Source organism: Lagopus leucura, unplaced genomic scaffold, assembly GCF_019238085.1.
Source record: "Lagopus leucura isolate 7727_CA_CO unplaced genomic scaffold, USGS_WTPT01 Super-Scaffold_100035, whole genome shotgun sequence".
Classification (NCBI taxonomy): Eukaryota; Metazoa; Chordata; class Aves; order Galliformes; family Phasianidae; genus Lagopus; species Lagopus leucura.
Window position 1 is genome coordinate 2,955,878 of NW_024962284.1, and position 288,358 is coordinate 3,244,235.

The following is a 288,358-nucleotide window of genomic DNA, read 5'->3' on the forward strand; positions in this document are numbered from 1 at the left end:
AATAAAATGGGCCATTTACCTTTACACATCGACTCTCTATTAATAAGGTTCTTAGAATTTCCTACAGGGAAGAACACATATTTTACAGTTTTAGCAGATGAATTTTCTAAGAACATCTACTTTGTCTAAGCTGTTAAAACCAGCCTTCTCATGTATCTTTACAGCAATTTTAAAAAAGCCAAACAAACTGAAACTTGACTACTGCAGTCCAGATGATTTTCAAGGTGGACCACTTGGCTACCATAAATCTTTGTTTTCACAACCGGAGTACTGAATCTTACAAGGTGCAAGAGACTCAGCTTCCTCAGATGGGGACAGTGAGTCTTTAATTGTAGGACTCACGCTCAAAGGTAACTGACAGGATGAACACATCTCATAACCTTCATATGAAAAGTTCTCCCACTACCGCAAGAGCAACTTTTCCTAATAATCCAACCAGGTTTCTGTACTTTGTCAATTTGACAGGTTAGGCAGATTTAAGACAAAAATAAAATTGTGCGCTTGATCTTAAGATTTGAAAGAACCCCTGTAGAAACCTACAGCCGTGGTTAGATCTAAATTTAATGAAATCTCTTTTTGCTATCAGGATAACCAATCTTGTTTAAGTTCTGTGAAAATCAATGGACACGATTGGCTTTCAGCGTGCCCAGGAACCTGGCCCCAAAACGCTAGCATAGCAGAGCAGGTCCATATGCCAGATAAAAGTAGTCATTAAAAGAACCACCATAAAAATAAATGACTAAATTGCTTGTAAATTCACGATTCTGAGAACTACTTTGGGTACATAGATGTAGCGAATCCATTACAAATGGTTCAGCACTTTCTATAGCCTCATTGACAGCAATATTGTTTTCATTCTTCTACATATGTCTCTAGACTGCAACCATCTCCATCCTCAGTAACAAATATTCATAGCATCCCAAGACTGGTTAACAACCCAGATTTGCTATGCTTCAGATAGCTCCTACCTCACTTTGCTGCAATGAAAATAAGTAAATGAGTCACAGTACAAACTATACCCTATGGCCTTTGCAAGTTTTCATAAGAATTTCCCTGTGGGACCAGATCATCAACATCCTTTTCACACTTGGAACAAATTGATTTTCAGAAACATCTCAATCCATTTGGTCGTGGGAACTATTCACCTCTTGGTAAAACAACATTCTGTTTTACCAAGCTTTTTGAATAACTGCTAATAGCAAGCCACCCTAAAAGCCTGGCTGAAGCCCAGAAAGAGGTTACGAGGGTTTCCAGCTTATACTACTCAGTACTCCACTAAACACACACAGTACTGGATATATAACATTGACTTTGCTGTTGATTGCAATCATATACAGGAAGAAAAATACCAGCTGAGCACTAGTATTGCTAGGTACATTTGTCCAAGCACACAAAAATCATCAGGTATCTCATGAAGATGGTTCAGTTATTACCTGAAGATTATTTGGTATTTAAAATGTCAGGAGCACATTTTCAAGTGATTTTAAACTATTACCATGTTTAAACAGAAAATAAGATTAAATAGACCCAAATCATTTGAATTTTTGAATCAGTCTGAGTCATGTTCTGTCGTACAATATTCCCTTACATCCCATCTGGAATAATTTAACACTGCATGGTATAACAGCATGAGAACAATTATATGTTTATCTCAGATAAACATCACCTAAAGAATGATTACTATTTCGGTTTGTAAAGGCAGACTGACAGGAAACAGGCAACGCAGACAGGCAAGGAAATAAAATGAGTTATACGACAGCTTCTCTGTTCTCTAAATACCATTGGGTTTTTACTTAAGTAGAAACTGGAAATCTGACAGAAAACTTAAATAAGATGTCCCACAGCAGCTACTTGCATGGAACGTGCTCTGAAGCACCTTATGAAGTCTGGATGCGTTCACAAAATGCAACAATAAATGCATAACTAATATAGTAGAAAACCTATCAACAGCAATCTGAACTGTGAAAATCCTTCAACCTTACTTCTGGAAACCATTTTGCTAGTTATCAACTATAAATGCATACCTACCTAACCAGTTGCTGTCAACATAGCTCTACTCCTGGTACCCAGCTATCCCATGTGTGCTCATTTTCACAACATACTTGATTTTTTCTTTAGTCTCTTGAAGCATTGTATGCTAATCAAATCAGTTCAACTCAGGAGCAAACAAAACACATTAAGAGAAAAGACTTCATCAGTTCTATGGTTTGATCGAACATGAAAAAGTTGCATGCACAAGCATGTCTAAAAACCTTTCAAAATACATGCAACACAAAAGCTGTGTCTATCACAGCGGTATTAACAAGCAAAGCCCAACATGTCTCCTGCAGATGTGAAGCAGAATAAATGCCTCCCATGGACATTTTGTATTAAATAGCTTGCAAAAAAGAAGTCTCATAAATCAGAAACAAAGGTCTGCACAATTTCAACCTGGTACCAGGTTAAAATTAATCCCCAAAAGATGTTGTTCAGCATGGTAGAGAAGCATTAAAATTACTTCCCTGCCATTCATTTCATTCTATTTATTATAACATCTGACTGGGATACGGTCAAGTCCCAAACTTTTTTTTTTTTAATGCTTTTCCTACATTTAGGATTCTTTTCAAAAAAACCTTTTCAACAGCCAATATTTTCTACGTCCCCAGCATCAACCTGTGCTCTCCACAATGACTATATCACATATTTATACAAAGCTTTTAGAACACAAGGAAGGTGATTTAATTTCATTTTTAATTATCGATGCCTATTTTGAAGGAGCTGTTGCTTCTTTGAACTTTGCTGATGAAGATCAAGACTGTCAGCTCCTCCCACAAGCGGTCCCTGAGGTTTATACAGGCAATTACTATCTTCTTCTTCAGAAGTGCTCTTAAACTCTCAACCGTATCAACAATAGCCACCAACGTGAGCTAGAGGTATGAACTGCAAAGGTTTGCATTAGTTTGCCTAAATATCACAGGCTACAGAGTAAAAATACATGTATAAGCCTCTAAAGATTTGGAAATACTCAAAACATTTTTAGGAACAGATTTGATAAAGGCTATTAGATGATGTAATCCAGTTCACTGCTGTTGTGAGAAAACTTGTTGCTGTTTCCATCACAACCATGCGTTAAACCCTTCAGCCTGTTACAATTGCTGAAAGCCAGAACATTACTCTGCAGCACGCTTTATGCCACCTAACTTACTGAACTGCAAGTTGCTTGCTGGATTCAGGCAGGTATCTGACACTAGAACCAGTTACTGGACCTCCTCCTCTAGTTCCAATTAGTTTGGGGAAGTTCACACATCCACTTACATTTGCGCAGGCCAAATACACCAGCACAACACTGCTAAGGGTGAGCAGGATGTCAGGGTGACAATGGAACTTTGCAACTCTTTGAGTATTAATTGATCAGAACATGCAGTATGAACTAGTAGATCTTATAATGCTTTCAAAAATTCCGTCTCTTTCACAGGTAAGAAGTAGTAATTTTTCATCAAGTTCAATTCACACACGGCTCTTGTTTACAACTAAGAGTTTATTTAAGGTTATCAACAATATCATCCTATTTACAAATCAATTAAAATGCAAGTTAAAAAAAATTTACAAGTTAAAAAACAGTTTAAAATTTTAGACATAACACATTAAAAAAAAAAAATGAAATCCTTCCTGCATTTTTCCTTCCTCCAGGTATGCTACATTGGTATTATCATTCCAAAATTGAGATGTTATCTAAGAACAAGCTGGCATCCTAATGCTGAAGATAAGTACACTAAACATATTTCACAGTATTAACACTATAAAATTTCAGTGACATATTTAGCAGGGCAAAAGAATTTCTAACTTCTCTATCATGAAGTTACTAGAAACCTGAATGTAAGTAAACAATTAGAGGAACTTGAAAAACTATATCACCACTAATTCCCTTGCATCAAGTTTCAATCTTTTAGTCATCTTACAGGGAGAAGCTTACAAAAGTTACAGTGTAAGGTATACCACCCACTTCTAAATTCACAACTTCAAATAATATTTCATATTAATTTGCTATTATATGGAAAACATTTGTAAGCTTCAAATAGGAGACAAAAACCAAATGCATTTTATTTCAAAATTTGACAAAACACACAGCCGTATTTCCAGTAACTGGGTCTTATAAAATACTGCATTACTGAGAGAGACCTCTTTAACAAAATAATTTACAGGAGGAAAACAAAAGTCACTGTTCTCACTTGCTTTCCATCAATCCCATTTGAAATATGGATGAAGTCAGAATCTAAATCCTATTTTTTTTCTTGCAAACATGAAGTAAAAGGCTTTTGGATGTCCGTGCTTTAACACCCACTGCTACATTTCCTTCAGAAAAGCTTCTAGCAAGGTTTCTTGGCACATCCTGTTCTCGCTTCAAGCTCTTTGTTTTAATTCCTAATGAAGAAAAACATTATTACAAACAGAAGACAATATTTTAGTTCCTGATAAACTACAATTGGCAAAATTAAAGGGGTACTAGATTTCAAACTCCAACCACAGAAAGTTTTTGGTGGCAGTCCTTAGCTCTTGTGACAAGGTTTTCTTCACCAAGCTTGCAGTAATACTGAGTTTTCATTAGATACTATCCAGGTAACTGTTAAAATGTTAGGAATTTTATTTATTATTAAATGCATGGATATATTATTCAAAGCAATGGCTTAATATACTGATCAAAGCAGCACGTGCTGCTAAATCACCAAAATTACATGCATTGACCTTAACTTTGAATCACCTATGAAAACTTGATTGCCAGCACAGTGTTTTGATGCTTACCTGACATTTTGGGTACTCTCAATACTCTGTTGTTTAACAAGACCTCTTGTCGAACACGCTTTGGAGAAATTGGGTCTTGCAGATTACCTAAGCCAGCATTTGATGTAGAACTGGAAAAAACAGCCAGAGGTTTTGCTCTCAGTCAAGCAATAAAGCTTTTACAGTAAATTTGTCCTTGCAATATGCAAAATACATTACATAGCATTATCTAGTATTGGTAGTTCACAACCAAATGCAAAAAATAAACTAGTTTGTCTATGGTGTTTATATATGAGAATGATTCTTCTTCTCTTTCTCTTTTTAAGAAATTGAGAAGAACATACCAGCAGTGAAAGCAAGGATTAATGTTGCTTAATTGTGAAGTGAAGAACACATAACATATTACCTTCTGGAAAATCATAGAAGTCAGTTTGATAGTCACACGATTACATTAAGAAACAACAGCACATCACATGATTACATTAAGAAACAACTTAAGTATGATATCCCTGAAGTGACTTGTTCAAGGAATTCACAGTGGTCAAACTTTGTATTGCTACGGTAGTTGTTCTATAGGCTCCAACAACATGAGAGGGGGTGGCTTCTCTACTTTTCAGAGAAGCTGCAAGAAAGATGTTACAGCTTCAAACTCACTAAGAAAAAAACCTGTATTTTATGCCTTTTAAGATGATGGAATTAAAATCTACAGGGAAAAATATGAACCTGTCTGTAATCTCAGCCTTACTTGTTTTCCTCACTTGCATCCCTGGTTTCACTCTTCTAAGAATGCCTCATGAGCAAGTTTTTTTCTATTCGTGTCAAAGTTTCTGTGCTTTCCCCATCCCTCTAATAGGATTGTACTATCTCTATTTATAGTCATCTAACATGTACTAGCTCTTTTAATAATTTTCTGAAAATATATAGCAAGCAGTGAAGACCAAGGTCTGCCCTGTATCTGTCTTAAGATCTAGTCACATTGCTGCTTCTTGGAGCAGCATTACAATCTTATTAGCCTAAGCTCTATTAGTAAAAACAGACTCTGTAATCTAACTGACTTATCTCCTAACAATAGGACCATTTCTAATTATATTAAAAGCATAGAGAATGTCTGAAATCTATATGCTTATTTTCATGTTAGTAGGAGATGAGCAACCGGAGTGAATAAATACGAACAGGTAAAGCATGAAAGACGAGAGGTGGGAAAAAATAACAAAGATGAATTGAAAGGAAGCCCTCTGATAAAAAAGAGGGCTTTTTTCTCTGTGACAAATAAGTAGCTTTCATTCCTTCTCTTCATAAACACCAAGAAAAAGCCATAAAGAGTTTTAGTTTACAGTAAAGAGTGCTCCTGGAGCTTATCTTAAAACATTTGCCTTAAGATCAGAGAAAGCAGGCCCCAAAAGTTCACTTACTCTTTCTTAAGGAGGCAACGAACTCAGTGCAAATAATTTGTTTTGTTAAACCTCATAACCGTCTGAAAAATTGAAAGGGCACGACATGCCTCCTTCCTTATTCCAGAAAGAAAGCGTTCAACAAGTAGTAACAATTAGAACAAAAACATGAGATTATATTTTATTCTTCCAGGAAAGTTTTCTATTTCAAAGATGCTAATAAACAAAGAGAGTGCTTTAAGTTTCTTTCATTTCCTGAGATAAAGCTGTAGAACTTGTTTCTAATGGTCTTGAAACATTTTTAGAAGACCCATTAGGTAGCAGCTCCACTGGCTGCATAGCAGAAGGTGACTTACATTATGATCTATTAAAAAGTTGTATCAATTTTTGATCTTTTGAGGAAAGAAAAGGGAGCTGTTTCATCATCACTACAGACCAGACATAAGTATTAATGTATTTACCAAATACATTAATAAATAGCTTTAAGTTGAGGGAGGGAAGATTTAGTTGGATGTCAGGGGGAAGTTCTTTACTATGAGAGTGGCGAGGTGCTGGAACAGCTGCCCAGAGAAGTTGGGGATGGGGCATCCCACCCTTGAACAAGGATGTATTCAAGTCTAGGTTGGATGGGACCCTGGGCAGCCTGGTCTAATATTAGATGTGGAGGCTGGTGGCCCTGCATGTGGCAGGGGGTTGGAGATTCATGATCCTTGAGGACCCTTCCAACCCTGGCCATTCTATGAGTCTGTGAAATTTTAAACAAAAACAAACAAACAAACAAACAAACAAGCAGTACAATTAGTTTCTACTCAGTTGCAGCTTTTCTGCCACTCCCACCAAACCTCTTTCCAGGTCTAAATACAGAACTGATGAAATGCAAGGGTGTTTTTTTTTTTTTTCTTCACAGAATGAAACACAAGAATTTAGACATAATAACTCAGAGCAGAAGTGAATTATTAGAAAAACAAAGGAAATGACCACGAGTATTGTCAGACATTTTCTCCACTTCCCATTTTGGCAGTCTTATGTCTTCCAGTGAAAGCACAACATTTCCAAATAAATTAGATTTTTGGATGATGACAGAATTACATTTTTTCAGAATTATATGATGTTTTTCTATTGAGACGACAGCAGATTTGGAAGATACACTCGTTTGTACTTATTCTATTAAAATAACAGAAGCCTCTAAACTAAAAGCTAGCTGAAAACCATTCTTCTCCATTTGTCAAGAGAAAACTTGAATTGTCAAAGATTTGAGTCAGAACATCTCATGTGCAGATTTGGATGACTTATATAAGATGCTTTTGAATTTGAAAGAACACCAAAACTGTAGTAAGAACAAGAGAAATGTATATGAACTCATTTAAACAGGAGTCAACTTTAACCTTATGTAACACCATAATGTGATGGAAAATACAGCAATGACAGCAGGGTAGCAGAGTCCCAGGCTGTAGTTAGAGAGGAGAAACCCATGTGCAGCAGCCACAGATGCAGAAGCAAATGAAAAAAGCTGCCCACCTTCGTAAGGCTTCACTTAGGCAGGGATCTCCAGCAAGACATCCTCGCCTCTGCTGCCAACCTTTAAATGAAGTCTGGGAAGGGGAGGAACCTGGCTCTAGCCCTTGTGGTCACTCAGGTATGTTGCTTGCACCTGAGCTCCCCTGCGTTGGCCCTGATCTCCCACCAAGAGCTCAATCACTGTTTCAGGTCATGACTTAGCATTCCTGCTACATCTTACCTTAATACCTTCCGTTTTCTCTCAGCAGCTGAAGTCATTGCCATATACGAGGGCTTCTCAAGTACTGAAGCAGGATTTTTGTTTTTCAAGGAAGAAAGACCAAATCTGAAATAAAATGATTTTACTTTATGAAATGTATTCTGGATAGAAGGCAAATAAAACTGCTCTCATTATCCTCATTTCTTATTACTAACATATCATTGATTGTAAATAATGGCAAAATTGTATCCGATACTAATTAAAATTGAAGGTTTGATTTTCAAAACATTAGTTAATTTTACTTGTAACTTCCACATCAATGACAAAAAGGTTCTTAAAAATAAGTAATATTAAAATGTTTGGGAAATAGAAACAAAAAAACAACAGATAACATTCCTTGCCCAAACAAATGGAAAAATACCTTTGAAGAATTCTATTGCTGCATGGTTGTGACTCCTCTGCAGATGAGTCAATAGAAATTGCATTTGTTTCACTTGTTTCTTCACTGAGAATTATTGTTGAGTCCATTCTATCTTCATCACAGTCTAGGATAACATCACACACAGAGTCTGTAATACTGGGCTTTCTCAGCTGAAAACCTGTATTACATTCATTTGTTTCCTGAAGGCCTGTCAGGTGTAATGCTTGTTTTACCACAGTCTGTGAACAGCTGCTTTGCATTGGTTTTCTGCAAGATTCTGGTGTATATACAATAGGTCGAACTTCCTTGCTGAGAGAATCCTCCAAATGACAGAGGCTGAAGTGCTTGGATGCAGCAGAACTCGGAGTTTTGACTGGAGAATCCATTAGCTTTCGTCTAGTTTGTTTCTGTGGTGTTACTGCAAATTCTACTAGTTGCGTATTTCTCTTCGCTTCTTGTGATGGTGTGCCAGAAGTTGAACCTGTGCAATGGCCAGCAGTTGGTTAGCACATTCACCTACATTTAGCACCTAAATAATGCTTTTCCCTTCTATTCCCTTCTGAAACATGTTTATTAGCAGAAGATATTAGCATAAGTTAGCAAAAATACTATTTATTTCATCTACATATTAATTAGATCATGTAACTTTTATTACTTCTAATGCAGTATTGTCCAGATGGCAGCATTTGTTCTGTGGCACTCCAAGTATTATAAATATGCATAGACTGATATAGTTAATCCCAGAGATATTACAAGTAATCACAAGCAAGAGATGAGACATTACAACAGGGAATGGAAGAGTAAGAGCACTGAAAATGATAGCATTACCATGACAACTCTTAAATTAAGATGGTATCATCCCAGTAATCTACAGCTGCCTCCTAAACATGGTCATTTTTTCCTAGCAAGTATCATGCAGGAGAATGAGCAATTATTATACAAGAATGAGACCGAATCTGTTAGAGGGAAAGAAATCCTTTAACGTTGCCAATGAGGCAGTAGTGTTTCAGAAAAAGGCAAAGATAACAGCTATCTGAATTTTGTTAATCTTGATATATCTACTCCAGAAAACTAAACTGTTAAACAACCAACTAATCCAAACACGCTTAGAAATCAAAAGCTAAGGCTAAGCAATACAGCACCAATTGGCCATTGTTGTGATTCATCCTGATTTTTCAGGAAGCGTCCCAATATTTTGTATTGCCACCTACTTGAAAACAAAAGCAATCTTAAAAGTAAAAGAGAAAAGGTCCCTCTTTTATTCAAGTTTCCAGTGAAGGAGGCTGATTTCAAGACAGCACTGTTCAAACAGCTAGGCTAGCAGTGACTTAAGTCAACCACACGTAGTTAAATGAAGAAAATTAAGTGTCAGGGAGGGAGGAAGTGAGACAGACACACAAATCAAGGGCTGCAGAGACCTGCCAGAAAACAAAGTGCTCCTACATATAACTTTGTGTGAACAGAACAAGAAAAAGGCCACCATCCTTAAACACTTACATGGACTGGCCCCACTTCAGCCTGCAGCCATCATATCAATCAGCTCCCCTTTCTGCATTACCTACTACATTCCTAGGAGTAACTAAATTGTAGAAAACACTCCTACTTTTAAATTGCGCAGTTACTCAGGAATTCACCACAGTACTCATGTAACAGTGCAAAAAAAGAAAATACTTATTTCTCCTAAAACTCCATACTCTTTCTGCCCCAGAATAAGAACTGGTTCAAACTCCTCAGAATGCCTAACTTCAATTCATTCATTAATGTGCTATTTTAGTAGTTCAATATTAATGCTTAGAATAGGAAGAAAACTGAATCAAGATACTGCATCTACCTCCTACCTGCCCAAGTTTGACTTCCTACAGAAGTGTGAATGAATCTTTCTCTGACTGTTGACCACTTCTCATTACTGGTGTAAGCCACAGTTAAAATCCAATCTACTATAGACAAGAAGCCTTAAGAATACTGTTTATTTAAAATCACATCTGGGCCTTTTCCCTAGTATATAAGAGCCTCACTGAAGAATAGCATTCTGAAGGAAGATCTCAGCATCTTTCTTTTTAATTAAAAACCAAACAAACATACATTTCCTAGGCAGTCACTACATACTTTGAAACTAGACAGTATATGGTAGGCACTTCATGACCATCTAGAGATGATAGCCAATTAGAAGATATAAATCAGAGCTGTGAGGAAGTAGAGGAGGATTTAAAAACTACCATGAAGCCTAGACATGTTCAGTGAAGATGGAATGGGTAGTACCAAAGCATGTCAAAGCAGCAAGTAAATGAGATGCAAGAGATACGGCACAAATCTATTCTATATCACCAACATTTAATAATGAAACCACCTAAAAATAGAACAAACAACTATCCCACACTCAAGGGCTCATTTTCAGTGAAAAAATGTTTAAACAAAGAACATAATCTTAACCAACAATTCCTAAACAATAAAGTAGGTTAAGTGAAGCTAAGCTACTTATGAGATGAGTTTCACAGACAATTATATGAACAGCTACAATTCTCTTATGATGTTTTCAGCTTTAAAAAAACAGGAAAATTCAAGTTTCATGCTTGACATGAAATCAATGAAATTTGAATATTTATGCATACGTGCATTTGTGAGTGCACCCATTACAGACTGCCTTGTCATACACAATGTATGCAAGGGATTTTTTTAATAAAAAATGCCCGTTTTTAATATTATATCTTATCTTAGCCTAATGTATTGTCAGTATTTACCAGATGAAGTGCAGCAAAATGTTGAGGCAGTAACTTGATTGTAATTTGTAACACTATCAACAATGTTACGCTTCATTAATCTGCTTGCTTAATCAACAATGCTATGCTTCATTAATTTGCTCTCTTTAATTTTGGTTTTCTGAAAGAGCACGATATTCTTCTCCATAAAAGATGTTCAATACCAACACTGCTCTCCCCAGATTTTTTTCTGGTCATCACAAACAAAAATACCAAGATTTTGTAGACTTTAAAAAAAAAAATACCCATTATATAATGTTTGCAATTAAGTCTGTGAAATAACTATCCATTAGATGTTTTAAGACATATTTTAAAATATTCATTTATTAGATTTTTCTCCTGCTCGTATGCATCTGTTAGAGTGTGTTTCGGGAAAAAGAGTGGTTAGAATTCTCTTTTCCTGCTGTTGCATTATGACAGAGTTTCCAGTTTCAGAAAGTTTGCTTACTGTAAGACAGTGAGGTTTTGCTAATGTCCTAAAGGTACTAGGAAGGAAGTCTGATGGGGAAACATTTTGGTGAGAGTGCCAAGTTTTAGAAGCTTCTTCAGGACTGAATACTGGAAGCATTTTTAATACTGGAAGCATTTTTAAATTAACCGTAAATGCAAGCATTTAAACCATGAATGAGATAGGTAAAGAACACAGAAGTATTGCCAACATTAATAATTTCTTGAATTTCATCATAATAAACTGTAATTCACACTGTAATACATTTACATTAATAGACAATTACAACAATTCCACATAGGGCAAATATAAGCCGTTAGTCAAAATTCAGACCTATTTTTAAAATCTAATTATTTCTGGAATTAAACTCAGAGCAAGAAGTAGTTTTAAAAAAATAAAAGCCTTGGGCCACAGTTAAGTGGAGAACATATTAAATATTCAAGAAAAGTCCCTTCTCAAAGCTTCTTGTGAAAGCACTAAGTCATTCCTAAAAAAGTAAACAAAAACATTATTAGCAACATCTTCTCTTCTCCAGGTTCAACAAGCCTGCTCCCTCAGCCTGTCTTCACATAAGAGCTGCTCCAGACCTCTGATAATCTCTGTGGCATACGGTCCCACCTCTGGACAGCTTCAACAAAAGCTCTATGCCCCTTTGCCTCTTGAGGGCCCCAGATCTAGATGCAGTTCTCCAGATGGGGCCACACGAGGGCAGAGCAGAGGAGGACAGTCATTTCCCTCTCGCTGCCAGCCACCTTGTTCCATGCTGCCCAGGATGCTGTTGATGTTCTGCAAGTGCATACTTCTGGTTCGTGTCCAGCCTTTTGCCCACCTGGACTCCCCGGTCCTTCTCTGCAGGGCTGCTCTCACCAAGTTCTTTTCCCAGACTGTACACATAGGGATTGTCCAGACCAACCAATCCAAAGCCTCTGTTCAACCTCTCTACATTTACATGGCCTCGCTTTCCAGGTCTGTCTAGGTCCCTTCTTATGTTCTTCAGCTTGACCAGCAAATGCTGGTTCAGCCATGCTAGTTTCCTGCCCCCTCTGCAGGATTTCTTACACAGGGGGATGGAGAGCTCCTGTTATCACAAATGCATCCGTGAAGAGCTGCCAGCTCTGTTCCATACCTCTGTCCCAGAGAACAGATTCTTCCCAAGGATCCCACTCAATAATTCCTTCATCAGCCAGAAGTTCACTCTTTTACTTTCAGGGGCCTTACTCTGTTCTTTACCAGGCGCATATTCCTTGAGATCACAAACTCAACTACAGCACGGTCACTACAGACCAGACTACCTTCAGTCTTGTTTAATTATCTCCTCTGCAGTGAGCACTAGGTCCACTACCACTTCTCTGGTTAGTTTTTCTATTTCCTGAACCAGAAAGTCATCCTCAGCACACTTCACCGTCTCCTGGATTACTCAGAAACTGCCACAAGGTTTTCCCAGGAGACATCCAAATGGTTGAAATGCCCCATCAGGATGAGAGCCTGTGAAAATGAAGCAAGAAGGCCTCATCCACAGGCTCCCCATGATTAAATGACCTACTGTAGGAGCCCAACCACCAGATGTCCTTTATTCATCCAGTCCCAGCCTGTTTGTGGCTCTTTCTCAAAGGCAGTTGTCCATTTCTTAACGCACAGGCATTCCCTGGGGTGGGCTGGATATCCTACCTCTTCTAAAAAGCTTGTAGTTCCCCATCATAACGTTCCAGTGGTACAATTCATCCCACCACATTTCTGCAATATCAATTAGGTCATAGTTTTCCAAATCCACTGTGGTCCCCCAGCCCTCCTGCTCTCCTTCTCATGCTGTTTGCATGGGTGTAGAAGAACTTCACCAGGGCTGCTGGTTGACATTACCTTCTTAGAGGAGCCCCTCCACATTCCTTCAGGACAAGTCTGAGATTTTTTCCCAGCTATCTTCTTAAGTTTTACAGTGTTCGCCGGCCTGCTTCTGTTACTTAAATGTTTATGACAGAATCCTTAGAGTTGCAATGGGCTTTTACAGGTCACCTAGTCCAACTCCTCTGCAATGAACAGGGACACCTACAGCTTGATCAGGTGCTCAGAGCCCAGTCCAGTTTGACCTGCAATATCTCCAGGCATGGGGCATCCACTACCTCTTTCGTCAATCTGTTCCAGTACTTCACTAGCATCATCCTAAGAACCTCTTACATCCAAACTAAACTGCCTTGTTCTAGTTTCAAACCATCTCCTTTTTCCTAGCACAACAAATCCTGCTAAAGAATCTGTTCCCCTTCTTTCTTATAACTTCATTTAGATACTGAAAGGCCACTACCAGGTCTCTCCAAAGCCTCCTGTTCCCTAGGGTGAGCAGCCCCCAGCTCTACCTATCCTCAAAGGGGAGGGGAGGTGTTCAATCCCTTGGACCATCTTTGTGGCCCTCCTCTGGATGTGTTTCAACAGGTCCATGTCTGTTCTATACTAAGGACTCCACATCTGGATGAAGAACTCCAGAATGAGTTCTCACCAGTGCAGAGTAGATGGGCTCACCCTTCCCAGACTGAAATGCAGTTTAAAGGTAATTGCCATAATTCCTTCTGTGTATTGTTCCCAAATTCACTCAATTTAAAAGTAAAAATCATCCCTAACTGAGCAACAACCACCCAAACAGTATGAGGTGGCTTTTGTCTTTAACTTTTTACTACCTGTTTCAAAAGACTACTTAGAAGAATAGATTTATCAGGAGAAAAAGTAGTATTAGACATTTGCAGAAATGAAACGCAAGCTAATATGAAAAACAGAATGCAATATTTACAGAACATGAGTCACAACAAAAGCAAGTTGAATTAATGACAAGAGAAATGATAAATTGGGCTAGATCTAATTGATGCAGAGGACAAAGTAAAAAAAAGTCTTCTGGAACTGATGTTAATACATGCATATAAGGGGAATATTTCTGGAAACATTCTAAATTAAGTCTGCCAGGTTCTTCTGCTAAAGCAAAATCAAATATTAATGTATTCATTTCAATAAACATTTCTGAGCAACCAATGATTGATCCAATTACTATACTCATCATACATTTTGATTCTTCTAACAACTGACTTGTGGAATTCCGCATTGCAAATGAGGTCTAGTGAATGAATTTCATTTATTTAATCTGCTTGTGACCCAAAGGCACCTCACTGTGAAGGTGAGTTTAACAATTGCTTTGCAGAAATCAAGGAAACAACCCCCCTAAAAACAGAACAGCTGTGAACTTAAAAGGCTAAAATTCAGGCTACGTAGTTGTGGGTCCCAATGGTCGGGAATACCATTTCACATCACATGAGAAAAATACTCAGTCATACAAGACAAGCATGAAAAAGCTGCTCAATATATGAGGAATCTCTCCTATATACAAGCAGCATGCTTTTTCAATTTTTAATGATTCTCCTCCTATATACAACTACATCCCAACTTTTCCTGTCATCCCATATAATAAATTGACTTCACTTTTGGATGTTTGTCACTGGGGGAAGTAATGGATACTTTTTTTTTTTCCTACTGTAAATCAATTTCATTCTCTCACTGCTAATGTAAGTAAGGCTTCCGGAAATGGGATGCCTGAAACGATGCCAAGATCCTTCCTATTCACAGAAATAACTGCAAGCACCAATCATAGCTTTCTACCCATCAGTTTATGCTCTGAATCCTGTGTGGCTCTCCATTAAACAGCCAAAACCAGTCTAAATTCATTTTTAAATGAGGTTACATTTACATTAACATGAGGTTTTCCTTGTGTTATTTCATTTGATGGAAATAGTTGAGTTGCTCATAAAGTTACACATTCTGGACTCACAAAAAACAATTGTAGCGTATAATTAAAAATAAAATGATAAAATAAAATGCTAAAAGTAATATGAATGAAAACTCAGGAATGTACATTCATAAAATAATTGTTTTTAAAAGATCTCACCTATTAATAGAGTATATAAGTAGGTTCAGATGTTATGGAAACAGCATGTTAAGGCTTCAAAATGAACATAAGCAAGAGTAGAGGTTCTGAAATTAAAGAATTTTCAGTCACAGAATAAAATCCTATAATCATTAAGGCTGGAAAAGACCTCAAAGATCATCTAGTCCAACCATCAACCCGTCCCCCACAATGCCACTAAGCTGGTCATGTTATAGGAAGGTTTTTTTATTTAAGAAAACACAAACTGCTAAGGATGTATAATCAAGTAACATAGAAAATACTTGTAAGCGTTCCTGAATTATTTAAATCGAACAACTGGCAATTAAATCAAAGTGTGTTGTTTGGGAGTAAATTTGAAGCAATCTCATGTTATGTTCAAAAATCCTGTAGTAAAAAAAAAAGTACAACCAGAAATTAGAGACAGATTCTCCTGCACAGAACATTCCTTGAAATGCTATACATACAATGCGTTAGCATGAAAAGTTACATAAACTGTGGCAAAGCCAACAAGCTTTAATTAGCTTGTGCAGAGAATTAACGGTCTTAATAACTTGACCACAGAAACATGTTGAAAGAATAGCCAGACTTTTGATCTTGTTCTTTCCCCCATAGCTTTATAGCATTTAAAACACAGGAGAGCTTTTCCATGTAAGAAATTCTTTAAGTTCTATGCATTACTAGAACTCAGCTGAAATTCTACATCATTTTTAAACTCCTGATAGAGAAAAGGGCGTCTTTTAAGATCATATTGAAACCGTTAGCCAATCAAGTCAGTGTTTTGGAAAAGAAATTCAAAATACTTCTTGTTGTGATTCACCTTGAGCAAGAGAATGAAGATCCTTACTTTGACCTTTAGCATCATTTTTGTTCTTTATTCTTAAGTCATTTACTAGCTTGACTTACTTCTTCAGAAGCAGATAATGGAAATACACAGTTAATGGAGTAACTCAAAACTTAAGGTCCCACTTTCATAACTTTTCTTGATTTACAGAACTGATTCAGCTGCATTGGATTTCTGGAGACAGTGATTATAATCCAATAAGTTATTTGACTTGAAGCATTCCAATCTATGAGAAAACACTCATCAACAATTAATTTGCATTTCAAAAATGTCGTGGTTCCCTCCAGAATAGCTGTCAGCAAAAGATAAATGTATCACTAAAAACTGAGTGCCTGCAATCAGTGCCTCGTGTTTTATGATAGGCAGAATTAAGTGGTTTCCTTAAAGCACAGATGTATGTGTGTAATGTTATCCTGAAAATGTAGTTTCTATACGTAAATGTGGATAGTGCATGGATGTTGCATACAATCCTTAAACCTCAGCAAGCACGTAATAATTGACTCCATAAGCTTAGATGAAGATAAATTTATATTTTCCAAAAGTACTACATCAGTAGTTTTTAACATCAGTCACTTTTTTTTCCCCCCAGTATCTTCTCCAAAGCCTTCATGCAAATGTAGGTTCAAGAAAAAGCCATCATTTCTTCTCAGCTGACCTAGCACAAACTCTTCCTTTGCTACAGACCCTTCCCTTCTGCTACAGAAGCATGTTTCATTGGGACAAATCATTTAATTGCCACCTAGTAATTTGGCTAGCCTTTTCTCCACAATTAATCACTTGGAGTATTTCAGAAGTTCCTTCTCTAAGTAATGTATTTATTTGAAACAGAAGAGAAAAATATCGCTGCTCCCTACTCACACTGTGGAAATTAAGAATAAAATCTCAAAAAATTAACTGTTTTGCTCCTCCCCTGTGATAAGCTGAAGTCTGTGCAGTTATATCATAGGTGAAATATGGATTTTCATACAAAAAAAGTAACTGCCGTGTAACACAGATACACACTATATATATACACACACTATATATATACACACACTATATATATACACACACTATATATATACACACACTATATATATACATATATATATATATATATATATATATATTTGTCTCTGTGCAAAAACACTGCTTCCTTCCCAACACCTTAAACAAGTGATAGCAATAATGAAATAACACTGTGCTAAAGGTGTGGGGAGGATCTGTAAAAATCTTCCTTTTCATTTGTTCACTAAGATCTTAGGTCAGCTCCTGCTAACAACTGCCAAGCATACTTCTGAAATGACTTAAGGGAGAAGGAACTGGATTTCTGAATAATTTATTTTATCTTAAAGGAAAAAAAATTACTACATCCTTCCTACTTCTCATCAGGATGCTGCCTTTCTGCTTCTTCACATTTTCCCATGCTCATATGTTCTTTTTTTGATTTACAGTGGTTTTTTTTTTTTTCTTAATAGTTTTATTAGTTTTTTCTACAAAAGAGAAGTTATTTCCATAGCATAATATCAGGTAATACTTCCAAGTATTTTTCAAGTGAATTCAAAAAACAATTGAAGTAGAGCTATTTCATTGCATTTATTTTGTGCTCCACTGGAATTTTTTTTAAGTCACTTTATTTTCAGCTGAAATGGACTACTTATTTTCTACCTCCAGCATCCAACATGTAAGAAATGACTGTGCAAACACACGTGATATCTTAGAAAGAGCACAAAGATTAAAATAATGTAAAAATTATAAATATGTTAATAAACTTTGTTTTTCTGATCACAGTCCTCCATTTTAGAACTTTAAAAATTCCATTATGCAAAGTCAATTGTCATTTCAATTCCAATTCCATTTCAAATGTCAAGTTCTCAATACAGTGGTACCTGGTAGAAATTGTTATCCCATACAGTTATGTCTACAAGGTTTTGTAGAATGATGGCTACCTGCTGAGCAGTAAATTTTACAGTAAGAATTGCCCCCGAGGAAAAAGCTGCTCAAGAAAACTTATTTCATGTTAGCCCACCAACTAATGCTGCCAATGAGAAAGAATGCGAGAGAGAGGTAAACTCTTCATGAGGAATATCAGGTATTGGTGAGCCTAGGAGCATCATAATGCATTTCTAGAAGCTCAAAGCAATCAGGAAGAGCACAATTAGATTACGAGAAAAAACGTGATGTGCCTGGTTACCATATCCTTTCATGTTACATAACTTCCATTTGAAAGACAGTTTTTCCTAACTGCTTTTCTCCTGCCTGTAGTACAAGCAGCACATGAAACTTTTTTTTCCTATTTCCACATAGAATAACAAAAATAAAAACACAATAAGGATTTCTACGAACATCTTTAGGCAAAGACACCATTTACATCTGGAGAGAAAAATCTGTCTTGCTCAAAAATAATGTGTCCATTTACTTAGAAAGCCATAAGTTGAACATTCAGAACTGGAGAATGTCTACTTCATTCAGATTTGCAATACAACCCTTCAACTTATGTCTATGATTCTACAAGAGTGAGTAGTTTATGCCTTAAAAGTTCCTGTAGGCATTCGTATAATGATTTTAGTGCTTCTGAGCAAGAATAGATCTGGTGTAGCATTTGATGAAAGGCAGAACAGAACCAGAACTCCACAATGAAGCTTGCACTAGTGTAAGTAAGCTACAGAAATTTAAATTTATGACAATATCCCACATATGACAAGACAATCTCTACAATAAATATTTAGCTACAGTTTACAGAGTTCACAGAAATGGTATTTGGATCTATTTACACACTCTCCCCCTAACACCCAAGCAAAAAAGAAGAGTTCCAGTCTTGGGCCTTAGTGTATCAGTAATGCATCTTCAACATGAATACTAGCTAGCAGCACTGCTTCACGCTTGCGTTGCACATTTACAAGACAGACGTCAAAGGGAAAACTCATTCTGTGCAAATCTTGAGTTCTCATTATATAAAAGGTTTAAAGAAATTCACATTCTTCCTTCCACAGTCAGACTAACACTTCCACAAGCCCACCATTATTTTAAATACTATAGAAAATGAAATTATGCTGAACATACAAATTCCAGGCAGATAATCACAATCAAAATTATGAAGGAAAAGAGCCTCTTCCATTCTCTCCACAAGTGCACTTCTCTGGATACATACACAAAACATGATCTGAATTGAGTTTTTTTTGTGAGCTAAACTGCTAATAGCTAGAATTTAGTTCTAGCACTGGAATCAAGATATTTCAGTGGTTAAATTCTCAGAGGAGTTTTGACAAAAACAGAAGAACACCTTCAACTCTTTCACTAAACAAATGTGCTTTGTTGTGACAGAATAAACAGACTAGGAAACTAACTTTAAACTGTATCCTCTTTGTTTATAAACAGATAACTAGAACAAGAAAGCAACTTTCTAAAATCATTTCATAAAGCTTTGCAAAATAGATTTTCATTAGTATCCTATCATAGAAGCAATGCAGATTCTATCACGACTACTGTAATTTGCCAAAGACTGCCAGCAACTTGTGATAATACATCCAATTCCTTTCTGCACTGGAAATATAATTGGAGCAGAGTGAAAGAATGCTGCCTCCCACTGAGATCTGCTGCCCTCACTCTAAGAAGGACAACCACGTAAGCCACTAACTGCTTTTAACCTTGCTGAGCCTCTGACTAGCATGGGCAGAGCCCTAAGTGCAACAGCTCTTTCCTTCTCGAGTGCTAAAACAAACGATTCTATACCTTAAAGAAACAGCCCACACAATACAATCTGACATTATGCTGCATACAGCAAAATAAACAGGTCAGTGCTCTGGTTATGATCAACAGCAGTATTAATGTGTCAAAATCATGCATGCATTTGATGAAAACTGAGAAAAAAGAACTTGAGCAGAGCAATTCTCTATCCCAGAACAAGCTGAATAACAGAAAGCTAAAGAAAGCAAGGAACTAATTGCACAGTGCTCCAGGGCTTACTGCTTCTCCATGTCAACCACCTTTCGAGAAGCACAACAATTATTAAAAGCTTCCTTTTTGTTACCTATAGATATCTTTCACTATTACAATTTATTAGCTTTACCCAGAAAGCTAAAGTGTGCTGAGTGTTACCTATCCAGAATAGAAGATTCAAGCATTGCACCACAGCAGCTCTGAGATGCCAATTCACCATCCCTCAGGACAAATACTCCAATGCAACTTGTTTGCTTTCTGGGAAAAAAATCTAAATAAGAAGAAACAGCTGTCTAGAGTCATGGGGAATTCATGTGGCCGTCATCACACTGCAAAAGAGCCAATTTCACAATAGAACCTTTGATCCTTCAAGAAATAAACTTATAAGATGTTGTACTAAATCGTTTCCAAGTAAACTCGCAATTAACAGGAAAGCTCATTCTGCTCAAATATAACTTCAAGCTGAGTAACTGTAGTAGCCGCTTAACTTTTAGAATCACTTTGAAATAATTATAGTACAATTGACACCAGAACTTTTTCCATCAACATCAACATCACCTGAGAGACTGAAATAGATTAGTAATGCTACAAAGTACCTAGGAACACTGATGTACAGGCCATGTTACAAGATAAAAGGGAGTTATTTGTTAGAACTGAGCTCCTAAAAGTGTCTGGCCACTGAAAGAGTATCTAATAAGGAATGGCATTCACTTTTTTCTCTGTACAGAAAGTGGCCCTGAATCTCAGTTTCACATTCACCCTCAATATTAGCAGAAGTGTACATCCACCACTACACATTAATGAGATGCAGCTTTTTCATGAAATACTTAAATATTTCCAACAGAGAAAAAATTAGTTATATACTTACAGCATGGGGTCTTCTGCTTGTTCACAAGTTGTGGGAATGCAAAGATAGCTGACACGTCTAGCTCACGGTTTTCCTTCTGTTCATCATCCCCAGTCTGGTCAGCCCAAACTACTGATTTTTGTCTTTGAATCAGCTGTTCTACCTCTCCAAATTCAGCCTCAGTTAAAGTATTTGTCAACCCAGCTTCTTTCAAAGTCAGATACTGCTTGCGAAGAACTGGAAGCAAAGCATTTAGAACTCTGTAAAACAAGACAAATGTGACTAAATCACAATCTGGTCTCTACTAGCACTGCTGCCACCACTAGTAATTCAAGGGTTTTTCCTTGTCCTCCTCCACCCTGGAGATCTGTTTTATGTCATTCCACAAAATTTCAACTAGGAAAAAAACATTCTTGACTAAGCTGAGTAACTTTTCTCTTTAGCAAAATCAAGTATTTCAGTATAAGAATTTTCCAAGTATAGTTTTTCTTTAATGTCTCAGTTTTTCCTCACTGTTTCTAAGATCCCTCAATCAGTACAAAAATAGTTGTCATATCCTGACGGAATTTGGACTTTCTAAAATTAAGGATAAGATGCACGCACAACTGCAAAACAAATTCAAATGACAGAAGTTTCAGAAATGTATATGAATAAAGGAATTTGTTAGCTCTTGCCTTGGTTGCAAGACTAAGCTCTAGGTTCAAACAGTAGCCAAGGGGATGTGCATGCAAAAAAAACCAAATGAGAAACTTGAAGTTACAGAAATGGAATGTTAAGTGTTTGGCTTTCAGCTTTGAAGGTTTGTGTATTTGTTATTGTAAAGCTTATCCTAAATACCCTTTCTTTAAATGATGACTAGCAGCCAGTTATTTCATTTTGGAATTATTTCATTATATACATTTTACATCTATTTACGGAAGACCTTTGTGATTACTTCTCATTGCATATCTTGCACCCTGAAGGTCTGTATTCAACAGGTTCAAGAGACTGATGACAGAGCTGATATTTACCTTCAAATTCAGCTTTTTTTTTTGCAGTCTGACCACATATATACCAGTTTAATTATAACATTCTTAGTACAGGTAGAAGCATTTAATTTCCTGCACTGTAGACACAAACACAAACGCACAAATTGCAATCAGTACTGTTCAACATAAAAGTGAAAAAAAGATACAGTAGCCTATTAACAAATCCTTAAAGCTATGCAGAGAAAAATGAAGTAAAAATAAGTGATGGACACAGTGCTCACAGTTTCAGATAAACAAAGAATGACAGAAAGCAAGATTTACCAAGCTATTATTTTCCTTACCTTTTTATAGAAGAAAACAATTCTAATCTTAAGATAAAAGTGAGAAAAATCATGCTTCTGTTTTAACTGTCTGTTCTATAGATATCCCAAAGTTACAAATGCCAAAAAGGAAGTTTTAAAGAGGCCTCCTGTACTGAAATTGTACTTACTTTTCCATCTGCTTGTAGTGCTGATCTTGAAAGGACAATAGAGACAGCATGTGCTCAATCTGGGCTTTCAGGTCCTTAACTTCTAGGTTTAAATGGCAACACTGAAGATCTTCATGCAGTTCCTTAGGAAATTAGCAATGAAAAAAAACCAAACAACTGTAGATCAAATTATAAGTGAGAAACTGAAGTATAAAATGAAAAATAATCATATTAATAGGTGATCTATTGAAATGTAAAGCTAAAATGGATCAATAGTATTCTAATAAATTTATTGTGAATTGCTTGATTTTAATTTACGTGCATAAATATTTTGTTAATTGACAAAAAGATGAGTGTGCTCTAATTAGCTCTAGGAGTCCAGCAGGCACACATGTATTTACATGTGCATGGCCAAAGATACACTTGCTTCTTTTCCTATGTACTTGCTCCATATTTGGATTTCAGTGATGCTGACTAGAACAAGTCTCCCTCATATTCAGTTATCTTCCTGTGATGCCAATATTTTATTTGAAATACTTTAAAATTGACTCTTACTGTATAAAAAAATTTTAGTCATCCTAATATAAATATTCCATTACCTGAGTTATACAAGTGCTCATTGCACAATGTAATTCAAGCCAGCCTAATTGCCAACTGAAATCAAAAGGCAGAGAGGAAAATCCCAACCCTTTCTTTTCCTCATCTTTTTTTTCCTGTACATGCTTTCATCCCTCCCCTTCTGCCAGCTCAGGTGTTCACTTGGGACTGCATCAAGCTCGAGTTGCTAAAACTTGGAAAAGAGCTTAACACAATTTCTTCCCTGATTCTCACCTCTCTCGCAACCTTGAAATGAATTTTTTTTTTTCTTCTTTTTTTTGCCAAGATAAAAACTAGATTAGGCATGCTTAGACAAGCATTAAGACCTACTGTGAAGGTAAGAACAGAATTGTAGGGCAAGAAGCAGGATCAACTCTCAAGCAGCTGTCTCAAGTGCTCAGCCATACCATTTATTTACCTTTAGAATGTGTTTTTACAAGTAATTATACACTTTTACACGGAATGATTGTACAAACAACACGATACCATTACGGTAGAAAATCTAAAATACTTAACACTAGATTTTGAAACCACTCGGAAAGAATTAGTCACAGTCAAAACCACAAGGGAGATGGAAAGAAGAAAAATCTACCCTTGAGTCACATGTTGCTTACAGCGCATGAAATCTGCCCTTGAAGTGAAAGGCCTTTTACCTTTGGAATACAGCCACCTTGATCCAGGACGCGCATTTCGGTTTCAACGCGATGCAGCCAATTGGTATTTTCCTCAAAATGTTCCATCTTCTCCTCTTTCTTCTTCTGTACATGTGCACAGTAGGTTCTAAGCCTTGCAAGCATATGATCCCGCTTGCAAGTGGCCTAAAATTGAAAGAGACACAGCGTTGAAAGTGGCAACTTTCATCTGATATTTTCTAGCATCTCTATAAAATAATTCTATATACTTACACAGCAAATATTTCACATTTTTTACTAGTTTAATAAAAGTAAAATAGCTCATTCTTCTTATGGAGCATCACTGAACCACATGTAAACACCCCCATACTCATTTAATTTTACCATTATTATGGCCTACTCTTGTTAGAAACTTATTGTACTTATAGAACCAGTGATGCTTGACTGTTAGGCACACCTGTAAGTTACCTAATGGCTAAAAAAAAATCATTGGAGCATTTCAGTGCAGTACTGCTAAGATCCAACACAGAAGTCTGCTCTTAAGAAACATATGAAATTGTGCGTGAGCACATAAACCCCCACTATGAACACAACAACTGCGCCCCACTGGACAAAAGCATTACTTCAGAGTTTCTATGACATGATAGAATTTTAGAGTGCGTTAGTCACTTGAAATGTCTTAATGACAACCAAAAACTTGGGACATTTTTTCTATTTGGACCAAATGCCTTGTGAATTACTGAAAAAAATAGTAGCTTGCAAATTATCACCTTCAGCTCAACGCAGACTGTTACTGTCACTAATCAAAATCAGCCCCACCCCTAGTTTCATGAGTACATAAAGCATTTAAGTCAAATTGTATCAGAGAAATTAAAATACTAGATGTTACCTTGATCTTCTAGAAAGAAGCAAGCATTCAGTGCAACATCAATTGTTAATAATTAGCCTCATACTCTTGAGTTAAATTTCATGGCAATTAAACATGATTTTGGCTCACGTGACCTTGCCCATAAACAGCTATTCAGAGATGCCTCTGGTGACTAGTGGAAACAATAAGAATCTGTCTTGTTTAGCACAATGTCAGTGTTTCTCCTTATGAACAGGATTAGTAACAACACATGGTTATATCAGCTTCATAACAGCCTCTGTGGCTGTACCATCCATACATTATCACAGTTTTTGGACAAGATCACCGTGACTCTCCCAAGGCATTAAGTAACTATGACACACTCCAACCTGCAGAAGGTTCAGCTGAAAAAAGTTTTCACAGTTAACAGCAATGAGCAGAAACACACAGTTTATGTGGCATGGGGAAAAAGCCTGACTGGCATTAAAATAATATTTCTAACCTTAATACAGAGAACGTTATCTGAGTGTTAATCAGAGTGTCCCATATCAACAGTACAAATAACAAAGCAGTAGCTAATTGTTTAAGTTGCATAAATACTTTAGGACTTTAGACAACTCACCTTCTCTATTCTTTCTTCAGAGCATATCAGTTGAATTTGTTCATGATACTGTTTCTGATAATAAGCCTTCAGTGTACTGACTTTCAGCTGCATTTCCAGCTTCAGGTATTCTTCTCTGATTTCCTCACGGTTTGCAAACACATTTTTAAGAACTTCTTTGTATCTATTACAAGTGAAGTATCACAAAGATAAGCAAGTGAGCTACTAGTACTTTACTACTACATGCAAACACACACAGGCCATCCTTTACTTTGGGAAAGTCTCCAATCCAAGCTGTAAATCAGAACATGCATCACACCTTAGCGCTTTTCAGGCTAATAGGGGAAACAGTGATGGAAGATACTTACAAGTTACTCCAACTAGACTAATGTCTAAATGGACTCAAAAATCTGCTTATCCCTAGTCTGCAACGCAAATTAGAGTAACAAGCATAAGGAGAAAGCCTAGAAAGATTATCACATTGCAATGTAAGTTTCTGTGGTGGTATTCTCACCCTTCATTCCTAGATACTGCAAGAGCAGTCCAGAATAGTCAAAAAGATTCAATCATGACACCAAGATAATACTCACATAAGGTGACAGTTAAACATGCAAGCATTCTAAAGATATGCAAAATTAGATTGCTATACAGTGTTTGTTACAGAGCATCATGAAATGCTGTACAGTTACTATAAAATTGAGCATAGGCTGAAGTAGAGAACAAGCTGAAGAGACATTCTTGCCATAAAGTTAACTTTTAAACAACACATTTCAGAAGCAGCAATTTCATAATCTGAATTCTGAACAGCCCAAACTGTCTTATTACTTGCATTTTAAGAACAGGTAACTTTTTTCTATAGTTTCAGAAACCCAGGAGTCTTGCCCAAAGTTCTCCAGACAATGCTACTGTATTGATGTAAAGATCTGTACAGACACAGTGAATTTAGAAAAACTTCTTTAAGGAGTAAGATATTCTCCTGCAGAACACGACTGCTTTTACTTCACACTATTACTATCTATACAAACAGTCACCCTATGAGTGAATGTTTGCACAAGCAGCTGAAATTTTTTTTTTTTTGCCTCCACAGTATCCATAGAAGCACAGTCCCTCCCACCTGCTTTGGAAATACAGCAGCAGAGAAGTGATGGCAAATTCTATTATTTTAACAACAGTAAAATTCTGCAAACAGTTTAAGTGAAGCTACAGAATAGAATCTCCTCCTGCACTCTGTAATTATTAGGAACTATTATCACTATGTACCAATAAATGAACCTTTTGTGTAGTTAAAGATCAGTGTCCCAGCTACAGTATCAAGTAGAGAAGCCTCTGCAAAACTCCTGCTTTGAGAGGGATTTATTTCTCAGTAAGCATACTTTTATTTCTGTGAAAGAACCTTTCCTATTCTTCACTTAATGTTAGAGTGAACCTGTAAGCACATGCAGGATATAATCATCTCTGGACTACCTACTTTCAGAGCTCACAGACCTACGCATGGGTGGCAGTACCAAAGTCAGTGTCCAAGGTCAGCATCAATAGGCTGAAGACTTGAAAGTTTGGCAGACATCACGTATCCTAGCTTTAGTCAACAGAAAGCACAGGAATGACTTCTAGGTTTGAAAGAGCAAGAAGAGTAATCAAGTGAGCCTAAACCCCTTTCAGATCACACTGGAAGATATCTTTGTTGGTTTTTTTTTTTGAGGCTTAGCCTCAAAATCCTCATCATGCAATACTATTACTTAGTATGCTTTAATAAAATTTTTCAAATACCCTTAATTTAGGGATCTGTGAATTGGTGTAGCCGTAGCAGTCAAAACCCTGATTTAGATAGAAGAGAGAAGAATATAGATAAACAAAGAATGTTCTTCACAGAACTGTAGTATATATGCCACGGTAGAAAAGTGGTAATATTTAGACAGGACAAAGTAATCCATTAAATGACCCCTTAAACTTACAGTTAAATAAGGAACTCGTCCAAACTGCTAACGTTTTGCAGATAAGAATGACACTTTACCATCTCTTTCCAATATCAAACTTGTACTTTATGATGAATGAAGAGACAACCAATATCCAGTAAGTAAAAGCATTTCCCCCTACACAATTTCTTAACTATTTTCTGAAGAGGTTTCACAAGCACAGCCAAAGATACCTAACAGCTGTAATTTCTTTGGTTTTGATCCAGACACTTGATGCTAACAATACATCTCTAAACAATATATAATAAATTTCTTCTCCTTCAGCAGATAAAAAACACATACACAATGAACCTTAACAAGCTTAGGTTTAGCCAAACAAATGTAACAAAATTACCTCCTTTCCTTGAAAAATCTCCAAGATCCTAATCTGTTGCTAAACAGTCAAGTCTGCCCTAAGAGTGTGGAAGATTTTAATACTAGCTCAATTCCCATGAAATCCTGTTGGGTACTACTTTAGTAAACATTTTCAAATTTCTGCAATTTGAAGAAATGGATTTTTACTGTTATCTCAGAAGGTTTTCCCAGGTAGAAAACACATTCAAGAGGCCAGTGAAAGTATTAACTGAACTAAGTAGGTGGATAAATGTCGGGAATATATGATGAGATATGAATATATGATGAGATATGAAGGGACAGACCCAGTGAGACTTTCAAACCAAAACCTAACCTTCTCAAGGTATAGATATACTGACTTGTGTAACAAATACATATAAATATCTTAAGTATTCTCTTGTCACACCAGAAAGATCGGTAGGAACATCATGAAGTCATCTTGAAGGTTGACAAATCTAAAAGCAATAGGAAAGAACAGCCTACTAATGTGACTGAGTTTCTATGTGAAAGAAGAATTCCAGTTCCTGCCATCCAAATCTCACAGGAAGGGTACTACTGATGAAATAATTGTCAGCCATAACAGCATCTGCTGTCATTTACGCATTCTACATTGTCAGCCCACAAAAACAAATTAAGTGGCTTTGCTGAAAGCTGGCATTCACACATCCCTCTGTTCCTCACCCTGAAAGGTTACTGGTAAAACAGTTAACCTGGCTGTGAGCAGAAACAACAGCATTAGAACTTGCATATAGATTTGTTATTTTTTTAATATGCAGTAGAGTATCAATTTCCATTCGATAACATGTTCCTAGAATCTACAAACCGAACCTTACAGAAACTCTACTATACCTCTCCCAGAAACATACTATCTCTACTAGTCTAGGCTTAACCAGTTTATTGATAATATAACTTTAAAGCTATAATACCTTACAAGAAAGTTATTTTCCCATTTTTTAGGTTACGAAGATCAGTTTCCCATTAACAAAAAATAACTGTTCTCTCTTACTCTAGGACTGTCTAGTTTTCCAAGTCCTACAGAATGGGCTTGCATCACCCCACAAGATTATTCCACAGTGATTTATCACAAAGCTTTCTATTACGCTTTTCCCTTTCCTAAAGCATATTGTGTTATTACACAGCACTCAAATGCAACACTAACCTATACTGTTACATTTATCATTCTTTTTCTGTCCTCCTGTGCAGCCTACATATACTTAATAGTTGCTTGATTTATTCCTTCTCTACCCCATCCCTCCCCCAGCCTTTTTTTCCCTCCTATTGATTACCTGGCTGGCAGTTGTTAGTTATATCTTATTAGCAGATGAAGTGATTTTTCACTGTGAATAACAACACCTTGGTGAACAACCCTAAGCCAGCTCTGTGCTACCCACACAGACACAAACAAGATCTGTCCTGAGCATTTTAAGTTGAAAATATTTCACTAATGTCATCTCGTTTTTGTATAGTAGGACACTACCAGGTCTGCAAACATACATTTTTTTATACATATGTGCACACAAGTTCTAAAAAGTTTTTAGCAAGACATCACTTGCAGGTGTTGGTTCTTTCACTAATACAATAAGAAAATAAGATCCAAACTAAAGGCAAGGTAAAATAACTTCACAGCAATATTGCTAAGTATAGGCTCAAAATAGAGTAAGACTCAAGAGAAAAGGAAACGTAAATTTTATCTCAAAACTGAGGTTATAATATGGTAGTTAATACAATATAGTAGTTTATACATCTGAGATTGAAGAAAGTTGCTATTTTCCCCCTCAAAGTCTTTAGGTTTTGGTACTCAGAATGAACTTGTTACTCCTACAGAGTAACATGAGCTTCTAGGAGAACATTTGTCCTAAACATCTTTTGTATTGCCAGTGGTACAATTTCATATGCACAGCTATACAGAAGACTACTGGTAGCTTTGGGACAAAAATACCTAACTTCTCAATGAAATAGCTTCATTTCAGTAACGAAGGCAAAGATAAGCTTAACAAATCCCATCATGGAAACATTTTAATAATCATATGCTTACTTCTCAAAGCTCATAACTCCAGTTAGATTCCATCTCCTATCATACATACAAAAATTCTTGGTACCAGCAGTTAAACAAAAATTTTATGGGTATCAATATAATCCACACCATAATATCTACATGACAGAAGTATTATCAGCAAACACTTCACAAGAAAGTAGTTATAGATATAAGACCTTCACCATAGATCTAGTTCATGATGTCAGTGAGTCAAATCAGCTTCTTGATGGTCAGGCTACATGATTATCTCACAGGATTTTGTTGAATAGTTTGCCTAGTAAGTTAAAATACTTCCTCAAGTACACTTCCTCAAGTACTTGTTGCCTTCTGAATTCACCTTTTCAGCTTTTCTGAACAGGAGTGGCAGTACTGCACTACTCTATGTAAAACAATGTTAGGAGTTACAAAACCAACACTGAAAGAGTAGTTTCACTCTACAGATATTTTTATTATTTTATTATTATCTATTTTATATTACTTATACATTATTTTACTACATATTTATTATTTATAATCAGGAAAACCCCAGTCTTGAAGAAAAAAATCTTCATGTGATCAATTTACCTTTGTATTTCCACTTGCTGATGGTTTGAAATTACAGAAGAATCCTGGCTTTGATGGATGCTTGCTTTTTCTTCGTATGTTCGCAATTTCTCCTTCAGCATCATGATCTTAAACAAAAGAGGTACCTTTTAGCTGGATTTTTTCCCTTGATTTTTGAAACCATCCTTCTGTGCATTTGTCTCAACACATTTACAAATAGCACTAAGTGATATCCTTTTTGAAAAAAAGAACATTCCTTAACTTAACACAGAATTATTAGGACAATATTTGCCCTGTAGGTGCAATCACATTAACTTTATTTTAAAATTCAAGCTTGTAGCAATTATATAATCTATTGTTAAAATGTTGTCGTAACGTACCTCTTTCTTCTGTTCATTGCAGATTTTAACATATTGGCTTATGTGGCTGTCCAAACTAACAACATTACTCTTCAACTGTTAAAGAAATGAAACAAATTATAACTCATGAAGGAGATTTTTTTAATTTCCCTGCATAAAAACAGACTGTGTTTAAGTACTACATAATTACATTTGCACTATACTCTGAGGAAAGGGATGAATATATTTCTGGCTTGGCCACAAAAATGAACTTTTTAGCTATTGACGTCATCTGCTGCATATAGTTTTCCTTACAACAGCAGTAAATATTAAAAATAAAAAACTATGCAAAAGTGGAAATTACAGTAAAATTCCATAGTATGTAAAAGAAATTTTGGTATCACAGTACAAAGAATTATTAAAAAGTCACTTAAAAAATCACAACAGTCTAAATAGATACTACAGAGCAGAAGACAGGAAGCCACAACGGATTTCCACTTGTCAATAGAAGCTCAATTCAGATTCTCAGCTCCAGTTGAATCCTACTTGTGACAGAGCTGGACTGGCTCGAGCACAACTGTTCAGATACTTCTTTCATGTGCTTTACTGAGCTCTGAATACAGAATGGTAAGACACTGAAACTGGCTGTGGATTTCACCAATTGAAGATTATTTCTATATCTGAGGCTCAGAAGACAAAATCTTTTCAGCTCACTCTCAGTAACAAACACCAAGATGAAGAAAGAAGAGACAACAAAAGAATGTTGAGGAAAAAAAGGTAAGTAAATTGAAAATAGTCCTCTGAAAGAAATAACCCTTCTCCTAAGAAGATATTACTACACTTTGACAGAAGATCAGTAAATGCCAATATACTCACGGAAGACTTGATATCCTTTGCTCGGTTTGCATATTTAAGAGTATTATAGGTATCATCATAAAACATAAAGGATGGACTAACAGCAGCTATCATTATTGTTCGGCAATTTCCTCCAAGGGAATCTTTCAACAAACGAGTGAGCTTGCTGTTTCGATAAGGAATGTGCTGTTTCTTGCTCTATAAAGAAAACATTGTTATGTATTAAGCAGCTGTACTTTACATATGCTTCAGTGTTTGCTTACCCTTTCAGGAATACCACCAAACATGACAAATAGACTTACAATATCTCTTTTACATAAATCAACTTCCTCAAAATCACATTTACAATCTGCTTTAAACCTCTCAGAATTGTTTAATACCCCTACAGCAGAATTGTTGCTCAGGTTACTTCCCAATGTCCGAAAATATAACAAAAATTCTTATGGTGTGAGCAACTAACATAAAAAAGTAGGCTATGCAAACCATTTCAGTTCAGAGTGATTGAGGTTGAAGTCCCTTTCGAGATCCCTCTACTCAAAGCATTCTCAGCTACAGCAAGCTGCCAAGAATTTTGTCCAGTTGAGTTTTGATTACCTGCAATGATATTGACTCAACCACCTCTCCAAGCAACTCAGCTGCCTGAGTTTGCTCAGTAAAGCTTGTTCCTTCATTACATTTACACTCTCCATCTCATAGTACAGAAGCAATTAGTACCCCAATCCCATACTGAATACGTCAACGTGAATTATCTTACTTATATAAAATGGTACAGGTTCTAAATTCTGCCTTTTACCCCAACAAGACGGCAGGGGAAGTCTGCAGCTTTGCCAGGCAGCATAACAGGAAATAAAAGCTTTGATCATTTACCCTATTTGAAAGGAGAAATTGCTAGCTGACCAAGAGGTGCAAGCTGTGGATTTGAGTTTGGCAAAAATTCAGACTGTTTTGTCCCTCTCTCACACAACTGTTCATGCCATTTCCCTTGAGCTGCTGAGCCAGATCAAGAGAATAATTTACTGCCACAAACAAGGTGGGCGAAAGAGCACAAAAGACCAATCAAATCCATAATGCACACCTTGTCTCCCCCTTCAAAATAAACACTGGGATATAGAACCCAAAACAAAAAAGGCATTTCGTGATCTGGGAAACAAGACCCTGCAGCCAGCAAGGTAGAGAACATTTGTAGCCAAAGGCAGGAAAGCCTGATAGGGCAATCCCCTTAACTGATCAGTTGAGATTTAACTTACTACTGACTAGAAGGGCATACTACCCTGCTCTTCAAATCTCTGCTAACAGTCCTCACAAATAACTGAACCAGCAAACACTCAATAGGATAAAAAACAAACAAAATTCATTAAACCCCTTTAAATTTAGAAGTAGCTCTGTGTAAGTAAAGTTGTATTTTTGGCAGCCATTCCTGAATAAGGAATAAAGCTTTCCTGTATATAAATATATATATCTCAATATCAAATTTTCAGTGCAGGATATTATTCTGGAGATGAGAAAGGAGGCAGTTTATTTTCTTGAAAATATCATGTTGACTAGACAACAAATTCATTCCCTATCCATAGGAGCAATGAAGACACACTCTGATTCTTGTTTTTCTGCCTTGTATGACTATAATGGAAAGTAACTGAAGGGAAGTATTATATATAGTATCCTTACCTACGTAGTACCTTAAAAGTACCTTATAGTACCTTAACTACATCCATTGTTACAATTATCTTAAAACTGTTTTATTAAATACCTATACTTTTTTCTATTGGACATTTGTACCTAACAGGTAACATCTTGCATACAGAGCAAATATACCTTACAGACCCCACCCAACAAAATACTAGAATAGGGACAAAGCTTAAAAATAAAAAAAGCTTGTTGAAACAGGATAATACTTTGAAAAGATCAAAGGAAATACAAGGATTCTGACTGGCCTATTTGAAAGTCAGTTTATAGCCAGAAGATAAGAGAAACAAAGATGAGAACATAGCATTCACTAGAAAAGTAGATAAGGAAATGCAAGGCCCTCCCAGGCAATGCAGGAAATAAGTACACAGCAACAATCTCTAGTAAGAGATTTAATGACAAGACAGGTTTGGACATATACAAGGTACGATGACAACACTAGAAAGGAAAGTATTCTTTAAAGACAGGTGGGAACATTAGCAGCAGTATGAAATACTTTAGGGAAGCAATCTTGACAAAAAAAAATAGGAGGGGAGAAATGGATTGCAATAATCAAGTCAAATATACAGAAAGACAAAAAAAAAAGTAATTACAGAAGAAACAGGAAAGCAAGCATGTCCATGAAAGCTTTTCCTGATGCACAAAAAACAGCATCTTGTTGAAAAGCAGTTGATAAATAATTGTATCATTTCAATTCTGCTTTTCAACATTTATTTGAAGTTCTCATGCCATTGACAGTACAACACACATTCAATCAGATGATGTCTATTAGTTTAACCACAAACTGAGGTGGAAAGAAAGGAAATAAGTTTCTCCAAAAACACATTACAGAAAGTAGCTATTCTTTTTTCCTTCTATAAAAGGATACTTCTGATTTTTCACTTTAAAAGTTGAAGATTACTAAGGTGGTCTCCATGTACAAAACATACTGCCCTTTTACCAAATCAATAAAAAGAATTCTCAAATGAATCTCCATTATGATGATGAACTGGTTAGAAAGTTATCCATTAATTTCTGTTACTGTGCAAAACGTGTGTTTCACAAAATGGAAAGAATTAGGAGGTAAGAAAAAAAAAAAAAACAAGAAACAGTTCAGATGCACGTCATCAAACCTAATAGACTCATACATGGTTGATAACGGGGGAAGTTCTTTGCTATGAGAGTGGTGAGGTGCTGGAACAGCTGCCCAGAGAGGCTGTGATGCCCCATCCATCCCTGGAGGTGTTTAAGGCCAGGTTGGATGGGGCTCCGGGCAGCCTGGGCTGCTATGAAATGTGGAGGTTGGTGGCCCTGCGTGTGGCAGGGGGTTGGAGATTCATGATCCTTGAGGTCCCTTCCAACCCTGGCCATTCTGCGATTCTGTGATGATGGGCAGAATCCCTAACTGTTGTAACAGTTTAAAACCTTAGGATTTCTGCTCTGATTTTAAGCAACACAGTATAGGACATTTTCATTCAACACTCTTCTTGTGAAGGAAAATCCTAAACCTTTAGTTTATCTAAGTAAACCTTAAGGCAATCCATGGGATAATGATTCCAATCATCGATATAATCAGATATGAAATTAGGATACTTAAAACACATTGTTTCTCTTTCATATGGAAGTTACTGTCAGCAACAAAGCTCACGTGGCTAAAATTAAGCTACATCAGATGATTCAGTAACTAAAAAGTTAATAAAACAACTCCCTCCCTATCCCACCCCTCAGCAGAGTCTACAGAGGCTCTATTTCTTAAGAGAATAAAGGCCCTATTACATACATTTTCTGATATACTCCATGGTGACAGGCAATGAGGAAGTTACAAACAAACAATAAGAGTCAAAGAGATGCAACACTTAATGCTTATCATGTACAAAAACATTTCCACAAGACTAGAAGTCGAAGACGGTTTGGGAAAGCACCACGTACCTTAGGATCTGCCAAGGCATTAATGACATTTCCAAGAGCTAGCAGGGAGCGGTTAATGTTTGCTCCTTCTCTAAAACGAGCTCCCTTAGCATTTGTAGCACTGGCACGTTCAGATCCTGCGAGGTCAATGAGGGACATTTTGGCGATGCGAACATTTTGACTAATGCTAGCTATCTTGTCTTGCTGTCTTAAGTAAATCTACAAGGCAAAAAAAAAAAAGTTAGTTGACCACTATGCAGCGTCTTATTACTCTAACATCGTCAGAAATTCTCATTGGAATCCTTTTGCATTCTAAGTTAAGCCTTTCCATACTCATCAACAGGCAATCTGTCCTAGTGGAACATCATTTCTGACTCCTCAAATTCACCTGCTTCAGGTAGGAAAAAAAAAAATTTGAGTATGGTTGTATACTGTATCTGGCTGAGAAGTAGTAAACTTTCTTCGTACAAGCTCTTATGTTGCTGTCTTTCAGATTTAGGACAGTTGAACACTAATGTTTTCATATTGTTGAGTAGTACTGACAAAGCATGAAAGCCTTCTCCATTGCTTAGTCAGCCCTTGCTCCACTCCAGCCAGTCAGCTTGAGTGGGCAAGAAGCTAGGAGGGGACACGACTCAGAGAGCAGACCTCACCCAAATAGTGATATATTCCATGGAACATCTTACCCAGTGACAGAACTGGTTGCATTTTTCCAGAGCAGTAACTTTTTCTGTCCCCCTTCGACTGCCTTTATTTTGAACCACATGGTTTCCCAACCTACCCCTCTTTGCCCTTCATATTTTCTGTCACGTTGCACTGTGGGGGAGTAAACAAGTCTATACCAAATGTAAATATTTCTGCATCAAACAATACAATCAAGACCCATTGTACCATTTTAGTGAGATCAACATAGAACAAGAGAGAAAAGCCATTTCTCTGTATTTTTTATTGTCAAGGAGCTATTCCAGGCTGGTAACACTCTAACAATATACAGTTAACAACCATTAGTCAACTAGAGAAAGGTGGAGTGACAGCCAAATCATGTTCTATGACTCAAGCTTTTATAAAAATCCAAAATATATAGGAAATGCCCCAAAGCACAATCCTCCCTGTTTCTTCATTCATCAACAGAACCCTTTCAGTGTTGTGTAAATAAAGGAAATAGCTGCAAATTGACATAAGCAATTACTTACAGTATGAGCTGACTAGTTTGTACTGATTTCTTAGAGATGCCAGAGCTGCTAATAAGGACCACAGGTAGACAAAGTACCTAAAATCCCCCCTTTAAATTTAAGAAGTGTACGGCTGTGAATTTACTTAGCTTAAAGCAATACTCATTAGTTTAAACTTGAAACTTTCAGTTATGTTGTATCAATGTAGCTCCTGACAGCATCATCCCATTTAAGTGTCATGTGCAGAATGTAGTATTAAGATTAAACAACTCATTTTTATTATTTCCCACACACACATTTGTATAAATGACATATTCCCCCTCACAACCTCAAGCATCAAGTCACTTCTGTGGAAAAAGGCCATTCATTGTTAAATGAACAACTAATCCAATGCTGCAATGCCTTATGTCTTCCTATGAAAACCGACAATAGTAGATATTTACTTAAATCACACCGTTGAGATACACAATTATCTAACAAAACAAAGAATGACTTCCAGCAGTAAGGTAAAAGCTTTCCTAGTTAGCAATTCAGTGTCTTTATTGATAGCTTGTAAAATTTCAGGATTATCTCACTATAGAGAAGAAGCGTATTAGGAACACTACCAAGCATGCGCACACACACACACACACTCACACACACACACACGTCTTGCTACCTACAGTAACCTGTTGACACCACCCTTGAATAGAATCAAACTGTTCTTGTGAAAGAATTGTGCACTGCTGATTACACTGCTGAACATGCTTGTAGAGCCATGACATGGCAATGTCAAGTCTCCATATTGAGATGCTTCACTTTGTGAGGAAGTCAGACTATCCAGACATTTAACCAGGAATATTAAGTTCTGTCAAGCATTCCATCTAGCTGACTGCAGTGGCTTATGGGGACTAAGACACAACCAGAGCATTTTATGCTATCATGGCTGCTCTGCCCGCCACCACCACCACCAGGACACCAGGAAAAAACAAACAGAGGATGAACCCACATAGATTAGTTAAAAAATAAATCTGTCCCTTTTCTCGAGTTCAGAGAAATACTATACTAGTTTCAGAAGTCATAAGAAAGCTATTAGCAATAACCATCTTGCAAATGGATTTGGAGAAAAACCATACACGTGAGCTGCATAAGCTTACACTACCTCTTATTTCTTTCAAGTCAAATGCTTTCTTTAGAAGTATTTTGTAAACTATCTTTTCAGTGTTACTTGCGCTCTTTGATGCACCATACCATTTTAGAGTATATTCATATACATTCAAAATGAAAGATACTTGTAGGTACCCGAATGGTACCTACCTTGCTTTTTATGCATACATCCACAGAAATGGAATTTTTTGTTCCTACAACATGTAGATTCAATAGGATCTTTCAATTCATTATGTTTTTACTTTATCGCCAATAATTAACAACCCATTCACCTTCAAGCACTTTTGTTCCAACCTGTTCTCTAAGGAGAGTTACTCTGCAACAACGCATTTAAAGAAAGATCAAGTCTCCACACAGGATGTTTCTTCTGGTCATACATTCCAACAAAATTACAGTACAGTACAAACATACTCATTCTGTCAATACAGTTTATTTCATTGGGTACTTAAGCAATTTTTGCTAATGAGTAAATATACCTACACTGAGATCAATTTGCCAGAGTAAACAAAGAATGCAGGCTGGAGAAGATGAACACTCCAGCATCTCTAGTCACTTAATTGCTTGCCTTCCTGTTAAAAATACCACTAGACTGCAACAGCTACCTAATTTACTTAATTGCTTGCCATTTTTAGAAATGAACTGAGATGAATGCTAAGCCTGTCTGATGAAACAAATCTGAACTCTTTGCTGTCAAATAAAAGTGAGGATAAGACACTCCAGCCCCAAGTAAACAAGGAAATCAGCTGTTTGTGCTCTGACCTCAGTCTGTGGCAGTGCGCTTTGTGCCTTATTAAAGCTGCACACATGGGTGACCATGCAGCAATCAAGCCACCCAATTCAGTACGAATTCATTGCTTTGAACTGATGACCATAGGCACATAATCTGAGGAAATGAGAAAGGACAATTTGAAACAGAAGCCTAAGCTAGAGGAAAACCAACACTTTTAGTGAGGGAATTTTACTGTTAGGTACTTCAGAAATACGTAAATATGTCAAACATTTATTGTTATTTATTGTCAATAATAATGACTGAAATTTAGATCTGGAGTACTTATTTTACAGCTATTGGTATTTGCATCATCTAAATGATAATGTCAACTTCTGCCTATCATTATTAAGCATGGCCTCAGTTTGCAGGTACAGTTAACAACTGTCTAACAGTTAAATAATAATAGAGCTGTAATGCCAGGACAAGAGCTCAAGTTGCTTTGTAATATTTTTCAACCCAGAAGAGCAACATGTACATAATAGAAGATAATGTGATTTGCCATAGGCAGCAGCCAATGTATCAACAAGCTTTAGCTAACAGGACCCATTTTTAAATAATTTTTTTGTACCAGTTTGTATTGCAGTTGGAAGGACACTGTAATAGTGTGCAAGCAGCAGTAATCTTTGGAGAGCTCTTAAATACTAGCACATTTGTACAGTGTCTGTAAAAACCTTACCTACAGAAACTAGAAACATGCATTTCATTTTCATGGTTCAAGCATGTATCTGCTTAAATCCTAGTTTGTGTTAAAACTGGCCACACACTCAAATACAAAGAAAACCTGAATCAATGCAAAACCAAATAACAGAAAAGTAGCATTCGAAACGTTCACTTCATAGAAAGAATAATGACATTCTGTAAAATATTTTTCATACAAGAATGCTGAGCAACATTAGAGAAGCATAAAAGCAGAAAGCACTCAAAGGCCTTCCAAAGTGTAAATCTACAATATCGAAGCATATCCTTAATTCAAAACCACGGTTTTATAGAAAAGATATTTCTAAAGACTGAAGTTGGGATTAGAAAGCTTTTCCTCGTGTTTGCTTCCAACTCTATTCAGTATGAACAGTGAACTGGAAGACTTTTAGCTCTGAGCACTAAAATTAAGGTCTGAGACATATAGATGTACATTTAAAAGCTTCCATTGTATTCAAATTTAGGCAACAAGTAAAACTTATAGAAATACTGGTGTACATCTGCTGTATCATCTTACCTGGAAGACTGCATGGGAACGAGAAGAGGAGGCATTCACATCTGTGGGATGTTGTGTTCTGTTTTTATTCCCATAATCCAACATTTGAAGGATTTCCTCTGCTGATTTTGGCTTTAAAAATAGAGCACAGGGTAAGTACTTTTTTTTCACCCCTCTTTCTCATTAGCTGTATAAGACTTGAAAGATTTTACAGTGATTCTTATCTATATATCTATATAATCTATATAATCTATCTATCTATATATATAGATAGATAGAAAAAATAATCTATCTATCTATCTATCTATCTATCTAGATAGATATTAAAATGGTAAAAAAAAAAAAATCATCAATCACCTTAAAGGAAAACCAAGGTACCTGAAAATAGAGTTAATAGTAATTGCTGTTTTGGAATTGAGGCCCTTCAAACACTTTCAGCTGAAAACGTTAAAGCATGAAAAGTACTTAAGAGCTTCAGAAACTGAAAAGACTTCTGAAAGCCAAAACCAAAACAAAACCTAACAAAAACCCTTAAATCTGCAAGTACTATCCATAGTTAGAAATCCTAAGAACGCCTTAATCTTTGTTGCATTAATGCTTCAAACATGAATATAGTACTGTTTTCAGGCAAAACTCAAGCATAGGAAGAGCAGGCCTTTAAAGGATGAGCCAAACTAACCCAATTCCTGCCTTCATTGTTTGTTGCACGTCGAAGTTGGAAACTACATAGCATTTAACAGGCTCCAAAATTTTGCAGGAAGAAAAAAGTTAGGTCCATGACATTAATTATCAGATTGGGAAATGAGGTTGCATTAACAACTTTGAAGTTGCTGTGCTTGTCTGGAAACAGCACTTTTTTTTAGTGTCTTCATTAAAAAGAAAAAAAAATAAAAAAAATCAAACAAACAGAAAAACTCAAGTTCTAGGCACAAGATTTGCAGAAGTGTTGAACACTCATGCATAACATTGAAAACAGTGAAGTCCTTTAAGAAATACTAAGATTATTTCTCAAAACAACAAGCTTTCCACAACCTGAAGGTAAGCATCAAACCAGCAGTGTCTGCTGGGTAACAAAGACAAATGTTTATCAATTTCTATTTAACAACACCAGTAGCTTTTTCAGAACATGCATTAATTATTTAGTAGGCTTGCAGGTTATTACGTTACTCCTGATGATTGCAAAAAACGAAACAAACAAAACAAAACCCACAAGAATTACTAAGTCACAAGCAACTTCACTGTGCAATCACAAGCAAATTTGACCTCAAATAATGTGGAGCCTCCTGAGTTTGAGCACCTATTTACATACCTGATGTAATGTTAGCCCTTGAACCACCACCCCTTTCTGAGCATCTTCCCGAACAGCCAGCGGTTCTGAGTTGACCAGAAGATCACGGATCTGTTCATTGTACACCTTTGAGAAGGAATTTAAAATCTCTTTAGAAAAGTTACCCTGTCATACTTGACAGGATTGGATTTGAATGGCAACCTCATTCTTCATTACTATTTTAAGACAAAGTGACATTCTGTGATAAGAATAAACCAGTGTCTGTGTAACAGCTTAATTCCTCTTCTTCACTCTCCTCCCCTAGTGCTAATTACTATTCCACTTGACTTAATGGGGGCTAGAATGTAACAGTCATTCTACTACTGCTGCTTTGCAGCAATGCAAAGATAGGTACTAGCAAGAACAGACAAGCAATGCCAAAAAGATAAAGAGAAGAGAAGCCGGCAGCAAAGACCAAAATAATTTTTTGTAGTGAGCTAAACAGTACCATAGCAGTCCTCACAGAAGCATTTCTTTAACTTGAGATACAGTAAAACCAAACTGAATATTACTGGAAAGGAATTAACCATCTTTTAGTTGTGCAATTTCAGTGTTAACAGGAAATTACTGCTAACATCCCTGACAAAGTATCTTCCTGTACCCATTAACAGACAGAAGGAACTTAACTAAGGAGCAAGGAGCTTAACTAATTTGCAGGACAGGTATTACTAGAATGAGAAATGAATGTGTTAGAAGAGATTGGCCTTTTTTGGAAGACACAAGACAGTAACAGGTATCTATTAGTAACATCAAATTTGAGCACTATTCAGTTACAGTCCCATCAAGGATACATTTCTAAAGTCCCAGAATAGTATGAGTATGATGACAGAGGAAATAAAAAGTTTAACTTGATTTATAAAATTATGCCTTCTTAAAAGCAGCATACTAAATCCAGGAGCTAACTTACCTCTAAATAAGACACAGCAACATTGCATATTTTTTCTTCTTTTATTTGATCCATGCAATTATAAAGTGCCATCATGGTTAAATACATCACTCCAGGATCTTCAGGGGAGCCTAACATTGTATGAGTCTTTCCAGCTCCTGTTGCACCATATGCTAGCACTACATTAAGAGGAAAAAAAAAACAGAAAAGATACACTTGGTATCAGTAGGCCAAACAAGAACAAACTTCAAATGGACATTCATATCCCCCATCATATTATACCACTGTTTTCACAAACTATTTAACTTTCTTACCTAATATTCGCTTTCTACAACAGAAATCAGAAAGCTATCTCAAGAGTCACATATTTTCAAGTTTTTAATTCCAAGTTAATTCACAAGCAGTTGAAGTAAAAGATATTTCTTTACTCTCCTAACCCTAGACTATCAACTCATTGCAAATACATAAGGCATTACCTCAGTGTTATATTTGACAGTTAAAAACAAACTTTTGAAAGCTTAAGTTGACAAAATAGATTAATACACTCAATGAAACTACCTCTGGCTGAATAACTCTTCCTTGAATACTCTTCACAAGCACATGTATTTCAGATCAAATTCTGAAGCTTGTTACAACCCTATCACAAAGTCTTCTACAAAACATAACATAGCTAGTCTACCTTCCACATACAACAAGATGGTCATAACTATAAATTACAACTAGTTATTCAAACATAGATCCCTAAGGCCTCTGCAGCATTCAGATACAAGTGTAGATCCTCCAAAGAATTTAGTGAATGAAAAGAGGCATATAGCAAAGATACCTGTGCAATTATATCCATTTAAGAAGCCATCAAGTACACCTTTGGTTGTATGCTCAAAAACTTCCAACTGGGTTGAATTTTCAGCAAAAACAGCATCAAAAACAAATTTAAGGTCTTTCTTTGTTCTTTTATTAATATCCCTGTGGGTCAGTTTCTTTCCATGAAAAAAGCTAAATTCTTCTTCCTTCGGATCAAACACCAATATATGCTGGTCAACAACATGAACAACTTTAGCAAAGTTGCCATCTTTTTCCTTTTGAGTTTCTGGACGGACTCGGACAACCACTTTCATGTGGCTACAGACATCATCTTCTTTAGCAGCAGACATGCTCTCTCTTCTCTGCTTCCAGGGCTCCTTCAGACCAAGCAGCTGAATCCTTCCTGCAATCAACAATAAAAGCAAAAGGCCTTAAACTTGAAACATAATTTCCTCATTAGAATCATCACAGAATGGCCAGGGTTGGAAGGAACCTCAAGGATCATGAATCTCCAACCCCCTGCCACATGCAGGGCCACCACACTTCATAGCAGACCAGGCTGCCCAGGGCCCCATCCAGCACGGTCCTGAACACCTCCAGGAATGGATGGGGCATCCATAGCCTCTCTAGGCAGCTGTTCCAATACCTCACCACACTCATAGTAATGAATTTCCCCCTGATACCCAACCTAAATCTTCCCTCCCTCAACTTCAAACCATTTCCCCTTGTCCTGAAGTTATCAGCCCTTTCAAAGAGTTTAGTCTCCTCCTGTTTGTAGGCTTCCTTTAAATACTGAAAGGCTGCAATGAGGTCACCCCACAGCCATCAGTTTGCAGTTTAAGTCAAACTACACACCTGTGCTAGCCCTGCCCTACACTCAGTCAGCTGCAGGAACCATCACAAAGCTCTGAGAAGCACTGTTAACTGGCCTGAAAACACGACTTAACAGTACACAGCTAAGCAGGCCTCCCTTGGGAAAGCCAAAGTCTGATTCCTCCGACTACAGCTACCGTTCCACCTGCAGTTCTCCTTCACTTCAGAGCACTCGCATAGTAGCAGGCAGCTCTCTCGTCCTGCAGGAGGGTTCAGGGGCCTTTTGATTATAGGCCCCACAACGCTCAGATACTAACGAAGGACCGCCCTTCCAGGCCTCGCTCTTCACCTCAGAAAGAAGAAAGATATCCCAGGGCCGACAACAAACACAGATCACGGACAAAACCGCACGGTAAGCCCCCGAGCCCCGCCCGCCCTGCCCGCCATGCCGCTGGAGCGGCCACTCACCTCAGCGCCGCAGCCGAGCCAACCGCCGCCCAGCCCGGCCGCCGAATTCAAACGCCAGCGGCCGCCCCCCCTTCGCCTCCTCATTGGCCGCCGCCGCCGTGACGTCATCAAAGCGACGGCGCGAGCGGGTAAGCGCGTGGCGAGGGTGGTTTCTGTAGCTCTGCGTGCTGTGCGGGGCCGGTGGGCGGGAGCTGCGTGAGGGGAGAGCCGCGGACCTCTAGGCCTGCTCGATATAAGATCCTTCTTCGGTTTTCTCTAGGCTCAACAGCCCCAGCTCTTTCCACGTAAGAGCGATGCCGCAGGCCCTTAATCATTTTTGTAGCCTTCTGCTGTATCCTGCGACTGAAAGCACACAAAAAGTTTCCTCAGTTCATAGATGAGTGATTGTGAGCCGTGCTCTGGGTAAGGAAGATGCTTCCCGGGGTCGTAGAGCAAGGCAGTGTGAGTTAGATTATCACTGATCTTCTCCCCACCTCTGTGTTAGCTTTTATAGAGGTGTTGGGGTTTGTTGTGGAATCACAGAATTGTAGGAGTTGGAAGGGACCTCCAGGAATCATCAAGTCCAACTCCCCAAAGGGCTTGCAAAGGACTTGAAGTCCTCTGTTCAAGGTTAGAGGCTGATACATGCTTACAAATGCGATGCAATGAAAGTAGGATAGCCTTTATTCAAAGGGCCTTTGGCTAAAGTATGCACTCTTTTTGTGTGGCAAGAGAGAGTGTGAAATATGACACAACAACAGATGTGAGCTCATAAAAATGCAAATAACATCTTACTTATGTTAACCTTCAGCTTCCTTCAGCTTTTTTTTTTAATCTGCTTTGAATTATTCTGTTGTAATTTTACCACACATGTAGGTTGTAACACTAATCATAACCGTGTTAAAAACCCAGTGGCACGATTTGTCTTTTCCCATTTCAACTAGAAATACAGGAAACTTGGCAACCTAAGTGCTGCCATTCAGAGCAAGTGCCTCATTGTGCGTGGCAGGACGTAGGAGAACAAAATGAAAGCTGAGCTACTGTTCTGGTTGTGCTCAAGTGTGGTTAGTCATTTAATAGGGGCTTCTCTCAAGATGTTTGAACATTGATAAAGTCCTAGCAATGTAAAGGAAATGAAGGTATTGCTTGTGAAAATAAAGCTCTATTTACTTAGATGTGATTGATTGTTAGATGGCCTTCAAATTGCTGAAAAGAAGTTAAATTATCAGAGCCTTTTTGCTGAGATGGCATTTCTGTAAAGCCTCCTATCTTGTGAAATGTACTTGCAGCATTTGCACTTTTTGTGTGTGGCTTTTTTTTTTTTTTTTTTTTTTTTTTTAACACTTAATGTTTTAAATAGTTATCAAAGTAATTCCCAACATCTGTTTTTTCTAGGATGATCAACTCCAAAATGCTATCTCAGAGTCTGTGCCAAGTTAACAAGTGTCTGCTTCTGTGCAACTTAAAGCTGAATCCAGACAAGTTAGCTGTTTTGGCCAGAAGGATCTACTCTTCAGTAAAACAGCTTTCTGAATATGATTTAACGGAGCAAACTACACAGGAAAGTGAAACTAAAGAGTTGCTTCACAGTACAGAAAACAAAACCTTTGGAAGATTGCACATACCAGTGATGGTGGAGGAGGTCATTAATTTTTTATCCCCTCAGTCAGGCCAGGTGAGTTAAGTAATTGGTTGACACCTATGATTTACTATCTATCCAGCAGAAAAGTTTGTGCAGTGTGGTGATAACTCTCCTTTAGAGAAATAAGGGCTGTTCTTTGAGACTATTCCACCTTTTAAAACTTCTAAATTATTTTGCCATCCAAATTAAGGTTTTATATTTAAGATAGTAGAAATCTCCTATCTGTGTGTCTGACCTTAACAAATCCTGAGTAATCTGTTGGTTAAAACTGTAGCATTGAAGCAATCTCTTGCTTTTGTGCTTGTTTTTCTAGACAGCTCTTGTGCATTTGTAGGGTGTTAAGTAGTGTTAATTACTAACAGTAGCAGGGAGTTATGTGTGGTTATGTCATCAATTTGTGAAGAGCTCTCTTCGTTTTGTGTAAGAGCTAGTAGGGTAAAAAATCATTGTAGAATCAACTGTGTTAGAAAAAAATCTTCATGATCATCAAATCCAGCTGTTAGCCTGACCTACTGAGTCCAATCACTGAACTGTGCCCCTTAGTGTCATGTCCGTGTGTGCCAAATACACTGGCTGGGGATTCTACCATGTGTCTGGGCAGCCTGTTCCAGTGCTTGACCGACATCTAAAGAAATTGTTTTTTATATTCAGTCAAAACCACCTCATTGTTATTGTCACTGTTTCAGTGGTTTTGAGGTCCGGTGTTTCCTTAGGATGTGCTTATACTGCATGGAGTGGTGTGGAGGTGCTGTAGTTACAAATGGCAACATGTAGAAACGGTTTTGTATCAATGGCGGACAAGTATTGCAAAGCTGCCTGGTTTGGCCAAGGTACTGTGAAAAGATTCCTTCTGGTAATCTGGATTTGCTCACATCTGTCTATGCTGTAGCATTGGTATGTCTGCACTACATGTGTTATATGCAGTTTAGGTATACTGTTTCACGCTCTCTTTACAAAACTTAAGTGGTAAAATTGTTTGCATCTGGGAGATCTTACATATGATATTAAGTTGAAGGAATTTCATATGCAGTGGTTAAGTGGTTTTCACCTGTCAGATGCTTTTGTCTGCAAACTGAGTGCTTTTTATGTTAGCTTCATACAGGCTTACTATATTTGTCGATCAATGATAAGTTTTAACTAAAACAATGAAATTGTATATGAAGTACTATGTTCAAGATGTGCAGCTACTTATATATACTTGAAATGCTGTCAACTGACAGTGCAAAGGGATGTGGCAAGTTTGAGATGGATTTGGAGGATCAAAGTGATGTAGTCTAGTTTTATTGCGTTGCCTTGTAAGAACTTCCTTAGTTTGGAAGTCACTGTATATTTTAAATTTCTTGAAAGCCAGTGAGAATCAGAGTAGCCGTAATTATTGTAGCACACTTTTTTTGTTGAAAATACCCAAATGATGAATTACATGCCGAACTTAAAGTTCAGGTTTCATTCGCATTTCAGAACTATCATGACATTTGCGCACAGGAGGTGAATATATAAATTGTGAGACTGTATGTAAAGGGTTTTTTTCAGTTGTGTAAGTTTCTACTTAATTAAGAATTCGGGCTGATGTGGGGGACTGTTTATTAAACTTTGGTCATTGATACATATATGGGAACTGCTGAATCATGGCCTGAACCTCTGATTGATCACCTGATGGAGCAATGAGTCAGCCACAGGAGCACAGGTGAAGGCAATTCAGCTGTGCTGCTGGAAGGGGTGGAGCCTGGCTGCACCTCTCCTAAACCCCATTTAAGAGCTGGCTGCCACTGGGGAAGGATCTCTTTCTGGAGATCCCTGCTTTTGGAGTTTTCTAGCAAGCCCTGGATAAGGGTAAGTCTTCTATCATTTTTTGGTGTAGTAATCTGTTTAGCCGAACTCTCTGGTATGTTTCTTAGCTATAACACCTGTATATTCTTTGATTATACAACATGTAAAACCTTTTTGGCCAGAACTCGCGAAAGGATCTATTCTTGATTCTAAACTGTGGGAAGTAACTTTGGTCTCTGAAGGCTTTTTAAGGATTCAAATATTTATGATTGTAAAGCAGCATGTTAGTGGAGGGGGATTTTTCTTCAGATCCATGTGTCTTGTAGAGATTCCTGTACTAGTGGTGAACCATTAATGTCAGATATAAGAGTGAGCATCATCTTGAGCAGAAGCATTTACAGGGTGTATAAACTATAGTAAATCATGCATTTACAGCACTTTATGAAGATTAAAGTTTTGAAAGTAAGCGTGTTGAAAGATGTGGTGTGTTAACCAAGTTTTGTTAGAGTAAGCATCATTGGTGAAATTTTGAACTACAATTGAGACCGCTTTTCTTTGCGTGTTACAGTTGGTGTTGAAATGGCTGTTTGTTTCTTTTAAAATTGTTTTTGAGAACAGGAAACATAAATTCTTGTTTTTTCTACCTTCTCTCCTGTGTACGCAAAGGTTTCCTTTACTCATTTTTAGTGCAGTTATGTTCCCCGTTATTAAATAAAATAACAAGGGGGGGCCTTTATTTCTTCTGGTGTCCCAAGACAATGAATTGTCAGTATATAGAAAATCCAGTTAGAAAGACAACTTTCTAGTGAATGAGGTTGCTAAGAGCATAAATGTTACTTCCAGAGTGAGTCACAGCTGAGAGCAAGGTGTTAGTGCCCTCCCACTGAATATTTGATTGACATCTCTGTGGAATCTGTCAGGGTTATAAGCAATAACAGTTTTGCTCATCTTTGAGTCTCCTCTTATTACTTCTAGAACCTATTTCTACAAAGTCCTTTCTTGAAAACACATTGTACAAATTAGTTTTTACTGATCTCCTTTTTTTCCTCAATGAAAAGTCTGTTGCAGTAAATCCACATGCAAGTAATTTCCCCCTTTAAGTCTACTGTATTGACTCTCCAACAGCTCCCTGTCTTTCTTGTACTGGGGGCTCCAGGCCTGGACACAGTACTCCAGATGGCGCCTCACAAGAGCAGAATAGAGGGGAACAATCACCTCCTGTCCCTGCTGGCCACCCCTCTTCTGATGGAGCCCAGGATACCATTTGCTTTCCAAGCTGTGAGAGCACCCTACTGGCTCATGTTATGTTTTTCATCCATCAGGACCCCCAGGTCCTTCTCTCTTTCCTTCTTTCTTTCTTCTCTTGAGTTTCAAAAACAGTGAAAGAACCAAGCCATACCTTTTCAAAACGAATGTCTTCAGGCATCCCCAAGTATGTTTTTCCTTATTTTCACTCTACTTTTTCTTTTTTTTCCTTTGCATCAGTCACTTGTCTTTTTGCTGGTCTCTTTTGTGTTATATAGTGATAAAAAAGAAAATATAACTTCACTGGCATTGAGATATATGAAAATTTGAAATTTAATTGTTTTCATGAGGATTTTCTAACACGGGTTCTTACAAGGTGCAGGCCTCTAGGAAACTATTTTAATAGTGCACCAGCACAAACAGAAGGTATTGATGTATACTATTTGCATTAAATATGTTTGCCTAGCGTGGACAGGATTGTAGATAAAGTAATTTCTAGGAGTAGTATTTGATTTATAGCCATTCTGGAAGTTTTTCCTTTTAAACGTCTATAAATAAGTGATCAAGATGGTGGTGAAGATGAATGAATGAGACTATTTATTCCCTTCTTCTTGTAAGAATTGCTATTTTCATTCATGTCAAATGAAAGATTCATTTTCAGCAGAAAGAGTATGAGTATGGCCTTCCAAAGTAACAGAAGGAAACATAAGTTACTGCTGACAATCTCACATTGATCTTTTGTGACTTGCTTGAGTCATTGGTTTGAAGACAGTAGTCTTTTACCTCCTGAAGGTCTGTTGCCACTGTTGGGTGTTGTTGATTCAGAGCATAAATGTTCCCTTCTTATTGTGTGGAGCTGGTTAGTCAAGGTGATAATCACATGAAGCTGAGATGAACTGCTGGTGTTCAAAAGCATAGTCTGTTGTTGTGAAGATATTGTCTTAGTTTCCTTATATCTTTGTCCATATGTCAGTATTCCTTTACTTTTTCTGCCTTATAGTGAATGTAAGCTTTTAAGGATAAAAATAGCCTTCCTCTCTATGGTGCCCTGCAGTGTGGACTTCTGTTTTGTGAGAAGGGTTTCCAAGTATCATAGCATATAAATAGTTATGTGGCTATGTTGGTGGCCAGTGTGCTTGCCATAGTGCTTCCAAAGCTATCTGCAAATGATTGGACTGGTACAATACATTTACAGTAAAGGCTCTCAAAATTGAAGTGTTTTACATTGTCTTCAAGATAAATAGGAATTTGAAAAAGCACCTGAAAAGATGTATTTTGAGTTCTCAGGTTGTGTGAGGCATTTTGTAGGGTGCAGCCAAAATACCAACCTCGGCACAGAATATTAATTACATAACAAGACAAATATTGAAACTGTAGAATCATAGAATATCCCGAGGTGGGAGGAACTCACAAGGATGATCAAGTCCAACCTCTGACTCCACAAGGGACCACTCAAATGCAAATGGTTGTTCAGCTGCAGCAGCTTGGGGCTATGCCCACTGCCCTTTAGTGCAGAACCTTTCCATGACCCTCCCCTGATACATCTCTGTTCCCTAGGGTCCTGTAGCTGCTACCAGAGAGCAGAGCTCAGCGCTGCTTTCTGCTCCCTGTGAGGAGCTGCAGCTGCCTTGAGGGCTCATCACAGCCTACTTTGCTCTGGGAGCAACAAACTTAGAGCTCTCAGACATTCCTCCACTGTCTTGCCCTCAAGACCCTTCACAGTCCTTATAGCCCTCTGGAACTGGAGCGTTAACTCTTGAACTCTCAGGCCATGGCCTCTCCTACCCAACTCAGCCCTGTTTTGGCTGTCATGGAACACTTGTTGGGTCTCATCACCGTCTCCTTACGATATCACAAGTCACATCCCTGCAAACCACTATAAATACAGAGGTGCTGACAACAGAACACCAGTTGCTGACTGACTTTTGTCTGGGAAGCACATGCTTGAGACCAGGAGCTTTTTACCTAGATCCTTCCCTCCCATTCTAGGAATTTTTGTGGAGGAGGATGGATTCTTCTCCACCGAAGAAGCTCCAGCTTCTAGAGAGCAGCAGCAAGCTCAAGCCAATGCATGTAGACCCACTGGAGGGCAATGTTGAGCCCATGGAGGTGTACCTACCTCCGCAGGGTGAACAGATGAAAGTAGATCTATCGCCATCAGGCCTGGGCAAGCACATCATGCTTGCCCAGAAACATCTCTATATCCATTGGTGGTGCAGCAGGAGCTCTCTATTTCTATCTTGGTGTTGAAGAGTCGCCGAAGAGCTTCTGCTCTCTAGAGTCCTTTTTTTTCCTCTGTCCCCCGTCCTCATCCTTCCTTGAGACCTCTCACCTCTTCTTTCCCAAGCTCTGAGGAAAAGAGAAGGACTGAGACTGGTGTCCTCTAAGCTTCTGCACAGAGAAAGCAGGAGTCCAGTGGATGGCCCCCAGCTCTCTGTGGCCTCCATGCAAGTCCCAAGGATGAGGGCAAGACTGAGACTGGTGTTGTTATGCTTCTGTACCACGACAATGGGAGGAATCCAGTGGATGGCCCTGAGCTCCCTGCAGCCTCTAGGTGAGCCCTCAAGAAGAGGCTGGGACTGGGATGGGGTCCTCTGAGTTGCTGTGTGAAGACAACATGTGGAGTCTAGCCCTGAGTCCCTGCAGCCTGTAGGCAGTCTTGAAGAAGAAAGCAGGACTGGATCTGGTGTCCTCAAAACTGCTGTGCTGGGACAAGAGGAGTCCAGTAGATGGCCCTGAGATCCTTGATGCAAGTGCTAAAGAGGAAGGCGGGACTGGGACCGGCATCCTCTGAGTTGCTGTGTTGGCACAATAGGAATAGTCCAGCAGGCAGCCCCAAGCTCTCAGTGGACTCTAGGAAAGTCCTGAGGAAGAGAGCAGGACTGGTAATAGCATCTTCTAAGCTGCTGTGTCAGGTCCAGGAGGAATCAATTAGGCAGCCCCAAGCTCCCTGTGGCCTTCAGGCAGCATCAGAGAAGGTACAGAGGCAGCTTTCCGTTGGAGAAGCAGCAGACTTTGATTTGGACAGGAAGAAGGACTCAAGTTCAGCATAATTCCAGTTGCTCCATAAGGACTTCTATTTCAAAACTGGACAATGTTTAAAAGAACAATACAAAATAACAACGATAAGAAAAACTTTGTTTCTTTTTTTCTGAAACAGAGCCAGTAAGTTTACCATTTTTGGTACTTCAGAGTCTGCCTTGTTTCCTGGATTTGTTTCCCCAAAAGGAACAACTCTGCCCCTTAGGAAGGGGCTTGGGCACATGGCAGCCTGGCAGGCTGTGGGCATGGCCTTTGCTCAACACTGGGCACAGAGGGGTGAGGAGGGATGGAGGGCTGTGGAATTTTACTGAAGGGGGCTGTGTAAAATATTTGATTACAATCGCGCTTGAAAAAGTAGGAAAAAAGAAAATAATTGAAAATGCAAAAATACTTGAAAAAGTAAAAATCCTTTAAAATGTTGTTTTCGTCTAAAAACCATTTTGAAGACAGTGTATGAGAAAGAAATATGTTTTGTGAAATTGTTTCATATAATATGCACACAAGGTTCTCATACCTATTTTTATTGAGTAACAATATCTGTTTTTACAGAGGTTCCATCATGAAATGAGAGAGGGAAAATGGAGACAGGAAAGAAAACATGACAGAAGATGATATTTGAACAGCTTGTTAATTGAGGGGGTGGACAAAATCCAGTCATGCTCTTAATTTGAAGTATCTTGCTTTGCTTCTGTCTTCTGTAGAGTAAATTTATTAATTTATTAATAGGATTTATTTGAGAGCACTGCACATCTGTTCTGTTTTGAAGCTGATACTCGCTATATGCTTAGACCCTTGGTAGCAGGAAATAAGTAATCATATTGGATATCCAAAATGGCAACGTATGAACAGGGCACGGTCAAGAATCCCTTAGGAGTTCAGTTTTTATGGAACTTCAACATTTTTGTGCTGTAGAGAGATAGTAATTCTAAAACTTGAAGGAGCTGGGGTGGGAAGAGTGGGCTGATGGCTACATCTGCACAGGGAAGAATATTTTGGTTATAATTCTTGGGCATCTGCCCAGCCACCTCTTCTTCCCACCTGCAGCATTGCTCTCAGAAGGCAAATCTAAACATTGTCATCAGCAACAACAAGACAGCTCTCAGCAACTTTGTTCTGCATCTTTCTCTATTGCAGTAGGGGAAGAGAAGCTTGCATCTGCTATCTCCAAAGAGACCAGCAAGGGAGCTTGGTCTGCCTACTGAGAACAACTCTGCAGATGCACCAGATTTCATTTTATTGTAATACCAAGTCAGCTTGCTGTTATCACTCTATGGCATAACAAATGATAGTGTTTCAGGAGACTATTTAAGAGTCTGTGTTATAATAAAGCAAGATTCAATGCTTTTGGGTGACTCAGCTTGTAATGACGCTGTATACGCTCTCCTATTCTGTTGTGACAGCATTAGTCTTTGCACCTCTTGGGGAAAACTAATAAAATTCACCAGAAAGTAATCTAAGCCCTTTAAATTTTAACTTGAGTAAGCCTGTGATCCCATAAAGGGTGATAATTAATATATGTAGCTACTCATTTCCTTCCCATCTAGTACTGTGTGCCTTATTTAGTCAGCCTTTTGGTTAAACTTTCTTATTAAATATTTGAATGCTGGTTTGCAAACAGGAGTACAGAGTTTTTACCGCAAAATATTACTAGGGGTTTAATATCATAATGGTGTTGTGGGAAATATCTGCAGGTTTTTCTTGCTGTCGTGCGTTTCTCTTTAAGGTAATCCAGTTCTGAGCAGCTTCGTGCTAGGCTTGTTCTGTATAAAGGAATAATTCAGATATAAACTACCAAATCTGCTGTCTGAAATTAATGGGTATCTGCAATCATCAAAATGTACCGTCTTTTTTTATTATTTTCTTCTTCCCAGAGTTTAAGCACATATCATTCTGTTGGTGTTTACTGGTGGCTCAGCACTCTGCAAGAACACTTTTCAAAGTTGTTTGAAAGTGTAAATATGTTGATTTAAAATCACTGAAATAATATTGCTTCAGGCTCTCTCTTTGTAAAATGTTGATTTAGCTCATATGTATGTCGCTCTGAAAATAATGCCTCCTATTTATTTCCATGGGAATTACAACAGATACAAAGATGACAATAACACTGTTTGGTAGAGCAAGAACAAGAGCCTGCATGCTGCTCTTGTAAAAATCTGTACCAGTGGAGGTGTTGCCACTGTCAAAACGTAGCACTCGCTACTTCACTGTGCTCACATCTGCTGTTTGTTCTCCATAAATGTTCAGCAAGCATTGATGAATGTCAGTGGCTACAATTTTTCCTGCATGGAGGAAATCGATGGCACCTCTTTGTTTCATACTTTGCTTCCTTGTCAAACTGCCCTTCTGCTGCCAGCTGCCTTATGGCAATAACTTAAAATGGAGTATTGGTGGGAACCTTCAACCTCTACTTCCATATCATCAATATCATCAACATCATCTCTGGTATTGTGGGCCAATGGAATAAAACAGGAGGCATTACTTCTGGGACAGTGCGCATATTACCTACTGTAAAATTACTGTCGGTATCTGGCAGCTTAGACTTACCAAGTATGAGTACGTGTCTTGGGTTTGCTGACCCTAAATATGTTAGGAAAGATTAGATTTGCAATTCAGTCTTTGTAAAATTCTTATTGCATCTTAAATATCTTCTGTTATAATTGACAAAATATAATTTTTTTTTTTTTAGATGTAGCTGAGGAAATCAACTATCTTTCTAAGTCTAATGATTAGCTGAGGTCATTCAGAGATTGAAATCTTAATTTCATATGGAAATGTTAATAATGATGTGCTTGAGTCATAATATTATGAAATTTCATTCCAGACATCAGTACTCTTAGGGAAATGAGTAAAGTAAATAATGCACGTTGAAGGGAGGCCTATCTGAACTCTCTAAAAGCAGGTGGCAAGGGCCAGGTGGTGGCAGTTTTTTGTCTGCTTGATTTGAAAGGTAAGGTCTCACTTATGCTTTGTTGCACTGACAAATGGGACCTTAAAGATTAAATAACTTAAAGAGCCCTGCTGTAGGCAGGAGTACCTTCTATGTGACCACACTGCTCATAGTTCTGGATGTGTCACTCAGTTACAAGGCATGTATGACTTGGCACTGAGGCAAGGAGTGCTTCTGGGTGTACAGTAGAAGTTCTGGAACATATCTCCCTTTGCTTCCAAGGTTAAACCTCTGAGAGTAAGGGTAGTTTTCTGTTAATAGGATCTTGCAGGGCTTCTGTGAAAGATCTATGAGGTTGATGACTGAGGAAGCCATAAGGAATTATAAGACAAATTGTATATATTTGTGGGTGAAATTTTCTAGTTCTGGAGAATCAAGATGAGAAATGAAGAATTAAGAGTAAAAGTGACTTTTTGCTTTGATACATGAAATCTTCATAAGTGCAGGGAGTATCTTCCCTAAGAAATTTCTGGTTTGTATGTAGCTGCAATCAGATCAGGCCCTCATGAAGAAAATATATTTTAAATTGATTTTGAGGTTGTTGGTTACGATTGATGTGTGCTTAGAAATATAGTGTCCATCATTGCCTTCTTTCCTTTATCTGTGGAATGATGTTGATGATGCAAGTTGCTATAATGCTTGAATACATACCAAGCAGGTGACCTTGCAGGTATTTCAACTGTATGCAAGTACATTTTAGTAGCATCCTTTGTTCAAGTACAGAAGTGAGGTAAATGTAAGAAATGGGTGGTATTGGCAGCATTTTGTTGACTTGTTGAATGGACCAAAAGTGGCAAATTGTTTTATATCGTACTTAACATAATACATCACGTAAGAAGGCTGTTTTGCCTACATGTCCATTATTTATTTGGATTTCTTTCTGTTGTGTAGATCTGCATATAAACAACTCTTTATCACTTCATACACTCTTTCAATGTAATGTACAGTCTGGTAATACTAAATCTCTTTTTTTAAGTTGACTTGTGGCTACTTCTACGCAGACAAAAGAGTTGTACTATGCAGAACTGACAGTTGTTTCTTGCTTGCATCTAGAGTCTTGTTTTACTGTGTAATTTATTTGCTTCTTTCTCTTCTCTCTAATGGATAGCATAACAATGATTTGTGTGGCATAATATATTACTATTTGCAAGAATATGGAATGCTAAGATTCCTTTTCTGCCCTCTTTATTTTCTGGCAGCCATAAGGTGTAAGCCCTTCTTACTCCCTTTACATTGGCAACTTTAGCTCTTCTATCAATATGCATGGTTTGGCTTGAATGAAAATTGTGCCTGTGTACATCTGTGGCTTAGTGTATACAGTGAAGGAGTTCCTATGTTTGATATTGATATCATCATCACTTTTTTGGCAGTACATGCAAATATTTGGAAAGCTTGATTTAGCTTGTATATTTCTTTTCCACGTTTTCAAGTGCTGCTGTATGGAAGGACTGCTTTAGAGAGTGAATTTGACCACTTTTTGTCATAAATGTTTTTATTTTTCAGAAGCTCTTTTTCATTTTTAATTGTAAAATAACTTGATATCAAAACATGACATTGCTTTGTTTCTTATTTAAGTTGAGCTGACGTTAGAACCCATGCTTTAATACCACGTTATGTTTCATTTTTGGAGTTCCTTGTAGGAGTAACAGACTGCAAAGTGCAGCTTTTTCTGGATTGTGGCTTGGACCTTCAGATTATCTGAGTGTCTGTATGTCATACGTGGTTCTCTAGGTTTGTAGTGACATTCTCCTTCACGTGTGGCAATGTTCTCTAAGTTTTGAAATGAAAATCGAGAATCAAAATAGATGCATTCTAGAATACAGAGATTCTACTCTGATCTACCTTATGAAACAAAACATCATTGTAAAATGCTTTGTATTCTCATAACAGGAAAGAAATATTTGTATACTAAAGCTTAAATAGTATTTTCTGTTAAATTGCAGTGTTATAAAAAGATCCTGATTAAGAATGCTGGAGTATCTTTGACCTCTCATTCCCTTCCTTCTAGGATAATTTCTCTTGTTTGCATGTGGGTAAAGCAAAATATGTTATAATATATTTTTTCAGTTGTGGTTTTAAGTGTGTGTGTTTTCTTAATTTATTTAGAGAAGCAGTAAAACCCTTCCAGCATTTCTCTAAAAGTAAATTTCTCTACTAAGAAATCTTTATGATCCCAAGAATGACTTTTATTGTATGTCTCACTGTGCCAACATTTTGTTAACAATCAGTTTTATTTAAAATAATGTTAAAAGCCCTGCCTTGTGGCAGTCATATAATACAAGTATGCCTCTTGAATTTTTTTTAACATCAATTTAACATGAATCAAAGACATAAAATAAGTTCTTAGGTAGTTGTACGTAAACAGATACAATCCTTACTCTACATGATTTGTCCATGTGTATATTAGGCAGTGGTAGGTAAAGTAAACAGATTCAGGTAAACTGGGAGGAGGAAGGACCCTTATCCATCTCGAGTCAAAATTTGGATCAACTGAAGAGTAGTTTTCTCTGTAGAACTGGGAAGATTCATTGATAAAATGTACAGAAATTTGCTTGGAGCTCATCAGGGCAGGCAGTTAGACTTTTCAAATTAGTCTGACGTCCTTGCTAAGTGGCTTTTGGAAGCTGCACATCTTTTGGCTTACATGAAGTATGTTCTTTCAACAGATGGCAGCCTTTCTAGTAGTAAGAGAAGAAAGATTTGTGGAAGTCTTCTCGTGGGTAGTTGTTATCTGCTGGTACTTTGGTGACTGAAATGCTGACATCATGGAGAAAAATCTCAAACTCATAACACTTTTTAATCAATATTTTTGCTTCCTAACAGAGATAGTTCTAGATTTCTTGACAGTTCCAGAACCATGATCTGATTAAACACTTGGTAAGTCTTTGACAGATGCTGTTCCCTGAAACTAGAAAGATTACTGCTGAGAAGTCTAAGATGAGCAAGAGTGGTATATGTTTTGTTTGAGTAGAGAATATTTGTTTGCTTTCAGTGCAGAATGAAGTGACTGAATACAAACTGCTTTGGTGGTCTTGAATTTGTAAGCAAGCACTCACCTGGGGAAGGTATAAAAATGACTAAGTGACCTCTTCTAAGTGGGAAATTGTGTCTTGTTGAAAAGGTCTTATAGGAGGTTTACATTCTACTAATTTCTCAAGTAGTGAACTCCTGCCTGAGCAGAACTTCTGTTAGTTACTTGTATTTTCTTTTTTTTAATTCTTTCTGAATAATATAGTGTTTTTTAGGGAGCTTTCTAATATACCGCTATTTTATAACACTAGTGGGATTCCTTTATATTGCATAGATCATTTGGGATGATGTCCAAGATGTGACTCACTGTGATGTTTTAAGGCATTATAAAGTGTTTGCAAACTCATCTAGATTGTTTTGTTGTGGTGACATGATTGGGCTGTACTTCCTGTCTTGAGGAAACCTGCAAACATTGTAGGTAATCAAGATTTGCTGTACTACTTTAATTTCTTCTTGGTAAGACATACTGCAAATTTACCTTTGGTTTTATAATTTTCCTTAATGGATTTCTTCAGCTGTTTTGAGTGTGTCTTAATCTATGTTATATGGTTACTGATAAAAGACAGATTCGATCTGGAACACTGAAGACATAAACACCATTCTGGATTTCTGAAACAAAAATACTGACCAGCTTTCTTGGTTTATAGAAGAATACATAGCACTTGTAATGGAAATGCTAAGCAGGGCTGGAAGCATTGATTGAGCACCTGATGGGAAGGCAGGGCCACCCCAGGGGAGGTCAGCTGCATTCAGTGAGGGGGCCGGGATCCTCATTCAAGGGTTGGCAGTGGAGGTAATGGTGTCTTGCTGGTTGTCCCTGTGTACCTGAGGCCTTCTGAAGGTAAGCAGCTGCTTTCTTTTATTTCTGTGCCCATGGATCTTGCATTTCAGTAAATCCTAGCTTGCTGCAGCCTGGAACCTTGCTGATCTGCTGTTATTGCTGCACTTTCTATTCCACTGCATCACAGCAGTTAAGATGATTTTTTGCGATAGTTCTGTGCATATGTGGTTTTTTTTCCCTAACAAATACATTAAAATAAACAAAAACAGCAAACTTTTTAAAACTCAGCACTGTATTTATACAACTGCTGGTCTGACCATTGATTTCCAGTTGAACAAGTGTTGTTTGTACAGTCACAGGCTTAAGGGGGAGAAAAAAAATTGCATTGCATGCATTTTATGTTTTATTTTACATCCAATCTCAACTCTGTCAAGAGATGAGAAGTTGACTGGCATATCATGTAACGAGACATATTAAACCAAGTGTGTGGGGAAAAATAGATCTGGGCACAGTACGTATCATTTTTGTCCTCTGACTGTATTATCTATATCAATCTGAGTATTGGTATATTAAAAACTGTTATTATGCCATTATGACTGACTTTAGTGCACACAAAAAAAACCCTGCAGATTATTTGAGATGGATTAAATATACTTAAGTGGTTCTTAAGTGGTATCCGTGTGTGTAAAAGAATTTTGAGAAATTGAGTCAGGTTCTGTTGGGAATTGTCTAGGGAAAAGCAGCTACTTGCATGAAGATCATCCAAGTGATTCCCTGTGTAAAAGTTGTCAGATAACCTGTGAACTTATTAGTTTATCTCAGAGCTGTGATGCTTCATGCAATGTGCTTTGTCAAGAATTTGTATTGCAATGTTTCACAATTGTAAGGTTTTTGTTCGCTTGTTTTCTTTACAGAGAATAACAGACGCATTTTGCAACTTGATTCTAAATGGGAGTAAATCTCATATCTGAGGATGAAACTCTTGTTCCCTCTGAACAAGAGGATCCTGGCAGAGGATAACTAACAACTCATTTTTTGTGGTATTGAGAGGTTTTCCAGGTTTCGTCAGTTGTTTCTATATTTTTTTGTAATCCCTATGTAAACTGCTTTGCTGCAGGAACTGCTGGTTGCTAGCTCTAAGTTGAAATAAAGCAAAATTATAGATTAACGAGATTGTTTTTAGCACAACTGTTGTTTTGCTGCTCAAGAATTTTCTACTGGCCTGCTAAAGTGGGCACAGTCAGAATGTGCTGTGTGAATAAGCAGCTGTTTATTTTCTTTAGTTCTTGTCCAAGGCCACATGTCTTTATTTAGTGTTCACTATTCAAATGCTGTCTTGAATGCTGAATTTTGTTTTGCATCATGAATCACATCCTTACAACATCTGAGTTACTCGTGGATAGCTATTACATTTATCTTCATAGATATATTCATTCAATTCATTACTGAGAATTTATCTTTATAGCTGACCTTAAGGTAACAGTATTATTACTACTTTATTTTAAAAGAAGTTAGTTATGGCTCCATTGGTATCAAAATTCTGTATGAATCTTTGGGTGCCCAAGCAGGAATGCCTCTTCCTTCAAATTCAGCATTTGGTTTATTGCTTTGGAGTGACATCCACTTAGAGTAGTGAGTGCATAGCATGTCTGGGAAGCAGATCTAGAGCTTCCTTGGCAGCCAGGAGAAAGAGCCAGTGCTGTGACCTAACTGTATGCTATAGTGACTTCCTGAGCAGCATACGGGAACTGTGTGGCTGAGGTTCCAGTGCTCATCTGTAAACTGAGCGCATTTCTTACAGTATTGGTATTGCAGTTTCCAGCATCGCTTAGCCTTTAGAAATAAAACCCAAAGCTGAAGGAGTTGATTCCTAAAGAGTTTGCTGGAAGAACCAGGCTGTCTAGGTCATGGTTGCATGAACAGGTAAATTGCCAGAGTGAGTTGCTGCTCCCCATGCATCTTTATCTCTTTGTGTTGCTGACAGCTTGGCAAGCCAGTTAAACACAGCTGCAGAAAGCATTACAGCTTTTTCTTTGGTGTTGCTTTCCTATGCTGTGCTGGTAAGGTAAATTGGCATATGGATGTCAGCACCAGTGCTGGGAGAAATGCACTAGAAGCAGGAAGACTTGTGTATGAGAAATTAATGTAGAACTCTTTCCTCTCTCCTCCAAGGATTAGCATCTGTGAAGCCATACCCTTAAGGCTCTTTGGTAGGTAGTTGTTCCAACTTAGCTTTTATTCTTAATTGCAGGTTTCTTGCTTGTTCTAAGCTGGTGTGGCTTGACGCATTTCAGACTGCAGTACTTTGCCTGATGCTGACTGGTTATATGTTCTAGTTTCCTTTCTTGCTCTTCTGATTGGTTGTACAGCCACGGAATGAGCTGATACCAAAACTGCTATTTTACCTGCTGTTGTTTTTCAGACAAATGAGAAGCTGATACAACCAGTAACAATTGGGCCAGTACAAAGATAGGATGAAGAATGCACAGCTGCAGCTAAAGATGGTTGTGAACAGCCTGGCATCTTGAGAAACAGTGCTGTGTTTGTTGGTCCAGGGCTTCTCAGCAAACTGCATGTATTGGTTCTCTACTTCCTATCCACACTTGCACAAACTGGTTGCTCCCTCTGTGGTGGACCTATCACAGTGTTGTCTGAGGGAGGAAGAGAAGCTGCCTTTTCTAAGATCCCGTGCTTAGCAGCTCTGACATCATAGCCCTAGCGTTCAGAAGGAACAACAGCCAGATAGGTCTTGCTTTTAAATCCAACTTATGTTTCGGGAGATTTACAAGAATAGCAATGGAATGGTCTTCCTCCCAGGATTACCTTCCCACTGATTTACCCTTTTTTATTCCAGAGCTGCAAAATATCAGTTCCGTGAAGTACAATGGCAGAATTCCTGTAGGAGTTTGAAAATCTGCAGTATCCTGTATTTCTCTCTCCAGGGAAATGGCTGAGAACTCACTTCCTCTCCCACCACCCAATGGCTTAAGAGCTTGCTGCTGATGTTGGAAAATTTCAGGCTCCAATTGTTAAGATTAGTTGGGACTTCCAGGTGGCAGAAAACAGGATCTTTCAATGAAAGATTATGGATATTTTATTAATAATAAATAATGCTACCAGAGGAGCTTATAAAAAGGCAGATTGAAAATCTGCTGCTTCAGCTTCACACTACTCAAAGCGTTACTTACATTTAGTTTTTTGAGCTGTTTATCCAAAATGGAATTATAACAGTACTTGTGAAATTCTTGCCTTGGTAAACCTATTGAACAGTTGTATCTGTACGTACTTTGGCAATCTAAATTTAAAACAAGGCTTTCTCTAAGAAGGTCAGTGAAAATACTTTTCTTTTGATCTTGCATCCTTGTGGATGCCTGTGTAGTTCTTCTGTAAGAGAAGTTTTACTGGATGAGTCAGTGCACTGAGTCATAGGCAGCATGAAGCCTGTAGTGCTCTAGACTAACTAATTGGTAACAGTCTCAAATTTAATTAAAGCACAGTTGTCAGCTCTGTTACTGATTGACATCCCAGTAAAACAGTTTGTTTTTGGCAGCTTACATTAATTGTTCTGTTTGTGTGGTTTAGGATCCTCTTAATGTTGAATAGGTCTGCCATTGCTGTTATCTCTGTGCTTTTTGATTTCTATATTGCTCACTTTGAATTTTGTTTCTCATTAGGTAATGTTTTCAGTAATTATGCCCTTTATCATGCCTGGGACTTTACAGATGTGTGGAGTCCTTTGAGGATTTGTTTCTTAGAATTTTCGTCTTTAAGAACAGTCAAATTAGCACAGATGGAAATTTTTTCTCACTTCAACTCCTCCCAAAATTTTGTAAGTGAGATACAAAATTACTACAAAAAAGTAGTAATTGGTGTTGACTTGCAAGTTACGTGTTCAATTGTGATAGTTTTTACTTCTAACATTCATCTTGTACTTTGGTTTAATATAACAGATGACTTCTGTTTATCCCAGTGCATGTCATTTTCTCCAGACGATGATGTGATGATGGTTTCCAGTGACTGGAGGTACGGGGACAAATGGAGTCCCTTTTCTTCAGTTTCTTTGTGGGTGATTCTTTCTCTACCTCCTCAAGGAGCTTCAGGGAAAGAGTTGTGTTGGCAGAAAAGAGAGGATGTCTTGAAGCTGTATATCTTTCATTAAAGAAAAACGTCCAGGGTGTTGGGGCGAAAATTGGGGCTTGGTTGTATTTTTATTTTATTCCTAATTACTTCCACTGTTTTGTTTTTATAATCTTCTGGTTCTGTGCGTGACTCCTGGCTTCCCCAGCTGGGAACTGAGGAAAACTTGAATGACCTGTAATGCTCTGTGCAACTGAGTTTCTTAATTTTAAAGCCTTTGAGATAATGTTTCCATATGTGATATATACTGAAGCTTGGATGATGAAGAAATTTATTTCCAGAGACCAAATGAGGAGGTAGAAGGTGTTTTGATTGCCTGTTAGACTTTTTTTTAAATCTTGACCAATTTCTCCTCTCTTTAATATGCTTAGATGTGAAGATCTTTCCAAAGCAGAAATACATTGCTGATTCAGATCAGAAGTACACTTCACCAGAAGTGCAGTTGTTGGGCACCAGCAGCAACAGGTGCTAATGGAAGTGTTACAGAAAGGTGCATTAGGAAATGCTAATTTATCCATCCTGCACCTTTAAGCTTCTGACAGTAGTTTAAGGATGGTCCTTGAGGGAGAGAAAAGAAAAAGGAAAAACTGTAGGTTGCATTCGTGTTGCATCCATTCTTGACTGACATAGTCTTTTTCATCCACATTTGATCTCTTTTAAAAATGTGTTCAATTCTAGCCCTCTCCCTTCAGCATGATACCCATAGTTCCAATATTTGCATGAAAAGCACTTTCTTTTATTTGTTCTAACTTGATGCCTGATAATATCATCAGGTTCACTGAGCTGTTGTGTTTTGAGATAAGTGAATCATACCATCTGCTCCAGCTGTATGAAAGCAATGTTAATAGTCCTCTGCAGAAAATAGCTGTAGGCTTTGGATGTTGTATTGGACTGGAGATGTGTGTCCTAAGGGACTCCTTTTCCTCCTTTCCTGTCTTGTCCTCGTCTAAACACAGTTTCATGTGAAGCAGTGACTGGAGGTTTTTTCTGGTCTCTCCTAAAATGGTCATAACGCTAACTCTGAAATTTGTTGGTTTTTTAATGTGATTATATTTTTTTGTTTCTTTTTATGAATTTCCCTCACATCATCTTTCTCTATGGAATGCAAGGCTTACTTGTAGAATGTCTTAGGTTGGAAGGGACCTTAAAGGGAATGTTCCTGCTATGGGCAGAGTTGCTAACCACTAGATCAGGCTGCCCATCCAGCCTGATCTTGGATGTGTCCAGCCTTGGAACATCCATATCTTCTCTGGGCAGCCCGTACCAGTGCCTGCCATCTAATCCATATTTTCTGTTTTTTAGTTAAAGCCTTTCTCCCTTGTCCTGTCAATACCAAACTGCAAAACAAACAAACAAACAAACAAAAAAAAAACCACAAAAACAAACAAAAAAACCTGGTCTCCCTCTTGTTTATCCCTTCAAATACTGGAAGGCTATGATGAGGTCTCCCCACAGCCGTCTTCAAGCTGGACAAGCCCAGCTCTCTAATCTTTCTTCATAGGAGACTTGCTCCAGTCTTTTGATAATTTTTGTGCCCTTCTTCTGGGACCCACTCCAACAACTCCACATTATTCTTGTGTTGAGGGCCCCAAGCCTAGATGGAGAACTGTGGTGGGGGCCTTATGAGAGCAGATCAGAGGAGGAGAGTCAGCTCCCTCTTCCTGCTCTCCAGTCCTCTTGATGCAGCCCAGGATACCATTGTTCTTCCAGGCTACCAATGCACACTGCTGGCTCCTGTCAGCCTTTCATCTACCCGTATCCCCAGGTGGTTCTCCCAGTCTGTAGACATATCTGGATTGCCCACGTCCAAGTACAGCACCCCGCTCTTGGCCTTGTTGAAGCTCATGCTCTAAATGGCATCCCTTCCTTCTGTCACACCAAGTACACCACTCAGCTTATTATACTCTGCAAACTTGTTGATGCTGCACTCGATCCCACGGTTTACGCCATTGGTAAAGATGTTTAAGAGCCCCTGTCCCAAGATGGACACCTGGGGAACACTACTTGTCAGCAGCTTCCATTTGGACACAATCCTCTGCCTATGATCGCCCAACCAATTCCTTATCCACTGAATAGTCCAGTCTTCAAATCCATTTCCATGTCTTTATCAAGTTCATGCCTAATGGGAGTGATATTTTTCCCCTTTTCTAGTCATCAGTGATTTCACCTAATGGTCATGAGTTTTGGAATATGAGGAAGAGTGGCTTGATATCTGATGCAAGTCATTCTCAGCCTTCTTCCTTTTTAAGGGATTTCCTCCTGCATTTGTTGCTTTTCTTTCTTTACCTTGATTTTTATCTAGCTCCGTTCCTCCTCCTATAGCAATTCTTGCTCCACTACTTGTATGCTTATTCTCTGTTGAAGTATATACTGGCTTGGTTTTGATTGTTAAAAACATAGTATGTTTTTAAAAGGAATTTTTAATAGGTTTATACTTTTTTTTTTAACATTAAACTATCTTAAATATGTCAGTGTCTGAAGACACATGTCTTGAATGTAGTCACCAAGTTATTTATTCTAGGAACTCAGGATAAACTTAAAATTAAGGCAAACTGCAGCATACTGGAAAAGATCTCTTTAAATTTGTGAGAAACACTGAAGATCTGATGCAAAGCTTCTCCCTCCTTACAGTCACTAAAGAGAAAAAACTGGGGGCACCCGGTTTCTAAATAGAATGATATCTGATAAGTTTTCCATTTCATCTTAACTTTTCTTGTTTCTTGTAGAAGACCCTGGTAAAGGTTTCTGTTCTGAACTCTTGAAATTCTGCTTTTTAAACTCAGTAATTTAGTGACTGCCATAACCTGTTTTGTACCTTAACAGTGGTAGTAGCATGTTCAGAGATGAAGTTACGTGATGTGATGGCAGTAAATGGCTTCTTTTTGAAGATAGCCAACATGATGTGAGCAGCAATGCACTATGTAGTTTCAACTGGTGATAGTTTCCTATTCCTGTTTTGTACAAACAGTCTTTACACAGACATACCCATGTTTTTGGTTTCTAGTTTCTTGGACTTTGTGCTAAGCTATTGCTGGTCAAACTCAGTCTATTCAAAACTGGTACATTGAAGATGAATAAATCAGACTTCTGACTGGTTAATGGGGCTTTGGACTTTTGTACTGAGACGCAAGAGCATCCTACCAGTGGTAGGAATTTCATTTTCTCTGCAGAGGGGAAATAATTGAGAATATTTTCATATACTGTTTAATAAATGTTTTTCTGTTGAAGACATTGTGTCCTACGTAACACAAGCAAGTAATTAATGGTGATAGGTATTTTTTACCTCTATAATTTCATGTAGTATTTAAGTGAAATACTTGTGGATTGTTTTCTGCGTGCACTGAGGTTTTCCATGTTACTGCCAATGGTTTTGCCTTGCTATGGTTATCTTGTACTAAAATTATACAGAAGTTCTTTAAGATTACATAGTTTTTCTAGTCAGGTTTGGAAAAAATGATCCTTAAATGACATCAGAAACACTATTCTTGAAGTACATGTTAATCTCTTGTCTGCTGGTAGAGAATAACTGGAGAATTAAGATGTAATTTCAGCAACCGTTATGCAAGAGTTCTCTCTTGTTGACCTGACCGTATCGAGCAAGCACAAATAAGTGCTCAGAGCATGCTAGAGCTGGCATTTAGAAAATCTGGAAGATGAAGTTTAACACCTACTGAGGCATGAAACAAACAAGTAAGGTACCAATTGTAGAGTCATTTCAGAGGCTGTAGTAATATAACAAACAGTTCAATAAGGAGAACTGGAAACATGCTCTTAGCCCAGTGATCTTTATGGCTTTGTAAAGAGCTCTCCTGACTGACTTTAAAATGTCTTTATTTTTCTCTCAGCAAGTCAGATTGTTTGCAGTAGGCTGTAATAATATATTAAAATAAATGCTGTAAGTATAAGAGTGGAATGCTAGGCACAAGTTATCAAAATCAACTATCCAGTTATTATGGTGAGCATTAAAAACTTGTTAAAACAGTGATTCTTATCACTGTGAATGTATGTCCATCATGTAATTGGGTGTGAGTTATGAGTTACCATCCCAACCTAAATTTTTCAAATGTTTATATGATATTTTTGATGAAATACACTTTGGATAAAAGTATATAAATGATAAGTGATGGTTTTGGTCAGACACTACAATACTGTTCTATGAAGCTCCCAGGTTTAAGCATTGTAACTGAGATGCCAAGCATCAGACATGTGTGAGAACATGCCATCCTCAAATGTGTATGCATCTGTCATGCTTGAAAAATTATTTCCTCTGGAAATTGCTTCCATCCTGCTTAGTGAGGTTGTAGAGTGAAAGCGAATGGATGTGGATATGCTCAGTTGATTTAGCAAGTTGGATTACACTGGTACACTGACTTTCCTTAAAAATAAATTTTCATTAGTTTAGCTCTACTTGGCTCTGAGCGGCTAGGCACAAATATAAGCTCTATTTCTGAATGCAGAATGAATTCTTGTGTGTGACTTCTGGGAAATAACTGATTGCCTCCAATCATGGGCTCGTATTCTTCTGTTTACATCAATAAACATGAAAATAGGTTTTTTTTGTTGTCTGTTTTTTCACTTTTGCAAGTATAGGAGTCTCCTCTGCAATGCTAATGACATATGTGGCATTCATGGAACAAATGGTACTTGAGCTTTGCTTTCAGAAGCAACTATTAAATCTTACCTGTGAAAACTACTGCATTTTATTGGCTGAGTTTAAATGTGAATGCTGGAAGAGCAGAAAGGCTAGATGTAATGTTCCTTTTACAACAGCTTTACTTGGTAAACGCCTTACAGTTTATTAATTGGTGATATTCAATAAATTCTTGAGCTGACAAGTTTTGTTGTAAATACCTATTAAATCTTATGCTTTCAAAACCTGAATCTTACTCATATTTTATTTTGGCGGTTGTTACCAGTTTTTTTTTTTCTTCCATTTTTTTCTTTGTGATGCCACATCCACTCCTCTTATAACATGCTACTACAGGTAGGACTTTCCTCATAAACAGAGCTTCTTGCCAGGATGTGAAGTTAAGTATGCTGCCTCTTCTTTGCAGCTCTCGGCAAGAACTTGCAATATCTGTTGGAATGTGATAGTATTGGTTGAAATGCAAGCAATTAGTTTAACAACTCTGATGTAAAATACAGTTTATGTTGCGCTTAATGTGCTTGTTTATTCTTTTTGTAATTAACATCTGCAAATTTTTTTTTGGAAAATAAAAACAGTAACACAAAACCGGGTTTGCCTGGCTTAGTCATGACACTGCATGCTGTGATCCCTAGCATTGTGTGCTATCTTAAAATACCTCAGTAATACAAGTAAGGATGCTTTTTGCCTCAGTGGTGATTACTCAGAACACAAATTATGGACGCATGTTATTTTTCAGTGACTGATGTCAAACGCTGCAAGCAGGTTAAGCAGTTTTTAATGACAGTAGTTGCATGTTGCCAGTTAAGTCTTTTATTCATACTGAACTAGCTGCAGAGGTGCAACAGGAGACTGGAAGTTCCTGGAATGCAATCGGTGCCTTCGTTAATCAATGGACTGCATGAAAACTGTATTTATACTTGGTTTTTAAGCTTGTTGTTTTTGCCAGTGCTGCACAATAAGATTTTTCTTGGGGTCTCTGTTGTGTTTTGATTGCTGTATTAATGAAGTAAAGAGTATTAAAGTAAATAATAAGTCATACTAGTCTCACTAGGAATTTGAACTCATATTTGTGGTAGGAAATTAATCTGGTTTTAATTGCCCATGAGTCTGAAGTATGTTCCTTTTTGTAAAGCTGATCTCACATAAATATAAATCAGTAGCTGGCTGTTCTTTAATTATGTATTACAGTATTGTACCTGCATACTCTATGAGAATGCTCACATCTCAAGTTACGGTGTATTGGAGGTCATTAAATCTTCCCTGCTTTAGAAGTTTAGTAGCAGTACACTTCTAATTACTGAAAAATGCATGTTTGTGCTGCTTGTTTTAGAGTGGCTATGTTTAGCTACAGAAAGGCACTCACTCCCTTTGTAAGTAACTCCATAGGGATTTTGACAGCACGGAGAACAATTCTCATAAAGCACTTGCCAAAAAAATCACAAAAGTATTTTTAGAAAACTGTCACTGCAAATAATTCTGAGATGTTCTAGTGTAAAATCAGAAAGCTTATCATAATGACTGGATAATATTTTTTGTGTTTCAGAAATATGTAGCTGAATGCTACTATGATCCAAGAAAATACTGTGTTAATATAATGAAAAGATCGTTGATCTAAGTTGTATTCTCAGTAGCAGCCTGTTTTCTTCCCTCACTGCTTTACACTTAACTTTCTGTTGTGCTTTAACCTGGCAGGTAACTAAGCACCATTGTTTGCTCCCTCCCTCCCTTCCTAGTGGGATGGGGAGAGAATAAAAACAAACAAACAAAAAAAAACAAAATAGAACTCGTGGGATGAGATGAAGCTATTTACTAATGCAGAAAAAAAGTATAATAGTAATGACTACATATATATCTGAATGTATGTAACAAGTGATACACAAGCAACTGCTCATCACTCACTGACCGATGCCCTGCTAGCCCCCCAGTAAGCGGAAGAGAGCCGTTTCCTTCAAAACTCTCCATTTGTGGGATATGATACAGTATGGAATATCCTTTTGGCCAGTGTAAGTCCACTGTCCTGATTCTGTTACCTCCCCTTTCCTTGGCCTCTTCCCTGAAAATTTCTTTGTGCAACACTGCTTAGCAGCAACCATAAACATCTGTGTATTATCAGCATTGTTTTTGTCCTAGAACCAAAACATGGCATCATACCAAATGCTTTGAAGAAATAATTTCACCTCAGCTGAAACTAAGACCCTTATTTCCTCTTCAGCTACAGGTTATTTCCTCTTCAGGTTATTTATGCTAAAAATGCTGTAAAAACTATGGAAAGGATGTTGGGGCCAAGAGACTTTCAGAACATACCTTTTATTTTCTTTAGGTTGTCAGTAGTTAGTCTTAAGTGTACAAAACCTTACTACTTTTTAGCGATCACTGTAGGATACTACAAGGATAAAATAATATTTGTGCTCTTGATGCCATGCTGCAAATATCACTATGATATAAGGTAGGAATTTGAGTTTCTTTCTGAAATGTATCATAAGCAAGGCTGGTGGTTTTGTTGGTGGAATCTGACTTCTGGTGGTGTTTTAACTCTGCTCTAAAGAGAGTATCTGTGCTTTCTGTGACTTCTTCAAATCCAAGTAAATCTTCAAGTAACTCAAACATGGTGTGGTCATCCAACAATTAAAAAAAAAAAGTATGCAAAAAATAGTTCACTGTCATAGCATACCGAAACTTTCAATAAATCACACTATTAGCTGACATAATTAGCATCCAGTGCAAAAATGGAGGGCATCAACCAGTGTCAGGGGAGACCAGAAATCCATTAAGGCATAGTAGTCTCCAGCAAACTTCTATTGCTGAAGACAGCCCATGCACAATGCATCCTCTACACTGGTCTAAAACATCCCTTTTTATAACCCTTAATCTATCTCCTTGCAGTCTGAGGTGGACATTGTCAACTCAGTGTTCAACAAGCCTTGTGAGAGCAAATGCTCTTTGGTAGGCTCACTTGAACTGGTTGCAATAAGGGTACACATGTGTTGCACAGTTCCTCAAAAACTGCTTTTAATGATCTGTTTGACTCATCAACCCAGCCATATAGAAATATAAAGGGATCTCCATGCTCTGTTCTAGTGTAGTACTGAACTGTGAGTATCCTGTTCAGGAAGCAAGAAGTCAGCAGCTGTGGCCTTTTCAGGGCCATACTGAATGCACACAGTTCTTGAGCATGGCTTGTTTGAGACAAGAGATGGGTAACAGAGGAGCTGCAGGACAGCGTTGTTGTTGCTGTTAAGGTGCCTGTTGAGTAAGTAATATAACAAATAGCTTGACTTTGCTTGACCAGCTGTATAATTCTTTAACAAAGGAAGAGAACTAGCTATAGAGTATATGACGTTTCATTTGCAAGTTAGCTGAGCTTCAGTATCCTGAGGAGCAGAGTTAATTGTGACTCATTGATTTCCTTCTCCCTGATTCTCCCCTGCTCCCCAGTTCTTTGTGTGTGTGTGTGTGCATTTTAAAAATTAAAAGCACCCTAGGGAACTTGGAATTTTGAGTGCATGAAATCAGTGAAAATCAGAAAAAGAAAGGATCAGGGTAGCAGCACAAACCATGTAGTCTTTCCAGAATGCATACTCTGACAAAGACTTGAATTTCATGACAACGCTGTTCAGAGAGTTTCAGTAGGCGCTGCATGTTTGCAGCTTAGCTGTTGACCTGATACTCTCATGTGGTGGATTTGTCTGTACAGGGAGTATATGGGATATGGTGATTCTGTTGTTGGGTTTTTTTCCCTTCTAAACTGTACGAACAGAACCTTTTGTGTTGAAAACAATGCTTCATGTAGTTTGGCAGCTAACCTTTTGTTAGAAGTGACAGATGCGGTGCAACTTTAGGTTTCTGCTTATGGAAATTAAGGCCCTCATCTTTGGGTGCTGAGTTTTAGAAGGCTTTTTTGATGTACTTAAATATGACTTCTGAAGGATAAAATTTAATGTTAGCTCAGAGAGGGAGAGAAATGATCTTTAAGTTGATTCTTGGTGAAATTGTTAACAATCTCATTTCGTGAATAATGTTAAAAACAAATAGCAGATCACGCTCGCTCAGATCACTGCTTTTTGACTTCCTCTTATAGAAAACATCTATTTGAAGGGAGTTTGAAATGATAGTTTGTTTTGAAATACCCATTACTTAATCAGGGAATGATATATGAAATAATAATAATACTGAATGAAATAATAAGAGGAAGAATAAGAATTGTAGTGCAGTTGAATTGGTAGCTGTGCACAATTCGTGATCTCATATTTAAACTTCAACCAAAGGTGAGTGAATAAATAACTTATTTCTGAGGCATTTATTTGCTTGAGAATACCTTGGTGATATTTTGACGGTAACTGAGGTATAGTACAATCAAATGGGTATGTATCTATATTAAGCTATTTAAATAGCGAAGTTTAACAGAAGGTCTGCTACCAATAATATTATTTATAGTGCCACAAAGCTTCATAACTATTATTTAATGATACGAGAACATCTGTGAGATTTGTACATGCTATAAGTTTTCAAGCATGTTACTCCAAACAGAGTTGTAAATTGAGTCCAGCCATGAACTTCAGTTGACAGGGAAAAGACTCCATATGTCTTTCAGATGAAAAATGATCCTACTTCCATTAGTCTCTTTTTAAATAGATTGTTTATTTCAATAGTAAGATGTTCCAAAGTCAGCACCAACGTTTTGGATTGTTTTGTGTAATTGAGCTGGTGTAAATGACTCTGCCCCCCCACGTAACAAATAGATATGCAAAAGCACCACAATTAATATATATGTATTTCCTGTTGTAAATATCAGTTTAAATAAGTTTTGAAAGAAATATATTTAATTTTTATGCAAGTGTTTTAACAAGTGATTAAGAGAAGTAGTTCAGCAAATTTGAGGTTCTCTAATTTTTTGCACATATTGATCATCATAACTTGTTCAGGCACGATTTTAGGAATTAATTAAAATGCAAAATGATACCTGAAATAAACTCTAGAAAGAGATGTGAAGTTACTTCTTTGTTGCCACTGATAATCTTATACCTTAATAGCGCCTTGTAAATTATTCAGATTTAAAGTTTATCTTCTGGTATTTATTTCCATTTTCTTCACTGCCGTTCATAAGGCACACTAAGAAAAGACAGCCCTAAACTTCATTCTGTTTTTCTGTTATATTGGTCATAGAAACGATCTGTCAAAACCAGTCTGACAAATGTTGACATCTTGCATCAAAAGCGATGAGTTGCACAGCAAGGATTTTCTACATATTCATCAAATAGCATCTTTTTAAGGCTCTTGTTTAAAGTTCTCCCGTACTTTATAGAAAATAACTTTAAAAATACTTAAGAGAAAGGTCACAGCCCGTATAGGGGGGAAAAAAGGGGAACTGATGATTGGCCAATTAAGCTTCAAAATACAAAACACTTGAGATTTTTTTTTGTGGTTGGGAGGTAGGTGCTGCAAGAAAGGCACATGTTGAATACATGCATGATAAATGTTTTAGGGGAGATGGCTGTTTTTCAGCAATGTAGAAAAAAAAAAATACAAATGAGAATACAGAAATACTATGCCTGGCTTGCATTTTGAATTACAGCAGTCAGGATATCCAAACAATGTTTCTAACATGGTTGTTTTTTGAAAACGATGTCATTGTGTGCACTGCCATAATGTGATTAAAATCAGCAGTTTGTGGAAATACTTGTAACACACTTGAACTGAATGTGCTTAGGTGGTGACCTGGAAAAAAAGGGTAGGAATACATGGCATACATTATCCTGGTAATGAACAGTTTCAGCAGCTGTTAAGGCTCAGATCTGATACTGGTGTGAGAGGAGGAAGAAAAACAAAACAAAAAGAAAGAACCAAACAAACCAAAAACTTCTCTTCTAAAACGCCTTGCTCTACAGAACAACATTTTTCCCATTTCCTAATTTTCTTACATAAACATGCAAAATTGAACCCAATGTTGTCTCGGAACAATTGTATTTTCTGTTGATTAAAAATCACATTCTGTGTGGTTTGGGCAGTGTGGGAATACTTCAAGTCTCGTTGGTCCCAGAGATAGCCTGTTTCACATGAAACTAACCTCTCACCATGTTAAGGGCCTGTGAACTCATAGTGCTCTATGGTACGTGGTGGTTCAGCTTCTGCTGGGTGAATTAATTCTCTGTGCAGTGAATAATGTATATACATGTTAAAGTACGTTCGTGTCCATGAGAGGAAAGTGTTCACTTCAATTTTTGGGCATGGTTGCAAATTAATTTTGACAGGATACATTATTTGTTCTTTATTGACTCAGAAGGCTAGTTTTATTCTAATAATTTTATGTAAAATTATCAAACTGCATTTCTTCAATTGTTTGTGCCCATTTCTAGGAAGGGCAATCTGTGAAGGTTGTCTAAAATTGATGCATGTATTATTCTGTGCGTAAAACTGAGCATTGACTGGGTGTGGAGGGAGTCATAATGCTTTTTTCCTGTCATTATGTTTCTGCATGTTGCAATGCAAGAAGTTTGTTTCAAGTATGGTAGGTTGCATATATATATATGTACGTATATATATGTGTGTGTGTGTGTATATATATATGTTCTGAAGATGTTTCTTGATCAAGTTGGGCAGTTGCCTTAATTTATGGGTATATATACCCATAAATTCCTGGTTTTCTGAGGTGCATGATAGTCATATGTTGTGAAGCATTTAGGTGACACAAAAATGAACCAGAATTGAAGAAAATCCTCTACAGTTTGAATGCTTGCTTATTTGTTTTTTTTTTTTTTTTTTCATGATATCTCAAAGAATGTATCAATAGATGTTTAAGAAGGCCTGAAATGCTTGATCCGTAATTCCAGAAAGTATTGGATTTTAAAGCAAAAGAGCCTTTTCTCTCATGTTCTGAAGTATTGACCAGATACACTTTGGAACTGGCAGTGTATGCCCATTCAGTGAAGCTTCGATTGATCTTCAGTTAGAATTCAGAAAATGGTTTGGAATGGGCTGAGCCACATACATACATTTTTCTCAACAGCTGTTACTTTTAGCTTGGAAGAAGGAAATCACAAATCAGAATTGTTCTAAAATTAGTATATTTAAATTGTTTTATTCAACAGTGCCATTTTTAAAAAAATAGTTCTTACTTCTGCTATTAGAAGTGTGTATATGTATATGTATTTATACATGAGCCTGCGTCAGCTGTCCCATTGCAGACAGGGCACTTGTTTTCACTCCCAGAGATTCCCTTCCATTCTTTGTGCCTACCAATCTTGAGGCTTGTTCCAATTCTGTGTAAATAGAGGCTGGATGTTCAGAGCTGTCATTCAGGAAGTCCCCCTTCTAAAAGCAGTTAGCAACAGTCTTCTGCCAGAAGTCCATCGAGGACCTTGCACAATCTCAGTCCAGCCTTGCAGTCTGTGTCAGCTCTCCATCCTTTTCCTCAGGATGATTAAGTTCTGTTTTGTGCTGTGCTAGAGCAGAATCCTTACTTTTAGAGGCTTGGAAAGAAATATAGTCAAGTTTGGATACATTTTTTCCTTCCTTCTAAGCATCGTTTTAATTTTCTTTCCATGCTCATTGCAACTATCGGTTAAATGAGATTGGTATTGACAAAGATCAGGACTGAGAAGCAGTTTACAATTTTGAGTTGAATTTGTTGAGGTAGATGTTGAGATTTGTGGAAAGAAAGGGAAAAGAAGCAATTAATGAACTGTTTTCCCACTGTGAACCTATGCCTAAACAACAGTCCGTGTGTTTTATATCAACTCTAGCATTTTTTCCAGATTTTTTTTTAGTGTTCTTACATTAACTCATGACTTTGCAGTAATTATTTGTAAAAAGAGAAAGTCATCAAAACATGTAACTGATCAGCTGTTACTGCTGGTGAAAGATACATCCTTGTAGAATTCCTTATCACTCTCCTCTTTAACTCAGATTTCTATTTACATCTGTATGAAGTAGTTCTTGTATCCTGAGAGTTATTAAAGCTGTAAGCTGAGGTAAAATCAAGGCGTTTGAACAAGAGGTCGGATATATTTGTGCTTTAATGTGCTTAGAGTTGATATTTGAAAAATAAAACAGAGTGGAAAACAACTTGTGTTGTGACAATGAACAATTTCTATTGTGAGTAACAAGGAAACTCAGACAAGAAGTTTAGAGAACATGACTCATCACAGAAACACCGGGAGAATGAAGAAGCAAAGATGTCTTGCAGTGTGTTGGTGATTTTGTTTATAATAAAACTTTTCTTGGGATTGTTTTTCCCACAAAAAGTGCTTACTTAGATACCTACCAATGGTGTCTGGCGAGACGATAATAAATTACGTGTTCATTAGCAGTAACAAGCATCTCAGTTTAAAATGCAAGCTTGACCTTTTTCATTCATTTCAAATGTAGAGGCTGTATTATTGTGGCAAATGCTGGCTCGATCCCACTCAGAGAGATGGGTGGAAGCCAATATGAGTGTTGTGACCAAGTCGTGAATGATCTGGAACACGCCGGTGAACAGTGGCTGCCTTATCAGGCAGCTGTGTCGCTGTATTCTTCAGGTAACAGTTCCTTCTTGTGAACTTTATTTTTTTAGAATACTCAGTATCCAGTATTTCAAGAAAAATTATTGGATTTTGACATTTGATGTGTCAACTGCCTGGAGGTCTGCCTTCATTTTGCTTGTCTTCCTTCAGCCAATAAATGCCAGACATTTTCATTTCATCTGAAAAGTCAGGTAGTGTAACATGGATGCGAGGTACTTCAGTTCAAACAAGTTGGTACTCTGGTATTTTTTGTGGTATCTGCTTGTTTCAAGCCTGTAAAAAGTGGAGAGAGTGTAATTTATTTCCAGACCAAATGTGTTAAGCACTGAAAAGATGCTTATTTGGTGATTGCTAATATTCTGGAAATATGGAGTGTGGTGAGTGAGGGACTGTTTTGGCTGTGGCTGTGATCCCAGTTGTGGCAGTAGGAATTGTGGATCTACTTCCCTTCCTTACCTTCCTAAGTAAACTTATTTGATTCTAATTTATTGCTTGAAAAGCTCAGTTTTGAGTGGAAAGCCCTCCAGCAGACACATTTCACTGCTAAAATATTATATTCATATATAATATTGACACAGTACTGGGAAAGCGTATATTGTTTCTAAGTTATTTTTTCTTTTCCTCATATTTTAAACCTTGCGTTCATTTTGTTTTCCTTTCTGAAAAGGGCTGAAAATTCTTTCTGAACATTCTTGGCTTGGCTTTTTTGCACTTCAGGAAGCACATTCTTCCTGTTATAACAGGATAACACACACTGGGGGCGGAGAATATGGTCTTTATTGGTAGAGGATGAAAAAATAGTAGATAAACAGGAATAGGGGTTAAAGAAAAAGTATTATGCAGTGCACGTTCATTCTTTTGGGAATAATGGGCTTCTAGCTTTTAGAAGAAATTCACGTTATCTGTTGGAGAAGGTCTTATTTGTACCAGTTAATAATTTTTAGTATCACTCCTTGTCCATCAAGCATGTACAAGTTGAGACCAGATTTGTCTGGGCTGAGAGGCAAATGGCTGGTCTGTCATGTAATGAATGGAAAGGAGAGAGGCCACTGATGAAGAACTCCTGGGACAGAAACCTGCTTGGTGTGGTATTTCAGAAACCAAGAAATCACAGATCAGAAGTTACAAGCTTTCTCACCAGTTCTAGTATTTTGCATATTTTTAAGGTAGTTTCAATTTATGAATGCCATGTTTGAGTTTAAATTTCCTATTTTTTTTCCAGTCTCCTTTTGTTTTGTCATACAGGTAATTGCTACTAGGTATAGTGGAGTAAATTTTACTTGATGAAAGACATAATCATAAGTGGAGTTGCAGATGAATTCGGTCGTAGTGAAATGAAGTGCTTCAAAGATATTTATTAGGAGATAACTTGGCAGTGAGAAGTCTTGTATTAAAAAAAAAAAAAAAGGAAGATGAACTTCTTGTATCTGTATAGCTATCTTAGAGCCAGCTAGTTGTAAAATGAGGGCTATAAAGTTTTTTGTTTGGTGCTATCTGTATGTTGCTGAAAAGCCAAATGGTTTCTAAAATGTACAGTCAAAACCAATTATGAAATTCCCAAAGGGAGCTCTGATGGGGCTATCATAACTTAACAATGGAGTGGTGAGTCACTGCAGGAATTCATCTAATAAACTTTCCTTGTATTTATATGGCCATGAGAGTAAAACTGTATTTGATTAAAAACTACTAGACGAGTGGGGGAGAGGAGATGAAAAACGAAGCATCTTGCTTCTGTTTCAGGCATAAAAAATGAATGAAGTATATATTATACTGCTTTATATATAGATGACATGAAAATATAGCACAGGCAGTGACTTAAAATCTGATCAGTCTCCAAAGTAGTTGTGTTAGCAATAAAAGCAATTCAATGGGCAATCTTAACGTGATTATTATTATTATTTTTTTTTTTTAGGTTTCAGATGCAAAATGTTGCCAGATTATGAGGCATCTATATTAGGTTCTAGCTTTCCATTGTAGATATATGTACCTCCACTTTTCCAAGACTATCCATAGAAGGTCTAGAAGGCCTTTTTTTTTTTTTTTTTTTTAACCTTAACATTATGTTAGGATGTACTTAATTTAGCCTTAGAAGATCAGCTAGGATGCCAAGAATGCTTGCTCCTACTCCATCGATGCTGGTGATGCGGTGTTCTATTTAGTACTATGTCCTGCAGTCACTTCTACTTGAATCAGAGCTGTAGCCTCTTTTGTGTTGAGATCCCAGTTTAAAGATCTTGTTACAGGTGTCAGCATTTGCTTAAAAGTTTGGCCTTTTAATTCTTTTTTATTTTTTTGAAGAGCAATATAGTTTAGTGAGCTCATGTTCATTCACAGTGAATGCTTGCGTGAATTCTTAACTGAAGCTTTTAGATGCTGTCACTGTATTGAGAGCGTGTCATTTGTGCCATGGTACAATGATCCTTATCTTTTCTTTCGTCTGCCAGTATGAATTTTTTGCTTCTGTATAAGATCTCTATGGATTGTTAATATTCAGCATGCACAAGGGGTTTACCAAGCTACAAGTTAATCAGATTTTAAATTAGTGAAAGCAGAGGCACGTGTTTGTGAGTAGAGGTGAGATTGTTAAGCAGAATAACAGCCAAGTATTCTTAACTGACATGAGGCACACAGTCTTGATAAATTCCTTTGGAAGGTGTAAAAAAAAAAAAAAGCAGTGTTAAAAGCAGCATCTGAATATTGTTTAGATAACCAAATTGTCTGGATATATAGTTACATAAAAAAAAAAAACAACCCTACCTCTAACTTCATAAGTTCTGAGTGGACATAGTGAGACTTACTAGTGAGAGAGAAGAAGCAAGAGGTCAAATCTGTGCAGTATGTCCTAGAGTACACCAAAGAATAACTCAGTGTTTGGAAAAAGAACAAGTAATAAACAAGTTGATAAGCCTGTCAGTGAAAAAAGACTATGTTCTAGAACTTCACATTACTTGTAACTTTGTTCCAGACTTCTTACGGAACACATGAATAGCTACTTACTTCTACCTCTTCCTATGCCTTCCTTGACTCTGGGTGACATTGCAAGTTTGCTTCAGGAAAGACATTGCTTAAGTTTCAAAAAACTCAAGTGGCACATTTGTAGCTTATGATATCAAATATGAGCATTTAGTTGCTTTTTTTTTTTTAAAAAAAAAAAAAACAAATTAAACCCAACAACCACCAAAAAACCCAACAACCAAAAAACTGGTTGTTTTTAATGCCCTCCAAAGTGACGCTGTAGGCTGTTGTATCCATCTATTTTAGGCTGTATAATCTTATGCGAGACATCTGCAAGCAATAGACAAGGTGATTGTGATGTTATAGTGGTGCAGTGCAAAACATCCACAACAAATGGACGCTTTGAGAAAGAGATGCTCCCTGAAGCTGATTGATAGTGACTGAGCAATATTTTTAGTAGCTTGGAATTGGTGTATGTAAATATTTTCAAAAGCTAGCTAAGTTCTTCTAGTTATGATTTAAAAAAAAAAAAATCCCATTTTTTTTTTTTCAGTTTTGTGAATGCCTAAATAGATTATGGAATCACTTTTATGGTAGGGGTATTATGTCCTTGCTCCTTGGTGTTTTGCTCAAAGACATTATGCTATTGCTCTTGCTTCACCAACAGAGGCATGCTCAACGCAAGTTGAATACTGCTGGCGTTTTTTAGTGTGCAAAGACTTCAGAAACTGAGCATACAATGGCAGTTGTAATCCTTATTCACAGGTAAGGAGGTAGAATCAGGTTAAGACTAAATAGTGCTGAACTGGGTCTGTCTTCTTGAGGTTTCTTTTCACAACTTCTTTGGGTGCTTCTGGAGAAGTACTTGTTAGAGTTGTGAGTTTTTGAGTGAATCTCAAGTGCCTTAACCACTAGACTGTAAAGTGTATGCAGTAAGAGCTTGAAGGGCTATTCACTTCTAGTCATTAGCTCCTTTAATTTTGAGCAATCAAATCAAATGCCGGGGTTTTTCTTAAATGATTGACTTTTAAGAAGGCAAATCTTTGCTCTCTGAACTTTGTCTTAATTGTCCCAAAGAAAGCATGCAGTACTGTACAATATCAGTGGGAAAACAAGATAATAAATTCAGGTGGTTTAGATAAATGTCTGAATTTTTGTGATCTGATTTTTTTCCAAGTCCAGCTGACTAGAATAACGATGTGGTAGCATGTTAGCAGTCTGTAAAGTCTTTTTTGTCCTGATAGCTTTTTATCACAACTGCGGATGCAATTTATTAGCTGTTCTTAATTTCATAAATAGTCAGTTTTATTGTTATGAAATTTCTATAATGATCAAGGGATTTCCTTAAAGCTTTTTATTCCAAAAGCTGTTTTTAGAAAACATAAAAGTTTGTGCTTTTTTTTTTTTTTTTTTTTTTTTTTTTCAATTCTGGTCTCCATTGCCTTTGAATTTCCCATTTTATTCCAAGGACCTATTTCCCATTTTATTCCTCAGTTGAATCTCCTTTGTAATTTTTCTCTTAAGAGATACTTTGGGATGGGTAATACTTGAAAGCATTGTTCAGATGAATTCTGTGTAATTTGATTTTCTTCATAAGTGGTTTTTAAAAACTTTCATATAAAAAAAAAAAAATAATTGGAGATTAAAAAAAAGTCTGTAATTCACATTGGAGGATATGAAGAATCTGTTCTTCTGGTTTGGTTTAGCTTGCATGGAGTCTAATTTCTGCCCCTATGCCAGCAGCAGAGGTCAGTTAAGTCAACTGAGAGGACAGAGTTGTGGGAATTCAGAGATGCCAAAACCAAGAAAGATAGTTTTTCAGTCTCACGTCTACTTGGGTTAAAATATACTGGTATTAAACAATAACTTTTTTGTCCCTAAACTCTAGTATGTTATTCCTAGACTGTAGAATTATTCAATTTTATTCAAAATGAAAGCATAGTCATGCAACCCCTGAAAGTGAAGAGGTAGCTATTTCTGTCGACAAAGTAGCTCTTGACTTCTGAGCAGTTAAGTACCATGGTTGTCAGCCAGAAGGAGTAAGGCCTGCAGGGCAGCTGCTAAAAACAGAACTGCTGTTTCATACATACAAAAGACAAAACACCATTAAATTTTAGCTCGCTTGCTTGTATTGCTCTAGGATTTATTGGCTCAGCCTGCCTTGCTCTGAGGTGGCTGACCATGTCCTAGAAGAGCATCAGGAGCAAAGCTGCCTGGTCAGCCTAGTGGTCAAATGGACCTTGACTGAAGAAACCTCTCTGAAGTGGAGTCTACAGAAGATATATAGCAGCCTCCCTTCTGTGCAGGCAGATGGTTTTCCCAAGTGTCCTCTTGGATGAATGCGGCTGAGTTAGTCAGTCCTTTGAAGTTAGTTTATTTCTGCGTGAGGTTTGATAGTATGAGATAGAAAGTCTTCTGTTGCTGGTTTTTTTTTTTTCCTTTGGTGAAGTTTTGATCATGGGAATATGAAATGTGCGATCCTACCTGGGACTTTGGGGTTATGAGAGTCTTGTTCCAGGAACTGCGTTGTTCATTCTTCCTTAATTTGTACTGAATTCATACCTGTGTCTGGTTTAGTCTGAGAGAATTCAGAATTCCTTGATTGTCTTCAACTTTAGTAACAGAAGATCGTGTCTGGTGTTACTGAAAACTTTCATTTGTATACTGAAAGAAAAAGAATGATGTATGTATGGGGTAGTAGACATTCCTCAGAAGCACAGAAATTGATGTTGTTTATCAAATGGTACAACTTTAAGCCCTCAGAGTAAGTCACACCTGACAACTGAAAAATGCTTGCAGTTAAGGTAGGTATCCCTTATTATTCTGTATTTGCTATTAGGTGATGTCTTGGTAATCTAAAAACATACCCCAGTACTCTCACACTGAGCCTGAAATCAATACTACTGTCTTCAAAACTTACATTTTTTGCAATAGTTAAGTTAGTCCCAGTTATAAAATGTGTTCCTGCACTGGTATGACACTTTGATCTGTGGTGTAAAACTGCAATATTGTCATTGTTAATATTTATACATCAATCCATCAGCCTTCCTTTTAGATGGTCTTACAAAGCAGATGGTACTGATGACTTCATATAGCCCTACGTCTTAAATATCTTCGTATGGCTCAATACAAGTTGAATCAAGCAGTGAAACAAGTAGCTTTCCTTTAATTCAGAACGAATCTATGGCTGACTGGACCAAATGATGGTTCTTTTGTGGATAGGGGGTCCAAAGCCATCCAAATGTTTATTCTGAAGTGATTTTATATTTTGTGCAGAATTGCAAATATAATGGAATCACCAAGGTTGGAAAATATATCCATGATTATCCAGTCCAACTGTCCACCTACCACTAATGCTTCCCCCTAAACCATGTCCCTTAGTACAACATGTAAACATTTCTTGAACGCCTCCAGAGGCAGTGACTCAGTCACCTCCCTGGCAGCCCTTTCCAGGGCTCCATTTTAGGCTTAGTTCTCTTTGATGTTTTCAGCAGTGACTTGGATGCAGGACAGGGAGAGGAGGGCAGCGCTGAGCTCTGCTCTCTGGTGACAGCAACAGGACCCGAGGGAATGGCACGGAGCTGCCAGGGGATGGCCCAGTGGGGGTTAGGAAAAGAGCAGTGGGTATGGCGCCGAGCTGCCAGAGTTCAAGTGTTTAGGCATCACTGTCAGATGTAGGGTTTGAGCTTGGGTAGTTCTGTCTGGAGCAAGAGGTTGGACTCAGTAGTTCTTGCAGGTCCCCTTCAGTTCAGGATTTTCTTTCCATCTGTTATGGTTTGCTATGAGGTAATGGTGTTCTCTTCTGTATTTCAGCGTTTCCTTGATATGACGTTTGGAGCCGGAGGTCATAGTACAGCTCTTCTAGAGAAAGCCAGCAACATTACAATATATGCATTGGACAGGGACCCCATGGCTTATAAAATAGCTCAGCAGCTTTCAGAATCTTACCCGTAAGTTGCCTTTTCCTGACTTAAATATGGTTGATGCTGTGTTACTACCTACACAGTTCTAAGTTTTCATAATTTTTATGTATACTTTGCAATGCCTTTATGTAGGCATTACATTGTATACTGTATATACCTAATAAAAGAGATCCAGTTCAATTCATTTGTGAATGTTTGCATGCAAGTCTTAAGGTCTTTGTACTAAAATGCATATTTTGTACTCTGAAAATTTTAAGCATGTTTCTAGTAGCCAATTTTAAATACAAAATGTGTTTCAAATGAACCAGTGCTCTGCTTCCTTTAAGATTATCCTCATAGCAAAGTCTTGCTAAAATAAATACTTACTGGTAAATATCTCACAAAAAAAAAAAAAGGAATAATGTAACTTAAGTATGGATCAGTGAATATTTTTCTTCAGGAAAAATTTTAATTTGGTATTATGTCTGTCTTATTGACTTCAGATACTACTGAACTATTTAATAAGCTACTGTTTCTTTGTAAAGATCATTTACCTCACACTTCAATTTTATTGTTAAGTAGTACTGAATTTGTGAAATGATCAGAGGCTAAATGCTAATTTCTAAGGGCTCTTTTGTTATACAAATCTCTTGTTTCTTTATTTTCTTCAAGAAACAACACAGAGCATGAATATGTTTGTGTGCAGGTATGCAGCATGCAGAGATGAATGTACTTTTCATCAAGAGCTAGGTGTTGTTTACATTTCACCAGGAAATGAAAACATGTAGATAGAAAATTAAATAATATAGAAGAACTAAATCTAAAGTTTAGGGAAAGTAAGGAGAGGATGCTTACTGGTGTGCTGAAAACTTAGAAGTATTTATTTCAAAAGAATTTTCCTTATGGAGAAGGAAATCTTTCCAATATGTAGTGAAATTAAAGCAGTGGATAAAGAAACACTTGGTTGTTAATCATATTCTAGGACAGACAGCAATGCTATTCAAGCAATGTAGCAGGTATTCCTCACCTTTTCCAAAAGAAGCTGGTTTCACTGCATTCCTTTCTTCATGTGTCATTGTTAGAGGTCTTGGAGAAATGGAAGGATTTAAGCTAATCTTGCATCTGAGACTTTTCAGAAACATCTACACAATCATATAATATTAAACAGTCCTCTTGACTTACTGTATTCTTGGAAGTCAAGTATCCTGTGCAAACCTGGTGAGAAGGAAATTTATTTTCCAGATAGATCAGGATATTTTACAAGTGCTGGTCGTTGTTCTGCTAATGATTGACACTGTTCATTTTCTATTTGCAGGATTCACTCTATTCCATATATTATTGCAGTTGACATAACTTACTGTGGCAATATAATTAAGTAGTTCTTTGAGTTCCTGCTTTTATATGTGAACTTGTATAAACCTGGTCACTTGGGCTCCAGACATAATGTTATCCACCTTCAGAGATGCAAGTTATCCTTAGAAGGAAGTGGACTCTTAAGTGAATGTTAAACTGTTGTTGAAGTCCTAATGAGTGCAAGATGACTCTATGCCACTTGAATCTATGCTATTAGACAGGGCTATGTTCTCACATGTTTTCCATCAGCTTTCATTTTTCCCACTGGAAAGAAGAGGTGGGTCATTTTTCAAAATGTAAATACATCTTATGATAGCTGACAAATAAGTTAGCCCTCTTAAGATAGAGAAGGTTCATATCTGGAATGTGTTCTTATTATTAATTTGCTTTCCCTGGGACATCAGTTGTGTAATGAGTTAAAAGGGAACAGGAGTGATAAGTATATTATTAACAAATAAAAGTCTGTTAAGGTCTGCTTACAAATTGGTTGGAAACATGTTACAAGATTTAGTGCTTTCATAAATCAATTTTCTTTTGTTACTCATACAATTAAAAAAATTCAACCTTTTAATATTTTCTGGATTGTGTTAGAAACAGATAAAATTCTTCTGAGAGGATTAATTGAAATCTTTGTTGGCACCAATGACCAAGGAATACATCCAGCTGAAATCTTTATCTGTTCAGGTTTACTGTCAATTAATATAGTTCCCTCATTTGGTTCACCAGGCAGGCACAGAAATAGCTGTGCTATCAAAAGAAAATGTTAATAAGTGCATGCAGCTGCAAGCAGAGGGAAATATAGGGCTGTCCCTTTTATAAGAAGCATAAGCATGGATGTAACAGAAGCCCTGCAATGCAGAAGTATAAACTTCTACGTTGTTTAATTTGGGGTTGTTTTTAAGCTCTGTTTAATGTCGCTGTTTTGGGAGAGGTTATTTGACTTACTAAAGTGCTTCACATCTTAGGAGATGACAGCTTAAGAGGAAAAAAAGGCTGTTATGCAACTGTAACTGGTAAAATCAGGTTTTCACTATGTCAGAAATTGAGTGCATTGGACAAATTGAAAGTCATACATCAACCAAATTTTCTGCTGCCATTTTGTTTGTACTTAAACCAGAACGTCATACTTGTTTCATCATTTAATTGAGGATGTTAATATATTCCAGTGTAGCAACTGCACTGTTGGTCTTCAGTCTTGTGGCTTTTGCAACAATGCATCATACCATAAAGAAACTATAAATATTCAGAGTTATCAGTTGTTACTAACTCTGGCTAGGCAACATCACAAATCTTGGTTGAATCTCTCCTTTTTTTTTTTTTTTTTTAAATATGCTTCATCTTCTGTCATTTACTTGCAAAATTATTAAAATTCAAATTGCAGAAATATGCCCACAGATATGGTTGGAAGACTTAACTATCCCTAAATTAGGGGATTTTTCTAATTCATAACTAATAAATGAAGTCCCCTTGTACTTTGCTGAAAGGCAGTAAAAGTAATAAGTCACAGACTCAGAATACTGGAAAAGTATATTTGATGTTTGTATTTTAAATGCATCTCTGCTTCTTGGTAGTGATTTTGTCATAATTCAAATCCAAAGAGGGTAGATTTCCCACTGCAATAGTTGCATTCATTTACCTTCTCTGTTTATTTTATTTTATTTTTTTAAGCATGCAGTGCTGCTTTAATAAGGAGAAAATGGGTCAGGGCCTGTTAGATATTCAGTGTGTGGGTGGGAATCCTTTGACGTTGTTTCTGGGGAAGCCTCTAACTTGGGAATTGCTGCTGAGAATCCAGGAGAACAAGATAAAATTTAGTCAGTACAGTGTATACTATGAGTAAACCCTTTCACACCCACTGAAGGGGAGAGGTTAGAGAGGTGACTGAAATCTAGCAATTAACCAATATCATTACAAGCTTTCAACTATGAGAAACCTATGCAGAAAAGAAAGTATGTTCTTTGTAAGAAATCATGCCCCTAAAGGTAGAGGCAGATCATATACAATTCCTTATATAATGAAGCTATAGTAGATTTTCATAGAACCATAGAATCACAAGGTTGGCAAGGACCCACAAGATCATCCAATCCAACCATCTTCCCACCACCACTGCTACCACAAGCACTAAACCGTATCTTGCAGCTCCTCATCCAGACCTTTTGAGCACTGCCAGGGATGCTCACCTCCCTGCTCCTGCTGGCCATGCTATTTCTAATGCAGGCCAGGATGCCGTTGCCCTCATGGCCACCTGGGCACACTGCTGGCTCATGTTCAGCCAAGCATCAACCAACACTCCCAGGTCCCTTTCTTCTTTGCAGCCATCGAGCCGCTCAGCCCCAAGCCGATACACTGCGTGGAATAACTGTAGTTCTAAAGCAGTTTTGAGATTGTGGTGCTTCTGGGTTTTACTTTCAGTGTTACAGTAAGTTTGCAGATCAAGTGTGATAGAGTCATCAGCTTCTATTTTCTGTGTGGTGGGTAAACCAGAATGTGGTAAGTTCTAGGTAAAACAGAACTTTTATTTGCAGTACATTCAAGTGCTTTCAAATTATGATTCTATAGTATGTTGTTGCTATTATCATTACACGTTATTTTTATAGGCTACTATTTAACTTTTGACCATAGTGCAAGTTATGCAGGAAAGTACAATTAACAGTTTGCTACCAAGGTGTCTTTATTTTGCTCAGACATTGTTATGGTATAACTATATAATTATCTGTAGCTTTAATTCTTTCTAAAGAATTGTCCATGTATGTCAACATCCTACTGCCTCTCAAAAGCAATAGAGATAAATCATATGTCTTAACTAAGAGATGGAAAATGCTGTTGAGAGAGCTACAGAGCCCTTTGTATTAGGATGGTACTTTTCTGCCATTTAGCTTATTCCCTAAAAGGCTTGTTTTAACAAAACCATATACATTTCCTTATAAAAGCATAACAAAAAAAAAATTTAGTCTCTTATTGCTGAAGCCGTCCAGGGTTCAGAATGATAGAGACTTTTATTTGCTTTCATGCCTATAATCTGATCCTTCAATACATTGAGTTCTTGGTTTACATTTGGGTCCACTTCGAAGTTACCTTCCAGCATAAATATTCTGCAGCAGTCTAATTTTAAAAGTAGCTTTCTTCCCTTTTTGTTCTTTGTGTTTTCTTTAGGGCTTTCTTAAAACCGTGTCACTTTCAGTGTCAGTTGTCTTTTATGTAGCACAGTTATAGGCATTTTACTACCAACGTCACTTCACTGCAAGTCAATCTTCAGTGTGTGTGCTGCTTAATTTTTGTTTCCTTGCAGACATTGATTGTTTTAAATCACTGTATGGTTGGAAAAACCTTTACCAAGTACAGGCAACAGTCTGATCATTTAGGTAGCACATGAATTGTTTTATTACGTACATGCTGTGGTGATAGATCATCTCCTTTTCCAAAGTGCTAGTAGAAAAATGTTACTGCCAATCCTGCATCCAGAACTGGCCAAGTGGTATCGTCTTGTACCATGATAAAAATAAAAGTAAACTAATGTAAGAAGTCGAAGTAGTGGAATCTCTCTCTTTAAGAGAAAAAAAGTTTTCTCTCTTCCTGTAAATATTCCCTACAATTGAGAAAAGGAGGAGATTCCATGACTGAAAGGGAAGTTTCTTGTGATGGGGATTCTTTTTTTTTTTTTTTTTTTCCCCCCTCTTGGTGCTACAGATTCATTAATGTGCCCATCCTCTGTTCTGCTCTTTGTAAGCTTAATAAGGACAATATTGCTTTGTTTTTGGGTACATGATACTCAATAGTAAATGATAATGAAAAAGGGAAGTGGGGAACTCTTCCTGGCAGCTTTGGTACGCAGAAATTTATCTTGGGGAAATTTTTTATGACTCCATGAAAACCACAGTCTAGATTTTAAGCATTCATTACTATTTGTGTGTATTTTATGCTCAGCACCAACTTCTTATATAACTGACAGTGTTAACTTGATATGGTAGACGCTACTTGTTTTCTTAATTTAGCTAACATTCCTATGTTAATATTCTAAATTGCTATTGCAGTCATATACTCCCAGTGAACAACAATATATCTCTGCCAAGGAATTGTGAAAGACAAGTTTATTGTCTTCATTAGGGATCTTAGATCAGGGAGCTGAAATGGAGTGACTAACACCCAGTGCAATGATAAGACCAGTTTATTAACATTTTGTTGGTATTTCCTGGCTAAATCAAGAGATAATGGGAACAAATGCCAATGTTTCTTCACCAGGACTATATTCCTAATCAGTCTCTCAGTCGAATAATTTCTTGTTTGCTGTGAATGTAAAGAGTTTGTAAAACTTGTGACTGCTTATATCTGAAATTGTATGTTAGAATAACATCATGAATGTAAACACAGACTGAGCCTACACCACTGTCCCCACTTAACATCAACTGTTGTTAAGAGCACCCGCTGAGAAACAAGAGCAAGAAGATGGGAAATCCAAATTGTATCGCAAAACATCGTAGAAAATACATACGATATAACATTTTAGTATTTTTCCTGCAAGGGTAAAAAGATCTGTTAAATGTGTTTTTATAGAGATGAAGTGCAGCGTAGAACATGTAAGGACTTTTTCTCACAGTCTGAGAAGAAGAGACAAGGCTGGGGAATGCTCAGCCATGCCCAGCTTATTTACAGCTTGCTGATAGGCTCAAGAAAAAAAAAAGTGAATTTGTTTGAGAAACTTGTATAAATACATATGAGATCATAGATATCTATTTATTTTGTGTAGTAACACAAGAAAGGCGAAGAATCTTTGTTTGTACTGATTTAGCAGACAAGATGATGTCAACTTGTAGCTTGCAAAGGTGGAATGAGTTGGATGCAAGCATTTATCTGAATATCTTAATATCTTCACCCTGCAATTTCAGTGATGTTTTTGTCTTTACTCAGTTGGAAGTGTATTTATACATGGTCTTTAAGAAACAAAACTACCAGTTTACTGTTTTTATGGAGGGCATTGTGATCGTAAAGGAAAAGAAGTTTGTGAGTTGTCTGATATAATGGAAAATTGTTCCAGAATAGGCTAATGTAGTTGAAGGATCTTTAGGTGCTTGTTCTTCTGGAACACGTCCTTGTCCAGCAGGCTGTAGTAAGCATACTTTTGAAGTGGTGGTCTTCCATTGTGGCTGTTTTGCTAGATTCAGCTTCCAGTATATTTATCTTCTTCCTCAGAAGAGGTAGAGATGGACTGATAGATTGCAACTTAGAGTGGTTACACGTGAGACAGTGTGAATTGCCAGTCTGCATCCATATGGGAAAACTCAAACGGGGTCTTAAACGGTGGTTTTTAATTTTTATTAGTTTACTTATTTATTCTATATGCCCATATTGCAGTGCGGGTCTTGAAGAAAACAGGGGTTTAGTTGCAATAGTGGGACTTAACTATTTTGTGAATGTGAAGCCAGAAAACAGTTCTTTCTTATGAAGTCAATGAGCATGGGAAAGATTGCATTTGAAATTAACTGGAATGGTTGATATGTATGTTTGGGAGGCTGGAGCGGAGTTTTTTTGTGCTCAAGGTGTAGGATGTTAAGGATTGGTGAATGTACCAACATCTCGTATCCCTACATGGCAAAATTCTTTTAGCAGTGTGTCACACTAGGATTTTATTACTGAATGACAAGGAAAAGCTCTCTATCTGCTTTGTTTAAACTCTACAAATTTATCAAAATCGCTTCAGAGCTCCAATTTTGTCTGCCTCAGTTGCAACCAAATACTGTCCTGATCTGACTCCTAGTTAACTTGCAAAATCTGTCTAGCTCCTGCATTGAGGTGGGATGGCCACAGGCCACATGAGTTTAAATTTCATACACTGGTTATATAAAAGAGAAATCCTTATTTGCACTGTTTACATCTTGAAGGAATAAGGCATCTTAAACGTCGCTATTCCCCAATGCTGCTGCTCTATGCAAGATGACGCTTGTTTTGAGGCCTGCAGTTATGTTAATGTTTCCACTGAAGCTTACCTTCTGCAACAGAAACATTTGGACAACTATCGGGTAACATTCAGTCTATGCAACTCATTCTATTTGCTAGATTCTTTTAGGCTTTTTTATACAATTTGTTTATTTCTCATAGGCTGGCAAAATTATCTGATGATTATATTATTAGGATCATTCTCATTGTCTTACAATAAACTTGGAATTCTGTCTTTCATATGTGATATCTGATGTGCCAGGGCTAGACTTTGTGATTTCCAGTCAAATAAGTCAAGACAGCCACTTTATATCTTCTTGATTTAGGAAAACAAGTTGATGCTACTTTATTTAATCTGAGTAGTCTTGGGAGAAACAGAAATGTATTTAGACAGTGCAAGCATAGGCTAAGCAGCCTGTACTTCTTGCCTGAGGAACTACAGCTTTTTGACCACAAGTGACAATCAGGAAACATACTGCAGAATGTCAGTTTTCTTCCATCAAAATTTGTTTGGTGCTTCTAGGAATAATGTTTAAAAGGCTGGGAGAATATGCCCTGCGAGGGGGGACTGAAGGCATTGGGGCTGTTCAGTCTGGGAAAAGGAGGCTGAGGGCAGACCTTACTGCTCTCTTCCAATACCTGAAAGGTGCTTACAGCGAGAGCGGGGCTGGTCTCTTCTCACTGGTGACAGGTGACAGGACGAGGGGAAATGGCCTCAAGTTGTGCCAGGGGAGATTTAGGTTGGATATCAGGAAAAAAATTTCCTTACAGAAAGGGTTGGTAAGCACTGCAATAGGCTGCCCAGGGAGGTGGTTGAGTCACCATCGCTGCGTGTGTTTAAAAACCGTTTGGATGTGGTGCTCAGGGACAGGATTTAGTGGAGGGCTGTTAGTTAGGGTAGTGTGCTAAGGGTGTGGTTGGACTCCATGATCTTTAAGGCCTTTTTCAACCTGAGTGATACCTTCCAGAGGGATCCCTTCAGAGGGATCTTTATCTCTTAAGTTAGGAGGGGTAAGACTCTTCTGGGGGGAAAAAACAACAAAACAAAGCCATATAGACAGGGGTGTATTGGTTTAAGGACACTGAGCTGGATGTGGGTGGTGTGAATTTCTTTCCAGTACAAAAATCCAGATCTTTAGTTTTTTTTAAAGACATCAAATGTATCTGCTAGCTTGACTTCATATGGAGTACAATGCCACGTGTTACTTTAGACAGCAATAGTTTCAGACATCCATTAGATTGTTCCTCTTAATTCATTTATATCAGTGTGATTTAAAATGGCTCGGAACATTTTTAAAGTTTAATGCCACTGCTTTTACATACAGAGTGCTTCTGAGGACACTTCTGTGCAGCTTAATTTGAGTTTTAGTTTTTTTCCTGAGAGCAACAAATGTCTTTCCCACCCCCCCACTTTTTTAAAATAAAGTAAATCATTATGATGCTGAAATATGTTTTGAGCTTACGTGGTCCATAAAGAAGACTCTGACTTTTCAGTTCAACCAGTTTTCCATCTTCTTGGTTTTGATAAGAGGGTTTGTGATTGATGTTAAAAGATACAGGATATCTTTATGTTACTTTTGTAATGTATGTCTGTAAAATATTTTGTTTGTTGAACAAAAACTCTATTTGTCAACATTTTGACATATTGTATATACAATATACTGAAAAGCATTTTTAATAAACATCTAGAGCACTTTATTTGAACAATTCTGTATTAGTCATATTTTCTTCAGAATAGCAAGCCAGTTTGGTGTTTATTAAAGTATTTTCTCACAAACCCAACTGATGGGATGAGTATTCTGTTAGTTTTTAATTAAAGTAATTATTTTGATAACAGTGAAAGAGAGACAGATAAGAAGGGAATTGAACATAGTGTCTGATCTGAAGTTTTGTGCACCTGGTAGCCAGTTATCTACAGGTCTTTACATCCGCATTGAAAGGATGATATCTTCATATTTGTCAGCAGCAGTATGTTAGCTTGCTAATTGTCAAGAGCTGTATAATTTGTTTGGATTTATTCCTATTTATAATAGGAATTGTTGAGGCAGCCTGTACAAAACTAGAAGACCAACTACGGAAATACTGCTTTTTGTGTCAGGCAACACATGCAGAACTATACTTTGTTGGTATATAGTTTGTAGTCTTTTAGTGTAGAAGATTCCAGCATTTTCTTATGAAGCTGGGGATGATATGAATGTAAGGAGATAAGAGTGCTTGTCACTTATTAATCGCTCTTGGCTTTCTCTAAGTATTTAAGCTAAACATGTCAATTATTAAGTAGCAAAATAATCTGACAGAGATTCATGATTTTATGTCTTAAAATTTAATAACGAAAAAGGAAAGCGTAGCTAAATGAAAATATTTAACACATTTTTGTATCAGTGTTGAGCTCTGCAGTTAGCTAAGTATGAAGTACGTGTGGGAAGTTATTATGTCTTGGAATTATTTCTGAGTCATTGAACTTCAAAAACTTATTCTTACTAGGATCATGTGTGTAAGTGACATAGACTGTAAAAATGAATTACTTCTGAGATTGACTACGTAATTATATTTTTTTCTTGTCATAATAATAAACATCATTTGCATTTTAATTTGATTATAGTCTTTGTGACTCAGCTGCACCAAGTGTTGTGCAGAATATCCAAGAGTCCAAAAGTAAAATCAGATATTTAATTGCTTTCTTTGTATTTGGTTGCCGTGAAAAGTACAGCAACAGTCAATGCAGTGAAGGCTTGGATGGCAGGATTTCAGAGAATTTCTGTTAAAGTCTTTGGGGGAGAAAACATAACATGAGTGCAAGTTACCTGTGGCCTTGTCACCACTGTATGTTATGAGTGTTTGAGTCCAGTGTTGACTGGTAATGTCACACAGATTTTTTAGGCATACAGATTTGTCAGAAATACTAAAAATGTCATGTCCCAGCAGCTGAAGCTACTTGTATAGCAAATAATATTAGTAATACAGTATTCTATTGACCACGAGAAGCTTGGAGGCTTCTGAAATGCAGATATTTAAATTTGAGTTCAGGAAAAGAGAACTAAATTCTTTCTGATAATTAGCTATTCATCTGTAAGGTGATCAGTGCTCACCTTCCATCACCTTCACTTGGTTTGAGGCAGCCTGGGGATGGAAAGAAGAGAATGCGAAGCATTCCCTTTTCCTAAAATATTTCTGCTTCTGGGAAAGCCCGCAGTGCTGTTTTAATTCCAGTGGATACTTGGGGATCTGAAAACCTGCAGTCAAACAAGGAAACTGTTTCCTGTGGAACAGTGGAGAGGTCATTAAAAACTCTTCTGTTATTGGGGAAGACATAATCCATTTTCCCATTATCTGTTCCCACCTCTTCCTAAAATGTGCTGCACGATATGTATTCTGCATTTTGAGGTAGTAACTCATGATCAGTGTGGTCCTTTTCAACCCAGGCCATTCTATGATCCTTCATCTCATTCATGACTAAAAGCCACTCCAGATGAACGGTAATTCACTGTTGAAGTTAAGATGAAAATCTCACTTTGTTACTTGAGTGTCAGAATTAATTTTTACTCCACACAGTCTCAGTTAGGTGGAGCGATGTGTGACCTACCAGAACGGAGCAGGAGAGAACGTATTTTGCCTCTGTCAAGTGAAGAGGATCTTAGCACTTGAGGAGTAACAATATTAAGGAAGGATCTTCAGTAATTTTGAATAACGTTTAATGCAAAAAATATACGAAATTATACTAGCGCCTTTTAGCTTTCTGCAGGAGAAAGAAGAATATCACAACAGATTTAGGATGTGCAGCTTGTTCCTTTTCCAGCCAGCAAGACCAAACGAACGTGTTCTGTCACTTGGTGGAACTTTGCACTTCAGGAGAACTCAGTTTGTTTAGAGGGAATTGAGGAAGCATCAAGGATGCAGGCCTGAAAATATGAAGAGCAACTTCTTAAGACTGCGTTTAGACAACCCCCTTTAGGCTTCCCTTTTCTACATTAGCTAAACTAAGTTCCTTTCTCACATGGGTCAGGGCTTACCCATCTTTGTGGCCTTTGGGCTCTGTCCTACTTTTCTCTTTCGTCCAGGAGCATAGTACCATACTCTGCATTCCAGATGTGGCCTCCACAAGTACTGAGTATGGAGAAGGAAATAACTGTTTGCTTTAGCCTGCCTATACCGCCCAGTATGAAGCGAGTTGTTAATTTTACAAGGATTCACTTCTTACCCACGTTTATATTGCTGTCTACCAAAGCCCTATGTCCTTTTCTGAAGAGCTGCCACCTAAGCACTCATTCTTTCAAACCTGGTGTGTGTAGCAGTAGTTCTCCCTTTCAAAGTGTAGGACTTTGCATTTGTCTTTGACCAGGCTATTCCCCTGGCAGATCAGGCATACCCTTCCCTCTGACAATAAGTTGTTTTTTCTCTCCAGATTTCCAGGCATAACTCACATGTCTTCTACTGTACCAATAACCTTTGAATCCTGCTTTTTGTCTATATGCCCAGTTTGTGCCTTTCAGGTCATATTATAGGAAGAAGAATCAACAGATGTATTAAAATCTAAATTCATATCTCTTATTCATATCTCAAACCTGTCTATGGCAGGGGAGTTTGAACTAAAAGATCTTTGAGGTCCTTTCTAGCCCAAGCCTTTATGGTTCTGTGGTCTGTTATGTCTTAAAACAAACAAACAAACAAAAAAACAGGTCAGGAGTGTTTTGCCTTCAAATAAATCTTTTTGCTTTTCTCATCGTGTTCCTTACACGCCTGAAAATGGTTTCCAGAAGGACTTGCTGTATAATTTCCCCAGTGCCTTAGGTGAGTCTGGCCAATCTTGCAGATCTCTGGACAATCCTTTGTGATTTCTTAGAAATTATTATTTTTAAGCTGTCGTGACACACTTTTTTCAAATTATCAGTGACCTGATTTCACAGTCTCTTCCAGCAGATAGAGCAGCTTTGTCATACTATCAACCAGCTCTCTCAAGGCTCTCAAATACGTGTCATCAATCCCTTATCTTTCTGCACATCCAGAGCTGTTCTGTATGACCTTTCTATAGGGTTATGTTAGCATCTTTCCCTCCTAGTATTTCCAACAGATTTTTCTGGTAAATACTTGTGCAAAGATTTTTACCGCTTCAGTCTTTTCCTGTAGCATTTATTACTTGATCAGTTCTGTCTTTTTGCAGACCTCCTCTGCACCCTTCCTAGATTCAACTTCAGCCAAACTTAGGTGTTTTTTATTCCAGCTTAATGCAATTCAGCTCAAGCCTTTTTTTTTTTTTTTTTTTGTAACAATTGCTAATCTTTATTAATATCAGTGTGGTATAGGTTACTACAGGTATTGGTCTTGATGCTATGAAATACTGCCCCACTGCATTTGCAGTACATAAGCATATAGTCTTTGCATGATTATCATGTACTTCTGTCCTGCCTTAGTTGTATTTTTTTTCCCCTTTTCTCATATAGAAAACAACTAAATTGATTAAGCAGACCGTTTCCTGACAATTACATGGTTGACCATTTCTGACAAATTGCATGAAAAGAGTTTATTAGTGAAAAATGAATTTTCACTAATAAAATGGATTTAATTTCTGATACTAAAAACTGAAAAGTTTAAACTGCCTTTAAAAAAAATCTGATGTTTATATTTTTGTCTTTAAAAGCTATTGCTGAGGAGAAACTCTGCAACCTCCTTTTAGCATCAATTTCTAAAATTTATTAAGATTAGTTGAAGTCAGCTGTGTCTTTGACTGTTTGCTTTAACACAACAGTGAGTCTTCAACTTATTATAGCTGACATTGGACTATGGAATTTTTTCCTTTTATTTCTTTACTACTTAATGTACGATTCAGAGAAAAAGAATTATGGTTCAGTGCTTCTTGGTAAGCATTACAATCCTAGAAAGTAAAGCTCCTCACTCAAGTAGCATGTTGTTTTGGAAAGTTCACCGTACAAGTAAACGTGGGCTATTTGTAGACTTACATGAGTTAAAGAAGAAAAGTAGACCTTCTTTGGTTTAGTTCATAACCTTAGTCAACCACATTCAGGATGAGAGAGAGGCAGTTGTAAAGCTAGTTTATTTTTCAGTTTTGGATTAAAAAAAAATCCATAAGATATTTTGTGTTGTTGCAGTGCTCATATCAGTCACAGCGTGGATTGGATTTAACACATCTCTAAAAATGGTTTGGTCAAACTCCTGGAATATTTTAAGCTTGAATGACAATTTCAATAGAGCTTTATATGAAAAAATGTACACCCTTTAACTAGAACCAGAATGTTCTCAGTGTGTTGGTTTTATGACGTCTTTCTATCTCATAATCAACTTTAAGAGGTACTGCAGGTGGCTTGAAGGTAGAGTGAGTTAATGATTAATAAGGATTTACACAGCGTTTTGCGTCACTTTTTATTTCCAAATCATTTGCTAACAAGTCACCCAAGGGCTTAAAATCGATCAGGACAATAAACAGCAGGAGCCTGTAGTGCAATTGATGCTGATGAACAAAGAAATAAATTATAGAAGTCAAAATAAGATAATTTTATTAGTTGATACAACAGAACACACTTGATACAACAGAATTTATTTTATTGTAAGGAATACAGAGAACCACTCTGAATAATGAATTTTCTATTGCAATTTTGTGAAGATCCTAGCCTTTCCTCTTTAATAGAGTGATTCCTCAATTTATCAAATGTAGCTGTGTAGCTTTTTCAGAAGCCCATTCACTGATGTGAATATTGGTATCAATATGTTTTTTTTCTAGTTTTTTCTCTATCATAAGTGTTTTTGGAGGTTGTCATTAGAGCAGGAAGGCAGTGTATCTTCCAGTATTGCAAGATACATAAGAGCAACAATGCAGCCACTTGTGTGGCTGTGCTGAACGCTTCTCTTTGAAGAGTATAATTTCTTGTATTGTTCTTTATTCCTTTTAAACTTCAAGAGCCCTGTGAACAAATTTAATTTCTATAAATCTTTTAACTAATAATATCTAAAGCCATCTAAATGGGCAGAATTTGTTAAACATGAAACAGTGGGATATATTTCTGTTTTATTTAATCACCCCTGCTCAGGGTAATACTTGTCTTCAGCTCTGCATGGGCAATTCTTTCTGACAAATCTTCTCTCACTGCAGTATTTTATAATAGTAGTACTTATATAATTTGATCACAAATCTTGATATTTGCAGTTGATGCTAGGTTTTCTTCCATGCTTCTCCATCCTCTCAGGCTGCTTGAGTTTTCTGCTGGACACTTAGATGCAGTGTAGGTGACTTGTAAGCTTATCATCAGTCTCCCACAAGGGCACTATTCCATAGAATGATAGAATCATAGAATGGCCTGGGTTGGAAAGAACCACAGTGATCATCTGCTTTCAACCCCTGCTATGTGCAGGGTCTCCAACCAGCAGACCAGGCTGCCCAGAGCCACATCCAGCCTGGCCTTGAACCCCTCCAAGGATGGGGCATCCACAACCTATTTGGGCAACCTGTTCCAGTGCCTCACCACCCTCTGGGCGGAAAAACTTCCTCCTAATATCTAAAATCTAAACCTCCTCTGTCTCAGTTTAAAACCATTCCCCCTTGTCCTGTCACTATCCACCCTCGTGAACAGCTGTTCCCCCTCCATCTATATGCTCCCTTAAAGTATTGGAAGGCCACAATGAGGACTCCCTGGAGCCTTCTCTTTTCCAAGCCAAGCAAGCCCAGTTCCCCCAACCTTTACTCATAGGAGAGCTGCTCCAGCCCTCTGATCATCTTAGTGGTTTTCCTCTGGACCCCCTCCAAGAGCTCCATGTCCTTGCTGTGCTGGGGGCCTCAGACCTGGACGAAGTACTCCAGATGGGGCTCAGCTTGGTGCCATCTGCAGACTTGCTGAGGGTGCACTTGATGCCATTGTCTGTCATTGATGAAGATGCTGAAGAGCACCAGTGCCAAGACCTGAGGGACACCGCTTGTGACCGGCCTGCACCCTGACACACAACCATTGATCGCAGCAACCCTTTGCCTGTGTCCAGCCAACCTATTCCTTAGCCATCCAACAGTCCATCCTTCAAATCCACACCTCTCCAATTTAGAGATAAGGGTGTGGTGAGGGACCATGTCAAAAGCCTTTGCAGAAGTGCAGGTAAATGACATCCACCACCCTTCCCCTGTTCATCAAAGCCATCACCCCATCATGGAAGGCCACCAGATTGGTTAGGCAGGATCTGCCTTATGATTTCATCTCTGTGAGCCTTCACTAACAGAGCTGCAAGGTATTTGGATTTCCTTCACTTTCAGTAATGTATGAACAACATGGATGTCTTAATCTTCAACTCAACGTTTTGTAGCCTGTAGGTCACAATGACAACTAATGTTATTCCTAAGCTAAGTTAAATTTGATGTGATTTTATTGCGCTTCTGTCTGGAACTGCATATGCAGGTACTGGTTGATCTTAATGATCCTTAAAGGCTATGTGCTTATTGCAAGTCCGGGTGATTGAAATGCTCAACTTGTGGGAATTTTGGTTTTATTTTCATTTAAGAGAAGAAGAGCAGTTGAAACTATTGTAGTTAAACATCTGATTGCAATCATTGTTTTTCTGAGGTTGCTCTTATGGCTTACACAGAAGGTGCATAAATTGTTAATGTGATGTTTTGTGCAGTATACTAAACAAATTGGAAATGTATATTGAAGTTTGCCCGTGACAAGTATATTGAAATGACTTTGTGAGTGCAGTTTACATGATGATTTGATACAGTCTTCTGAATATATCCTGATCACACATCATGTGGTTTTTTCTAGTAAAAATAGTTGAATGATCAGTTTTGTTGCTAGGTGAATGCACAGCAAAGTAAAGCTATGTTCTTCTGGCATCATGCAACGATGCTCAATACAGTTAGGAGTAAAATGGCTTCTTTCTTAGCTAGACTGGCTCGCCCCAGTTTCTTCTTGTGTAGAATCAGCATCAGCTTCAGTTACAAGGTTTGTTCTGTTCTTTATTTATGCTATGGCTCATCACTGTAAAACGAACACTTTCCGGCACTTTGCCAGGTTCCATTGGTGAGATATCTTTATCTCGTATATCTTATACTTATTTATGGATAAACCTGTGCAGTAGAGTATTTTGTTCCATTTTACATTTTATTGGAGATTGGAAAAGGTGAATGTTGGGCTTACCAGTGTGCATTTATGTGGATTCAGCAGTCCTGGATGAATTCACATCAGAATCTGTCACTTACCATTGGCATGAGCAAAATTATACCTTTGTTAGTTTATTATGCAAAAGAAAATAATGTTGATAATCATGGGTTTTGTTTAAGAATCTTTATAGGTTCAACAAATGAAGAGAATCTTTCCTTATTTTTCCATTGCTCTTGAGGAGAAGAAACCATTCTTTTCATACACCCAGCATTCACATTAGGCTCAAATTATAATTACAGACCTTGAAAGTCTGCACTTGTATGGGAAGTCTGTTGATGGGGAAAATAATTGTAAGACACTTAAATTTGCCACTGCAACAGCCAGACTTCACCTCTCACGGAAAAACAGATGTGTTACTTTATTAGATTCAGTAAAGTGACCATTATTTTATCATACTAAGATAAGAGATAAAATAGATTTCTGACAGTGTGAGATTACAATGCAGGAAAATGAATTTTATGTTAAAATTGAGATCTTCCTTTACTGCCTGAGTACTTAATCTGTTTTATGAATCTAGCCACTTAATTTCTTTATCTGAATCTGATGCTAACATTCCTCAGGTTTCTTTTAAACACAATTTCTTGTTCAGGTTGTCCATTCTTTCCTGATAAGCCACAAAAACAGTGCCAGGGCAGTGTGCTAAATGTTCCTTTCTTTACCAGGTTCTGGTCCCTCTTTTTGTTTTCACCGTAAGGAATTGCTCATTGTTCTCATTATGCTGGCATTCAGAATGATAAAGCAGAAAACAATTAATTCTGTATTTATTTTCCTAGTGTTTCTTAACTTTAAAATCCCTTTACATAGTCTGTTTTCGTTTGAGACACAGTAGGAAATGTTCATAAATTCTGTACTTGGAAAAAAAAAAAGTACCTTGTGACCGTTTAGGTACGACTGTAATGTTATTTTTGCTCTGAGGATCACCTAAAGACCTTCCTAAAAAATAATGACGCCAAGACATGGAATAAGTTGTTTTGGATGGATGTGAATTTAAAGTCTGTGTTAATATTACAAACAGTCCTTTTTAACTTCTCATATCATATTTTATTCTCCCCATCTCACAAGATGTTTTGTTGGTAAGGAAGCAAGAGATCAATCATTACCCTTTGTACTGCCTTCCCTGTATCCCACTTGTAACCTATCCAGCATCCTTTCCTACTCTTTATGTAGCATTATGAGCTGTTATATAAACACGTGTGGAAATATCTGTGATTATGACATTAGAGAAGAAATAAACTGTGAAGGAAAGTAAGAAAGAGCATATTCACTTATATTGATGGTCATCATCAAAACTCAGATATGGGTTGTACTTAATATCTTTACTGTTTTGGCATCTCATCTGAGAGTAATGTATACAAATAAGGTTTTTCATATTTCACACTAAAAGTAGGGTCTCTGAGATGCATACTACTTTTCCTTGTATAATTTATAATGCTCTCTGTTCTGTTTGACTTTAAAGATCAGAGATTAAAATACCTTTATAATTAAATGTTTACATTGATAATTTTCTCATGTACTGAAGCTTGATCTGTATTTTCTTAAAGGATGTTTCCTTTTGCCATAAGTATAAGAAGATTGAGGGATTTCTTGATGCAGAATATGCTTTTTATAATATAAGCTTTGTCTTAAAGCTCACATTATAAGCTAGTGAAATGTTCATGCCTTATTGCCAAAATGAGTGATTATTTTTTTCCTATGTAGGGAAAATTCTCTAATATGTAATAATAAACCAGTAATACAGTTATTGCAGAGTATTGTAGGTTTTGAGAATAAAAACCAAAACCCCCCCCAAGCCACGTAACTTTGAAAGCAAAGAGAAGCTCTCAGAATTAATAGATGATATTTTTATTTCTTTTTGAAAGTGATAAGATTGGCTCTTGTGGTGTTGACTTCAATTTTGAGCTACACCAAGAATGAGAAAGGAAATGATAGAGGAATATCTCCCATCCACAGGAACTATAACTACTAATTACAGTTAGAAGTTTTATTAACCTGGGATAATAACCTGGGAAAAAGAAGTACATCCGTGTTGGATTCATGTGTAATGTGGAAAACCAGCGAAAGTCTGGAAATCATCTGCAAAATCTTGTTACCTCCCACAGGCAGCACTAAGAGGATTTTCTTATTTAATATATTAGAAATATACCTGTCTTCTTTATGGAAGTTTATATACTGAACAGAACACAGGCTACTTGCAAAAGGTCTCTACTTGAACTCAGACTGAAGTGGAGCAGCTCAGAGGGGAGCTGGCTCTTTATTCGGCATGTTCACTTTCTGGCAACTCTTATCCTCTTTGTTTCTGTTTATATTCACATTTGTGAAGTCACTTGGAGTTTAAGATGTGTTTTTATTTTCAGTTATGATGTTTGTCTTACATGAATGAATGTCCAGGGTTGTTAAACTCTTTCTTTGACTCTTGTTAGAAAGCACCTGGGGAGACTTGAAAGCATTGATAGAAATTAGCAACTTTTGAGCACTGTAAGGAATGCAAGCATGACTTCTTTGCTTGGCTGTGTCAAGTGATGGCAGTAGGGCATCACACTGTGGCATAAAAGGTGCACGTACACAGTCAGTAGAAGATACGTACCACCCACTCTTGCATACTTATGCCCATGCTCGGCTGGAGCTCTCCTTCCTCTGCTGTCCTTCCTGGTAATTGTTTAATGGCTTTTAACCTGGTGATTTAGCAGTGCCATTTATAGCCACAGGATCTTTTGCCACTTCTGCCGCATAAGAAAGGGACTGAAACTTGCTTTTCCCTGGTGAGGTTTCTACTTTTTGTCTTTTCAATGTAGCAGAAGATTAAAGATACTGACAGAAATGGGGACGTGGTCAAGGCAGCAAATGTGCATTACTTCACCATTGCCCCTGGCAAGCAATATCTTAGTTGTCTGTATCACCAGTCTGGCTGTTTGTTCTTCACAAAAACCTGTGGCTGAAACACACTTGTTCCCCCCTGGGATGAATTTTGTTTCACCAGCTTTGATAGGTGCACCAGCTGATTTTATAACCACAAACAAACAAAAAAATAGTAGAACCCTAGTGTTTTTTTTTTCCCCCATTTTGGTGTATAAAACAAGTAGTAATTTTGGACAGTGGTATAAATGTAGTTATTCTGCAGTGTCAGAAAGTGCTGACATAATAGACTGACCTGTCAAAGTTCTGCATGTTAGAAAGTACTGTGTGCTGAAATTTAGATGAACATGACAGATTAAAAAAAAAGTGACCTTCATTGGCAAGGTTAGCAGCCACCTTATCTTTGAGAAGAAATGCAGTGTTCATAGTCCATTGTACTTGGAAAGGACAGTTGTTGCTTTTCATTCATGTTCTCTAAAGCATTTCATGTTACTCACTGGAGGGGGAAAACTTCTACTGGAAAAGTAGTACTGTGTTGCTTCTGAAAAAGTGTTTGCATATATAAATAGGGTATAATTTACTATTTAAAAGGCACTTGCAGAGAGTTTTTGCTCTCAGCTTTCTTCCATTCATGATCAGGTACAGAAATTAGACAACATAGCAGCAAAAATGTTTTAGTATATGTAGCAAGCTATTTTTTCCCACCCTTGGAGTGCTCATGATTGTCTGTAGTGATTCCCTTTGGCAAGTTTTTTACAGGTTACTATTTTTTTTTTTTTCAGTTGGTGTTGACTGTCCTAATGTTTTTCATTTTTGAAAAGAGCAGGAGTTAAATGCTAACATGGTTATAATTTTGTATTAACTGTATTAGTATTTAAATGATTGCATATGCTGAGTTGAAAATTCAATTTCTTAAACATTATAATAGACTGTTTGCCAAATATTTCTGAAGTCTAATAGGCGTAACAGTAGAAGTATTAAGAACCTGAAGTACCTGGTGGTGTGGAAAGAGAAGTAGCATAGAGTAGCTTCACTTTCACATTATACATTATTTGGGCATGCTTACATTATGGATGGACTCGGGACAAAAAAGTAAACATTACTGAGGTTACAAATCAAATGAACAGATTTGTTTTGGCTGCTTCTTTTGGAGCAATATCCTGAGAGTTTTGTTTAATTGTGAACATTTTCATTTACATTTGCAGGCGTGCAAAGCATGGCACAAATATTTAAGTTCCTCGGCTCACATTCTGATCTCTGAAATGGTAGTAATGTGTGATCTCCCAGGAGTGCTTAAAAGGTACTCCAAACGAATTATTTGAGATAAACAAACTTGTTCTTAAAATGAAGGAGTAACTGCATGAATAGTTTGTGTTCTGGAGAGAAACAGGGAAGACACCACATAAGTGTAAATTTCTTCTTTATGACCATCTGTGGAACAACTCCCAACATCTGTGAGGATTAATGGCAGGAAAAATCTTTTCCGCTGCAAATTTAGGTATGACTGGGGAAGACCATATAGTTTCCTGCCTTCAGCTTTAGGCTTCTAGAAGCCACAAGTGAACCACGTACACAAGAGGGAGACTGCTATTGTCAGTTTATAATCTGAACATATGAGGAAGACCAATGACCATTAAAAAGCACATCTTCAGACTTATTTCAGGGCATTGGTGAAGACCTTGTAGTAGTATTCAGGATAGCGTATGTATTCCAGTGGTAGGCAGGAGGTTTTAATCACAGAATGGCCAGGGTTGGAAGGGACCTCAAGGATCATGAGTCTCCAACCCACCTGCCACATGCAGGGCCACCAACCTCCACATTTCATAGCAGCCCAGGCTGCCCAACCTGGCCTTGAACACTTCCAGGGATGGACGGGGCATCCACAGCCTCTCTGGGCAGCTGTTCCCGCACCTCACCGCTCTCATAGCAAAGAACTTCCCCCTGACATCCAACCTAAATCTTCCCTCCCTCAACTTCAGACCATTTCCCCTCATCCTGCTGTTATCTACCCTTTCAAAGAGTTGATTCCCCTCTGTTTGTAGGCTCCCTTTAGGTACTGAAAGGCTGCAATGAGGTCACCCCGCAGCCGCCTTTTCTCCAGGCTGAACAAGCCCAGCTCCCCAAATATTCATTATAGCTGTACCTCATGCTGTTGCCATGCATCTAGTCCTGGCTGCAGAACTGTGTGCTGCTGGATGTGCTTGATTAGATTTTGGCAAAATGACATCTAACTTTATTTTTGAACATAATAGACCACTTTTGTGGATGCTCCTCAGAGCACTTCAGCCATCCTGAAATGGAGAATGTTATCACTTACTGCTATATTTTGTCAGGACAGTATGATCAGTCTTAGATTTAGAAAGGAAAATGTGAGTCAGGTTTAATGCTGGTGTTCCACCAGGATGGGATCCCAGGTAAAAGTCTGGGGAATCCTCTAAGGTCAGTCTTTCTATCTTTAGTCTTCTATCTTACCTTGCAAGTATTGTCCATTCTCTTCTGTGTGTACACAACCATAGTTTGCAAATTCAAACTTCTGTTCAATTACTAAGCTCCAGATGTGCAGCATAGTCTTGTCTGTGGTGGCTGCATGACTGAACTTACAAACCATTAGTTATACAAACATGGCCCTTATTTTGTATCTTCTGCAAAATTAAATGTGAAGAGGGAATTTTATTAAGAAGTCGCTCTGTGGAGGCAAGGCAAAGAAAAACTGCTTGCTACTTAATGTGGTTATTAGAGAAGGAAAACAAAGTTCTATTGTAATGGGAGTCTTTACAACTTGAAGTTTTACTAGACTGTCTTTAGGTAAAAGTACTGTAAGTGTTTAAAAAATATCACTTTCACTTGAAATTGCTTGCTCTGGTTTTGGCCATACATTTGAGGAATGCAAGTGAAATAATGTCTGCCTTGTTTTGCCCTCTTATATTGAAGTAAGAAGATATTATGAGACTGAAAATACTATTTTTATACTATCTATCACCTTTGTTAACATTTTATTAGACATATATCATATAGTTTCAGGTTGCATAGTGACAATATGGTTCACCATGTATTCTATTTTTATAACTTTATTTAAAACTGACATGTAACTTGCAGTACCTGAAACCCCAAGTGAGCCAGTTATTGGAGTGTAACAAAGTTTTGACGTCAGAACTGCTATTTATTCCACTGGCAGCCATTAGCAATGCATTACCCTTTGGCACTCGTGTTTTCAGAAACATGGTTAAATTTTTATGACTGGTTCTGGCCAATTAGGAGTCTTTCCTGATATAGAAATAAGGGAAGAGATCTTTTTTATATCTTACTAAATGTAGCTTTCTAAAAACAACAGCATAAAAATATGAATTACTGCATTCAGAGTTCACAAAACATACTATTGAGCCACACTGGAGATAGCTGTGTGTGTGTTTCACAGTCAGGGGTTAAGCTAGGCTGCCTTGTCAAATGCATGAGCCTTTATTAGAATTTAATGCAATTTCAGCTGAGTCATGCTTCCAGGTCCTTCTGGCAGCTTCAGCAGGATGTAAAAGTGGCCAAAGACTTGAAGAGAGAATTAGGGAGATGCAGGGGGTATGGAATAAGGTTGGGAGAGGGGGGCCAAAACGCACCTTGTTGAGAAATTTCAGTTTGCTGCTGGCTGTTTTCCCAAGAATTCCGAGTTTGGCAACCATAGACTTGAGGGTGCTTGCATGTGCATCAGAGGGACCATTCAGACAGCAGCAGAAACAGGAGAAGCCAACAAAGCTGCTCACTTTCTAGCAGAGAATAGCTTCCAGGGCATCACGGCCCTCCGAGGAAAGTGTTTGAGAATCTGATCCTATTCCCTGTTGGTTGTTAGCATCGCGCTCGGTGTTCAGGAAATGGGAAATGCCATTATGTGCAAACATACCTTACAACAGACAGTTTTTCCTTCTGTCTCATTTTTGGACGTCTCCTGGGGCTTGGCGAAACATGCTGTGTGTTCATCCATGAAGCTGAAGTCACCTGTTATGAAACAGCTGCTTTACTGGCGAACTCTAAGTTTGTAAATGTTGAAGGGAGCACTTCTTTATATAGTAAACTTCAGTTGCACCCCGTTAATAACTTTCTATTCATTAGATCAGCAGTGAAATTATTGTCAGCTTTTGTTGCAAGCTCCCTGGAAAAATACTTATCCAAGCGACAGCTTAAATGGCCAATTTTAATATATTGTATGAATGCTCACAGTTGCAAACAAAACTTTTGTAGCTTCAGCAGTCACGTGCCAGTTTTCTAAGTGAGTAGAAGCTGCGTTATCTTAAAGCATCGGGCATTTGCATTCCTTCTTGTAGTATGTGCAATATAGTTAAATCGTTATTTTCAGGTAACTGAAGGCAGCATCTGGATGGGTGTGCTGGGCAGTCTGTGCGCAGGCAGTGTGTCAGGGGCTCTGCTGTCTACTTTATCAATCTGTTTTAGTGGCTCTATTAAGTTAAAGGAGACAAACCACATAGTGACTAAGGAAAATCACTGAAACATGCTGGACAGAAAAAAGTAGTTGTGAGGACTGAAAGTAAGTGGGGATTATTTTTTATCTTTTTTTATTTTTTGCCCGAGGGAACTGAGTGGAAAGGCTGCTTAAGAGGTGGAGGGATTTGGAGGCCATTAACAGGAAAAGGAGAAAAGCTACACTTGATTCTGTAAGAGAAGGGAAAGGCAAGCTGCAGGAGACAATTCTAGTTACTTTGCAGAAGGCAAGCAGGCAATTGCAGAGGTAGAAACTTTTTGTTTTCGTGAGCAATAGGAAAACAGCTATTCTCTGCTAGAAAGTGAGCAGCTTTGTTGGCTTCTCCTGTTTCTGCTTCTGTCTGAATGGTCCCTCTGAACTCTATGCTGTCACGAAATAGCCGATTCCATGCTTTGACTGGAAACCAGGAAAGAGCGTGGTTGGTTGCATGTATGATCCCTTCAGTTTATTTTCTTACATGATGTTTTGTGGTGGACAGGTGACGTGTTCGTGCCTATGTGCTTCATGAGGAAGGCTGTTAAGTCTGTCTTCATTGAAGTATATTCGTTTTGAAGCCTTTAGATAGCTAGTTCTACTTCTATGCAGATACCTAACAATAAATGCAAGCACAGAGCCCATGAAGATAAATAGAACTACTAATTGCATTCCCAGCGTTGCTGTATGGCAAGTTGTACTTCAGTTATCTTCCTTTATGAGATAGAACGCTACTTTAAATCTCAAACTTTAGAACTAACCTGTAATATTAATCCAGTTTTAAAATTACCAACAAAATGCCCTTTTTTGTGTGTGCTAGTAATTTAAAAATGTGCTAGTAATGATATTTTGGACACTTGAAAATCTGTGTAGCAGTTGTATAATTTCTCTTGCTACTTCATGTAGATTCAGAGACAGGATTGTCTGCTTGAAAACTGCTGGTGAATCAGGAAATTAGAGCAACATTTGGAAAAGTCTTGATGTACTATTGACTAACTTTCAAAAAGAATTCATATTTAGACTGTTACAACCTCCTAAATTGAGAGATCTGCTAGGTGGATATCCCTTATATGAAAGCTTTTATTAGCCCTGGGATAAAGGTCTTGAGGAAAAAAAATTCTCTATGCAGAAATTGCCCTTAGGTTTGGTGTATATCGTATAAAGCCTGAAGCAGTATGTTTCTTGCTCAGATTCTCTTATAGTACATGCAGTAGTTGCGTGGTTTCACTACACTTGTAATTCCATTTTTTTTTCCTCAGCATTCCATTCCCAAGAGACATCAGGCACGTTTGTCACAATTGCTAGACTTTTTAGATAAATCTGCTAGAGAATATTCATGATTTTCAGTGTGCTGCATTAGCTGAACACCTCTAATTTAGTCACAGTATATTCCTCATATCATCACAGGGATGAGCGAAGCAGCTAACAGAAGAATATTCAGGGTCCACAAATGAATTTCAGTTATGTTTTTTGTTAACATTCAGTTTCATCGATTGACCACAGGAACAAGGCGCACAAGCGATTATTTATTTAAAATTTCATTAATGAGACATTGTGATGGAAGCTTCTTGTGAAGGACTGAGTCATATCTGCAGTCCAGTTTTTCAGGCCTCAAACTTCAATTGCAGTTTGGGAAGACTGTGCTAAAAGAGTAATTAGCTTCAGCTGTTGATCGTCATTTGTGCAGAACTGTAAAACTGCATGTTTTCATCTCTCTTCAGTAGAATGTGTGTGTGCTGAATAGAATGATGTTTAATTTGATCTCTGCTGAAGTGAAGGAAAAAAGTATGGCACCTAACTATTTGATTGATACCTTGGTAAGTGACAAAATCAAGAAACGTGTCCTCAAGAAGTACTGCTTTCCTCTAGAAAGTAGGGAAGGCTTTTAAAACGACCTTTCCTTCAGTGAGCACCCGTTCACAGTTAGGGAGTATAGAATTTATGTAGGTCTCTCTGAAAGTAATACCTTTTATTGATTTCCATCAAAACTACAACAGATACGAAGAGCACAACAACGCTGTTTGATAGCACAAGTTCTCAGCTACAAAATACGATTTCTCAATATAGTCACCATCACCAGCTGTGCATTTTTCTCAGAGATGAATGAGAGCCTGCATGCGGAACCCATAAAAATCTGCATAAGTGAAATTCATCCATTGTCATTGTTGCCACTGCTCAAGTGCACCACCCACTGCCTCACTGTGCTCACAGCCACTGGCCTCCATAGATGTTCAGCAGATGTTGATGAATGTCAATGTGTGCCATTTTTTATCTTTATTTTTTTAAATCAGTGACATCCATTTGCTTCATCCGTGCTTCCATGTCAGATGCCATCCTGTCAGTCAGACTGCCCCTCTGTTGCCATCTGTCACATGTCAACAAAATATAAAAGAAGTCTCAGCCTCTATTGCCATACTGTTAGCATCTGCCTCTGATATCTTGGGCCAACGTGATAAAATAGGAGGCATTACTTTCAGAGCATCCCTCATATAATGTTTGGAGAATACCTGCCATATAGTGCTGATACTTCTTGGAGAAGCCACGAGGCAAAACATAGATGAAAGCGGGAAAATCAGGAATATAAGGATGAGAGGGAACAAAAATACAGCAATCAAAGGATAAAAAGCAGGTCTGGAAGACCTGTGTAAGGCTTGCTGAGAAAAGTGCAGTGTCATAAGTATACTGAAAGTCCAAGTGTGTTGAATAATTCATGAGTGAATGGAGTAGGACATTTTTAGGAGGAGTAATATGAGTCAGAGGTAAAATTAATGGAAAAGATATAAATGTGGAACGTGACAGGCAAGACAGCAAAGAACAGGAGTTGAATATTGATTGACTGTTCAGCATCAGTAGTTAAAATTTTGTGGGTAAGTATGAGGTAGCCAAGAAGATGCTTTAGGGAGACCACAGGGTGTGTCTTCAGGCTATGTAGATCTAGATGGAAATACAGAGTCTAAGATAAACTTGTTATTTAGAGAGAGGAAACAAAAAAAAAATAGCTGTTTTGCATGATTGTGCATTTCTGTGTTGCTACACAGCAAGAAGCATGCTCACTCACAGTTGTCATGGAAAGTACTGTAGCTTTACACCCCTTTGTCCACTTCAGCATGGAATCAGTTGGTGAAAACTCTTCTCTGAACACACAGTCCACTTCAGCCCTTGCAGAGGCCAGTCCAGCATCTCCTGCAAATGAGCTTTGCTTTGGTGTTTGTTTTGTTTTTTTTGGTGGGCCACTTTTTGTGTCCAGCTTTGAGCTGAAGTTTTCCATTTCTCATGTGAAATGGGAAGTACTTTCCTATGTTTGAATACGTTGAAGATTTTTGTGCCACCGTTTTGGTTTACAGGAACTTGTGTAACACTTCCTGTTTTACTCGATCAGCTGAGGTTTTCTGACAAAAATACTCTGGCACTTCGTGTGCACGCAGGTAGGGAAACAAGGATGTTTCAAGTCTTGTGATAATTACTTGGTTCTCAGGAAGCGGATTTGTGATAGCTACTTAATTACCACACAAAATTAGGGGTTTTATATGTAGCAGCTCTTTAAAAATGAAAACCAAAATGATATTATCTCATGCTCCTTGTCACTTTCCTGAGATGGCTTTGTATATTTATGTTAAATAAATTAAGTCTACTAAAGCAGCTGAGAATGGTTTGGCATTCATGATACTGAAGGCAGGAAAGTCTAATAAGAATTAAGAGACTTGAGCAGCATATTTCCTATATTTCTGAAATCCAGTTTATCAGCACAAAATACCACTTTATTAGTGCATGAAAGGATAGGCTGCATGATCCCTACCTTCTAGAAATCATATCTGGGAGAGTCTTGGCTACAAGAGTGGAAGATAAGGGCACAATGGGGTCTATTCTGCCTCTATTATTATTATTAATACAGAGGGACAACTCTGGATTTAAAAAAAAAAAAAAAGAAAAGAAAGAAAGAAAAGAAAAAAGGTAAGAAAGCCTGGAAGCACTCTCAGAAGTCCCAGGAAATAAGAGTGAAAAAACTATGAGATGGTGCAGAAAAAATTGCATCAGTCACGTTCAGATGTTTCCAGTTGTAAATTTAAATGCAGGTTTCCTGAGCAAACAGAAAATCTAATGAATTTTAACCCTGAGTGACTTCCGAAACTAAATTTGGAGGAAATAAATTGTAAATGCTAAAAACATAGATAGTGTCTTCTCATTGTTTGAAACCTAATTGGTTTTCTCAATCTAAAACAACATCAGATATATTGATGGAATTCCTCAAGTATTTTTTTCTTCCCTGTTCTTGGAAACTTTATTAAAATAATAGGAATTGCACAAATCACCTGTCCTGGTGATTTTGGTTTCACACATGAAGAATTTATTCTAATGTCTAGTTCATGGTTGCTTTCTAGCAATTTAGCCAAATGTTCCTTGACTTGTTCTCACTTGGCATCCAGAATGATTTAATTCTGCCATCTTTTTAACAAATTCTTGCAGAGATGAGCATTCTGATCCCCTCCAGCTTTCTTTTATCCCAGAAGAAAAACAAAACAAAGCATAACATAACGTTGAGTGTTTCCATGTGAGTAATTATTTCTAACTCCCTTTGTGTTGGTCTCTGGATCTTTTTCAATTTGGCTACTTTTTTTTAAAGCACTCTATCTGTAACTTGTCCAAATATTTCAGGTGAGACCTAATTAGTTCTGTGTAGCATGGGCTAATTGACTCTTAATTTTGTTGATCTGACTTCTGCTCATTATAGTGTGAAATATTTCATTTTTTTCCTACCAGTATCACATTCTAATATAGGATATTATATTGAATAATGAAATTCTCATTTTTTTTCACCCCCAGCGTTATGCTAATTTTGTGATACATGTATTTTTTTTGGCTCAGAGCCACTTGCAACCTCTAAAAAATAAGTAAATTACTGTTTCGTAAGTATTCAGTTGTCTGAGGCCAAGGACTGGTGCCTGTAAAATCCTGCTGGGTCATCATCCCATCTAGCTTGGCTACAGAATGTTTCTAATAACTGGATTGATGTTTTTTAAACTCCTTGTGCACCCTACAGAAGTTTAGTTCATCACTTCCTAGTTTGGCATGTTGTTCAGTTGAATAGTCAACATATAGCTCTACAGTCAGTATTTGCAGTCTGTGCATTCTGTTAAGAAAAAAAATTCTCTTAATCAGAATACAGGCTTTGTGAGGATTCAACTAGTAAATACCTACCTATCTACATAGCCTTCTTATGTTTTTGGTTCTTACATTTTGGTTCTTCAGTAATACTTGAAGGAAGTGTTAGAGACGTACCTTTTCTCATCTCCTTTTTTTTGAGGCGTTTTGTGAAGTGAGCCAGGTACTACCTGGAAGCATGAGTCTGTATCGTGAATTTTTGTTCATCTGATTTCCCAGATCTGTGTTTAAAACATGTGTAAGACTTGTCAGCATTAGCACATAGTGTGAATGCAGCAGTAGTGAAGGCTCTTTCAAGCTGACGTCTGTACTTTGTTCACTGTGCATTCTTTACTGGCAAATCCCTAGATTAGACTGAATGCTCCTTACATCATTTCAAGTACTCATCTTCATGTTTGGATTCTTTGGATAGGAATGCAAATAATGTGCTTCAAAACTAGTACAGTGAATGAAAAAATGGTACAGTAAGTGAAGGTGGTCAGATGATGGTCTCAAAGGATCATTTCTCTCCTGCCTGTAGCCACCAGACACATGCGGACCTGATAAAGGATCGTAGCGTACCAGCTTCCTATCTATGAGAGAAGTTTGGTTCAAGTTGCTGAGATCAACAGAAGCTTTTCCATTTCTTTCAGAAGACCATCTATCATAAAAATTTGTTAGTTAAAGTAGCAAAAGGAAGGTGCATACTTGATGAAATATGTACTAATTGTGCAGAATATTGTTCTGCTGCTCACTTAACTTTAGAGAAGATCTCAGTATTTGTCTGAGTGATCCATAAAGGGATGGTATCAGCTAAACAAGCAGTAAAGATAAACTGCAAAGAGAATCTATTGAGAAGACTCAAAAGACTTTTTGACTGGATACATTGTTTGCCTTCATTCGCTTTACCAAATCCTGCATAAAATATGTGAAATAATTGTAGCAAAATGTGCATATGTTTTACATCCCAATTTAGTAGAACTCTGACCAGAGAGCACCTTTTGTAATGTTGTGATAATAATCTGTGTCTCAACTAACTCTCTGGTTTTAAGGACAAAAAGAGTGTGATGTCAAAATGCTTTATGTGGGAAGTCAGTCCATGCAGGTGAATACTGAGCATTTGGTCTTGTAGCGGAAGTTCATTGGGTAACAGGCTTTGTGGGCTTTTTAAAGACAGAATAGCTCCAGGATTGCCTCAGGACTACTCTTCTAAATCAAATTCAAGTATGTGCATCATAACAAATCTAATGTCCATACTGTAAATTTAACACAAAAGTCATTGATGTTGCACAACACGTGGCAGGGATGGAATTTACTCTGCCTAGTTCATAACTGTTTTGCAGAGTAAGATCAGAGCTATGGTTGTCCTAATGTTAAGGCATTCTGCTTGATGATTCTATGGAGTTTTGTTTTGATTGATATTTAATTATTGGAAACGCTTTGTCTTTTAAGTTTCTTTTGTAGAAGTTTTTCAAATTAAGTTATACTCAGTTTTATGTTATGCAATCTCAGTGAAGAGTATACTATAGGCAACGCATTGAATTACTGAAATGAAATAGTAAGGCATTTCTTTGGCATTTCCCAGGGGAGATTTGAAGCTTCACTAGAGCACACTGTACTAACACCAGTAAAGCCATGTAACGTCTTTTGGAGAATGTAATGAATTCTCAACGGCTTTCCCTTGAGAAAGATTAATTCACTTTTTTTAAAGGTATTTTTTTCTCTTAAAGTGCAGATAATTGTATTTGTATTTGTGTCAGTAGTTCATCACGTGATCAGGAATGTGAATATATTTGTATAATTAAACAATATATATTTTTTTCTAATGGGAATTATTCTACTTGACAACAAATTTTCAGCTAAAAGAGTATCGTAGCAAATGGATAACAATGAAACTCCACTTATCAGTGCTCCCAAGGATAAGTTGTGTCAGTGAAAAGTCAGTTATTTTGAGAATACACAAAAATACAACTTGTAAAACCATGTACAGTTTGAGTCTTAATATTTTCATGTCCTCAAGTAACAATGAGCAATTATTTCATATCCTGTCAAGAATCCAACATCGAAAATTGAGTCTTGCACTAGTACACAGATATAAGAAAAGAACCTACCTGAAATATGTGTAAATGATTCAGGACTAATTTTATTAGCTACGTATGTGACAAAGTAGACTGAACAGGTAGTGGTCTAGAGGATGTGTCAAACCACAGTTATATTATAGTTGGAATAACGATACTAAAGATTGCTCTGTATTAATTTTATCATTAAATTTCTGAAGAAAGTATTCACAAAACAGCATAATTCACCTTGAACACTTAAATAATTTAAATTCCTTTACCGGCTTGCCATGCAGTGTGTGCTAAAGCTTTTCAGCTGCCTGAAGGGCCGTCATGTAGCTGGAGTCCTTTAGAATTTCTGGGACATGCGTTTAAAAGGCAGGAAATTCTTCTTAGGTATAAGGGGGAAAAGACTGCCATGAGAGTGGTAGCACTGGAGCAAGGTGCCTGGAGAGGTTGTGGGATCTTTACCTTTGGAGGTGTTCAAGGCTCAGCTGCGTGTGGCCCTGAGCAATCCCATCTGATCAAACCTGTTTTGAGTGTGGAAGTGGGCTGGATCTCCTCTGGAGGTCTCTTACAACAAATTGTACTGAGACTCTGTGATTCTAGGAGATGGTTCTCTGTAGCAGTCTGAACACTGACTGTATGAAAAGGATTCTTACAGAATTCCAGTTTTCTAAAGCTTCAGTTTAAACAAAGTGGACTGTACTTGTTTTCTGAAGCCTGCCATGATGGTGTCACTGTGCATTTTCAAGCAGCCAGAGGGCATTCCATTTCACATGGAAATCACCTGCACTTATTTAGTCTGTACAATCTTAGCTGCTAATAAAACTAGAAATACAAAAGAAAATTCACCAAGCCGGGGATTCAGCAACTAGATATAGCACATGGGAAAGTACTCATAAATGTGGAGAAAGAGCAGTGTGCAAAATACCAAGCCATCAAACTCCAGGTTGAATTGTTCTATATAGATCAACCAGTCCTCCTGTATTCCGATTGGAAGGAAATACAGAAACAACTGCTGCACCAAGGTGATTTTTGTTTTGGTGCTTTTCTTTTTTCCTTGTTCTGTTTTGGGTGTTTTTTTTTGTTTTGTTTTGTTTTTTTTTGGTGGGGTTTTCTTGATTATTGCAGAATTTTTCTTCCATGTCACAATAAGTGAATGCCTTCACATTATCTTACTGCGCTCAGTGAAGAAATAGATATAGACCTTTTCCTTCAGTAATGGTCAAAAGCGGGTGACTCAGGATCAGAATCATCCTTTTGTAGCAAGAAAAGGCTTTGGCACTTGCTTTGTCTTCTGAATTTTAAGAGGCTGAAAATCATTTTATCTGAAAGCAATGTCTTTAGGGATTTAATATGGGAAAGTAGAAGTTTCCAGTCAATGTTATGTTTAGTTCAAAAGTCTGGTCATCGCTTTGAGAAAAATAACTAGAAAAGGATGAACTTTACAGTGAAGATTTACAATAACTGTTGAAATATGAGTGTACTGTAAGAGACTCCTAGATCAGGAGGGGAGTCAACTCTTTGAAAGGGTAGATAACAGCAGGACGAGGGGAAATGGTTTGAAGTTGAGGGAGGGAAGATTGAGGTTGGATGTCAGGGGGAAGTTCTGTGCTATGAGAGTGGTGAGGTGCTGGAACAGCTGCCCAGAGAGGCTGTGGATGCCCCGTCCATCCCTGGAGGTGTTCAAGGCCAGGTTGGATGGGGCCCTGGGCAGCCTGGGCTGCTATGAAATGGGAAATATGGGATATGAAATATGGGATATGAAATCCCCATATGCAATGTGGAGGTTGGTGGCCCTGCATGTGGCAGGTGGGTTGCAGATTCATGATCCTTGAGGTCCCTTCCAACCCTGGCCATTCTGTGATTCTGTGATCATTTAATCCAATTGCTTGGTATTACAAACCACTGCATAATTTAATCTCCTTCGCTGTGCTCTATCTCAGAAAGTAATTAGGAGTTCTATATGCGGTACTTCAGCTATTCTAGAGTCTAATTTTTCATGATAGGAATTTTTTTGGAAATTTCCAGTTACAGTAGTTACTGAATTTCATTTTAGTTAAATAAAATTAACGAATAGTTGATTAATAACAATTAGTTCTTTTCTCTCTCTGGCACTTAAAATACTCAATAGAGAATATTAACATCTATTCTTGGCTTTCTTTTTTTGTATGCAAAACAAGACTAGTTTTTGTTTTTTTTTTTTTTTAAGTTTGATCTCATAATAATAGTTCTTACTCATTCTAGTCATTTCTGTGCCAATTCCACTTTGAGTTGTTCCCTTTTAAGTAAAGCTCCCTCAATAGCTTTCAGTACTCCAGATGAAGTGTTACAGCTGATGCTTTTCTATTTCTGATGAAGATAATTTTGACTTGTACATCTTTGTTTTCTTTTTTATGCTTACATTCACACTGTTTACTATTCATTTTATGGTCAAATACAACTTCACGTTCCTTTTCCTCATGGTTATGAGCAGGTGACAGCCTTCCAGCTCATTCAGGTCTGTCACTTTATAACACAGTTTTGCATGCTATGCTGTTCAACTCCTTCCATTTTTCTCTGTTCATTTCTTTATGAACATAAGCATCCTTTGTTGGAGTAGTTATGAGCAATTTAACTAGGTTAATGTATCCTTTTCTAGATTCAGGGAAACTTATCTTAAAATACTTATTTTGGTTATGCGCTTTTCAGGATCATGTTTCGTGATGCTCTGAATTTATTTGTGCAAAGCTTCTGAGAGCCTTACAATCACATTATTCTGTTTCCACATCGGTTCTTCCCTATGGTACCTTTTAAACTTAGGTTATAAATGTTGTCTGCTTGAAAAAAATCAGACTTAGTAGATTGTATAGCTGTTTAGTTACATTCTTACACTTCAGTTATGGGTATTTTTTGATCCATGAGTGATGCACTTTTCAAAACTTAAATACTGTGAGTTTTTTTTGGAAAACATTTCGTATATGACAGGAGAGAATTAGCATTTAACACAGAATTGCCTTTAAGATTTCATGTGGATGCTAACTAAATGTCTTCAGAACACAAGATCTAAAGTTCCTAAACAAGCTAGTTTTATTGGTAAGATTGTGTTCTTCAAATGAGCTTTTGAAGTGGGAAAAGGTTGAGGTTGCTGGGAGCACTTCAGGAACACAAACATGCGTCTATATGAGATTGCTTAGTAGGAATTACACGTAGGGAGGAAAAAGTTACTTGTTTCATTCGTGATGAATTCTTGATGCCAAATTTAATCATTCTTACTGTTCTAGGGTTTAAACTGCTGTGTCGAACAAAGAAATAGTTTGTCAAAGGACATAAGAATTTTGTAGCGCTGTATCAGCCCTCTCCAATACTGTCAGCTGCTGAATAATTAGGAAAAAAATAAAAAACTTCTGTGGCTCAGATTGCTTTTCCATTCATTAGGTCATATTATTACCACCGAGTCTTAAAATCTAGACTCTTATTTTGTTAACAAGGCAAAGGCTATGCAAATATATTCCAAGTATTAGTAGCAGCAGGTCTGTCAAAGCAACAATTATACACCATCTTTAGCAAGCTCTCTCTGTGACTAGAGCTCTTCAGAATGCCAGAATTTATCATGTGGAAAAGCATTGTGTAAATTTGCTTTGCGAGCTGAATGAAATCTAACAGTAGTTACATTTATGATTTGGTTTGTAGGGAGGATGAAGAGATGCTGTATGTCTGTGTTTTTATAATGGTCTCACGCAGTGTGAATTGAGTTGTGATAGGAGGCATTTTAAAGCAATTGACTGCATGGGCATGGGGAGAAGGAGTCTTTTTGGCAGTTCATCTCATGTCGCTTTTGAAATCATCAGTGCGCATTCTGCTAACCAACTTTGTTTTATGTGCCAATAACTGTCAGAAAACAAAACCTTTTGTTCAGCTAATAAATGAATACTCTTGGAAGTTGGATAGCCATATTCTTATTTTACAACCCGACTATGGCACTAATATGCATAGCTCTTATATTTCTAATGTCTATCGACGTATATCCAGAATTTCTGCCGCAGTCTGCAGGATTTTGGTGTTAAATAGAAATTTTCTTCATTCTGATGCCAGTGGCAAAATCTGTTTGTGTTGTTGCGTTGTTGTGTTGTGAAGTAATGTTGTGGCTTTCATGAAAGTATGAATTTTTATATGGGTTACTGGGGGGGGATGGGCAGGAGAGTTTTATAAAAATATCTTTTAAAATGGCTGTATAGAATGAATGAGGAAATAATGTGTAAGATTTTAATGCTTTGCTACCTCTTTATTAACAGTGAAAAGCATTCTAAAACATAGAAGTGAACAGTGTCCATTACAAAGTGATTGTGCAAACCACCAGTAGAAGACAAAACTTACTGAAATAATTATTAAAGTAGTAGTAGTTATCAATAGACATGTAAATCTACAAATCTGACTTATTTTTATAATATATACATATTGAATCTGATAGACTGGTGTGCTCTTGCTGGCTATGGAAATTACTGTGTTAAGTCTTTCCTTGTTTCAGAATTGTGCCATATCCTGGCCACTTGTGTTTGAATGAAAGTAGAACCACAGTGGTGGTGTTTGTGGAAAGTATTCTGAACTGCCATAGCCAGGCATGCTTGTATCAATAGAGGCAATATATCCAAACCATACAGCTGTGGTTTGTCCAGTTTTTGTTTTTGGGTTTTTTTTTCTTGAATAATTCCTCTAATTCCTCTGATCTCTTTGATTTCTCTGGTCATGGAAACTGAGCATTTTTAGAACTGTTTTGGACACCTGATTCACTGTTTTTTCCCAGCCAGTGGTTTCAGACTTTATGTTTATGTTCAGTCTTTTTCTTAAGTTGTGCTGCACTGTGTTCCAGGGAGGTTACATGAGGTGAGTAGAAGAGGGAATGACAGCCAGTATAAAGAGTGCCAGCCATTCCAAGGAGATGCATTAGCTTTAAAGTTAGACTCTGTTAATAAATCTGAGAGTCATAGTATTGGGTAGATCCAAAATGATTATACAGGTATTCAACTGCTCTTACACTATGTCCACTGAACCTTGTAGAACTGGATTGCCCATTTCCTGTGAATGGTAACCTCCTATACATTGCAAAATAAAATCCCCAGATAGTGCAATGTAAAGTCAGAAAAATATTTTTGATTATTCTGTTGGGACGGTGTTTTATTCTTTGAACTGACAGGTCCCACAAGTGAAAGGCAAATCATTCCAATGGCTTGGCTTCCTTGGCACATCTAAAAGATGACAACATACTACATATTTTACGTATATTATGTAATAAAGTTGTTATGCAAAACAAAATGTTACTTATTATGTAACAGAGGTTTTAACTCTGGCTAGCTGCAAATTTCATGAAATGGTAGAATTTGCTCCTGTTACTCAGCAAAACTTTGTGTTACTTAAGAAATGTAAAATGTACATTTTCTCAAATAGTGGTGAGGCATATAATTTTGATGTTTACCCTCAGAATCATTTGCCTTATTGTATTATTCTTGAGTTTTCCCAGGAATAAAATTCCCTCCTTAATCTGTAAATTAGCTAAAGAGGAACTTTCAGGAAAGACAGGGAACTTCTGGAGATGGTCCATTAGAGGGCCCCAGAGTTGATCAAGGACCTGGAGCATCTCTGCTTTGGGGAAAGGCTGAGAGACTTGGGACTGTTCAGCCTGGAGAAGAGAAGACTGATGGGGGATCTGATCAATGCTTGTAAATATCTAATGGACAGGAGTCAAGTGGATGGGGCCAGGCAGTGCTCAGCAACAGGACAAAAGGCAATGGGCAGAAAGTGGAACACAAAGTTCCATCTGAATGTGAGAAAGAACTTCTGACTTTGAGGGTGACAGAACACTGGAAAAGGCTGCCCAGAGGGGCTGTGGAGTCTCCTCTGGAGATACGAAAAATCCCCCTGGATGCTTTCCTGGGCAACCTACTGTAGGGAACCTGCCTTAGTGGGTGGTTGGACTCAATGATCTCCAGAAGTCCCTTCTATTCCCTACAATTCTGTGGTGAGTGACTTACAAAAGATATCAAATATCTGAAGGTTTCTAATATATTCAGTGGAAATTCTTGTTGATATATGTGCTTTTGATTAACTATTTTCCTTTAATTAAAACTGTGCTTATAGCTTCAATATCAAGCAGTATTTTTCACTGGACGCAATAAAGGAATGGATACTTTAAGTAGAGGTAAAAATGAGTCTTAAAATAATGAGCAGTCAGCTTTCAGGCATCTTGAAATTTCTTATGGATATGTCTGTGAGGATGTTATACCCAATTCTTGGTACTTTTGGAAGCCTGCTTTTACGGAATCTGTTGTATGTACAACGGGAGGAAGTTTTGTTGCAAGCTACAGGATGATTAAAGCAGGAAATAACTATTTTAATAATGGTTTGAGTAGGAGGTTGTGTTACACAGATGGAAGGACAATTGACAAAAGGAGAGAAAAGCAAGAGTAATCATCCTTGATATACTGGTTCAGGCAATGTAAGATGTTGAGTGTTCTACAGGTTAATGGGAAATGAGGTTTTGTTTGCTTTCTTCCTTGGTGCTTCAAGTTATGCAGGAAGAAACTTCTAGAGCATATGCATACCTTTTAATTTACCCAAGCCATAAGTGAGAACACTTGGTACTTAGATGTTCGCCAACTCTTGAATGCTTACAACTGGTATTTCTATGATCTTAATAAGCAGGATAAAATTGTGATTTTAGTCCTTACATTTGAAAACACAAACTTTTTTTTCTGGGAGCTGCTTTTAATGTATATTTCTTCCTGTTTCCAGGTCTTTGTTAATCAGTCTGTGATTTGGTTATTTGGCTTTGTAATTTTGTAGTACAAAACCCAACCTAGACCGATCTGTTTGTTCTCAAACAGATGTATGGGCTTTTTCCACAATATACAAACACATGTACAGAGAAGAGGGTTGCACTGAGGCTGAGTAATGTTCATAACAATTTCCACGTAGGATGTTGAAAGTTCCAGGGATTTACAAATGGTGTGCTTCGTCTTGTAGATGTTTTTGGCTCAGAGCAGCAGTGAGTGGAAGTGGCAGCTGTCTGACAGCTGTTGGGTGACCTAGGTGAAGTGAGTCAATGCTATCAAACCAGTCCTGTACCAGTATCCTAATTACAGCTGATACTAATTGGCACCCCTTCTGGCAGTCTCAGTGGAGTTACTGAATCAAAACGATGCACCAGACTGGTCCCCTCATTTCATGGCTTTGGCAAGAATTACCTGAAAAACTTTTTTTTTTTTTTTTTTTGGCTCTCTCAAAGGAACCATTTACTCTGGGTTGAGTAGATGGTAGCTTTCATTACTGACAAGGGATCATCACTTCCTGACATTCTGTCTATTCAAACATAGAATTTGTAGGAGTAGCAATGGTGAGAGGATCAAGAGCAACTACCGTTATATGCATGTAAAAATACTGAAGTGGCATGAAAGCATAATCATAGTTTTCTATGAAATTACTTGTGATTGATGTCACAGCAACCTCTGTGACTACTCAGAGAAACGAGGTGAGAGGAAACATTTTCTCTGTTTATTTTGTAGAAATTATATTCATGTTTTACTTTTGTTTTCTGTGCGCATCCCTCTCAGCTGAGGGAAATAAAAGTGAAATATTTTCATGAAGCATTTATAAAATCACATTAACTGAAAGCAGAAGAGCCAGAAATGGATTAGACTTTGAGTTCTTCTCTCTTTTTTGATTCTTTCATATAACTGAGAAGTATGGATCCAAGTGCTATCTGTCATAAATTCTGTACTCTGTGTCGTAGTATAATATAATTAAATACTGTGCTATGACCTGAGTTGAAGGGTCTTGAACCTGAGGTCATGTCTTACTTTTGAACTATTGCAGACAGTACAAGAAGTCTGAAAATCCTTGAGATTGTTTTACAGTGAAATCTATTAAGGCCCCAAGAACTTCTGTGGCAGGTGAAATGACTTAATTATTTTTGAAATTGACTTACACTGTGTGTGTGTGTACCCACTGTTCCTTTACATTCTTAGGGAATACTTCTTTCCTTGGAGAATGTCAAAATTGATGAAGAGAGACTGTGGGTGTTGAATATTTTGAGAAGTTAGCAGTAGCTTGATAGCATCAGTTGGAAATTTGCTAAAACTTGTCGTGCTCTTACAAAAACGAAAAGAAAAAAGCAAGCCAAATGGAAGCTAAAAATGTGACGAGCATTGTCTGATTTCATGTCTTCACACCATTGCCTTGTTGTATTTTCTTGCTGAATACATTTAAGCTGGTGTTTAATCTTTCACATCTTATTTCTCTATGTGTAGGTTTGGGCTACAAGCTATTCACAGTGTTTTTAGGTGTCTGAAATAGTCTGAGCACGTAGAGTGGTATTCGTCTACTGTGTTTAACATTTTTCTCTTACTGAAGAGACGAGCGGTTTTAAAACATCAGAGCACTGGGGGAAAAAAAAAAAAGCATAAAGAATTTCCCTATTCATGGAAGAGCCAGTGACCTGTAAATGTAGGCCATGCTCCCTTTTAGAGTAGTGTGCACAGTTTTTGTTGTTTGTTTATTTGAGGCTGTTTTACAGCAATGTAAACAAAAATCTGAAGGTGAAGGAATTGAAACATTTTCTCAAGAAGATCTTGCATAGCATACCATTGGTATTTGGACAGAGGCATGAAGAATAGTAGACAAGGGAAGAGTTTATTATGTTTTAATAAATGCTTCTGAGTGCATGGTGAAACATTTTTCCTTGAGTAAATGTCATACTCATCATCTAACGCATACGTGTCCAACCTGCTAGTTCTATGTTTTTATTACCCTCTTTTTTATGTTTTAATAAAAAAGACTTTTTGTTACTTACACACATTAACTATATTACATATTTTATGTGTAATCCAAGATAACCACTCTTAACTCATTGTGATCCAGGCAAGCCTGAAGACTGGGACATATGATCTAATACATGAGTCCTTGTCAACATTACCATTCCATCATTGTCACCATTCTGTAAAATAAAAAAGGTTGACATCTGTATTTGTTTTCATAAGGTAATAACTGATCACTCATAGCTACGTATTTGGTTTCATTAATTAAAATACCTTGAGATAACCGAGGTGCTTGAAGTTGTTTCTTCTGATTCAGAAATAAACAATTCAAAGAACTGAAGGTTTTAATCTAGTTATTATAATCTCATAAGATGCACCTGCTTTTATTAAAGATTTATATTCACCAAGACGCTTGACTCCACCATTGGTATAAAATTAGTCACGTAACACACAGGTTATATACAAAGGCTTTATTTTCTCACAGCTGAAAGGGTGACATCCAAATGTCTGTCTAATTCTTTTTCAATCTTTATTGGTGAACTCCAGAACACTTTCCATCTGAAGAATCTCTCTCCAAACAGTAAATTTCAACTTACATCAAATATGCATGTTTATGTACCTTTTCCTAATCTCAAAGGCTTAACACAAACAGTTTCTTTAAAGAAATATAATGAAATTTCTAGCAAGATGCAAATATAATTCAAAATTGTTTTTTCAGAATGATTGTTAGCACCAGACAGTGCTGTTTCACAGCTGCCAACACTTACTGTTGAGGAACTGGACAGTTTTAATTAAAGGAAAATAGTTACCTCTTTTTTTTTCATATTTAATTTGTTTTCATCTCCCACATACAGAATTGTAAAGTTCATTCATTTACAGAAGCTCTAAATTTAGGAATACTGCTGGATTGCCCAAAGTGGTGCGGAGTTTCAAGAAAATTCTTTTCGTATTGAAGGGAAATGTAACCTCAGAGTTATCTCAAGTAACTACTGAGTTTAAATTAAGCTAAACGTGTTAAATAGATCGTTGTACTTTTCAGGAATTCAGTTCTCATTTGGCTGAATAGTTGTCTTTAATTACATGCTGGACAGTACTCAGTTCAGAAGCGTGTATGTGTGAACACTTTATCCCTCATGAAATCTGTTCATTCGAGGTATTTCTCAGTTTTCGAGCTACGTTAAGTAGATTCGTTCTATTTTAATGAGGATACCATTATATACCTGCATGTTCTTCCACATGGTTGTGTTCATAGCATCTTCCTTTTAATGGAGCATTTACTCTTTTTTCCCCTTGTAGCATTTCCTCACTAATTGCATGGGTACAAAAAATAGTTCTGATTCCCTCCTGTTCATGAGCTCTTCTAATATTGCAATTTCTGGAGTCAGCTAGATGGAAATAATACTTGTGTTTATGTTAAACTGACCTGAAAGATGGATTAGACTTAAGCTGATGTTGTAAAAAATATTTCAGTTCTTTTGGGGGGAGGTTGTGGTTTTGTTTTCTTTTTTTTTTCTTTTTTAGTTTTATTTTTTCCCCAAAATGTCTATAATGTTGACTCCTCAGAAAACATGTAAGCATTGTCCTTCTGTAGTAAGGTATTGTGCTCTCCATCCACTCACTATTGCCCGTGTGACTTTAACAATGATGTGAGTTAACTTGAGTGTCTTGTAGCAATTTGAGTATGGGACTGAGGAGTACTTAGCCAGCAAATATCAGAACTCTAATGTGGAGGCAGTGATTTATTTTTAGGTGCCAAAATATACTGTTTTCTGTTTGTTTCTTTGATTGTTTGCAGGTACTGATTAAAAGACTAAAAATTTGCAGGTACAGCAGCACGTTGGCTAGACTTTTTAAATTTTTTGAAATTTTAACAGTAAGTAAATAAGTGATTTGCTTGTAGGTCACCTTTATAGATAGACTAGAATCTAACGTACATGTTTAGATCCCAAGACAGAGCTGGACATCTCAGACATGTTCTTTTCCCTTACCATGCCACTTTTGTTCTCCAGTAGAGGAATCTTAAGCAAGAAAGAACAATACAAAGCACAAAGAAAGCATATAAAACTCTATTCTCCACACTGTTTAGCTGACTAAATCAAAACAACCCTGCTACCTTTTATTTGCTTTTGATCCAGTGCATCTAATTTTGCCCAATTATTTTTGAATTGACAGCTACCATGAAAACATGTGTTTGTCCCATGGCAAGGATTGAAGACTTTTTTTCCTGACAAAAGAGTATTAACCACAAGACTGGGCCATCATATTCCATGTTGTCTGCTTTTCCTTAGGTCCAAGAACCATTCATTTTTTTTCTGTGTTTTGGCATCCCATCACTAGGAGTCATGCCCAGAGTAAGGAATAATGTGGTGGTCAGAGAATTCCCATTGGGTGTGAAAGATGACTCTGAGTTCTTCCATACTGAAAAATGAAATTTTATCAGGTTTCTGATTTGTTGTGAGCACTTTGGGTATTTTGAGATTAAGCAGGAAGGAAGTAAAGACAAGCTTAATAACCACTGATGGGTGAGTAGAATCAGTTTTGCATGCTGGCACATGAAAAGTACCTAAATTGTTACTTTGGGAATAACACTATTACTTCAGAGATAGGTAAGCGTTACCAACTAATTCCTTCTGTATGATATGAAAACACTGCACTGTTAAAAATGAAGGGTTTTATTTCTGGTTTTCTTACAGGAAACAGATTCAAGCTCTTCTAGGACAGTTTAGCCAGTCAGAGGCTTTGTTAATCTCATCTGGAGTTGAGCCTGGAACTCTAGATGGAGTTCTCTTGGATGCTGGATGTTCTTCTATGCAATTTGATACACCTGAAAGAGGTTTTTCCCTGCAGAAGGATGGACCTTTGGACATGAGGATGGATAGTGACAGGTAATTTTTAATAAAATATTTCTCCTTGGAACTCAACTGTGTGCTCAGTAACACTGTGTATCTCATTTCTTGTTAAAGAGAAGAAATGACATAAGAAAATTGTACCTAAATTTGCTCAAATATACTGTCAATATCTTGCTACAAAACTTTTTAAAATTTTCAATAATTAGAATCCTGGCTATGTTCCTTTCTTTTTTAAAACAGGAGGAACATTCCAGTGATATGTAATTAATCTAGTAATGTTTATCTTAACTACACCATTCAAATCTTACCTTTTTGGTATGCAGCTGTAGGGACAAGTTTTACTGTAAGGCTTACAGATTCTGATAATGTTAAGGAGAGCAAAAGAAAATGCCAAGTATGGTTATGTTGACAGGACGCTCAGCCAGAGCTTTGAGATGAATTTCCAAGATCTATTTCTGTAGTGCATTCCACAAGGAAGATGTGGAGGCTTTTATAGAATCACAAAATTGTAGGAGCTCAAGGGGACTTCTGGAGATCGTTGAGTCCAACCACCCGCTAAGGCAAGTTCCCTAAAGTGGGTTACACAGGAAAGCATCCAGGGGGATTTTAATAGCTCCAGAGAAGGTGACCCCACAGCTCCCCTGAGCAGCCTTTTCCAACGCTCTGCCACCCTCAAAGTCAGAAGTTCTTTCTCATGTTCAGATGGAACTTTGTGTTCCAGTTCTGGCCATTGCTACTTGTCCTGTCATTGCTCGCCACCAAGTAGAGCCTCGACCTTCCTCTTGTCTCCCACTCTTTAGATATTTATAATCACTGGAAAGATCCCCTCTCAGTCTTCTCCAGGCTGAACAGTTCCAGGTCTCCCAGCCTTTCTAATAGATGCCAGGTCCCTAATAATCCTCCTGAAGTTCCCTGCCTTTCCTGAAATGGGGAGCCCAGGACTGGACACAGTACTCCCAGTATGACCTCACCAGGGCAGAGTAGAGAGGGAAGATAACCTTCTTGCTGACCATGCTACTTTATTTGTTTAAGAAGAAAACCAGATTTTATTAAAATATTAAAATATTTGTTAGGATTTCAGTTTCCTTTCATTCGGGAGTGAGTAGGAAAGACAATTTGCTTTTTCCTTTCTTTCGTTCTTTAAAAGGGGAAGCTACTCTGCCCTTTCCTGTTTGGTCATTGTGTGATATCTAGTCTTGGTTTCAGCCAACTTGTTTATTGGCTGCATTGCAGCAAGGTCTGTACAGGCTGTGTTGTTCCCAGGAAGCCTTCTGTATGGTTTCAACACAACCTGAGGCCTGTTTTCTCTGCTATTTCTGCCCTACCTCAGACTGCTGGATCTGGAGGCTCACAATTCATTACCGCGTACCCTTTCCTTTTTTTGCAACACTTACTTTTCATGGAGTGATCACTTGACCAAATCATGTTCCTCCCTCTTTTCTACAATGACCGCCTGACCCATTTTCTTTTCTGTAGAAGAAACCTTAAAATAAGTCTAAAAATATATACATATATCCTATTGGTGATATTTAACAGTTAAAATCCGACCGCAAAGTTGCTTTTAACGTACTAGAATAATGTTATGCTATTGCACTTTCCTTGTCAGCCTTGCTGGTTTTATTTTGTATTGTTCAGGAGGCACATCAGCCTTATTTAATTGTTAAATTAACAATTACCAAGTGAATCACCTATACTTAAAATAATCAGTATTGGTGCTGAGTTAGGAGCATGAAATTACACTTACACAGCGGTTTTCATCTTCAAATGACCTAGTATATATTCCTGTAGTGTTGTGCTTTTTATGTGAAAATGACAGAGATCTGTGTTGCATAGATGGTGGCAGTAAATGTATAATATATTACTACTAGGAGTATGAAAATCTGTCTCGTTTTGATGAACGTGTAGTCTTAAGAAATGTAATTTGGTCTTTCGTTGTTCACATAGAGCCTACGGGAAACCTCTGTTTCTTAGCAATTGTTCTACCACATTAACATTAAGACTTAACACGGCAAATTTCTTGGTGCTTCCTTTTAGTATTTTTGTGTAAAAATCCCGTGTGATGCTCCTGGGATTCAGCCCTCTGATTTCATGAGTCTGAACTTCAGACTTGTATTTGCATCATGAGGATACATACGTGTAACAGTGTATAAGAACAAAGGCTACCTGTGGCATGACAAAAGCCTTCTGCTACAGTTGTTGCTATGATACACCTTGCTTCTGATATCTAAGTTTTGTTATCTTTTTTTTAAGATTCTGCAGGAGAGTAATGAATGCCTGAAAAATGTTCAGCATGCTAGTGTCTTTGTAAGAGGGAATTTATTGAGTAGTTTGCATGCTTTTTCACGTTAGTTAATCCTTAGATGATGAACAGTTAATGCTTTGAACTGTTTCAATAGTGAAGTGGCACAGATTAAAAATAAATACGTATGTATGACTTAAACCCTTTCAATTGTAATAATTCCTTTCATTTGTAATATTGGATCACTTGTATTCTCTCAAAAACAATATGTGGATATAAATTTTTATGCCTCTTAATGAAATGTAAAGTTGAATTGTTTTCACAAGCAATTGTTTTCATAGCAGGAAATGTGAAAGAAAAGATCCTTGAGATCAGTTCTGGAAGAAAAAAAAAAAAGTACATTTCAAGGTAACTAAAATGAACCTTTAAGGGGCAAGTTTATATTCTAAAGCTGTGAAAATAGGAACAGTCGCACCGCATTTCCAATTTAGCATGATACTGAACTATATTTATCCTCGTCAACTCATTAGACATAGTTTATCGTACTTGGAAGTTTCAGCTGTTTTAATTGATATTGTGGAGCAAACTCCACTCAAAGTAACAAGAAGTGCATTTTCATAGGTTTGCTGTCTCTTACTTGAAAACCTCAAAGGCACTTGTATGCACTGTGTGTGTTTGACTTTGTCTCAAAGCTATGAAGCTTCACCTCTTGTCAATGAATACTGACGTCAGTGAACTAATTGGCTCTTCTTGTGCGTAGGTACCCTGACATGCCCACTGCTGCTGATGTTGTGAATGCTTTAGATCAACAGGCACTTGCGTCCATCCTGAGAGCATACGGGGAGGAGAAGCACGCCAAGAAAATCGCTTCAGCCATCGTTCAGGCACGCAGCATATATCCCATCACCAGAACTCAGCAGCTTGCAAGCATTGTTGCAGGTACCCTCATTAATTCTTCACAGTGGCTGAAAGAGGAAAAAATATTAATCCCCAAAGTCCCAGAGGGATCTATTTGTACTTGAAATCATGCAGGATCTGATCCTGCCTATTCTGCTCTGATGTCAGTTCTCTTTTTTCCCCCTGTAAGTTCCCACTTGTTATACTGTATTTTGCCGATTAGTTTAATAATAGATTTTACATGAAGTGATTTATCATTTTGCCTACCAAGTTAAAACACAGAATGACAGCAGCCTAGGGAGTTTTTTATCCCAGCTATTGGTAAGCATTCAAATATCAGATACGTCATATGCATCTCATAGTTTTAACTTTCTACATTTTAATATTTTGATTTTGAAGGGAAGTTTCCAATTATGAATGAAATTAGATTTGTTCCCTCTGCTTAAAGAACAAGGAAGCAAAAAAAATAAAGCAATACGTAGCTTGCTTCATCTCGTGAATGCCAACTAGAGCAGCCTGAAGCACCTATTGAAACACTTCATCTTACCTGCTCTTAACTGTAAACAACATGAACAAAATGTAGTTAGGCAGCAGCTGTGCTCACATTTAAAACCTTCATGTTTGTATTCTTGAATCAAAGTTTTCAAGGAAAAATGAATGATAGAAATACTGTGCCTCAACATTCTAATATATACTGTTGGGTCTTTTTATTTAACCAAGAAGTGAAAATTACTGGGTCTCCAACAGCTATAAATTGTCGACAACAAAATTTAGAACTTTAAAATGGTTACCCAAATGTATCACTATTCATTACTGAATTTTAAAAGCTCTGTCTGTATTCTGAAGACTTGAAAAAACAATGGCAGCAAGAAGGATTAAGAACTGATTGAATGGCAAGTCTCAGAATATGATGATCAACAACACTGGATCTGACTGGAGGACTAGCTAGTGGTGTCCCCCAGCGATCTGTACTGGGGTTGGTCTTGTTCACCTTACTCATCAGTGACCTGGGTGAAGGCACAGAGTGCAACCTCACTAAGTTTGCTGATGATAGTAAATTGGGTCCCCAAGATAGTTGGGGACCTGTAGCATCACCCTTATGAGGGAAGGCTGTGAGAGATGGGCCTGTTCATCCCAGAGAAGTCTGAAGAGGGAATCTTCTTAATGTGTAAATATGTTTTAAGGGAGTGTACCAAGGCAGGGACCAGTCTTTTTTCTGTGGTGCCTGGCAACAGGACAAGAGGCAACAGGTGCAAACTAAAACACAGGAAATCTGCATGTGAGAAAAACTTCTTCACTGTGAGGGTGACAGAGCACTGGAACAAGCTGCCCAGAGAAGTTGTGGCGTCTCCTTCTGTGGAAATATTCAAAACCTGCCTGGATGTGTTCCTAGGCAATGTCCTCTAGGTGATTCTGCTTGAAGCAGTGGGATTGGGCTTGATTGATCCCAAGTGGTCCCATCCAACTTCAACCATTCTGCGTTTCTGCGATGCCTTTATGTTTAATGGATTGCACGTGACTTGTCACCTAATGGTCACATTCTGCCTTAGTGACAGGGTTTTTCTTCTTCTCACGTTAAACTCCAATATATTTGAAGAGCTGCTTAATATGTGAAATCAGGAAGGCAGTTTTTACTGAGCGTGCCAAGGAAAATTTTTCTGCCAGGCAGTAAATGTGTTTTGAACTTCTTGTGGAGTGTGTAAGTTAAAAGAGTTTTAGGACCACTACATTTATCTGTTTTTGGGTAGAAATTTTTGCAGTTTTAATTTGATTTCTCCAGTAAAGGAAGTCAAAGGTAAATCTTTACTAGTTTTAGAAATGAGTACGCATTAAGAAAATTTCTGGTAAGTTTAACAGCTCAATTGATGATCAGTTCTTCTGCAAAATGATATCCATGAAGTTATTAAGGTAAACAATAACAAAAGGACCACAGATTACAGTGGTAGAATCCTCTTGTAGCCCAGCTTAGAAAACCTTGACTAGTTAAGGATTTAAAGCAGATTAAGCTCTATGACTTATTAGTTAAATGCCAAGTCCTTAAAAATAAGCAATTAAATCATTATAGTAATAAAATCTCATGTTTAAAATTTTCCAGATTCTATCAGAGCACAATTTTATCTCCAGAACAAGAACATTTTCTGCCTGATTAACAAGCTAGAATACAAGCAAAAGATGTAGTCAGGGAGACCGGTTATTTCTATGTATCTCTTTGTTGATTTGAATACCTTTGTTGATTTGAATATATATAATTCATATATAGTCCCTTTTCTTTTTTTCACGTGATTATTTAGTATGACCTCAGATTTTCTAGAACTCCAAACTCTGTGTAAAGTTCTGGCTGCTCAGTGAATCCCAGTGAATTCAAGCTAGATTTATACTAGCCTGAAACTGGAAAAGGCAAGTGCTAGTGTAGACTACCTAAGAAACAAAAATGAAAGAGTTAGAGGATATATTGCTGTTACTGATTGATTGGGAGATAAATTTGAAGGATATAAACTGGAAAAAAAGCCAGCACCCACCTCCACAACAGTGACATGACAATCAGACATTTCTAAAGTTTGTATTGACAGGAATTAGAATGCTAAGGTACAGCTTAAAAAAATTATAAACAGACCTGTATGTTGAGTTTGCCTACAACAGCTTGAGGCTAGCTCAGGTATCAACACATTTATTACAGTCTTTTGTTGCAGCTCCAGAAAACAAGTCCTCCTAACTCTTGGCGTAGAGCCTGGAAGTTGTCTTTCTACAGACTTTGCCATTGAATAAGATCCTACAAAAAAAAAAAAGACAAAGTACTTCTAAAAGCTTTTGATCCATTTAAATAAGGAGGTCTCTGAGTAATCTATGGGGTCTAGAGTTTACATAGGGAAAAAAAGAGGAATTTTTTTTTTTATCACTGATGTGAACATCATCTCTTTCTCCAGCAGTTTGACTGTACTGCTTACAATTTTCATTGCAGATATCTGTGACAATGAGACAATGAACAGACGTTCTTAGCTGAACAACTGTAAATAGATATGTGGAAGTCAACTAAGAAACATTTCTGATGGCTGTTGCTGAAGCTCTTTGAGTTCTGTTTTGAAATTGTAGAATTAACTGGATAGGTGGGAAAACTGGTTAGAAATTGTGAAAATAAAATTAATTTTATTGTGTTTTTTCTATACAACTCTCAATTTTTGTTTCAAGCGGGTGAATATAATTTTTTTATATTTTTGTTTGTTTTCACAATTGGTATTTTTTTGTAATGACACTTAAGTATGTGGTAATCCTTTGGACTTGACTTGAAAGGAGCTAACGATGAGGTATTAACGAAACAACAGTTTAAAAAGCTCATTCAGACTGGTCCACATTTATAGACTTGGTCAGTATGGAGTTTGTAATATTGCCTGAATTTCAGAAGAGTGGGAATTAACATTGTACTGAGGGAGCCTAGACAAAAGGACATTGGTTGCGTCACAGAAACTTATTAAATGCAATTCTAATTCAACAGACGAATTCCTGCAAACAGGTGCACAATCTGAATTAATTTTTAAACTCTCCCACACTCATGCACTCTGGGGACTTTAATAGTTCTTATTGACAGGCACAGCACGCTGCTAATTTCATTCACAAGCTTAAGAATTTCAATACATTTTAACTTGTGAATCTGTTTCAATTTTAAAAGTGTTAGTAGCATCAGGGCATCCCAAAACTAAAAATGATAATTTTTCTCAGTGGGATTTCAAGCCAGTTGTCTAGCCAGAAGTGTGATGTTTTTATGAATGAACTTCATTTTGCAAGCTTCCCATACGGTTCTTTACGTATGTATTTTTGTACATTGTACAGCCTGTTACCAGGAAGGATTTTCTTTTAGTGTTGTGGTAATCGGAGGGGGCTGGGTGAGAGACTTTTGCAGAAAATACTGGTAGATTTTGTTGAACAATACCAGAGGGCTAAGAGTGAATAGAAAAAAAGGTGGCACATAGATTATATCTGCTGTGTTTGTTGAAAGAGATGAGGATCCATATGTGTGACAGAAACCACTACCACAAATTATATATATCAGCTGATAGCAATCTCTAAAGACAAACCAATAAGCCATTGCATTTTAAGATGTTATGGTTTTAGTTAGGGTTTTTGGTTGCATAAAACTACACAGTGGCTATATTTTTTTTTTACCAGTTTCCTGAATTGGATTCTTTGCCAGTATCTATGTCCAACAATGCTGCTAGACTTGCAATGATGCAACATGTGATGTTTGCACATGCTCATCTGAGGCTTGTAATGTGTTAATGCATTTACAGAATATATTAGGGTCTTAATTTCTTTATTTCTCTTCCAAGTTTCTCGTAAATCTATGTTGCAAGGATTTGCTTTTCAAATTTCCTTCCTAATTTATAGATATTTTGAAACAAAGTTTATCATCATAGAAGATTATTGAGGGAAGATGTTGCACTCAGCCACACTGGACAATTATCTGACCAGAGATTAGCACTTAGTGACTTTTATGAAATAATTTTGAGCAGATCTGTATAGCATCCTGTTCATTCACAAAAGTCAAAGATATTTTGATGACACAGAGCCTAAAACTTTGAGTATTTCACTAAAATTCCAGTGAGATTGACTGTGGAAATTTAAGTAAAGAATCTCATTCTGGGCTTCCAATCAATAAGCACTCAGTTTTGTACCAAAATTTCATCCTGTACTCTTGTGAGTTGACTTCATTTTTATCTGTAATACTTTTGGAAGCTGGAATATGCTTAGAATATCAGAAATAGATTATTCACAGAAAGCTAGCAGTATTTTTTAGAGAATATTTAGGCTGCTAAAATAGACTATTAAAATACAACAGTGAAAAATGCTGTGGATCTACTTTTAGAGGTGAACACCAGCTATGGATAGTAACAGTCCAAAATTGAAAGTGTAAAACTGATGCTCTTGACGTCACAGCTGTAAATTTTTTAGCAAGTTGCAAGAGAAAGGAGAGTCTGGATAAAAGTGGTAGAATAGTACAAGTTAGGTGGAAGAAAAAATAGAGCGCATTCTAAGCCAACTAGCTTGTTAGTAGGAAATAATAACTTTTTCATTCAAGTTATGGCTGTTTTCAGTATAGTGAACACAGGCTTGGTTTTGGAAGTGCAGAGAAAAGTGTGAGGTATGTTTTCAATTTTTTTGAAAGTAGGCTTGGAAGAGGGAAGAAATAGACTTGTTGCCTGATGTGATTTTCAAATCTATGACATAGTCAAGAACCCATGACTTTTGTAGTTGAATTCAAAAGATACCGAAGTATCTGATGTGTCTGTTTTGAATTCAATCGAAGAAAAATTTTACTCTGACTGAAACACGTCTTATGGAGAATGCAAAACCATGTATGTTTAGTCATTTAGTGAATGCAATTGCAATATGTGCATCCTGGTGTATTTTTTCAATACATTATAGTCCGATTTTTGACCCTGGCATTTCTGAGCAAACTCCTTGTATTTGTAGCTATTAGTTGCCCGTTTGAAGAAAATAGTTTCTCCATTACATTATCAATTACTTGGTTACTTGGTTATGAACTACAATTACTTCAAATCCATTACTTAATAATTTTGTAGTTTAGTACTGGAATGGAATTAAGGCTTTTTAATACATACGTGATGTATTTGTCTTATCTTTAATGGACCCTCTTCTTTGGAGAAGTAATTATTTCCGTTTGTGCTTCTATGACTTCTGCATTTACTTACATAATAGATCATAAGTTTACTCAGGTTTCACAGATCTTGTAGGCTCTTGTACTTTTTTTTACTTTGATCCATCAAATCTCCAGTTCTCTGCTCTGTACTTTGATAATGAAGGTTCAAGCCTAAAATACATCAAATGAGGCTATATTAGAGTTTCCATCAAATTTTCAGTCTCTTTATAAAGAGATTTGAATAACTCATAAGATCTCTGGGGAAGGTCAAGAACAGAGTTTCTGGAGTTTAGTGCCACCAGTGTCACCTAAGCTGGTGATTTTTCTTCTGAGTAACTCTTACCTTGGCATGTTCTGCTGTGTCAAAAATTGGCAAAGTTAGCTGCATTTTCGAAGTTTCTTAGATCCTTTCATGAACATTTGAAGGAGCACTGGTTTAGTGAGCATGAATTTTTGTCTCCAAACAAGAATGTCTCTTTTAAGCTTTTAAGTAATTAATTGAAAAATACTTACCATTAGGTGAGTTGAAATGAAAACATTGTTTTCATTATATCTCTGCGTGAAAATATATGAATTATAAGCTAGAAGGCAACAGTTAAAAATTAGTGTCCATCTTTTTTTTTTTTGACCTGCCATTAAAGGAATGAAATGAACTTTCACAAACTGTCACTACACATTGGTGTAGTGTTGACTACACCAATGAGTTGGAAGATGTAGGATTTATCTAGCCATCTTCATTTGTTCCCTATTTTGGTTTCAGCTATCGTTTTGCATTTTAACTTGAAGCATTTGAGGAAGCAGTTCCAATGGGTTGTAGGAAAACCTGCAAGCCAGCTCAGTGTAATAGGGTTTACTTTCAGGAAAGGGGATCTAAAGCAGAAGATAATTATGCATTTAAAAGAAGGAAGCTCACCCAGGGTTCTGTGGTAAGTACGCACTCCTTTAAAGTCATCATGTATACATGGCTTAATGTCAGAATAGCAATGTGGAAATAACAAAATTGTGACATGTGCCTTTTCAAATGTATGACAGGTGCTTTTCCAGCATCAGCATTGTATGCACGAAAAGATCTGCTTCAGAGACCTACACACGTTGCTACCAAAACTTTCCAAGGTCTACGAATATTTGTGAATGATGAGCTTCATGAACTCATAACAGGGCTGAAGACAGCTGAGAAGTTTCTAAAACCTGGAGGTCGTCTTGTAGCCCTCTCCTTTCATTCACTAGAAGATCGTATCATCAAACGTTTTCTTCATGGAATAGACATGACAGAAAAGTACAATCTTGGCTCAAGGCAGAAGATAAGACGGGCTCTGAAAAATTGCTCCAAGGAAGAAGATACACAAGAATTCCCCCATGGAAAATCCAACTCAAAGTGGACTTTTATACAGAAAAAAGTTCTCACGCCCCAGGCCAAGGATATTCTAACAAACCCAAGAGCGAGGTCGGCCAAGCTAAGAGCTGCTATTAAACTCTGAAACAAAGATGAATCATCATGTAATTGTATCATTTCCTACAGTTTCATTTTCTGGAGGACTAACTGGACAGATAAAATCAAACAGAAAAATCAAGTGGAAAAGGCTGTTAAAAACATGTTTCCCATCATTGTACTTGTTTTTTATTAGGGTGTAAAGTAGAAGATCAAAAGGTAAAGTTATAAAATAAGTAAAATAAGTTGCATGAGCGGGTGTTGCTGATTATACGAAATGTTTATCTTTAAAAAGGACAAAACCTAAAACTTTTATAAACCAGTTTTGATATATTTAAAATATTTCCTTTAGACTCAACTCAGAACTCTGACACTTCCAGTCTAAATTCAGTAGCTGATTGAGATGGACATGTTTTTATGGCTGGTGATGTCATACAACAAAGTCAACTGACTGTCCTAACCTAGTATATTTTTTTAAGCTAGCTGAAAAACTCACGATACAAAAAATGATTGATGTATAAACCTGTGTCTGTTGATTTGTTGAATTAACATCTGTATGACAGTAGCTTGATCTTGCATAAATTGATATCATAACCTTATGCCTAATCCAGGAATTTATGAATGATCTCTTACCTCTGTTAATAAGAAAATATTTACATACATGATAGCCTGGTTATTTAATGTTTATTGATTTTAAATAATGAATAGGTTTTGAGAAAAAAGGTACTTCAGAAGGCCTCTGTATTGCATTTGGACATTATAAGCAGTGAGCAAACAGCAGGAAGATTTGTACTAGATAATTTGAAGTTATTCCTGTAGTCCTAAATTCTGTGCATAGGTCAAGTAAAAGTTTGATGTGTTGATGAAATCATTACTAATCAGCCTATTCTGACTCCTCCAATGTATTCTCCTTTGCAGATGATGTTTTAATAAGAGTTATTGTAGGTAAGCAGTGAGTTCTATTTTATAAGTGAACTGCTAAAGCCAGTTTCCTACTTGGATAGCATACTAACTAGTAAATTGGTAATATATTTTTGATTAAGATAAAATGAATTGGATTTAGCTGTAGATTTGTACTGTATTGTAAAAGTTCATTGCTGTTGCTGTTTTTGCATGTTAATAATGATTACATAATAACATGTTTCAACTTACTTGACCTCTGACTCATCTTTTAAGGAAAAAGAAATTCCTTATTTGAATATTTGAATAATAAAATCTATAGCAGGATATCATTTGCAGAGAAGAGACTGGAGACTAGCAGAGAGAATAAGAAAATGCAGTATTTGACTTTGAGCTAAATAATTACTTCACTAGCTTTCAGAAGAGCACTGGATCATTCCAGATTTGACTTTCATCAAGCATCCTTCTCACATTGCTTACTTCTCTGGAGTTTTTTAGGATAAATTTAGATTAGCCACCTATAATGTTCATTAAATACTTGAATATTGTTTAATTCTTTGATAAAGCTTGGTCATTATAACATAGATTAGTAATCTAAAACACCAGGTGAATGATGATGGGCTCTTCTGAAATTTCAATATTTTCACTACTTTCGTTATATGTATTATTAAATATTAAATACAACATTCCACTACAAATATTATTTGCTGTTGACATCTTAGAGACAACAGATGTTTGAATGAAAAAATGTCTATTTAAGGTAACATTAAATATAAATGGTGAAACTATTTTTAGTTTAGGTTCCATATTGAAATGTACTCCAATTGTAGGTTGGAAAAATTGTGTTTCTGCTATAGGCTTAGAACAGCTACAGTGCACTGCTATGTGCTGTTCAGGAACGTGCTTCAGGGCAAGACCTGCCAGTTGTGTGCACATGGATCCTAGAAACTATATGAAGACATTAAAACTTTATCTTTGCTGAAGGTTGCAATTCCTTTTAGGTTGGAGTTGCACAATCATGGAAATGCATCAGTTACTGAGCTCTTGTCTGTAGAGGATTGGTTTCATTATTCTCAGTGTCTCTTCACCAACCCAAGGTGAAGCCTTACTGGACCTGGTGCTCACCAGTGCAGAGGAGAACATTAGAGAGGTTAAGATGGGAGGCATCCTGAGCCAGAGAAGGACCATTAAGATGATCAGGGGCCTGGAGCACTATGGCTGGCTGCTACGAGGAAAGGTTGAGGAAACAGGGCTTGTTTAGCCTGGAGAAGAGAAGGCTCTGGGGAGACCTCATTGTGGCCTTCCAATACTTGAAGTGAGTGTACAGATAGGAGGGGTAACAGCTGTTTACAAGGGTGGATAGTGACAGGACAAGAGGGAATAGTTTGAAACTGAGACGGGAGGTTTAGGCTGGATATTAGGAAGAAGTTTTTCACTCAGAAGGTGGTGAGGTACTGCAGGGGTTGAAAGTAGATGATCATTGTGGTCCTTTTCAACCCACGCCATTCTATGATTCTGTGATTCTTCACTTTCAGCCTTGAACTTTCAGTAAGAAAAGTCCTTGAATTTTAATTTCTGTGTGCCAGAAAATAGAACTTTCTTTTTTCCTCTGAAAAACTTCTGGTTATTCTTAGTTAAAGTATTCTGATATTTTTAAACCTTGCTTCTGTTTAGTTGGTGAAGTTATATTACCTGAAGGATATTAAGTTTTTATATTTTTTTTCAGGATACTTGCACGCATAGCATATGTTGAACTTTCCTAACGTATGTGGTTCATGTCGTGGAATTAAATTTTACTGTTGTTGTTGTTTTAACACAATCAAACACAGTATTTGTGAGTGTGATGACATCTGTTGGAAAATCAGTCTTAATGAAAATTAAATCCTGCTGATACAAATTTTAGATCATTTCTTAAAAAAAAAAAAAAAAAAAATTGCCAGTTGAGTTGATATTCGGTTTAAAATGGCCAAATGCAAGACCATATATGAAAAACAAGGAAGCAAAAACTGTAGCCTGTGTTGACAAAGATGGTGGCAGTACCCCATGGTACTGTATGTAGTGGGCAGAGCAAGAATGGCTGATATGTTCAATACTTGTAGAACAGCAAATTTTATCAAGTAATATCAAATAGAATCTATGAAGGTAGTGGTAGTAGAAAGATGGTGGTGTTGCCAAGAAATGTGTATGTGCAGAACATGTTGCCAGAATATATCTGTTCTTGTTAGAAGTTCAGAAGAATTTGGGGAAAAAAATTTAAAAGATCAAAAATCTGCTATCAGGACTGTTCTTATGCATTGTAAATGTACTTTATTTTGAAAAGTATTTTAAAAATTTGACTCAATTATTTAATCCAATGGAATTCAAAGAGTTGATAAGCAGGAAGGTAAGATTTTCATTGTTTCAGAGTGTGAACGGTTAATATATTTTTCAAGTAATATAAATAATTAATATCTTTTTTTTTGTGTGTGCGTTACAATTGAGTAGTTTCTCAGTATTTTTATAGTCACATCTACTGAGATTGGTACTTGACTGGGAAAAACGTGTGTCAGAAATGTGAGCTTTGGTATAGATGTGTTGTGGTATTTGGCAGACAGACGATTGGAAGAGAGGGGTCTTACTCTACTGTGAATGGAAAATATAGTTATTTTACACTCTATTAACAAATGGCCATCCTCTAATAGCAAGTGTTGTATAAGGCTTTGCATGCTGCTTTCTGGACTGACATTTCTATTATTATTACTGGTTCACATAGTAATTTGCTGTAATGCTGCTGTTTATATTGGAAAAGACATGGTATTAATTAGAAAGTTTATACTCTAAGGAGTGTCACAGCACCATGAGGAAGGAAGTGTGAGGATGTTTGCCCTGAGGTAAGGAGACACATGGAGGTGAGCTGGTTGTGACAAGCAGTCCTAGATGCAGATTGTTGGTGATTTAATTTGATTAATTAATCTCAGTTTTGACTCATTATTTGGAGTATCAGTGTACAAAAGCACTTGTGACAAATGAGAAGAACTTGAAGAACCAGAGAAGTAACAAAACCCATAAGCCAGTTTGTCGCGCTCCTGCCTAATGTCTTTAGCACAAGTATTAAAGAGTTCAGACCTGCTTCTCTCATGTCCCCAAAATCTCTCCAGTAAGGGCTGTTTTCACAGGATCACAAATTCTGTTTGATGGATTGTGGGTCTTTATAGCCACACATGTATTTTTTTGATATGGAAGTTGTTTAATAGCAATTAGTATGCTATTACAAGTCTTTCAGAATTAAAGTAAATATGGAGGCCTTTTTACACCTGACATTTAGTACAATTAAAACAGGATTTTTGGGGATTAATTAAAACTGCAGTGTTGTAATAAACATTGCAAAAAAATTGAGTGAAAGTAGAATGGCATCTGCCCTTCCTCTACTCACAGACCTTGCGGAAGATGCAAGAAAAAAAAGCATTTAATCAAATTGTAAGAAGGAAGCTGTGAAATCGAACACCTTAATGGAAAAAAAAAAAACAAAACCACACTTTATGGCGATGTTAAGTAAGTTAACTTGACATTCTTAATAAAATTTCACACACATGTATGCAATATTTTATCACTTTTTTCATTCACTTTTTCCTGTTTTAGGATAAGCAGCAGTGGTGAGATAGCTCCATGTCTCTACATGGAGGCGTGATTTCTAGTGCACAATCAACAGTAATGGGGGAAGACACGTGCTTTTAAATCCAGCTCTGTATATTCTTACCTTTGTGTCCTTTGTGGTTAGAACTGTGTCTGTCTGTGAATGGAATGTACGCTAGTCTCGAGATAAATGAGAGGAAAAGGCTTTTCTTTTCTTCAGAACACTCAGTAACCGCCAATCTGACTTTATTAAACATAGCAAACTACCTAAAAAAGTATTAAGTGCAGATGACAAACTGTGCTTTCCGATACCTTTCACATCTCCAAAACAGAAACACTGGAATACTTGTTCGTGGAAGTGTAAGCTAAAAAAAAACACACAAAACAAACAGCACATGATTGGTTGGTGACATTTCTTACTATTCTCATGTTTTTAACAAATAAAATATTTTCATTATCTCTTATTCTTTAGGAAAATCACATCTTTGCAAGTGCTTTTAAAGCCTAGTTTGATTGCCTACAGTGTTCAGACAAAATCTAGAGATATTATTAAATTTACAATGTTTGTGAACTTAAATTTAACACTTTGTTTATAGCTGTCTCTTTAAAGAGTAAAACTGGAGATACAGCTCCCTCTGTCTGCCCTGGGAATACCTATGCTTTGTTCTTTTTTGTAGTGCACCTACAAATGATCAGAGTAACAGCACATTCAACATGGGGATACAAGGCAAAAAGATGTGGAGAAGTGTTGTTTCTTTTACAGGTCAGTAGTTGTTTCCCGTTACACTAACTGCAGTTTTCAGAGAACAAAGGCTGTGAAGGGGCGAATTCAAACAAACTTACTCTCAAATATACATTATTATGAGAGCAAAATGTATATATGAATAAAAATTATTGATATTCATTAGCTCCCATACAATTTCTACAGAAATTGGCAGCAGAGGCGAATGTATCTCTGTTTTGTTGACATTAACTAAAAAAGATTTCTACGCTGGTGGAAAAATCTGCATAAAATGTAAAAGCTTAGGAGATAGGATAGATACTGAAATGAAAATTATGGTATATAAATCACATCTTAGAATTCATGTGTGACATAACTGAGTGAATACTTAACTTCCACTGCTATTTGTTTACATGTCACGTCAGCTTGAGTGTGTGGATGTGAGTCTGGCAAAGAAAATGTAATCTACTTTTCGGGTTTAGCTGGTTTGTGGTTCGTATTTGACTTAACATACAGTAGAGCTCAGGGAAAAATCACTACTATGTTTATGATGATATTAGAATCTTATATTAGCTGTGACTATATATTAAGAATGCTAGCAAAGTTATATCACAAGTCGATAACTATAAAAATAACTGCAAGAAACCAAATAATCTTGAAGCATGGTGCTATAACTTGTGTGCCAAAGTGTGTGTAATACTTAAGAATAACTTGGCCACCAACAACATAGGCTAGAAAAGCTTATTTTATTTCAAACTATTTATTATGCTCATTTCTACACACCCTTCTTGTAACTTATTTTTCTCCTTTTAATCAAAATTAATTTGATGCTTAACAAAATCTCTCATAGACTTTACAAAGAACCGAAATGGTACCTATTGACAGCCCTGGCTGATAAGTATTTGAAAATGAGGATATCGTAAGAACTGTTTCATACAGTACAAAATATATATTCTCAAAAGTAATGACACAGGCATGCCTGTTAATACACGCACAGTCTGAGAGCCTAATCTTGCAACCTTTACTTATGAGAATAGTTTTATTAAAATTAATATATAATTTCTAAATGTCCCATTTCTTGAAGTCGTAATAGAGATGTGAGCTGAGATGTCGGGGGTAGGCAATGAGAGACGAGGTTGTGTAGATAAGTCCAACACTCTAGTAGGTGAGCTTCTATTGGAAGCTGAATAGGCTTGGTGCTCTACCGAACAGAGTCTGCTGAGTATGGGGCAGTCCACGCTAACTGGATTAATGCAGTGCTGCCTAAGTAGTTACAATAATGATGAATTAACAAACTTCTTGATACAGAGGCAGATCCACTGGTGTATCTTAGATTTCGTTTCATAAGGGCTTAGTAACAGTGACAGTGGGTTTCAGAGTATGAAAAAAAGATTTTAAAAGATTGGAATTGAAGCTAGTTTTTAGGTCACTCCAAAAGTAATGCCTCCTACTTACTTCCATGGAAACTGCAACAGATACAAAGAGCACTACAACATTTTATAGAACAAATCTACAAATCGGTTACAAAATGCTGTTTTACAACACATTCAACACCATGAGCTATGCTTTTTCGCCTGATGAAAAAGATGATGAAGAAGATGAACAAGTGCTTGCATACCATGATCCTACAATCTTCACCAGCAGAAGTCACCCATTGTTGCTTCTGCTGCTGCTGAAACGCACCACCCACCTCCTTTCTGTGCTCACATCCACTGTTTGATCTCCACAAATGTTCAAGTATCAATGAATGTCAATTTTTTCCACATGGGGAAGTTCAGTGACACCCTTTTACTCCATCTGCACTTCCATGTCAGATGCCATTTTGTCAGACTGCTCCTCTGCTGCCGTCTGTCACATAGCAACAAAATGTAGTGAAATACTGGTAGGAAGGTTCATCCTCTACTGCCATAACAAGATCTGCCTCTGGCATCATGGGCTAAAATTGTAGCATAGGAGGCATTACTTTCAGAGCAGTACTGGGGCTGGAGCAGCTCTGCTATGAGGAAAGGTTGAGGGAACTGGGCTTATTTAGCTTGGAGAAGAGAAGGCTGCGGGGAGACCTCATGGTGGCCTTCCAGTGCTTGAAGGGGGCGTATAGACAGGAGGGGGGGGAACGGCTGTTTGTGAGGTGGATGGTGATAGGACAAGAGGGAATGGTTTGAAACTGAGACGGGGGGGTTTAGGTTGGATATTAGGAGGAAGTTTTTCACTCAGAGGGTGGTGAGGCACTGGAACAGGTTGCCCAAGGAGGCTGTGGATGCCCCATCCCTGCAGGCATTCAAGGCCAGGCTGGATGTGGCTCTGGGCAGCCTGGGCTGCTGGTTGGCGACCTGCACACAGCAGGGGGTTGGAACTGGATGAGCGTTGTGCTCCTTTGCAACCCAGGCCATTCTATGATTCTATCGTTCTATGATCTTAAAGCCCTCATTTGACTATTTGAGTTTACCTTGATATCTGTTGCTGTCATTAGATGAAAAACATGCACTCCTCCTCTTAGTTTGAGTTGTGAAGGATGAGATGTCCGGCTCACTTCACTGTCAAAGAAAAGATCATTTATTTCAGTCCTTTCCCATTTGTGACAAAGCTGCCACGTCATCTTTGCTTTTCAGGCCACAGTAAACTCTAGTAACGCAGGACTAGCTGATAGATCTAAATCTGCAGATACAGAAGTGGAACAAAACTTACATATAAGTATTTGGAAACAGTATACTGTGAATTCTGTTTCCTTAAATTAGAAATAGGTACATAAACTTTTTTTCTCAACACCAAGTACAGTTTTAAAGATGTGTTGCCCTCATAGATTTAAAAGTTAAACTTTCAGGACCCTCTAAGACAATCCTGAGCACTGAAGCAATAGGACATTTGAGTACAACTGCGTCCGACTTGACTAAATCTGCAAGGATTGTTCAGTGATGTGGAAACCAAGGAATACCTCCAGCAGTGCACAGTGCAATTGGTTGTTGTGTAATCTGAAGTTGCCTTGGGTGTGATGAAGATTGAGGGTTATTGGTGGGGAATCATTTTATCGTTCTCAGAATACTGCACGTGGCTGGTTTGGGGCAGGTTACATTTGAGGAGTGGTGTTACATCATCTACAGTGGGGAGAATTGTTTAAGTTCAAAGATAGATCTTCAGGAATATCTCTTTCACTGATTAAGTTCTACATAGAATTTAAATTACCTGAGTCATGTTTCCATTTTTTCCTCAAATTGTGCCACACAGGTGGGCAGTTAGCAACTCTGACCCAGTGTTAAATTCAGCAGCCTGAGAAGTTCTAAGGCTTTAAAGTATCTCTGTGAGAAAACTTGAGAAGCATCAGAATGTATGGCTAGTACCCAGTTTGCTTGTGGAGGCTGCCTTTAATAATTATCTCCATTAGCATTCAGCACAGCTACTACTGCTTTTCTGAAGCCCAGTGGGGGAAATGGGTAAAAAAGACTTGTGGTTCACTAGTTGCCTTTCCAGTGCATGTTGTACCAGCGTTTTGTGCAAGAGCATAAAAATGCCATTTTGCTTTGTTTCAGCAAAAAGCTTAGATAACGTATGCAGGTGTGAAGAGCTGTTACATGCCTGAAATGTTGCATGAAAGGCCAGGACTTTGCATCAAGAGAATTGGCCCCTTGCTGTCATTTTGCTTTGAATAAAGAATTAGCTTTAATGCAGACTGTAATCACTTAATATGTTTTTAATAACTAATTTAATTAAACCTGTGGGGATAGCATATTAATCCTGGAAATAAAAGCAGGTCAGTTAAACGAGAGCTGTTAATGTTGAACGGAACAAACCCAAAACTTGTTGGACAAAATTTATTGGCTTTATAGTGTGTTACGATGACTGTTGCATTTGTGACAAAGCAACTGTGTCTGTTATGCTATCCTTTCCTTGACTCTGTACCAGCTTGGCTTTTCATCTGATGTTATCCTTAGCACCATTTCAGCTGACTTACCACCATGTTAAAGTATCATTAAGTTCTAGCTTATCTTCCACCTTTAATTGCTTTCTTGCCAGTGTATGTGATTATCAACTCTTTATAACATTTTTTTTTACATTATCCATCTCTTCAGAATTATTTAAAATAGTTGGTGATGAGCAGCAGTGGAACATGCAAGCAATATTGAATTTATTTATTTATTTTTTTAAAGTTGACGTGTACAATTTTGGCAAATAGTGTAGCAGGCTTTTTCATCTGGGGAAATAAAGACTGTTAGAATCCAGAACTATTTAATGGCGACTGGCAAAATAACCAATCTCCAGCAGCATGCCAGCAATTACTTGTCACTTCTGAGTTTAATCTACAAGAGGATTCATCATCTGTGGCAGATGTCTGTAAATACACAAATCTATTGATCCAGTACTCATTTTCTGCAGAAATGTAGCTGGCAAGGATGTTTACATCTCCATGCTGAATGTAAAGCACATTACCTTATCTATTCAGAGAGGAAAAATCAAAAAGAAATGTGAGGGGTTTGTGTGTGTGTGCACATGTTGTTGCATAGCAGAGGTTAATAGGCTGGGAATGTATGATTTCTTTATTACCCTTGATTCTTTTCTATCATCTACACTCATCAATAAATAAATAAGTTAATTAAAAAGCTGCTTCCAAGGGACAGAATACAAATCCCTAAGATGTATCAACACTTCTGACAAGGATTTAGCCTCTGGCTTAAAAGATGCATAGGGTTATGGATGGTTGAAAGCTTCAATCGCTTTTACTTTGAGAACGAGCCGAACAAACAGCGGTAGTTAATGAATGGTGCAGCGTCCCACCAGAAGCTGTTTGGCCAGAACAGGTGAGATGAAAATCCTGGCTACAGAAATGCCCCAAATTTCATTGGCCTATTTAATAATGACCATCATATTTTTGAAATGTTCCAAATAATTAGGATATATAAAAAATATTCATCATCTAATTAAATGCACATAGGAAATTCTTTCTGATGTTCAACTAGGAGCTTCTGAAGTGCGAGTATGTGTACCCGCATGCAGAAATGAGTATATTACTTAATGTTTTTCATACATAATTAAAAATATTTTACTTACCATTCACAGTTCTGTTTTTATCACCTCTCTTTTCTGTGTTGCAAGCTCCCTGTGACTGCCTTGCTCACCCAAAGGTTCTAATCATTTCTTCTTCTCATTTGCCACCACAAATATCCTTTGCTGATGCTGCTGGTGGGGGAGCTGCTGTTCTGAAACACAGAAAAGTATTCTGTGACCTGTGTATTCTCCCTGACCTGTGTAAAGTTGGTGTGCAAACAGGTATACTTGTGCTCAAATGCTCCTTTTAGGAGGCTGCTGAGGAATGTCCTCTGTTTTGGGGAAGTAGGTGGTCAGAGAATCTGAATGAGCAAATGGTGAATTGTGTATGATGTTCAGAAACAACTGGTACTTGCAGATTTCCAGCTCCAGTGGAAGCAGAGGGCACAAAACTGTCCTGCAAGGCAAGGCCAAGAGAGCAGGCAAGAAGAGGCACCAGCCTCCTTCTGTGTCCTCACCTGATTCTGCTCTTTTGCTTATAATCCGTGAGGCAAACTGGTGGGTATTTTGTTTGCTGTTGCTCATTTATCAGAACGGGAGCAGATAGAAGGAAGGCTCTTTTGCAGTTGACATAGGTTTTTCAAAGGGACTGGTGAGCAAGTACTAACTTTTAACTCTCTTTTAACAGATTATAAATGAAGTTGAATGTCTTCCTGACATCTCTAGGTGCACTTTTATTATATCCAGTGCTGTTTACTGCCAGAGGGGCAGATTTGTAGGCGCTCATGTTCAAGTGCCGCCCAACGCTGTGGGCTGGTTTAATGAAATTAAATCTCTCGCCTCTGTGTGGCTGGCTGCTGCGATTCTTACTAAACACAAAAATGCATTTTGTGAACAATACATTAGGAAAGGAAATAATATCAATTTCTTATTAAGCTTTGCTTACGAAGAATTGAAAAGGTTTGAAAGCTTGAACTTATTTAAAATCTGTTTGGAATGTTTTTGTTGGGCGTTTGATTGCTCAGGATGTTTAAGCCTATGCAATAAATGAATATTAGCTAATGTGAACAGCCATGGAGAGAAGCTGCTACTTTTTTTCCACAAGAGTTAATACGTACTCATTGATAAGAGTGTAATTTTGCCTACTTCATTTCTTAAAAGAAATCAAAGAAGAAAAATGAAGCTGTAATAGCCACAAAAGACAAAGAGTGGGTGATTGGTTCCTATTATTCTCCTTTTTAATATGAACATCAGCCCTACGGATTCATGATTCAGTTTAATAATTTCTTTCCATTTAATCTAAGTGACTGTTTAGGGAAAGATTTATTTCCTTGAAGATTAGTTCATGAGTGGGTTTAATACGTTCTTGCAAAAATGTACTTTTGCTTTCTCTTACAATCATGGAAGAGAACAAAACACATTTCATTAATTACATCTTTCTTTCTTTAAGCTTAGGCTTCAAAATAACAAGTCTGTTTCCTGTAAAGCTCCAGGTATCTCCATTTAAATGAATTAAGTGTATGTAAAAATAGAGTTACAGTTTCTGTGTCTTGTATAAACATGACCCATTAATAACAACCCACCTGCCACAGGTTTTTCTAGTACATTATAATTAAGTTCATCCTCTTATCAGAGGGGAAATGCAGTTCTTGCTTCAAGGAAATACCTACTGAAAGGCAAACCATCCCTCGAAGTGGTGCAGATTATTCTGGAATTAGCAGAAAAGCTACACACCTCATCTGTGCTGCACTATTAACAGGTTACTTGACATTTCAAAAGACCTGACATGGAAATATGGTACTGCAGTGTCATGAAGTTGCTGTTAAGTTGTGTATGAGTTAATATGAAAGCAAGTTTAGTGCTAACTGACTGCTGTGTCCAGAGCATGCCACATGGGCAGAGTCTCTGGGCTTGGTTCTCAGGTCAGATCCTGCCTCCTTGCTGGCTCACAGCAAGTCGGTTAAACTGGGATGTTCTAGTGTGGAGCTTAGGAAATTAGGCACTTAAGTTTTGCATGGCTTTGCAGAAATACTGAACGCCAGATCTTGAACAAAAATGAAATAGCAAACGCAGTACTTTTAAATTCCCTTTCCTTCCAGTGTTGGTTTAGGGAGGAAGAGGTGGTTTACGCTGTGCTTCATCTTTTTAATTAAACGATAGCCATAGTTTTTAGTCAATTCTGACCAGGAAAAAGTAGATCATATAGATCATAAATATGTTTAGATTTATGTATTTGTAAATACATAAACTCATCTGAATGGCATGCATATAGAAAAATGACATAAATCTTTATGAGCATAGCTGAAATACAGTTTCTGCTGCAAAGTTGTCATTGCACAGTCTCAAAATCATAGCTCTAGCTTGGTCTTTATTAGTCTGCTACTTGGTCTATAAAATAAAACATTCACCACATTTCCAATACAATTCTGGTTTATGCGAGTGTTAAATGCCTTCTGTTGGGTGAAGTATCAATTAAGCAATGAATTACAAGCTCATGTGATTTGTTTGAAATGGTGCTAATTACCACTGTAAGGTCTTTATTGATGTTGAGATCTTTAGATGTAAACTGAAAGGGTAAACACCTCATGTTACAAAGATCAGCTTTCGCATGGTAGTGTCTTTCAGCTGCTGCTTACCAGGAGCTGAAGTATTTCTTCTCAACTTATGTCTTTCCCCTGTCCAAATCCTATCCCCCTCTGCTCCTCAGGTTACTGAAATAATGTAGAGCTTATTGGAAACTACCTTGCTCCTAGCAAGAATGCTACACCTTGTCAAAATGATGCGTGTTGGAAAACAAAGCATTTTCACTCAAATTGCTGAAGGAAATAAAATAGATTGTGTGTTGCAAAGCAAGCAAATCTTTTTTTGCATATTAAGTAGCAGAAAATTCTATCATTCTTTATCCCAAATGAAAATATAGGAAAAAAAATTGAACTTTTAAAAGTATTTTTTTTAATTTGGAGGCTGAGGCAATCTTTCAATTTGCAGAGGTATTAATGACAATACAAAAAGCACTGCAATGGTAAACTGTCCTGTGGCTACAGGTTTCCTCGCACTGAATGTTGTAGAGTTCTGGATGAGTTTTATACTCATTTGCCTCAGCACTAAGTTCATATAGCTATGCTGTTTTAACGGCCTTGTGTAGAGGCAAAGATGTAGGTACGCATATGCTTATGTTTTCTGTCTGTACATACACAGAAGGAAATCATGCGCCGTTAATCAGCGTAACCATCCTTATGCTCTTTGGGAAAATAAAGTCTTCATCTTCAGCAGGAAGAGGCCAGGCTGATGAGTGCTAATCTGCTCATTCATCAGGGTGCCTGCATACAAACACAGCCATCTTATCCCTTACATCAAATATTTTCCAAATGTATTTTCTTGTTCCCTACCTCATCAAAATCTGATCTTCGCATCCCACAGCCTTAGGCTCCTAGCTGTACAATACTCCCTGCTGTAATAAGCACCACCTGCAAGAAAGGCACAGAGCATACCTGAAAAAGTGGAAAGGTGAGGTTTAATGGCAGAAGAGCTACTTCTGTAGGTTTGGACACCAACTTGTAAACTTTCAAATGTGAAAAGTGATAATGATTTGTACTTACCAGTCTGTTTATTAGAGTGCTGTCTTGCAACTGTCCACAGCTGATTGCCGAGTTGTTTGACTAATGAACAACCACTGCAAAGAACAGTGATATTGAACTATAAATATTTGAATCGTGGAAAGAGCAAGAGGGAGAGAAATTCTGCGTGATATAAAGGAGGGGGAATTGAATAAATGAATCAAATAAATAAAAGCAAACTTAATGGGAAACTATAGTTTATTTTCCAAAGTGTGTTTGGGGGTGGCTTTGCCAGGATTTTAAAAACTAAATTGGAAGAAATAACAACTTTCATGTAAAAGATTACTCTGTAGTGTCAGGGGAATGAATTGAATGAAGTCCATTTCTCATTTTAGGCTACTTGATTGTGTGGGAGCCACTCGATTAAGCTTTTTGTCTGATATATGTGAAATTGGAAAGAGATGGTAAATGTTGGTGGAATCACATGCTTTTCCCCTTCTCTCTCCTGTCCTCTGGCATCTATGGTATCCTGTTTTCTTATTTAGAATGCCAGTATTTCCCTTCTATGTCAAATTTAGAACTGCTGTGATGTCGGTACTGTGTACTGTTGCTGTGTTGTGTGACTGCTGTATGAACAGGAATGTATGGCAGCAGGTGAACCTTTGCAGCTAAAATGACAATTGAAATGGAAAATGAAGTTCCTAAGCTCTGTTTACTTTGTCAGTGACCCTTAAAATACATTTATCTTATCTCTTGGAAGACATTTTAGTTTATATGCGACATGAATAGAACTATATTAAGTACAGCAAGAGTAACAAAGGCAGGCTTAGTTGTTTTCGAATTGTCTTCTGCAATGTGTATGTAACTCATATTTACATGTGAGTGATGCTGTGCGCAGACCTTCTGTGCTGCAGTACATCACCGAAGAAAAGTCCCATGTTCTCCTCTCAAGAGCCCCCGCTCTTTTTGGACCTGCAGAGAACTGTTTGTCCACAGCGCTGCTGCTGAGGAGTGTGTTGAGTCACACATCAAAAACGCAGGCTGTCCTCTCTGGGCTGAGTAGGCTCATATCAATTTTTCTTTCCTCCTGTATTACCTAATGATACACCAACTCTTTTCACAAAGCGTGCGTGACTCAAGGCTTCGCCGTACTGCTGCCCCTGAACTATTCTTTTCTTTCTGAATCACAGCTCGGAGGCTTGGAAAGGATTTATTAGTGGAGACGCTTGTAAAGATCAAATTCTGAGGTACTTGTAATATGAGGTTCAGTCCTTAAAATGGCAGTTTTGTTTAAACAACTCTGTTATTAATGCACTGAAAATTTCATCTGGAAAGCTCTAGGGGTTTGGGTTTAAAAATGCCAAAGTGCAGAGTTTCTCTTGAGTCGCTTGGAACCACAAGATATATTTGAGAAGCGTATGGGATCTTTTCTCAATTTTTATGAGTCCAGAAGCACTATGTAATCAGCCTTCTAATCCTGACTTCTCAGCATTTCTAATTAGAAAAGATGTGTTGAAGCAAAGTAAAGGAACAACTTGATTTCCAAAAATGGTTTTGATTTACAGACATTGAAAAAAATAGTGGAAATTAAATGCCCTGAGAATCTCTGCATGGTATTACCTCCATTTTTAGGTGCTTCAGTAACAGACTCTTCTGGCGTTTTGTTACCTTTTGTTTTTGTTCTATCAGTTAGTAAATTTAGAAGGTGATTTCACGTGAATCACTGAGACTTTAAACAAGAGAAATAAAACGTGTTTCAGCCCATGTTCCTCTTAGGTTACAAACTGTTTTCCTGTAGGTTCTTGTCCTAGAAAGACAGTTTTCATAGCTTGACTTTGTTTGATGTAAGGGAAGAGAAATGCAATTCAAAGGGACAAGCACATGAGCAGACTATGGATTGGAAGCAAGAATATATCTGAGTTCTGTCCAGGTGCCTAAGCTCTGCATTACCTGTCTATAGGTGATCACCTTACCTAGCAAGAGTGAGGTAGCCAAGTACTCAGTGACTGTAATCCTTTGGATGGTGGAGAAAAGGAAGTCGGATGATTCTGTGGCTGTTGAGATCCAACAGTCAGAAAGGAGGGTAGGAAGAGAAAACTACGAAAAGGCTGACAGTAATCGGCCCTGTTTGTATCTACTGTTGTGTGGACAACTGCAGTGTGACAGTTGTCCCATTGGATAGCCCATCCCTCCTGGGATGCTAAGATATCCAGGCTGCAGTAGCTTTCAGTCTGTATGCACCCAAGAGGCTGAGAGCGTTTGGTTGATTTGTGTTGCTCATATGCAGGAGAGTGTATGATGGTATTTTCAGAGCCTGGATCTTGTCAGATTTTGGGGTCTTTGAATTGTCTTAAATACCTGGGACAGAAACATTCCTAAAACCCCAGAGATTAACCAGCCGTGGAAGAAAAATTAGTTCAGGTACACATCTAAGCCTCGTTTAATTTTAGTCTAAGCTTCTGTGGAATTATTTTGTTATTTTTGGAATGTGAGACTTATCTTTAAAATGTAAATAAATTAGGACTTGGACGAAAATTCATTTGGTTAAATTTGAAACTCTCCAGTTTGATTGAAATCTGAAATGCATCATGAGAGATAAAAAACAATGAGTTTCTTAAAGTCAGTTGTATTTCTAAAGGTTATATGAGAAAGAAACTATATTTCTAAAGGTTTTTTTCTTTTAAAAAATGTATTCTCTGTTATACATAAGTTAAGGAAAGGAGGGCAGAAATTTCAGTACAGTTTCTGACAGATCCTGTCAGTTGTCGTAATATGCAGGAATATGCCTGGAGTAGAGAAGCCCTTTCACAGGAAGACTTATTCATGGAGGGATGACTAAGTGTACAGTAAGATGCATAGACATGTAATGTTACACTAGAAGAGAATATTCCACTTTTAACTCACCCCTTCAGTCAGAACTAGAGGTATGCAGTCACTCGAAAGGCTGTTCTAGTGCAAGAGAAAATTGAACCAACCGTTGAGGAATTCTCCAGCCCTAGGCAAGACTGTGTCTAGGTAATTTCTTCACTAACACGTGCCTCATATGCTCAGAGAGGCTGGAACAGTGATGTCTGTTTTTTCCAAAACTAAATTTTCCTGTTTCTGAGTCCACTAAGAGTGGCATCGGCATGGATTCTGCATTCCAGTCTTGCTGGCTGTACTCAAACCTCATAAGGAAGACTTTGAAGATAAAAAGGATGTTCAAAGGCTTCTAAGATATTTTCAGATAAATCACTAACTAACTGAATTATACTAATGACTTAGTACTGCATATTTTAGCATAATCCTGCACCAATGGATTGCCCCAGTTTTGTGTTGATGCCCAACTCTGCTTAGGACCGGCTCTTTTTCTACCACAATCAGGGTTTTTCAACACATTGTTTATTTCCTTTGTTATGCCAGTTATACCATTGTTATAAGCAGTTTCATGTTCTGGTGCACACATCCATATTTGTGTATCTGGTAGTGTTGCATAATGTACTTTGTGTTATTTAAAGTCTATAACTTTTTAGAAACTTCTGCCTCATCTGTTAGCATTAAGCTGTTAAACTGTATTTTCATAATGATTTTTTTTCCTTCTGTTTTTTTTGTTTGTTTGTTTTTGTGTTTTTGTTTTTCTGTTATTTTGCATCCTGGCACAGCAAGTTACTATTTCTGACTTCACCTATTCTTAAAGGTTGTTGATTTTTTTTCTGTTTGTGATAGCTGAGCAACGCCATTGTTCAGCTTTAATGTTTGCTTTCGTATTCTCTTCAAAGATTCAGGAGTAAGGTTGCCATGTGGTAAATGCTGTGGAAAACCAAGCTCCTGTTCACACGCAATTTTTCAATTTCATATATATTTTTTTCACCTGAATACTTTTTTTTTTTTAATCTCCATCTTATTTTCCAGCTTGTAGACCTGAGACTAGGATTCCCATCTCTGTTAAATCTGCTTGTAGAATAAGTAAAAAGTATCAACACTCTTTCAGAACCGGAGCTAGGAATTGCTTGGGGAATAGGAGGCACTAGGTTGAAGCAAAGGGAGGGAACTATCCTTCTAAACATAGTGAGATCTCTGTGCTGATAAATGCCCTAAAGCGTGCATGAACCTTCCACTCCGTGGCATCATGCTGGTGTTGGCAGGCATGCAGCTTGTAGTCATTTGCAATGGAAGATACTTGTGAAATGGAAAGCCTAATTGGTAGTAAATATGGAACATCTCATTATATTTTGAATTATTTTTTTAGCATTTGCCCAAAATAGAGAATCACTGTAAAATTACATAGTATTTATTCTGCTGTTGGCCTGAAGTGAGTAGGTATCTCATGGCTGGCTTCTGAATTGAGCTCCTTCGTGCAATCCCAAGAAGCAAGAATCCAAAGTTGTCAACAACAAGGCATGAAAGCACTGTGAAAACATTATCCTAAGTGTAAACATACTTGTGATTAAGTTCTGTCCAGGAATTCATTCCAGGTGTGCAACATGTATCTTTTCATAGTTAATCTGTACAACATGCACACTTTAGCATGGGGCTTCCTTTCCTTTCCTGTTTGCTTTTGGCTATTAATCTCAGAACAAGCTGTGCATAGGTGTTAGGTCTCCTTGCAAAAATTTACCTTATCCAAGGTGGCATCTCATGTATGCGGGTATTGGCAAGCAAATACATACTGTTCTGAAAGAATTCATCAAATAGGAACATGTTAGTTTACAGGTTTAATCCATATGATATTTATTGGCAGTCATACAGGCAATGACAGGCAGCCAACACACTATTCACTAGACTTTTCCACCCATCTGTTTATCCATCTGTTACTTGAAAAATAGATTGCTTTCTTTTTTTCCCCAAAAAAGCATTATTCTTGGAGGCCAGTGAGATAAAGATACCTTGATGTATTGAGTCCACCATAGCAGGTCTATCTGAAACACCCAGCAGTATCTTGAAGTGAAATAAATGGCCTGTCTCCAGTCCCCAGCACCTATAAACTTGCTTTTGTATACCACTAGAATAAACTCAAAATGGACAAGCTGGGTATCCTATTTTGTGGATGTGAGGAGACAGAAGATGACTTTTTGACTGTGTTCTGGAGTTGTACACTGCAGAGCACATGCTGGCTAGTTAAGATCAGAATGCTCTGGAAAAAACAGAAATAGTAATCTAATCTTTAATCAGAATGGCAATATTAACTTGTGCGCTGTGTTGGCATAGTAAGAACACCTCCAAAAGAGAATGAGCTTATTAAATTTCAGTCAGGTGCTTAAAAACATCATTAATATTATGCTTACGCTTCTGAGTACTGCCATCTCATTGTTTTAAAATATGTTTTTGCTCAAAAATTATAAATATATTTTTGAGGGAAAAAGTTTTTTTTAAGTGTGAACATATATTTTTAAATATAAACAATTTAAAAAAGCAATGGAGAAATTCTCCAGCTTCAAAGCTTCAACTTTTCGAAGCTGTGCAAACAGCCACACACCAGAAATATTACTGGAATCGCAGAACTGTAGAAAATTACTTATGCAGTTTCCAATGGGAAAGTCCTTTATTGTTTTGAATTTCTGTGTAAAATGAGTGTCAAAATGGAGAAATCTCAGAATCAGAAGAAATTTCAGATACTTGTTGTGTAATTGTGCTGATGAAGAAAGCTTGCCTTGTTGTATAGTTACAACGTCCCCAGTTTTGGGAGTATGATAAAATGTCCATTGCAGGATTTAATTTGTGGTTAATGGGTTATCTGATTCACATCCTTTGCCCTGAAAATGCCTTAGTGGCGGATCTAATCTGATTTGTTTCTGCAACGTGGTGGTCGAGATATGGAATCAATGATAGTGTTTGGCAAACTTTTCTGTTGGGATATCTGCTTTCATTTTGGTAACGTTTTTAGCCTAAGAAATGAGTAACCTGATAAAGATGTCGATAAATATTTTCAGGAATGTTGGGTGATAAAGACTTGTGCCTAAAAATACAAAGCCCAAGAAACTCTGGTGGATATTTCCCCTGGTTGAAAGACAGTTACAAATGGCTTGTTCAAGAAGGCTGGAGCACGAGACGGGGTTTTCTCCAGTGTTATTGTGCTGTCTGCCCTACAGAGGGAGTGAAAGGAGCCTGTTCCTTTTAAGAATATTTACCTGTCAACATAGAGAAGAACCAGAGAACAACAGGAGGTGCTTCTTATTTTTTTCTTCTGATTTTTCTGTATGCTTTTCTACTTGGAGTGGGAAGGTTTCATCAAATGTAAATGTAAACGTAGCTGACAGCTAAGTAAGGATATTGTTAGTATTTGTCCAACAGGCAAGCAACTTGCAAGCATGATTTTTTTCCTTCAATTTAATTTATTTGAAAGCATTAAAAATAATTTACCAAATTGGTCTATTTTTAACATTTCCTAAGGGAGTTTATTCACAGATTTCACAATTATACGTAATCTCATTAGAAGGCTAAGGTACGTTAGGATTTTCCCCCTGACTATTAGCAGTAAGATTGTTTGTAGCTCAGTGCAGAATGGGCCATTCAGTGAAAAAAGAACTTGAAAAAGGGTTTTTAATCAGAAAATTGCATCCTATCTTCTATAACAAAGAACCAATAGTATAAAAGAAAAATAGAAAGCAAATATAAAACAAAATAACTGTTTTTTGTTGCTGTTGCTCTCACATGGACTAGGTAGGCTACTGAAAATAACCCCCAAAACATAATTTATGAAGATAGTGCTCATTTTCCTTGAAAGTAATCAGTAAATTCATAATTTTAAGCTTTTATAATTCCATGCCTTGCAAAAATGCATTGAGGGTATTAAAAATACCCTCACATGTACAATGTGGTATGGAAATAATGAAGTATACTAATGTGGAAAGCTTTTGGGAGAATCTTCAAGGAAAGACTTCCCTGGCATACATTTAAGTCTGTAAGCTAATTTAATTAATGCAAGGAAACAATTTGCGTATTTTACTCCAGAGAAAGAAAACCCTATAGAATAAAAATATGAACGCATATGGTAGATGAACTAAAGTCACATGGGAATTTACATGAATTTTCTGTTCCCCATGCTGATGTTCTGGGTTTGCAAAGCATGCAAAGTGACTTAATCCACCTGAAAGAGACTGCTTCTGTCTGATTTGCTCAGTTAGGCCCAAAAGGCTCAGAAATCTCATGCTTACTGTGAGCCAAGAGTGATTAAAGAGTAACTTATGTGGACTTGCTCTGTACATTGATATCCTATATTCTAGACCACAAGCCCTCAGCTTTTCCGCTTTTGTGAGGGTTTCTTAATGCCCTCATTACTCATAGAAATTACTCATAGAAAGGTGTAAGCAGGGAAGCATAATGCATTTGATGTCACTTCAGTGTTCTGTGAAAAACAATATACCTCAATCGCTGCATAGCAGAGAGAACACGAAATGTGTTTGCATTCATTGAGGACTCCTCCTTTGAACGCTGTTACAGTTTGACTGTAATGGAGCGCGTGTGCGTGTTCCACGTCACGCATGAGTAGTGCTCATCAACAGGCTGTTCTAAGGCTTTGAAAGCTACAGCAGATACCCTATGGTGGGATCTGATCTCATTACAGATTACTGCATGTCTGTTAATTACCATAATTTTGTGTCCTTGAGATGATGTGTCCATTGCACTGATTTCTAGTGGTAACTCGAAGTGTGGAATCGCACTTCACTGTTCATTTTTCTGTGAGTGTAGGAACTTAAGGAGTAGCACAGAGGAAGACAAGCAATGCTTGATAGCAAGGAGACTGCTGTAAGCAGAAAAGGGAAGCTAGAGGTAGTTCAAAGAAAATAGAAGTAAAAGCAAAATAAGAGCTTTCAGATATTTACTCTGGAAGCTGGATTCTTTCGCCTGTTGTGCAGCAGCCACTCAAGTAATTTACCCAAAGAAAAGTACTTTCAGCAATTTTCCTCTTTTTCTTCCTATATCCATAGCACAGTTGAAAGCCTAGACTGTAGGCTGGAAGACATAAAAAGCCAGCAGTTAGCTGGAAAATAACATAGATACTTGAAGGAAATCTTGCAACAAGCCTTCTGACCTGTACAGTTTAGCAGATTCCAGTGTACTTTACCATGTGTTTGCTCCTTCCCCAGGTATAGTGGATACTGAAGAAAAGTGAAGAGCGTTATTTGTGAAGTGAGGCATTGCTCAACACGTGAAAAATGGCCCAGGTCTGTGTTATTTCTTAATATTACTTCAGCTTCTGTACTCCAGAATATAATTGTATTCGTAGAACAAATTTTTATTTGAATTTGAGATGATACTTTTCTCTCAGCTTCGTTGACAAACTCTTAACGTGTTGTCTGTAATAGCACTTTAACTGTACTTTTTTCTATGTTTGATGCTTTCTCAGGATTTTCATTAGCTCTTCTCTATCCTTTCCTCTTACTGTAGGAAAATTTGAAATCAACAGTCTTCCCGTAGCTGAATTCTCTCCCACTTTTTTTTACTGTGGTCTGTGACCACAAAAGTGGATTACTCTATCAGTGTATATTACAATTCATATTTTAATATGCCTTTCCTGGAAATCTATCTCCTTACATATGCACTTATAGGAAAGTTCCCGTAAGATCTGAACATGCAAAACTGCTTTTAGTGTACCTGTATCTGTAACTACTGGTCCAGAAGGAAGTTCTTCCAACACTTGCTAGCACAAAATATAAAAATCTGAATCCCAAGAAGCTTGCAGTTCCAATTCAGCTTATACCTCAGCTGTTTAGAGCACCTTCAAACTGAGGAGAAAACAACTTTCTTGGTCATATGTTTAAAATATCAGCAAGACAGTGAGATTTGGACAGCCATTTTGAAGGCAAATAACAGACTCTTAATTTTTTGCTTTCTTCAGATATAATTCAAAGTCCTAGATAAATTCTGTGGTCTCTGAACAACACTCTTATCATCGTCCTGACACAAAGTTCAAACTCTTTGACTTGTCTGTGCTCTACACTGGGAAACAGGACAGAGCAGAAAATGGTGTATTCTTAACTAACGGCCTCTTCAGCTGTTCAGGAAGGATTATGGAGAGGTAAGCGATGTCCATTGCCTGGCAGAACCACTCTCCTATGTGTCCTGCAAGATCTGTTTCTCTTACAGTTAATGTTGTCTTCACAGTTACAGGTGTCATGGTTACTCTTCTCTTGGTCTGTATTTTGTATCTGTACCTGTTGATTTTGTTGATATATGTATATATAAATGTATATGCATATTGCAATGGCTTTAAAAAGTACTTTTAAAGATTTAATAGAGCTTCAAATGTGTATAATTCCTCATGGTGGTGCATGAGGTCACCGAGATTGTCTAGCACTGGGTAGCAGCTGGGTTGTTGCTTCTTATGGGGATTTGCTGCCATCATGCCGCCCAAGATCGATATCCGCATAGGACCCTACCACATCAGATCCATGATGTTCCATGGGCTGAAATCTGAAATTGGGAGATAAATCTCTTATTGTCTGTAAGAATTATCTGAACTCTGGGATAATACTTAACTTTCACTGAAATGTATAGAATAAAATATAATGGGATTCAAAAGCAAGAAGAGAGAAGTTCAAGCACAGAGGCTTTTAAAAGTCCAGGAAACAATCTTTAAGCTTTTCTCATGGTTGCTTTTCATCAGCCAACACCTGGATCTCACTTAGCCCTAAACCTCTCTGATATTAACAGTTGGCCTTTGCCATTTAGTTGTTCATTTATTCCACCTGCTGTCTAAGAAAAATGCATACAAACCCTTATCTTATATATCAGTCTGAAGGGAATTTCATGAGGGTGCTGGTAAAATTCAAGGAATCCAGAACTATGTTAGGAAATAATTATACTGTCACTGAGAGGTGAGTAGTTTACCAATTGCCAGAAGAATTATTGTTTAGGATTTAAACACGACTGTTTCTACTTCTCTTCAGCAGTAGTAGCTTTGAGTAAAACGGGCTAAGAGGTACAAAAGAATTTCCTTAATATGCAGGCCTGCCTTAGAGCATTTTCAAAGCTATTTTTCTGCTTATGGTGACATACTGAGAGAAATCTTTGCATATAGAATATCACTGAATGAAATTTTTTCTGACAGATCTGATCTGTAAGGTTACATGGGCAGTAATTAATCATACAAATAGCTTCAGTCACTCCATGTATCTTTGGCTTCCCACACATTCCAGAAGAGCGGGACAGCAGTAAAAGTAGGTCTACAGCCATCCCTGGGATTAGGTTCCTTTCCCCTTCCCATCCCTGAAAGAAATTACCTTGGCTTTTTTTGCCACTGTGAGGTCTGACAATCTCATGTCCAATTCTCTTGATTCTAATCAATTGGTAAATGTTGTTTTTCCTCTGGAATGATTTTATGCTTCAAATCAATATGTGATTTGGAATTACTTCTTTACTTGTCTTTGGTCATGCTGTTGGTAGATGAACTAGGAGAGTAGAATTAAAAATAATGCTATTTATTTTTGTCAACTGGCTTGTTGGCTGCTTGTTTAGATGAAGAGAGGAAAGAAAGGTGCTATGGAACAGAGACTTCAACTTTATTGAGGCAAAGATGCATTCACTTAAAGTCATGATGATTCATTGTTTGTAAAAGATCTATTTTTAGCTGGCCTGAATTATATGGAGATTAAAGAGAATCATTAGCATAAAATTCCCCTTGATGCTTCTGCAGTTGGTATAATACTGTAGACTTTGATAAGATTTCTTCAGCCTAGATAACTTTGGTGAATCCCTAAGTGTGCACAAAAGGCTGATTGGTAACCATACAGAAGCTTTTGTGGGTCAGTGATCTATTCCTCTGAGGACAGTGCCACTTTTCATACAGAATGCATTCCAAAATAAAGCTTTTTAAAACTGAAGTGTCAGAAGAAACAAGCAGATGAAGAGGAGGAAGAGTGCATTTACAGCATTGGTGCTGGGTTTTGCTGTTTGTTCTGACGCAAGATGAATGCTTCTTTCAGATCACTGCATCCATCCAGGCCATTACTTCCTGCCACATAAAAATGCATACAGGTCATGGGACTGCTGCGTGCTGTAGGCTGCAGTGGTGGGGACGATGAGCGCCTAACTTCAGTCACAGATGAGTAGCTGTGTGATTACTGCTCTTTGTGTACCAGCACACCATAGCAACACGACTCTAAAGGCATCTCTTACAATCCCTTGGTTGTTGCAACAAGTGATGAAGGTGGCTGAATAAGTAATTGTCATCAAGCACTTTTCAACTGTGCAGTGCACATTTTGCTGTGTTTTACGTTTGTGTAATGATCAACAGTGTTTGACATCCTGGGACAAAATGGCTTTGGAAATTAAGGCCAAAAAGTGCTAACATTGTGTTTTTGAAGAAAACTAACAGCAAATATAAGAAATATTGTATAAAAACATAAGCAAATGACCTCCATATTTAACTAGTCCACGGCAAACCTACGTCATATATGTTCCCTTAACACAGTGAAATCTAATTTCTCAGTCTGTCATGAATTTGGCCAATTGGCTTACCCTTAAACTGCTGAGTTAAATCATGGTGACACAGCTACTCTACAAATGTCATCTCTGAAACACCCTTATCCTTTTGTCCTGAAAAGACTCACTCCTCCTTCATGTCCTTACATAAAACAAATTTGCTGGTAGAGGACAAGAATAACAAGAAAAGGGAAATCAAACATACATCAAGAAGAATGTCAAGACATAAGCAATTGTTTTATAAGAGAAGATTTTATGTGAGTTATCATTACACAGAGCTGAGATTCATTGGAAATTTATGTATGTGAAGAGAATACTTAGAATAAATCCATTGCAGTAATTCCTAGTGTTACTGGAGAGACTGTTAAATATGTCTTCACATTATGCAAAGCCAGCAAACAAAATTAAGGGCCACAGCTTTGAGAAGAGTTGTTTATAATATCCGTTAGAGCAAAATGTCACAACATGGAGTCTTCTGGAAAAAGCAAATAGGTCATTAAATCTCAGATGAAAAAGCATGTTTCCAAACTACTGTGGCTTTTTGTCTGCAGCAGTGCTTGTTGGGCTGTGGCTGTGATTTCATGAAGACAATTGGACAGTAGGTTTTAGTGGGACTAAATTTTGTCCCACAATAAGAGAATAAAGGGCTGCTTTGAAGAGTGCTCCATGCACAGAAAGAGACCCACCTGCTGCGAGACAGGTGGTAACCACTGGAGCAGGCATACGAGAACTCATGGCACCTTACTTGGATTACAGGAAAAGGAAAAATGAATCAGTAAAGAAGAGCTGATTCAGAGGAGCAACCTCTTGACTTTTTATTGGAGCTTTTATAAGACTGTGATTAGGTTGTATGCTGGGATAATGGAGATTGCAAATGTTGAACTCATGACATGTGAGCCTCACATGGTTTCCTGCCTGCTATATGCGTGAAAAAAATCTAATTGGTGCTAGGATATGACTTCTCATGATCTGTTTTTTGTCTTCCATGTTGCTACGTAGTAAAAAGAGCTCACGCTGTTACCAAACTCAAGGAGCTGGTGGGATTGACATTCAGTCCCCAGTGGCTCAACTGTGAAATGCAACACTCTTGGTCTCAGAGAACTTGAAACTATTGAAACAACCTGCCCTCCTATATTAGCTCAGAGAATGGCTGGCTGCCAACAGCAAAACTGAAGTTATTTCAAATCTGTCATCATTTCTAGACTTGAGAAAATTTTAAAATAATACTTGTCCTTTATGCTTGTTTACTGCCATGCTAATGAAAGCAGAGAGTATTACATGTAACTTCTGCAAGAGAGGGGAAAAGAAAAATAAAAGCTTTTATCTGAGCATCAAATGCTTAGTGTATATGTAGCATTGCACTAAATAGGGTTTTATGGTTTCTAGGCAGTGCCAAGTTGTAATTTCTGTCCAGCAGTAACAGGGAATATTTCCCAGTACTGAATCTTGATTGCCTATGTTGTTTCCTGTTAGAATAGTTCTTGCCTCTTCTGTTTGGCCCGGTCAGAGTTTTTCTCATAGGTTCTTGGACATGAGAGTAGTTGGTTTGGGCCAGGATTCACTCCCAGCAGACAGCTGGGAGCAATCCATTTTTAGAAAGAGATCATTTCATTTTATAAGAGCAGAAAGACCCATGGCTAAGAGGATAGACAATAAACTCTGGTAATAGTTAGTTTAGCTAGCTGTGGAAAATTCATGGAAGACATTTTTAAGTGGACTTCAGTGCTCTCTGCAGTTCCCAGAACTGGAGAGTTTTCTTCCAATAGGAAGTACAACTCTTAAATCTTGGCTAAAATTGATAGCCTTTAGAATGTATAGAGTTACAGAATTTTACAGTCCATAGCATAGAAAAAAAATCCTAAGATTAACATACTGAAATATAGCTGCATTCAATAAGGAGTGAGGATAAGTAATAGGAAGACAGAAATGAGAAAATTGATCCTTCTAGCTTTTGGAGAACAAGTTGCTGAGGTTTCACATGGCATTAACTTGAGCATTGTGGAAGCCATTGAAAAAATCATAGCAAGATGGTTCTTTTGAGGAGACCTTTATGGTCAAGAGTTCTGAGGTTAAGCAGCATTTTGTAAGGTTGCATCTGCATGATGCGTGAAAGCAAATGTCACTCATTCTTGGTAGACTGAAATGTGGGTGGTTTCACTGTTGGCATGGGCTGCCTGTTTCAAAAGATTAAAATAAGAGTTCAGTTTTTTTACTGAAGCAGTTGGTTTAATAAATATGAGGTGGTGTATGTGATTAGCTTCCCAGAATCTCCCAGGAGAACTGGAGTGAGACGTAAACACATAGCAGACATTAGTGATGTCCCAAGAATACATCAAACTGCTATCGCTCAGCAAAAGTAGATTTTCACTGTACTGAGATAAACAGGTTTTACTACAAAGTTATGACAGATATCTTCCAAGTAAGAGGGGACTCTGCTTCTGAAGCTTTTGTTAGGACAGGCATTTGGAATGTCGTAAATAAAATGGTTAATATTTCACAATCATATTCATTCACAAGATTTTAATCTGCTTTTGAAGAGTTTGCCGGATTGCTGCTCTTTAGATTTCTGCATGTTTCACATGATATACTAACTGCTTCTTTGTAGCGTCATGTGGAATCCCTTCCTACTTTTAGTTAATTAAAAGTATTCTAAAATCCTTAGATTTCTTTTGATAAGCACTTTCCTTAGCTATGTTCTTGAAAAGCAAATAATATCTGGCTGATGTTTTTAAAATCAGTTTGTAAAATGTATTGTGCATATGACATTGGCCCTACACGCGTAAGGGTTGTATGGGGCAGGAAGCTGGCTGAATGCTATGCTAAAAAGAAAACAGCTCATTCTTTGCATAAAAAGGGGGGAAAAGAAGACTGAAGTACTTTGACGCTAAAATTATCTGAATTTTATCTCTGAATGATGTAACGCTGAGCGCATGAGAATCAGATAAAATACAGATGAAGAGGCAAGAGTCCAGCTAACAGTTTTGCTGTTCACTGATTCATAAGAAAAATGGTGATAAAATAAGGATCTTCTGAAGTCTAGGCAAGGTAAAACAAATTGAATTGAGGCAATGATTAAAATAAATATTTCTACCTATTAAAGCCTGTTGCTGGTAACAACAGAAGTTTAGTAATAGAAATATTTGTAGATTTACATTTTGTTGTTTACTTACGTATTTTAACGAAGAAGCTACTTACTTCTTGTATGTCACTGTGATTCATTTTGCTCTGTCCTAATTGTTTATTAAGAAGTTGACAAGCAGCAGCTGGGAAAAAGTCATGAAGTTTCAAAGAACCTACTGATGCCATCTGAAATCGAAGAACAAGTTGTTGCTGAATTCAGAAGATACTGAATCCTAAAATGGTAAGGGGGACATGGATGTTTTTATCTCTTCTTTGCTTAGAAGTCATTCTTTCTTTGTGCTTTAGCTGTAAATTACTAAATGATACTCTACTGATACTTTAGAACATGTGAACATCCTTTCACAGCCTATTTGCATGAACCCGAGTTAAATAATTGTTTGAATCTGATTTAAAAACCTGGAGCAAATAATTGTGGTAAATTCAAACTGTTGGAACTACAGTGGGTACATTTGCTTGTCAGTTGATTCACATACAATTTTGCCCCACAAAGTTCTAGTCTGAAACTATAAGAGGGTCTCTTTATGATCTTCTGTACAGATACAGTTGTCTTTCTCTTTTTACAATGGAAGACTTGTTCAAATGAAAGCTATCCAAAAAGATATTTTAACTTCACAGATGCTAGATCCAATGGCATACTTGCACAAGGCACTGAATTACATATATTCATAGCTGGGGATCTGCAGAAAGCCATAGAAGTAGGGCATTGAATACACAGAAAGGAAAAGCTGTACAGGTCACTCAGCCTGGTACTTATATTTAAAATTAGAAGAAATTCAAGTTACTGCTTGATATTCTTGCTGGAAAAAAAAAAAAAAGCAGTAAGTCTTTTTTATGCACAATTATAAGAAATTTGCTCATGTTTCGGCAGCGCAGTTCTAGACCACCATTACAGTTTGAGCTGGTCTGGTACTTGTAATCCTGGTGCTGGTACTTGGTAATCTGGTACTTTTGTTGCAGCCAGCTCAAAGAAAATGAAGCCTCTGAGTAGGAATGTACTGCGTGTCAAATGTAAAATTTGGAGAATGGAAACTTTCCATTTATCCTGTCTCCTTCACCAGGGACACAGAGCAAATATCTTCTGCTGTGTGGTCCTAGAAGCTGCCATAACCACCTCACAGGTCCAGTAAGTGAGGCTCAGTCCTCTCAGTCTTCTTCTCTGGTGTTTGTAGGAGCATTCTCACTGTGCTAATGGCAGCTTGGCATGGCAGAAGCATATTACCTGTGTATGTTACTTTTCAAAGATCAGTCTTTGAACTGGGGTAGTCACAAAGGCCCATTAGGAAATCACTTCCTCACCCAGTAAACCGGCAGTGCTCTTGTCCAGACAGCAGCAGTGACAGTGAGTTGATTCTGTATTTTCTCACCAGGGGGATAGGAAAGCTATCTGCATGTGTACCACAGAAGGATGTGCAGCAATGGCAAGGTTAAGCCAGTGTCTTAAATCTATAGCAGCTCTGAAGGTGGTGTGAAAGACTTGGCTGAACTGGCCTCTTTTTAGGGGACTGGGCTGGCTCTGTCAACCTCACACAACCTCCAAGCTTCACATTGAGTTTTTGCTGACTGTAAGTTGTTACAATTTTTGTTGACTACATAATCAGGTCTAAGCAGTGGCTTCTGCATTGTGGTGTGCACTGGTGCCATGCAGAGATTTAGGGGTAAGAGTCACAGCAGTTGGCTTTCCACTTGGTGTTTTCCATCAACTGACATTGTTGATTTATTTATTTAGTTATTCTAAGAAATTGTTGGTCTAAGAAATGATTGATCTAATGATACCAGTCGTAAGTAAAGCTTAATGACGCAAAGATACAGCATAAAGACATGGGTACAAGCCAAGTGTATAGTGTAATGTTAGTGTATAGTTTATTTATTGGAGAAGAACAATAAGGTAATTTTATTAAAGCAGTTGTAAGAAGGAAATCTCTAGCTCTTAATACAAAAATTCTATGATGGGAATTGGGGTCAGATTATAATTATTAAGATAGTTGGCATTGCAGATATGTCTTGCATACGATGCTGAATGGAAGTTTCTTTCATAGCAGTTTATTTTACAAGCTAATACTGCATATGCATAGCATGGAATGACACAATTAATTATACTTAATGAAGAATAGCATGAGGCTACCCAGTTGGTTTTATGATAATTTGCCTAGAAGATGACGGAAGATTTCTTCGTCCATTTCCAAGTGTCAGCTTTTAGAAATGGTTGATTTTGTTGTCATTCGTTTACAGAAAAACCGTGGACTTTCTTGTGTATGTGAAATGATTTTTCCACATTTAATACGACAGTATTGTGAGATATCTGTACACCTTTGCCTTTTTAAATTTTAGGGATATTAATATACTTTTATGTAGACGATTTACATTTTTGATCATTTGGTACCAGTCTACCCTTTTTCTGAAACAGCAAATTAGTATTTATAAAGCACTGTCTGCAGGCAAGGACTTTCTTGGGTGGCAAGATCAAAGTTGCATTGAAATGATGTTTTATGTGTGCTATTTTTAGAAAACCTGTTTAAGTATAGGGAGCACATAGACCATGTTCTGCTGCTAAAAGTTTTGTGGTGTGTGACTGTGTCACATTTTAAACCCTCTGAGTTCTTTTTTATGACAGTGATAAACAAATATTGTGATCACAGAATCAAAGAACTGTAGGGATTGGAAGGGACCTCAAGATATCATTGAGTCCAACCCTGTTGATGATGGTGATGATGAGTACCAGTACATTGCTTCCTGGTTGCACAAGAGTAATAGCCTGTTGTAAAGATCTCCAGACATCTGGAAGTTTGTTCTTTTCTTTCAGAGCTTTTCTGTATAGTCTGTGTGTGTGTCTGCATTAATTTAAGGCAGCTGGAGGGGTCGAATGTACCACTTTTCTGTACATCAGATGCTGTGAAACATTTGGAAATTTCAGCATAGTTCTTTGCTCACTATTGACTCTAAAATAGGTGTATATGTGTGTGTTACAACGACAAAAATGCTTCAGGGAACGACACGTTCTGGTGCAAAATATTCTCCTTTTATGTGTGATGATTTCAAACCTTCATCAAATGAATACTGGTTATTTGTTATTTCCTGTATGTTGGTAGTTAGCCCAGCTTTTCTTGCCCTAGCAGTTATTATTTCTATACTATTATCATTGCATTTACCATTCCAGCAGAGATTAGAGAATTCCTGCTTTCACTTTCACTGTAACACGATTCAGGTACTTGTATTCTTTCTTCAGTAAATTCTTGATGTTCACACCATTAAAGGCAGTTAATGGTCCCTGTCCGTTATCTCTGCATATGGCAAATCACGCTGGGCTGCTGTTCCAGTTTCTAATTTGGTTCAAGACAGCTTGAAGTCTATTAGGGGTAGAAGTGGTAGCAGTGAGTAACTAATACATTCATTTCAAACTGTGTAATTAACTACACTTTAATTCTGTTTGATTATTGGGCAGCGCAGAGTATCTGAAAGACATTAAACTCTTTCTATGACAAGTTTCTTTCTGAATGTATTCTGAGGACAAATCTATTAAGATTTTCTGCCCACTCACATTCTGGCTTTGCGTATTTCTATTTTTTTTTTCAAGCCAGAAACAAACCTACAGCTTCTATATAATAAACTTCTGCACACTTAAATGCTGCAATTTTAATGGACCCACAAGTTATTGCATGCTTTTTTAGCTCACTGTTAAGGCAAAAATGCAGTCTTTAGCAGATTTGCATTCCACTTTGTTGCTTTCTTTCTCACAACAAATCTCATCTCACTTGAGTTTAGTTCTAAGTACACCTGTTACTACTACTCCTTTAAAATGGTTGCAGCAGCCTAGAACACAGATCAAGATGAAATCCCATCTACTGTGTTTCATAATAAAAGGATAGCGTGTGCCTGGAGTCCAGGATATCAGAAGAATAATTTGAGAGGAGGTTGATGAAGTAACAATAGACTACTGAAAACAAATACTGGGATTTTTGCTCTGATTTGACTTGGATTCTTTTCCTCTCTTGGCTTTTTTTGCTTTTTTTTTTTTTTCAGGGCAAAGTAACAAATGAGATAGTTTGTAGGCAAAAAGAAAGCAAGAAAAGTAAAATAAGTATTTCCTTAGAGAGAGTATTTCCTAAGAGAGAACAGCGCAGTCAATGAACCAGCAGCATCCCATGCTTTTGCCACCAGCCTGACCATCATTAAATGAAAGTTGTAGCTTCAGAGTAGGACTTAGTGGTGAGGGAGGACATGAAAAAGGTTAAGGGCTGCTAGTTTGTTTTCTGCAGAGAGGGTGTTCCTGGTGGTAGGGAAGAAAGTACACAGATGCCTGAGGGAAAGCAGAAAAGGAGCTAGCAGAACCTGGTATCACTGAGAAAATAGAGGTGAGCTGCCGTGTGAACACTGGAGAAGAGCTGATTCCCAAAGCAAAGGATTGATGACAAGGCTGTTGATTCCTGTGGCTTTGCAACAAATCATACAGGCTGCATTGTGAAACACTGCTTGTTCTTCCCTGGTCTGGCTGAAAATACCCACATGACTGCCTGTGTCTTTTTCACGTCTGAGAATTGTTTTTGGAAGATATTTTGCAAATATGGGTATACTTATTTTGATGTTCAGAGATTAACTGCTGCTTACAACAGTTAATAGCCACTCACGTGTGGCCATGGAGGCACTGAGAAGAGACAAGATGCCTCTTGGTACCACTTTGCAGCCTCCTGCTCAGGTGACTTGGCTCTGATTGTTCAACACAGTCACTCAGCTCTTGCTCTCCTCTACACTCCTCCTTCATAAGTTCGGAAGTTTAAAAATGTTATCAACTTCATCTTTCTTTGCCCTATCACAGGGGTTTCATCAGAAAGCAAAACAGCCCATCTCTGGGCAGATTTTCGTTTTCTTTCACCAGTATTAACATATGTATTATGTTAGATTATTGGTGTACTAATTTGCAGAAGTGCAGTACTAGCAGTAAAGACTTCCGTATTCCTCAAAATTGATGTTTTCATTCTGAAAAAGTAGTCTTTGAAAACAAGCAAATGAGACAGGATAAGACAAACATGTAACACACTGAAGAACTAGTATGGGCATGTTTTTCATTTGTCATCCCGGGTTCTCTTTTTTGCACTGTACTAAATGACCGTAGGCTATCTCTGACACTAAATTCTTAATTAAGGACTAGTCTTTGACTTCGACTTATCTCTGGTGAGATTTTGGAGTGTTACAGTTCATCTGGCAGTAAGAAAAACGTGAGATAAATACTCTATTTAAAAAGATTTTGTTATCTCATGTTTAGCCCTTTTTTCCCCCATGTGCCAAATGAAGAACTGGGGATGAATTTCATCAGCAGCTACATTCTAGAGACTGAAACATTCTCAGTGTAGAAAATGCATTGCAATTTCTTACAGTAAGCATTTTGAGCATCCAAGTGAGCATGTGCAGGAAGTAAATGAGGAAAGTAGGAAACAGATCACAGTCTCTCAAAGTAAATGTCAGCTTCAAAGGATATTGACAACTTAAAAATCGTTGAAATTAGTTACCCTCGCTTTATAGTATATGCTTATCATTTTTCTTTCTTCATGATCTTATTCCTGGAAATCTGAGTCAGTTTTGCTTTCTGTTTGTATGTTGATTGTCTGAAAAAGCACATATTGAAGAGCTTAGAGTCCAGACTGAAACTAAATTTTGTTTGAAAGAAGAACCATTGTAGAGAAAAAGCTTGGCACCAGCTGTGGTTAAAGCTGTATTCTGCTGGAGTGCGTAAGGATTCATATCCGCATCCGCACCTCCTTACTTTTTTAAACTTGCAGATGTTTGAATGAGAGAGGAGATAGATAGAAGCTTAAGTCAGACTTAGTGTTGGAAGGAACAGTCATGAAAACTGCTCTATTTTCACATCTGGTCCACTAATGCTGAAATTACAAAAGTTACTGAAAATGTATTTTGCAGATCCACAATCGAGTGTGTCTGTTTGGGATTAAATATCAATTTTTTCTGTCCCCAGCATAGATAGTTTGTTACCCTGACAGCTCTTAAATGTCCAGTATGCTCTAAACAGGAAGTGCTGGGATAAGTAATTAAAAAAAAAAAAAAAAAAGTGATTTTTATCTGTGTTAACATTAGGTTTTTTATCTTACGTACAGCTGGATGCAATCACAGCATCAGTTCCAGAGATTAAACATCCTGACAATACATATAAGAAAAATGGTCAGATTAATTTCTTTATCAAACGGAGTCGATTCAGAGTAAGGAATGGAAACCATCTGATGTATTTTACAGATCAAAGCTAATTCTCCATTGACACACATGCACTTGAGTAGGCGCGTCTGTGTGACAGCTAAATTATAGGAGTGCTTTACACACACATTATCTTGTCACAACACGAGAACATCCCACTGAGCTAAAATACCTCTTCCAGAGGAAACACGTAATTTACCTACAGTGCTGGGGAAGGTACTGAGCAACTTCATTCTTTTTACATCTTGTTTATTTCCACTGTCTACAGGCATGAGACAGGAGTGGAAGTTTTTAAATAGATTTGAAAACTATTTGTCTTATTTTACCTGTTATATTTGTTGCTTTGCCCTCTCTTTGCCTCCTGTCTGTTTAGTGAAATGTATTGGTAGCTGTGCCAGTGGCTGGAAGGAAAACAGTGATTTCAGCTTAGGGTTCAGTTGCGTATTTAAAGAGACGGATGATAGGGAGTTTTTGCCACTTAGGTGTTAGGGTGAATATGGCAATATTAGTCAAAGTACATTTAAGACACAGGATATGCAGCAAGGTGACAATCTTAACTGGAGCTGATTGTGCCAGGGCATTTTGTTTTGTTTCATTCTCAGCCCATTACACTGAGAAAGGGCAATTGCAGAGTTAGAAATTCTCTCATGGACTGAGCAGTTTTAGTGTCCTGTGGTATCATCCCAGGCTTCAGGTTCTGGAGACCAACCCTCCCTGATAAAGGGAAAAACAAAAACAAAACAAAACAACAACAACAAAAAAAAAAACACCAAAAAAAAAGAGCCATGAGCACAGCTCACCTGCTTGGAGCCATGTGTAGAGCCAGGGCAGCTGCTGGGCGCCATCTTGGGGCCCTCACCACCAAGGCGCCATCTTGGGACCCTCACAACCAAGGCGCCATCTTAGAGGCCTCACCACCTGCCCTGCATTCAGTGCAGGTGCACGCAATGCTTTCTCATTTCATACAGTAAATATGAGGAAAGTGTCTTTTATTTCTGCAAGATGGTTTCTCACAGCAATTCTGCATTAGGGGTCTGGACACATCTGTGCCACCTTCTCTGCACTTCTAGCCTTTGCTGCTCCTGTTTACCTGTCGTTGAGCTCACACGTCCTGAATCCCTCACATGAAGGTTGGTTGCCATGGAAAGATTTGTGTTTCAAGAAATGAATATGTTCTGTGTAAGAAAAATTTAAGCATAATTCTGATACTATTTTAATAATATGGAGAAAAACATGTGAAGGAAAGGAAGTGAATAATGTAAAAAATGCACATCTATCTCCTATCCATGTTTAATCGCGATGATTATATTGTACTTTTTCATTATTTTTTGTGCATGCTCTGAAATATTCATTGTCCCATCTGAAATAGAGAATTATAATGCTGCACTTCTACTAAGTAATTTGAATTGCCAATTCATGAAATAGAGCTGGGTAGTTTTCAACATGTAAAGCTTTTCTGTTTTTTTTTTTCTTTTTTTCCATCTATCAGTATCTCATGACACAAAAATAGTTTGGCATACTTTTTCCCAACAGAGTTTCTTTTAAGTTTCTGTATGAATTGTTCGTTGCCATTCCATTATGCTATAAAGGCATTTTCTCTCTGATAAAGCTGGACATGCCTGTAATACTGTTCAAAACTGTTATGTAATAGACTTGTACACGAATGTGGTAAGAGAATGTGATGATGATTTTGAATTTGCTAAGGACTGATGCTTTCAGTGTTTTCTCATGAGAAACATGATCGTTATCTATCAATATATATTTTTTGATTGCTTGAGGAAAACGTTGTGTGCTTTGTCATATTCAGTTAATTTTATAACTGATTCACTTGAATGCTGATGAATTTTAGTTGATCCTCAGAACTTCTATAAAAAATTCCTTTTCTATTCTCCCATAATTAAACTACCACTTATTCGACAGGGTATGTTTTATGATGCTGTGCTCCAAATCTCAATTTATACCTTTCATAAGTATAATTCACCACATGGCATGTGCTTAATGATTATGTGCCTGGAATTCTCCTGTGAAATGGCAATTTTTGCTTTCCTTTCTTTTTTATCCCCTTGCTGTCCTCAATCCCTTACTTTCTTTCAGCATTGTTGGCTACAATAACAGCATCACAATGCTTCTCACAGTACACTGGTGAACAAAATGTAGATTCATGATGCTCTACTTTGGGTCAGCTTTTCTGTCTGGGAATTTAGAGAGTTAGGAGAGGCAAACACTGAGATTGAGAGAGAAATAATGTGTTTATGGTAGAGTACTGTAAATGGCTTTGTTCCAGTACACATGTAAAACCTTAAGTGAATACAAAATAAACTCATGCTGCAATTATCTTGGCCGTGATTTGACTATTGGATCAAGATTAAAGAATGTTCACACATTGCTGAGCTGTTAAGTTCAGCATTGCTATTTAAGTAACTTTTCAGTTTACTCCCACGTAAGCTTATAGTCAAAGGTCTCTGCAAAGCATTTGATGGTAGAATTGGGAAATCATGAATGTTCTTATCTGTTTGTATCTTCGTAAGAAGAATACCAGGAAACAAATATTGTGACTGTGTGATCTTTAATTTTAAGCATTTTGTTTGAGTTTGACTCCTATGGATGGAAAGCTATTGTAATGTGCTCAGCACTGTTCCTATACTTCAGCTATTGTTAAATATATATTCCGTTGTGGTTTATTTTGGCTATGAGCTTTGAGAAGTGAGAACCATGCGTCAGTAATTAAAGGCACTATCACAGATGAAGTTTCAGTTATCTTTTTTCTATCACGGCATCCCATGAGTCAAGGAAAGCAGTGACGTCAGTAAGGAGGAGATTATTTTTAGAAATGTCTCCAATGAAATGCACAGAAGTTGCAATACATCTTGACTTTCTGTACTATCACAGTCTCTTTTTGTCACCGCAGTATTTTAACTATTAGATGAGATTATCCTGTGAGAAAAGTGTCCCTTACTATAATTTTGTGTTAGGGAAGAACTGTCTTGGTTTTGGTGAGTTTGTATAAGGATATCCTTCACAAGACTAAAATCAATGTGGTCTTCTTAATAGAGTAGTGAATTCTACTCAAAAAAACCCTCTGAGTTTGTACCCAAGTTTGCCACTGACACATTGAGTGACCTGTAAAAGAGATGATATTCCCTTTCCTCATCTTGATTTTCCGTCTGTGAAATGAGGATAATAATTCTGATCTACTGAAGAAAAGATGATTGAAGCCATATATGCACTCATGATTGAAATTTGAACCTCTCTCTGCTGGGTAATGCAATATGAATAGAGAATGTTGTTGACATATTTTCTTTAAGATAGTCTGGTCAGTATTAATACAGGGAGAAGAAGGCTTTGAAGAGAAGACAGTTCCTTCTTTGAAGTGAACAGGCACACACTGCATGCTGAGAAAGGGGCATATTGTTCTATTTTACACGTAGGTTACCCAAGCTCTGCATCTAGGGTTACACAGGAGAATAATACAGAACTGAGGACCTAACTAAACATTCAATGGCTTATCAAGAAAAAAATCTCATCTATCTGGCTTCTGTTTGCACTCATTTGGGTGCATCCTGCGTATCTAGTGATAAGAACTATTTAAATTAATAGAAGAAAAGAACTGAGACTCTTAGCAAAGACCATGCTGGGCAATGCACTTCATAGTTTTTCAGGGCAAGTATATTTGACTGACCAAACAATGTCTATCTCTAGATTTAAATCTTACTTTGGCATTTACACAAAGATGTGATGGTGACTGATAGATTACAAGGTGGAGACGATGCTTGCTCTGCTGGGTGTGTGAATTGTTTGTGAAGCAGCAGAAATTAGGCACACATAGCAAGGCACTTAAATGCAGGTACCTTCGGGGACCTAATGAAATGCACTGCTTTGAAAAAAACACCTTCCCTAGTTGTCACAAACTTTATACCAAAAGTATTTCTAAAAGCCAAGGACAGCCAAAAGAATTAGGTTATTTTGAGGGGAACAAGGTCCTGGTAGACATGCAGTGCACTCTTTATACAGGGCAAAATAAAGCATTTAGTTTCAAGTTTTCAAGCTTCCTGTGCAACATCTAATTCCTGCTGGCTCAAAACTCCAGTTTGTTATTCTCATAACTGAAAGAGTTTGAAGCTTCCTAGAAAGCTCACGGCGTATGACGGTCTTAGAAAATAAATTATGTAAAGGCTTATGTTGAAGATTTAGTCTCTCTGTTTTAGTGAACGTTGTGTTTGAGCTGAGATTATTCCTTTAGGCTTATTTTGAATATTGGAAACATGCACGTACCTTGTGTTTGCACAGAGAGATAAAACTGTTCAGTGCTATTGAGACATTTTTGGATTTCAGATTCTGCATAAATCAATCAAGAGAAATTATTGTTGCTTCAACAATAGGTACAGTAATTGAATACACTCAATCCATTCACTAGTGCCTAATTTGACTTCTCGTAAGCCACCTTCCATTTATCTTTGTCAAGTAGCTATTATAGTAAGCTTTCATAGAATAAAATTGCATATTGATTTTTTTTTTCTTGGTGTGGTAAATGTTTGCACTGGAGTGTCATGCTAGAATTTCCAGATACTTAGGTACAAAATAAGCACCTAAGCATTAGTTGATCTGCTTTGGTTGCCACTGCAAATTTCAGTCCATCTAAATTCATTTGTGCAATTCTGTGGAAATTCACAATAAATAAGTTGGTTTTTGTCATATATTATGTATTCACCTCAATAAACTGTCTTGAATTTTCTAGCATGAGCCCAGCAAAGCCATATAATTATCTTTCCAAAGGAAAATTAAATAGACTTTCTGCCAAGTCTATCAACACTATCTTTGAAAGCGATAAACAGTCACATAATGGCACGTGCCACCACCCATGTGAGACATGCTTCATGTGGATTTTGGTTGCATTTGCTGTTAAGAAAATTCTGTTAATTCTTTGAGCTATTTATAGCCTTCTTGCTGACTTGTCACAGCGTGTTTAACAGTGTGTTTAGCAGTCTGCATACTGCTTTCCATAACAGAATTTTGTAGTATCTGGGGCCTTGAGTTATATTGTGGCACCATGAGCCTTCAATACCAATAAGCATATATACGTAACATTTTGTTACTGGAAAGCATCCTAAAGGACAGTAGTAGAACTACACAACTTGATTAACTTTGGATTTTGAAACTAAGATAAAGCAGAGAAATAAAAGTAGTTATATTTCATGTTTATATATCAAGTAGTGAGCCAGAATGAGATGCTTTAAAATAAATGCTTTTGCCTTTGCTGATGGAGATGGAGTCACACAAAAACTTTATAACTATATAATAGTTATATATCTATATAAAACTATATAACAGCTGGGAAATGACCAAAGATCTCCAGAATCTTCATACAGTAACTTCACTTTGAAGCAATACTCCTCCTCCAGTCTGTGCTTTCTTGAGTTTATTAGTAAGAGATGCAAGGAGAAGTGCAAAGAAACCATGCTGACATTTTTAATCTCCTTTTTTTTTTTTTTTTTTTTTTTTTTTTTTTTTTCCCTTTTTGTCTCTTTTAGAAATCTAAATCACTTCTAAGTTTGCCCACTGACTGTTTGTGAGGAAGACTTTCCTTATGGCTTGAAAGTATTAAGTTCATGCTTTTCTCATCACTGTCATAAGCCGTAATGTGCTGTTGTTCATCAGTGTAAGCTGAGCATCTGACAATTTAGATGACATGGTAAATATTTAAAAGAGAAATTTCAGATTCACTTTTAGCAGGTGGTGAGTGAATGCAACTAAACCAAGTACTTACCACTAAACCTTTTCAAAAACATCTTTATTTTTTGTTAAGTTCACATTTAGTCCTTAATCCAAGAAAGACCTCTGCACGTGTGGCAGCCATACTGCCCCTAATTTCATCTTACAGGCTATGGCAGTAGGGAGGACTCTGCAGCATGACTGAACACAGAGACACATCCTGACCCATGCTAAGACCTGATCTCTCCAGACCTCTTCATCTTCGTTGCTTTTTGTAGCAGCCTAGAAAGCCTAGCTTTTTAGATGTTGCTTGTTCACTTGCCAGGAGTCACTTTTAATCTTAGTTTGTATTTTTATTTATTGGTTATAGTGCTGCTAATCAGCCCTCAGTTGTTTCAGGTATGGACTATGTTATGTATATTATGCTATTTATATTACAAATGCCAATGTCCAGTGAAACAGTTAATAGAGTCTTTGAAACTACATTCCAGTAGTCCAATTCACCAGGATTAATGCTTCTCGAATACTCCCCAGGGACTTATTTGCTTTCTGCCTGACATGGCAATCTACCTCTCTCTCCCTAGTATTTTAGCCTTTAAAAGCCATCACAAATGTTGGCAGCATCCTCCTTTTCTGTGCCTTCCTAAAATCCTCACTCACCAGCTTGCAAGTGAGTGTACAGGTAACTATGTACAAGAATTTCTGTGAAAACTAGATGAAAATGCGCCAATAGGGAGGACAGGAGTGAGCTTGGAAAATGGTAGGAGGTCTAAATCAGTTATTTCTTCGCCCTTTCATACCAAATATTTGAGTCAGAAGCACCGTGTAGGACCTTAGAGTTCACTGAAAGTGATGAGAATAAGCAGCTCTTACTTTCTAGAACGTAAACTCTCTCTTCCAACCAGACAGAGCAACAAGCTTCAGGCTCCTCCCAAGTAGAAACTAAAAAGGCACAGCCAGAAACAAACTTGTTTTGTTCATTTTCACATCATTTTTACTTCATCCCTGGAGCAGAACGAAGGTATGTAAAGATGTATGCAATCAAGGAGGAAAAAATGACGTTCAGGCATTCATGTTGCAGTTTATTTGAGGGTCATAGAAAATGTTGAGCTAATTCATATTTCTCTGATAGTTAATTAGACTTACTGTGTCACTGTGTCAGGGAAATACAAGTTGGAAAGTATCTGTATTTGCTTAACTAGTAAAACCACTGTGGTTGTTCTGTTCCTTTTCTTCAGATGCAGGACGCTTCATTAGCGGCTTCTTGGTGTTCGGCCTTGAGCTTGCACTCACTAATTTGCTTTGATTCTATCCTCTGCCTGAGTCCCAACAGGACAGACTGATGTTGTCTTTCAGAGATTTTTCTTGTTATTTTTTCTTACACGGAGAGGAACAAAAATAATCTTTGTCAAAATAAGAGTACCGGTGGCTAACCTTTTGGAAAATAAACAGGATATGGAAATTGTTCCTACCTTGGAATATTTGAATTGTTATGAAAAAGTTTATGGGCTAACATTCATGTTAAGCATAAAAAGCTCAAACTGTAAATCACAACAGTGTTTTTAATATTTTTTCATTAAAGACACACGGAAAATCAGGGATATCTTGTAGTGATATCTTGACTATGATTATGTATGAGGCTCTCCTATATTAAACACTAGCCTGGAGTAGCATTAGCGTAACAGGAACAAGCATATACAGCTGTCTTTTGAATTAAAGACCAGTGTGTGCGTTCCTTTTATTGGTTTCAAACAGTTATTTGAGAACAATTAAAATATTAAAGCTAGAAAACCGATTTAAAAAGTAATCAAAGGCAGTCCTTATTTACATACAGACACATTCATGTTTGAATTATTTTCTAATGAAAATCTCTCCTTTTTTTTTTTTTTTTTTAACTTTCTGTAGATGAAGCCTGTCCTTAATTTATTCTTAATGCAATAACAAAACCTACAGATTTTAAGAAATATTTTTGAGTTAGTGCTTTGGCATTTGTTGCCATTTTTTTTTTAAGAATATGTTTCAAGAGCAAGGTGTATTCTTTTCTAGTTTGTTTTTTTTTTTTTTTTTCTTTAATGGAAGCCTAGGACTTACCAATAAAACAAAACATCTTTCGATTTTTTTAGTTGTTAAGGCTGTCTCAAGATTTATAGATATACATAGACTGCTCTGAAAGTAATGCCTCCTATTTATTTCCATGGAAATTGCAATAGATACAGAGAGTGCAGTAACAATATTTGGTAGTGCAAATGCTCAGCTACAAATAGTATTTTTCAACATAGCCACCACCATTAGCTGTGCATTTTTGCCAGAGATGAACAAGGCCCTGCATGCTGCAGTAGTAAAAATCTGCATGGCTGTCCAACACGTGCCTTGTCTTTCATGTCATTGCTTCCACTGCTTAAACACACCCCCTACTTCTTCACTGTGCTTACATCCGCTGTTTGGTCTCCATAGATGTTCATCAAGCATTGATGAATGTCAACAGGTCTCACTTTTTCCTCATGAAGGAACTCAATAGCACATCTTTGCTTTATCTGCACTTCCTTGTCAGACCCCATTTGTTAGACTGCCCCTCTGCTGCCATCTGTCACACAGCAAGAAAATGTAGTGGGATGTTGGTTGGGAAGGTCCAACCTCTCCTGCTATACCGCCAACAACTGCCTCTGATATTGTGAACCAACATAATAAAATAAGACACCTTACTATGCACCCTCATATTGATTTTTTATTTATGTGTAATTGTTTAATGCAGTTATATGTTTTATATTTCAATCGCTTCACTGAAGATAGAAAATTTAATTCTCACAATAAACCTAAATAAATAAACTATGATACCTCTATTTCAGTGCTAGTATTGATAATGGTGGCTAGAAGTGATTGTAAATGCATTTAGTTTGTGAAATGGAAGGAGAAGTTCATTGTTCAAAAAGTTGTGATTTCCTACAACGTAACAGCAAGTCTTGTTTAAGATGTCCCAAGTAGAACGCCTACAGTCAATAATACCGTTTTGTTTTTTTTTTTGCTTTCTGTCTACTTTTGCAGGTGAAAGAAGAGACCTGAACAGGAGAGTCCAGCTTTCTCAGTTTTGCCAAAGATATCTCAGATTAAAGCATTGACATTGCACGTGTCTCTTGGGCATGAAAGGTAAGGGCTTTATGTGCTTATTTCTTAATTAGCACTGTATTTTAAATGCAGCAGACAGTTCTTTGGCAATTTTGACCTTTGTAAACATCAGATTGTGTTGCACCATGTGAAGCAATCAAGAGACAGTACTTTGCAGTGCCATTCTATACTGCCTCTACGCTTGTTGTATTACTGTTGGTCAAGCTTTGAGCCCTCTGATAGATTTTGAAAACACTTTAGAATAAGCTTGGTCTCTGTAGAAATTGCATTTATTAAGGTCATAAGGTAAAACATATCCAAAAGAATGTTTTAACCATTCTTACATAGCTCTTCTGGCAATTGAAAGGGTTTTGAATCGTGCATTTGAATCACGTTTGTGGCACAAATTCTCAGTCTTGAGTCAGCAGTTACCTAAATTCAACGAGTCTCTTTCCTTTCACAAGGCAGTAAACTCGCATTTAAAGCTAGATGTGCTGAGTATTTAGGGAGTCGTGAGACTGTCTGTGTAGTTAGGTTTGAATTGGGAACTCTGAGAGATCGTAAGTAGCTATGGCAGCAGTTGCTTTAAGCAGCTGCATCCCAGGAAAACTGGGAATATCATGGCAGCCTCAGAGGATGGATTAAACTGGTTCTTCTCTTCTGTGTGACTGTAAGAAAAGGTCTGGAGAGCTAACACAAATGCGTTCATTAAATAATCAGGATTTTTGCAAGATCATGCCTTGTAATCGAATGTCTCACACACAAACTTTAAAATTCAGGATCCAAACTAGACCAGTGCAGTATTGTGCCTTTCCTTAGAAAAGGCTTCCTCTTTTGACAGCTCATGTTGTGGTTTGCTGGTGTCATTAAATGCTCATTAATAATGAAAGCATGCATTGCAAAAGTTTACCTTGCTTTAACTGGGATCTAAGCCTCTGGACAATGAAAATATGGAGGTAGTGCTTTGTCTGTAATGTTGCTACAATGGAAATGTACGTTTCAGGCATTATGAAGTGATTTAACTGACTTTAATATGTAGAAGTAAGCTCTGTTTTCAAGTGATCTATAATTAACCAAATATTCCTTAACAATCTAGAGTACTTGTTTTGGTGCTTTCCCATGATGAAGTAGCTTTATCATCAGAAATAATGTTACAGGTTGGCTCTAATCAGATATTCTCAATGTCTAATGTTCTTCTTGCTGCATGCAACTGAACACAGATGTGAACTGTAGGAAGGTGGCCAGTATTTCTATAAATTTGGCAGGCAGTGTATGGAAAGCCTTACAGTAGCTGGCAATTTTGGGGACTGTGAAAAGGTCAGACGTGCTTTTATTACATAAATGTGTACAGCTTTGTCCTTAACAAGATCTTTCTTCTTTCTTTTTCTCTCTTCAACTACTGACTTAATTTGGAGTGTAGAGAGAATGGAGACTTTTATTTAATTCTTCTTTTTTTTAATGCGTGCATCACTTGTAATAAGTTACAAATAATATTTCACACTATTATAAAGCAGATGCAAATCTAATTTTTTGCAGTTTACTGAGAAGACATGAACAGAAATGTAAATTACCAGAAAACATTGAGAAATATGCTGTGGGGTTTAATGGCATTTATATCACAATAAAACCACATAACATGTATAGGTTTGCAATGTAGCAAAATGTTCAGTGCAAATAAGATGCACACAAAAACCATCTGCATGGAGTTACATATCTGCACATCTTCAAATATTTTTTTGATTACGCTAATGGTAATAGCACAAATTTGGAGGTGTTACAATTTACTTCAGGGAAGATTTGGGGATGAAAAGGACTGTAGGTGAGTTTGCCAAGAGCTACGTGTAGAAAAGAGTGGTCTTTTAGAATCAGTAAACAGCACTTAGTTTTAACCACTAATGATCTACATACGTTTCAGGAAAGTTTGTTATGTTTTAGCAAGATGTTGAAACAACTTGTGGCTAAGCCTGTGTGTGTCCTGTAGACCACAGTCATGTTATTTTTCATTGCTTTTCAAAGCATAAGCCAATATATAAATGTTCAAATAGAATTGAAATAGATCCGCACAGAAAATAATACCTCTCACCTTTTTTTTCTTTTCTTTATAAATGATCCCTGTTGAAAACTCCAATAATGGTTGAAAGGGCCTCAAAAACGGAATAGTTTCAGGCAAATATCTAAAATATATTGATTTAAAGGATGCATGTTCTGGGCATGTGCAATTAGATTGCATGAGGAGCTACTCTAGTGAAACATAAGAAAAGCTTGAGATACCAGATAAAATTTTGAAGGCTTGTATCTTAAGTCCTACATTAATTAAATTCTTTCACCATAAAACGCCATCACCAACAAAAGTGATTCCCATAAAAACAACAGCAACAAACAAAGAACAAAAAACCCAACACCCAAACCTTCCTACTTAGTTCTGTGCTTGAGCCACTTTTTGATACTTTGTGGCTCTAAGGTCCAGGCTTAATCATCGTCAACTGCGATGTGTGCATGAATTTTTGTGTGGATAAGTGTTGATAAAAGAAACCAAAAACTAACAAGCAACTACGTAATCAAGAGGTAAGCAATAAGAAACAGGAGGGATTGTTTGTCAAGATAAGTAGGGCTGTAAGTAATTAGATGAAAATGGAGGGGAAAAAAAAAATAAAAAAAAAAAAGAGAAGAATGAGAAGAAAAATAACATCTCCGAAGTTTTGACCTGTGGATTTTGGAGAATGTAGGAAATTATGAATGCCATATAGTTCAGGACAGTTAGAACTCTGCAGTCCTAAATATTAGTAAGTGGTCTTCAAGAAACAGTTCACCCATGGCAGAACACACATTTTGAAGTATGTAATATATAATGTATTCCCAGCATGTTTGTTTCATAGTTCCCTATGAGAACTATAAGAGAGTAGCATCTCTTCATTAGGCTGCACATGTGTAGGTTTTCATTGACTGCAGACACAGCGGCTGATGATTTCTGACTGCAGACCAAGCTTGGGTTTTTTTCTTCACACTGCTGTTTTGTTGTGTTGTTTTTTTTTTGTTGTTGTTTGTTTTGTTTTGTTTTTTTTTAGTTTTAAGGATAAGAGGCTCAAGATTATTCTAAGCCTTCAAGGAGCTCTGTTACTACAACTGCTTGATTTGAATTTTCTTCTAGGAACATTAGCCTTTGTATACTGTTATGTATAGAACTAAGATAAATTTCACAGCAGTTACAAGGATAGAGGTCTGCTATCTCATGAATGGTACCACTGAAACTGTGGAGTTATCCACAGAAGAGTAGCGGCCGTAAAGTGTAAATCTTTTCCTATCAAAAACTATAGTTAATAAGTAGCATTTTGTTTTGTTGAACAAAGTCTGGAACAATCCTTGTTTTGTTGAAAAATGCTTAATTAAGACCAATTTGAATTTGAACTCACATCTGTATCTTGCTTGGTAAAATACACCTGATGACCTTTCTCACTTCTATACAAATGAATTCGAGGCAAATTATCTTGTGAGCCTCCATGCATTGCTGTTGTGCATAACAGAACAATATGAGCTCCCTCTTGTGGTTTGAAGTCACTTCTCATTCACAAAACTGAAAAAGTGCAAGTGGCAAAAACATTGCAAAAGGTTCTCCTGTAATTGTTGGACTCTATTAAAGAATAATTTTCTGATGTCCCTCAGTATTAGGGAGAAGTGAGATTTAGAAGTGTGCAGAAAAAGGGAGAGGACTGAGGGTCATTCTCACCATGAAGCAAAAGCTTATCTAATTACATCATGTTTCAAATCCCGCATAACCATTCCAGATATGTAGAGTCCTCAGTCTAACAGAACGTTCTTCTCGGCCATTAACAAGATAAGTGTTCTCATTAAGATGGAAGGAGTACTGAAGCAACTTCTGGAGTGACAGACACTGCAAAATAAGCTTCTTATTGTAGGCACTTAGTAAAGACTGAAAGTTCTTAGAGACCTGTAAAGAATTTCAGTCTTCCCGCATAGAAATGATAGTTACGAAGTATCAGTTTCATTGGTAGCACTATGTTACAGGTTTGCTGCCCGGAGACTGCTTGTGGTTGTCACTTGTTTACCAAATTTACTTTTGCTCTTATTAATGAAACAAAGAGAAAACAAGCACAGCAACTCTGAAATTGTGGTTTATTTAGCCTGTACTTGATGTTCTTTCTTGTGCAAGTTAATCTCTTGTAGTTCGTGCCTCATGCTTACAAAACGCTACAAAACTAGAAACTCCAAACTTACCTGAATGAAAATATCATGGGAAGTCAGGGACTCCTGTTCTCTGCATGAAAATAGATACTTTGGTTTCTAATCTGTGATTTTTCTTTTTAGATTGGCTAAGTTGTTTATTTTTAGAGAAATGTTTGTCGCCAGGGGGACCAGTTATAAATGAGGCGTTGTTTTGTGTTGACTTGTGCAATGATTATAGATGTAATTGCTGTTATAGTGATGTCATAACTGATTTATTTTGGGCAGTCTTTTTAACAATTTTACATCAAAATGAGAAGTGCTATGCATCAACTTTTGCATGATTTATTAGGCTGTTGTAAAGTATCCAACCTCAAGATGTTAAGAGATAGTAATTTTGCATGCTAGATTTGGTTTATGAGGAAGTGCTCTGTGGGAAATCAGGTCAGAAGGTAAATTTGGAGCATACACATTTTCCTGAAAGGAGGTGACAGTACGCTTCTGCACCATTGAATGCAAGATGGATTGGGTTCATTCATTAATCTTTTATCAAGTGTCATTTATTTGGTAGAAGATGAAAATTGCACGAGAATTGGAGAGCTTAGAAAGAACTGAAAATAATGTGAGTCGGGGAAGGGATTTGGAAGACTTTGTCTAGGAAATTTAATTTATGCTCTTTTATATTTCAGTTGAAAACATGACTGTATGATAACAGTTCTAGAATAGATCCTCTTGCATATGAACATGCATTTGATTATACTTAGGAACAATTCAAGCTATACTTTAAAAAAAAATTACCTTATGGATTTTTTTCTGGTGAGAAGACTTTTAACAGCATTGTCTACATGGACAGTAAATGAGCAATATAAAATATTTATATTAAAAAAAGAACAAAACTTGGAAGTGTCTATTCATAGAGACATATCATCATCTGAGAGTTAACCTCAAACAGGCAAAAGATGAGGACAAATGAACAGCTTTGTTTTCTGGTGTGCAAAGAGCTTGTCAAGCCGTAGAAGAAAATGTTTTCACCATTTACTCAGTTGTTCTATTCTTTGAGATGCTAAAACATTCTGTCAGTCACCTTTGATCCCACTTTTTTAGTTTTCAAATGATCTGTAGGCTGTCTGCAGGAGAACAGCTTTAAGAAACAGTGGTTTTCTTTAAAATATAGTTTATTTTCAGAAGCATTATCCAAATTGCGTGTTATTGTAAAATTTAGAGGAAACTGGGATGATAAAAGTTAAGCTGGAGAGATCCTTTAGCAAACATATCAATTCTTCTGGCTTTTTAAGTAGAGAATGATAACAAGGCTTTCATAAATAAGTAGTTCTGATATTCTACAATTGCCCTATTAGTTCACATTTTTTCTTGCTTTCTCATTTATTTTTCCTTCTTTCTTGCACTGTTCAGTTCATTTGGTTGTTTTTGTCTTCCTTTTCCTTGCTCTTTCTTCCTTAACTACCACACCATATGAAACCAGAGAAAACCTCACTAGCTCATGGTGTTGCTTAGCAATGTCATACATCTCTTGTTGTCTGTTATGAAGCCATGGTATCCTGGTCTTTCAACAAAGATTGCTACATCACTGCTTTACTATAAATGCAATTCTCCCCTCGGATTACTGATAAGAGATTATGTGTCTGGACAGCATACATAAGAGATTACCTTCTAACCACTGTAATACAATTAGACCATGCCACACCAAAGCTCACCAAGATTTCATGTTTGAAAGGTCAACAGCTTTTATTCCATATTTCAAAGATAAGCACCTTTCATTGTGCTTAATATGTAGAGTGCTGTGCCCAGAAGAAAAGGAACTTCAAAAGATTTCTCCTCCTATTATGTCATTCAAAATAGACATTTGATACTGTAATACATCCATTTTAACTTCTGTGATTCATGGACCTGGAGATAAAAATAGGTCAGCTATGCCCCTACTGTTACAGGATTATTCTCTAAAATATATATTTTTAAGTCCAGAGTAGATTCAGCTATCTCAAGTGAGGATTTATATTTATTAAACTGGAGGGCTTTTCTTCGGTGGTCCAACACATTATCATTTATTATTTGTATTATGGCAGCAATTGGAGAGCTCAACTGAAATTAGAATCCCACTGTGCAAGGTACTCTACGAACACGTAGCAAGAAGCAATTTTTTTCCCTGAGGGGTTTACAGTTTAAATAGATGAAATAAAGAATGAGAATGTGGCTGTATCAATATCCCTTTTTTAGTAAAGCACGGTTTAAGCAATGAGAGATGAGCCACTCCTGGGCTTGCTGGTAAAATGTAGACCTGATAAGTGAGCGCAGAACTACTCTGTTCCAGCCTTATGTATTACCTAGAAACATCTTTGAACTGATTGAAGTCAGCTCTCCTTGAAGGATTTGAGTATTAGATTTTCTTTCTCTTATCTGCCTCTTTTGGGATTTATAAATTTCACCAGATTACTGTGAATTATGCAATTGCTAGTAATAAATAGACCTAATCAGTAACAATACCAGTCAGACATCTGAAGGGACTTAACAGGTAACATACATTTTAGATTTTTCTGCATTGCCCACCAAACTTTGAGTTTTTTCCTGTCATTTTTTCTCTTTATCCACCAGCTCCTTTCTTAATCTTTTCTGAATTCACTGTACATCTCTTTAGCTTTCTAATTCCAAATTCACACAATTGAAAGCAGTATCAGAGAACAATTTTGCCAAAGTTCTACTCAGTAGCCAACTTGGCTTCCTTTTCTCCACATAATAATTACCTAGCATATTCTATAACTGAAAATATTTCTCTTCACAAATATTTCTTGTAGAGATCAGTAAGGCATATTTAATCTAAAATAATGCAGCATGGTTCCAGACAGCTTAGTGTTATAAAGATAGCTTGTCAACTTTGCAGACTTTTAAAAGCAAATGTACTTTGACTTTTTTTGGAGGACATGGTCAAAAACATCTATTCAACACTGCAGATGAGTCTTGTTTTGCTGATGCATTTTGCTTGTTAGGTTTTTCTACCAGGATGCTGATGAGTTCTGGGACGTAGTGATCTGTATCATCATTCATCTGGCACTGGATTTGACAAACATAAAAAGTTCCTAATTAAACATGTTTGAAAATATAATTTCAGTGACAAAAAGACGGCGTTAGGCATATTCTCTCTGGAGTAACTGATGGAGGAGTAAGGGTTTGCCAACATCGTGTTCCTTATTCTATTGGGAAAAGCTGGGCAAGAATGGAATTGCAAATATATGCTGAGAACCCAGTTTGTATGCTGAATGTCATCAGACCTAAACTTGGGGAAAATATGAGGGATGTCCATTCAGATTTGTATCTTTTATTGTCATTTCACACTGTGCTTGATCCCTTCCATTATTTGACCACTGTTTGAAGTTGCTGAATGTGCTTTTCTCATGGAGAGGGCTTGCCATTTACGCACCTAATATGGCAGCAGCCGTTGGGGGCAGTTCCTGTTAACTGTGGTCAGTGGTGACAGAAGTAACCATTTCAGAGTACAATAAAGCTCTTTCAAGCAGAAAGGGCAGAAAATTCCACTGGTGGTTGTTCTTTCTACTTGGACAAATGCCATCAATCGAATGATTTTTCCTCCTCCTAAACAAAATATCTTTAAAATTCTGTATCAAAAAGGCTTGAAGTATACTACCCAAAAGTTTGAATCTTCCAGTCATCTACACTTTCTTTTCCCTGTTTTTCAAAGGATTTTGTAAACCTTTTCTTCACTGTTCCTAAGTTTTCAGAATAGAACCAAGGAATCAGCATTACTAGATCCGATATACAAATTGCAGTTGGCGTATTTTGTTTCTTTTCCATTTTACAAAATCTCAATAAACTAAATGAATTGCTAGAAAATACGTTTTTCTGCATATAAAAAATATGGAAAGTAATTGTGATTATCTGGAAAGAAAATCAGAAGATTTCTTTAGTATACATCCAAGAGAAACCTTTGACATCCAAATTTTGGAATACAAGCTTTCAATTTCTTAGTAGCTTTAGCAGTAACAAAAGAAACTAACAGGGCATGGAACAGAACATCTTTTTTGATGTATTCCTGACTGTATTACATGCGCTTATATGCACTATCCTTTTTTCCTCATTGACTGCTGAAAATACTTCCAGTATTTTCTCCCAGAGTGTATTCTTTTGGAGGTGGCAATGCTGTGAAAGACAACCCAATCATGTCTTTTTTTTTTTTTTTTTAAATCTCTATTTGGAATAATACATCTATTCTCTCTCACCCTATCAACAATATATTTTCTGCTTTAACACTGAGACAACAGGAGAGAAAATGGCAGCAAATTTCAATATGTTAGCAGCAGAAAGAATGCTAACAGCTCGCTATTTGGGGGAAAAATAGAAGCTAGTGTCTTCAGGCTCAGACATCTGTTTTCATACAGTTTGCCAAGAAATGCCATAGCTGTGAGCTCTAGTAAAATTAATTAATATAATATAGCTAGTATCTAGAATTAGAGAGAAGGGATTGTTCTGAAAGATTACAGAAAATAAATATTGTATGTATATCTTGTGTTCTCATGATTCTCTTCCACAATTTCCATTACTAATTTATTTAATCATTTATTTGATTTGCTCAGTACTGATGATGTTATCACGGTGCTATCTGCACATCTTCCTCTTCTGTTACAAGCTACTGAAAGGCAATTGATGCTGTTGGACACGCTCACCAGCCACTAATGCAAACTTGTTGCTCTACAGCATACTTGGTTTTTGTTCTATGTGCTTTGTCTAAAACCATGACCCCTCCAGCCAGCACTGCAGAAAGCAACTGTTGTACCAACTGTGAGAGTTAAGCAAGGAAGAAATTGCTTTTGGCTGCATTTTAGTTCCTTATATGCATTGTTCTGCCTGCAGTAGAAGCATCACAATTTGGAAGGGTCCTGGAACAGCTGCTGTGTGCACCTTGGCCACTGAACAGGGAAAAAAAAGTACATTAAATATTTGTTGTGTATTGGGTTTTATTCTTGAAGTGCCTTGTTTTCCTGCTCTCCTCCTTCTTGGAGTAGCACCTCACACAAAAAACAAGAATGCATTGAGATATGCATTATAGAGTCTGTCAGGACTAATCCTTGCTACGTAATTTCTTCCTCTTCCACCCCTCACATGTGGGTGTATAATCTGGTTACTTCAGGCCATATTTTGCCCCCCTTAATCCTGTCTTCTGGGTTAGTCAGATTTTAAGGGTTAGTTGGGAACGTAATACAGGGAGTGGGTTCACCTTTCCACCTGTGGTTTCCATCACTTGCTGGACACCTGAACAGATGAGCTAATAGTAACCAAACTGAAAAGAAAATAATTTAGGTTGTTCTCCTTAATTCTTAGAGAAACTAGCATTATCTTCCCAAATGTGATTTCAGGTCTGTATGCATATCCGTGTCTTTTACCACAAATAGCAGCGATGTGTGAAATGCATTGGAAAAATAAACCATAGGGCATGTAGCTATATTAACAGGTTTGGAAGAAAAACTAAAGGAGAAATTATTTTTCTGGAAAGAACTGAAAGCTGTATTTTTGTGTTTTGTATATAGCAGTTCCAGTGGAAATATCAGCCTTGCTGTCTTAGTGGTTGGGCTATAAATCATAAGATAGAATTTTCCATTCTCACTAATATAATGAAGTTGCTTTTGAACGTCTTATTGCATGAAGACGTGCAAATGAGTGGGATTCATCAAGAGTCTTTGCAGTTAGCTCACACAAAGCAGTTCTTTCTTTCCTGGCCCATCGTCAGGCCTTAGCATAGTGTCAGCCGTCTGATTAACACAGAAAATCACAGGCTTGCTGAATCATTTGATATTTCTTGGAAAATAAAGAAGACTATAACGTAGAACATGAATAATTCATGCACAGGACTATCCAAAGTCGTTTTCAGATGATGTGATTTCTCCCCCTTTTCAGAACTTTTCTTTTAAAAAGCCGATGTGATAAAAGTGCATCTCTGTAGTGCAGAGACATCTTCCTTTTCAAATGTTTATCTTATAAAGTAGAAGTGTCACAAATGTTGAAAATAGGCAGAAGAGAGACAAAAATAAATTGGAGTTTCTTTACCAGTGAGAACTATAGGGTGTGAAAATAAACTGACTTGTTATTTCAGGAGATTTAGTCATGACAGAAAAAAAACCTTTACTTTCAGTGAGAGTACAGCTAATTTTTAAGAGCATCACCCTGTCACAAAATGTAAACTGAGAACTTGGCAAAGTATTTCCTTTCGCGGAGCGCTTGGGAGGAGATGGAAAATAGAATCCTCCCTAGTCTGCTTCATTGCCACGGCTGCGTTAAATGGGCTGTGCTGGGCTGCTAAGAAATACGGTCTGGAAAAATGTGCTCTGGTGGTTTAATATGTTGTAGCCTCCAGGGTGTTTTCTGCTGACTATCTCATCTCTGGGTTACTGTTTCCACTTCAGACAAAAAGGCTGAAGCAGATTGTCTGTTACTGTCCTTACACTTCCTGTTTTCCAGGCTCTCCCAGATAGATAACCAATAGACGTTATCTTTTGAGAAAAGTAATAATACCAAGTCTGATGACATGGGTTTTTATGACAAATTAGCTGAGCAGTCTGGGAATACCGGTGAGTGATGGAGTGAAACTGTTCCTTCTCTCCTGTTTAAGAGGGCTGCATGCAGAAAAAGTACCATCTCAAATCCTGTTGAAGATTACTGATGGAAAAACAGATTAAGTAAAACAGGGGAGAAAGTGATTTTGAACAGCTACCCTTGAAGTTTTCAGAAAGATGGCATCTAAACACCCTGTGAGTGGGTTGCACTCATGCACCTGTGACATATTTCTTGTATATGTTGAACTGGTTTTGAAACTTGTGTTCTTTGAAACGTAGGATTTGAGTGCTTTGTTTTTGTCATCCTGTATGAAATAATTGTTTGGTATCGATGATTTCTCTGCACCCAAATGTTACGCCACTTTGCAATATTAATTCCAATTGTACTCATTCCGTTCTCATAATATTGCTGTGGTTATTTAGTATAAACATATATTTTGTAGGGTAGACTATCTCCACCAGGAAAAGGAAAAGATGCTGCAATCGATCTAGTGGACCATTAGCACATACAACAGTGTGTGCACTGGGGCTTGCCTTTGTTGTGCTTCTTTCATTTAGGGATGTAATGCTTTAATCCAACATAAAAAATGATGACTAACTCATGGAATCCAGTTTAAAGAAATCAGCAACAGTATAACACTGAAATTGAGTGCTAATAGTGACTTGGAAGGGGCTTGAGTCAGATGCATTGCAACTGGCAGTGCCTGCAGTGCTTCCTACTAAAGTGATGGTACAGAAAGCATGTCAGAAGGCAGCACGGCACACTGTCAAAGTAAGTGGAAACAGGTGTGTAATGTTTAGGTTGACTTGCGGTTCGTTTGTTTCTGAGAGTAATAGAAGGTTTCATAACTTTTCTGAAAGTGGATTCTTGTATAAAACTTGGGAGCTTTATATCTATGTATGTATTTCATCTTGCATTATTAGTCAGAAGCCTCTGGAATGAGTCAGATACCATAAAACATCTTTTGCTGTGAACAGGGGAATTTTTAACCCTTTGGGGAAAACAGCACATAACAAAAAGACAAGTCCTGATTTCAGGGAAAAAAAAACCCCACAAACAAAAACAAGAGAGCAGAAGGTACTCAAGTTTTTTATTTATTTTTTTTTATTTTTATTTTTTTTTCCATTCAGCTTATTGATAAAAAGCTCAAAGGCTGCTTGGCAGTGACCTCAGTCCTTTTCATATGACCAGGGAATTCAGACGGGAAGCTAAAGCTTGCGTTTAGTCAGTGATCTGTGAATAACCCGCAGTCCCTTAATGACGTGAGAGGAGCCTCCAAGGGGAGGCAGTGAGTCAGAGAGAAGGAGGCACAGAGATTGCTTCAACAGCCATTAGCACGTCACTGGTAATCCCAGCGCCACCTTTCACATCCCTGGCATTTGTCTCAATGCACTCTACTGAAGCTGGTACTATGTTTTATTTAAGGCTTTCTCACTGCCTTCTGGAGATGTGTGTGTTACTGTAGCCTGAGTGATTGGTTGCCTGTTATGTTTACAACACTCAGAGATTCTGCAAAAGAGGAGAATATGTGGAATTCTACCACGGCTGAATACCCCAGGAATGAATCTGCATTGTGTATCAGACACAAAGAACTGAAGTGATATCCACATAATATGCAAATGAAAACGAGTCATTTTGGGAGCATTTAAGTTGCCACGCTGCAGAACAAAAAGTTACCTTGATGTAATATGACCCAGCTATTCTTCTGCTTATTCTGTTTGTTGTCATCTGGAAGGAATCTTGTGATAATACGTATGTATATACTGATGAGGAATCTAATCTTTTATGCTTTGCATTCATCTAAAGACCTGCCTTGAAGCTGGACAAAGGAAAGATCAAGCCACTTTTCAGAGAAATGAGAACACTTTAGGCATAATGCTTTTTTATTTTATTTTATTTTTTTTCCAGAAGAAATACATTAATTGGCACTTGCTGATAAAAAAAAGTGACAACAGCAAGAAAAGTTGCCCTAATCTGAGGAGAGGTTGGGTGGCTGTTTCTAGAGGTGAAGTATATGATGTGTTTTCATGGCTTTTTAAGGTCAATTAGAGCTGCAGTTCCCACAGTCTTTTCCTCTCCCCGACCCTCTGCCCCTTTCTGGTCCTTCTGGCTATGTTCTGACTTGATTCAGCCTCCCGTGCCATCACCCTTTCACTTCTGAGACTTCTTAACTACCGTGTTTCTTCTTTTGTTAAATACCATGTTAGTAATCAAAGTGATAACTTTTGTACTATTCATAACTTTTGTACCGTTCATCTGAGTCTTAAAATAGTGAGCTGTTTTCGCTTTACTTTTTACAAACAATTTCAGAATTGTTCAGAACCTGCAATCTTCTGTTTTCTTTTGCAAAAGAAAATGAATGAACATCCACAGTGTTTCAGCCAAATAGTTTGCTTATGGCTGCTTTTAATCTTATGTGACTATTCTGCTGTATCTCCAAGGAGATGTTTGCTGTCCTTAGCTAAGTTTTTCTTGGACTCTGGCTACTATGATCCTTAACTGATTCTGAGGTGCTGATTCTCACCATTCGCTGGTCTTCTAGTGTTTGGGAATGGCTGGCTTGCATGAAAAGAGATAACACCTGAGCTGGGAAGTATAAGGCACTGTAGTAGCAATAGCAAATAAAATATTCAGATTTATCCAGCAAAATCTGAGTTTTTAGTAGGAAGATTTTGTTTTCCAGTCACTCCACTTTTTCCAAAGAAGATAAATGTAGCTATGATACAACCAAGCATTTCCTTCCCAAAGGGAATGAACAGCAGAATTTATGCGAATAAAAGCTGCACAGTTTTGGAAAAAGCATGAAAGTCTTCATAAGGAATAACATTAAGCATGTCTGTTGTTTCCCCAAGGGACTGTTCTGACAGTTGGATATCAACATACATGTTTCGTTTCTACAATTTCAATATTCACAGTATTAGCTGAGGATGATATAGGAATGATTGCAGCCGCTATATGATATCCAAGGATTCTTCTGTGCTGAACAACAGAATAGCTTTGGTGATAACTGGTGGTACAAAACCAGAAAAAATATCTTGCATGTTATATTAAGGAGGAACCTTTTCATGTAAGTTTTTATCACTCTTGCATGACACATTTTTCCTCTTATAGTTGAAAGAGATTCTAAAAATCTTTTTTTTTCTTCTTTTTATCATGAGTCAAAATTGCTAATTTAATTTGTATGAAGAACTTGGATTATCCAGCGAGTGCTATACATAGCTACTGAACATTTGCCACATGTCAGAACTTTGCAAATGTTGTTTGCGGAATTATTTATATTGACTACTTAGAAACATGGCTGATTAGCAATGATTACCAGAGTACTTAGCGAAGACTTACAGATGGAACTCCTACTATCCTTTGTGGACAGAATTTCTTGATACGTATATGCTTAGCGTGGCATCCAGCAAGTTCTTTAAAGGGGACGACAAAGGATGGCAGTGGAGAAAAGCAGAAGTGGGCATAGCGTGAAGTTCAGAATAGCAGGTATAGATATGGCCTGATGAAGAAATGACCATACCAACAGCCAGTTGGTATGCCTAGCCTTCCATTAACTTTCAGTGACTTATTTCCAAGTGTGTGTGTGGCACTTTTGTTTTTTTGCAAAGTGAAGCAATGATTAGAGTCTTCTTCCTGAGCTGAGGGGAGTTCATTAGTTAATGTTAACATTTGGCTGTTGGAAAACCTCAGTGATTATGTGTTCTTAAAGTAGTTCTGATACACTGAATTCTACAATGAATATTGTATTAATAACAGAATTGTTATAGCTTTAGGGAAAGGGCTACTATAAACTGCAGTCAGCATTTCTGATTGCGTGCTGTGATTGCGTGTAGAAGCATTCTGGGATGTATGAGAAATTGGTGGTACCAAGACAAAGTGCAAAATGTTGCAATAGAAAATAGCCTGTTTTACACTGTGGCAAAAGTATCCTTCTTTAACAGAATTAAGGTTTCTTCAGTTTTTTCTTTAGCTATGATTTTTAAAATCTGCCTTTTCTGCCTTTTGTTATGACAGCCAATGAAATACGGAAAGCTACTCATTTAAATTAGAGAACCCTTTGCCTCAAGCTGTATGAATGTCTTTGCCTAAAAATGAACAAAGTGTCATAGAATAGAATCATAAAATCACCAAGGTTGTAAAAGACCTTCGTAATTATCCAGTCCAGCCATCTGCCTGTCACTCAGCCATGTCCCTCAGTATAACATCTAAATGCTTCTTGAACACTTCCAGGGACAGTGACTCTACCACCTCCCTGGGCAGCCCATTCCAGTGCCTGGCCACTTTCTAGGTGTCATTATTTACTATTTTACATTGCAAGGCTTCTTTGTTCTGAGAAGCTACTCATTTTTAAGAGAGGTCTTGATCCTTTGGTACAGAAATACATCTCAAACAAATGTCCATGTTAACTAAATCCTGCTTCTAGCCTACTGAGAATAATGCAACTGAATATCAATTGCACTTAATTAATTAGCTTAACTTTACTGCAGTTTACAAATAATCCCCATGAGTTTTGTTGCTGCCTACTTGCTTGTCTGTACTTATTATTATGCTCACTGAAAAGCATAAACATAATTAAAATGCTTTCCTAGACTTTTGCCTCCTACGTCGGAATGTGTACTTTGTTTTCATGCCACTTCGTAAGACAATCTGCATTAAGACCGAGGCTCAGATCTTCAGGGAAAAAATACTGGTTTCCTCAGATTTGGTATCTTGTAGGCCTGTACTTGTACCCCTGCACATGGAAGCTGGTCTAAGGATAAGGAAGGGGAGAAGATTAAAATAAGGATCTGAATTGGTATTTTTTTGTTCTTTTAGTGGATGTACAGTGCTTATAGAGTCACATTAATTTTTTCTTGTTCTCTCAGTAATTTATGATACCTAGATTCTTAACACCTAAGAACCCCAAATGAAAGCCTAATTAAAAGCTCTGTGATTGGAAACAAGCTTTTGCTGAATAATATGAAAACACAAGAAATAATTGGTGATTTTGGAAATCTAGGTCTTTAACATTCAGTATAACAGTATTGATGACCCTCTAGAGATGGAGAAATATGAGAGTTGCTCTGAAAGTAATACGTCCTATTTTATGACATTGGCTCACAACTTCAGAGGCAGATATTGGTAGTATTGCAGTAGATGGTGGTACTTGCAGTAGAGGTTGAATCTTTCCACCAGTATTTCACTACATTTCGTTGCTGTGCAACAGATAGCAGCAGAGGGGCATTCTGACAAAGTGGCACCTGACATGGAGGTGCACATGAAGTATAGGTGTGTAATGGAATTCTTCTGTGTGGGTAAAATTGCACCCAATGCCATTCATCAACACTTGCTGAACGTTTATGGAGACCGAACAGTGGAGTTGAGCACAGTGAGGGAATAGGTGGTGCATTTCAGCAGTGGCAAAAGTGACATGAAAATCAAGCCATATTCCAGAAGGAATGGAAAAAACAAGTGCAAGTTTGTCAGGACCTATTGAACAAAAACAAGACTCAAGGTGACAGTTTCCTGGATTGCGTCATTGCCAGTGATGAGATGTTGTGTCACCATTACCAGTCGGAGTCAAACAGCAGTCTGTGGTCTGGCAACATGAATTTCCCATTGAAGAAAATGTTCAAGATGCAGCTCTTAGTTGGTGAAGTGACATGCTCTGTCCTTTAGGATAGGAAAGGCTCAATTCTTCTGGAAGAGAGAGGTCCAACAGTGAACACAGTTCTCAAGTTGTGGCCTCACCAGCGCTGAGAACAGAGGGACATTCACTTCCTACTGGCAAGATTATTTCTGATACAAGCCAGGAAACCACTGGCCTTCTTGTGCACCTGGGCACACTTCTGGTTCATGTTTACTTGAGCCAACACTCTCAGGTCCATTTCCCATTCAGTCTTCCAGCCACTTCCCCAAGGCTGTAGCATTGAATGGAGCTAGTGTATCCAAAGTTATCCGATACTTGGTCTTGTAGAACTTTGTCCCATATGTTCATCTGCCAGCCAATCAGGTGAGTAGCTATTTATTACTCTTCCATGAATCATGGCGAGTTTATGGAATCCCTCATAAACAGCACCATTTTGCACCAAGTAAATCCAGGTTATACAGAACTGTTGTAGCCCACGTGCACTTGCAAACTTTTCTGAGAGAAACTCATTTCTAATTTGCACTGAGAATTTGATATGCTCTTCGTGTGTGTGGTTATACTTCATGAGCCATGAGCAGTTCCTAAATCTATAAGGGCTAGGAGTGCTTTACTGTTTGTGTTAGAAGAAAGGAGCACCCTCTACACCTTGATGTATGAGGTCCTAATTGAACTCAGGTGAGAGATACCAGAGGCTAAGGCAATTGACTGATCACAAAAACTAATTACTCTGTGTAACTTAACCAATTAAAAAGTATGGAGCAAAAAGGTTATATTCTTTGTTAATGTGCACTTGAAAAGGGCAAATACCAAGTTAGAGGAATTTTCATTTTAGGATATTAGAATGGTTGTAATAGGATTAAATTAAAAAAAAAAAAAAAAAAAAAAACCCAAAAAACAAAACAAAACAAAACAAAAAAACAACCAAAAAAACCCCACAGCTTGAATCATGAAATACTTTTTATAGTGAAATAAGTACTATGGAATTGAAGAATCTCACAAAATCAGGAGAAAATTAGTATTTGCATCATATGAAAATCATTCTGCCATAGGCTTGGATGAAAATCATTCTGCCATAGGCTTGGAACGTATCTGCACTGTACTGGGACTGGAGAGATGGCATAGTAGCACTGTGAAATCCTAACTGTCATTCAGTTTAGCCACTGACAAAGAATATGTGGAGTACAAGTATTCAGAAGATTGTCTTTTACACCTGTATTTGCTCTTAGAAATCAAATATAATACCTTTGTGTTCATTTCTTTTTCCCAAGATGTAATGGTAATTGAGAATTATCAAGGATTTAATTATTGTGCTAGCAAAAATATTTTGCCTACATAAATATGGTTGGTTTTTTAGTCTGTGGGATGTATTTTTTTCATAATTAGATGAATTGTGAAGACATACATATATACAAATGTATCACATAATCAGGTATAAAAAAAGGTATAAAAAAGCTCTAGCATCACAGACTATAAAATGCATTGTAACTCTTGCAAAAAAAATGTTATCTTTGCAGAAGGATTTTATCATGCTCATCAATATATATAGCTGTGAGTATGTCGAAAGCAGCTAGCACAGGATTGCTTAGCTGAGTGGGAGGTGATGCAGGACTGTGCTATTAGTGGGCAGGAGGTGGGAGGTGACTGGGGCTGATGGGCAGGTGGAATACAGTATTTATATACATATGTTTACAGGTATTTTTAGATGAGATATAAATATGCAAATGTTAACGCAATGAGATAACTTGCCTCAAGGTTAGATAGAATGATGTAACAACTCAGTAAGGCAGCATGTTAGAGTGGACTGGGACCATTCCCAATTGTGTGACAAGAACACGTGTGTTTTTAATCCTGATTTCTAACTGTTAGTACTTGTCAGTATTTCTCCTACCCCTGTATTCTGTACTACTTTTGGCTGGACATAATGCATTCAGATGGAGAGAGTGTGTAGTACATTTTAGATAAACGTGTAGCTCCGTGTGGCATGGTTAAGAAAAAAATGATGGCATCTGTAGTGACTGTTGATGCAGCAAGGACGGTAGTAGTGGAGGAAGAGAAGACTGTATAAAGTCTTTATGCATTTTTTTTTGCCTTAGCCTTTTTTGCTATTTTCTTGGTCAAGTTGGAATTGCGCTTATTAATTTCTGTTATTTTGTATTATTGTGTGCACTCATACAGTCTTCAGGGATTCTCCCTCCAGTTCTTAATGAAACTAGACCCACAGATCTTTTCATCGTATTTTTCTTTTTGAGGACTTGCACAGATTTTTCCCTTAGCCGGACTGCCCAGGCGTTGTCAGTCACCAGATTATCTAGCTGTCTGTTAGTTGTTGTGCAGCTTCAGTAGGCAAGGTGATATGTTTCCTATTGCACACACTGAGCAGTAATTTGAACACATGGTTTCCATTCCCTGCCTAGCCTCCCTGTTACCTATTCTCCTCTTATCTGCTTGTGTCCCTGTGTCAGCTGCTGGATCCTCTGACCAGCTATAGGCTGGATGTGCTGAACTGATTCTTCAACATCCACCAAATACTGCTGATGCTGCTTTCTTTCCCATCCCTAGTTTGGCTGCTCAGGAATCCTTCTAATTAAAGGCATCTGCCAAACTGACAAGTCTCACTAACTCTCCTTTTTCTTAGTGTCAGTGTGATAATCAGCAACCAGGTTGGATGTGTGGTGCATATCTGTGTTTTTTCTTATACACGCAATTGTAATTGGGAATCTGTATGGAATTTTGAGGAGTACTTATTCTGCTCTGTGTTTGACTGGAAAAACAGATGTCCTTAGTAGGTCTTAGACATGATGCAGATATGTCCCATTAAATAGATGCACCCAAACTGAACTAGGAGAAAGGACACCGAGTTACTATTGCTATGAGGATAAACTGTGTACATTTGTGACAGAGGCTATAGGGATGGCCAAGGGATTGCACACTTTAATTCTAAATGCCTATGAAATTGAGGCACATAGTAGGTCCTGAAAAAATGTTAAATGGAAAAAGGTTCAGGTATTTAAGCTCAGTTTATGCTGCTAAACTAGAGTGAAACTCCAGTTGATTTATATCTTTTACTATTTATATATAGCATTTAGTAGCTGTTGCCTTATCGTAGGAACACCTTGGTGCTGGTCTTGGATTTTATCTCTGAAAATCTTCTGAATATAATGAAAATACTTTTACAGATAGATTCAAGTAGTGCTCTGGCTAGAGTGCATTTGTTACCAAGGCTGTATGGCAGCCCGCAAGCTTATCTGAGTTTTCTTAAGTACCATCCATCATGCCCAAACAAACATTTGGCTTGACAAATTTTCATTGACCTGTTTACTCTGTTTCTCTACCAGTAATTAGGGCAGCATGGTTGGGGTCACTGCTGACTGCTAAATCAGAAAGCGGAGTGTGGAGAAGTTCTGGCAGTTCAACTTCAGCAAGCCCAAAAGGCTTTGTCTCATGAGTGTAACTTTCAAATGAGCTCTAGCAATGTGCCTAACTCTTTTCAAAGTGCAAAGGCCAAAAAAAAAAAGAAAAAAGCCAACACAAAACACTTTTATGGAACACTCACATTCTGCTCCACCTGATACTTTCATGATTCTGACAAGACTACAGAATTCTTAATTAAAGGAAACTAGCAGCCCAACATCAGGCTGTCCCCTAAATATGAAGCCAGAACCATCAGAATTGGTATTCATCGCACGGTGAAGAGCTTTTTGTAGTCCATGTATAACTACATATCTCAGTACTAAACCCTGACCTTACACCTGCAGCACATGAAAGAAATGCACCTAATGCAAACTGCAACTTTGGCTTCTAGTCAATATTCAGAATAAGAATGAATATGCCTACTTATTACAAATTTATTATATTCTTTTTTCCATGTATATATTGTGAAAAGACTTCAGCATCTATTCAAGATCTCTTTTCATCTTCTCCCAACCAATTCCTCTTAAAATCTAATTCCTTTGGTTTGAGATAATGATTGACGTTGTGTTGCATCTGAGATGTCATCTTAGATGGAGATACTTTTGCAAATGAATGTGGCAATTAAATCCCATTGGCCTCAACCCAGAGATCCAGTCTGCCCAGATCCCTCTGCAGGGCTTTCCTACCCATAGGCAGATCGATGCTTCCTGCCACCTTGGTGTCATCTGCAAACTAACTGTGGGTGAACTCAATTCCCCTTGTACAGGTCATCAATAAATATATTAAACAGGACAGGCCCCACTTCTTCCCATAGTATTCTATGCGTGGGACTTGTCTACTCAGATTACACATATAATTGAATTTCACGTAGTGAACCCCACCAGACTATCATGCCTACAGCTGCATTTCAACCTTTCCTAATAATCTTTTCCTGAAATCCTGTCTCCCCTTGTACTTTTTTGCTGTGATAGATGGGAGGTTTGTGGGTGCAGATTCGAGCACCCAGCTGTTACTGGCTGCTTTATGCTACCACAGAGCACTGGAATAAGATCTGAAAGGTACCAGTGTATAGCACAGCAATGGACTCTGTTTTACCAAATGATTGGACAAAAGTGAAGAGAATGTCCTCTTGCAAGTCACTGTGTGAGGAAACAGGTGGCACACGGTTATTAGAGTGCACAGAGAATTTTTGGAGTGCAAGAAAAAATAATTCAAAAGACAACAGTGAGTCCATTGTAAATAAAAATCAGGGTATATGATGTAAGTAACTTGTGATAAACAATGGGAAAGCATCGTGGCAGCCAAGGATGTAAGCACTGAGCTTACATCCAGGCAGCCTACTGTCCCTGGCCTGTAGCGGGGTGGATATCCTCAGCTTCTCCTTAAAGCCATCCAATTGTATTTGCTAGAAGAGGTCAAGGAGCCTGCTTGTAAATACTAAGGACAGTCCTCTAACAGGGTACAACAGATCTGAACGCAAATGTTTTCCTGACATCAACAGATGACATCTGCACCTTCTCAGCTCTATAGAAAATGCAGGTATAAACCTGAGAGGGCAGAAATAAGCATTAGTGTTCTTCATATTTTTAGATATTGTCAGCTGACAGGGCAGATTGTGAAGGACTGAAAAATGATGAACAAAACTACGTGACTCTCTTCCTGCTTCCCCTCTCCAAAAAAAGGAAAGCTGGGGCTGGGGGGGGGGAGAGGAAAAGAAAGGAGGATCTGCTGGCAGCCTCGGGATAATTAGTTTAAAAAGCAGGTGTGGGGGGAAATATAAGAAACAATCTTGTGGGATTCAGTGAGGAAACACTTTAAAAATATAATTTGATTAGGACACAGTCTGTATGATTCAACAAGGAGGAGGAGGTATTGCCTGGAATATGCATCTGACAAACTTTCGCATCAAGAGTTACCAAATTACTGTAATGCAGCCATGAGGTAGGGGCCAAAACAACCTGTGAAATAACTAACTTTTTTTTCTTCTTCTTCTTCTTCTTCTTTTTTTTTTTTTTTTACAAGCTCATTTATTGCAAGTTTTTGAGTTGTTGGCAACTATGAACAGAGGCAGCATCATGGCTTATGTTTGTTTCTGTTACCATTGATGTAATCCACCTTCATATTTTTAGTATGGTATCATGTGCTGCTTACCCTTCCTCAGTTCTCTGTTGGATTGGAGAGCAGGTAAGGAAAATGAGGTACTTTACTACAATAAGGAAGAGAATGCCATATTTAATAGGAAACTGATCCAGGCTTTGTGCCTGATCAGGTAGGCTTTGCTATTGTTACAGATCACCATTAATTCACTGAAAACGATTTATTTTTATGTCCATCTGTATTGTAACAGTGACTGTTGCAATGAACGTACAGTAACAGTCAATGCCTAACCCAAAGAAATTATGTAGGTAGCATCAGAAAAGCAAAAAAGTAAAGGGATGACAGAGTTGCTTACAGATCGACAACTGAATTAACAAAGTATATAAGCATTTAATGACTGCAGCCCTTAATCTTTGGGTATAGATAGTACGCAGAATGCTATATTTTTAAGGATATTATAGGAATGAGATTAGATAGAAACACAATGTGGGATCTGCTGCATCTGATAGAAGAAATATGGAAGACAGTATTGGCACAGAAATCTTCAGCAGCATTTCTCTCAGGGCTTCAAGGAGAAAATGGTGAAGGGCCTGGTGCATCTCCCCTATGAAGAAAGGCTGAGTGAACTGGGTCTGTTCAGCCTTGAGAAAAGAAGACTGAGAGGGGACCTGATCCAGGTCTGTAAATATCTAAGGTGTGGGGGGCAGAATGGCGAGGCCGGACTCTTTTCAGTGGCGAGTGGAGACAGGACAAGGGGAAACGGCCGGAAACTGCAGCATAGGAAGTTCCGCACAAACATGCGCAAGAACTTCTTTACAGTGAGGTGACGGAGCACTGGAACAGGCTGCCCAGGGAGGTGGGGGAGTCTCCTTCTCTGGAGATGTTCAAGACCTGCCTGGATGCCGACCTTTGTGACCTGCTGTAGGGAACCTGCTTTGGCAGGGGGTTGGACTCGATGAACTCTGGAGGTCCCTTCCATCCCCTACAATTCTGTGATTCTGTGATTCAAAAAGCAGACTGTTCAGCACACTGATAACAAAGTTCACTTGGGGATAGGAGCCTGGGTGTCATATCTGCTTTCAGGACAGATTATCTGGTGGTGTTAAACAGAGTATTTGTCTAAAATGTAATCACTCCTAGGAGCAAAAAACATCTGTAGGCAGAGTGTGTACTCGTACTATGGTATCTTGAGTCATTGCATTTTCATTATTACTGTTTTGGTTCCATTTTACACAGAGGAAAAGTGAACCAGCCGAAACTAGCAGGCCGTGGCTCTTCAAAGTCTCAGGGTACAATAATGTGTTCTTCCTAAACAGAGATCAGACGTATATAGATGTACAACTCCTCAAACAGGGTAGTTCAGGAGTTGTTTTATAATTATGTGTGACTACTAAGAAATAGTTTAGAATCAAGAAATTTCTTCTATTTCCAGCTTTCTCTCAGCAAAATACAGAAGAATGCTGAGTAATTGCACAGTAGCAATTTTAATTTGGGAGGAGAATGTAGACATATGAGTGCATCTGCAAAGATGAGGACAGTACTTCCATTTCAAAGCTTGCTGTCACCAGGGCAAACTACTCTTAGAGGAAATAAATAGTATATTCTCTATAAGGATATCGTTACTACAGTTTTCTGTCATTCAGAAATACTCAGCTTTCTTAGTACTGATTTATCCCATTTAATCTGTTGGAAAGATATGGGCGTGATCTTTTGATTTTGTTTCTGTTTTGTCACGGTGGCATTAGAAAACCTGAGGCTTACTTACTAGAGAGCTAATTGAAGCCAAGGGAAAGAGGTGCATTTGCACCAGATCTGTTTTAAGGTACTGATTGGAGCTGTATAGGTGGAAATTTTCTTTTGCAGATGTGAACAACTTGTTTGGCATTAGCACAATCATCTCTTTTGCGGTCTATTCCATATAACGCATTGTTTGTTAGAGATTAGGCAGGTGTTTAGCTAAACTAGTTGGAACATTCCTTCCTTCAATGTACCGTCCTTGTGATAATTGGTCAAAACTACTCATCTTTTATTTTTATTTTCAGGCCCCAATTCAGCAACACAGGCTTAAGCTTAATCACATTTCATTCCTTCAACAAAAGCTCAGTGTAACTCATGAAATGCATGGGACACTTTCTACTGAGTACAGGTAGAGCTGAACTAAGCTGGAAAAAATTAACTAAATGTATAGTAGTGCTCCATCTTATACTATGTCTTGCCATTTAAAATCCACTAGATATATAATTGCTGGATCTTTTTTTTTTTTTGCCTGTGTGTTTTTCTGATATCCAATTAGAACCAACAATTAGATCAAAACTTAGTTTCACACAAAAGGCTACCCTAGTGTTACATAAAACTACTCATTTTTAACCACGCTTTTATTGTAACCACACTTTCTTTGGTAGGAACTGGTTTTGGTATGAATAGCATAATGACTAAGAAATTACTGAATGTGAGAAGTCTCTAGGCTTGAGGCTTTAAACCACTTTTGCCTTGAAAAAATGGCTAGTATGAACATCGTATTTTTCAGTTTAATATGACCCCAAAATTTTGGCTCTATAAACACTTGGCACAACGTTGCCCTATTTCTTTATGGTTCATTAAAAATAAACAAAAACCACCAAAAAACAACAACTGTGTGAATTTAAGTAGAGTTTGAACGGTTTATAGAACTCGGTCTGGGCTTCTGAAAAGTGAATTTCATTTGCTGAGACATCCATTAATAAACTCAGTAAAAATGAAGAGCACTCTTTAAGAATAAAAACTACTAAAAGACTAAAAACATTAAAATAACACATTTGCAGCTATATTTGACATATTAAATGCAAGCATCGCTGCATATCTTCTGATTTTCATCCTAGAAGAAATAATATTAAAGTTCTCAAACAACAAACTGATCTCTTCGATGGTTTGATGAAATTTTCCAATCTCTATATTTATTTTTAAATAGTGAAAAATTAATGAACATTCCAAAGAAACTGTTGAAACTGCTGAAATTTCAGCTCCTGACCCCCCCACACCCCTCCAAAAAAAGTTTCCTGTTTAATAGGCATCTGAATGTTTAGCAAGGAGATTTTATTTGGTGTATCCTGAAAGCCATTTGGAAAGGATTGTGTTATATGTGGCAGGAGTGAGGTTAATGGAAAGCACACAACTTCTAAGGACTTCATTAAAAGTAATCTTGAATACGGTTTCTAATTGAATCACTATGAAAAAAAACCACATCTCCCTTCATTAGATTTCTCAGCCATTCCTTGGATTTCTGAAAACAACTAAGAAATTTTTGTCTTTGTGCTGTTCTGTTGAAGTGTATAAAGAAGTTCACAGGACTTCGGGTGTATAATTACACTTTGAATATATAATTTGAAAAATGTGTAATGTTCTTTTGACTCTCCATTTGACACAGGAACTACACTGGGAAGAAATCCTCCTAGACAGATACAAGAACATTTCTGTATCATATTTCTGCATCTTTGTTTTCATTACCTAGAAGTAGTAGTAGTAGTGGATACATTCTGACTGCAGCTTCATTGATTTTTTATCTTAATCTCTGGATAAGTGCCTTTATTTCAAACATAGAAGTACACATGATATGTTTTCAGGCTTTATTTCTGGAAACAAAAGCCAAATTTGGGAAGAAAATAGCTGCGAACTTGAGCATGGAACTTGTTTACTTGCAGTAAAGTTTTTCAAGTGCCAGGTGCCAGTCTTAGATGATGGATGCTTAAGTTTGAATAGTTAAACTTTGAGGCTGGCATCAAGCCAGTATGATATCCTTTGTTTTCTTTGCCTATGAAAAATTAAATCCAAGACAATGTCATTGTCTAAGTTTTGCCACCATGTTAATGAGGGAAAAAATAGTAGAATTGTTTTATGGTGCTACCTCTTGTACTAAGCTTTGGCTTAGGAATGTAACTGGTTATTTCTAACCTTTGTTTAAAAAGGGTTTGCCTTTTCAGTCATGTAAGGAAATGATGTGTCTTTTTTTAAATCTTTTTGGAAATTAATGACAGCTAAGTGACCGTCTATATCAGTGGAAGCTTCCAATGCCGTTGTAATTGTTACAGCAGACTATCTCAGCTATCTCCTAATCCTTCAGCACTGGTAAAGGAGAAAAGAATCATTCTTTATTGTTCAAGCTTTGTACAAAAAAGCAGGAAAATGGGGGAAATAGTTGAAGATTAGAGCTCTACCAGGGTAAGTAGAAATTATGTTCGAGTCACAGCTGTTTCTCACAAATAATAAGCAGTGAATTTCACAGAATCACAGAATCACAGAATGGCCAGGGTTGGAAGGGACCTCAAGGATCATGAATCTCCAATCCCCTGCCACACACAGGGCCACCAGCCTCCACATTTAATGCTAGACCAGGCTGCCCAGGGCCCCATCCAATCTGAACACCTCCGGGGATGGGGGAATTTATCTAATTTGTCATTACCTTTTATGTCATTAAACGAGTATCCTTATTTCTGCAGGTAATTTCCAAATGTTGTAATACCTAAAAAAAGACTTACTGAAAGTGAAAAAAAGGCACATACAGAGTGTGTCTCACGCTACCTATTCGATACGTATTTCTGACAACTTTCTAAACTGAACAGCTTCATATTTCATTTTGTCAACTATTTCTCCATCTCATTTCCATTTTCTATCACTTTCAAATATAGTCTCAGGTTATTACATGCTTGGCAGGAAACAGGACTTGCAAAGGTGCTATAGGAAACTGTATTTTATGGGTTAGTGAACTTTATCACTTTTGCTGGCTTACTGCATTGGAAACTGGTTTAGCACATTTACTAGCCACAGAGTACAACTCCAGTGTTTGGAGAACAGGTTTTCAAAGTGAAATTGGCACAATTCCATGATTCACTGTTGCATCCATGCCTTTCCTCTACTGCCTTTCCACTTAAGCTTCAAAACAGGTTCTTAATGAGCTTAATCATATTTAAAATTGTAATATTTTTCAACCTTATTACAATTGCCTTTGGCAAAAATGAATAGTACACTGAGCTCCACATGACTCAGACTCAAACCGAGTTTTGTATATTCAATTCTTTGTGAATCACCATTTCTTTATACAAGCCTTTAATTTCTCAGTGTTTTTGTTCCATTAATTACATTATTCTGCATGGTATTAAAGAGAATATCCAAGAAATGCTAGTGACTGTTACAGAAATATTTTCTATCTATTGGATGGAATTGGATGGAATTGAAACATATCCACTCTCTTTCCCTCTGCAGGCTCACACAGATAATGAGTGAGTTTCAGAAGCTTTCTTGGACACATCTGTTTATTCTTGCCGGGTTGCATAGTCCAAAGTTGAGATTATGTCCTATTTCATCACAAGTAATAGCTTTTCTCATTTGCAAAGGTCTTCCCTTAGCTCAGCTTCATAACAACAAGTAATGTGATTCTTCTTGACTTTGCGATAATCACTAGCAGATCTGTGATACTGTATTTTATTCTTTGTCCCTTGCACATTCCTCACCTATTGCTGTGAGAAGTTGAGAAAGGATTCTGCAAACCTTCATCATGGGGAGCAATTCTGTGTTATGCATGAATGCCTCTTTGAAATACAAGTTCTCTTTTTCTGAACTACAGGCCTGCAAAGGAATCACCTTCCCTCAGCTGCTGTGCTCTTAGAGTAATCTAAAGGTACACAGGGATTTTGTATTGCATAGAAAAGATCGTTTTCTCCCCTCTATAATTTCTAAACTGACAGAACCAGTCAGACTTTTCAGTTCTGTTTTGGATTAATTATTTGAGTTTTTCAAGTATGAAAAATGAGAATGTCAAATTTTGAATACAGGTGCCTTTCCTGAGATGATTTTGCATCATCAATTGACAGTAGGTCGTGAACTGACACAAGTTGATTCCCTGTTTATAACCTATAATTTATTTTGAAACCTTAAAACAAAACAAAATATGGGTATAAAAAGCCCTATGCTGAGTTACAGTATTTCTTATATTTCTGAGATCCCACATGTCCCAGAAACCAGAAGTGGCTTTTAGAAATGTGAATTAACTACTGCCATCTCACTGATCTTTTTGAAGTGAATTTGGAATGATGGCAGCTTAAATAGGAATTAACAACAAATGATACATTGTTCTGTGATTCAGAATGCCAACAGATGTGTACAGTCCAACATTGCTTCTATTTCTCTTGAATATCAATTTGCTTTCAAAATGTTTAGAAGGTCCAGTTCATTCTTTGATGCCATCAGCAAGATAGATATATATGTAATGTAGTGAATACAGAAATCTGCAGAAATCACACCTGAAGAGCACCAATAAGCTGTTTTTAGATGCTTGTCTTCCCATCATGTTCACCCACATCTTCAATGCTCAGCCTTATGCTTATGTTGCATTATGAAAAATGATGTGTATGCATGTCTCACTGTGTGCTCAGTTATATTTGTATTTATGTATACCAAAATTTGCTCCAAGTCCTGAGGCAGAAAGTGAAACCCTGTGCCTGTATCATACGAAGTGAAATGGACTACGTTTTTCCTTTTTGTCTTTGGTTCCCATATACAGTGACCAGGTACGCATATGCAGCTGGGCTCAGTGGGATGAGGGGTCTGGAAAAAGATATAATATTGTACAATTTAGGCTTGAATTCAATCACTGCAATCTGCAGCTGAGAGACTAATCATTGATAGATTTTATTTCTGTCAGTATCCCTCCCTTATGCCATTAACTATCAGTTTGTTACCAGTGCTTTTTAATTTAAGTGTGTTACTGCAGAATGCCTGATATGACTTTGTATTTGTAAAACTTCAAGTATTTTGTTTTCCCTGGTTCTATCCTTATATATAGGTAGTTATGAAAATAATACATGCTATTTATTTCCATGTAATCTACAACAGTTACAAAGAGCAAAATAATACTATTTGATAGGTAAAATGCTCAGCTACAAAGCACAATTTTTCAACAGTCACCACCATTAGCTGTGCGTTTTCATCGGCTTGAACAAGAGTCCAGTCTTATCTATAGTTATTAGGTTTTAAAATATCTATTGAAAATGTATATTTGATTGTAAGTATTATTTATCCTGCTACAACTATTTAATTTCGTGTAACTTGATAATGACAACATTTTCCCAAATTAGAACCTCATTTAAGTTTTGGTAAACAGGTTTTCTTATAATTTTGCGCCTGATTTTTGTTATTTATTGCTGTAGGCAGGTTTACTAATCATAGCTGCCAACTATTCAGCTTGCATGAGTAAGTGCTATACAATGTGCCTACGTTTAATGACAGAGCCAAAATCCAAAGTTTCATTTTTAAAGATTGTGACCTTTTTGGCCCTCAGAGGATGGGAGAGCTTTAAAATAGTTACTGAGTTTTAAGACCCTTTCAGATTCTTTCAGTAAGCTACTTAGGACTATCTTAAGATGCAAAATATTCATAATACGACGACAATGTATTTTCTCATTAAAACATTGACAGAACATACTTCCTATTTTCAGGAACACATGCGTTTATCAAAGATAGGATCAAACTAAGAGATGCTCCTGGGATTTCCAACAAGAGGATAGGCTAGAAGGCTGCTGATGTCCCTTCTGACATGAACGATTTTAAGGTTCAATGCCTGCACAGTTTTTAAACAGTTAACTTCAAGTATAGACTCAAATCAAACAAGGGGATCCAGCTCCAACAATGGACTTGAAAGTTCTCTTTCAGTTGATTCTTCTACTCTATCACCAGCTGACAATAACCAACTACTACTTCCCTCTCTTTCACTTTCTTACATTCTTTACTCTCTTCACTGCCTGCTTCTTTTAGAAATACATATATTTTGGAAATACAGTCCCATGTAGTAATTAAAAAAGATTTTATTTTCCATGTTGAACATAAACCACTTACCAAGAATCACAGAATTTTAGGGGTTAGAAAGGACCTTTAGAGATCATCAAGTCCAACCCTGCTGCTAAAGCAGGTTCCCTACAGCAGGTCCACTCATTTATTCCACACCTCCTAAGCTTACCCATGAGAATGCTATGGGAGACAAAAGTTTTTCTGAAGTCAAGGTACTCAGCATCCATCCCCCATCTACCCAGCTCATCATGACACTGTAGAAGGCTACCAGATTGGTCAGGCATGATTTTTCCCTTGATGAATCCATGCTGATTACTACTGATAAACTTATTTTCTTCCACTTACTTGGAGATGATATTCAGAATAGCTGCTCCATTTCTTTTCCAGGAACAGAAGTGAAATTGACTGGTCTGTACTTTCCTGAATCATCCTTCTTGCCTTTTTTGGAGTGACATTGGCTTTTCTTCTGGCCTCTGGCACCTTTCCCATTCTCCATGATCTTTCAAAGACAATAGAAAGCTGTTCAGCAATTGCTTCTGCTAGTTGTCTCAGCACGTGTGGGTGCATCCCACGGGGACACATGGATTTGCATATGTTAATTTTGCCTAATTGATCTGTGACCAGATCCTCCATGACTAAAGGGAAGTCTTCCTTCCCTAAACTCTCTCTCTTATTACCAGGATCTGGGATTCCTGAGCGGCAGTCTTAGCAGTAAAGACTGAAGCAGAAATGATGTTTTGTAACTCCACCTTTTCATTATCCTCTGTTAGTAGGGCACTCATCTCATTAAGCAGCAGACCCACATTTTCCCTACTCTCTCTTCTGCTGTTGATGTACTAAAATAAGCCTTTCTTGTTGTCCTTGGCCTCCCTCACCAGATTTAATTCCAAGTGGGCTTTAGCCTTCTTTATAGCATCCCTGCATGCCCTGGCAACATTCCTATAATCCCCTCAAGTAGCCAGACCCATTTTCCACATTCCATAGACTTTCTTCTTTATCTTGAGTTTTTTCATGAGCTCCTTGCTCATCCATGTGGGTCTTCTGCCACCTCTGTTTGATTTCTTACTCTTAGGGATGCACCCATCTTGAGCTTGGAAGAAGTGGTTGAATGTCAACCGCTTTTGGGACCCTTTATCCTCCACTGATCCTAACCCATGGAATATTTTCACATAGCTCCTTGAAGAGGTCAAAGCTGGCTTTCCTGAAATCCAGGGTTGCAGGCCTAACTTAATACCTATTTCTTCCATGTAAGATTTTGAACTCCAGTGTCTCATGGTTGCTGCCCCCAACCTTCTCATTACCAACCAGTCCTTCCTTTTTTTGTAAGAGCAATGTTCAGCAGTATGCCTCTCTTCATTAGTTCCTCCTCTTCCTGCATCAGAACTAAGCTGTTATGATAATTAAAATAATTGAGGAATGTAGGAGTAATACATGGTGGGAAAGCAGAGTATCCTAGCTTGCCTATTGTTGGGTGTTGAATATCAAGCAGTAACCAAATTTGAGAGAAACTGTATCCTTAGAGAACAAATATTAGAAACTGTGATTTAAGAATGCCAGTTTGTAATCTCACATCTGAAAACTGTAATATGCTTTCCTGAGGAAAGTCAGTACACAGGTCCGTTGCACAAGTTTTGCTCAGAGCAGCAACTGGGAATTGATTCCTTTAGTCATATTTTGGCTCCTGCTTTCACAAAGGAGGTGACTGCTTATAGCTTTTTTTTTTCCTGACATAAGCCTATCTCCTTCTCATGCGATCACAGATATACAGAGAAATGTAATATTCATGGTAAATTTGCTGACCAGCTATGTGAACAGTGTGATATTTACATTGCAGTTCTTTATTCTTCCTCAAATTCCCGCATCAGTTTTAGCTGGGTCACCGCTAAGTCCAAAGTTACTTGCTTTCACACTCCTCTCAGTCACTTGTTGCTAATGTGGACTTTTTGGGGGATGAAAATCTCAGTATTCCATTATAAATCCCCCTCCAGCTACTGTATGCATATAAAGAAACATTTGTAAGAGATCTGTAAAATGGTATCAGAGAACAGTTACTGCTGTAATACAGAAACAATACTTTCTAATCAAGTTAACATTATACGCACATAAATAAGCTCCGTAATTATTTTATTAAATGTATAAATCTTTTTTTTTTTATTTATTTATTTCCAGAATGACTTCTTTTACGAGGTCATGAAATATTTAGCATGAGAAATAACAGACTTTGTTACACAGAAACTTTTGCAACCCTTCCTAAAAGAGAATATCATTATGTTCTCTTGAAAAATGAATCCTAAACCAGTTGAGTCAGTCTTATTTGACATCGCTCACAGTGCAGGCTGTTGTTGGTATTTGAAGACAATCCAGCTCTGAGCTGTAATTATGATGACAGATCTATTCATGTTTGTTGGTGCTGAGGATAGACAGCTGTTTTCACATGCTGGCTTACAGTTTGACAACTGCAGTCCCAACACATGCTTTTGATGTTCATACATGACAGAAATAAAAAGATCAAACCTCACATATATAATGGCCCATTCTCCTTTTCTTTATCTTACTGTTAAATCCTTGGAAACGGAGGTCACAAAGGGACTTCAAAGGATTTATCGGATCAACACCAAGGGAGAGTCATGGCTACCCAGTGTTGCAATCCATGTTACTTTGTGCTGGAGAGAAGAGGATGGATTTTTGGATAAGGTCTGGACTGATTTTTCCAAGTAGATTCTGGGGTTGTGTTTAATCCAAGATTTTTTTTTTGGCCTAAGTTTAATAACTGTTACTGAATTCCTATACATTCCAATTAAGATTTTTCATTCTAATTATTTGTTTCTACAGTAGCATCTATGATGAAGGTCTGATGTTAGTTGAAGTCCCTAAGGCTTTATTTTGGCTTTCTTACTTTTCTGCTTATCTTGCTTTTCCAATTAATCAGCTATTTTTCACTTCTTTTTCACCTTTCCTACCCTGCCCTATGCTTACAGCTAGAGATAGAGTCTGGACAGAGCTATGCGTTAAGTAACTACTGATAAAGACACAGGTTACAACTTCTTGGACCCACCCTGTCAATTTCCTTCACTGAGCATAAATAGCAGCAATAGTATACATTCACCTGTACTCACGTTACCCATTCATGCTCAATTCTCCGTATACCTGGTGGAACAGAACCACCATTAGATATTTGTGTTTGTATGGTTGGGAGTAAAACCTAGTTTTCTTAAAAAAATGAATTCCCATCATTTCATTTAAAAATAAAATTAAGAATTCAGTGCATATAATTTTATTGTCTACAACAGTGATGAGTATTGGTTTTGGCTGTAGTACCATCATCAGGCTGTTATTGCAAGATGTATTCAAATGACATTTAACTTTCTACTCCACATTTCCAAACAGCAGGATACTTCAGCTACTGCAGAGTCGTACCCAAAGAAAGCAGGCAGATGTTCCACATTTTTCTTTATGAAACTGAAGAACTTTTCAAGTTTAGTGGCTAGAATTCCACCAAAGAATCAGACAGAAGCGTTGTACAATAGACGGCATTGTCCTAAAGAGACGAAGAAAATGTGCTATTTAAATCACCAGTAGCCCTCCCAAGGCATATTTGATATAATTAGTGATTGTGTGCTCAACAGGCACACATGGTAAAAGATGGTCAGTTCCTTCCTATTGCTCTAATAATGGGAGATTACATATAGATATCTATTCAAAAGAGGGGATACACGACTATAGCCAACAACTGTACGAGGGAAAGAGAGAGGATGAGAAAGTGTAATTAAGAAGTACAACCCAGAGAGAGATTCTGAAGGAAGAATGACTCATAGGATAATAATGCAACTTTGCCAGTGGCCAGGATAGGGAGGAAGAATATAAAGGAAAAACTCGCTTTTAATGAAGTAGATTTAGTTGCTGTATCTTTAGGAAGTTGAAAACATACCTTTGTTGCGTGCTTACTCATATCCCTGCTGCATGTTCCTAGTTTGTTAAGTCAAAAAAAAAAAAAAAGAAAAAAAAGGGTGGGGAGCTGTTTGCTCCTCTGCTGTCTGGCAAGGACAAAGGGTCTGAAATGTATTTTCTGCAATAGAAAGAACTCTTTGTACCAAAAATAGTGCCAGTAGAAAAATAGAACGTAACATTTTGCTCAAGATTGCCTTTCAATTGAAAGTTTTACATACTTTTCTAGAGTTACAAGGTATTTTAAAAGTAACCATTTTCAAAGGTGCCTTTCTGGTACCGCTAACACCATTGGAATGAACTGAATACTGTTCTATGGGGAAAGGTGGGAATTCAGAAGCAGTCTTAATAAATCTTCCCAGTGCAGTAGCAGTGATTTAACTGAAACCTTGAAGATTGTCTGTATTCCCTTCTCTTCTTAATATATGTACTTTGAAGCTGTTTCTCAGAGTATCTTGAGAAAGCTCATAACAGTTAAAGGCATAATTTTGTTCCAAACTGATTTCAAGCTGCTATTCATTGTGTTGACTTGTAAATTCATCATAAAACGGGTGTAATTTCTCAATAAAAATTGTGCCAGCCCATTTTCATTGTGGAATCTTCAGATATATGCCAATTCTGACCTTCCTTTGGCAAAAGAAATTAGAGATGGAGTAACCTGGCAACAAATGAAATTGTTCATTGGACTGCCTGACGAAGAAACTGGGTTTTACCTAATGAGGCTGGAAGTGGTCCTTCATCTGGCAGACTTTAAGGAACAGTATTTGCTCAGGATTAACAGAATGGTTTGCAGCAAGTGTAAACAAAGACTGCCATTTTCTGTTTCCACCACACTCTTTCATGAGAGATACAATTTCTTCATTTTCCATAGTATGCAGTTGTCTAATCCAAGGATTTACAACATGCTTTTATAGTGATATATTTCAGACACAGCTGATGGGTACTGACTGACATGAAGAGTTGTACGTAGTGATTTTAAAAACCCGCTCTCAGATTTCAACAAAGACATCCTTGAAAATGGAATCTGCTGTGTGTTGTTATTCGGAACAGAGTGATTTTCATCGTAGATCTGAATGAGTTTTCTGAGTTTTCACACTGCAGTGACCTGGTACTTCTTTAACGTCTTCAATTCCAGTAGCAGCTGAGTGTTCAACTTAATGTTTGACTGAAAGTAGTTTATCTACACAACAGATACGAGTGGGCTCTGTTAAACTGCGATGTATCTTCTGCTTCCCAACCGTCCTTTGTTCTGATTTATTTTTGACCAGTATCACTGAGATCAAACAACTGTGTTAACTATTTTATAAGAACCATTTTTTGGCACTGTCCAACAATTTTATCAGGAAAATGTTTTTGTGCCCCAAATCACAAAATCACGTTTGTTGTGGTACCAGATTAGTAATGTATTGTGATATAAATCATGCATTTTTAATTGATCAGTTCCTACACTGAATTACAGTATAGTTTCCATTTTGTCATTCAGTCATGTGATGTCAGTGTCCTACTATGGAGAACAGGAGTTGTAAAGAGCCTGTGTATTTCAAGTACATCTCTTGCCTCTTGAATACAAATCAGTTTCAGCCCTTGAAAATATATAAAATGTTAAACAAACTACCCTCATATATACAATATGTTAAATATACGATATTTTAAACTATTTTCATGTTATATATTGGAGTTCAGTATTCATGGTAATTGTTACATTGTTGTCTAGCTGTCACTTCAATTTTCAAAACAGTGAAATGCTCAATGTCAAACTGTGTTAATATGCCATATGTAGATTCTCTATTCTCCTTGTGTTCAGAACATTTTAAATATATATAAAAAAAAAAGGAGTATTTTCATTTTATACTATTTTCAGCTCAGGAAACCTGCAAAGAACTGAAATTATTACTTTATTATCACTTAGATATGTTTTATAAGCATTATAAAAATAAACTGTGTGAAAGACAGAATCAAGGTCTTCTATAAAACCAGTATCAAAATCCTGCAAAGAAAGCTTTTACTCAACCCCATTTTAGGATGTATGAATTTACTGATAAATACGAATCAGATGAAGCTAGACAGGTGATGCGTTGTATTTAAAATCTTTGTTTGGTGTTTGTAAGAAACAGTAGTACAACCAGTCAACTTCAAAACAAAAAAGAGGATATAAACCCATGATAATGGTCTACATGCTGCCCATCAGCATATTCTTTGCTGGCCTGTGGTTGTTATTAAGAATTTCTGTGTTTTGTTTTGTTTTGTTTTTCTGGTTCTTCCCTTTTAATATTATTTCATTAATAGTTAATTCTGGTGCAAGCACTGAAGGGAATCAGAAATTTTGGCTTATGTGGGACATTATGAAGTAGTGCTAGTAGCACATCGATGTTAAGAGAAGTGTTATCTATGAGAATTATACCAGGCAAATAAATAACTTAGAGAGGTCAGGATGCTTATATATTGTCATCTTCTCTTGACTTTTGGTATTAATTTGGATTTTTTTTACTCACTTTTTACTTTTGTCTCACAAAGATTGCTATATGATAACAAGATTTCAGGAACGCATCATTGTCAACTGTCAACAAGATTCCAGGCTTCCCAGTGGGCAGTCTCTCTAAGTTGGCTTCTTTTTTTCTAGGAGCTTTAGGTCCATTTGTTAAAAGTCCTTTTAGGATTGTTTTTCATTTTGTTTTGTTTTGTTTTGTTTTGTTTTGTTTTTAATCAAACAACTTACATTCTTTTAATAGGTTTTAAAAAGATTTCAGCATTTCCAATTCTGAATTGGAATTCCATTTCATGACCAGCTTTACTATTCTAGCCGAATTTAACAAAGCCAGGAGCAGCTGTTTAAAGATACTCTGTTCAGACAGAGAACAAAACCTTTTATTTAATGGGAGGCATGTGTATGCAGAGGACACCTGACTTTTCTAGGTGCTTTTTTGGTTGTATCATTTGATCCTCATTTTTATAAAGAGACAGAGAAAAACTGGCATCCTCTCACATTCTCTCTCTTCTCCCGTAACACATGTTATTGATTAGCATAGCATACAAATGATTGAACTTAGTGAGGTTTTGACTTTTCCACATAACCTATCTTTTAAAAGAATGCTCAAAAATCATTTTCAGACTTCCAGTGTTGAAAATTCAGCATTCAAGTCATATTAGAGTGAATTTTAATGGTAGAGCTGTAATACCAAATGTCTTTTTTCCACTCTTTAGTGAGCTTGCTGCTTAATCTTTAAAATATACAATCAAACCAAAACAAATCCTTCAGGCTATTGTGGGATATCAGTACAGATAGAAGGGGAATCATCTAGTTTTGCAATAGGATTTTAATAAGATTTAATATTTCTCAATAAAGATTAAAACAATTAACTAAAGTAGCATCTGTTTTTTTCCTTACATCCAGTTAGCTGTGAAGCATCTTTTGCTTTAAAATTATATGATAAGGAAAAAATTATGCTCATTCTAACATTTTTATGTTTCATAACTAGATGTCCCACTGCTGCACGTAACAGGACTGGTTTATGGATAGCAGTCATGAAGGCCCTGTTTCATTATACAGTAATTTACTGTCTAGGCACAATCTGTGAGGTCAACACGTTAGAAGCAGAACAAGGACAGCTCAGCCATATATTATATTTTTTGTAATAATAATTAGCTAAGAAATGTTTATGGCCCAGAAATATAAAATTTCCAAGAGGCTTTAATTTCGTTTGTCAAAGGGAATAATAATTCTAAGCTCAAATTCATATTGAAGTTGTGTAAATGCACATTAAGAAAGCACTGAGAAAAATAAGGTAACCAGTGAGTGGGGCACTTACAAAACTGAGCCCAAACAAAGCCTGAATGATGAATACAAAGGGACCACATCTGACTCATCCTCCACAAGGATGAAAAAGTTGATGTCACATCTTCAGTATCCCTTTGCTGAAATGTCTTATATAACCTGCTAAAGAGCACTTCAATATAAGGTAAGCATCTGAAAGCATGCAAAGAAAGCGTATAGGCAATGACATTCCAGAGTATGTAGGATTGCTAATTAAACAGCAGCAAAGGACCGCATGCAACAGCTTGCTACATCTGCAAAGCTAGAAACACTATAGCAGAAGAAACAAAGACAAGATATTTTGTTGCTCTTGTGCTTTCTATCTGAGATCAGGTAATAACGTGGCTGCTACCAATAATGAACATATAACGCTGAGGTCTCTTGGCTGTCATGTAGATATAAGCTCCCTTTTGTGGAACAGCTTAGTTAGAGAGCTGAAGAGAATAACTACTAGGAAACAGTGCACTGAGGAGAAATGTCCTGCTACACAGCACTCCTTTATGAGGAAGGTTTTTCTTCAGGGTCTGCAGATGACCTCTTTTGGGATTGTAAATATGTTTCCTGACCTTTGATTTCTCCTGCACACCCAGAACTAGATAAAAGGGTTCGTAGTGCTTAATATCTTTGTTAATAACATTGATGATGGAACAGTTTGCAGGTGGTACAAAACTGGGACGAGAGCTTGTTGGTGGAAGTATTGCTGATCAGAAGGACTTTGGCAGGCTAGGGGAAGTGGATAGAATCTCGTGAAGTTCAATGGAGGGAAATGCAAAGTCCTGCACCAAAAGAGGAACAACTCCATTGACCTGCACAGCCTGGGAATTAACCAGGCTGCATTAGAAAGACCACCTCCCACAGGCTTGGAGAGATGGTTCTTCTGCTTTATTCCTCATTGGTGGGACATAACTGGAGTATTGGGTCCATTTCTGGTTTTCCCCAAGAAAGACAGGATTGAGTGAGTCCATAATGGGTCATAAAGATGACTTAATGGACTGAAACATCTGTCCCATGAGGAGAGCCCCTGTGCAGCCTGGAGAAAAAGGGGCTCATGGGGGAGGTGGGATGTTCCCTGCATGTATAAATACCTGACGTGGGGAAAAAAAAAGACACAAAGACTTTTCTCATTGGTGCCCATTGAAAGAAAAAGAGGACCTCCCCTTGACATTACATTACCGAACAGTCTTCAGTGGGACTGTACCTTCATTTTGCATTCAGATTACAATAGTGCAAGTACGGAAGCTGCACAGTAAGATTCAGTTTAGAATCCAGAAAACTGAATGCATGTATTCATGAATGCTAGAAGAGAGCAATGTGTGTAGAGGGAACTGAAGATATAAATGGCCTTTGTGAGTTTAAAATCAGGCTTTCAAAAACATTCAAGACATGTTTATTGTCTTTTCTGGGAGAAGAGTGAAGTCTGCAATACACCTAACATAAAGGCAGACAGATAGTTGAGCACAAGATTCCTGCATTGTAATTCTTTCATCTGTTCTCTGAACATGTATCAAGTAATTTAACTGTTCATCGATTCAGTTTTCACACATGTGAGGTAGGGAACGCAGACAATCTGGCAAAAGCAGTGTGGAAATTAAACTGTTAAGTGTTTGCATTGTGCTTCCCAAACACAGAGCCATGAAGAGTTAAATTGTGTTCTTTCATATGCAGGTAACGTGCAATGTGCCTCCTTGTAAAGGTTATAGTACTTGTAACTGGTATGATTAAAAACATGCACATTTTAGAAGCACCCATAATTCATCTGAGCACTCAGTTTTCCAGATGAGATTTTCCAGGGCAGGTCTTATTCTTAAAGAAAATGTCTAGTGAAAATGAGGCATAGTCACTCTGAATATTAAGAAGTGGGAAATTGTTACTTTTTTCTTTTCTTTTTTCTTGTTTCTTTTCTTTTGGAGTAGAAAGCTAACTATGAAAGTATAAATTATGATGTATTATATTTAGAGTAGCTTCTGATTGTGCAATAATGCTGTATTACTATATAAAATCATAAAGGGAAGAGTTAGGGTTGTATTCATAACCTTCCTTATTTAATATTACCTGACTTATCTAAGCTTGTGCCTTCAATATTCCCCTTTAGAGTAGTTTGTATACAGAATGCAACAGATTATTAACATCAATGCTTAGAAAAAAGAAATATTTTGCTACGGGTGTTTTTTGTCATAAAATAAATAAATATCATGACAAAAAGTAGTGCTTTTGTTTTGACTTTTATCATGATATTAATTGCTTTATGCCACCTAGTGGACTTTATTTGTGTTCAACATCAGCTTTAACATCTGCAGAACTTAAACGCTATAGCAGATGCTATTCTAGAGTGACTTCTCATGTCTTCTTGGTACACGATTGGATAACACAAGGTCTCGTGGTGAAGTGTAGTTATGCTCCTTATTGTGGAGGAATCAAACAAGCTTAAATGACAAACGTTCTAAACGTTGTTACTAATTTGACCTGTAGCCAGGATATTTTTCAGTAGTGCAGATGTATTTGTTTTTAGTTTGGTTGAAGTTTTGGTTATGAAATGTGAAGCACTAAAGTAAGTAAGCTGATGAGAAAATAACTTACAGCAAGATAATACTGGGGGGAGTGTTTAAGGATTATAATACCACACTAAGTGCAATAATTGTCCTTGTGGGATTTGACTGTCCTGTAGAAATACAGTTGCCTTGCAGGGTGAATTCATTTTAAAAAGGCTGGGGTTTGGTTGGCTGGTTGGTTGGGCGACGTTGCTTTGTTTTGTTCTTAATGAAGAAAGCAAAAACCTCTGCTGGATAAGGAGAGTTCTCAGATTTCAAAAATGTTTGATCTCTACTGCTGATGTTAAATGTGAGGTCCTTTGTTTTAATTTAATTTGGAAAAGAAGTGCTATTATTCATTAACAGCTTTCTAGACACATGTACTGACCCCGCCTGTTGTTTGCCAGGCAGTAAAACTAATTTCTCCAGCTTATTCATTGACATATGCACCCATTCAACTGCTAAATTATCTGTAGTAAATCTGTACAGCAGTGTTGCTGCTTCTAGAGGGAGGTAGAGTAGTTGAAGCAAATGGACTGAGACAAACATTCCTGATGGCTGATTAATTCCATCACAGAAACTTGGCAAGCATGTGCTTTCCGTGTACAGTGTGGCCAATTGTCAGTCTTTATAGTGGATCTTGCATCTTTTTATCTTCAAACACTCCTCAGTTTTTTGACAGGGGACTCGGTGTCTTAAAACCTCTGGAAATGACGTTTGTGTTCTGGTTTTCACTGAAGAAATTATACTTGAATATTTTTGGTGCTCAATTAGAGTACATTGAAATGAGTGTGACACACATATGTGGAAAACAGGAAAGCATGAGAAAAAAATCCAAACACTTAACATTCATTATTCTTAAAAGTAAAGATTTTTAAATGCATCCAGGATTTTAGGATTTGGATTGGCAATGTTGGCAATATTGCACGTAACTCTGGCATGGTAGATCTGAATGCGGGCATTTGGCATTCCAGCAATTCATAACAGACATCAATGGATCTTCCAAATATGTTGTTTTTTGCTGGTGGAATTCCACTGGAATGAAAGTTGCCAATACTATTTTTAATAGCAATTCCGATTTTTAAGTCAGAACTGCAAAAGAAAGAGAGAATTTGTCCTTTGTAAAATTGAGCTCTCTATCACATGAGCAGGTGTGACTGATGAATTCAGGTGTTTAATAATTTTTTGTAAACTTAGAAACACCAATTCTGTCCTTCGTGTCCATCTTACACCTGCCACAGCATAGAACATAATAGCAGAAAGAAAAAAAAAACAACTCTCACTCAAACTAATGGCTTTACTGTGAAGATTTGTAGTAGGAATAGTAGTACCTTGAAGGACAGATGTTCCAGCAAAAACAATATACTTTTACACTGCTGTCAAGCTGTTGAACCATAGAAACCAAGTTTAACTAAAAAGCAAATCTACAGAGGCCCCTTCTGCTGAGTTGTATTACACTGTGGTAACAGACTGAGTTTTAATCTTAGCCTGTAGATATGGCAACCTGAAACACAGCACCATTGTCCAAAAAAAGCACGTGCTTTGCTGCTGTTCCTTTGCATCTTTGTAATACTAGAGGTTTTGTGACAGAGAATAATGTTTCATTTTATTAAATATTTACCAACAATCTATTGGCCATATGTCAGAGAGTTTGCATGATGACAGACTCAGTATTCGTCACCTTTTCAAGAAGATTCTGTGAAATCTGTAGTGTTATACAAGTTCACAAAGCTTCTCAGTGTCTCAGGTTTTTGTTCTTTGTGCTGTCTGTGCTAAACTGGTGTCAGTATTACATTTATTTTCTGTTGAAATGGTTTTCAGGAATGAGCTTTTCAAGACTTTTCTGTGGGGCACTATGGAAGATGTCAGGATTCCTCTCTGTGGTTCTGTTTAGAATGAAGTATTTGTCTTCAAATATATTTTAAGTGTGGAGACACTTTCCATATGGAAACATTATTAGTCAAATAATATAATAATACTTAAAAGGTTATTTCCCCTCCTTTGTTGTTAGGATTATTCACCAATCCAGTTAATTTTATGTGTTGTTACAGAATAATTAACTACAGTGCTGGAAATCTATGCCAGGTTAGGGATTTGTAAGGTTCAAATCTCACTTATGGGGGAAAAGCAGTTAAAGTTAAGTGTTAAAGTGTAAGATTCTGAAATCTTACTGATTCAACATATTGTAGTTTCCAAAGAGTGTATTCCTCTCACCTTGTCTAACAGTAATTATAATTTTCCACTTTTTCTGATACAGGTCAATTTTTATGTAAGGTGACAAAATAGTGATAATATAAATTACAATTAATTGGAAGTTATTAACAGTTTCTAATTCCTGTAACTTTGTGTGACAGTGCAAACAGGTACATTTACATACCTTAATGCAGAAAGCGGATTGGATTTCAAGACAAAAAATGTCAAAATATAAGTTACAAGCAGATGATTGAGAGACACGTAAGAGAACGTCTTTGGTTACCTAGAGGAAAAGGAAGGACATCAGGGGATGTCCTTTTCAGGACAGTTTTTCAAAATAGGATTCTCACAATTGTCTATGTCTCTAATATAACACATTATATTACATTATATATAACAGCATATATCCCAACAGGGACAAAATTATGCCACCTCCAGCATCTAGGATGCTGCCTGAGAAGATCTAAGTAGCCCTGCTGGAAAATGCCCTAGCTCCTTTCCCACCAATAAAACTTTCCCTGTGTCTATCTCACCACACGCTGTAGTCTCAGATGGACAGACATAATTAATTGGAGGTCTGAGCAGTCTGTCCAACAATGGTAACTCTCAGTGCCTACCAGGAAGACACTTGACATTCGTGTAATTTATCCCTAGAAGACTATTTAAGGATGAAGAGCCTTCTGCTTCATTATCAATTTCTACTGCAGGTGGGAATTGGATGAGCAGTCAGGCTGACAGTTTCTTTTATTTCCAGTTCTTCAGTATCTCGATCAAAGCAATGAGACAGTGTGGAGGGCACAATAGTCCAGGACAAAGTAGAGGGGATCAGAAATCATGCCATGCCTTGCAGGCAGAGCTGACCAGATACTATATCTTAATCCTTTTTTGTGACTCAACATTGGGCAATAAATTAACTCCATTACTTTATTAACCTGCGCAAGATATTCTCACTACATAGGCACATAGGCTTCTGTGACACACAGGGAAATTAATCAGGTGATATTTGTTGGATAAGCAGTATTTATTTTCCTTTTCTCTCTCTCTCTTTTTTTTTTTTTTTCCTTTTGTTTTTAGCTATTAGAACAGGTTTAACAACACAGCCATAGTCTCAAATCCAGCTAGAAAAGAAAGCATAGAAGCAAAAGGCTTTAAAATTTTTTATTTATTTATTGCTATTATTTTATTGTAAATTTTTGTAGAGGAAAATATCAAAACAGAATGGCTAGTCACTGGATGTCTGGGACCTGATTATTAAAACCAGTAAAGGTATTATTACAATTGAAATCTGTGGCCATCTCTACAGTTCTGGTTTTGCTATGTTGTATGCTGTGTGTACTTGAAAAAGCACATTAAACTTCAAAACTGAAATTGTTCTGTTGCTTGTAAGGTAGTAGTTCTGTTCTTGTCAGGTAGACTAGAACGCCCTATCTTTTAGAAGCGAATGTACCAGGACCAGTTCCTGAGGTGTTGTTCACAATTGTGTCCTGAGACAAATAAGAGACAAATAAGAGACAACTGGCTCTTATTTATCCTGTTCAATTCAGAAAGAAACAAAAACCAACCCCCCAGAAACCCCAAACCATCAAAAAGTACAACAGAGTGAAGGCTGAATGCCTTAATAACGCAATACTGGAGCATACACTACATCAAAGGAAAAAAAAAAAGATTTATAGGGCATAAAACCTTGTTTGTGATGAAACAATTGCACTCATTTTGGCATCCACACTATTCACAACTAAACTCTTTACAGACAAAGTAGATAAGGTTTAAAGAAAGTGTAGAGAATTATGGGTGGTGAGTCAATCTGCAGTAGCTGAATATCACCACCCTCTGCAGATGACTGTGGCTCAATGTATAAAGTAGATTTGCAGCAACCTTTTTATGAAGGCAGTAGAAGTATGATGATAGTTGACCAATTCTAAATCATGAGGAGCAAAGAGCAACATTTGAATGGAACCATTCATATCTAATGAAGAAAAAGGAATGCTTTCAGTATGTCTCAGTTTTCTATGGTGGAAAAATTGCAAGCTGAAATTGAATTCATGAGTTTTGAGTGTCCAAATTTGTAAAAGAAAACAAAAGTACAACACCTGCATAGTGCTCATTTTTCATACTGCATCCTCTCCACTATATCTCTTGGACAAAATGAATGACATACACAAATGAATAAAAACTCAAAAAAATTAGCCTTTGTTTAAAATGATTATATTATTTACTATACATAAAACATAAAACTCTCAAACACATATATATATTTTGCAAGCAGCTTCTTTATTGAATGAAGGCCATTTTTATTCAATAATAAACAAACGTGATGTCTACCAGTTATTTCCCGGTAGTAGCTAACATGCTAAATAGTATTTTTTTCTTCTTCTGAGGGAGGACATTTATGAATGCTGTGTTGGCTTTTTGAGATTCTTCTCCTGTATGGCTGAAGCCCTTCTTCTTTAGTGTTCTGAATTACACATGAATCCCTCTAGCTATTAGATCCTTATCTCCTCAATCTTTCAATATGGATTGATATTGCTACAGGTAATCCAAAGCACACTCAACTGCTTGTTACTTTCAGGCTTTGAGTAGAAGCCCTAAGGATTTGGCTAGGCAGAGCTCTTCTCCCAGCTGGTTGAGACACAGCTGTTTGGTGTTAGGACAAGCACCTAGGGAAGATGAGAGGTAGGAGCCCTGACAGGAGGGGAAGGTGGGGATTTGGGTGGGCCATAGGCTGCTGCAGCAACACCAGCCCTGAGTGGGAAGGGAGATGGTGTTCAAGATAATACTTAAAACAGAAGTTCTGTAGAGCCCCTGAGCTAGGAGAAGCGTGGCTCTGGGCAAAACAGTGAACTTAATGTTTTGTTACAGAAAGAGAGACGTAGTTAATCTGAGACAGTTGAAAATGAGGTAGTATTTATTTTAAGGGCTCTGAATATAAATAAACTGCTTCCAGAATTCAAAAGAGCTGAAGGTCCACCTGAAGCCAGGAAAGAGTGCCCCAGCTCAGTGCTTATCTGCAGGGAAACTGAGTATTAGAACAATCCATCTTCTCCTACTTCATTCACTTCTGATACCCACAGCAATCAATGAGGAACAGAAAGGCCTTGTGCATGCCAGGAGCACTATTCGGTAATCATCCTCCCACTAAGAGGTTCAACCCTTTCTTTGTTGCCAAGGTTCAGGGAATAGAGTGTACGACCAAGCACAATAGCTTTCTTCGTAAATTCTGTAACTCTTTCAGTCTGCAGTGGCGTGGTGTAACATTTCTGTTAGCTGGGAGAGCGAGTAGCTCTTTCCAAACCTACAAGAGCTATTCCGAATCGATTCCTATGCGTTAGAGTGATTCAACCTTCACCTTCTCTGCCAGCATATGAAACATCGGCAGCCACGTATGCTTTGAGTTCTTGCCAAGTGCTCTTATGATTCAAGAGAAAATAACGAGGAAAAATGGCTTCATAACTATTGAATATTAAAAAAAAAAAAAACCTTGACAATTTTGTATGAGGTGGATTAAGTTATCTGCAGTGCACAGAAAAGTTCTGAGCTAGGGAAGTTACTAGAAATGGTAGTTCTTGAAACCTGTCATGTGTTCCAAACCCAGATTGTTAGAAAAGCTGTATTTTTAAAGTACGACAGTTTAACAATGAAAACAGCTAATATTCTGAATCATTCCTCTGTCTTTAACATAAAGATAAGCACAATCAGGAGTGTTTCTAGCATTTACTGTGTGCCACTCTTTCAATACTCTGCTGTCTCTAAAGAATACGTGGCAAATATCTGAAGTGTGAAAGGATAAAATAAAATTACAAAATAGGAACTTTGAGAAACATGGGAAATGCTGCTTAGCCCCATTAATATGTCAGTTCATTGTAAGTTTCCACAAATAGCAAGCAATATGAAATCAATTGTTATTATTTCTGCCCTTTGCAGAATTCTATAAAAATAATTCTAACAACATGCAGCAGGAAAGCCTTGCCATGCTCTCCTTGGTGATGTAGAATGCTGAGGTACAGTTGACTTATCTTTGTCTCTGGTGAATTTTGACTCAAGCCAGGGCATAAAGGATCAGCTAGCATTTCTTTCCTTCACCAAACAATGTCTGCTTTGCATGCCTGGCATTAATATTTTGAGAGAGTGTATGAACACATTAAAAAAAAAAAAAAGTTTCATTAAATTAGTTTTGAAGAGCTACTCTGAAAACAGGCTGTTTTAGTGATCTAAGTTGCAGATAAATCTTAAAAACTAGGGATGATGTCAGTCTGCTCCTCAATTTTATTATTAGATTTTATGATAGCATGTTAATGTGAACCTTTTAGTTCAAGCATCAGAAAAACAACAATGAGTGTAATCCAGACCTAGTCTATGTCCCTCTCTCTTTTCAGATTGTTGAGAGCAGTCTGACTTGTGAGGTAACTTTTCACCATGCAGATATGGCTACAGCCATTATTCGTTCAAAGAAAGGAAAAAAAAAAGAACATAACTATACAACTGAAAGCTGTCTAGGACAAAATTATTTTCCTGAAAAAATGGCATGCTGTGATAATTGTAACCTCTTGAGAACTGGATTTTCTAAAAAGAGCTGTTGACAGATTTTGTGATCAGGTACTTGAGTTTGGTTTTTCATTTTCTTCTATTCCTAGACACGAAAAGTATCTGTTTCAAGAACTTAATTCATAAATAGATCTGCTTTGAAATGTTGAAGTCCAGCAAAATATGCTCACACAAAAGAACTTTTATTTGCAGAATCAGATAAAGAACGTTAATAGTAGACTTGCTTGGAACTTTATTAAACACATATCAGAAGCTATAAATTCCTCTTTGCAACCCCTCCCCCATTTTTTCTTTTTTGGTTAGACATGCTTTCTTAGAAAAGGCACTTTCTGCATGATTTTGGCACTTTGGGGCATGTACATTTGGAAAAAATTGTAACACTTCATTTGGAAAGCTTATTAGTAATTTAGCAATAATTCTAGATACATTGAAAAGTACTTTGAAAATAAGTTTGTCCTGACAGCAATAATAGAATTTGGTTCTTCTGCAGTACTTTTTCATGAGTTGATAATTACTAAGACTTAAAAGCATAGAAAGTAATTAGTGTAATTAATTTTGCAGCTGAACTTTTTTTTTTTTTTTTTTTTCTCCAAGAGACTACAAATCCTCTGGCTGACCCACAGCTCACACATGTTGGTAATTAAAGCATCATTGATTTGATGCACCTGGCTGAACTCTCGAGTGGAACACAGAAAGTGGAAAGTTACTCTGCATGGTATTTTACTTCAAAAGAGAAGTTGCAAAAATGGGATAAGTAAGTAAACTATTTTGGATTCTTTTCAGTTTGGTTTTTGTTCTTTTGTTTTGTTTTGTCTGTTTTTGTTTTTTATATGGTGAAGGGGCTTTTTTTGTTTTTGTATTTTAAAAGCATATTGTACAGAGTGCAGCAGAGTTTTTCTCTGATCTGTGTAGAGTTGCTGGAAAAGTGATTTTCAAGGAAAGCTGCAATTTAGTTATGAAGTGGTCCAAACTGAAAAAAAAAAAACAAAAAAAAAGTCTTAAAAATATTTTTAAGCTGAATCTCTGGTATAAAAATAATGACAGTTTCTTACCCTCTGACAAAATGTGTGTTGTACAAGAAAAGCTTTGTTACTTGAGCTTCCGCTTTGCTAAGTTCTGAGCAAGGTTCTGAGCTAGTTTCTGAGTTGATGGCTTATTGTGTTGGTTACACTAAGGAAGAATTTTGATGTGTACTCCTGAATTTTGGCTTTCAGCAGCTAACAACTTGCAAACAAAAATGAAAATGGAATGGCTCACATTAGTGAAGCTGCCCCCTCCAAACCGCCAGCCTTAGGATTTATGTTTAACACTGTGGATTTACTTGTGGTCTGTGTAGTGAGACATGTTAATACTCCCCATGATTCTCTACAGTAAAAATGGTCCTTAAATATTAAATATTATGTTGCTAGAGGACAACGTGCCAGTTAATCCTAAACTCACATAGAGCAAGAAAGTAACATTATAGGCTTTATCACCAAGCGTTGAAGTGATGGTACTGTCTAGAAGAGAATTCAGTATTGCTGGTTCCAAAATATATAAGAGCAAGATTAAGCATGACTCTGTAGCCACTGATTGAAATTCGTGTATGACTCAACAGACTTGATCTATGTGTGTGTGTGCATGTAAAACATATTTGTGTGACCTCTCATTTTTTTTTTTTTTTTGAAGCTTTCTCTTGGCATTTTACTTCTTAAACTTTGTTTTTCATGACTCTTCAGATAGTTGATATTCCATTTTTATTAAAGCTTAAAAGGTCAAGACTAGTTGTTGGATATTGCTTGATACCTTTCCTTTCTAGAAAGATACATCTCTTTTTGGTTTTAGAAGTTTGGTTTCTTGATATATCCTGAAGTGACATGAATAAAAACAGAAAAAAAGAATATAAGTGAATGCTTCTGAAATTCCTACTTTATTGCAAATAGGAGATGAAACCAGTTTAGAAAAATCATTTTAAATTCAGTTTTTACTTTATAAGGAATATTGAAATGTAGATGTACATCGAAGATATTGTAATTAGCTCTGTAGCATTAAATTACAAGTATACAAAACACCTAAAGTACAGTAATTGTTACTGGAAATACTGTATACAAGTAGCTGCTTGCCTGCTCCATGATGAGAACAGTTATGCCTTATGGTGCAAGAGCTAATTATAATAGAAAATACAGCTGCTCTTTAAGGTCACAATGAAACTGGAAATGCTTGATCAGTAAGCTCCCATTTCAGAAGAGATTTACTGTATTTCCTATTCAGTTTCATTTTCATTGACTGAAACTTGAACCTGGAGCCTCAGGTCTGATATTTCGTTAAGTACACTGACAGAAAATTAGATATTTAATTAGGTGTGAAAACATTAAAATAGTAATAATTTAAAAAATTGATTGTCCAAAGCACCTACCTGGCAATCAGTACTGGTGTAAGCTAGAAACACTGTGTAAATGAACAGTTTATGCTGTAACGAGGAGAGTTGTATTCCTTATTCAAAATATCTGAAAAATAGGAATTTAAACATTGCTTGCTTGTCTTTTTATGTATAAAACTTACTGAAATTGTTATTTGGCCACAGATGGTTCCCAGCCAGCAGGTAGCTGCCTAATTCAAATATTAATCAGGATTTAGAAGGGGCTTAGCTACTACTGTTACTCTTGAGAAAAATGTGAATTATAGGAGTGACCAAAAAATAACAGCTAATGAAGAAAGGGCTCTTGTGGGTTCAGCACAGGTTTCTTACCTTCCTCTAGCACTTGGAACTAGTCACATAAATTGGCTAGCTGGTTATGATCTACAATTCTTTCTCCTCTTGTTCATTAAATTGTTAAAGTTTTAATGAGTTCTGCGTGCCTTCTTCCAGACTTCAGCGTATAAAAACTTCAACGTATATTAGTTCAGATGAAGGAAGATAATAAATCTTCCATATTCAGAAAGATCCACATCTTATAGTGTTAATTCTGTCTGAGCTTCAGGAAGCTTTTGGAATAACTTTTCTTGCTTGCTGTGTTTATCATAGTCGAGTGCGCTCCCATGTCCCAAGCCTTAGTAATTCAACAGCTTCTGTCACCTTTTCACAGCAGTTCATACAGTTCATATTGTTAGTCAGCATCACACATAGAGATGTGAACCATGACGCTGAGTAGAGTTCCTGGAAAAAAGTATGACCAAGTTATATTTAATTTAGAACAGAAAAGAAATCTTAACCTGCTAGCAGTGAGTAAGCAGCAAGCCTGTTGTTGAAGAGCTAAGGCTAAGGATTGTTTTCTTTGTTTGTTTTCTGTAAGTCACTGAAGTGGAAACTTTTCTTGAGTTTCTCATGTGTCCTTAAATAAATTTGTTTAGAAACAGCTGTAAGCTGAGAGTCTGTGTTCTTAGGACCTATGTTTCTAAATGCTTAACACTGTTTAAGAGTAGGGAAATAAACTGTCCTAGTCACTGGAAACTTGCATCTTTTCTAAGAGTGTTCCCTTGTCTGATAAGACCTGCATGGTGCTTTTAATTATGAGTTGAATGAGAAGTCCATTCATTGTACTCTGCCAGATGATGTAGTTAAAAGCAAAATAGTGCTAAATATGCAGTCTGACTGAGCAGAAACAAATTGAATAAGTGTACAGAAGCAATAAAGGAGTTGCAGATAGCTCAATAGATGTCATCAATCAGAGAAGCAAGCACTGTACAACAAATGTGGCATGGTGTTTGTGACCTCGCTACACTAAAAGAGGGATTTAAGAGTTAGATCCAGTACAATGGCACATTTGCAGCTGCAGGCAAAGACATAAACAGAAATGGCATATTTGGAAATCAGCAAGGTTAGCAGCAGATGAAATCAGGTTCACTCCTAGAGCTTCGTATATATATGTTTTCACATTTAGTTTTTGTACCTGTTTGCAGATGACACCAATTTGGGAGGGAGTGTTGATCTGCCTGAGGGGAGGAGGGCATTACAGAGGGACCTGGATAGACTGGATCAATAGACCAAGGTTAACTGTATGAGTTTCAATGGGGCCAAGTGTCAGGTCTTGCATTTTGGTCACAACAACCCCAGGCAACCCCACAGGCTTGGGGAAGAGTGGCTGGAAAGCTGCCTGGTGGAAAGGGACCTTGGTGTACTGATGGACAGTCATGATATGAATATGAGCCAGCAGTGTGCCCAGGTGGCCAAGAAGGCGAGTGGCATCCTGGCTTGTATCAGGAATGGTGTGGTGAGCAGGACTAGGAAAGTCATCCTGTCCTGTACTTGGCATTGGTGAGGCCTCACCTCGAGTACTGTGTTCAGTTTGGGGCACCTGAGGGGGTGCTGGAGCAGGTCCAAAGAAGGGCAGCAAGGCTGGGGAAGGGCTTGGAGAATATGGCCTGTGAGGAGAGACTGAATGAACTGGGGCTGTTTAGTCAGGGGAAAAGGAGGCTGAAGGGAGACCTTATTGCTTTGTTCCAATACCTGAAGGGTGCTTACAGAGAGAGCGGGGCTGGTCTCTTCTCACTGGGGGAAATGGCCTTAAGTTGTACCAGGGGAAGTTTAGGTTGGATATCAGGAAACACTTCTTTACGCAAAGGGTTGTGAAGCACTGGAATATCCCCAGGGAGGTGGTTGAGTCACCATCGCTGTGTGTGTTTAAAAACCATTTTGATGTGGTGCTCAGGGATGTGATTTAGAGGAGGGTTGGTAGAGTTAAGGTAGTGTGGCTAGGTCATGGTTGGAGTTGATGACCTTTAAGGTCTTTTCCAACCTGAGTGATTCTATGATTTTATTTTTCTAATAGTGTCAGCAAGTTTGCACATTTATATTTTCTACTTTGCTATACAGTGTGAGGACAATCTGAAAATGTGATGAAAGATCCAGATTTTCAAGGCTTTCTGGTTTTAGGCACACAGCTATCAAAGTACTTTGTAAGTATTCTTAAGTATTCCATTAAAGATGGAATTAAGTAAAAAGAAAAGTGAAATAAAACAGAGGCTTTGGAGATGGAAGGTGAAAATGGAAAACAAAAAAAAAAAAGCACTTGAGCTGCTTGTTGCTAGAAGCATTTCAGAGTACTCCAATTTCTTTTTATGACAAAAAATTATATTTTGCAGTACATTGAAAATGAAAAATAATTGCTGTCTGATGTTAGTCTGGAAATTCTGAATGAAACCCATGGCTTTATTAGTTACGACAATCTCATGGTTGCAGTGTATCACTGAATTTTTTACTGTGCAGATTTTCAAATGGGGTACTTGATAAGGCATTCCTTTACTTTGTATGTTGTGTAAAAGAGGCCTAGGGGTAAATTGTTATTTTTTTTCTTGCTGGAGGAGATTATTACATTTTCATCTCTCAAACATATTTAATTCTGCTTTTACAACATACAGATATTCTTCTTCAGTAGAACAGTTGGATCGAGCTAGCATGGAATGTCTGGAAGCTTTTCCACTTGAATTTGTGTGGGACAGGTCACGTAAACACATGTTCTAGTTGCAAGAGGAGGGATCTGTTGTTTGAAATGGGTTGCTTATCAAACTACAGTTAATTTGCTATTTTTCCTTCATTACAGATGTTCTAATTGTTGCAGCAACATTGTGGCTTTGTGAATAATTGTATTTAAATGTTATCACTTCAGGTCGTCAGTGTCATCATAGAAATTACTGAAGAAATCGTAATGATTCTGTCATCAGTATCTTGCTAAATGAGCAATTTGTGTAGCATTTTAAAAAAATCCATCTATATTGTGATATGTATGATGTCAGTGATGAGATTCATGGATGGGGGTTATCAAGAATAATCACTGAGGGTATTACCAAGATAGCTGTATGATATCCACGGTATTCTTTCCAAAGGATTTTGTGAAGAGTTTGAATTTTTTGAGAAACGTTTATTTTCTGTCCTCGGATTCATACTGAAGTTCAATAGTATTTTGAACTTCAGATTTCAAAAGTTACTGGTTTAGAAAGATGGGGGTGTCTCAGATTTTGTGTCTTGATACAGACAGTTTACTTCAAAACGGATTTGGTATAAGTCTGATGCCGTATAGTTGGTGCCTAAAATGCTTTCTGGCCTGAGTTTATTCCTGTAGGAAGGGGGAACTTGACTCAATTTGTCACAAACTCCTATGTAATGTTTTGCACTCGTGTATGTGCTGTTGCCCTTCCTTTAACTCCACGCTGATATGTGGAAATGGCCTGGTTTACCTTTCTACTGAAAACAGTTTCCCAAGAATGAGATTACCTTCCACCTAGATAGGAATAGAATTATCTTAGAAATAAGTACAGTACTGTAGAGAGATATGATGAATTAAAACATGAAGTTTAATTCTGCTTTATTTACTAGCTTCAGAAATGTACGTTCAGTATTAGGTCTTCTAGTTTCATCCACGGTTTGGCAGTACTTGAACAGTTCAGGTAGGACTGCAAAGAAAGAAGTACTAGTTGCTCCAGTGTTTGGTATGTGCCACTTATTCATTATCCTAATGATGTGAAAAGATTGACTTCCTTCAGATTTCGCAAACTGTTCTGCACTGTGTTGCTGTCCTCATGCTTTCTCTAAGGCTTAGTTCTCCATGTGCTTTTCTGTCTGGCTAGCAGAAAGACTTTCAGGAGTGGAGGGTATGGCAGGGATGAATTGAGCCTTCCTGTGAAAGGAACCTCCGGGAGGCTCTGCTGCCTGGTATAACTATGGATCTAAGGTAGTAGGAGGCTTCAAAATAGCTACTGGAAAGAGAAGGGACAGGAGTTTTTGTAATTGCTAGTAAGATTTCTGCATTAATAAAATTAGGAACCTCTGAACATTGTACTGCTTGGCAGAGAGCAGCCTAGTTCTATTTCTTATTTTGAATAAACGGTGAGTAGAAGTGCTTAGACTTTAGTAATAATGAACTGCAAGTCTATGAATGAGGTTCTATCTGTAATTTACATTAACTAAATCAAACACCAACTCTTTCACTGTTGTTCTGAACTGGATTATAAATTCAAGTATCTAGTTGTAAAACCTGAAACTAGCTGGTTGAAGCTCATGAAAGTGCATAAACTGTGTAGGGTTACCAGTCAGTTTTCTGTTTTGCTCTGTAAGGAGGCAGTGAAACTTCTGTTCTATGACACTAAATTGCAATTTTATTTTTAATTCGTGTGAATAACAATATTGAAGCCAAGTATTTAATTACAAAAATGTCCTATTGCAGTTTGCCACCTGTGGTTGCACCCTGGATTTGTGTATAATGAAGAGGATTCTTTACTACAAAAAGCTAGTCACTACAGAGAATGCACTTAACAGGCAGAACTCTCTAGGACACTGATACTGTTCGATGAGTGAACCAAAAATAGGACTGGAGGAGCTGACGCACACAAATGCTGAGGTCAGAATGAAAACTGGTTTATCTGAAGATGGCATAAAGCTGAAGGAACTGAGACTTTACCTCCGGCAGCTTTTTTGAAGATGTGGTTGCCGCCTTATGTTGCAGAGGCTGTGTTATTTTTATCATTTTTAGGTTGCTGTTTGTGGTGTTCTATTGAAAAAAGAGTTCAGCCTCTAGATACGCACATAATCCAGAGGAATTGTTCTCATGCACTTTCTTACATAACAGCTCTGTATTTATTCCCTCTGAAGAATGAACTCTTCAGTTTAGGACCATGGATAAATTCTGCTAGGATATATATATTTTTTTAAGTTTAAAAAAAAAAAAATCAAAACTACTTAATCTACTTTCATCACAGTAACTTTCATAATAGATTTTTCTGGACAGTCTTAACATTTCAGGGGGTAAGAAGAACCTTAGGCAATGTGAGGTAGCACCTTTGAGAATTTTTAAATTAATGCTGTTGTAATTGCAGTACTAGAATGAGAATTTTCTTTTGAAGACTTTTGGCCTTTTTGCAATGTAGAGCTTTTTGGCTGTGTTTGGAACTGCTGTGAGCGGATATCAGTGTGGTAGATGAGGCTGCAATTCTTTCTTCTGAACGCATAGGAGTAGTGAGACACATAAATGGTAATTTGCTCCGACAGATGGCACTTCTATTTAGCATCTACTATCTCTAGGTAACAACTATCTGCAGGTTGTCTGGTAGTCCTTTTTTCAGACTGTATTTGAGGTTGTTTGAAAGTTGATTTCTTTACTTTTTTGGGGTGTGTTATCATACTTTCATATGAGAAAATCAGGAATGTGATGGAATGTTTTTGGGAAAGATACAAACTGTCAGCAGCTAGGAGGAGTAAGAGGAATAAGACTTGCAGCTAGCATACTACTTCATTTAAGGCACTGGGGGGGGGGAAACAACAATAACAAAATGTCCATGAAACGAGACTGCACACTTGACCTTGTGATGGATTAACATCAATAGTATGGAAGGGTCAAGAGAAAAGACCAGCAGTGAGCAACAGGTTACTTTTTTGACATTATTCATTCAGTTCTCTTAGATCTTTTAAAATGTTAATAAAGAGATTGTATTCTCTCTTTAGGAGGAAAAAAATCTTATAAACCTGACTTTGTTTTATCGATAGTATTATGAATGAGTGCATGGGCTACTATGAGATTCATAAGCATCCTCAGTACTGTCTCTTTCATTCACTAAGCAATGGATTAGAAGTCTTGCTACAGAGGGAGAACCTGCTTTGATACCAACATGAAAAGGCTCTTCTATACTGAAAGATGAGTTGTCTATAAATAGATAGCAGTGATGTTACTGCAGTTCATTCCATTAAAAACATCAGTGAACCAGAGTAATGCTTAATAATTAATGAATATGATTTAAGTCCGTTTTAAACTGATGACAATTTTTAATGGCCCTGTAATACTTATAAGAAATTCTTACCTCCCGTAATTCTAATGATTAAATTTTCTTGAACTTTACTGAAAGTTATGCCTGTAAAATAGGATTACTACTAAGTGGTCTTTGTGATATGCTTTATTTGCATCACTCTTAAAATGTCCTCAGGCTTTGTAGACTTGCCTGTTTTGTATTTCTTTTCAGTTACTATTGACGCTTTTCTGCTTTATAGAAATGAAAAATCCTGTACACAAAAAGCATTTGACTAAAATGAATACCATTTTCATGTTTTTCATACTGAAAGTTTAGATTGTGTCAAAAGAACATACAAGAAGACAAAATATATACAGAAGACTTTCATTTCATGGCGAGTAGCAAATTTTTCTTGCTGTTAATTTTTTGCTCCTAGGACCCCGTTGTTAGGGTCATTAACAGAGTCCAAGCCTAAATTAGTTAACATGTGTTAATGTCTCTTTATAGTTTAGAGTATTTAGCAGAGGTAGTTTATTACTTTGAGAGATATTAGTCATTGTGGCTATGTAGAACATGAGAAGATCACTGTTCCTGCCATGTTCTGACATGGAGTTAACATCTGTCTGGGAAGTGCTGTTAGCGTTCTCTGTGTAGATCTAGCCACACCAGAATTAATGTAAGTTGTTCATCTTACTTCAGCGAATTAATTTCCATTAAGGAGCTTCTCCCTGAATAATAGAAATTTTGTTCTCATGATCTTTCTGAGTAGATTCAGTCCAACCTGTTCAATGTGTTCCATGAGTGGTCAATGGAGTGAAGTCCAGCTGGCGACCTGTTTCAAGTGGTCTCCCCCAGGGGTCAGTACTGGGGCCCATCTTGTTTAATATCTTTATTGATGACCTAGATGAGGGCATTGAGTGCACCCTCAGTAAGTTTGCAGGTGACACCAAGTTGGGAGGTAGTGTTGATCTGCCTGAGGGTAGGGAGGCCCTTCAGAGGGATTTAGATAAGCTGGATCTCTGGGCTGAGGTAAATGGGATGAGGTTCAACAAGGCCAAGTGTCGGGTCCTGCATTTGGGCATAACAACCCCATGCAGCGTTATAGGCTTGGGGATGAGTGGCTGGATGAGTGTGGAGAAGGACCTGGGGGTGTTGATTGATGCTCGGCTGAACATGAGCCAGCAGTGTGCCCAGGTGGCCAAGAGGGTGGCCTGCATTAGAAATAGTGTGGCCAGCAGGAGCAGGGAGGTGATCATCCCCCTCTACTCAGCACTGGGGAGGCCGCACCTTGAGTGTTGTATTCAGTTTTGGGCCCCTCACTACAGGAAAGACATTGAGGGCCTGGAGCGTGTCCAGAGAAGGGCAGCGAAACTGGTGAGGGGTCTGGAGCACAAGTCTTATGAAGAGCAGCTGAGAGAACTGGGATTGTTCAGTCTGGAGGAGGCTTAGGGGAGACCTCATTGCTCTCTACAACTTCTTGAAGGGAGGTTGGGGTGAAGAGGGGTTTGGCCTCTTCTCCCAAGCAACAAACAGGACCTGAGGAAATGGCTGCAAGTTGTGCCACAGGAGGTTTAGGTTGGACATAAAGAAGCACTTTTTCTCTCAGAGAGTGGTCAGGCACTGGTATGCCCTGCCCAGAGAGGTGGTGGAGTTCCTGTCGCTGGCAGAGTTCAAGAGGTCTGGATGAGGAGCTGTGAGATCTGGTTTAGTGCTTGTGTTTCAGGTGATAATGAGAGGACAGTTGGATGATCTTGTGGGTCATTTCCAACCTTGTGATTCTACGATTCTGTGATTCTATGAGTGCTGGAATGTGATTCGGAATCTATGTGTATTCCTATAGGAACAATGATGGGAAAACAAAATAGCATTGCTGATATGCAATTATATGGTACCCATTCTTGTCACAGGACATCCTGAGGTTTGCCAGCATTCCTGCTTTTTTTCCAGCCTTGCCTCTCCTGTTAATAGATTAATGGTGTGTGTGCACTAGCTTTCTAGGTAAGGGCCTAGGGTCTTTACAGATTTAGTGAAGAAAAAGCTGTATGTTGTTTTATACTGAATAAGAATCTGTATGTGATTGATAGGGAGAGTTCTGAATATCCAATTATCTCTAGATTGTAGATGCTTAAATCACAGCTACATGCTAGCCACTAGGGACTCACAGTGAATGCTTTCTTCTGAAGGCAGATACACAGCTAAGACAGTGGTTATATTTTTCTAATCGTTATATTCACTTAGGAGAAGATCTCAGTTATTGGACATTATTATCCTGAGACTGTTTGTGCTCAGAACTGTTTAGATCTCAGGAATATTCCAGCATTTTCTGGACTGTTCTGGATCTAAGCTTGATGTTTTCATTTGAAATAAGACTACTGCAAAAAAAATGCAGGATGTGTGAGTCCACAGGTGTATGAGTCCAGAGGTTTGTGATGGAATTTGGCATCATGATTTTTTTTTTATTCCAATCCTCTTAATGTGTTTTAATTGTTACTCGGATTGCATAAATGCAGTCCCTGTCCCTGTTTTCAGGAAAAGAATCTGGAGCAGAGGGAATTGGAAGCATGTGATTTCATTCATCTTGCATTAAAGAACATCTAGTGCCATTTTTTTTTGTTTTAGTAGAAGACTGTTACATCAATGAAGACAATGGACTTTAAGGTCGCACCCATTTTTAAGAAGGGTAGAAGGAATGACTCAGGGAACTTCTGACCTGTCAGTCAGTCTCTCATCTGTGCTGGGGGTGATCATAGAACAAGGCCTCCTGGACACTATATTAATGCACATGGAAGAGAATAAGGTGATATGAGACAACAAATACGGCTTCACTAAGGAAAGCCCTGCCTTACCAACCTTCTGCTCATTTACAATGGCATAATTGCATAAATGGGCAGTGGAAGAGCGACTAATGTTATCAGCTATCTAGGCCTTTGATGCAGACCCCTCCTTCTCTCCAAATGGAGAGACATGGATTTGATGGGTGCACTGTTCAATGGACAAGGAACTGTTTGCCAGATCGTAGTGAGAGAATAATGGCCAATGGCTTGATGTCCAGATGAAGATCAGTGGTGTCCCTCAGAGGTCAGTACTGGGGCAAGTGTTGTGTAATGTCTTCCTCAGTGACATCAACAGTGGGATTGAGTGCACCTTTGGGAAGCTTATGGATGACACCAAGCTGTGTTGGCATGTCTGAGGGATGGGATGCCATTCAGAGAGACCTAGACAGGCTCCAACAGAGTGACCAGATGAACTTCATGAAGATCAACAAATCCAAGTGCAAGGTCTTGCACCTGCGTGGTAGCAAACTCCCGCTATCAGCATATGTGGGGGGCAGTAAGGATGGAGCACAGCCCTTTCAAAAAGGACTTGAGTACTGGCGGATGGCAAACTGGATGTAAGCTAGCAATGTGCCCTCACAGCCCGGAAAGCCAGCCATATCCTGGGCTACATTAAAAAAATAATAAAAATAAAAAATAAATAAAAATGTGACCAGCAGGTTTAGGGAGGTGATTCTGCCTCTCTGCTCTGCAGTGGTGAGACCTCACCTGGTGTACTGAATTGAGATATGGAGTTCTCAGTACAGGAGAGGTATGGACCTGTTGGACGGCCACAAAAATGATCCAAAGGATGAAATACCTTCCCTATGAGGACAGGCTTAGAGAGCTGGGAGGCTGTTCAGCCCAGGGAAGGCTTCAAGGTGACCTGATAGCAGCCTCTCAATATCTAAAGAGGGTCTATAAAAATAAGGGGACATACTCTTTAGAAGAGTCTGTTATGTCAGGACAAGGGAAAACGTTGTCAAACTGAAAGAGGGGAGATCTAGATTGCATATGAGTTTTTTTATGATAACAGTTGAGGAACACTGGAACATGCTGCTCAGGGAGGTAGTGGATACCCTGTCCCTGTAAAAATTCAAAGGCAGGCTGGACTGTGGTTTGAGCAGCCTGATTGAACTGTAGGTATCTCTGTTCATTGCAGTGGAGTTGAACTATATGACCTTTAAAGGTCCCTTCCAACTCAAATGATTCTTTGATTTTGAGTTTCAATCACTCAACTGAAACAGGAGCAAATATCTGCATAAACCTCTACAATATGAAAATGGACTGTTTTTTAATGGTTTCATTCCTAGCAGATGTCTGAGATGAGCTGAATGTTTGCCAGTAATTTCATTAGCACCTGTTGTGTTATCCAGCTAATAACAGACATTTGATGTCCATTTCTTTTTGCACTCTTTTCAAGCTATATTTTCAGATATAGTACCCGATTTCTTCAGTCTGTTTCCGTTTTCCATTGTAAGTGAATATATAGAAGTGACGTAAATTTTTGGTGACTGAGGGGTGGATGGAGAGTTCTCAGCCTTTTTGGATGACATTAAATTCAATGCTGTATAGTAGTCTAAACATTCTCAAGTTAAGTATTTCAAAAAGCGAAGTCTGACTGTAGTTAATTTAATTATTTCGTGTCATTTCTTTTTTGGACAGGAAATAGGAGTGATTTGGGACATACTCCAACATTATTTCCAGTTCATCATGTATAGAAAATCCTGGAGATAAGGCTGTGTAAGGTCTTAATCCTTTGACAGTGAAGTTGAGGATGTTTACTAACGTTTCAACAAGTTGGGTTAAACTTTAAGGCCTACATTTCATTTTAATGTAGGCTTTCATTAAGATGTATTGGTAAACTCAATCAGTTCTTATCACAAGCCTTAGAAAAGCACCCAAGGAATTGGTGCCTGCTTTCCAACAGTGTTGAAAGTGATTTGATTACATGAGAAGTAGTCTAAGTTTGAAAAAAGAAGAATACAAAAGCTCTACCCCCAGAAAACAAGGCTCCGTTTAGATTTCAAGGAAGTAACCTCTGGAGTTATTAATGGCTTGTTTTTTAAAGTCTAGGAAAGTTATTCTATAGATGCTAGAGACAAAGGTCACATTCTTTTTTTCTTTTTTTTTTTTTTTGTCATCTTCTTTGGCATTGCCATTTGTTTTTATTTTTTATAATTTTATTATATATATAATATTATATTATATATATATAATATAATATAATATATATTATATAATATATATATATTATATAAATATATATATATTTATTTGCTTATTTTGAAGAAAATAAGCAAATAGGTATAACGCAGTCTGTGTGGGTCCCCGTGCTCTAGAAATTTTTGGGAATATTGAAATTTGAATGGGACGCAGTCATGAATAACTACGGTAGCTGACTATGACTGAGAAGGGAGGTTGGACTAGATGGTCTCAAGAGGTTCATTTGGACCCAAATGATTCTGTGACTTTTAATTTGCTTCATGGCAGACTCTTAAACTTGCTTTTCCTATGCCTTTGATGTGCCAGCACAAAATAAAACACTGCACTAACAACTTATTAAGAGAAAGAAAACTTAAGAAGTCTTTGCATTAATATGTTACGTTAGAAGCAGAGTAGTATTAAAAGACAAATTGACTCCTTTACCTAGTTAAGGTACAACCTAACTATGGAAGAGAATGGGTTTTTAGAAGTGGTAAATGAGTAAATTCTACTGGAACATGTATTTCAATCTTCTAGTATAGATCGTAAGGTACTTGTACTAATAATTCTATCAAGGGAATGCAGTATCTACTCAAAACACTGGTGAGCACAATAATAAGTGAAATAAAGAATTCATCCTGAGCTCTGTGATAACATGTAAGAAAAAATTTGATGTTTTTGTTATAGATTGTGAGAATTGAGTTTTAAATATTGCCTTTGCATTTAAAACCCAAAGGAGTAAGTTACTTGAAGATCTATTGGGGAAACAAAGTTTTCTCACAATTTTCTAGTTGCAGCTGGAAGCAGTGTGAGCAAAAAAATGTTAGATTCTGTTAGTAGGGATTTGAATTTTCAGTTCCTGCAGGTATTTAGTACATCTGAAATATTATTGCAATAGAGTAAGAGATCTTATTCCTCACCTACCTCAGTCCTTATTTGGGTGGCTTTTGAAGGATGCAACTCAAATAATACATCTTGTTTTATCCTTAGTTCACTGAAGATCTGAATGTGTTCTGTGTGAAGGATTAGTAGATATATGGATTCCAAATTCATCAGAGTGCATTTGAGTGTAGTACTGCCTCTGAACATGAATAGAGACTGCAAACAGTAACTAAAGCTGATTGTTAGCATGGAACAAACTTTCACGATCTGGGAGAACATGTAAAAGAAGAAAGCTGAAGTAGAAATTACATTTTTTGTCTGTGAGTTCAAATTTTTTATTTATTCTTTTAAATTAAGCATTTAAATTTGTACTGACTGTTGAAAGTTGCAGCTTCAGAGAAGCACATTTTGCATATTTCCCCCCAAAATTGTGTATTTCAGCACTCTGGGCAGGGATCTGATTCTCAGTCCATGGATGTGCACTGGCAGAACACTGAAGTATCGGATCATGTAAAGATCATATTTATCACGTGATGTTACAGGATGATACAAGACTTCACCCATTGTTTGCCCACCAGAAGTGAGAGAAGTGTCCTAAGTATTTCTGAATAATTGCAGCTTCTTCTCAGGACTGCCTACATCTATGTACTTGTTGGTTTGATTGTGTTGTCTGGTGGAAGCAAAGGGGCTAGAAATAACTACATATGTATGGAAGGGTCTGCATCAAGTGCTTGATATTGTCCTGGAGCACACAGCCTTGCTCTAAACAGTTGAGTTCATTTAGATTCTAGACTTAGAAGAACATTGTCTTCTTGTCCTTTTTCCATCTTATAGAGATTCCTCCCTTATTTCAAACAAATCTGGCCTTCATCCAAGTAGAGACACATGAGATTTTCAGTGGAAAAAAACCATTGAAAGGAAGCGTTTTCTATAAAGGTGAACTTTTCAACTTCATCAGCCATTCAAAAAATCTTTTTATATTCTGAGAATTAACATTATATCAAATGAGGTTAGGAATAACAGTAGATCCATGGTAACAAATCATAAAACATTTTTAGTCCTTAAGTGCAAGGTGGTTTGGAAGAAAGAAATGAAGTAAAGAATTTGAGGCCTAAAGAAGAGGGAGAAGGTTGCCTGGAAGACTGAAAAACTGATTCCATTCCAGTGCTATAATAACACCACTATTCTCCCTTGTACAAAAGAGTCCAAAATATTTTCTTCTTTTGGCTGTAATAATAATTCAGCTTCTTGAAAGGAAATGTCCTTATCCCAAACTATACCGCTCTCTACTTTCTTAGCTTGTTTTATCTCGAGGAGACACTTCTTACTTCTCTGCTATAGAATGAAATTTGATGTTTTAAACTTCTACTGGGTATTCATAATAGAGCTCATTGTATAGCAGAAGAAGTGGTTGTACAAAAAGCTTGATATGAATTGAGCAGGGCTTTGGATCAGATGACCTGAGATTCCTTCCAACTGAATGTGTTCTATGACTTTTCCCCACCACTTTCTCTAACTGCCTAGACAAATTCTGGGCCTTTCAGAAGGTGCTAGCCTTCTAACTCCTTCAGCACTCTCTTTAAGAGGGAAAATAATAATTGGTTTGGTCACATAGTTATCCAAACTGATAATTAAAAAGCTTTGTGTTACTTCGTATATCCTGGCGCATTTAACTGATGCCCATTCCTGTCTGCAATCATGAATATGCCTTGAATATTAAGATTCCTAGAGCAAGGATGAACTTTTCCTGCTTGTTTCCTAAGTTATTGCCAATATTGGTAGATGCATAATGGTGGCATCTGATATGCTCAGAAAGTCTAGTTTCCATCTGGAGAAGGCTTGGTAAAAGAACAATGGTTCCTCTGAAAGTGAAGCATCCTATTTTATTCTGTTGGCCCATATTGATAGAGGACAGTGTTGTGGTGTTGCAGTGAAGGTTGAGTCTTCCATCAGTATTCCATTATATTTTATTGCTGAGTGACAGATGGCAGCACAGGGACAGTTTGACAAAATGGTGTCTGACATGGAAGTGCAGATGAAGAAGGGTGTGTCACTGAATTCCTCCTTATGGAAAAAATTGCACCCATTGGCATTCATCAACACTTGATGAATGTTTATTTAGAGACTAAGCAATGGATGTGAACACGGTGAAGCAGTGAGTAGTGTGTTTCAGTGGTGGCAACAAGGACATGAAATTCAAGCCCATGCAGATTTTTATGAGTGAGGCATGCAGGCTCTTGTTCCTTGCTGGTGAAAATGCAAAGCTAATGGTGGTGGCTATGTTGAAAAATATTATTTGTAGCTGAGAACTTGCTCACTATCAAATAGTGTTATTGTCCTCTTTGTATCTGTTGTAGTTACCATGAAAATAAATAGGAGATATTGCTTTCAAATCAATCCTTGTAAATTGATGCTTGAAGGGCAGCCTGAAGATGTGAGGTTTCAACGTCAAAAAGGAAATTATGATCAAACTCATTCATGGTATGAAAGAGGTTCTTTATTGTGCTGATGGAAGGGAAGAAGGAAAGAATGATATAGGGTATGAGCTTAGAAGACTGATTTAGGAAGTCTCTGCTTTTTCACAGATTTTTGGCTCTAGCCGACACCCAAAAGAAAACGAAAATAGGTGTTTATATTGAAACACACGTTCTCTCTCTCTCTCTCTCTCTCTCTCACACACATGCACACACACACACACCCCAGTAAAAATGCCCCAAATGCCAAAAAGTGGTATTCCAAGGGAGGGATTTTAGTTGGTTTCTTCTGGTAACAGGGCTGAAATCAGTAGGAGTTTTTCTATTAATTTCTGTGACACAGGGACTGCGTCATAAAGGACTCCTACAAGCATATTTTAAAACATTTGTGTTGAATGTTAAAAGCAAGATATATAGCTCTACAAATAGTAACTGTCGACTCAGAAGGAGGAGTATGTCCTAGGGAGACATTTCATACCATGTGCGAAGCTACCTATTTGTGGCAGTTTTGTCGTTACACTCAGACAAATGGTGATAATAGCCAAATGTACGAATAATGACTAATATGAAAATCTGAAGTGAGCATCCTCTAGTTATTCCATATGGCTAAGAACATGATTAGATTCTTTCCAGAAATCTCCGAACTATGTTAATTTTTTCATGAGTTATGCTGATGTACATAATGATGAGTTGCACTGCACGAAACAGCAAAAGCAGCAACCTGCTAGAAAGGTTATGTGGGGAATCATATTTTTAAAATATTTTTTTAACCTAATCTAGTAAATCAAGTCAGACGAAATAAATAAAAGTAATGCAAATCTTTGTTGATTTTTTTAAAATGTGAAGTAGATGGATTCGAGATGCATGATTTTTGAAAAATCTGAGTTTTGTAGAATTACATGATACTGTAAGAAATTTCAACTTTTGTGAGCTTCATCCTCATGAAATCTAAGTCATCTGCACAAGGGAGATGGATGGTGTCGAAGCTCCTTAATTTAAGAGTTACTCTTTTGTTTGAGAACTCATTACTTTCACTCATAGAATTTGCATGTAATCTTTGAAGTCCCACCAAAGTGATGAGTGGCTGGGAGGTTATTAGAATACCGAAGTTGCTCTCTTGGCACATTTATATGTTTCGTTAGGAACCACTTAGGCCACAGTCACTATAAAAATTTTGGTTACACATAGTGCTTTCATTTTTTAATATTCTACTCCATTCTCCTCAAGGAGAGGCAGGTCTGAAATACATGGCTGAGGAGGAAGGACTTTACACAATCATGAACTTTCTTGGAATAAATCAAGGGCTTTAAAGTTCTAATCTGTTGATTTGAAAATAGGTATATAGCAGATGTATAACACTAAATATTTTTACTGGTGTAGTGACTTCATTTCTTGAAATCTTTTTAATGGCCATGGAGTAACTGTGGGAAAGTAATTGCTTAAAGTTTCTTCATTTTATTTCTAACATTATAGACTGGTACTTTTGAGGGATTAAATTTTTAGGTAACGTTCTGTCATGTATCTACAGTAAATTATAAAAGTTTGCAGCAGGAAATGTTAAATTGACATTTATTTTTGACTGGCACTGAAGGGTATGATTTTAAGAGAATGTCATGTAAATAAAAGGAAAGATCAAAGGGAGATTATTTTCCTTTTAATAGGTAAAGAAGAGTAAATATCTTAGAAAATCTTAATAGACTTGTGGAACTCTCTGGTGCTGCTAAAGTTAAGCCATTCAAGAAAGTCTCTAAGGATATAGCATTTTTCATAGTTTCCAATAGCAGTCCATAGAGCTGCTGATCCCATGTATGTTATCTGGACCACGTGATAATATTCCAAAAGTGTTTATTACAGATTCTTAGATGGAGGTTGTAACAGTGTGTGGGCTAACCTAGGAGGGGGTAGAGAAGACATTTTCTCCTGCTTTTCACCTCCCAGCCCTTGTACATAAGCTAAGACTTGGCCTTGGTGTTTTGGCAACACTAGTGTGTGATCTTTGCTAGCATTCTACTAATCGAGTACAGTATTAGTGAAAACAGGTATAGAAAAATTGCCATGCACCAACCATGTTCCTTTGCATATCAGTCAGCAGAACACCAAAATCAAGCAGCAGGCAAGAGCTCTGTGTACTGCTTCTCGCTCATTCAGAAGCACTATCCCTCCAGGCCTCGGTATCTGAGACCCTTAACACTTACAACCTCAGTTGTATGCTTTGTCCTGCAGATTCCTGGGCTTGCAGCTATGTGTTCCTTTGAGACCTTGCTTTTTCTTCCTGTTTGCGCTATCATAACCCCTTCCTCTTTACTGAAAGTTTTTGTGATGTGCTTTGCTGCTTTCCTGCCTGTCCTATACAGTAACACATACTGCAAATTCTCAGCATCAATGGTCTAATCCTAAACTATAAATGAATAATTCTTCATGTTAACGTGGTCACATATCTTTCATTCTGCTAGGAAAATCAACTTTGCCATACATAAAACCTTAAATTAGACTGACTTTTCTTCCAGTTGAGGATTCATTCTGCTTCTAGGAATGCTCCAGAATACCTCTCACATGGTCAAAAAAGATACCTTAAAGCTATTTTATAATTATGCTGTAAAGTCTTTTCTAGGTGAAGACCCAAATGTTTTGTAAAGTTTCAGAGATGTTTTGGCTTAAAATTATCACTTATTTGAATTTCCCCACCTTTTTCATTAGTGCTTTCTCTTTGGAAGCCTTTCCAGAAACCATTGTGAGCAAGAAGAGAAAAATGTCTTTATATCATGCTTTAGTTAACTTACTTTGTTCAAAACTTTCAGCACTCGACGTGTCTCAACTTCAAATAATAATGAATTATCTCAGCACTGGTACTATGTATCCAGTTAAAATCTGTGTTCTTTTTTTCAGTTGTCAGCACACGATTGTCCGTAAATCAAGTTTATAGGTGATTAAATATGTAGATTAGAGAGTATGTTTTACTTTACTTTTCCATCTACAAAAATTCAAACTGTATAAAAACTGAAAAGTACATTGCTGTAAAATTCTAAAATATGAAGCATTTTATAAACTTTACTCAGGATGTAAGAACATAGTATAAAATTGATCTCTGAAGATACATTTCCAATATAAATAGGAAGTTGAAGTATCTAGAGAGAAGGACTTGCATGGACATGTAGAAGTGAAAGCTTTCCTTGCAGTGGGAGGCAAAAGGGTGAACTGAACAAAGCTAATTACCTCATTTCCATCTATAAGGTAGGGAAGTAGTTATCCTTATTTTACTGATTAAAATGAACAAATAGCTATGACGTATTTTCCTAGATAGGTGGAAAGGGGGGAGGGGGAAGCAGTAGTAAAACTAGCATGATACAGAGCTCTGAAATAAGCTGGAGGATGAACAGCTTTGGTCTTAATGCTGCAGAGTTGTACACACGCTTTACCTCATTGAGGGGATTTGCAAAGTTTTGCCATAATGCTCATAATGTAGCAACATACCTTCTGCAGTTAGATGGCACTGTGCTGCACTGCGTGAACTGATCTCTAGTCCACTGCAGAACTGACCTGCTCTCTCAACGGTGTGCTCAAGCTGGGAACTGAACTGCTCCTCTAGCCTTTACTCAAACTGCTAGATTAAATGGCATACGGAAGAAATAAATAAATAGGATTTTACAATAGCTTAACTGTTAGACAATGGGAGACATGAACACACTGCATTCTTCAAACATTTGGCTCAGCCAGTGTCTGACTTGTGCTCATCCAAAGAAATGTCAAAATGGATGACTTGTGAGCTGATAGAATGCAGTTACGAAAGTATTTTAACACACGTAAGTAAATGTCTACTATCTAGAACATTTCAGGCAGAGAGAAAGGAAACACATGCTTTCAGTGACCTTAATAAATATCACCCACTTGTTTTGTATTTCCTTCTCTTTTCCTTTTCAAGTTCTTTTTATGGCATTGTGGAAACGGCTTCTTTAGTGCATAAATGGTTGTAAAGTTTACAGCTATTTCACTTCAATCTCAACTCTGAACTCCTTTTTAAATAACTGGCAAATGGGCATCTCTGATGAGATAAGTAAGACCTGTAGAGCTAGGTAGAAACTTTCTTCTTGCTTCTTCTAATTTTGATCACCTGTCTACCTCAGGAGTTCAGAAATTCTTCTATACTGTGATAGTATTCTTCCAGCAGAAAGCTTCTGTATTGTTATCTTCCATCTCCAATTTGTTCTTAGGTAAGAAGATTAATTTGTATGCTGACTAATTTTCTGGGCTGGTTGTCTTCCTCTGCCATTGTCATACGTGTCAGTTGTTAGAAATCAATTTTCTTTAACCTTTGTGCACCAGTCCTTACTGCATGTGAATTCATTTTTGTTTTATGCCCTTCATTTTTAACACTACCTGATATTTATATTATTTGGTGGAATTTGGTCCTAAAAGGTGCCTGATTTCTCCTAATTTTTTGTATTTTATGAGTGCTGAGCATTTTAGCAGAACAAGGCAATTAGGAAATAAATGTTCCTCTTTGAACTGTTCACTAAGTTAAATGTCATTAAATAAGAGCCTATTTTTTAAACAAAAACCTTCATATTCTTGCTATTGCTAGTCTGTCTACTTGGAGCAGAAATTAATTTAGTAGCATATGTCACCATATGAATGCTTTTTCCTTTTGTAAGGAACATACCCTTTCTTATCAGGCTGAAAGACCAAGCTGCTAAGATTATTATGATCCTGATCCCTTCTCTACTGTTAATTTTCTGCAGTAAATATAGTTTTAAATACTAAAGGCATATGTTAGATTTGATTCTGATAGCAGTCTAGCAAATGGGAAGAAAAAATAATCCACGTAAACTGGCATCATCGGTCAAACTTTAAAAATCAAACAGCATCATCATCAACAACAACAACAAAACCCTCAAACTGGTTGAGCCTCGTAGATCTTGTGCTTCTTTGAGTTATGTCACAACTTTTGGAATCTGTGAAAAAGTCTGTTACCAGCTGACTGTCCTTTCTGAAGGACTGAAAAAGAAAGAAAGGCCAGAAGGTTACATTGCATTCCAGAAATTGATGAGTGGCTTAGTTTTCTTATCCCTGCATGCCAGGAAATTCTCGAAGTTCTTTACTTATGATAAGTGAACATAGTCATCGTAGCTTTCTTATGCCTGTTAAGCCTTTGCAAGCAATACTTCATGAGGAAGTATGTAAGTATGTAAATATTTTGACTGGTTGCGCCTTTATTTTCAAAGCTCATTGCAGATGACACATGAATGTATTAGGATGAAGCTGTGGCAGCAGAGGCAGCCCTACTGTAGGCATATTAAGGCTAATAGCACTGTGGTAGAGATATTTTAAGATGCTATTTATAACGTCAGGAGAGGCATGCACCATACCTTTTTTTTTTTTTTTTTTTTTTTTCCAAATCTGGAGGGATGGTTTGTACTTTTATTTCTCCTTAGCAGTAGATTTGTTTTACCAAAATTGTGAAGGCTGATAAGTGTAAGAACTTGCTGAGGGAGAAATATGTGTATAGCACTGAAGAAACTTAGTTCACAAGGCGTACATTGGTTTAAACAAATTAATGTGTGCTTGTAAATGTGGAGAAGTATACAAATACATTTAAGGAGAAAAGTAGTAGGTAGCAAGTGCTACCTTGAAGATCTTATTAACTTCAACTCAGGTGTCATGCAGTGTTTACTTCAATTTGCATATCTTCTAACTAGGGAAGCTGTATCCTTTCTCTTCAGTCACTTGTAAATTCAGATTTACATTTTGATATTTTGTTATGTAAACTTTAGCCTAGAGAAGCATTGTGAAATCCTTAGTTTTTAATACCCATTTTTCTTACCATTGGTATTAGAACTTTCAGTCATAGGAAATGTCTGAATTCCTTGGTTAATTAGTTGCAACTTATTTTTAATCTAATTACGATTGACTTTATATTTGTTCATGCAAAGGAGTCGGGGAGCAGAACAAAACTACAGTGCTACCACATCTCTTCATATACGTAATTTTATGTAATAAAATAATTGTCCCTTTACCTTTTTGGCTGTGAAATTAATTGATTTAACATTTAAGATTATACGGTGCATCACTTTCTAGACTTTGGGTTATTTTTGTAACTTCTCAACCCGTAGCAGTTTGTCAGAATCTCTTCTGACTCATGGAGAAATGCATCAGTAAAAGCCTTGCTAGTGCCAGATGTTGCTATTAAATCATTACCCTGCTCCTCCTTGATGTTTCCTAGATTTACATCCCAGGCCCACCTTAGCCCACTTACAGGACTGCACTTAGAACGTGCTTATTTCTGTTGGACTCTGCATTATTTCTGAATGTATCGATAGTATTTTTCCCTTCTGTCTCTTAGACTTGGAAAAGGAGTAGGCTACTGAAATAAAATGTTCTAAGTTACTAAGAGTAACGCTTATGCATATGTTTATCTTTTTGTAGACACAAAAGAGATTTGTACGCACCATTAATCTGCTTGCTTAAATATTGTTCTGAGTACATAATAACTGCTGTGCTGAATTTCCAGATCAACTGATTTTTATGATAATGCTGTGATACGGCAATAAATGATTAATGTAAGGAAATTAAACTCTCACAATTGATTCCCCTTCTGCACATCCTCCAAGTATTCATGTGAATCTTAAATACCCTCTTGAATTGTCTGCATTTAAAACCTTGCAGTTATTTAACTTCCTTAGGTGTTGAAAGCACTAGTTAGTTGTCTGGCAAATTTTAATGAAGGAGCAGGAAAAGGCATTTGTCTCTGCAGGAGACAGTATGTGATACTTCATCTAAAATTCTCTTCATGTACTCTCAAGCAAATTCACAACCCATGTTTTTCAGCATGACCTCAGTGAGCATTCCTTACGTTACTTCTCAATTTTTGTTGTAGTCTTTTTGTGGTGTTTGCATACACATCTGTAAAATAGCACGTACTCATAAATATGTTTTCCTCTATTTTGAGAAATAATACAGGGGTGCTTCAGTTTGCAGAGATCTGATTTCTTCACTGTTATTTGAATACTTCAGGGTATTCAAAACTGTTTTCAGTGCAGCCTGGTCCAAGGCTGCCTTTGTTTCTCATGTGGTCTCTAGAACTGCATTGACTGTTCTGGAGATGGTTTGGTTTTGGTTTTTAAATTATTATTTTCTTAGTGTGTTTACTTAGCTCTTATTTTTAATGAATAGAGAAAATGAGCTGTACAGACCATTTGTGAAATAGAGATAATACTTATCTTATTAATTCTTATAATACAGCATCTTATCAATACTTCTAATGCTACTTTGGAAGGAAATGGAAACACTAATTCACTCCTGAGCAACTAATCTGTAGGCTGAAAGAGGAACCTCTGTGTTGAATTATGCTATTTGTGGTACAGGTAGGAGGCTCTTCTTGAGTTGTGCAAGGAAAGAGTCTGAATGAGGGAGGTGCATTCAGTTTAGCATATCCTGCCTGTGTGAGAGAGATCACAGGAGATCCACGATCTTAGTGAGTAAAATGAATGTGGATAAGTGATCTTTCTTTGTGGTGAGCATGCAATTGAACTGTTTGTTCTAGGATACAAGAATTACTTTTCTTGTCTTTTGAAGGTGCCAAGCAAGAACCCTGAAGCTTCTGTGAATTCACATTAGATGCTTGTTTAATTTTTTCTCTTTTTATTTTCTGATAGAAGTGATTAATTGTTGTGGGTTTTTTATTTGATAAAGCACAGCTTTCATGAAAAGCTGCTGTGAGTGGTTTGAGGGACATGGAGAAAATACATAATTGAGCCATCATTTATTTTTTTCATTTAATCTTTTAATTTTCTTGTGTCGAAACAGAAGCTTGTAAACTTTAAACACATATTACATGTATGTGGTATGTGTGTGTATATAAGCAGAGTTTCTGAGGTTGACTAAGTTATGCAGAAATGCTGCTGTAGGGCACAAACCCTGCATGGGTAAAAATGTAGAAAGCTAAAGGAACAATTAGTAATTGCCTCTGAGAGAACTGAATAAGCAGCACTGAAGCTAGGCAACAATCTTTTCTCTATGGTTTCAGAGCTTCTGTCCTATCCCATTCTGGGATAAGCAAGATGTTATATGTGCTGGCTGATTCATCTTTCTGATGAGACAAACTGCACAGCTTCACCAAGGGCAGATCGTGCCTGACCTTCTGTGATGGAGTGACAGCATTGGTAGACAAAGGAAGGGTAACTGATGTTATCTATCTGGACTTGTGTAAGGCCTTTGTCATGCTACCACACCACACATCTCTTAATTGGACAGAGGTGGATTAGAAGGCTGTTCTATTAGGTGGATAAAGAATTGGTTGGATGGTCAAAGCCAGAGGCTTGTTGTTGAGGGTTCTATAAACAGTTGGAAGCTACCACAAGTGGTGACCCCTCAGGGGACTGTCTTGAGTCTGGTGCTCTTCAATGACATAGACTTTGGTTATTGAGTGAGAAGGCCAGCAGTATACTGGGCTGCATCAGCAGAGGGGTGGCAGTAGGAAGAGGGTGGGGATTGTTCCCCTCTGCTCTGCCGTCATGAGCTCCCATCTGGAGTACTGTGTCTGGGCCTGGAACCCCAGGTATGGGAAGGATGCAGAGCTGTTGCAGCAGGTACAGAGGAGGTCCAGGAAGATGACCAGTGGGCTGGAGTGCTTCTCTGTTAAGATAGGTTGTGGGAATTGGGCTTGTTTAGCTTGGAGAACAGGAGGCTGTGGGGAGACGACCTCATTGTGGCCCCCCAGTCCTTGAAGGCTGCTCACAGGCAGGAGTGGAACTGACTTTTTTCACAAATCTGATAGTGACAGGACAAGGGGGGATGTCTTTAAACTAAAGGAAGGGAAATTGAGGTTAGATGTAAAGAAATTTTTTTACTCAGAGGACAGTTAGGCACTGGAACAGGTTGCCCAGAAAGCTTGTGGGTGCCCCATCCCTGGGGCATTAAAGACCAGGCTGTGTGATGTCCTGCGCAGCCTGATTTAGTGAATGGCAACCCTGCCCATGACAGGGGATTGGAACTGGATGATCTTTAAGGTCCCCTCCAACCTAAGCAAACCTGTGAAAGTCTGGACACTGTACCCGGATATTGACATATACCCAGGAAAAGTTCTAACATGCAAGTAAAACTTTTGGTTATTGCTTTACAAGTTGACTGTTAATAAGGAAAATGCCCAGTGTCTCACATGTTATTGTCATGAATGATCCCATGATGCATATTCATCTCCAAATTAATGGATGAAAGGCCAATTCTTTTCACTGCTCTCTCAAAGTTTGGTGCTGGAGCTTAAAAGAAATATGCTTGCAAGGCATAAATATATTTCCAAGACATTGTAAATTTAGAAGTCTGCAGATATTTATGACTGCTAAGTACTTTTTTTCCTGAGTACTGTTTGCATTAGAATGTTCTGTGAAATTTGGATAATGGAAAGAGAGCACAACGTATACTGAAAACATAAAACCCAGGTTGTGTTATACTTGCTGCAAGTTAAATGAAGAATATTTTTCTTATTTTGTTTCTCTCGCTTATTAGAGTCTAAGCCTTGGAGTCTGGCTTATGAGTGAGAATGTGCTATTCTGTCTTTTGATGTGGAATACTCATGTAGGTGCAAAATGACAAGAGCTTATTACTTTCAGGGATACCCATAGATGATAATGAATTATGTGTCTGTACCTGACTTTAAAAAAAAAAATAATAAATAAAATAAAAATATGTGGTGCATGTATATATAATTGCCTTGTTATGTGAACAGCAAGTGCTGTTGTGCTTAGGGAATTGCTTAGTTAAACTTGCAACTATCATAAATCTAAACGTGAACTCCAAGAGCTGTTTTCTAGGAATGATACGTAACGTGCTCCATGCTATCTAAATGAAAGGGTTTTTCTACATGTGTTGACTTAGCATGCTTGAAGGGAGATTTAATTATTTATGGTGTGTGTTTGTGGTTTCTAGGACTATTATGTAGCCTTTTCCTAGCACCAGGGGAAAATGGAGATGGTTAAAGGCTCCAACATATCATGAGGTAATGAAACACCAGGCCTCTTCTAACAGTACCTGGGGCTTTCTTTACATTCCACCAAAGCGTACGTTCAATGAGCAGCAGATGAAGATTCTCTCATCAGACAGGATGCTGATTTAGACTGAATGTTTGTGTAAAAGTTTATTGTTTCACAGGCAATTTTGTGGTCTGTTATGTACCTTATTTTTTTTATTGGTAATGGATAACTGGAGTTTTTGTGCCTTTTCAGTGTGGTATTGCAAGCACCTTTATGGCAACTTTGCTTTTCTTCCTGAAAGCACACTACCTCACCCTATTCCCAATGTTTCAAATATATCCCAATGTTAAAGAGTTCATAGAACAAGTACTTGATTTTCATTTGAGGAGCTTTCTTGAATTCCATGGCCAAAAAGCCCGAATTAGATAATGAAATGTATTTGGAGAATTTATATAGTTGTTTAAATTGTGTAGTATCTGTAGTCTTGTTTCAGGTGTCTAATAGAGAGAATTGTTTGAAAACACTGAAGAAAAGGTTTTTATAGCTTTTTATTTCCATGGAAACTGAATCAGACGTTGTATCTTTCTGTTGCCTTTAATTACACTGTTTCTTTCCCCTTTCTACCTGATTTTCATTATGATCCTGTCGCAAATTCTTTTGCAATTAAGAGTGTATAATAAATGTCTGCAAACAAATACAAATGCTCTTTTTGCTTACGAGGTTACTGATGAATTAACTGTGACAATTCCAGATGCAGCAACACAGAATACACCAGCTTCACTTTCTTAAGTTCCATCTCCATGTGCCCTTGGCAACTGCTTGTCCAAAGAAACTGCCACCAAAAGGAGTGGTGTGTGGAGCGTGATAAGGAACATCACTACACTTTGTCCTAGAAAATCTATGAAGAAATACGTTCTGGGGAGAAAATTCCTGAGAAAGGTAAAAAGTTTCACTGTAAAAACTAAGGTGAACCAATTTATTGGTGTGACCGTAAAGTTGTGAAAGAACAACATGGGATAGAAAGTGGAAACGGAGTGTAATTTAGATGATTATATCACAACTGAAGGGTCTAAGTAGCTGACTTCTGAGATGATACAAGAGAGTAGTTCAGGGAATGAAGGGATACCTAGAGGTGTATCTGGAAGTAGAACTTATAGAAATGCTTTCTAGAGTAGCCAGGGAAACTGTGGATAAGTCTCAAAAATCACTTTGTTTTGATATCTTGTTTGGAATGTTAAAAAGAAGTTATCCTAGACAAGACTGATTTCTGAATGAGATCTCAAGTTAACTGTCAGTGTGACAGTATAGAACTTGGGATAAAATACATTATCAGCTGCTAGAAACAAAAAATAATATCTGAAAAGTCACTTAAGAAAAGGTGAAGAAAAAAAAATGGGAAAATGGAGAAACCACTTACCTATCAGATGAAAATACATATTCCAAGGGATCATGTATTTGCCAAAGCAGCCTGAGGTCTGGCTCCTTTAAAAGGAATTTGTACATCACTGAAATTAGTAATTGCTAAATAAGCTGGAGAAAGGTACTAGTTCCAAAGTGTTTCTGTGTAATGAATTTGGTGGTGTGTATGTTTCATTAATTATTGAGGTGTGTGTGGCTGAGACGTTTGAGCCAAGAACGCTAACACCCTGCATTCCCAGCGTGTGGTGAGCAATGCTTCAGTGAGATCTCAGCATTCCCTCCATAGATCAGGTGTTAATGTACACTGACATTCCAAACTGAAAATTAGTATCAATATGGTGGGCTAAAGCAAGTATTCTGGGGCAGCAAATACTTTTGGGATGAAGAACAAGTTTCTTTTTAAAGCTTTTCTGCTGATGTTCATTGGGAGTTACTCCCTTATCACCTCTAAAATCAAACTCTTTGAAATCAACTTGTGATGTTCCAGGCAAAGACAGACATTATCAAGGCACTTCTTTGTCCTTGCTTTCAGGTTTCCTTATCTATTAAAGATACATGCATGTCAGGTATTGGATTATATTTTACATCATTCATTTCTTCTCGTGTAGCTAAGTTCTTTAGATCTCCCCCACCCTCCTCCTCCCCCTCCCCCCCTTTTTTTTTTTAAATTATCCTGTTTATTTCAAGTTTGGGAGGATTTTCCCTCATATTGATATTTTGGAGTGCGGTGTTGCTATGACTTCAATTATTCACAGAAAAGCTTAGCTAGAAGTAGATCAGTGACATATTTATTACATATTTTCTTTCTTTTTATTGTTCCATAAATATTCTTTATTAATCCACATATGGTAATGTTCATAGTTCTGATATCTGTTAGATGGTTAATGATATATTGTGTATCTACTGTAAGATTATGTAAGTCATGTTTTCCATCAACAGACTACTACGAAATCAGGGTTTATTAATTCGTGGAATATATGAGAATAAAAATTGATTAATGTTTACCATATGGATATACAAGTAATTTTATGTAATTATTATAATTATTTTATTGGTAACGCAGTCCATGCCCTAATCTCCCTGCTCCCCCCATGCTCTTTAATTATAAATTCACTAAGCATTGTAAGGAGATGCAAAGATACTTGTGTACAAACTACAGTAAATTTGACTTCTATGCAATATACTGTAAAATTCCTTTTGTCAGCTTGCAGTCGTGATAAATGAGTGAATGATAGCCTGTGTCAATAATCATGATCTATTGATTTGCCTAGTCAAATAATACTAGCTGAAAACAAGGGCGATAGAAAGCAAACGATTCTGGAACATGTTTTCGTAAGTAGTATTTTCATGCTTTAAGCATACTAAAAAGTCATTTACAGCCAGTCAGTAGGTCTTTAGTCTAGCAAATTAGTGCAGAAATTGAAATACAAGGTATGATTGCAAATGAGACAAATACTTTTAGCCTCTTTAAGCTGGCTTATATATTGCAGGTGTTCTCAGGTTCATACTCATTGTCTTTCACCTAGTTCAGCATACGCTGTTCATAAACATGTTGTAAATGTACTTGTAAACATCTCAGGGTAGCGAAGCTTCCATTGGCTTTGTACCATACTGTGCTGCTTTCAAAGAAGTGTATCTCAAGAATCAGCCACTAGAAATTTACATAATCAAGACAAAGAAATGTTCTAATGCTCACTGACTTGTGAATATTATTCAGGCACTTGTAGCATCTAAAGCAGAGCTGTCCCAGATTCCTCCCATGGTCAGCACAAAACCTTTTTTGAGGCATTAACTTCCTTCACTCATACCTACTTAGAACAAGGTGTTTTGAGCTTTTTGTTTTTAATACAAATCCAGAGAAAAGAAACAAAGCTGGTGAGCAATCTGGAGCACAAGTGTTATGGGGAGCACCTGAGGGAACTGGGATTGTTTGGTTTGGAGAAGAGGAGGCTTGGGGAGACCTTATAGCTCTCTGCAAATACCCGAAAGGAGGTTGTGTAAGGTGGGGGTTGGCCTCTTCTCCCATGTAATAGTAGTGATTGGACTAGAAGGAATGGTTTCAAGTTGCACCAAGGGAGCATCAGGTTGGATACTGGAAAAACTTTCTTCTTCAAAAGAGTGGTGAAGCACAGGAATGGGATTACCAGGGAGGTAGAGTTATTTTGTCCCTGCAGGTGTTCAAAAATTGCTTAGATGTATGAAGGGACGTGGCTTAGTCCCTTAGGACAGTGTTGATGGGTAAGTGGACGGTTGGACAAGGTGGTCTTGGAGGTCTTTTCCAACCTTGATGACTCTGTGATTCTATGATTTTTATTACTACGCTTGTCTTGATAAAAGAGGAAAAAAAGTCAAAGGGAAAAGGGATAAAAAACAGTTATTTTTGTGTAAAGTTAATGTGATCCTTTTACTTAGTTACAGGTGGGACATGTGGAATTCGGTAGCCTAACATTCCATACTTCTGTATATGAATAATTTATTAACACATAAACCAGATTTTGCTTCCAGTTCTGTTGGCTTTGTGCCATACTATGCTGTTTTCAAAGAAGTTTATCTTGAGAATCAGCCACAAGAAATTTACATAATCAAAACAAAGAAATGTTCTGATGCATATTGACTTGCTGGATATTATTCAGGCACTTGTAGCATCTGCAGCAGAGCTGTTCCAGATTCCTCATCACAAAACCTCTTACTGAGGCCTTACTTCACTTGTACCTATTTAAAGCAATGTGTTTTGGGCATGTTTTTAAACAGTACAAATCCAGTAAATGTGGTTCTGATTTCTCTGACAGTGGCTTAAATCATTGTGCCCAGCTAAAGGCAATAGACCTCAGTTTTATCTCACTTCTGTCAATTTTAGAGAAGGTATGTCTGTTTGTCTCATTTTCCTTCCTTATCCTGGTGAAATGAAGTTGTTCAGGTTAACAAAGTTAGAGAAGAAAAAAAGGTTTCCTTCCACACATGTATTGTAGTATTGTCTCCTCATTTTACAAATACATCAAAAAAAAAAAAAAAAAAAAAATTGCTGCTGAGATATTGAAACCAATTGTTGTATTCTAACTGATCAAAACCCCCATCTGTACTGGGAAATTACTGCAACTTTAAAGGAAGGTTAAATAAAACCAAGGCATTTCTCTATTATGCATAGCATTATTTGCAGTCTATGTGATATTTTTCTAGACGTAGCATTGTGCTGTTCTGAAAATTAAGTAAATAGATAGAAATCAAGATTTAGCAGCTCTCATTTTGGATTTGTTTCCTTACTTATGTCCTTTTTTTTTTTCCCCCCACTAATAAGAGACAAATAAAGTGAATATAAAAAAAGGAAAAAAAAAATACAGTTTGACATGTTCTACTCAGCTGAACTTTATGTATTTATTGCTTCATAACTTTTTACTAGGTGCTAACTTACTGACTTTTGCCCTTGAAACTAACCTATTTGCAAGCACCTGTTCTAAGACAGTATTTGTGTCTACATTTGTTTATATATTTACATTATGCAAACCTCTATTAAATCTGTTTTGCACATTAAGGATCCCTTTTACTCTTTTATTTGGCTTCCTTATCTTAATGTCCTCCAACAATCATAACATTCACTGGCCTAGCCTGTGGAAAAGAGAAAACGTTGTAATGCTTGTTTAAAGCCCAGATGCTCTTATTTTTTTTTCTTTCAGGAACCACATAATAGCAGTTCCATGTACTTGTCAAGGTTCACAAGCGTGTATAAGGCAATATTTGTGTTGTTAGCTGTCACTGTTGTAACCTGCACAGCAAAATTATTGTTAGGGTTACATCAGGACTTGCATTATGCTGTTTTCCCATGGCCATTAATTTTTTTTCTCCCCAGCAAAGATCACTGAACCAGCTTGTACGTTGTATGGAGGGTGGTGAGTAAAGCAGCAGAGTTAAGCAATGTAAGGATAGGTTTTTCTACTATATTGTGAATAGGAAGCAAAAGCTGTGGATCTTTTTATGGGGGGAAAGTTAGGTATGATTTGAATGGAGGATGATTAGGTGGTAAATGGAATCAAATCAGGAGTTTCGACCTCTGCTGCCATACCGTCACCATCCACCTCTGATGTCATGGGCCAGCATAATAAAATAGGAGCCAATACTTTCAGAGCGGCACTTGTATTTTAGAGTAGGGGTGTCCAGCCTGCACTGTCAAAATGGCATTGCTTTTTTCTTATGGCATGCCTTGAAATTTATTCTTTATTTATAGTAGTGTTGTTCACTTCTGTCAAAACATCAAATTTAGTTGAGTTCAAAGTGTCAAATTTTTAATTTTTATTTTATTTTTTACTCCATGGAACTTGATCTGCAGAGTCAGAAAGTCAAATTCATGTGTTTTTTGGAGGATTTTTTTTTTTTTTGTCTTACTCCTGAATTCTGTTGCATGGATATGTAGTGCGTTGCTTACTCAAATGAGAGACCTGCTTCTTCTCCAACAACTTGCATTTGTTCTCTAGGGATTAATGCAGTTATGGAGACTACAGTCTCTTGTAAAAATGGGTTTCCTTTGTTTGCATTGCTCTTTCTCTATAACAGAACTGATACCAATAGATCAATCACTCAGAACAGAATCAAAAGCCTATTCCTCTTTTTCCTTTTTTTCCTCTATTTCTTTTCTTTTTTTTTTTTTTTTTAATATTTAGTCATATATAAGTAACTTAAGCAGCTTATTCATTATTTCTAGAGCTGTTATTCTTGGCAATAGTTTGTACTCGGTAACAAATAATGGATCCACTTTAAATGGCATTGCTTTTTTCTTACAATAGCTCTTGGTGCCAAGACACTTCTCCTCACTGCCCTTCTTCCTTGCAATTGCCAATTTGGTGTTCCTTAATGTAGACAAACTCATCTCATGAAATTTTATCTAGCTTCCATACATTTTTCAGGAATGTAATATTTTTATCTTTTCTCAAATCAATATGGACCTGCACCTTTAAAACCTTTTCGCATCCGTTTATACATAGCAGTCTGAAGCAGGCTCTCAAGGAGCTGTAAATATGGCGTCCTCCTTTCTGTCTGCTTCAGCCTTCCATGGGAGAGGAGTCTCTGTGACTGCCATGAATGCCTCATTCTTCTGAACATCCATCAGTCCACACAGCTTTCAGGTATGAAAGCCTTAGAGGTGAATGCACTTGGGCTATCCCAAAGATTTCATTATCATAGCCATTGAGCTTGTACTTCTGATTTCTTGACACTGCTGGTAATTACTTGAATCACCAAATTAGTGCCCCAAAGCTCATCTGTGGATATTAATGTGGACGAATTTATTGTAAATGCGTTTAAGATGCATACAGCACATGAACATTTTGAAAAGTGATACCACATACAGAAGCAGGCATCTTGCGTGCTTGTTACAATCCAGATGCCTATTTTATATTATATACCCTACTTACTGATCTGTCTGCATAATTTTTAGAAACCTCCAGGTAATTTTGGTGTTGTTTATTTTACTTCAAACAATATTGTCAGTTCTCAGAGAACATCTCTGCCTTGACTATAAACTCCTTCAGGTGTTTCCAGGTCAGAGGATGTCCCAGAAAGCCTGATGTGTTGGCATTGTCAGCTGCAAAAAAAAAAAAAAAAAAAAAAAGCTTTTTCTTCTCCCCAGATCTATTAACCTATTTGTGTGCTGGGGGAATATACTCTCCAACACTAACTTTGTATGTGTAACAGTGCCATCTAGTGAGTTTTGTCCTCACCCTGACAAAGAATTTCAGCAGATTTGGTTGAATTGCTTTTCAGTGCATTCACTATTCACTATTCAGCTACTTGGAAACTTCACTACTCACTGTATGTTCATGTATTTTCATCAGTACTGTTCCATATGGTTTAAGGGTTCTAATATCTGAGCTGTTTTTTTTTTTTTTTTTTCAATTTTGTACTTTTTTTTAAAGCTCCTTTGACCTGTTTTTTAGACAAAAATTGTTAGTTTTACCTCACCTCTCAGTGAGATATAAGAGCCAATTCCATCAGTGTGGTGCTGTTCTGCTCAAAGCTGAACCAATTCAAGTTTCAAGGAAACATCTTTTTTGAACTTTGTTTCTTTCCTCTTTCAAAAAGAAGCAAACTGCTCTAATAAGATGACTGACACATAGAAAATTAATGAAACTGCAGAGCATGTAATAAGAAAACTGTGAAGAAGAAAGCATGATCAGTGCATTCAAATATGCAATAACCAGCAGGTGTATCACTGAGCAAATGGCCATCATAAATAAGGTGTTCCACATTGATGCTGCTGCAATCTCCCTAGAAGTGTGGCTGTTGAAATTAATGATATGATATAATATTAATTGTGGTGCTTTCTGTTTACCTGAGCATATATTAGATGAATTCTGAAATCAATAGGCTGCAATTAAAATCAGTATTGTTTCTGTCATATGCTGAGTAAATACCTACTTGCATACAGACCACACAATGCGAGAAATTCCTTGTTCACATTTTGCACTTCTGACTGTGTCTTGATACGGAGTGAATTAAAAATTAGATTTAGGAGCAGCTCAATAATGGCTTTACATAGCCATATTGCTGAAAGGAATAAAAAAGATTGTTTTTTTGTTTGTTTTTTTTGTTTTTTTAAATTGCTTATTTGAATCTGATTGGCAAGTATGTAGGGGAAGGTTAGGCTGTGGCTGCTCAAAGAGGAGATAAAATGCATAGGTGTTCTGCAAGAGTAATGAAAAGGGTATGAAGTCGTTTTGTTGGCAATGTCCGACCATCTCAGTTCCTCAGAAATGACTGTCATTTGGAGTGCAGGGCTGATTCCCACCTAAATTTTTTTCAGAGTTGGTGTGAAATGTTAATGAAGTCTAGAACTACCACCAAAATCCAAAAAGCTTTAAAGAAAACTTCCTGCAGATTTGATTTTGTTCAAGTCTTTGTATGCTGGCTTCTGAAAAATGGAGAATGTGTTCTTAGGGACTCAACAGTCTAAATTGCAAGAGAGGGATTACATCTTGTTTCTGTCTACAGGATTAACTGCTAATAATTATAGATAGGTAATTTGTGTATTTGGAAAGCTTTTCTCCAGTTTGCTTCAGTTTGATGTGTAAAAATGACTTTTTTAGTCATAAAAAAAGCAAGGCAGGTAAGTGGTAATATAGTAAGTTCACTGCTTTCTCTGATCTGCCAGTTGTTGGCAATACTTTGTTCTTTACGCTGTTTCTTTGTTACCAAAATGATTTTACAGTACGTACTATATCAAATATACTAAATATACTAATATACTATTTAAAAAAACAAATCAAAGCATGGAGGCATATGAGGAGTGTTTGCTCTTCAAACGTGAGGCCAATGATGTTCATCGCGAGTAGTGGTTTGAAATTACTTAGCTGTAAGAACCACAAATGAGTTAATTTTCTGCATGTTTCAGTATCAAGAGTCATGGTGACCCAAATAAGTTTGTGTTGTGATTAGCTGAAATAGTCTAAACCACTGGGAAGGAAAAAAACCCAACATGTTAGACTTGATGATTTAGTTGAGGGGAAGATCAGCCTTTCTTCCTGGTGGGAATTTAACTGCAACTGTCAGCTGAAGGAGCATATTGAGGCTCAAATGGTGACTTGCATCCTTGCAAAGCAACAGCATGTGATCACTACATTTTAGTGTGTATGGATTAGAGTTTGTATTTTTAAGGTTATGAAGTTTTCTTTAGTGTTTTATGAGCATTGTGTCAAGTATTTGGTATTGTTGTGAATGACAGATCAAGCTGCATGGATTTATTAAATGACTGCCATCAGCATTCAGTTTTATAGTGGGTTTTCAATGATTAAGAATTCTTTGTAAGGAGATATAAAATCAAGTCTGCAGGAGCAAGGAATCTAGAAGACATTGCTGTAGGCAACGGAAAGAGCTTTTGTACTGATCTTTCAGTGCTCTCCTCCCTGCTGGAAATGTCTTTAAATAGTGTAGTTGTCATGAACTTTTAGTTCTGTTACTTTTTAAAATGTATTATGTTCTTTTATTTATTTATTTATTTATTTTCTTTGAAGGATTTAAAGGGATTTGATCAAACTTTCAGTATTATTTTTTGGTCTTTCCTAGCTGAAGCTTTTTGGCTGTGTGAAGGACTTATTCAAGAAGATGTTATTAGATAAATACAGCTTAAGATTCTTCATGCCCTTCTTTATGTCAGTACCTAAGTCTATAGGCATAAAGAGAAATGTTGTTGAAATATTGGACTACTGAAACACCAGTGATGATTTTAAATATATTTTTATAGCTCACAACAGTCTGCAAGTTTTTTTTTTTTCCACGTGAAAAGCACAAAAGTGAACTGTTTGTATTCCTGATGTTCTTGCGTACTTAGTTTCAATTTCACAATATAAGTTTCATATTTCATCTCTTATTTTCTTCTTGCTTTATTTCTTTTGATGTTTCAAATTGGACATAGATGAAGGAAATAAAACTACAGTTGAAATGAGCACAAGTAGGATTTATGATTTTTCCTTTTCTTACATAATTGAAAATTCTGTCTGTAGACAATGGTGGATTGCAATTTACTAGTAGGAACTCTACTAATAGGATAAAATAATGTTCTCATTCTGTATAACCTGCAAGTGCATGGATTCTGTCTTGGCCATAACCCTAATAATGGAGGAATTTCTGGAATTCCTAGAAATTTAAGGTCCTACATATCCTCTTGAACTGCTTGTAGAGGAGGAAGGTCATGCTTTAACGCAGTGGAGACATTAGCAGTTTGTGAGTTAGTGCATTTTATTGTTGCTATTTCTGTTTTTAAAAGTGTGGGAAGAAGTCTGGGCTAAGTAGTAGAGCGTTTATTCAGCACCTCTTCTATCTGAGAAAGTAAACTAAGGAGCACATTCATACAAGTTATACCACACCAGTAGTTCTATTCTATAGATAGAACATCTACTTTCTAGTACTACATTCAAATTTATGAGGAAAATAATTTCAGGTTTTGAGGGATCGCGTGTGGAGTTCTGGCAGTATGGAACTATGTAAAAACTTATTTTGTACCTTAGTGTTCAAATCTTAAAATTAGATAGGGAGCACTGTAATTTTCTGGTTATGAAAGGTCATATATTTTGTCCCCATTAGCTTCTCCAAAACTAATTTTCCCCATTTGATGTTGCTTTGAGAGTCTTGTTCTGTATGTGAGAGGATCAGCAGAATATTAGTTTCTTAATACAAAGCTTCTATTAAAATGGAAGTGTTAACAGTTTTTTGCTGTTCCTTTACTCTGAATACTTGGGGGAAAGCATCTTCAAATGTTAATGAGAGAAACAGCGCAGTGATTAGGGGAAAATTTATGAACGTGAATAATCAGAATCACTTTTAGTCACAAAAATGTATTGGGCTGCGAGTGGTTGTGAACTAAAGCCCTTCTCAAAATTATCTAAGTCTGGTGGTCAATTGTGACATTTCCAGGAGATTATAGGTGTTGGAGGTATAGGTGGACATACATATCCAATATAATTTTGAAGTTCTTGTCTGCTAAAGAAGTCATAGGTTGTTAAATCTAATTCACAGGCTTTCTTCTTTCTTGGCCTTATTCTTCATCGTGAGGAAATTGCCATTCTAGGGAGAATTATCATGCATCCTGTCTGCAGCCAGACTAGTGTTGGCATTGGGGAAATATTGCAGACAAGAATTGTGAATGAACTTTAGGCAAGGGAGTTCTCAATGAGGTTTTAAGGGTTAGCATAAAAATGCAACCACACAAACACACTGTTGTAACAGGTTGTGTCATCTGGTTGTTGTAGTTGCTAATCTGCCGGGTTTCGGCCTCTCTGAATTAGAAGGCTGGAAACCATAATGGAGGTTGGCTTAATGGCTTTTTGCAAGTAGATCTGGTCCATCCTTGCCATCTGAAATAGTCACCTTCCCTTGTCACTTCTGTGTCCCTGCGAAAAATCCGAGAAGGTGTTTAAAACAAAAACTTGAGTCATGCCCAGTCTGCTTGTGGGTATGCACTGTATTAAAGAGGTGGCAAATCAGCATTTCAGAGAGATACTTTTAGTGAAGAAAAGTAAAAACAACATCAGACCAACTTCTATACGTAGTTCTGGTGGTTTTAGGATATTGTTTCATTTTGATTAAAATAAACAGGACATGCATGGTTTTCTTGGCATCAGCATGTAACCTATAGACTTTATGGCATTGTTTTGTTGAAAGAAGTCTCCATTATCTTAAGAATCCACACATTTCACTGGGTAAAGTTTGCTTTCATGATAATTTTTTCTCAAGGCAGCCAAGCCTCTGCTCTTTTTACTGGTAAAACCATAGGCAGTATATATTGAAACTGGAAGCTAACCAAATAAGGATCTTGAAAACCATCTTAAATCTTTGCACATTGAAATTACTATTGATTGTGAGTCACAGTGGTGTGACTCATTCTGAAAGTTAGATATGTCCCCAAGATGTTGCTGCGTCAGTGTTTCAGGCCACACATAATGAAATTGGAATTAGGGATTCTTAACAAGTTCTTTTTTTTTTTTTTTTTTTTTTTTTTTCAATGATGACAGTATTATTATTATTATTTTAACAAAGGTAAAGAAGGGAAAAATGAGAGACTAATACACGAGGTTTTTTTTTTTTCTTCACATTTTAAAATCTGAGGTTGATATTTCAGCAAACAAGCTAGATGTTCTTTGGTGTGATGCTGTGGTTATACCTCATTTACACAGAAGTATATGAAAACTATGCGCATAGTTTAAGCATAATCTGTCTTCCAAATGCTTGTGTGATTCCTGTTGGCAATACTTATGAATATTTATCTGAGAAATCTGCCCAATACTCATCACTGGTCAAAAAGCAAATACAATGTTAGGCATTTGTTTATACCCCTTCTCATTGCAGGGGAGTTGCTCTAGATGATCTTTAAAGGTCCCTTCCAACTCTACAGATTCTGTAATTACTAGAAGAGGAACTTGAAGCAAATCAGGAAACTCATTTGTGCTGCTGCATAAATATGTTTGTAAAGTTGTTTATTTTATAAATTAAATTTTGACTACTTCATGCAACCTTGCTTGTTTTGTTTCAAGAAAGGATCTAAGCAGAACTTGGTAGGAAAAGCCTTGAGTGATCAAATGTATGGACTATCTGTCATATGGTTTATAATAGGGATTAGAATACAGTTCCACAGTTTGGAGAAGATATCAGAGCAAGAGGAGAGAAGAAGTGAAATGCAAATAAAGAAATAAAATGATTAGTTTGTTAATAAATTTATAGCTAGCGGAGGAAATTTTGCACAATTTATACGTGTAGAAAGTATTGCCAAAGGATGTTACAGAGACCAAAAATGTAAAGGCTGATTTATGGAGTCTGTATTTGTCTACTAAGCTTGATGGTTCAGATATAATTTCCAGGCTATGCAAATCTGATAGTTCCTAGATGCTTTACACAGAGGCAGTTATTATATACATAGTCTTCAGCTTCTCCAAGTAAGCGTTGCTGGCTACTCTGTGAAAGTGGATTAAGCAGGCCTAGATTTAGTAAATGTTCACACACTCTGGCTAGGTGATGATATAATATTCCAAATATTTCTATTCTGTAATATCCAGCAAACGTTAACATATTTCAGAGGCAACTACACCTAGTTTGGAAATATTGAAATTGGATGCAGAAAGAATATGGTGAAACACATCTATTTTAATGTGATAGCATATTTGATGTTTCATTACACTGTTTTTTTCCTTCCACTTGATGTTTCCGAGCATTTGCAATTATTTAGGTAAAATGGTACCTGACTGCAAAACGGTCGCGCTATTTCTATTCACATTGTTCAGCTCTGTATTATTAGAGACATTGCTGATTTGTTGATACCACTTGAATGCTTCATTTCTTAAGGGAAATGTAGTTGTAGAGCCAGAAGCCTCCAAAGCCTGCAAGCAGGAGACGGAAGTGAGTGGGCTGATATTGAGAAAAACACTGTTGAGTGACACGATACATTGATTTACAGCATATTATCTTATCTCACATTTTAAAGAGTCAAAATTAGCTCAGGAACACGTTTAGAAACTTAACACCCCAACAGATGGAAAGATCCTTTCCTTCCTCCTCCCCCAAAATCACCTGGCCAAGGCTAAAAGAGTGAGCCAAGGCTAAAAAGGTGTTTTGGATAATTTTATTTCATTCTGTGAATTATTTTTTACACTTCTCAGAATAGGTTGCAGCTCTCCACAAAGCAGAATGCATCTTCATGGCTTTTCTTATTTCCTCATTAAGAAATAAATAAAAATAAAGCAGGAGTTTATTTTAATTACAGTACATACAGCATGTTATGGCCTAGTGCATCAAGCATTGCTATTTTGTGCCTGTGCTTAATTCCAACTTTAGATGGACGTACATCATAAGTGTAAACACCTGCCTAGCTTCATTAAGGATAGTAAAAATATCCCATTGTGGGAGGATCATAAGCTGTGTTTTAGGCAGTTTGTGTGTGATCTGTGACAAGAACATACAGTGCTACATCTTTCTCACTATCTGTATTCTTCTTTGGATGAGAAATACGTGATTCTCTCTGTCCTTGGCCCAGCATGTGCACATGTGCATGCACACACACAGTATTCCAGCAATGCACGTAGTAATTTAAAACAGTTTTGCAATAATTGCACTTCTGTGGAAACAAAATAAATCCTACGTAGGGATCTAAACATGAGTAACTTGTAAACCATCCTATGTCCATGTCATCTGTTTTTTTTTTTTCTTCTCTCCCACCCTTTCCCTGTTCAAGCACTTCTCATCACAGCTCTCAAGTCAAATTGCAAATATTTACAAGCATACAAACTTGTGGCAAAAAGAGATTGGGCTCCTGACTCCCTTTGATTTCAAAAGAACATGGGCAAACCTTGTGTATTTCATTGCAGGGATCTATTTACTAGTATGGCTTTCTTTAAGCTCAAACTTTTTTCTCTCCTCGAAGCTGGTTGATTTTACTATTATTAAAGTTGGATCAACAGCGAACCACTTTCCTGTCTACAGTAGGGTCACCCCTTTCTCGAATAATATAAAGATATGGAGCAGAAAAGTTGTTAAAAGTGTAAAATCATTTAAAAAGTAATGATCATTCAAAGAAAACAGATTCTTCATATTTTCATGTATTTTTAATACTAGTAGGTATAAATCTAGTTTGTCCTCAAGCTGCTGTTTAAAGCTGCTCATCAACTTTCATGTGGTCTTGGTCACAAAAGCCTTCATTTCTATCCCACGTTTCCTCCTACTCAGGAGTTGTTCCTGCTGCTAGACAAGCATTTCCATGGAACAACACTGAACATCTGAAACAGAATGACGTGAATGCTTGTAAGAAGTATATTGACATAACATACATGGGATATGCAGCCTCTCAGCATCTCTCTTTCACTCCTCCTTTCTGTATGGACATTAGTGTCTTTCTAAAGACTCATCCATGGAGAGATCTCTTATTCATGATCTTCCCTGCCAATGTAGAAGCACAGCATGGATACTTTAATTTCCCAAATTATGCAGCAGAGATAATACAAATGCTAAATGAAATTCAGTCATCTTGTGTTTTCTTTGACTAGTATGGAGTATAACTTCAAGGACAGTAGCCTTGCGTTTATCTGCAGCATTGCTGGGCTAGTATGCAGCTCTTAGAATTTTGCAGTTGGTTACATTACCTCCAGCATTACATGCAGACAGAACAGATGTCTTCTGCTCAGGTAGTACATTGCTGTTGAGCCTCTGGAGGACAAAGGCTGTGTTCAGCAAGGAAGTTTTGTCACCCAATAGCACTGCATTGATGATTTAGGAATGATAGATGTGTAATGAGGGCAGTAAACAGGCATACACTTCAGATGCATGTTCATGTGCGGAAAGGCAGGGATTTAGGCTTTAAGTATTTTATTTAGCAGTAGGCTGAATTTGGTCTTGACAGTCTTTTCCAATCTAATTGGTTCTATGATATAAACTACTTCGACAAGAGATTTCTTGATTGATTATCTAAGTGGGAGCTACAACTTTTTTTTTCTTTCTTTAAGCAGGATCTTCTGTTGACAGGATAAGGGGAAATGGTTTCAAGCTTAAAGAGGGCAGATTTAGGTTGTATATGAGGAAACAGTCTTTTGCAGGGAGGATGGTGAGGCACTGGCACAGGTTGCCTAGTGATGTGGTGGATCCCCCATCCCTGAGGGCATTCAAGGTCAGGCTGGATGGGGCTCTGGGCACCTGATAGTGTGATACCTGATACCTGCAAGCTGCAGGAGTCCCTGTTCACTGCACGGGAGATGGACTAAGTGACCTTAGAAGGTTCCTTCCAGCTCTAAGCTTCTATGATTCTGTGTTAGCAGATAGGCTTAGCTAAGGTGTTTTGTTCTTGGTTTTTATTTAAGTGAAAATATGTAAAGCAAACCAAGTAAAAAAAACCTTCGTAGCAAGTATGTCCTAAGGAAGCAGGTGATCTGTGAGATACTCTATTGCAGCAATAGGGCCACCTTGTTTGTACATAACACACACAGTGTTTCTTATCTAGAACACTGACATCAGTCCTCCTGACCTATATATATTATTGAGGTGTTTGAGCAGTGCAGTGAGGGTGGATTTCCTACAGATACTTCATCCATTCAGGAACATGGGAAATATTCCAATTTATTCCCGTTACAACAACATCAAAGCTGCCCATTTTTTCCATTGCCTCTTAAATGCTATTTACTATCATTGCAATAACGTACAACTTTAAGCTGAATATGCTCTTAAGTCTTTGCTGTGTTTATTTACAAATGAATCAACAGAGTGATGGACCGTAAAAAATTAGGATATTTAACAAAACAGAGTTTCTAAAAAAAACAAAAAACAAACAAACAAAAAAACCAAGAACCTGAAATCTGTGACTTGTTTTTCCTGCCAGTTACGCTTTCTTTTAATGAACAAAATTCTATGAGAAATGGCAATGCAGTTATTCTCACATATCTCTAGGGAATGAACGCACACAATTTAGAAAACTTGTTAGTAACTGAATCTGCTAATAATGGCTGCTCCAGTACATCTATTTTAAGATAGAAAATCTTATATCTTTAGAGCTGTAGTACTCAGATATTAGTTTCAGGGATCAAATATGAGAGTTTTTTTCAATAACTGTATTTCCTCAGGAGTGCAAAACATGACAGGCTCTCAAAATATATAAAAGCAGCAGTACTGAATGAGAGACTTCTCATGTGGCTTGGTGGCCTATTTGACATAGGGAACAGTAGTATTGAGGATTTAACATAGCTGTTCTTTCAGAGATAACGGATAGGTATGGTTCAACTGGAGAATTACATTAAGTGAACTAGAACAGGAAGAATCCTTGTGCTTTGAAGAAGAACCTGAAGGCTTTTGAGAGCTTCTCAGAAATCTTTGAATTACCAACAGCTTTTTATTTTCTTCTTCCTCTATTTTTTTTTTTTTTTTCCCCAAAGGATACGTGGAGGCACATAGGCAGTAGTCATTTTTGGTGTACACTTTTAAATTATTATAATCTATGTTTTTGTTGTAGCTGTCATTCTTTAAATGTGACAGCTATCATGAAGAATATACCATTCTGTTACTATTTCACTTTTGTTCTAATCCTACTTTGTTATCTAGATCCTAGACACAGCTGATGCAGTCTTCCAGAGACTGAGGCCCTCCCTGATCTTACTGAAGCTAATAAGAGCTGAGAGTGTGAATAGTTTACAGGACCTGGCTTTTGCTCATTGCAAAGTTCTTTGCTCAGCCTCCATTCAGTTTATAATGTGAGTCATTCTCCTAAGAGTATTCTTGTAATTCCTTTGGATCCCCACTCCACCCTTCACCTTTTTAGGTTGTCAACTTAAACCTGGAAGATAAATTAACTTTGTTTTCAGTACCCAGTCAGTAAATATATCAAGTTAAAGAAATATAAAGGCAACTCTAGGGAGATATTCTATTTTTTAGGTATCTAATCCTTATTTTTCCTGGAGGGCTAAAAACACTGAAGTCCTATTCAAAATGTGCTTTCTTGCTTACCTTTATACACTGTTGAATGCCATCTGGGGGCAGGAAATATCCTGAAGACATGAGAAATGGAGGTGGCTGTCATGTTTGATTTAGTTTGTGGTTAGTGGATGTGGGGAGTTAAAGTAGCAAGGAACATGATTTCAGTCCACACAACAGCCAGTTCACAAAAAACAGTGGCTTTAGTTGTTTTTGAAGATATCTCTAAAAGGAAACAGAAAAAAAGAAGTGATAAAAAGATGACAAACATGCTACAAATCCACCTTGTTCTTTCCATGTCATATTTTACTTTGCTTTTGCTTCAAAGTACAATTTCAAAGGACAGCATATGCAGAATAGATATATTTTTTTATTTCACTGGAATGTACACACCTCTGAAACGTGTTCTTCGTTCTTGCTGCCTTTCATTAAAAAGCAAACAAAAAAAGGTATTTCTCCTTATTTTTTTCTTCCTATCTGATCCTTTGCACCCACCCTATTAATTTAGCCATCTGTTTTATTTACGTCTTCATTTAATTTCTTGTTTGTCTAATTAAATTTCCCAAATGAAGCTACTCATTATGGATGTTTTTCTGGGAGTGTTACTTGGGATAAATTAAACTAGGTAGGAATCTACTTCCTTTTGCCTATGATCCAAATGGCCTATGCAACATACTGTATTCTCAAGGCCAATCGGAAGCAATGTTAGATAGTGGAGGCTCTCTGCTCTGGTGGCTGCTCTTGTTAGCATTTAGGCAAAAGAGTTTGATAACAGATGGTGATTATTGTTCTCTTACTGGTTAGTGAGATATACTTAAATTCTGAACAGCGTATCATGCTGTAGGTTGGCTGTAGATAGCCTGCTCATGTAAATTTTTCCTTTGTCATGTTTTTTTTTTTTTTTTTTTTTTTTTTAAATTCAGTTTTGGTTTTGGTTTAATCCTGAACTGGATGGGGAATCATGAGAACTGCTGCTTTGTCTCTGGACTCAACAGATATTATAGTGCCTGAGGTAATTTCCCTACTTACATCAGAAACCTGAAATAAAAAACACTTTCTTTTTCTGTTTCATTTTCCCATTTTCTTTTTTCCTCCCACTTTCCAATCTTTTTTTCTCTCCTTTTTTTTCTTCCTCTCACGTCTTTCCTTTTATTTTATTTTTTTTTTTTGCTACAAGGTGAGAAATTAATCTTAGTTTATACTCGCTAAGTGTAGCAGGATCAAACTTCTGTTGCTGCACAAGCTGTAATTAAATTTAAGCATTTTCTGAGTTTTGTGATATCTCAACTACAAAGGAAGTGACATTACTATAAAGGCACAAAATTGAATTAACCTCTTATTAAGGTTCATAGAAGTTGAAACTAATATATATGGAAAGAATCCAGAAAATGGACGCTAATCTTGTAGACCAGTAGTCATGGCATGTGGAACCAATACATTGTGTCATGCAAGCACTCAGTGCAAAGACAGAGCAGTGCCTGCAAAAAAAGCCAGTGGAAGTAAGAATGTTGACACTTGTTCCTATTTCCACAGTGCCTAATCTAAAATAGAAGGTTCTGCACACTCTGTAAGTTCTACTTCAGAATGCTTTAGCCTAATTTAGAACAAAATAAAGCTATCAAAGAAGATGAAAAGGAAGTAATTGTAGAAGAGAACCTCAAGAAGCAGTTAACTCACCTATTCTGTTGTAATGTATGAGAAGGTAGAGATTTAGTTTCATTCAGGAATCTTCAAGGTAACAAAATTAGGGTAAAAGCTGTGTGCCCTACTTGTGCTGTCTCTGTTTTACTAAATTTGGTGATTTATGTTGGTGGTTATGTGATGAAAGATGGGCTCTTTCTCACGATAGCATGAAACTGCTGTTAACATCGCTTTCATGTGAGGTTCATGTTGACTGTTAGAAGATTTTTGCTTATTTCTGATTTAATATGACCTTGAATAAGATTTATTCTTTGTAAGCTAGCCATCTGTAAGACCTGAGATGTTAAGCACAAATAATTAAATATTAGTGTTAGGAATACTTTCTTAGGACCATTAATGTTGTATGTGGTTTAGTATTTTAATGCCAGTCCTTCCAGAAAATTGTGTTCTCTAAAGCAAATTCCTTGATTTTTTCTTTTCCAGCTCATTTGTAGAAATTAGCAATATAGAAATCAACAGTAAAAAATGCTGTAGAGGCTTTTGTTTGTTTTTTTGTTGGCTTTTCTTTTCCTTCTCTTTTAAAATTATGGTGTATTTTACTTATTAAATGCTAAGCATACTTGGTAGTTGTTTTATTAAATTGTTCTCTCTCTTTTAGATTTCAAAGACAAACGTTTGAGAAATCATGGAGACCCTGAGCAAAGAGGTAAGAGCAATTTTATTCCTACTTAATACTTTTTTATACTGATACTGTTCTGCATGCTAAAAATTGATTATGTGTACTTCGTGTGTATCAAATTATTTTGCCAAAAAACAACACTAGTCAGAAGGTAGTTTTCAGTGCCAAGAGAAAACCTAAAGTTTCCACAGAGTTTATTTAGTGGGTAAAGAGAAACAATTTCCAACTATTATTGCACTTAAAAATAGAGGGTAATTCTGTTGTTCTGCCCAGAGTTAGGTAGTGTACCATCTTTGGCAAAGGAAAACAATGCTTTCACTCCTCGCTTACACAAATGTAACTGAGAATTTTTTTCCCTGAAGTGTCCCTTGCTTTGAGAAATAATTTACATTAGTCATAAGAATTAGAAATATTTTGCCAGTCATTTGATGTTGAAAGTCTATTAACTAGCACTTCAGTGGCCAGTCTTTGGCAGATTTAGGTAGCTTAGATATGAGGACCCCAGGAGCTGTCTGATCAGCAGGGATCTGCTGCTTCCCTGCCGTGTGTTTTACCTGTGTGCCCTCCCTAAGTGACACAGTGGATAGATACCCAGATCTCACATTCAGTGGAATCAGGGGTGTTTATTGTACACAATATATAGTCACTACCACATCATTCACCAAGAACCAAGTATAATGCATGGACTGTGATGTTTCTAACAAGGTAGCCCCCTCTAGGCAGCAAAGTAAAAGACTGCATGCTAACTAACAAACTTTTCTTGGTTCTCTCTCTTCACTAGGGTTAAATTAGAATAGGGAACTATGTTTTGATTTGCACAGGGAGGCATGTTTTGATTTTACATCAAAAAGCATGTGTAAAAATCATGTGTGTGAAAGTTTCCCTCATCCAAGGTCATCAAGTGGAGGTGAATTTTAAAACCCTTAAGAAATGTATGGTTTTGTTTTTTTGGGGGGAGGGAAGGCGGGGGGAGGGGAGATTGTGATTATAACCAACCTTGCTTATAGTGAATAGTGTGATCTAAATCATTTTTGCAGAAGTGAGGGTCCAGAATTGTTTGCAGAGATAAAAATGAGATTATAAGAGATTCCAGATAAGAGAACTGGAAATTCATAAACCAGTTTAGTTGTTGAAGTGACGTGTTGTAGAATTATCTTCCATGTACAATAAACCCTAGGGGTTTTATTCTCTTTTCATGTACACGTACGCATGCGTTGCATCTCTGTCTTACATACAACTTCTGGTTTTGTTATTGGGTCTTAGTTTTCTCAAAGCTTCAACCGTCTTGTTAGGGAGGGAGTTTATAGATGGCTGGAAGAGGAATTTAAATACCTTAAAGTAGGTGTCTAAACAGAACAGTTGAGTTCTTGAAATGACTATACAGTGCTGCTGGCTTCTCTAGAAGATATTTACCTAGTAAGCTTAAGCTCTTTTTCCTCAACTCCAAACCTTGTTAATGCTGTTTCTGGATATGCATGTGGCTTCTCATGTAGTTTGATGTCTGAGCCTGCGTGTGATTCCCTGACTAACAGTCCTGAGTATTTCTATCTCAGTCCTCTGTCTGAAAGCAGTGATGACCACTTCTACTGGCTGACTTGATATTTAATAGAGTCACCTGGCAAATGAGGGTCAAGGGTGTATAATAGTTTGTGATATGAATGCAAGTTTTTCCTTATTTTTGAGAAAGCATAGCTTGGTATAATTCCTTGCAAAGTCTATATTCCATTTTAAAGCTTGATTTTATGGTGCTTTGTCATACTAAGCTGAGGGCACTGTGGTCAGCCCTTTCTTGCTCTCTATATTTACTTTGCTTACTATTTACAACAGATGAGAATGTTGGTTTTTAATGAAGTGAGTGACATTCATTAACTACCCCATGACTAATTCAAAATAAACCAGCGAAGTCTGAACAAAATAAAAATAATTGACTTACAGAGATGGTTGTCTTCTGTGAATCATCTAATGCCATCTACCTCGGACTGGCGTTTCAGGAAAAATTAGTGAGGATTTTTCCCTTTGTGACATGGTACAGTGATGGCAGATATGTCCAATTAGTGCTTTTCCCAGTAGACAAGATATTGTAATTATTTTTAAGGAAGAGAAAAGGGGTGTCCGATAAAGAAACATGTGAAAGAACTGTCTTGACTTTTTTTCCAATGCATGCCATACTGCATACAGACCATAAGTGATCTTTAAGAAAACCCCCAAGAGAAACAGCCATCTTAAAACAGCCTGGTTAAATTTTATTTTGAAGTTTGAAAACAAGCTTCTATTTCCAAATACAAAAATAAAATAAATCACCTTAATCTTTTAAAACAAATTCTATTTAGAATTACCAAGAATATGTAATTCAGATATTGTTAAAGTTCTTGATTTAGGCAGGTTTTGTTTTTTTTTTTTATATTTTCTTAGAGCTTGGTTTAATAAAAAAAAACCCCACAAACCTGTGGATGGAGTAAATATCACTCCAAGAGAACGTACGTCCAGTGCTTATTGTTGGTCACAGCAACATCCTCGATTCCTCCTTCCCTAAGTTCAGTTTTAGGTGGGCAGCATTCTCTTACATCTTTACTTTTCTCCAACTTGACTTGTCGTTACAGTACACATAGATAATTCAAAAGATTTTTAAGACGGAAATATTTCTTCTGCCTGTAAACAGCTTCAAATTTTTGTACATTCCAGACTAGGCATTAGCTAAAATTGTCTTTTTGTTTATTTGTTTTTTTTTCTCTTTGCTCTAAACGTACAAAGCAAAAATTGTGTGAAGGAAACTGGAGGAAATTAGAGGAAAAGGCTTAAAGTCCATAAATATAATGTTGGTTTATACTGATGTATTATCAGTGTTCTGTTGCAACTGTCCTATGATTCTGTTTTTACGTGTTTCCTGGTTTGTTTCCGAGATACAAGATCTTGGATCTTTTCTGTGTTTTATTCCCCATTTATTTTCTAAACATCTTTGCTGTTTGGAGCTCTGCTGGTTGGACAGCATCCTTTTGAGGGAGGAATGCAATACAACACTTACTTGAATGCTAACAAATAATACATGCAAATTAAGGTGAAAAAGAGAAATGTTGGAGTTAGGCCATGGAGGATTTTACCAAATCTTGTGTTAAAATTCTGGCTCTACTGAGGCAAATAAAACCTATTGATCAGTTTAGAGTAAAATTTTACCTGCAAATGAAATACTTTCAAATAACCGGTGAAGATATAATTAGGTTCTAGAGTGAACCTTACTGAAAGACTGGGTTACATTAGAGCTGACACTTCACAGTGAACGTTGTGATCATCCTTCACTGTCATGGTCCACAAGTGTGGCTTTATCTTAATGGCATGAGTAATTGTTATCTTTCTGCTCCTCAAGGAAGAGTACTCAATGCCTTTGATGGGAGCACTTGTTCATACTACTGTACGTGAGAGTTGTGAAATGAACAAATGAAATATTTTAGTCAATAGATAAAACCTATCTGTTCTGTACTGTAGTTGTATTCAGAGCTTTTTGTAATTTGTATTTCATTTTTAGTGCATTGCACTAAAAATGCAGGAAAATACTACCAGGAGTTGAGAATCACTGTTTTTGCACTGTCTTAAGCATTTTACTGGGTTTGTCTGGGATGGTTTTAGCTTTCCAGTTTTCCATCTTAAGCTTCTAACTTAAGATTCTGACTAAACACCAAAGTGTTTTAGGTACTGCTGTGAAGTATCAAGGCTTTCTCTTTCTCTCGTTCTACCCTATGTTGAGTAGGCTGAGATTGGGTAAAGGACAGGAGGGGGGCACAGGCAAGGCAGCTGACCTGAGATGACCATAGGGATATTCCATGCCACATAACATCATGTCTGGCAATAAAACGAGGAGGGAGTTTTTCCAATGAAGCCATTGTTCAAGGACTGGCTGGACATTATTCTGGTGGGAGGTGGTAAGTGATTTCTTTTGCATCACTTTTGTTGGCATTGGTTTTCCTCTTTATTTTCCTTTACTTACTAAAAAGTCATAGTTGACCTACAAGATTTGTCTTGCTTTTGATTCCCCAGTTCCTTCTTCTGCTGGTGGGAGGTGAGCGAGCACCTGGCACATGCCTAATTGCTGGCTGTGGCCAATCCTACCACAAGCATGAAGCTGGAAATTCACTCTAACTTCCATCTTATGGACTGGGAACCAGAAGTGGATCATTTTTAAGAAGTTTTCTTGAAACTCTTGAAAGCTAGGACCAAAGCAACTTTACAAAATTTGCCCTTCTAATCAAAATCTTTTTTTCAAGGTAAAATGCAAAAGATTAATTTTTAGGAGAAACTTCCATACTTCATAAAACTTTATTGAAGTTTTATTTTTTTGCTATATTTCATATATACCTAATCTCTAGAAGAGTGAACAGGTCTAACCAGATCAAGGAAATAATGATGCAGTCACTATGTCATTCCATACATCATACTTTTGGGTTTTAAATCTTTTCCCTACTTTGTTCTTTTTCAGTTCTTAAATTCTTCCCAGACCTCATGCTTTAGCAACTGACAGGGAGAGATTTCAATATGGTAGAAACTACAGGCTGAAATCGAGTTAAATTCTTGGAAATTGAATACATTCATTATGTTTCATTCTTGTATATTTTCCTATAAAAGGGAAAAGAATGCTGTTACTGTTAGAGGAAAACCTAGTAGTGTGAGTTAGAATTAGAAAACCTGGCTTCAATTCCATGTGATAAATTTATCACCAGCTCCATAAGGAGGTATGAAAAAGAAAGAATTCTACTTTACACCTGTTTGTGAGAAAGTGAGGAAAAAGGGAACTATGCTCAAAACTCAAACAAAATTCATTTTAAGATTTCTGAAATAGTTCTGTAAAACAGAGTGAGCCTGGAAAAGAAACAAAAATTGGTGAACAAGATTTCTATCAATTTAATAACATTTAAAAAAAATACTATTTTAAATTTTGTACATTGATCAGTGTATCAGCAAGGGATGCTCAGCAATTAAATATTTGAGGCAACAAAATACTCGAGGCAATATCAGAGCCATTTTTCTCCTTTGATTTATTGACTGTTATGTCTTGTTTTCATACCGTCTAAATTCTGCCTATGACTTTATTTTGATCCCTTGTTTACATAGCATAGGAATCAGAAATGAGATCAAAGGGAAAAATAAACTTCCTGACATTATAGAATGCCATAAAAGAGAATATGCATTTGAGAGCTCCTGGGGTGGTGGTTTGTCTTCATCTGCTCTGCTGACCGGGACTGTTTAATCTGTGCTGAAAATCAGAGGCAGGGAGTAGGCTGGGACACATCCAGGAAAGAGAGAAGAGGGAGTGATTATTTTGGTATTTCTCAATTGCAAAGCCTTTCTTACATAGTAATAAATAAAACCTTGGTTCCCTGTGGCGAGATTGGGGAAAAAGGATGGGACACCTGTGAATTATTTTGCCACCTCTCTTGCTCTGTATAGCTTGGCAGCAGAAAGTTTAGCCTTTGCTGCCAAGTGTGCATTTGGAAGCTGAAAAAATCTGAGTACTGGACTTCAAGGCCACTGGTTGTGATAGATTTCTGTCTCTGACATTACCCCCAATATATGAAAATGTGATCATCAAGAAGATGCTGTGAAGCGGAAGGTCTCTGTCGGCAATATCCAGGAACAGAAACAAGAAGAAGTTTTTGTAATGTACTGAATTTGCAACTTAAATTTCATCAAGTTCATTCAGTAGGTTCTACAGACAAGCAATTCTGTATTACATGAGGAGAGGGCTTTACCAATAAGGAAGTTTGCATTTTTTTAAAACACTGTAGGAACTGAAGCATTTACAAGTGGATGCTCTTCTTTAGGAAATAATAAACTCTTTACAATCAATTTGTAGTTAAATTTGTGGGTGGTTTAGTTGTTACTAGGGATCAGAATAAATGTGTTTCTGTTGGTTTAACAAGGTTAGAAATTGAGCAGTGCCCAAGAAATAGTAATGAAATGATTAAACACAACAGAGACTATCCAGAAAACTTGTTATTAGCATACAAACAAGCATACAAAAGCCCTTTTGGCTTTTGTTTTGCATAAAGGAGAATTCTGCATTTTCCCGTTGCATACTTCTACTATTCAAACAGGTGTACTGAAATTTACCTCTAGAGATTCTTCCAAGGAAATTACATCTCTAAAAATTACTTTCTCTGCTATATATAGTAGAAACAATGCATCTCCTCTCTGGAATAGCCTAACGTTATGCCTGGAGAAGAGAAGGTTCTGAGGAGAACTTATAGCAGCAGCCTTCCAGTATCTGAAGGGGGCCTACAGGAAAGCTGGGGAGGGACCTTTTATAAGGGCAGGTAGCAACGGCATGAGGGGAAATTGCTTTAAACTGGAAGAGAGAAGATTTAGACTAGATATCAGGAAGAAATTCTTTACTGTGAGGGTGATGAGACACTGGAACAGGTTGCCCAGCAAGGCTGTGGATGCCCCCTCCCTGGTAGCACTCAAAGACAGGCTGTATGGGAATTTGAGCAATGTGGTCTAGAAGAAGGTATCCCTGCCTACAGCATGGGGCTGGAACCAGATGATCCTAAAAGTCCCTTCCAACCCAAACCGTTCAGTGATTCTAAGAGAGAGTGAAATTTCAGTGTGACTCATTTTAGGGATAACTGTTTCAGTGAAGATCAGGCAGATTCAACCCACTTGATCTTATGTTCCCTTCAGAAATCTGGTGTTTCTTGTTTCTTGAGCGTTCAGTATACATGCTGTCACTTGACTTCATCCTTAGAACATTTCCTCATATACGTTTTCTAGGTCTCAACGTAACATTATTCTTCAAAGGAAAAAATCAGCTTATTCACTTCATCCAATTGTGAAAATAAGTGGATTGTCCATCTATATCCATGCCTAAAGAAATGATTTTGGAGACAAAATATGAAATTCAAATCTAAAATACGAGCTAAGCACAATTTACATCTTGAAATGAATTGACCGTAGAGCTACAGTGCCAGCTTTCTGCTACAAACACTAGCTGAGAAACCTGAAGTCTGCACACCACCAAGTATCACTGTTTCAGGCTTACTTCCTGTTAAATACTTATGGTTTAATTTCCAAAAGGGCACTTTTTTTTTCCCCTCAAATCTCAGTAGGGGTCCTGTTTGACATGCACCAGAAATTTGAGTTCAGTGTTTCAAATCTGGCTACCTGTTTTCAGAAATTCAGACGAGGTCTTACACGATCTTGTTTTGAAGGACAGCATATAAGGTCTAAATTCAGTTTCCTTGTTCCCCAGGATAAAACAAAGATGTTTCACTGTTTTTATATTTGTACTTTTTCGTGCAGTATTTTTTTGCTAGCTGACAGCAGAATTGCCCCTGGTTGGTAATGTATCATCATCCTGTTAAAACCGTGCTTCCTACAGAACTCAGTACGAAGGTTATGGGGCAAGCAAGAGCACAACTGGAAGAAAGCTTGAGGCTGGAGGCCATTACCTTAAGGGAGTGACAGGAAGAAGATTTAGAGAGTGCTGTCAGGACGACTTGGAAGAAAATAATCTAATAGCAGAAAATACAAATATACCTGCAAACAGACAGCAGCCTTTCACTCGTCTGCAGTTTTGTTTCATAGTGTTAGTGGCTGCGCTGTGATCTATGCCAATGGTGACAGGAAGGTTCAAGTGATAACTGAGGACTACTTATTTCACTGGGGTTGAGTGGCTCAGATACTCTCTAAGGAGCACAGAGATTCCTTACCCTAAATAAGCTAACACACAGTGTTTAGCTTATGCCTGAAGGAAAGCAGTGGTGTTGCTATTAGGAGAGCAGTTAGAACCTTAGGCACATTTCCTGGATAACTGGTGTTCAGTAAGTTGGAACAATTCAAGTGATGGGAGGTGAGGAAGTTTGCCATGATCATAGAGTAATTAGAAAAAAAAAAAAAAAAAAAAGGCAAAAGTTGTGTTTTCTAGTAAAGGAAAAATAATGCTGGTTTAAAAGCACAGTGCCAAACTAGTGAAAGAATTGTGTATAGATTCTGAATGTTTAAAAACAGTGCCCAACAAAAGTTGGGAATTTAATTAACCATGGCTGTATTCACAGTTCCATGGCATACCACACCACTAATCAAATATCTAAAATTCTCTTCCAAGTTTGTGTGTAACATTGTTCTTTCACTTGATGCTTGGGTGTCATCGTTTACAAGGTCATGAAAATGCTATATCAACTTCCGTAGTAACAATTGGCTCTCTGGGAGTTCTGTACTTGCAAATTAATTTAACGGCAAGTGACAGAGGTATAACTTATTATTATAAATGAACACTTAATTTGCTATATTTTTGGTAATTTCACAATGTTATTTTCTGGTTAATTTTCAACCTCTATATCTTGTTAAAATTAAGGAGAGGAGTATATGCACTTATTTTTTTTTCTGAAAACCATGATATAGATCATAGCTTGTTTTTATTTATTTATTTAGCACCTTCTCCTCAGTACAATTTTGGCTTTTGATCTCAGCTGGACCATGAATTGTTTGAGACTTTGTGGAACTGTGCTATTTAATTTTTTTTCTGTCTCTCTCTAAACAATCAAATATTGATTGTTTTAATGAAAATAAACTCCCTTTCTGTGTACCATACGTAGCAAAATGGTATCTTTGTTTACTTGTATAGGCACAGTGATAGTAAGAATGATAAACCATTAGTTAATGGCATAAAACCTATGCTGATAGTCACAGAACTATTTGTAGGCTGTGTTCATGAAATCCAGGTAAAGCAATCACTAGTCCTACTTTGCTACGTTGGAGAACAGCTCTGTTTCTGCACAAGACTTTTGTACATGCGTAGAAGCAGCTATGCAGAAAATGTTCTTCAAAATGACTTTAGTGAAAATCAAAATCTAGAAACAAAATGACTTTTGCTGCTGCTAAGACCTTTAAGAATTATTGCACACATGGATTATTAAACTGGTACCAGTAACAAGTATAGCTTTGTCACTCCAATTGACCAAGCACACCTTTCACATTAGAGATTTTAAAATATGAAATTCATCAGCATTTGACCTCAGAGTTGATGTTTGAGACTATTATTTTTGCATGTTTTTGTAGCTCAGGAAGGGAGATTATTTTTGCACGGTTTTGTCTTTGGTTATAAACTAACAGTCGCATTTCTTTCCAAAGCACCAATACGTATTTACAGTGTGTTCAGTGGAACTAAATATCCTCATGACTGTTGATACTAGTATGAGAATTATGGCACGTTAATTTTAAATCCTGGGATTTTTTGAGGTTTATTTCTATTTAAGTTCTTTATATTTAAGTTATTTATATCTAAGTTCTTAGATTAGTTTTGTAAATTATTGTAACTCTCTGCCTCTGTTCAGTTTGCAATTGATATGCAATGTGCTGTGGAGGCTCTTTAATGGAGGCTGAGTTTGAACAACATAAAGATATGGTTTTTTTAAAGATATTATTTTGCTGCAGAATAAGGGATTTCCTGTATGAATTTGCAAGAACAGAATGGTGATCTTGTGAGTGTTATGCTGGTAGTTCTGCACACGATGTTCTGCACATTTCAGCACAATTCTATGGTGGTACCATTTAGTTTATTGTTGCTGGTTTTTTACCACAGTAAGAAACAGTGTGTATTCTCTTATTCAGAGCATCCATAAGAAAGCATCTCCTTTCTGGATGTAGATAGAAGCTGAGGATTTTGGGTAGGCCACAGTCTTATGCAACTGGAAAGAAAGGAAACACTATCTTCTCAGACTGTCAGAGAGCTGAGTCAGATTTCAATCAGAGCACTTGCTTCATTCTGTGAAAATAAATGAGCTACAGGAGATTTGCATTAACAAATAATCAGACTTGCTTTTGCATTGTCTCTCAGTTTCTGTTCTGAGATGTTCTGTCAAATTGTTTTGATTTTGGAAGTGTGAGCCATCATCCTTATTCATCCTTTAGTCACTCTGCTTAGCACAAGAGGAATTATTGCCTCTATGTGTGAAGAGGAGAGGTCTTGTTTGCTCCTTAAAGTCATTGAAAAAGTAACAGAGGACATTGTAGGAGTTAGAAAGAGTGGAGAAGTGAAGAAATGTGAAGCATACCAGAACCATATTATTTCTGTTTTTTAAAAGAGAAGAAAATGGATGAAATGTACTTAGAGGGAACAGTGCGGCTATAGGTTCCTGGGGAAAAAGAGCATTATGTGGGCTGGAACAAGGTCTCAGTTTTTTTTCTCTGTGGAAAGACACAAACTTACAAAAAGAGAGGAGCAGAAGCTATTCAAAGAAGTTCATGTAGGCAAAAACTCTCTAAACTTTAGCTTCTATTTGACGCTGGGGACAATGCTGTGTGTTCCTTTTACTCTCTTGTAATTCAGTCAGTCTGACTGACTCACACATTCATTAACCTCTCAGAGGGGAATGTTGTTGTTGTCGTAGACATGGCTGCCTCCCATCCACTGGGTGAGGGAGATTTCTCTTTTATGAGGTTAGAGCTGGAAGAAAATGACAAGAAAAGTATCAGCTTCTGTAACTCAACTGAGGATACGCTTTAGGTGATTCAGGTAGAACAGTTTGGGATTTTAAGACAGGTTCCCAGAAGTTTGATTCCTACCACTGTCATGAAATCTCAGCTGAACTGGAACAGGCAGCTTTCCTGAAATAAAAACTGTTAATGTATTCGACTCAATTTACTTGGGAAATTGTAGAACCTTGTCAAATTCTGGCTCCTCTTCACAAGTCAAATTGTATATTAATACACAGTGAGTAAGATAAGATGCATCTCTAAAATTAAAATCTTTCTATAGTAATTTTACTTACAATTTCTGTTCTTATAAGAATCAAAATTAATAGCTACAGCTATGGAATGATTTTTTTTTTTTTTTTAACATCTTTCCTGTTAAGAATAAGACTATGGTTAAAATTTCGTTATATTTACTAATGTTTTAGGTTTTTTGAAACAGCGACACAAACTTTTTGTTTGGTAAAAACTCTGGAGAAAAGAGGAAAAACAAATTAGACTAAACAAAAATTCAGAAGGAAGAATATATTTAACCTTGCGTATGGGATAAAACAACAGGAAAAAATAATAACTAATAATGTTCTGAATTGAAAACTAGCTCTCAGTCTCATTAAAACCTAAACTGCTTTAGGCTCTCCTTTCTCTTACCTGCCACCCACTGAAGACCTATGAGTCACCAACTATTCAGGCTTCATCTCAAATCTTTATTAAATTATTTTAAACCCTAAAGCCCTGTGTGATAATAAAAACAGGAGAACAGAGTTTATACTTTTAAATCATAGGATTATCTACAGATAACAAAAATCACAGTTTCTGGGTCTGTGTCTACATTTACATATCTAACTATACGTATTTGTATAGTTGTATAGTTTTAATGTAGATACGTAGTTATTAAATATGCTCATTTTTAACTTGTAACAATTTACTGTTCACAAATCAACACTTCTAGGAAATAGCCAGAAGATTTTCAGATTTACCCAGCATACCAGGCTCTCAGCTGTAAACAAAATAATTGCTGGGATTCTTCCTGATATTTTTTAACATTATTTTTGGTTAGTTAATGCAATTCACAGTTATGATTGATTTAAGATTATTCAATAGAATAGAATAACACAAAAAGCAATGTTTTGTCAGTATTTTTCTCTATTAACAAGAGCTTGACTTTGGTCACTGCCCAGATGCCACTTTGGAATTAGATGTGCAAGTAAATACTTGCTGTTTTCTCACCAAGGTACAGATAGCATCTCTCTGGATAATTGCAAGGTCATAGTTTGTCTCTTACTGAACTGGTGCAACTGCTCACTGGAGGCAAAGGGCCCCAAGTGTCAAATGGTGCGTGAGATTCCTAAATTTAGCAATGCACTGAGATGCTTCTATAGTTTCTGTTGTGTGTCCCAAAGAGCAGTTACTGTGAGCACCTGCCTCAGGGAGAGGTTTTACAGATGTGGTTTCTGTACTGGAAAGACATCACTTTTGGTGACACCACAGGTGAAGGGGACGTCAGCACCTCAGCACTTCTACTGGATGGGCTACCTGCCCTCTCAGTCAGCATTTTAGATTTGATTGATTTGCTTATCTCACTGTTAATTCTTCACGTGCATCTTACACAAAGTTAAGTGATTTAGCTATTAATAAGGTATAATTTCACTATCCTACCATGTGACTGGGCACCTAAATGGTAAAGGGCTGTGTGATATTTAGCCCCTTGACATCTTACTATGAGTTCACGATGGAACAGAAAACACATAGAGGCGTTCACTTTTTGTCCAACCCTTATTTGTCACCTTCCTGTAGGGTATGGACTAGTACACTGGTAAATCAACATTCTTACAGGTTGAAGGAACGACACTTAATACATCATCGGCAAAGGACCCAGTGAGTTGCATCACACAGTTGAACCATAGCACAGTGTCTGAGGCTGTACAGTGTGCACAAAGAATGATGGGATGCAGAGAGCTACGTAGAGGTTGAGAGTTCTGTACATTAAAGCATTTGCTTACCTTCAAACAGATGAGTAATTTTACAGAAATTATTTCAAATTTGTTAAGTCTCACTGAAGCACGTGACTAATAACTCTGAGACATCAGGGCATTCATCACGTCCGAGTGTCTTCATCAGTAGATTAGATGATCGTTCAGAGATAGTGATTTTGTTAATATTTTTCGTTTAACTCCTTAAAATACAAATCTGTGTCTCAAATGAGTCGCAAATGGAAAGAGCAGTTGAGAAGATCAGCACTAGTACCAACCTTTTTCCTGCATGAACTAGACCAGACATACTGACATACAAGTATAACTTCTTCCTCTTGCTTAGTCTGAAATGGAATAGGAAGCGCTGCCCGCTTCCTCTCTCCCCCACTCCCTCCATTAATTAAATGGAACCGAAAGTGATTCAGCTTCACTTTTTAAGATAACCTTTAATTATGACAAATCCTGAATCTGGTCAGCTGATATGGCTAGTTGCTTTATATTTCTTGAGAGAGAATGGAGTCCACAGTTTGTAACAATTTCTTTTCCTATTTATTTTCTGTTTATGAACCTCCTCTGTATTTCCTAGGGTTTTTGTGTGTGTGTGTTAATATGCATTTTTTACTCTAGCCTATTTTATTTATGCTTTGTCTCTTTCTTATTAATGTACATAGGTTGTTTTTATCATTTTCTTCTCCTATTTTATTTCTCCCCCCTTGACCCTAATGTTTGTAGAAGTGAAAAGACATCATCTCCATATCTAGAAATCCTTAGAAACTTGTTATTCAGAAAAATATATTTAAGAAAGTGAATATGCATCTTTCTTAACAACTTATTTTGTTGAAAAATAAAAAAGAAATACATTTTAAAGTAGTTATTCAATTATAAATAATTAGAACACAGTGAATAATGGTTGCAGCCTGGTGCTGAATCATGGACCTCTCTTTCCTTGATGCAGATCACTAAAACATATAGTGTTTTAAAATTAATTAATTGCAAAGGTCAACAAAATAATTTATGGGACATATTATGCAGATCAAAGAACTTCTGGTGCTTTTCTAAACTTGTAATAATGTAGACCATCTCAGGTGCTGACCTTCAAAAGACCATATTTGACGTCACCATATCCTACTGAACTGATTGCCTGTTCATTAAGTTCATAGCACAATGAATTTTCTAATCCTTACACCTAAGCAGATTACACTGTTTTCTAGTAGATGCTGCCCTTTCCTTTTTTAAGCACTTTTTCAGCTACTAAGTTATTTTTGTGGAAGAAACATTTTTGACTGTTCTTCCAAAAAGCTACTATAATTTCTCCGTATGAAATAATAGAAGGGGTCAAAACAGAAAAAAAGAATCCTATAGGATTTCCTGATTAAAAACAAAATGTAGAAGATGGAAAGGGATGTTGTTGTTCCCATAAAAGGATGAGCATGCAGATGAATGACCAAAAATGAAGAGCTGTAGGTACCTTCCTTTCTTTGATCCTCAAATAAACTAATCTACCATTGGTTCACAGACCCACCCTCAGTGCTGACAATCGGCCTGTATTTCCTCTGTCTGTATGGGAAAGAGAAGTGTCTTTGTAAATGTTTTCTAATTCTCCACTCATTTCAACCTCTCATGCAGTAAAATGTTGGAGCACATGTGCTTGGTTATTTATTATTTCCCTTGCAAAAGCAGCTTGCATGGATAAACTGTTATAATTAAATGCTTACTTTAACTCTTCCTTGACATACTTAAACAAGTTCTCCTCTGTTTGTCTTGTCTAAGCTTTTATCTTATCTTTTTTTATACAGTACATCAGCTTTTCTTTGCTCATCAGGCTACTGACTGTGAGGAGATTGGAAGGATAAAGGAAAGGAAGGCAGAATGGAAGTGAACAGCGAGGTAGAAAGTTTGTCAGAGGCATAGTATTTCACATACGTGATTACTGGCTTACGGTTGTTCTTGTCATAATGAATAGTGTTTACAGTATTATTTTAATTGCACGGTGTTTATTGGTTTAATTATTTTTATTTTACTTAGCTGTACATGTTTTTGGACATATCTTTAGCATTCAGATATCTAGTGGTATTAAACCATATTACATTACTCTGGAGTTATATTAAGCCTGTTCCTATACTAGAAAACTTTAGTATTATTTTTACAACCTCTGTTTTTTGTCCCTGGTGGAGATGAGATTTGAAGAATTAATGCTCTTTCATCCTATCTTTTGCATTCTTGTGCCCCAAAATCTCAGAGAAACTCCCATGTTCCTTAGTTTAAGATCTAGCTTTCTTGCCTAAGAGTGACCCTTTGGCTTTTTAGGATTCATTTTGTCCTATTGCAAAAGCTTTGATAAAATAGCACACTATCCACTTTGTGAAGTTATCTGTGAAGCTATTTAGATATAAAAATAAAATACCAAATGTGTCCATACTGATATATCTTAGGCTTGTCAGTCAAACTCGCTATTTGTACTTGCTTGTCTTCCAGGAAAATAATGTTCTAAAAGCAACATGTCTTTTAAAGTAACAAGAGGAAAAAAAACCAGCATGCTGCTCAAATTCACTGAGTCTATTTGAACCACGAGTAAAGTGATGTTTTCTTAACTATAGTAAAGTTAAACCAGAACCAGCCCACAGATACGGGCAGTTGGTATGTGGGAAGCACACCAGCATGTCACGCCTGAGAAATAATTGCATTGTGATCGATATTTTTTGCTTTCACTCTCACTCAGCTTCCAGCAAATGGATGTTCTTACCCCACACATTCGCCTTACCTGACGCAGGCCGTGGGAGTCCAGACAAATGAGAGAAAATCTGTTATGATCCCAAGAAAATCAAACTTTTCTCTTAATATTTTAAATAGAAAGGCATAACTGTTTTGTTGTGAAGAGAGAGATGTCTCAGTGTGGATGAATTGTCCAAAACATACAATACTTCTCCAACTTCTCTGCAGTCATCTCATTTAGGTTGCTTTTATCCTATGGTATTCTTCCTCTAATTTCTCAGTGACTTTGTACCAAACGATAGGGAAAATTTGAGTTGTCAGAGGCCTCGGGTCCTTCTCATCTGTATACTGTGGAGTTTTATTTTCAAAACAGATGACCATTTGTCTGAAAACACCAGCCCCTAGGGTCATGTTCACAGTCTTACTCAACAGTTACACACCATATAGGAAGCAATGTGGAGCAGATTTGATTTTTTTGCTTGTGAAAAGGCTTGGCGTGGTGGCCAGGGAACACCATAAAGCTTTCAGGTTTCAGTCTCTTTGGAAGCTTTCAACATTTTGCCTTGAACTACCCATGGAAGTAATTTTTTCACTCACAGATCTAGCCATTCTACTGTAACATCAGTGAATCTGCCTGGTTGATACATTGCAGGGGAGGAGTTGATGAGAAACTGTCTTCCTCTGGCTTTATTATGGCATGCTTTTCAAAGCTCTGAAAATAAATCCAATGCTAATTATCTTAAAGCTATGTTGTAGAAGTTGCTATTCTGAACTTAAACTAGAACTAGCTTTGTCCATATCTCCAAATTTAATTCAATCTATGTACGAGGCCAGTTACCTTTGGCAGTAGTCTGAGTTAACTTTTCTGTGTTGTTAAAATTTAAGCGAAGACTGGGAATATCCTAACATTTAAATATGCACCTGTGCTTTCAGTATTGCTGGTGCTTTTGCAAGCACTTCTGCATGAAATGGGAGCTGCCATCAAGGCTATTTGTTGAGCACTTATACCTTGTATATCTGCACCAATGAAATCAGAGCTGTGCAATGCACAGGTTAATTAAAGCGCTACAGAAAAGTCAGTAGTATAGATTGACACTAACCAGGGAAAATGTAAGCTCTTTATCAAATGAAACAATGCAGTTAAACTAGCAATCATAGTGATTGTATCAGAAGAATAAAATAAATACAATGCTGCAGAAAAAGCATCCAACCCTACTTTAATGCAGTTGCCCCTAAGGCATATGCCTGCTTCTTTTAGTAAGAATTGGGAACGTTTTGATGAGTATTACAGAAAGCAGACATGACTGTTATCCTATTGATATCTGCTTAGAGACATCTAGAAAAGTTTATTTGTATTTAAAGCTAGTGTTATGTATATATGCTTTATTTGTATCTATCTATCTATAAATACATATATATATATATATATATATATATATATATATATATATATAAAGGCTAATGAGGCTGGCCAAACAATATAAAACTACAGCAGAAGTGATAGAAAATTGCATCCTGCATATTTCTCTATGCCATGAGGACACCGGTTGAGAAAACAGAAAAACAGGTAAATCCACGGGGTGAAAAATAACATCAGCAGACAGAAAACTTTACCAGGTTGTGTTATTTCATAACTATAAGAAATGTTTTCTAAAAGTCCATGTTACCAAGCATGTCTCCAGTCAGTGTGACGTGCCACAAATAGAACCTCTCCTAGCGACTTCCTGCTTACTGTTAGAGACGGTGATTCAA

The 288,358-nt window shown here is 37.2% G+C and overlaps 2 protein-coding genes across 7 annotated transcripts; one reads left to right on the top strand and one right to left on the bottom strand.

Moving 5' to 3' along the window:
• Window positions 1-3,499: 3,499 nt before the first annotated feature.
• On the bottom strand, window positions 3,500-43,404 carry KIF18A (kinesin family member 18A). Of its 3 annotated transcripts, none has more exons than XM_042882703.1 (17): window positions 43,352-43,404; window positions 42,093-42,473; window positions 41,291-41,448; window positions 40,366-40,470; window positions 39,078-39,188; window positions 34,799-34,996; window positions 31,229-31,405; window positions 30,395-30,469; window positions 30,036-30,142; window positions 25,152-25,314; window positions 23,704-23,868; window positions 22,475-22,596; window positions 21,038-21,276; window positions 8,288-8,768; window positions 7,888-7,992; window positions 4,780-4,889; window positions 3,500-4,401 (listed from the first exon to the last, which is right to left on the bottom strand). In XM_042882703.1, the coding sequence occupies exons 2-17, from the start codon at window positions 42,418-42,420 to the stop codon at window positions 4,253-4,255; spliced, it is 2,793 nt and encodes a 930-aa protein (XP_042738637.1). In that variant the 5' UTR covers window positions 42,421-42,473; window positions 43,352-43,404; the 3' UTR covers window positions 3,500-4,252. The 3 variants fall into 3 exon arrangements, with proteins under 3 accessions (XP_042738637.1, XP_042738638.1, XP_042738639.1); XM_042882704.1 differs by lacking the exon at window positions 43,352-43,404 and adding an exon at window positions 43,233-43,309; XM_042882705.1 differs by lacking the exon at window positions 43,352-43,404 and adding an exon at window positions 42,926-42,935.
• A 50-nt stretch (window positions 43,405-43,454) lies between these two features.
• Window positions 43,455-135,881, top strand: METTL15 (methyltransferase like 15). 4 transcript variants are annotated; one of them, XM_042882709.1, is made up of 6 exons: window positions 43,455-43,479; window positions 44,726-45,005; window positions 81,839-81,975; window positions 124,357-124,548; window positions 127,512-127,690; window positions 134,334-135,881. In XM_042882709.1, the coding sequence occupies exons 2-6, from the start codon at window positions 44,727-44,729 to the stop codon at window positions 134,777-134,779; spliced, it is 1,233 nt and encodes a 410-aa protein (XP_042738643.1). In that variant the 5' UTR covers window positions 43,455-43,479; window position 44,726; the 3' UTR covers window positions 134,780-135,881. The 4 variants fall into 4 exon arrangements, with proteins under 4 accessions (XP_042738643.1, XP_042738642.1, XP_042738644.1 ...); XM_042882708.1 differs by lacking the exon at window positions 43,455-43,479 and adding an exon at window positions 43,534-43,635; XM_042882710.1 differs by lacking the exon at window positions 43,455-43,479 and adding an exon at window positions 43,691-43,753 and having other exon boundaries at window positions 127,556-127,690; window positions 134,334-134,533.
• The last annotated feature ends 152,477 nt before the right edge of the window (window positions 135,882-288,358 follow it).

Excerpts from the sequence above, each read along its gene's own strand:
- KIF18A (XM_042882703.1), bottom strand. The coding sequence starts at position 42,420 with ATGTCTGCTGCTAAAGAAGATGATGTCTGTAGCCACATGAAAGTGGTT. Across the intron at positions 39,189-40,365 it reads AAGGGCTAACATTACATCAG|CCAAAATCAGCAGAGGAAAT; the intron begins GTATGTAAATAG and ends CTATTTTTAAAG. Across the intron at positions 23,869-25,151 it reads CTGAAGAAAGAATAGAGAAG|GCCACTTGCAAGCGGGATCA; the intron begins GTGAGTTGTCTA and ends TTTCAATTTTAG.
- METTL15 (XM_042882707.1), top strand. The coding sequence starts at position 43,728 with ATGAGTGATTGTGAGCCGTGCTCTGG. Across the intron at positions 124,549-127,511 it reads ATGAGGATGGATAGTGACAG|GTACCCTGACATGCCCACTG; the intron begins GTAATTTTTAAT and ends TCTTGTGCGTAG. Across the intron at positions 127,691-134,333 it reads GCTTGCAAGCATTGTTGCAG|GTGCTTTTCCAGCATCAGCA; the intron begins GTACCCTCATTA and ends AATGTATGACAG.